Below are 257,727 nucleotides of genomic sequence, written 5' to 3'. Positions count from 1 at the left end.
GCCCTTCCTCCTCCTCCCCCCCAGCCCCCCCCCCGCCACCAAATGTGTATTTGGCACCAGTAAGTGCTGAAGGGGCGGGGTCCCAGAGAGCTGGAGGCTGCTGAAGGGGTGGGGTCCCAGAGAGCTGGAGATGGAGGGTCACCAAAGCGGAACTCCTTACTTACTGCCTGCCCTCACCCACCACCACAGGGAATTCCTCCAAGGTAGATGCCTTTTGCCATTCACCCTAAAATACCCAGCACCCAACTTTCCTCCCCACCCTACAGGCCTGCCATATCCCCATATGCTGAAGGAGAAATAAAAATAACACGCTTGGATAAAACTTTCAGTCACCGCAAGGTCAGTTAAGGAAGCTCTGCTGATCCCCACCTGCAGATGAGGAAACTGAGGACTAGTGAGTTGAATCTAGTGCCTGAGGTTACAGAGTGGGACAGGGAGTCTGCCACCCAGGCCCAGGGGAGAACGGACAGGGGAGTTCTCTGCCAGCTACATCACGGCGCCACGGAGGGTCACAGGGCAGAGCGACGACGAAGGTCCCTGGCAGCTCAGATTCCCGCCCAGCGGGGCTGAGTCCCAGCTCAGATGGAAGAGGAAGAGGATGACAGAGGGGCCACCGACCAAGTGCCCCCCAAACCCCAGACAGCGAGGCCTGGGGCCCCCCTTCTCCTGACTCCACACCTCCAATCCTCAGCTCCTGCAGGCAAACGCTCTGCTCCAGCCACAGGTGAAAGCATCCTGCCCTCAGCCCAGCTTCCAGATGCTCCTTACTCCTTCCCCAAACGATCACTCGGGGGGCTGGGGGCTGGGGGGGATTCGGCGGCTCCTTCCTGGTATTATCTACATTTGAGACTCAACTGAAGTCAAAGGGACAAATTGCCAAAGAGGGGTACAGGAGAACCTAAGAGTTTTGAGCTGAGTTGGAAAAACTTGAGACGGTTACAGATTGGGGCTGTGTGACCCCGGGCAAGTCACTTAGCTTCTCTGAGCCTCCATTAGCTTGTCTGCAAAATGGGAATCACATAACTGACCCAACTTCCTCCTCGGGTGGGGGCCAGTGGGTAGCGCACCTAACAGTAGCCAATCCCTAATGCTCTCTGGGTAGGAGATGTTATTTCCACCTTCCAGGAGTGGGGGAGCTCTTGGGGGAGGGGGGCTGTAGCTAAGCACACCCCTTAAGTCTCACTGGACGCTGGCACATGGGAAGGGGGTGACTCCTCAGCTGTCCTCCTCCCCTGTTCTCCCACCACCCTAGCAGGTCGGCGTTGACTGAGGCCCCCATCCCCACCCCAGGCGAGGGGAGAGGTGTGAAAGCACAGAGCACTTCTCAGAAATCTCAGGCCGTGAAGTCTGGGGGTGTTTCTAAAAACTGTTTCCCCGACAAGCGCCCTGGGAAAGGAGGTGTGAGGGAAAAGCAAACCCTCAATACATCCCCAGATCTAGACTATCGGAGGGCTGTGTGACAAAAGGGGCTGCCTGTCCGGGCAGAAGGCCGAGCACGGGCAGGAGCCCCGGTCCGCGTACACCAGAGGGCTGGGACCTGTCACCCCGGCCTCCGGGGACAGCTGACACAGCGGCCTCTGACCCCACCTCCCGGGAAGTTCAGCTGCTCAGAACCACAAAGCAAAACAAAGGCGTGCGGAGAGGAAGGAGCCGCCGTGCCTTCCAATCACCGCTGCCTCCCGAGCCCGCCCGCGGCTGCTCGCCCCGCTCGCCGCTGGCCTCGGACCAAGGCCTGGGCAGACCGCAGTCCCTGGTCTCCCCGCGGCCGCCCGTGACAGGAGCCGGAGAAGCAGCCGAGGGGCAGCGAGGGATGGGAAAGCCAGATGGCTCCATCCCTCCGCCCTCCTGCTCCATCCCTCCCTCCGGGGGCCCGCGGCCCGGTCGCCCTCCGCAGGGGCCCGGGGAGGCCTCAGGCCCGGCTCGTCCGGGCTCACCACAGGGAAAGGGCTGTCTTTGGCTAAAGCTCACCACCCGAGCGCGGTGCCCGGGCTGGGCCTGGTGCCTCCCATTGCTAGGCCGAGGGGGTGGAGATGGGGGGCCGCCCCAAATCTCGCAGGTGACAGGGGTAAGGCTCACCTCCCTCTCCCCCCACCCCCCGTAGCGGCCCCCTCCGGGAACAACCAGCTAGCGGGGGCGGGGGTCAACTCCTTTCATTGCTGGGGGGTGGGGGACCAAGTCAACTCCTTTCATTGTTTCGGGGCGGTGGGGAGGAGGAGACCCAGTGGCTTCCTTCCGCATCCATCCCTCCCCAGCAGGCCGGAGGCCCCGTTTGTCTCCGGCACCCCCGGAGGGATCTGAGCAGGGAGCGCAGGGGACGGGCGAGAGGGGGAGAGGAAGGCTCGCCAGCTCCGGCCGGGAAACCACCATCCGCTGCCCCATTGCCCTCTTCTTCCCCAAAAGGCAGGGAGCAGGGCGAGGGGAGGGCGGGCCCCCCCGCCCGGGGGAGGGGGTCTCCCCACCCCTCCCCCCGTGGGACGTTAGGTCTCGTTTTTCCGCCGCTCCATTGTATCCCCGGCAGTCGGCGGGAGGGCCAGGGAGGCACCGGGCGCCGGGTTTGGGCAGGGGAGCCCGGGGTGGGTGGGTGGGGGGGTCCCCGCAGAATCGGGGCGGCGCTGATGGAGAGACGCGGGGGTTGAGGGGGGGCTGCCGGGGGTGGTGGGCGCCGAACAGAAAAGGAGGCAGCGGGCGATGCGCCCCGGTTGGGGGGTGAAGTGTGTGAGTGTCGGGGGAGTGGGTTCGGCCCCGGCTCCGGCTCCTCGCCGCCAACCCCCACTCCCCCCTCGCTTTTGCGTCCTGTCACAGCCCCGACTCGCAGATAGAGAGAGTTAAGAGATTTAAAGAGAAATTGCTACATTGTGAGAAACTCACCCTGATGTTTGAGCAGCCGTCGACGCGGGCTCTCCGAGACGGCCCCGCACGGGCTGCAAAGGGAGGACCCAGAAGGGGCCGAACGGCCGGGCCGGTCAGCGCACGGCCTGATCGCATGGCGGCCGCCCGGCAGCCTCCGCCAGGCCCCTGCCGCCGCCCCGCGCCGCGGACCGGGCGCCCCGGACAGGCGCCCGCTCCGGGCGGGACCCCTCGGGTTTGCACAAAAAAAAAAAAAAGAAAAAATATTTTTTAATTACGTGCAAAAGAAAAAAAAAAACCTTGCAGGTTTTGTGCTCCTCCCCCCCTTTCCTCCTCCTCCTCCTCCTCCTCCCTCCGCCCTCGCCGAGGGACGGGCTTGGGGGAGGCCCCGCCCCGCGACTCAGCAAACCAGCTTCGGCTCTGGGCTTCGAGCTGCGGGCCCGCGAACGAATGGGAGGCTACGAACGCCCCGGGAGGGTGACCTCCGCACCGGCACCGCCCCCTCCCCAGCCCTAGTCCCGAGGGTTCGGGGGCGTGCCTTCCCAGGCTACTGTGGAGTCTGCCGACTGCATCGAGCGATGTTCTGGATTAGGGGGAAAGGCTAAAGGGATTCGCCCTCCCGTATCCCGGGCGCCCAGCCCGTCTGGGGAGCGGGCGCGGTGCGCGCTGGGCGCGCCCGGACGCGGGGGATGGTCGCCGGGCGGGAGGACGCGACCAGGGGGAGCGCCGAAGGTTCGAAAAGGTAGCGAGAGTCGCGGCTGGAGGAGAGGGGAGGCCCCGCAGGTGGAATCGCGAAGGAGCCGGGAGTCGGAGCCAAAAGGGTGGAAGGCGCGGGGGCGGGGGATGCTTTGGGGCTACTGGCCGGGACTCCGAACGCGGCTCGCTCACTCACCTCAATCGGTCTTTTGAGCTGCTACGCCCCGGGGAGGGCGCCGGGGACGTGGGTCCGACCTGTCTTAGAGCCTCCTCGAGGCCTCTCGGGCCGCGCAGATGGGACTCCCAGAAGTCCCGGGACGCCTCGGTGGTGTTGGGTCTGTTTCCGCCCCGCGGGGCCGTGTACGCCTTGCGGGCGTGACACTTCGATTAGCGCGTTCGTTCAGGGAACGCTTGCTGAGCGCCTGCTGTGTGCCCTGCGCCTTGCTCGGGGCCCATCGAGCACCCAGACAGCTCGGAGCTACCCTGCCGGGGCGCACAGGCCAAGGGGACTTATATTCTGGTCTTTTCTTACCTTCTGTTTCCCCGGTGCCCTGGAAAAGCCATGTGTATACCGAAGCAGCTCAATAAATGTGTGTTGAATAAATGAGTGATTGAGATCTATGTGTTTTAAGCTTTAGAATTGATCCTGGCATCTTGGTGGCACTACGCATGTTCTTTAAGAGACCACGGAGGTTAAGCGTGCTGACTCAAACCAGTTAGCCTGTGCTTCACATCCTGCCACTTTCTTTGCTGTGTGACCTTGGACAAATTACTTCACCTCTCCGCGCCTCCATTTCCAAGAGGAAATAATTAATAGGCCTCATTTCATAAGGTCATTAGGAGAAAATGTTCTCATGGAGAGCAGCATCGGACAGGAAGTGCCAGATAAGTGCTGTTATTCTTGACTATTATAGAAAAAGGAAACTTGATCAATTCCAGAAGTGAACACGTGTTGCCCCAAACATAAGACAGTGGCCAGTCTATAACTCATATAGTTATAGTAGTCTCCATGGCCCACTGAGGTATGTGACCCTTCCAGGAACAGCAACATACAAGGACATTATTTTTGTGCAGCTTGCCCTTCCATTTGCTAAGATTGAGCCACTGGGCTACACCTTGGGTATTCATTTACCTGGATGCCATTTTTCCAGTCTTCACCAAGAAGAGACCTCCAGGAACTCCCATCTAGAGACCTTTAGTTATTCCCACCTTGCAGTGTAGAAAACTAAATTGGCTCAGAGAGGGGGAGCGTTTTGCCCAAGGTCACACAACTGGGAAGTGGGACCTGATCTGAGCTGGGTGGCACTGATGTCTCTTTGTTATAGCTGCCAACCCTGGGGGACTCGGAACTAGGGAACTGACTGGGGTTCAAAGGTAGCAGACCTGAGGCATTGCGGGGGGGTGACTGTCCAAGTTTATTCATTCATACAGGAAGTATTGTTTATGGGTATCTAGTGTGTGCCAGGAATATAGCAGTGACCAAGAACACCCTGTTTCCTGCCCCATCGCTACCCCCCACCCCCATTCCGCAGCTCACAGTCGATTAGGGGACACAGACAATGAGCAAGTAAGCAAATCAGTTTCCCCTGCCCTCTGTAGCAGGTTCCAGGTTTCTTAGGTGCATTATGGTATCTACCCCCCCCACCCCCCCAACACACACCCCAGAACAGTGCTTGGCACTTAATAAGGGCTCAAGAAAGATCTGCTGAGCAATGAGATAACACCCACCTTTCCACAGGCATACCTGACCTCTTAGGAGATGGTCTTGAGGCCAGGCGGCCTGGAATGGGCATGGGTGTGAAAGAAGCCCCCAATCTAGCCATGGCTGGCAAAGGCCTGGGAGGTCAAATGTCCAAGGCCAGAGGAGGGGTCTATATGGGCCCAAATGGGAAGAGACCTGCTATTCTTTAGGGGGTGACACACCCCTGCCCTTTGAAAATCAGATGTAAGTTGTAAGTTCCAGGTTCAGAATCGGGTTGGCAGTGAGACCCAGATAGGTTCAGCAACTTGCCCCAGGGATACCCAGCCAGGGGAGGGACTAATCCCAGATGTTCTGTTACGAGTCACCACATGAACCTGGGGCAAGTCACTTCTCCAGCTCCTCCATTTTCTCATCTGTAAAATGGGACCGTATAGTCAGACACCAAAATCCATCGCCCCCCAACATTTTATTCTGAACATTTTCAAATACGGAAAAGAGGAAGAAATAGGATAAATACCCACCACCTAGATTCAACCATCAGCATCCTACTCTACTAGCTTAATCACACATCTGTGCATCTAGCCATCCATCAAATCCATCTCAGTTTTTGATGCATTGCAGCCATCTGTTTATCTCCCCCGAACACATCATTAAGCTGGTAATCCTAACTAACTCTTCGCTTTGATAAACACTCTGACAACTGTTAATACCAACCCCTGGGCCAGCTGCTGACTCTCATTTAAACCTCAATTCTAACTTTTTTGTGTGGAGAAACCAGTACGGGGAGGGCAAGAAACCGGATCAATGTCACACAGCCGGGGAGTCAAACCCAGCTCTGTTTGTCCCGAGTCCAGACGTTATGAAGGCTATGGAAAGGATGAAATGGGACGAGGCACATAGAAGCTCTTATGGGACAGGGACAGAGCAGCATCCAGATGTGAGAAATTAGGACGGGAGAAGATGCACCCACCTTTTCTCATCTACCAAATACGCTACACCTCTGTGCTCAGCTGGGCTCTGGACACAGGGTCCTTGCCTGCCAATAGGGAACTTAATCCCATATAGGTCATGATATTTTCTCTCTCCTAACATAGGTCTGGGCAGGAGACAGACACCTCACAAATATTTGCTGAATGAGCTTGGATTTCTGGACCCCTCATCTCAACGTTTAATGGACTGTTTTAATTATAACCGTGCAGCTGAAAAGGAACAGCAGGAAACCCATTTGCTGTGGAAAGTCCAGGACACTGGAGAATTAACCTGCCCTCTCCCAGGGGCTGTGATGCCTTGTTCCACTTTTAGCCCACCGGCTCCAAGTCCCCCTGGTCCTCCCAACCCTCCAGCCCAGAAACCTCCCCTCTCCCACCCCCAGTACCAGCGCATTTTCTAACCCCTCAAATTTCTAGTCCCCTCCAATTTCTAGTCCTTCCCCACCCCACCCTCAGCTCTCCCAACCAGATCCTAATACCCTTTATCTCTGACTCCTACACCTCCTACCCGTCCAACAGCCCAGTTCCTACCCTGAGGGAGCCTGACCAGAGCCTGGCCTGATTCCCGGTTCTCTACAGAGGCGTGGTTTTCCTTTTGCTCCCTCCCTCCCTCCCTCCCTTTCTTTCTTAACAAGTCGTTTGTGCCTCTGAAAGTCAAAAGAACGGCCTTCGCGGCTCCTCCCTCGCACCCGCAACTGCAAAGTCTAAAACTTGGCCAACCCAAGTTCTGTTTCTTGATCTGGCAAGCTGTTTCCACGGGTGATTTTCGTTTTCAGTTGAGCAGCACGCTTAGGATCCGTGCACTTTTCTGGAGGCATGTAACACTTCAATAACAAGAAGGAACAAAGCAAGAAAAAGCCTTGCCCAAAACACCCCTGCTGGTCCCTCCACTTCTCGTTCAATCCGACTTCAGGGGAAAGTTTTCATCAAAGACCTCTCCAGGATCCGAATTCTAGCCGCCAGGAGGGGAAAAATAGGAGGACTAGGAGAGCACTGCCTCCGGAGCGACCTGCGCCCTCTGACCGCGCCCTTTAAAGATGGCTCGTACAGCGGGACAGTGCTACTCCAGCACGCAGCTACACTGGCTCTCCTGGAGCGCCAAGACCGCGAGCGGCGGCAAATCAGACAGCTACAAGCCCACCCGGACCTTGGGTCCTCAGAGCGGCAGGTGCGGGGGGCGGGGCCTAGTCGCCCGTTGGCCCACGCCGGGGGGCGGGGCCACATCTCCGTCCCGCCCCCATCCCCCGCCTAGTTAAATAGGCTTCGCGCCGGCCCGGGGAATTATTCATCGTGGGGCGGGCCTGGGTTTGTTTACACGCTGCCATTGGCTAGATTTGAATCGGCCCGACTGCGGGCCGGCCGCGGGGCGGGGCGCCAGAGGGCCCCGGCCTGCGCCTGACAGCTTCAGCTAGGCAACCCACGTAAGACGCGCCGCCCAAGCACTGGAACCCTGGAGATGGGGATACTCTAAGTGGAGGCTGGCAGTGGGGGCGGGCAGGTTGAGGCTTCCGCAGGTTTCTTGATAAATGCTAACCAAGGGGGTAGGGAACATTGTTTCTGTTTTCATAAAAAAGTGGTAAGGATAAACAAACCCGAAAACAACCTAGCTGTCCATGGATAGGGGACTCATTAAATAAGCTGTGGTCTGGCCCACAGGGGGACATGACCTAACCGTAAAATGAGGAAGTAATACATGAACCGACGCGGAATAAGCTATGAATTCAGTTAAGGGGGAAAGGCAATGAAGGAAGAAGAGTGTATAATAATTTAAGGGGGAGGTGAGAATATCTAAGCTGCTGCTTGCTAAACGCACAGAATATCTTCGAAAGCAGAAACAAACTGGTAACTGCAGCGTCTGTGGGGAGGGAGACCGGGGTGCGTGGAGGGTGGATCTATTTGGACCTTTGTAAAGTTAGAAACTTGTAAACAAATACTAAGTTCTGAGAACTCTCCCTTTTCATCCACGTACCTCGAAGCAACTGCCCCTAGGAAAATTCTTGACTTGGCTATAGAGGCCATGGACCCCCGACCTGCGCCCCCTACAACCCACAATGGTATTTGGGGAATTGAGCTGCTTCACGTACTCAGGACCAACAGAAATCCAGATTCAATGAAGAGTGGCTTTATTTATTAGTAATCACTGCAGGATTTAACATCCCAACGGAGAGGGAGGGGCCGCTTCCTGAGAGATGCTAAGTGGGGGATGAGGAGGAGAAACCAGCCAGGCCCTCTTAGGAGAGAGAAGAGAAAGTCAAAACTAGGAGAGGCCCCTTTAAGAAGGGAAGCCTGCCTCCTCCGGACAGCGACGCTGGCGGAATTGACCTGCAGAAGGGAGAGTTGTCCGGGTTTTGACTTTTATTATTCCTCTGTGTTCCGGGAGATCTGGAGCAGAGAATGAGAACGACTTTCTGCAGCTGAGATTTGACCTGTTATGGATCTTACTTGTTAAGAATTCGTGTGTATAAGTTCGCTACAGGGTTTGTGAAACATTGTTTTTAGATGGCTGGGAAAGTCACCCAGGCCTGGAGTGAAAACTTGACCGGCTACGAGATGTTCTAAGTTAACGCCTACCAGCCAGAGCTGGAGCTGCCAACCCAGGTACATAGATAAACTCGGTGAATGCCCAGAAAGATCCTAGCAGCTTCTACCAGCCTCCCGTTTTACGCCTGTGGAAACTGAGGCACAGAGAGTTATAGAATTGCCCACATCAGGCGTCACAGGGATTCGGACCCAGGCAGCCCTTCTCCAAAGTTCATACTTTTTTTTTTTTTTTTTTTTTTTGCGGTACGCGGGCCTCTCGCTGTTGTGGCCTCTCCCGCCGCGGAGCACAGGCTCTGGACGCGCAGGCTCAGCTGCCATGGCTCACGGGCCTAACCGCTCCGAGGCATGTGGGATCTTCCGAGACCGGGGCACGAACCCGTGTCCCCTGCATCGGCAGGCAGACTCTCAACCACTGCGCCACCAGGGAAGCCCCAAAGTTCATACTTTTAACCACCATATGACACTTGCCCCTAAAAACTTTTTTGTCTTTTGATGCATTGTTTTAAAAGCTATAAGAAGCTTAATGCAGATTTTTTTTGAATCTTTGAATTTTATTTATTTTTTTATACAACAGGTTCTTATTAGTTATCTATTTTATATATAGTAGTGTGTATATGTTAATCCCAGACTACTAATTTATCCCTACCCCCCTCCCCTTTCTCCTTTGGTAACCATAAGTTTGTTTTCTATGTCCGTGAATCTCTTTCTGTTTTGTAAATAAGTTCATTTGTATTTCTTTTTTTCTTTTTAGATTCCACATATAAGCGATATCATATGATATTTGTCTTTGTCTGACTTACTTCACTTCGTATGATAATCTCCTGGTCCATCCATGTTGCTGCAAATGGCATTATTTCATTCTTTTTTATGGCTGAGTAATAGTCTTGTGGGTTTTTTTTTTAATAAAAGAATTTCTGATGGTGTTTCCTAAAATTCTGTATCAGGGCAAGCTTTTAAATTTTATTTTATTTTTTCACCCTCCAGCTTTTTAATTTTTTTAAGTACCTTTCACGAGGAAATGTTCTGCCCTCAGCCCTCCTACTCCTCTCACCATTAAATAATTCCCTGATCGTTACTAGGTAATCATCAGGCACACTTCTAAGCTCATTGAATTGTTACAACAACCAAGAAGTCGAAATAGTTAGCGGTCTCATTTCACAGATGAAAAAACCGAGGCACAGAGAAGTTAAATAACTGGCCCAAGGTCCCCCATCTCTCTCCAGAAAAAGAAGAGGAAGACCAAGAATGGGTAGGTCATGGTGGGAGAGAGAGGAAGGCCTCCAGAGTTGCTGAGAGACAGGAAAAAATGGGAATTAAGATAAGCCAGTGGATAAACAACAAGGTCCTACTGTATAGCCGAAGGAACTATATCCAATATTGTGTAATAAGCCATAATGGAAACAAGTCTGAAAAAGAGTATATATATATATATATATATATATATATATATATATATATATGAATCACTTTATCACTTTGCTGTACAGCAGAAATTAATACAACATTGTAAATCAACTATTCTTCAATAAAATAAATTTTAAAAAAATTTTTTAAAAAGGGAAGCCAGTGGACTGGTGAATATGGGGAAAATGGCTTTAGCAAGGTGGTAGGAGCTGAGGTCAGTTTGCAAAAGGTAGTGAGAAAATGACCAAGAAGCACATAAAAAGATGTTCAAGGTTATTAGTTATTCGTGAAATGCAAGTCAAAACCATGAGAGGCCACTTCGCCCTTGCTAGAATGGCCATAATCCAAAAAAGGGACAATACCAAGTGTTAGGAAGGATGTGGGGAAATCAGAATCCTCACACACTGCTGGTGGGTAAGGGGGCCACCAATATGGACAACAGTTTGCTGTTTCCTCCATAAGTTGCACCTGGAATTACTACATGGCCACACCTATGTGTATACCCAGAATAGTTGAAAACAGGTGTTCAAACAATAACTTGTACATGACTGTTCCCAGCAGCATTATTCACAATAGCCAGAAGGTGGAAACAACCCAGATGTCCACCAGCAGATGAATGAATCAACAAAATGTGGCCTATCCACACAATGGAATATTATTCAGCCACAAAAAGGAACGGATCCATGCTATGACATGAAACCTCGAAAACATGATGCTAAGTGTAAGAAACTAGATCCAAAAGGCCACATATTGGGTGAGTCCATTATATGAACTGTCCAGAAGAGGCAAATCCATAGAGACAGAACGCAGAGGTGGCCAGGGCCTGGGGGGAGGGGGGAGTGGCTAGTAACTGCTACATGGGCATAGGGTTTCCTTTGGGGGTGATGGGAAATTTCGAGAATTAGATAGTGGTGATGGTGGTACAACACTGTGAATGTGCTTAATGCCACTGAATTGTACATTTTAAATGGTGACAACAGTCAATTTCAGGACGCAAAAATTGTTTTTAAATTTTAAATGGTGAGAAAGCAGTGGTGTTAAGCACACGATTTTAAAAATAATACACATGGCAGTGTATACGAGGAGAGGATCCAAATACAGCTAGGGAGGGACTGGTGGAGGAAAATAATGGAGGGAGATCTGGGGACATGGCAGTGGAGAGGGGTCCAGTCAATGCACCTGCTCTGGAGTGGTTCCTGAGAGCCTAGGGCAGAACTTGTGGAGATCTCACAAGTCTCTGGAGGATACAGACCCACCCCCAGGGTAGACAGGGCTGTGATGGGGGAAGGTGGGGGATTGTGGAAGCCCAGAGCAGGCACCTGACCCAGCCTGCAGTTCAGGAAGGCTTCCTGGAGGAGGAGAAGGGTAAAGAGGAGTCTGATAGGAAAGGTCAGACGGGGAGGCATGTGGATTTTCCGGGTGCAAAGTAGAAAGGGGGCCTGGAATTTGTAAGGCACAGATCAACCTGGACACTCCCCTGATTGAAACCCTCCTAAGGCTCCCTAGTGCCCTTGGGGGTAGTCCACAGTCCGGAACAGCTTGGCCTCAGTTTATTCAGCACACCCTGTCTGAGCACCTGCTCCATGCCCCGCCCTGCGCGGGCAGTGCTAGGGAAACAGCGGGGAAGAGCCAGGCCCAGCCCTGCCTTCATGGGACTCACACCCCAGTGCGGGAGACAGACATAAAACAAATCACTTCGCGGTGTAACAGATATTAGCCTGATGGCTGCTATGGGAGGTCAGGTGGAGTTAACTCAGCCCCCCGGGGTTTCCCCACTTCTATTATTCCTAAAGGTCTATTTCACAACTTTTGCCGAGTACTGCCTCTATTGTCTGTACCTTGAGAATGTGTTCTCTCATAAACAACAAGGTCCTCCTGTATAGCACAGGGAACTATATTCAGTATCCTGTGATAAACCATAATGGAAAAGAATATGAAAAAATATATATGTATCACCAAATCACTTTGCTGTACAGTAGAAATCAACACAACATTGTAAATCAACTATACTTCAATAAAATAAAATAAAATTTGTTCCTTGTTCATTCAACCAACTTTTTTTCTTCCTTTGATGGGTTCCCCTGGGGCTACCTTAGGCTGATCCCAGGGAACAATAGTCATGAAGTCACAGGTGTGAAGGGCCAGTTCCTTTTTTCCCCAACGTGCTTTAAAATAAATGCATAACAATTAAAATGTCACCTGGAGGGCTTCCCTGGTGGCACAGTGGTTGAGAGTCCGCCTGCCGATGCAGGGGACATGGGTTCGTGCCCCGGTCTGGGAAGATCCCACATGCCACAGAGCGGCTGGGCCCATGAGCCATGGCCGCTGAGCCTGCACGTCCGGAGCCTGTGCTCCGCAACGGGAGAGGCCACAACAGTGAGAGGCCCGTGTACAGCAAAAAAAAAAAAAAAAAAAGTCACCTGGAAATCATCCCAAATGCTACTTTGGGAACCCGGTGACTTAGACTCTGGGGATTAAGGGGCAACATCGTGAAGGAAGTCAGTTGTAAGCTAAGACTTGCAAGATAAATAGAGTTAGTCAGACAAGGTTGGAGGGGAAGGGCAGGTGCAAAGCCCCAGAGGTGGCAGCGGCAGGGAAAGAAGGCAGGTTGGGCTGCTGGAGTCTTGAGAGCTTGGCTGAGAGAGGCTTAGGGACTGGGTGACCTTACACCGGGGATTTGGGGTTTGATCCCAAAAGCCATACACAGTCATTGAAGGGTTTGTTGTCACTGTCGTTATTACTTTTAACTGCTATGCAATTCACATACCATAAAACTTATTCATGTAAAGTGGACCATTCCATGGTTTATTGTATATTCACAAGGCTGTGCAACCATCACCACTATCTAGTTCCAGAACATTTTCATCACCCCAAGAAGAAATCCTGTACCATTAGCAGTCCTTCCTATGTCCCCCTCCCCACCAACCCTAGGCAACCACGAATCTGCTTTCTATCTCTATGGATTTGTCTATTCCAGACGTTTCATATAACTGGAATCCTACAATATATGGCCTCTGTGTCTGGCTTCTTTCACTTAGCATGATGTTTTCTTTTTGGCCACCCCTCATGGCTTGTGGGATCTTAGTTCCCCAACCAGGGATTGATCCCAGGCCCTTGGCAGTGAAAGCGCAGAGTCCTAACTATTGGACTGCCAGGGAATTCCCAGCACAATGTTTTCAAAGTTCACCCATGCTGTAGCATGAATCAGAACTTCATTCCTTTTTTTTTTTTTTTTTTTTTTTTCCGTACGCGGGCCTCTCACTGTTGTGGCCTCTCCCGTTGCGGAGAACAGGCTCCGGACGCGCAGGCTCAGCGGCCATGGCTCAGGGGCCCAGCCGCTCCGCGGCATATGGGATCCTCCCAGACCGGGGCACGAACCCGCATCCCCTGCATCGGCAGGCGGACTCTCAACCACTGCGCCACCAGGGAGGCCCAGAACTTCATTCCTTTTTATGGCTGAATAATATTCCCCTGTTGGGTCTCCCAAGGCAATAGAGATAAAAGCAAAAATAAACAAATGGAACCTAATCAAACTTATGAGCTTTTGCACAGCAAAGGAAACCATAAGCAAAACAAAAAGACAACCTATGGATTGGGAGAAAATATTTGTAAATGATGCAACTGACAAGGGCTTAATTTCCAAAATATACAAATAGCTCATACAACTTGATAACAAAAAAACAAACAACCCAATCAAAAAATGGACAGAAGGCCTAAATAGACATTTCTCCAAAGAAGACATACATATGGCCAATAGGCACATGAAATGATGCTCAACATTGCTCATTATTAGTGAAATACAAATCAAAACTACAGTGAGGTAGGGGACTTTCCTGGCAGTCCAGTGGTTAAGACTCCACACTTCCAATGCAGGGGGCGTAGGTTCGACCCCTGGTTGGGGAACTAAGATCCCACATGTCACATGGTGCAACCAAAAAAAAAAAAAAAAAAAAAACAACAACAACTACGATGAGGTATCACTTCACACTGGTCAGAATGGCCGACATTAAAAAGTCCACAAATAATAAGTGCTGGAGAGGGTGTGGCGAAAAGGGAATCCTTCTACACTCTTGGTGGAAATGTAAATTGGGACAAGCACTATGGAGAACAGTATGGCAGTTCCATAAGAAACTAAAAATAGAGCTACCATATGATCCAGCAATCCCACTCCTGGGCATATATCCAGAGAAAACTGTTCATTGCAGTGCTGTTTACAATAGCCAGGACATGGAAGCAACCTAAATGTCCATTGACAGAGGAATGAATAAAGAAGAAGTGGTACACATATACAATGGAATATTACTCAGCCATAAAAAAGAATGAAATAATGCCATTTGCAGCAACGTGGATGGACCTAGAGATTGTCATACTGAGTGAAGTAAGTCAGACAGAGAAGGACAAATATCGTATGATATTGCTTATACGTGGAATCTTAAAAAATGGTACAAATGAACTTATTCACAAAACACAAATGGGGTCGCAGATGTAGAAAACAATCTTTTGGTTACAAGGGGGGAGGTATAAAACGGGAGATTGGGATTGATATATACACACTACTATATATAAAATAGATAACTAATAAAGGCCTACTGTATAGCACAGGGAACTCTACTCAATACTCTGTAATGACCTATATGGGAAAAGAATCTTAAAAAGAGTGGCATATGTATATGTATAACTGGTTCACTTTGCTGTACAGCAGAAAGTAACATAACATTGTAAATCAACTATATGGCAATAAAAAATTTTTAAATATAAAATAGATAAACAACAAGGTCCTACTGTATAGCACAGGGAACTATATTCAATATCTTGTAATAACCTATGATGGAAAAGGATATATATATATATATATATATATATATATATATATATATATATATATATATATATATATATATAATACTGAATCACTTTGCTGTGCACCTGGAACTGACACAACATTGTAAACCAACTATACTTCAATAAAACAATATTTCTACTGTTGGGATACACCACATTTGGTTTATCCAGTCATCAGTTGATAGACATTTGGGTTGTTTCTGCTTTTTGGTTGCTGTGAATAATGCTGCTTTGAACCTTCGGGTACAAGTGTCTGTGTGGACATAGATTTTCCTTTCTCATGGGTACCTACTGAGGAGGAGAATGAAGAGTGTGTTTTTGCTGATTTGTTTTTCACCTGAAATAAGATCAAACTACAGAACTCTTTGACAGTTTACTCTTCTCAAACAAGAAGAGTAAAAAGAACCCCATCCTCCTAGGTTCATCAGTCAATAATACTTAACCACATGTGTTTTATCTCACTCTTTTTGGAACATTTGAGAGGCAGCGGCAGACATCCTGTCCCTTGATCCCTATAAATACTTCAGCATGGAGCTACAGAACAAAGACATTCTCTTCAAAAACCCCAGGACAGTTATCAAAATCAGGAACTGTAACACTGATACAGTAATACTGTTGTTTAATCCACAAATTCAAATCTCTCGCTTCCCTTCAGTAACGTCCTTTATAGCCATGTTTTCGCCAGTATAGGATCCAATCTTGGATCATGCATTGGACTGAGTCATGTTGCTGAAAAATCTTAGGAAGGGGGAGACTTGATTAGCTTGACCCCTTCTTTGCCTCCCTTTGGCGGACTGGGGAGCAGAGACTGGGGGGTCAGAGGGGAAGCGGGGAGACAAGGGAGAAGCCGGTGCTCACAGTCAGAAAGAGAAACTTAGGAATCAGATGGATCTCAGTTCAAATCGTGGCCCAGTTATTCAGTAACCGTGACCTTGGGCAACCGTGACCTTGAGGCTCTCTGCGCCTCAGTTGTCTCATCGGGAAAATGGAACTGACCCCTAGGCTCACTGGGAGGACCAGTGACATACTGAGCACAGACCTAGTACATCGGATGGAATGAATCCCCCCACCCCCATCCTATCATCGCCATTTATCCCTGTCAATTTCCAGGACCAGAAGAGTCCCAAGTGCTTCAGATCTTCAGATGAGGTTGCTTTTCGGATCCTTACAGCAAACAACCTTATAAGCAGATACTATTATCATCACTAATCTGTAGAAGTGAGGTGTCTTATAGAAGAGGTATTTTAGTCTGTTCAGGCTGCTGGAACACAATACCATAGACTGGCTGGCTTGTAAACAACAGAAATTTATTTCTTACTGTTCTAGAGGCTGGGAAGTCCAAGATCAAGGTGCTTCCTGGTTCACAGACAGCCATCTTCTTGCACGTCCTCGCGTGGCAGAAAGGGTGAGGGAGCTCTCTGGGGTCTCTTTTCTAAGGGAACTAATCTCATACATGAGAATGCCACCCTCATGACCTAATCACCTCCTAAAGGCCCCATCTACAAATACCATCACATTGGGGATTAGGTTTCAACATATAGAGTTTGAGGGCTGGGGGGGAAATAAACATTCAGTCTCCAGCAGGAGGAAACTGAAGCACAGAGAGGCAAAGTCAGGTCCCTGAGGTCACCCAGCAGATCAACAGCAGAACCAGGATTAAAAAGCAGACACCGGGCTTCCCTGGTGGCGCAGTGGTTGTGAGTCCGCCTGCCGATGCAGGGGACACGGGTTCGTGCCCGGGTCCGGGAAGATCCCACGTGCCGCAGAGCGGCTGGGCCCTTGAGCCATGGCCGCTGAGCCTGCGCATCCGGAGCCTGTGCTTCGCAACGGGAGAGGCCGCAACAGTGATGTTAGTCTAGGGCAAGAGATAATGGTGGGGCCTGGACCGGGATGGAAACGTGGGGATGGAAACAAGAGGACTGACCCACAGGGAGGTAGAAGGGTGACTAACTTGGGGCTGTGGGGAGGGGGGATCTGAGAAAGTGGGAGGAGTCCAGTTTGAACCCCTCCCTCATGAGCATTCAAGAACAAACACCTCCCACAGGAGATGGAAGAAATAAACAAAAGGCAGGGAAGCTGGAATCGGCCTTATCCTGAAGTAGGAGGGGGATTCATCAGCCTCCAATGATGGGTGGAGGTGGGATTGGGGGCTTGGAGAGTAAGGAATGGGATAGAGCTGCCCCAAAAGAGACCTAAGGGACTCACAGAAAGAAGTGAAGGTTAAAGTCAGATAACAGGACTGTGGGGCAGATGAGGCATCTGTGGACAATGGGAATCAGACTTTCATTGGCTCATGGGAGAAGCAGAAATAAGAAGGACCACTCTTCCCTGCCTTGAGGCTGCCCTTCTCCACCCCTCCCTTTATCCGGGCGCTTTGCGGTGTGCTTTCGCAGCTCCTCCCATCAAGACATGGAGTCTCTTGGGACTCCCCTTGTGGTCCAGTGGGCAGGACTTCGCGCCCCCAATGCAGGGAGCCCAGGTTCGATCCCTGATGGGGGAACTAGATCCCAAATGCATGCCGCAACTAAAGATCCCGCATGCTGCAGCGAAGATCCTGCATGCCGCAATTAAGACCCAGCAGGGCCAAAATAAATAAATAAATATTTTTTAAAAATTAAAAAAAAGAGAGATGGAGTCTCTTTTCCCGTTCCCTGAACTGAAATTTACAACTTGCTTTAGCCGGTAGAATACAGCAGGAGTGCACAAATTCCAAGGCTAAGCCTTAAGAGGCTCAGAGTATTTCTCTTCTCTCTCTTCTTCTCCACCTTTGCCATGAGAACATGCCTGGGCTAGCTTGCTGGAGGGATGTGGGGGAGAGGTAAAGAAGAACTGAGTCATCCCAGCTGAAGTAATTCGAAACCAGCCAGCCTCTAGTTAACCTGCCAGAGGATGATGGCAGCTTCACGAGTGAAACCAGCCAAGGTCAGCCAAGCCTGGCCCAGATTAGCAGAACTGTCTAGACGACCCAAATACACGTGAGAGAAAAAGAAAAAGTTGTTGTGTTAAGCTACTAAATTTCAAGATGGTTTCTTACACAGCTGTAGCTAACTGATACAAAGGAGAGGCTAAGCACTAGGATGAACGTGTGGGCATCCCCAACACCCAGTATTTTAGTATTTATTGAATGACAAAAGAAATCCAAAATTATCTCTCACCTTTCCCTCAACAACTTCCTCTTGAAACTCTTATTCTGATATTCAGCTTGTAGCTTGCTGCTAATAATACAAAATATGTCCCTTCCAGGGATGCTGAATTAACATTTCAAGAGAGAATGGCAGGGACAAAGAACAACAGCTTTGAAACTTGGACCATGTTTTGGTGAGAGCTATGATTATCATTGCAATCAAGGAACAATGGTCTTGATTTCAGAGCAGTTGATGATCTTGCTGAATCTCAGGAAATAAGGTGAGAGGTACTAGTGGAAGGGAGAGAAGCACACTTCCTCCTCAGCCACCCACATCACCTGCGCAAAGATGGCTTTGGCCAAATTGCCTTTGTTACACCCTTTCCTCTTTTCTGGACCCCACACAGGGAAACTTCAACGACTTTGGTTAAGGAAGGGACAGTATCTGTGAATCTGGAGTTTTCTGTTAGGAAAATGAATATCCTGGGTGGCCTCAGACATAGGACACACTTGAATTTTTTTCTTCATGGAAGGAGCTGCACTTTGGAATCTTGGAGCCTTGTGCCCTAAAGGACCTGGCATGGCAGAGCAGGGACCCATCTGCCAGGCTGGCCCAGTGCTACTCGTGCTCAGAAAACGCATTCTGTGAAGGCTGGACGTTTCCCATCATTGAAAAAAAACCCAGCAAACGGGACAAGAGTCCCCCTTTAAAGGATTTGAAGTAGAGGGAGCTGAAATGACCTGGAACACATTTCCCAAACTCCCCACCCCCCATCCTCTCCACACCCTGCAGCGTTAACTCATTCAACAAATTTTTACTGCAGTTTCTTCTGTTATTTGCTTTGTTTTGTTTAAGGAGAATATCTTTATTATTATAGTCTCAAAGGATTTCTTTTTTTATTGAAGTATAGTTGATTTACAGTGTTGTGTTAATTTCTGCTGTACAGCAAAGTGATTCAGTCATATATACATTCTTTTGCACATTCTTTTGTGATAAACTCTCATGGTTTATCACAGGGTATTGACTATAGCTCCCTGTGCTCTACAGTAGGGCCTTGTTGTTTATCCATCCCCTATATAATAGTTTGCATCTGCTAATTCCAAACTCCCAATCCTTCCGTCCCCCACTCCCCCTCCCCTTTGGTGACCACAAGTCTGTTCTCTATGTCTGTGCATCTGTTTCTGTTTTGTTGATAGGTTCATTTGGGTCATATTTTAGATTCCACACATAAGTGATATCTTATGGTATTTGCCTTTCTCTGTCTGACTTCATTTGGTATGATCACTTTTAGGTCCATCCATGTTGCTGCAAATGGCATTATTTCATTCTTTTTATGGCTGAGTAGTACTCCATCGTGTATATGTATTGACACCACCTCTTCTTTATCCATTCACCTGTCGATGGACATTTAGGTTGCTTCCATGTCTTGGCTATTATAAATAGTGCTGCTATGAACACTGGGGTGCATGTATCTTCTCGATTATGGTTTTCTCCAAATATATGCCCGGGAAAGAGATTGCAGGAACATACGGCAATTCTACTTTTAGTTTTCTGAGGAACCTCCATACTGTTTTCCAGAGTGGCACTGCAGCTTCTTTCTTTCTTCTTTTTGAATTTATTTATTTTATTTCTATTTTTTTGGTTGCATTGGGTCTTTGCTGCTGTGCGCGGGCTTTCTCTAGTTGCAGCGAGCAGGGGCTACTCCTCGTTGTGGTGAACAGCCCTGTGGTGGCTTCTCTTGTTGCAGAGCACGGGCTCTAAGCACGTGGTCTTCAGTAGTTGTGGCTCGTGGGCTCTAGAGCGCAGGCCCCGCAGTTGTGGCGCACGGGCTTAGTTGCCCTGTGGTATGTGGGATCTTCCCAGACCAGGGCCCGAACCCGTGTCCTCTGCATTGGCAGGCAGATTCTTAACCACTGCGCCACCAGGGAAGCCCTGCAGCTTCATTCTGAAGCCAGAGAGTATGATATCGAAGAGTGTAGGCTCTGGAATGAGGCTTCCAGGTTCATATCCCAGCTCTGCCACCTACTGGCTCTGTGCCTTGAGCAAGTTAGTCTCCTCTCTGTGCCTCAGTTTCCTCATCTGTATAATGGGCATAGCAGCAACCCTCCTTGCTCAAAGAGGGAGTGGATGTGAAGTGCTAGAACACTACCTGGTGCTTTTTTTTTTTTTTTTTTTTTTTTTGCGGTACGCGGCCTCTCACTGTTGTGGCCTCTCCCATTGCAGAGCACAGGTTCTGGACGCGCAGGCTCAGCAGCCATGGCTCACGGGCCCAGCCGCTCCGCGGCATGTGGGATCCTCCCAGACCGGGGCACGAACCCGTGTCCCCTGCAACGGCAGGCGGATTCTCTACCACTGCGCCACCAGGGAAGCCCTACCTGGTGCTTTTATATTATTGTTACTGGAAGGTCCTCTTAGGTACTGGAGACACAGTGACCAAGACCTGCATGGCCCCCATCCTCATGGAATGAGCAAAAGAGATGCGTACTTAGTCATTAGTTACACAGTGAGGGATTGATTTCATTGCAATTAAACCGAGAGTCATCATCTTTGTCCATCTCCATTCTGACTACTTGACTTCAGGCTGCTATCATCTCTGACGTGGTCAACTGCTGGGAAACGTTGTTCCAGGCGAAAGGCAGAATGACATGCCAACATCCCTGGGGAAAGGTTGGTGGGGTGCAGGATGCTCACACGGTCTCAAAGCATCACGTCTCAGATTGCTGTTCGCCAAGGAGAAGAGATTCCTTTACTACGGAGGGAGCTAACAGTCACCACCTAAACACATTTAGACAAGACAGTAGCAGGTAAATCTGTCCACAGTACTGTGACCCTTCTTCCCGCCAAGAGGTGGAGGGTCCCCATCTGCCTTTTAGAAAGGATTGCAGCAGCTGGCATGGGGCCAGATTGTACAGGAAGCGGGGAGGAGGAGGAGAGTTAGAAGGAGGAGAAGTAGAAGCAGCAGCAGAAGAGGAAATGGGGAAGGAAGGAAAGAAGGGAAAGAAGAAAGGAAATAACCTCAGTCCTTGAGAAACAGGATGGACCCCAAGGGTTGCGGGACTGGTAACCAACGGGAAAATGAGGGGGCTTGGGCTCTCGGGCTAGGCAATGAGGGGGTTCCCTACTGTCGGGTTCAGTTTGCACAGAGAAGCACGGGACATGGCCATCAGCTGGATGGCAGGGGTGGGTGGGTGGGAGGCCTGGAAGGAATCAGTCCTATTGTGATGGAGTGAAAGCAAGCTCCCCAGAGACACAGAGAGAGTGCCCTGTGCCCCCTTGAGGTCTGTGATTTCTGTGATTCAGGTAAAACATGCCAGGCTGGCTGGGTGGTTTCCTTTCGCTGTGTTCAGCTGGCTTGGGGGGCAGATGGCGGAGTTTGGCAACGTGCCTACTGCAGATTGTGAGGGGCATGGGCTTTGAGGATGCTTGAAGGAAGTGACTCAAGGGATGAATGTGAGGAAAGGAAAGCAGGGTGGAGAGCAGAAACCGGTGGCCAGGGTGGACCCCTCATTCCTTCTGGAGAGCATCTTTTTCCTTCGCTTCACCAGGGCTTACTTTTTCATGGTTTTCCTTCCACTTCTCTGGTTCTTCTTTTGCAGTGTCCTCACTGATTGACTTCTCCTCAAATGCCTGCACTTTTCCGAGTGCAAATCCGGGCACCCCACCCTCATCCCCCCCCCGACCCCTTGACTCTCCTTTTCTGCCTGGGCTTCCTAAGCATTCTCACGCCTTCCAAAGTTTCGGTGACCAGATAACCTTCCTGATCCCAGTATCAGAAGCACTGTCATGACCTGTTGAAAAAAGCAGGTGGTCTGCATGCAGGTCAGGCAGTGGTGGGAGGCGGAGAGGACCCCAGGGGCAGCTTTATCCACCAACATGCCAGGGAGAGCATGGTGAGGATTTGACTTCTGAGACAGGCAGGTTTTCCTGCAGCCACAGCAGTGATTCCCAAACCAGGATGCACGCTGGGACCACCTGGGGAAGCTTTCAAACCAAACAATGCCCTTGTCATGGGCTTGTCAATTCATTCACAATCTCCAGGCATGAGATGTGCATTTCCCATCACACCATTCCGTTTAGGGCTGGTTGTGTAAAATCTGGTCACTCCAAGGGGAGAAACCATTGGAAGATGCTGTTTGCCAACCCTAACAATTTTTTTTTTTTTGCAATTATGTATGATCAACCTTAGGACAGCTCTAATTGTCACGTGGAATATTATTCATCTTAATATTATTAAGGTGAGATATTTGGACGATGAGTGGGAAATCTGAACATGGATTAACATTAGATAAAAGTCACTGAATGAGGGGTTTCCCTGGTGGCGCAGTAGTTGAGAGTCCACCTGCCGATGCAGGGGACACGGGTTCGTGCCCCGGTCCGGGAAGATCCCACATGCCGCGGAGCAGCTGGGCCCGTGAGCCATGGCTGTTGAGCCTGCGCATCTGGAGCCTGTGCTCCGCAACGGGAGAGGCCACAACAGTGAGAGGCCCGTGTTCCGAAAAAAAAATAAAAATAAAAAATCACTGAATGAATCTTAATGTTGTGTGGATTTCTCCTCTGGCCAAGCCTAACCCAGACCATATATGGAAGGGAATTCTGAGAAATGTGGTTCCAGCTTAGCTAAGTTGTCACAGTATGAAGTCCCTCAGGCCCAGAGGGACATTTTTGTAAATGCCCATCAGATTGTGTCTCTCTTCGCATATAGCTCTTCAGTGGATTCTGTTGATTTCACATGCTATCCAAACTCCTTTCTAGGGCCCACCAGGCTCTGGTTGGCCCTCAGCCACTTCTTTAACCACATCAGTATCCTCAACTTGCTTGCCATAGCCACACGGGTCCTCTTTGAGCTCCTCAGACCTCTACTTGGTATAATGACCTTTGTACTTGAAGTTCCCTTTGCCTGGAATTCTTGCTCTAGACCTCTGCTTGACAGCCTGATTCTTAACCTTCAGGTCTCCATTCAAATGCCACCTCCTCTGAAAAGTCTTCGTGGATCATGCGTCTAAGGCAGTTCTTTTCAAAATTCAAGGTACACATGAATCCCATGGGAATGTTGCTAAAATGCAACAATTCCTGCCTTAGGAGGTCTGGGATAGGGCCTGAGCTTCTGCATTTCTAACGAGCTGTTGATGCTGCTGGTCTGGGTACCGTGCTTTGAACAGCCAGGTTCTAAAGCACCCAGACCCTCTCTATCACACTGTCGTGTTCATTTCTTTCATAGCTCTCACCTCATTTTGGAGTTAACTTGTTATCTCTTTCCTTGTTTATTGCTTGTCTTCTGCACAAGAACATAAATTCCATGAGACCAGGGAGATTTTCTGATTGTTTACTGCGGTATTCTGGCACAGAGCAGGTGTTCAATATTTGTTAAATGTTTGACTGCAGGAGACTCAAAGATAAAAAGAGATGGTGTCCATCTAGAAGATACTGAAGGACAAATGCACTTATAAGATGATGGAGGTGTGGCAGAGTACAGCAAAGACTTGCCTAGTGTTATTTTTAATGATGGCCAATCCTAACCTTGATCATTGTTCTTTATTATTTTATGTGGCTCTTTTTACTTCTCCAACCTTATCTGACAACAATTGTGAAGCTGGAAAGGGTGGGTCTTAGTCCATTCAGGCTGCTATAGCAAATATACTACAAACTGGTGGCTTATAAACAATAAACATGTATTTCTCATAGTTCTAGAGGCTGGAAAGTCCAAGATCATGGTGCCGGCAGATTCAATGTCTGGTGATATTGCTTCCTCATGGACAGCTGGGTTTTTTTTTTTTTTGCTATAACATCGCATGGCGGAAGGGGTGAGGGAGCTCTCTAGGGTCTGTTTTAAAACGGTACTAATCCCATTCATGAGGGCTCCACCCCCATGATCTAATCGCCTCCAAACATGGATGAGCCTAGAGATTATCATACTAAGTGAAGTAAGCCAGACAGAGAAAGACAAATATACGATACTGCTTATATGTGGAGTCAATAAAAAGATACAAATGAACTTACATACAAAACAGAAAGAGACCCACAGACATAGAAAACAAACTTATGGTTACCAAAGGGGAAAGGAGAGGGATAAATCAGGAGTTTGGGATTAACATGTACACACTACTATATATAAAATAGATAATGAACAAGGACCTACTGTATAGCACAGGGAGCTATACTCAATATTTTGTAATAACCTACAAGGGAAAAGAATCTGAAGAAGAACATTTTATATATATATATATATATATATATATATATATATATATATATCTGAATCATTTTGTTGTACACCTGAAACTAACACAACATTGTAAATCAACTATACTTCAATAAAAAAAATTTAATAAAAAATAAATTAAAAGGGCACTAATCCCATTCATGAGGGCTCTACCCCCATGATCTAATCATATCTCAAAGGCCCACCTCCTAATACCATCACATTGGGAGTTAAGTTTCAGCATATGAATTTAGGGGGGGACAAAAACATTAAGACCTAACAAGGTGGGACGATTTCTTGGGTCTTTGTCTATAATCTCCTTTGGTGCTTAGCTTACTGGAGATATAGTAGAGACTTAGGAAATACTTGGTTGAATCATTTATTCAGTAAAATGGCTGAATGTCAAACTTAAAAATAATTTAATAGCATGGCGGTTGTTGTTTACTGTCAAGGCAAGCACCACCCAATTCTCCTTTAGTGCAATATGGCTGGCAGCTCCCCTCCCCTGCTCCCATCTGTTCAATTCATGTGAATACCCAGATACTCCCATACACAAACCTGGGGGAGAGGAAAAAGCACAGGTCCAGGAGTCAACATAGCTGCATCTGGCCCTGTTTCTGCCACTGACTTGCTGTGTAACTTTAGCCAAGTCCCTTGCCCTCTCTGGGCCTCAGTCTCCTGATCTGCGTATATTGAAAGGGTTGGACCAGATGACATCTCTGGTCCTTTCCAGTTCTACAACCTATTTCGCTTTCCTAAATTGAGGTGAGTTTTCTCTGGGGGTTTGGGGGGAATTCTGAGACTCCACCGGAGATAATGGGACATGTCTTCAGGGTGGGAGGCCCTGACCCAAGGAGCTGACCCCCCTCAGAGTCACACTGCCCCCACCCATGGGAACCAGCATTACCAGAAGAGTGCCCTGCCCTGTGGCCACCAAGTGGCACACTCACTAAGCACCAGAAGGAAGAAGGCTGCTCCAGGAGGCATCCAGGATTCAGGCACAAACACACCTCACTCCCCATCTCCTGTAGCAACTTCCACACAGCCATACTGGCCCGGCCTTCAAGGTGAGGCCTCAGTACCTTTGCTCCTGCCTTCTTCCCTGCCAGGACTGCCAGCCTCCCTCCTGGCTCTTTAACCATTCACATATGTTCAGCATATGTTAGGATTCAGTGAGGGCTTTCTTCCAAGTATTCCCATTTTCTCTTTGTGACCTCCAACACAGTGGGTCGCTGTCCTCAATCTGTGGGGCAGAAACTGAGGTTCGACTGAGGCCATATAGCTTGTGGGTTAGGCTGGGTTCAAATCCAGGTCTTTGGATCCTGACTCCTCCATTGATTCGATGAGTGTCTCTGTGCCTCAGTTTACTCATCTGGAAAACGGGGATAAGAATACTATCTGCCTCATAGGGTGCTTATAAGGATTCAAGTGAGTTAATATATGTAAAGGGCTTCAAACAGTGCCTGGCACATGGCAGGGATGCTGCTGCTTCTGATAAATATTTGATTCAGAGCTCATGCTCCTTCCACCATGGCGTGTGGTCTCTGGCAAGAGGTTAGCATCCCCAGCTTCTAAGCCTGAGCTCACGTCCTACCTCGACACTCACCCATCAGAGCATCTCCCATGCACCAGGCCCTGCGTTTGGTACCTCCACACACATGTTGCATGAATTCCTTTCATTGTAGAATTAAAATTGTAAAACATCATCTACGGAAAATGTAATTTTATAATTTAAAATTTAATTTTAATTCACTGTTTACTTTTATTTACTACATTTTAATCAAAATTTAGTAAAAAAGGATAATCTAATCACTAACATTTAAGTTTAATGTGACTACCGAATTTTAGTTTAACTTTCATCAATAATTTAATTTTTTTTTTCTTGTTTGCCTGCGTTGAGTCTTCGTCGCTGCACGTGGACTTTTCTCTCGCTGTAGCGAGCGGGGGCTACTCTTGGTTGCGGCGCGCAGGCTTCTCATTGCGGTGGCTTCTCTTGTTGCAGAGCACAGTCTCTAGGTGCGTGGGCTTCAGTAGTTGTGGCACGTGGGCTCAGTAGTTGTGGCTCGCGGGCTCTAGAGCGCAGGCTCAGTAGTTGTGGCACACGGGCTTAGTTGCTCCGCGGCATGTGGGATCCTCCCAGACCAGGGCTCAAACCCGTGTCCCCTGCATTGAATTTCAGTCTTTAAGATTTCACTAGTTTTTCCACTAATGTCCTTTTTCTGTTCCAGAATCATCCAATCCAAGTTGGTTTTTTTGTTTGTTTTTATTACAAACCTGCTGCTTATGACTATTCTTGTGCACATCTCCTAGTGCATATGAGCAAGTTTCTCTACCGTCAATCCCTGGATTGCTGGGGCATGGGACACATCACATCTTTTATTTTATTCAATATATTCAATTTGTACTCTACTGTGATTGTACCAAGTTTACCCATGACCAGTACTGTGAGTTCCCCTTGCTCTGCGTGATAGAAAAAAATGTAAAAATTTGCCAAACTGGTGGGTGTGACCTAATATCTGTGGTTTTAATTTGCATTAAAATCTTGCTACAATTAGGCCCCTTTCCCTATGTTTCCTCTTGTACGAAGTGCCTCTTCATATCTTTTATTTGTTCATTGGGCTGTCGCATTAACTTGTAGTCTTCTAAAATAATTTCTGAATGCTACTTCTTTGTGTTATGTGTTGCAAGGATCTTGTCTCTGTCCATAAAGTGATCAATGTTTGTCAAAGGACAGGAAAATGTCAGTTTCCTTCAGGAGCTTAAGTCCTGTTCTTTAAACTCTCATCTACCCATTGGCCAGGGTCCTCATTTCTTCCACCAAGAGATCACACTGCTGAAACTCAGTATTTTTTAGTGTTTGCTATATAAATGAAGAATCCCTCCTAAAACGAAGGCAGGTTTTTAATCCCTGTCTTTGCATAACCTACAAGGCCCTACATAATATGCCCCTAGTTTACGCTTTCCTTTACTCACATCGTTCTAACCACACTGGTCACTGCTGTTCAAATGGATCCCACCTCTTCCTGCCTCAGGGCCTTTGCACTTGCTCCTCCCCCAGATATTTTTATAGCTCCCTTCCTCATGGCTTTCCAGTCTCTGCTCAGTGTAACTTTGCCAGAGAGGCTTTTATTGACCTATATAAAATAGAATCCTCGGACAGTCTCTACCTTCTTTCCTTACATTTTTCAAAAAGGATAACCACATTGCATTCTAAAAGTATTTGCCTGTCCCCCACTAAAGGTATGCTTGCTGTTCATTACCAAAGCCGTTAGCCGCATTGGGCTATGGAGCCTTTGAAATGTGGCTGGTCTGAACTGAGATGTCCTGTAAATGTAAAATATACACCAGATTGTAAAGTCTCCCCCAAAGTAAATTATCTCATTAAAAATTTTTGTATTGATTACCTGTTGAAATAACATTTAGGGTTAAATTGTATTATTAAAGTTAATTTCACTTTTTTTTAACCTTTAAAAAATATGCCTACCAGGAAATGTAAAACTTTGTGACTGGCACTTGGGGCTTGTATTCTATCTCTACCAGACAGCGTTGCTCTAGAACATAAACCAGAGCAGGGATGTTTGACTCATATACTGCGGTATTTCAGAACAAAACGGAAACTCCATAAACAATATTTGTTGAATGAAGGAATCCAAAAGTGGAATGCCAGTCCTTTTCCTCTCCTCTCTGCTCTACCTACCCCAGGGATCAATTTTTTCAAACATCAAAACTTTATTGGGATAGAAGTTACATGAAAGTCACCCATTTGAAGTGTAAAATACAAGGATTTTTAGTAAAGTCACCACGTTGTGCGGCCATTGCTACAACCCACTTTCAGAATAGGTCCATCACCCCAATCAGATCCCCTCGAGTTTGTTTACTAGTCGATACCCATTCCCGCCCCCAGGCAACCACAAATCTGCTGTCTCCATAGGTTTTCAGTGCGCAATTTCTAAGGAATGAATTCCCCTTCGAAGTCGTTCCACGGTTCAGACTTCTTGGCCGATCAGCACGCCCCCACCTTCCACCCGGGCCATTGCTCTTCCCGGTTTCCTTCTGTCCGGCGGCACAGCTCAGGACATAGCCGGACCCACAGGTGCTTCAGGGAGGGTTTGCTTAAAGAAAGGCGGAGCAGATCGCGTCCCGCTTTGTGCTTCTGCAGCCCCACATCTTCCCAACCCACTGCCAGGAAGGCCTCGGTGGCCCCTCGGGAGCACGGGGGACTGCCTCGCTCGGCCCCACGACAATGCGAGGGCGGCCCCTACTCTCAACCCCCTCCCCTGCATCGCGGGAGGCTGCAGCTCAGAGCGGCCCGCGGGGAGCCGCAGCTCCCCATGCTGCGTCCGAACGACGCTCTCAAGGAACAATGACCGGAGCTGCCCGACTCTCGGCCTCGGTGTGTGGGTCGTGGGGGGCCGGCCCCTCCCCACGCAGCTCCTTTCCCGCTGCCCCTTCACACTCTCCCGCCTTCAACCGCCCTCCTTCCAAAATGGCGACCAACCGCCTCCTTTCCCGCCCGCCACTGGTCACCTGACCACGCCAAGACCCGCCCCCCGGTGGGCCCCGCCCCTCGGCGCCGGCCTAATAGCCTCAGAGCATGCGCGGACGGCCGGCACGCGCCGGAAGCTCGGGCGCCGCGAGGCGGCTAGCGGCCACGCACGCGCGCCTGCGCTGCTGGTGAGCGGGCAGCCCCAGGAGCGGGCCCGGCTGCGCGTGCGCGCCCGGCCGGCCGGCCGGCCGGCGGGCGGCGAAGGGGAGGCGGCGGCTGCCGGCAGGCCCGCAAGGCACGAGGCCCGGCGCGCGAGACCCCAGGGTCGGGTAAAACCCGGTTGCTGCTGCCCCTGCCCCCCCTCCCCTTCCTCCCTACCCCGTCCTTTCCCACCCCTTCCTCATTCTTCAACCCCTCCCCCCTTTTAAAATCGAATTCGTTTATATTTCTTCTTCAGGGGGGCCCAATCTCCCTTTCGAGGGGCGCAGCAGGCGCGGCGGGTGCCCCTCGCACCGCGTCACGCACCTTCTGCATCCCCGCAGCCCCTTCCCCCTTGGAGAAGACTCTCCTTAGAGGCCCGGGCCGACTTTTCTTTCCTATCCCGCCCCGCCCCCGAGGCCCCAACTGCCCCCTCACAGCTCCCCAGCTCGCGCCGCGGGCCCTACCCGACCTCCGCACTTTCTGCATCTTGGCCTTGCATTCGCCCTCTGCTTTCTAGGCCCCTGGTGCTAAAATCTCCTTTCCTTCTGAAGAGACCCCCTCCCTTTAGGGGACGCAGATTTGTTTCCTTTTAGGATCTTCCAGCAAAACCAAAGAGCCCTCCCAGACTCCTTGATTACGCCCCTCCCGCTCCTTTTTAGGAGCTTCCTCTAGCAAAGAAATTATTTTTTCTTTCCCAGATTTCTCCTGCATTGAGGATCACTTTCCAGCAAAAATTCTTTCTTCCCACCAAGAGTCCCCCTGTTTGGAAGATGTTTCCACTGATAACCAACCAGCTCAGTCCTTCCATTTTCTCTCTCGTCTAATACTTATTTTTCCAACCGCCTTCCCCAACTCTCCATCGAAAACCCCTTTTCCTCACCAGTTCCACCCCTATTAGGCTTCTCCCAGCAAAGCTCTCCAGGTTCCTTCCCAAGAGAGGAAAAATACGGAAAGAAAGAAGATAACTCCTCTAACGACAAAATCCCTTTTCCTACCTAGATCTCCCCGGTTCAGTATTGCTTTCTTCTTTCTTCCCCAAATTGCCAATCTCCCCCAGTTTTACACCTGTGCCCTTGCTTTGGCGACCCAAGTTCTGATTGCCCCTGCCTTTCCACCACCTGCTTTCAGGGCAAAAGAAGTTGGATGAGTGTCCCGAATTGATTATCCAGCATTCCAGGAGGAAATATCTAATGGTCTGTCACCTGAACCCCCTTCACTGTGCGACCTAAACTGGGCCCTCCTGTTCCCTCGAGGTTCTTTCATTCACTCGCACTTCTCCTGGTGAGTTTCCTCCCTTTGCATTTGTCTGAGGACATCCACTTTGTCAGATGGATTCCTTTCTTTCGCAGAAGGGTTTCTCATCAATGCAAGGGTCTCTGTACCAATGGTGAAACCATTAGAAGTTGCTGCTTTGGGAGGTCAGATGAGGGAAAGGGTTATTTCTCGTACATGTTGACTGCTCTGTAGGAATGCAGACATTTATTCGATTGGTGTATGTTTTATCATTTATTGCAAAGAAACCCTTTTTTTCCCTCTAGCTCAGCAACTTAGATACCTGCAGGGGATGGGCAGGTAAAGGCCCAGACTGGCAAACCTAAGATTGTGTTCCCCATCTAAGCGATGCCAGCCAGTGGAAATGGCCAAGTGGAAGTGTCGGGGCAGTGTTGCCAGAACTTTTACTTTCTTTTTTTTTTTTTCCAGAAGAAACCAGAACACTGTCTTTATGTGAAGCTTTTTGATCTTTAAATGTTGACAACCAATTTAATAAGTATTTAAAGACCTTTATTTAAATATTTATTTATTAAAATTATTAAATTTTAAATTATTAAAGTATTTAAATATAAGTATTTAAAGACCTTATTAAAGGCCACACCAAGGTGTGGGAGCTTGCAAAACACGTTACTGGCCACCAGTTTGGAATTTTTGGTTTAGCTTAGACACATATACACACCTAGTTGGGCCCATGCGTCCGTGCTGGACTTTTTCTCTTCAGAGCAGCAGTTCTCAGACTTTTTTATCTGAGGACCCCTTTACACTTAAAAATTATTGAAGACCTCAGGGTATTTTTGTGCATGTGAACTGTATCTGCTGATATTTGCTGTATTAAAAGTTTAAACATAAATTTTTAAAAATTAATTCATTTAAAAATAGCAATAGTAAACCCATTATATATTAACATAATTGACATTTTAATTAAAAAACTATATTTCAGAAGATAAAAAATTTAGCAAGAATAGTGGCATCGTTTTGGGGGGTGCTGCGTTCGGTCTTTGTTGCTGTGCGCAGGCTTTTCTCTAGTTATGGTGAGCGGGGGCTGCTCTTCATTGCAGTGGCTTCTCTTGTTGCAGAGCACGGGCTCTAGGCACATGGACTTCAGTAGTTGTGGTTCACGGGTTTAGTTGCTCTGCAGCATGTGAGATCTTCCCGTACCAGGGCTCGAACCTGTGTCCCCTGCATTGTTAGGCGGATTCTTAACCACTGTGCCACCAGGGAAGTCCCGTTTTACATTTTTAGAGTGATCTGGAGTCTTATATCTGCTTCTGCATTCAGCCTTTTGAGATAAGTCCTGTAGCCCCTGGAAAGTTTCACTGAATGGGAAGGGCAGATAACATCTAAATATTGTTATGAAAATAATTTTGACCTCAGAGACTCCGTGAAAGACTCTCGAGGACCCCGGGGGTCCTCTCATTGTCCTCACTACGAAAATGTCTATTCTAGATTTTAACGATTGTCTGCATTTTCTGGTAGGAAGAGCTTGTGGAGTGAGAAACTTTGATGTCTCTTTTCCTCGTTTAGTTAATTCTATGTAAGAAGTCTCTCTGGCAAGTGCAGTCATAGCCTTCTGATTCCTCTATGTCGTTCTGTTTTCCAGCATAAGCTTTATATCTGCTTTTTAAATGAGCGATCAGAGGAAATGAGTGAAACTTACGGTTAAAATTATATATTGGTTCCATGGCTAGAGAAGGAGTTTTCCTTGGTTGTTCAACTGAAGAATGTAAGTGCAGAGTATAGGGCAGGAATCCCAGCGTCAAGCGTGGAATCACAGCACAGTGAGTGGTTAAGGGTGAGGGCTTTGAAGTCAGACTTCCCAGGGTTGAATGCTAAGCTTGATTTGGGACAAGTTACTTAACTTGTGTGGACTTTATTCACCTCATCCATAAAATAGGGTCAATAATACAGTTTATGCCTCAAAGGGATGTTGTGGGAATTAAATGAAGTGATATATAAGTGATTGCAGTGATGCTTGAAACATGATAACGCTTTGGTAAATGTTTGCTGCTATTCTTAGTCTTATGATGGTGGTTATTATGGGGGCCAGGCCGGAAGGTAAGTGGGGACTGTGGGACCTGGAGGCCATTGCCCCATCCAGAGATGGCCGTTGTCCCTCACTCTATCCTATTATTACCTATCCGGGAATATCAAATCTAATCATTTTCAAGAGAAGCCAGAAAGTCATATCTCTAAGTGTAATCTCCCCATTAAAAAAAATGTTGGTGGCTGATCCAATTTTTATTTATTTTTTATTTTGGGGGTATTCAGGCAATCTTATCCAGTTTTTTTTTCTTTTCTTTTTTTTTTTTTGATCCAATTTTTAAAAACACTGTGTAGGTTAAACAAAAGAAGCCTGTAGTTTACAACAATGTTTGGAGTGGGAAAATAAGGAAAGAATTGGCATCGGCGGGGTAAAAGCTGCAAGTCTCTCCTACCTCCCAGCTCCCAACAACCTGATGTTACTGAGACATGATCACTGTCTCCCTGGTAACACTGATGCACAGAGAGGAAGAGAAGGTGGCTCTTGGTGGGGAGGGGGAGGTGGCAAAGCTGACACACCAACAGGTTAGGGCTGCTCAAAGAGGAAGAGAGGTGGCCCAATGGAATCCTGTCACTCATAAGGAAAGGGATGCTGAGAGCCTTCTTTGATCAGAGTGCTGTGACCAGCAAGATGCTATAAGAAGTATAGACACATAAGGTAGAGTCAAAGTCATCCTAGAGCTTATAGTCCGGGGGAAAATAGAAGAACCTGAAAGATAATTAAAATTTGAAGCCATTCAGGATGAGTGTTACATGGATTTTCAGACAAGTGCTTATCAGAGTTCAGAGGAGGGGGAAATAATCTCAGACTTAGTTATGTTGGGAGTATTCTCTGCAGTAGAGGGGGCGTTTCGGTCTTATTTGGAAGCGTTTCATTTGGTAAAGCCGAGTGAAGAGAAGGTGGTCCAGGGCAACGGCACAAATGAGTGTCATAAATTCAGATGTCTCGAGGGGCTGGGCAGGGCATATAGATGAGCGGTATGGCCAGGTGTGAGAGGTTAGGGAGTGGTGAGGACTGTGGCAAACTGGAGAGTGCATGCTGTGTCTAAAGGCAGCTGTGGCTTCTCAGCTCCAGCCAGTTGTTGCTTTGTGGACTCAGTGTTGACAGAGCATCAGATATTTTTCCCCAGGTTTTTAAATAGAATTTGGATAACCTTATTTTCAATGCAGTGTCCCAGGTGGTAGCCACAAGCCATTTGTAGCTAACTTAATTAAAATTCAATAAAATAAAGAACTTAGTCAGTTCTTGTCAGTTGCACTAGCTGCATTTCTAGCTGCTCATTAACTGCACGTGCTGAGTGGCTGTCATTGGACAATGCAGATTTAGAACATTTCCAGCAGCTCAGAAAGTTCTTTTGGACGGTGACACTCTGTCCAAAGAAACTCTGACAGATTTTTCAACTTGGTAACTAATTGAAAAATATTGAAATTTACTGCAGGCTGAGTAAAACATTTTTATAGAACAGGTAGATATTGAAATTGTTCTCTCCCTTCCCTCCAAACAAGGCCTCAGTAAATATTATTTACCTAATTGTGGATTTATGGCTGCGGTCTAGAATCTATGGTGGGTTACTTTCCCACGAGGTTGTAGCATTTCACAGGAGAATCTCTTTCTCCTCCTACCCCACCAGTCGTGGAATGATAGGCCTTTTTATTATTTTTATTTTTATTTATTTTATTTTATTATTTTGCAGTACGCAGGCCTCTCACCGCTGTGGCCCCTTCCGTTGCGGAGCACAGGCTCGGGACGCACAGGCTCAGCGGCCATGGCTCATGTGCCCAGCCGCTCCGTGGCATGTGGGATCCTCCCGGACTGGGGCACGAACCCGTGTCCCCTGCCTCGGCAGGCAGACTGTCAACCACTGTGCCACCAGGGAAGCCCCGATAGGCCTTTTTCAAAAGAAAAAAAAAATTGCTTTGGATCCTCAGTGTTGACTTAAACTGTTTTTTAAACTATTAAACAAGGCTTAAATGATGCTAAAATGAGGCACAAGTTCCTAAAGCTTACAGCTCTCATGCCACCATAAAGCCAGTCAATTTGCCAATCAAATAGAAACAAAGCAACCAAACTAATGTAACTCAAATTACAAACATTAATTTAATGAGAGGGCTGCTATTTTGCTGGAATTTAACGGCTTCCTTGAAACAAATACTTTGCAGACTGCCACACCGGGCCCTTTTGGGTTTAACAGGCCCTGTGGTATCTCAGATCTCCCATCCCTTTTTCAGTTTGAACTGCAGCAAAACCTCCACTTGTACCATGATGTCCACTGGCTTTAGTTGAGCCCAAAAGCATTATCATGAGCTCAGTCCACCTCTGTCCCCTTCTCATTAGCCTGCGGCAATTAAAGTAGTCCTAGTCAGCGTCAGTGGCATTAGTGCAATCACAAACAAAGCCCGGGCATTGAAACCAAATGGTCGTATTACTGGGTTACAAAGTGGTAATCCAGTAATCCAGATCTACAGATTTTCTTGTTTAGATTGTTCTCAAAACGAAAGCACAAAATTACAAAATTCTTGTAAAGAGTAGTTGGACGCTTGGGAATGTCTCCCGGGGACCAGAAACCCTGCCCTACAGGGAGTAGCGGGGAGCTCTGTGCATAGAAGGTGCTAAAACTTGTTGAATTGAATGTATCTGTTGACAGAACAAGAGCAAGTTCAGTACTGGTTGAGCGGGGGGGCGGGGGGGGTGTTGTTTTACTCTCTGGAAAAGGATGTAAATGTCAAAGCCCAGCCTTTGGACTTCTGGCGTGCCTGCCTGAGGTTGTAACCGGACCAGTTTGTTCTATGGACTGTAGGAGTATGTTGGAAGGAAGGCGATTTCGGCATTGGGGAAATCCCGAGACATAATCCTGTGTTCCACCCCACCCCCACTGGCACCGTTTGTGTTTTCTAGTATAATTGGTGCAGTGCGGTCTACAGATTAATTTATAGGGAGTCAGTATTGTGCAGCGGGTAAGAACACAAGCTCTAAAGTCAAGATATCTGGGTTTGGGCTTCCCTGGTGGCGCAGTGGTTGAGCGTCCGCCTGCCGATGCAGGGGACACGGGTTCGTGCCCGGTCCGGGAAGATCCCACATGCCGTGGAGTGTCTGGGCCCGTGAGCCATGGCCGCTGAGCCTGTGCGTCCAGAGCCTGTGCTCCGCAACGGGAGAGGCCACAACAGTGAGAGGCCCGCGTACCGCAAAAAAAAAAATATATACAAAAAAAATAATAATCTGGGTTTAAGATCTGGTTCAACTACCTGTTAGTTGTGTGGCTGTGGACAAATGATTTACCCTCTCAGAGTCCCTTTTCTTCTCTGCAAAGTGGGAGTAATGATAGAACCGACCTCGGGGTCGTTGCGAGGGGTGAGTGAATTAAGGCCCGAAGAGCACTTGGTGTGCTGCCTGACCAGGAGAAAACGCTTACAGCTTTACTTTAGAAGACGTTGCTTTATGTTCCTTTTAAGTAATGCTTTATGTTTTATATTATTTGCTTGTTTTTATAGTCGGGAGGTGAAGGAGATGGGCTCTTTTCCCCTTGGAGTGCTGGGAACACTTTAGAGCAGCACTGTAGAAGAAACTTTGGAATTGGCAGAGAAATTCACTTTGCCTTAAAATATAAACTTCTGTCATCCACATTCCCTTGTCTGCAATTTAGAATTCCCAGAAGCTCTGAAAATGCTGAGGTGGCTCAGACCTCTTTGTGGCCACACCTGAACTCACATATTGCTCGTTCCTGTCTTTATTTATTCTGTTTACTCTGAGCTGTCAGGGTTTCAATGCAGAAAGAATGACTTGGTCACCAGGTGCTGCCCTGGACCCACTGGCGGTTACTTACAGTGTGGCGTATGCATTGATTTACCTTTCTGAATCCCTCAGATTGTGAATTCTGAAACTCACTTGGGTCCCGGAGTTCTGGTACAGGATTTCAGACCTGCACTGAACTTTAATTTGAGCCCCCTCAGTAGGCTACTTAACACAGACACACAGGTGGACACATAATATGACACTCAGACGTTACACTTGCAGCTAGTCTATTCCATTGCAACATGAAAGGTTTAAAAACAGTCGAAACCTATGGTCTAGGAAACTAGCCCAAACTCCAGTTATTCTAGGATCCACTCGATTTATCAGTGAGTCGTCAAGCGTTTATTAAATGTCTCGCTGTGGACAGAATTACGCGTGATAGCCCAGAATGGAAACAACCCGAATACTCATCAGCAGATGAATGGATGAAGAAAATGTGTTCTATCCACACAGTGGAATAGTGTTCATCCATAAAAGGGAATAAAGTGATGATATGTGCCCCAAGGGGGGGATCAAACTCGAAAATGCTATGCTTAGTGAAAGCAGCCGGACAGAAAAGGCTGCATATTGTTTGATGCCATTTATGTGAAATGGATGGCCCTCTCCATACTTTGCATATGTCATAACTTTTTGTTGAAAAACTGGACATTTTGAATATTATAATATGGTACCTCTGGGAATCAGATCTCCCCCGCACCTCCACCCCAGGCTTTGCTGTTGTCCAGTGTGGGTTCTAATTGTTTGTTCGTTTAGTGACTTCTCTAGGCTATTTTTAGAAAGACTGTATTTTTTGTCATGTGTGGTCAGTGAAGTCTCTCTTCTGAGATTTGACAGAGATTTCCTTAAGTGTCCAAAGAGACATTTGACAGAGATTTCCTTAAATATTCAAAGCAAAACAAACAAACCCCACATCAAACAACTCACAGTCTCTGCAGTTGACATCTGGGTGAGTGTTGGGACAGGCCTTCAACATTCAGCAGGCAGCTTACAGCTTACATCGGGTCTTCATTGCTGTGCGCAGGCTTTCTCTAGTTGCGGCGAGCGGGGGCTACTCTTCATTGCGGTGCACGGGCTTCTCATTGCGGTGGCTTCTCTTGTTGCGGAGTGTGGGCTGCAGGCATGCGGGCTTCAGTAGTTGTGGCACGTGGGCTCAGTAGTTGTGGCGCACGGGCTTAGTTGCTCCGTGACATGTGAGATCTTCCCGGATCAGGGATCGAACCCGTGTCCCCTGCAGCGGCAGGCGGACTCCTAACCACTGCACCACCAGGGAAGTCCAATAGCTCTTTGTTTTTTATTACTGGATAATATCCCATTATATGATGTACCGCAGTTCGTTTATGCATTCTTCTGTTGAGAGACATCTTGGTTGCTTCCAGTTTTTGGCAGTTACGAATAAAGCTGCTATAAACATTTGTATGGACATAAGTTTTCAGCTTATTGGGGTGGATACCTAGAAGTGCGATGGCTGGATGGTATGGTAAGGCCCTGTTTATGTTTAGCTTTGTAAGAAACTGCCAGTGTGGAGCCCTTTCAGAGCCCTTGTTCCCCAAAGCATCTCACTCTCCAGCTTTTCTCCCTGGCTTTCAGTGCTGTCTGTTGTCGGCCTCAGTTAATATCCTTTGCCCCAGGCTGCAGTGACTGGTTGACTGCCTTGAATGTTTTTGACAAATGCCTTCCCCATGGCCACTCTCTGCTCTGAGCAAATTCTGAGTTAGACACAACTCAGAAGGCAACTCCCAAAGGCAACACCTTTTCATTAGACCTTCAGCAGCTATTTGACAGGTCAGGACAGACAGCCTCAGTTCTTTGAGAACAAGGTCCCGTCTGCTGCCTCCCACACCAGGAACCCACAAGAGAAGGGGGGTGCTGTCTTCAGAATCACTGCTGAGCTGGAGAGTGGGGAAGCGGGGGTGGTTCATTCACCTTTCTCTTGATAAGTGTTTGCTTGGTTGCTGTAAACCTTACTATTTTCCACAGTTCAGACAAGGTAGATTGTTTTCACTGTTTCTATGCTGGCATGGGTGGGAAGTTTTTCAATTAGTAATTCAAGCTTTTTACCCTTATAGGTCTTTTCAGATAGTCTGTTTCCTCGAGTCAGTTTTGGTAATTTCTATCTTTCTAGAAATCTGTCCGTTTTTCTCTGAGTTGCCTAATTTGTTGGCATGCAGTTGTTTATAGTATTCCTTTACAATCCTTTTAATTTTGTAAGATCATGAGTGATGTCCCTTCTTTAATTTCTGATTTTAATATTTTGACTCTTTTCTCTCTTTTTCTTTTTAGGATCAGTTCTACTAGTTTACATGTTACATAGTTTATTCCTTTTGTCTGGCGGTTACGGTTAGATTCTTTGAGTGTGAATACTTAAAGTATGAAGTTAATCTTCATCTTTCTTTTTGTTTTTACTAAATGATTCAAAACCTGTGGTAGTGTTTGAGCCAAAGTCTACAAGGTACAGTCTTATGCCTTGTCTGGAAAAGTCTGTGTAGACTCTTGAATACTGGTTTTCCTGTGCATTGAGTTCTGCGCTGACTCCTGCCTTTCCTCACTCTGCAGGTGGTGGTAGTCCTTGTCTTCTAGCCTCGTTTCTGTTGAGAAGTTGTAAATGCTCTGCCTGGTCTTCCTGGTAGTCTTTAGGGTTTTCTCTTGGTCTTTAGGGTTCTGCAGTTCTGCTTGTGTGTCGAGGAGTGAATTCATTTTTTTTTTGTCCTGCTCTGGCCTTGCAGTGCTTGTTCATGATTAACCATATACCTTCAAGAATCATATCTTTAAGTCTGGAGCCCTGTGTTTCCGCAGTTCTGGAAATCCCTCCGCCATCCTGAGGTACCATGTCTTCTCCATCCTCTCCTCTTCCCTTTCAGGACCCCGTTTAGGCATATGTTGGGCTTTTGCATTTGCTTCTTCATTTGTATTTTCCATTTGTTTCTCTCTCTGCACTGAATTCTGGGGGAGAATTATCTTCAGATTGCTCTGCCCGTTCATTATTTGTCTCTTCAGCACTGTTTATCTGCTGTTTAACCCTCCCAGTGAGTTTTAAATTTAAAAGTCTTTCATTTCTAGAAGTTTCATTTGTTTCTTTTAAAAAAGTCTTTGCCCCTTGTGTCTTCTTCTTTTCTCTGCTAGGTTTTGTTGTCTCTCGTCCTGTTTTGAACTAGTTCTTGTGATGCTTTTCAAGGCTTGTGTGCGGTGTTTTTCTTTCATTTATTTAGTTTTCCTGTGGATGGCTTGGCTCTTCCAGGGTCCCAGGTCTCCCTTGCCTGTGAACTCAAGTCCCTGTTTCCTTTTCCATGTGTTTGTTACAACCTCAGGTCCCAGCCTCCAGGGTAGTGCCCTTTAAGAGAAATATAATATGAGCCATGTATATAATTTAAAATTTGCAAATAGCCACATTAAAAAATAAAGAGGTAGATGAAATTAATTTTAATAACATATTACGTTTAAGCCAGTAGATCCGAAATATTCTCATTTCAACATGTAATCAATATGAGAATGAATTATTTGGGGTACTAAGTCTTCCAAATCCAGTGTATTTGACACTCACAGCAGGTCTCAATTCGGGGCCACATTTCAAGTGTGTCATCACCACATGTGACTGGTGGCCACCATATTGGATGACAGTTCCAGGCCCTGTATTGGAGTCTGACTTTCCCCTTGGGCCAACTTGTGCTCGCACCTGTGGCTTTGAGTTTCCTCATTGTTGCTGGCACTTGGGGTCTTACCTGTCTCTTGAGCTTGACTCTGTATTAAAAATGGTCTTTTCTCATATCTCTATGTGTTTATAGTTGGAGAAAGAGGTCAGTTTAGTCCACCATGTTGCCAAAATCCTTTCATTTATTCCTTACAACAATCTTTTTTTTCTTCTTCTTCTTTTTTTTTTAATTTTTATAGGAGTATAGTTGATTTACAATGTTGTGTTAGTTTCAGATGTACAGCAAAGTGAATCAGTTATACATATACATATATCAACTCTTTTTTGAGATTCGTTTCCCATATAGGCCATTACAGAGTATTGAGTAGAGTTACCTGTACTATACAGTAGGTTCTTATTAGTTATCTGTTTTATATATAGTAGTGTGTATGTCAATCCCAATCTCACAATTTATCCCTTCCCCCCACCATCCCCTGGTAAACATAAATTTGTTTTCTACATCCATGACTCTACTTCCGTTTTATAAATAAGTTCATTTGTATCCCCCTTTTTTTAGATTCCACATATAAGTGATATCATATGATATTTGTCTTTCTGTGTCTGACTTACTTCACTCAGTATGACAATCTCTAGGTCCATCCATGTTGCTGCAGATGGCATTAGTTTGTTCTCTTTTATTGCTGAGTAATATTGCATTGTATATATGTACCACATCTTCTTTATCCATTCGTCTGTTGATGGACATTTCGGTTGCTATTTCCTTACAACACTCTTATGATGGAGGTACTCTTACGCTCAGTTTACAGATGAGGAAACGAGGGCTCATGGACCTTAAGTGACTTGCCCAAGGTCATGTGGCTGTTAAGTGGCCTAGAACAAACCCCCATACAGGTCTGTTTGAATTCCAAGTCCACGCTCTATCCACCATGTGTGTTGCCATCTCATAATTGTGATTCCTCCTCGTTCATTCTCAGGAAATAAACACCACCAAGAGCTCTCTCCTCCCTGACTCCTTACACAGCCTTGCTTGTCTAGAGAGTAGCTGTTGGCTGAGACCTGGTAGTGGAGAGCCATGGACCAGTGCAGCCTGGGGGACAAGGGCACCCTTCCATCTGAGATGCACCTCCCTTCGTTTCCCGAGAGCCAGGCACTCAAATGCAGTGACACCCTCAACCGGGATCTGGGGCCTGGCTCACGAGACCTGCTGTACGACGGCCTGAGCCACTTGGACCTGGAGCCCAGCCTCCTGATGCCTGACGCGCCCAGCGAGATGCTGGAGGACAACTTGGATGCCCTGTCCGTGTATTCAGGGAAGGACAGTGACTCCATGAAGCCGCTGGTGGAGTATGCAGATCCGGAATCTCAGACTGCCTTACAATAATACCCACTCTGCTTTCCCCCCAGAGTGCCAGCGGTAAGAAGCAAAAGAAGAAATGAAAGTAAAAGCGCTTTGCAGGCTGGGAAGCACTGGACAGATGGTAGTGATTTTTACCAATACTGTTAGAATACCTTCCCACAGTCCATTGATGCAGTTCTAAGTCTTTCTCTTCCGCAGCGGAGGAGCAAAGGGAGAACTAGTGGAACAGTCAGAGACGTTGGTTACATCACCTTTTGGTTTACCTTTGTTTTTAACCCACTTCATGGGTTCTTGGGTAAGTTGCTTAGAGCTCCTTCGTATTTATAATCACACCACACGCATGGAAGGCCACATCCGGAACAGCCCTGCAGAACAAATGTCAATGTTAATTGGGATCAGCAGCTCAAGAACTGTCCTGCATACTCGCTAGAATGAAAGACTGCCGAGGCCCGCACTCCACACAATGTAGACAGGCCGTTAGCCTTGTCCCCGTGTTGGAACCATGGCTAAATGTGAAATCCTAGAAACCAAGGCCATCCTTGGTATTGCAGGTGCTGGGCCAGGCCTGGTTACAGTAATTCAGGTTCTCAACCTGAACCACAGAAATTACCTAAAAATGCTGCTAGGGTGAGTACGTGTGCGTTTTGCTGGGCAGAGAAACTGTGATATTTCACCAGATTTTCATATGGGTCTGTGCCCCCCAGTGAATGTTACAAAGCATTAATCTAGTTCAATTTTTCCTAATTTGTTTTAAACTTGAGGATTGTTTTTTTGGTTACCTTATTTAAAAAAATCCACTGAACGTTAAATTTTAACTCTTTACACTTCTCTAACTTAAATTCAGATTCATACAAATGGACATGCTTATATATTTTAATTAGAAAGTGATATATATTTGTATAGAAAAGTTAGAAAATAAAGAAAAGTAATAACAATTAAAATCCCCACCATGGCTCCCACACGTGGATTTTTAAAAAACGTAGGTGAGGCCACTAGGGTACACATGGTTTTGCAGAGATGTATTAAGTGTCTAATTCATTTGAAGTTTCTAAAACTTAGTGAGTCTGCTTTCTTATATGAAGGTAGACTATTCGGTTGTCATTGTAATGGTTATTCCATTGTATTGTCGGACCATATTCTTGCCTGATAGACTGTTAGAGTGGATCTGTGAATAACTTGTCCATTGACTTTTCTCTTGGATGAGTTCTTCGCACATATTCCTCCCTGTAGGCTTGCTGGTCGGAGAACACACACAGTTTTAGAGCTTGTGCACATGCTTTCTGGGAAGAGCAAGTGGCTTCCCGGGCCAGTGACTCAATGTGCCTGTTTTTCAGTGTCCCTGCCAATTTTTTTGAAACCACATTTTGTTCTCTAGTTTAACAGTTGCTTTAATAAGCATTTAATTAATTTATTTATTTTTAGAGAAAACCTTCTGTTTGTTTATTTAGGCTGCGTTGGGTCTTCGTTGCTGCACGCGGGCTTTCTCTATTTGTGGCGAGCGGGGGCTACTCTTCTTTGCGGTGTACGGGCTCTTCACCGCGGTGGCTTCTCGTTGCAGAGCACGGGCTCTAGGTGCACGGGCTTCAGTAATTGTGGCACGTGGGCTCAGTAGTTGTGGCTTGCGGGCTGTAGAGTGCAGGCTCAGTAGTTGTGGCGCACGGGCTTAGTTGCTCCGCAGCATGTGGGATCTTCCCAGACCAGGGCTCGAACCCGTGTCCCCTGCATTGGCAGGCGGATTCTTAACCACTGTGCCACCAGGGAGGTCCTAATGAGCATTTGATTTGATTTGATTTGATTTTTATTTATTTATTTTAAATACTCATCTTTTTAAAAAATAATACTTATTATTTATTTATTTGGTTGCACCAGGTGTTAGTTGTGGCAGGCGGGCTCCCTAGTTGTGGTATGCGAACTCTTAGTTGCCACATGCATATGGGATCTAGTTCCCTGGCCAGGGATCGAACCCGGGCCCCCTGCATTGGGAGCGCGGAGTCTTATCCACTGTGCCACCAGGGAAGTCCTCTAATGAACATTTTAAAAGTAAGTTATCAAGGCAAGGACTTTCCTACATGGGAGTCCTATTTTCCCTCATTTAAACTGTTAGAATCATTCGACCACTCAACACAGCAGCTTTTCGTATGAAGAAGATGTAGACCAGACAGGTTAAGTGACAAATGGCCAGAGACAGAGTTGGGATGAGAGTCAAGGTTCCTTTCTGCTGTGTCTCTCAAGCTACATCTCAGCCACAGAGAATTAGCATTTGGGGTCCTTTAGTGCAGTATGCACGCCCTGACCTGTTGGATTCTTGGGTCCAGCCTCTGCTGCATCCTAGATGAAGGGCAGTTTTTAAACTTGCTATCACGTGAGGCAGTCTAATCCATCTTAAGGGGTAGAAAACTCTTCCATGATTCATCCATCCAATAGTTACTGTGTGCCTACGAGTACAGGAATGGGAATCCCAGGAGCTAGGAACACAGCAGCAAGCCTGCAGAGTTCTTAGGTCTTGTATCCACTGTCCTTACGTCTCTAGTGATTTAAAATCAGCTTCCCTATACTTTTTTTTACACATCTTTTTAATATAAATTTATTTATTTATTTTTGGCTGCATTGGGTCTTCGTTGCTGCATGTGGGCTTTCCCTAGTTGCAGCAAGCGGGGGCTACTTTTCGTTGCGGTTCACGGGCTTGTCATTGAGGTGGCTTCTCTTGTTGCGGAGCACGGACTCTGGGCGCGTGGGCTTCAGTAGTTGTGGCTCGTGGGCTCTAGAGCGCAGGCTCAGTAGTTGTGGCGCACGGGCTTTGCTGCTCCGCAGCATGTGGGATCTTCCTGGACCAGGGCCCGACCCCATGTCCCTTGCATTGGCAGGCGGATTCTTAATCACTGCGCCACCAGGGAAGTCCCTCTCTTTACCTTTTATTCATCAAATCTAGCTCTGCCCCTTGTAGCAAGACAGAAGCAGTGTGCTCCCTCCTCCACATCCTGGCCCTTCAGCTACTTGAAGACATCTCCCTCTCCCACATGGACATTCCCAGCCTCTTCACCTGTTCCTCTGATGAGGTGATTCGTGGAAATACCTTTTATCATTTACCCAAGAAGTACATAAACATGGAAAATTCAGATATACAGGAAAAGGAAAATTAAGTTGATCCATGATGCTACCAATGAATCCCATTCTGTTTGTTTGTATTCAAATTTATTTGTCCCTTCTAAAGACTAGATCATTCCGTTTTTCAGCAATCCTCTTGTTAGTGGCACAGCACTTAGTGGTATGGCATGAACATCCTTTCACGTCATCAGATATTTTCCTACAGTTGTATCTTAAATGCCTGAGCCATAGACCATTGAGACCAGAATACAGTCACCCACCTGCCCTCGTGTCAGTTATTAGGTGGTTTCTCACATTTCACCAGGAAAAACAATGCTGCAGTTAACTCGCTTGCAGTTCACTGCAAGATCTCCGTTAATTTGTACAGATCTGCCTTAATTTCCTTAATTAAAAACCCAGAGTGGAATTGGCTGGGAGAAAGGACTTAAACTTTTCTAAGATTTTGCATTGTGCATTTCTGGATTGCACTTGCAAGTGTGCTGTTGATGTTACTGTCATGAAGTCCTGCCTGTCCAGTCACTCTGTCCTGGAAGCACTCAGACTGTTGCTGTCCCCTCCCTTACGCCCCAAGTGTGGCTTGAAGCTTGGGTGCTGCCCTGGAGGAGTGGCCTGACCAGGGTCCCTTCTCCCCCTCACCTGGTGCTAAGCCTGGTCTTCTCTGCGAGTGAAGCTGCTGAAGTTGGGGTTCTTGGCCAACTCCCTGAGTTGGACTCGGCTGCTGAAGTTGGTGCGAGGGTGGTAGAGTGCTTCCGCCTGGGCTCCGATGTCCCCGGATGTCATAACCTGTGCTTTCTCCCTCTGTCTAGACCTGGGGCTAGGCGTGGCCAAGGTGCCCAAAGAGGCTAACGAAGGAGTCAGGGCCACGTCTGGGAGCACAAGGAAAGGAAAGCGGCAGCACAGGTCCCCTCAGAACCCACTCCTGGACTGCAGCCTCTGCGGGAAGGTGTTCAGCAGCGCCAGTCCTCTCAGCAAGCACTACCTGACCCACAGCCAGGAGAGGAGACACGTGTGCAAAATGTTCAGCAAGGCCTTTAAGCGTCAGGACCACCTGTATGTAGGAGTCTGGTCGGGACGTCTATTCAGGGGGTTGCTGGGGGCTGGGCGTGTTCCTGGTTCTTTTGCATCCCCTCCCATCCACCTGCACCGCCCCCCACCGTCAGGTGTCCCAGGTGTGTGCAACCTGTTCTCCTCCCACGGCCAGTGTTTGTGGGGGGCAGGGCCTACACTGCCCTGGACAGCCCGCCCTCCCCAGCCTCCAGATTCACTCCAGTGAGGAGAATGCTGCTGCGATTTGCAGACAGGACCCTTGTGCTTTAAAAACACACTCCAGAGGCTATTTTGTCATGGAGGGAGTTTGGCTAACTCTGTAGAGAACTTTTCAGAGTCCCTGGTAGGTGTCTGAGCAGAACAGATATGCACTCCATGAGGAATATATGTTGGGATAACACCAGGGCATAAGGGGTTCTGAGATGCCTGTTTCTAGAACATGGCAATGGAGTGTTCACTCTTTTTTTTTCCGTTTTTAATTCCCCCTTTTATTAACTCAGTTTTTGTTTAAACTTGACTTTACAAAGCAGGATCAGTGCAAGAGGAGCAGAATTCCATTTGTTCTTCATGTCTTAGAAATGATAAGCTTTTCTTGCTGCCGAGGGAGGAGAGACAGACTTTCAAACTGAGAGACTGGTACGTGGGAGAGGTCGATCCCTTGCATGTTTACAGCTCGCCCAGCCTTTACTGACGCTTCGATGGATCCCGCTTTCATTGTATCCTCTCCCCTCTCGCCATTAAGGATGGGAAATGATTTACTCCTGTCACAAGCTGGTAACAGGGCTAGAAAGTGGGTCTCCAGATGCCCTCTCTGCTGCTTCCTTCAGATGGAGGCCAAGGGTCCACGTTTGGGAAAGGGTTTCATTATTTACTGGGTCCCATTGATTAGAACCATCCGGAGTAGGATTGTTGGGAACCCAGAGGGTGATTTACCCATTTGTTTATATTTATAATATATTAATGCAGATATAAGTATGATGTAAATATAATACATACTTGCATTCGTTTATGTTTGCAGAAATTATAGGCAAATTTGGCTTTTTCTTTTTCTTTTTTTTTTTTTTTGCTGTGGGGCTCCCAGGTCACTGTCTAGAGGACTCCTGTGGGAAGGCAAAGACTCTTTGTTCAAGGAAGGATCATCCCCAAGTTAGCATTTCCTCAAGTGCGTTCTCAGAACTCTGGTTCTCTGGTTCTCAGGGATGCTAAACGGGTCTATTTAAAAAAATGGTTTTGTGGGCAAATAAGTTTGAGAGACATGGAAAGTTCAACAGATCTCTCCTTATCTGCTCTGTGGCTTTTCAGTTTGCTCCTAGGAACCTCCAAGAAGTAAAGAGTGTTTTTCCCAAACTTATTTGCCAGCTGAGCCCAAGTCCTCAGGGAGCAACTCTGGAGACTGGTGTTCCTTAGGAACCCACTTTGGGGAACTCTGACTTGGCTCCCACTGATTTTTTTAATCTCAGATTAGGGGTTTGCTTAGGGGTGAGGGCAAGAGCTCCCCCTTCCAGAGGGCTTTGGCCGTAGCAGGGGTCTTTCCTCATAGGGTCTGAGCACAGTTTCTGAGTTGCGATGCTACTGCCCCCTGGGGACACACCTGGGTTCCTGCAGTTAGTGACCCTCGCCAAGACACCCACTAACTTTCTCCTCATGTGATTCCAGGACTGGGCACACGCTCACTCACCAGAAGACCAAGCCCTTTGTGTGCATTGAGCAGGGCTGCAGCAAGAGCTACTGCGACTACCGCTCCCTGCACTGGCACTACGAGGTCCAGCACGGCCTGTGCATCCTCAAGGAGCCCCCCCCCCCCGGAGGAGGAGACCTGCGGGAACTCACCCCATACGCACGAGGTGGCAAGCCAGCCCGCACCCGCGAGCCTGTGGTCCCTGGTGTCCCCGGAAACCCCATTCCCCAGCTCCCTCTTGCCCAACCGAGACCTCCTGTCCTGTATCATGAGCAGCATCGTCTGCCAGAAGATCCCTTCTCCCGGGCCAGCCCCGGGAGGGCCTTCAGACAGCGGCGAAGGGAGGAACACGGCCTGTTCCTCCCTGCCCTCGTCAGGGTCCTCCTTCTGGGGCCCAGCCAGCACCCCGGCGGCCCCAGGAGCCCTGGGCACTGAGGTTCCCTAGGAGCCCCGTCCCCCACGGAAGGAGCCGGGCACGGACGTGTTCACAGCCATCCACTCGTGGGCAGCGGAGAACAGCGGCCCAACCCAGCTGAGCCGGAGCTGCCCCTGCTCCAGCCCCCATCATCCCTGGAGAGCTGGCCCGAGGGCGCTCCCCTGCCCGCCTGCCTGCCTCTGTTCCATAGCCAGACTGTCCCCGCCAGTTCCCAGCCATCAAGCCACAGTTTCCAGTGGCTCTGAAACCTGTCGGGCTGCCCTAAGAGCAAAGGAAACAGTATGTTTGTCGTCCACAAGCCCTCGGCAGTGTCGTCCTGGGAGGCCTCCGAGCCTGGCCCCGGGCTCAGCAGCGACTCCCCTGCGGGGGAGCCTTCACCCAGCCGGGGCACCTGTCTGGAGGCCATGCCGCCCTTCCCTCTCACGCTCCTGAAGGCACCAGGGGAGGCCGCCCTTCCCTCTCACGCTCCTGAAGGCACCAGGGGAGGCCTGGGCTTCCAAGAGGCGCAAGTTCGACTGCGACTCCTCGCGGCAGAACCCTGGTGAGCCTGTCCCCCAGGGCAGCCCAAAGTCCAGCGGCCTCCCGTCCGATGCCACTCCGCTCTTCCGGCAGCTGTTCCTGAGGTCTCAGGAGTCTCTGGTGAGCCACGAGCAGATGCAGGTGTTCCAGATGATCACCAAATCCCAGCGGATCTCCTCCCACACCCAGGTGCCGCCGCCTCCTCCCAGCTTCCCACACCCGACGGCAAGCAAATTGCCCTGAAGTCACTGCAGGGGCCGTGGCCACATTAGCCCCCGCCTATGGCGCCCACTGTTGACTTTCTCCATGCTGGCCCCGTGAACCCTGAGCCAGAGGGATCCCTAACCCGCAGTAGAAAATCCAAACCTGCTTTCCCCACAGAAGCCTCCCCCAGCAGCGTGAGCCAGGACACAAAGGGAAGACCAAAAGTGGCTGCTGCTCCACCTGCCCTCACAGTGTCGTCCCTGGACCCTCCTGGGAAGCCAGACATCTCTCTGGCCAAGCAGTTGAGATCCTCGAAAGGGACCTTGGGCCCGTGGGACATCTTCTCCCCCGGGGCCCTGCGTCAGACCCAGTTAGGAGGAGAGGAGCCATCCAGAGCCCACCTCGCAGGGAAGCAGGCCCAGGCTGAGAATTGCATGGCTTCCAGGGCCACAAAAGGTGAAGAGGGCCCGGCCTGCTCCAAGGGCCGAGGATACAGGCTCATCTCTGGCAACTCCAGGGCCCAGCACTTTTCAGGCTTCCGGAAGGAGAAGGTGAAAATGGATATGTGCTGTGCGGCTTCTCCAAGCCAGGTAGCCATGGCCTCATTCTCATCGTCGGCCGGGCCTCCAGCGGATCCTCCCTGGGACTCCAAGTCCAAGCTGACGATATTCAACAGGATCCAGGTACCAGGGCCCTCTCACGGGAGCTGACCATGCGGGAGGCAGAGTCTCGTCCTTACCTGTGTCCGTGTTTCTGACTTGTCCAGGCACTGTATTTAACCTCAGCAAATCCTCAGATGCAGTTTGTTTACAGAGGGGGGAATGAAGGTCCAGAGAAGTGATGGTTCCTCCCATCACCCTCCACCCTGCAACACACACACACAAAACAGAACAAGGCTTTAGAGTTGTCAGAGACACTTTGCATCATGTTTCTTCACTAACCTTTTTCTATTTGCTTTCTTTCTGCCTTTCGCTTCCTTTTGGATTTGCCTCCTTCACTTCTTCAGAGAATGTAAAGGCAGAGCTCCTTTGCCCTTGATATTTGTACGTGAAATGCTGTGTCTATTCTGGTTGTGAATCACAGGTCCATAAGTCCGACTTGGCCCTTGCTGCAGGCCTGGCGCCGGTCCGCCCTTGTGGAGCAGCTTGGGTCCTCCCACATCGTGCCCATGAGGTCCTGGTCGCAGAGAGCTCGGCCACGTCTCTTCGTGATGTTCCGAGGTCCAGCATCCTTCCTGTCGCACCACAGCTACCTCCTCCTCTTTTTTTTTTCACAGCTTTAATATTCACGTGCCATCTAATTCGCCATCTTGAAGTGCACCATCCAGTTTGTTTACGAGGTTGTGCACCCATTGCCACTCTTTGCCAAAACACTTTCATCACCGCAGAAAGAAACCCGACACCCTTGGTTGTCACCCACAATCTCTCCATCCCTCCCAGCCCCTGGTAACCATGCATCTACCTTCTGTCTCCATGGATTTGCCTATTCTGGACACTTCATGTGATTGGAATCATAATGCTGCGTGGCCTTTTGTGTCTTTTGCTTCTTTCACTTCACGTGATGTTCTCAGAGTTCCTCTGTGCTGTAGCATGGGTCAGAACTTCAGTCCTTTTTATCGCTGGTAAGTTGTTCATTGTATGGATACACCGTATTTTATTTATCCATTCATCAGCTGATAGATATGTGGGTTGTTTTCACTTCTTGGCCATTGTGATAACGCTGCTATGAACATTTGTGTACAGATTATTGTTTACACATATGTTTTCATTTCTCTTTGGAAATACCTAGGAGCGGAATTGCTGGGCTCTAGGGTAATTCTATTGGAGGAAGTGCCAGACTTTTCCAAAAAGCTGTGCTGTTTTATATCCCTACCCAGAGTGTATGAGGCCTGCAGTTTCTCTGCATCCTCACCAACACTTGTTATTGTCCAGTTGGTTCTTTTGATTACAGCCACCTTAGTGGGTGGGAAATGATAATCTTATTATGGTTTAATTTGCATTTCCCCGATGGCAAATAATCCTGAGCATCTTTTAATGTGTTTATTGGCCATTTGTATATCCTCTTTGGATAAGTGTCTCTTCAGAGTCTTTGCCCATTTTTAAATTGGGTTGTGATTTTATTTTTGAGCTGTGAGAGTTCATTATGTATCACAGATACAGAAATATACAGTCCCTTATCAGATACATGATTTGCAACTTCTTTCTCTTATTCTGTTCTTTCACTTCTTGATGATGTCCTTTGAAGCACAGAAGTTGTAAGTTTTGATGAACTCCAATACGTTTGTCTTTTGTTTGGTTTTGGAGTCATCCGAGAAACCACTGCTTACTCCAGGGTCACCAAGAATTATACCTGTGTTTTCTTCCAAGTCTTATAGTTTTCACTCTTGCATCTCATTTCTTTTATGTTGGCTCAGATGTATTTTCGTCTTCAGGGCGGAAATATCTACCGGCTCCCGCACCGGATGAAGGAGGAGAACGTGGAGGGTGGCTGGTAAGTTCCGAAGCCCCTCGGGAATCCTCTGGTGGCTTTGTTGTGCTAGCCCTGGGTGAGCGAGCTCTGGATGCTTCACTGCTGAAGGGGCGAGCACCAGGTCACAGAGAATCGGGGGCATCATCTCCATTTCTTTAGGGTTCGTCCAAATCTGTCAGAGGATCAGTGTTTGGGGACAGAGTCCCATTCTCCCTTTCTTCCCCACAGTAACCAGCACAATGGTGTTCCCACAGACTGGGCAGAGCCAAGGAGCATTTACGTCTGCAAGAATTGTAGCCAGATATTTTATACCGAGAAAGGGCTGAGCAGCCACATGTGTTTTCACAGCGACCAGTGGCCGTCACCTCGAGGGAAGCAGGAGCCGCAGGTGAAGGGGCTCGAAGCTGCCATTCATCTCAGGATGGAGCCGTCCTCCTGCGGGGAGCCTGGCTGGGGGCCGGGAGTCAGGGCTGTGCTGCTCTGGAGAGGCCCCTTTCTCCCTACGTACTGTGTCTCTTAAAGGGCTGGCTCTTCTCTGTGTGTAGGTGTGTGGCATGGAGTTTTGCAAGCCACGAAGACAGGTGCTGAGGCCGGAGGGGGACAGGCAGAGTTCCCCGAGAGCCAGGAAGTCCTTGGACAACATGACCGCCGCCCCTTTGGTGGTCCCTGTGTCAGTGCCTGTGGCTCCAGCGAACCATCCCCCGGGGAGCAAGGTGGGTGCACTTCCTTCCAGCTGCTTTCCAGCTGCCAGTGGGAGCTGTGAGAAAAGCCCCCAAATCCTGACTCCATAAGAGCTTGATTTGCGTGTTCATTCATCCATTCAACCTCCAGTGAACTTCTTTTGTGCCTGGCCCTGTGCTGGGCAGGGCTGGGGACACTGCAGCGACCACAACAGGCCTGCCCCCGTCTCCTGGGGCTCCCAGCCCAGCGGGGTAGATAGACCCATCCCCGGACACTGACGACCCAGAACGGGCCGGGCTGGGAGAGGGAGCTGTAGGAGCCCCGAGGGCACCAGAGACCCTGCCTGAGGAAGGGGGTGTTGCAGCTGAGAGCTGGAGGGTGAGGAGGGGTAAGATGGGCAGAGAGGAGGGGAGATTGCGTGGAGGTAAGAGCGAGTGTAGCAAGCTCAAGCCGTCGTCTCTTCAGCCTGTGCTGGAAGACCCCACCTGGAGAAGTCCATGCTGGACTCGGGTACGGGGTGCATGGAGCCCACTGTTTGTCTCCCAGGAGCTGCTGTCATTTTGAGGGCAACAGGTTTTCCTTTTGTCATGCTGTTGCATCCGTCTGGCCCCCACACTTTAAGTGCCAGTCACTTTAACAACGGACATGAGTTTCCAAAATGGTCTGAGTGAGGGCCTCTCCTTGCGGGGTGTGGGTGCCTGAGAAGGCCCCAGCCTCAAACATCGCCCGGCTTAGGGTCTGGAGTCTGGCTCAGGCGTGGTGGCCCTGCCCGGCTTCCTGTGCTGAGGACTCTTTGCACGGCCATGCTGGGTGTGCGTCTGGCTGGTCAGTACCCTTTCCCACTCTCAGGCCATCTTGAGGACTGAGCTGTGGGGCCGGTGGCCTCAGGTGACCCCTGTGGTTCTGAAGTCTCTTCTTCTCCAGGGACAGGAGAAGGACGGGGAAGAGAGAGACAGGAGAGCAGCCAACACAGGAAGCGGAAGAAGCTCCCACGGCCCAAGGCACTGCTCATCCCTCCTCCGCCCTCCATGTCTGGGGAGCCGGGCCCGGGAGGATGCCGCCAGAGCTGCCTGTGCTCACCCGTGTTCCTGGTGGACCGTCTCCTGAAGGGAGTGTCCCAGTGCCCTGCCTACACGCCGCCCCCGATGCTCAGCCCCATCCGGGAGGGCTCTGGGCTGTATTTCAACACTCTGTGTTCCACATCTGCCCGGGCCCGTCCCGACAGGCTCATCAGCGCCATGCTTGGTGAGTGAGCTTGATCACCCCATGATAGGCCTGTGGGGGGCCAGACCCCCGCCCCCTGTAGAATTCGGTCCAGCCATTCCCTCTGGCCTACGCTTGGGTCTGGTCTGGGTGTCCTGTTGCTGTTCAGAACTATCCCAGGACCATCTGGGACCAGCAGCCTTCTAGGTGCTTATAATTTTGTAGCCAGAAAGAAAATAGACGCAATTTAGCCTAACCACCATTCTGCCTGCCCTTTCGAGTAATTGTTTAAACAGCTTTATTGAGGTATAATTCACATGCCATATGAATCACCCATTTAAAGTGTACAGTGATTTTTTAGTGTATTCTTAGGATTGTACACCCATCCCACAATCTAGTTCTAGAGCATTTTCATCACCCCAGAAGATTATATCCACGAGCGGTGACACACAGGCCCTGTAGCCCCCAGCTCCTCTGCCCTGGGCAACCACCAGTCTACCAACCTACTTTTTCTATGGGTCTCCCTATTCTGGACATTTCATATACTTGGGATCATACAATATGTGCCATTCTGTGTCTAGTTTGTTCACTTAGAATAATGTTGTCAAGGTTCATCCATGTTGTACCATGCATCAGTGCTTCATTTCTTTTTATGGATGAATGATATTCCATTCTCTGGAGAGACAACATTTTATTTATCCATTCATCAGTTGAGGGGCATTTGGGTTGTTTTCGTCCTTTGGCTATTGCAAATAGTGCTGTTAAGAACATTTATGTATAAGTTGTTTTTGGACATAAGTCCTCATTTCTCTTGGGTATACAGCTCAGAGTGGAATTGCTGGGTCAAAGGGTAACTATGTCTAACCGTTTAAGGAACTGCCGGACTGTTTTCCAAAATGGCCGGGTCATTTTAAATTTCCACCAGCATTGTATGAAAGTTCCAGTTTCTCCACATCCTTGCTAAACACTTCTTATCTGTCTTTTTCATTATAACCATCCTAGTGGGTGTAAAGTGGTAGCTCGTTGTGGGGTGTTTGTTTATTTGTTTGTTTGTTTGTTTTGCGGTACGTGGGCCTCTCAGTGTTTGTGGCCTCGCCCGTTGTGGAGCACAGGCTCCGGATGCGCAGGCTCAGCGACCATGGCTCTCGGGCCCAGCCGCACCGCAGCAAGCGGGATCCTCCCGGACCGGGGCACGAACCTGCGTCCCCTGCATCGGCAGGCGGACTCTCAACCACTGCGCCACCAGGGAAGCCCCCTCATTGTGGTTTTGATTTACATTTCCCTGATGGCTAACGATGTTGAGCATCTTTCCATGTGCTTATTATCCATTTGTATATCTTCTCGGGAGAAATGTCTGCTCAGATCCTTTGCCCATTTTTTAAATTGAATTCTTATCTTTTTATCATTGAGTTGTCTCAGTTCCTTATATAGTCTGGATGCAAGCCCCTTATCAGATATATGATTTGCAAATTCTCTCCAATTTTGTGGGTTGTCCTTTCATTTTATTTATGATATGGTTTGCAGTACACAAGTTTTTAATTTTGATGAAGTCCAACTTATTCTTAGGCCTGCGATCAATCTTTAGTGAACTTTTATATACTGTATGAGGTAGGAGTCCAAATTTATTCTTTTGCATGTATGTATCAGTTCTTCCAGCACTTGAAAATACTGTTCTTTTCTCATTGAATAGTCTTGGTACTTTGTTTTGTTTTGTTTTCTTTTGCGGTACACGGGCCTCTCACTGTTGTGGCACTCCCGTTGCGGGGCACAGGCTCCGGACGCGCAGGCTCAGTGGCCATGGCTCACGGACCCAGCTGCTCCGCGGCACGTGGGATCTTCCCAGACCGGGGCACAAACCCATGTCCCCTGCATCGCCAGGCAGACTCTCAACCACTGCGCCACCAGGGAAGCCCTGTCTTGGTACCTTTGTGGAAAATCAGTTGACCATAAATGATTTGAGATTTTTCTTCTTTTTTAATACAGGCATTTTACAGCTATAGATTTCCTTCTGAACATTGCTTTAGCTACATTTTGTAAGTTTTAGTATGTTGTGTTTTTATATTCATTCAGCTAAAGTATTTTCTAATTTATCATTCCACTTCTTGTTTAACACACTGACTATTAAAGAGTGTGTTGCTTAATTTTCACATATTTGTGAATTTTCCAAATTGCTGCCTTTTATTGATTTGTAATCTAATTCTCTTGTGGTCAGAGAACATACTTTGTTTCTTTTTCAATTGAATTTATTTAATTTTTTTTTATTTGTTTGGCTGTGCTGTGTGGTTTGCAGGATCTTAGTTGCCCCACCAGGGATCGAACCCATGCCCCCTGCAGCGGAAGCGTGGAGTCCTAATGACTGGACCGCCAGGGAATTCCCTTAAATTTATTTTAAAATTTAAAATTTATTGAGGCATGTTATATGGGCTAGAATCCGGTCTGTCTTGAAGAATGTTCCATGTGAATTTGAGAAGAATGTATTCTACTGATGTTTGGTGGAATGCTGTATTTTGTCTGTTTTGTCTAGTTAGTTTCAATTTCCTTGTTGATCTTCTGCCTAGCTGCCCTATCCACTGTTGAAAGTATTGAAATCTCCAACTATTATTTTGTAATGGTTTATTTCATCCTTCAGTTCTGTCGTTTGTTGCTTGGTGTATTTTTGGGTTCTGTTTTTAGGTGTGTATATGTTTGTAATTGTCACATCTTCCTCACGGCTTGACCTTTTACCATTATGATGTGATTGTGACTTCATTTGTCATTACTACAATAATTTTATCATTATCTCTGGTAATATTTTTTTGTTTTAAAGTCTAATGTGCCTGACATCAGTATAGTCATTCCATTCTCTTTTTTGGTTGTTGTTTTCTTGGTATATATTTTTCTCTTCTTTTACTTTCAGCCTATTTGTGTCTTTGAAAATAAAGCATGTTACCTCTAGACACCATTAGTTGGATCATGTGTTTTTTTATCCAGTCTTAGAAACTCTGCCTTTTGGCTTGGTTTGTTTAATCCATTCTTGTTTACTGTTATATTGATATGGTTGCATTTACATCTGCCATTTTGCTTTCTATTTTCTATATGTTACATGTCTTTTTCTCCCTCTGTTCCTCCTTTCCTGCTTTCTTTTGTATTGTGTAACATTTTAATTCTGTTAATTTTTCACTTTTTCTTAGTCATTTCTTAGTGGTTGCTCTAGGACTTAAAATATATGTCTTATCAGAATCTGTTAGGATGTGTAATAACTCACTAACAATGAAATATAGAAACACTGCTCCTATCTAGCTCTCTTCCTTCTAACTCTTTTGCTATTATATGTGAGAGACCCAGTAATACCTTACTGGTCATGTTTCTTGCTTTATATACTTTTATTTCGTGTAAAAACACTGAGAGAATAAAGGAAAACAAGCATGATTTATAGAGGTTGTTATATTAACCTTCTTATTGACCATTTCTGATCTCTTCATTTATTCTTGTGGATTTGAGTTACTGTCTGAGGTGATATTCCTTTACTCCAATGCAGCTGTGCTCCTTGTGCAGTTACTGTCACATATATTATATTTCTATATGTTAGAGGCCCACAATACATATTGTTTTATGCAGTTATTTTTTAAGGCACTTAAGAAAAGAAAAGAAATATGTAATCATACTGATTTTTATAGTTACCCATATTTACTAGCGCTTCGCTTTTTTTTTTTTTTTTTGGTTTGGATTCAAGTTACCATCTGATGTCATTTGCTTTCAATCTGAAGGACTTTCTTTACTATTTATTTTTATTAGGCATGTATAATTCACATACCATACAATTCATCCCTTTAAAGTATAGAATTCAATGGTTTTTAGTATATTCACAGAGCTGTGCAACCATCACTACCATCAGTTTTCAGAAATTTTCATCATCCCCAAAAGAAGCCCTGTACTTATTAGCAGTCCCTCCTTTCCATCCTCCCCATCCCCAGCCATGGGTAACGACTAATCTACTTTGTCTCTATCGATGTGGCTATCCTGCATATTTCATATGAGTGGAATCATACAGTATGTGGTCCTTTATGAATGCCTTCTTTTAGTTAGCATGATGTTTTTACGTTTCATCCACGTTGCACTATGTATCAGTACTTTGTTCCATTTTGCGGGCTGAATAATATTTCACCTTTAATATTTCTTGTAAGAGAGGTCTGCCAGCAACAGGTATTCTCAGTTTTTATTTATCTGGGAATGTCTTTATTTTACCTTCATTTTTGCAAGATAATTTGCTGAATATAAGATACTTGGTTGACACTCTTTTACTTTCAGGAATTTGAATATATTATGCCATTGCCTTGTAACCTACATCGTTTCTGTTAAGAAGTTAGCTGTTAATTTTACTGTAGTGCCCTTGTATGTAACAAATTGTTTTTCCCTTTTTGCTTTCAAGATCTTATCTTTATTTTTGCTTTCCAGATTTTGCCTATGTTATGTCTGGATGTAGATCTCTTTGTGTTCATCTTTCTTGGAGTTTATAGAGTTTGCTGGATATACATATTGTTTTTCATCAACTTTGGGAAATTTTCAGCCATTAATACTTTAAATATTCTGTCCCTTTCTCCCCTCTTTCTGGTACTCCCACTACATATATATTGTTGCATGTAATGACATCTCACATTTCTCTGAGGCTCTCTTCACTTTCCTACATTGTTTTTCTCTCTGTTCTTCAGATTTCATAGTCTCCATTGTTCTATCTTCAGGTTTGCTGATCGTTTCTTCTGCCAGCTCAGATGTACTGTTGAGCCTTATTTTGGTTATTGTACTTTTTAAACCCCTGAATTATTTCCATTTGGTTCTTCTTTTTTTTTCTTTTTTGACTACATCACACAGCATGCAGGATCTTAGTTCCTCGACTAGGGATCAAACCCATGCCCCCTGCAGTGGAGGCGCGGAGTCTTAACCACTGGACCCCCAGGGAAGTCCACATTTGTTTCTTTTTAAAAAAATAATTTCCATCTCTTGATGGCATTTTCTCTTTGATGAGAAATTTTTATTTTATCTTACTTTAATTCTTTAAGCATGGGAGCCAGGGGAAGAAGAAGCCCCCATCTCCTTGGCTGCACCTACCTGGGTAGAGCTTCCATTACAAAGAGCTGGGGGCTAGGTGGGTAAGGGAGTGGGCCATGGCTCCAGTGCCACAGACTCTCACTGTTCTTCCCAAGATTTAGTGGATTTTCTTGAATGAGTATTTCTTAAAATGCTGTATGCCTTTAGGACAACTTGCAGAGACTTTGGCTTACTGTTCTTTTATTTTTTTTTAATGATTTTTATCAGTAAATGTGTTGTTTTGCCGAGTTCCTTACTCTACTTTTTCAGAAGTCTTATCCCCCTTCCATGCAATCTCTTTTTTATGCAGATATTTTAACAGCTTTATTGAGATATAACTAGCATACAAGAAACTGCACATCTATAAAGTATAGTATTTTTTTTCTTTATAACAGATTTAATCAGCTATACATATACATATGTTCCCATATCCCCTCCCTTTTGCGTCTCCCTCCCACCCTCCCTATCCCACCCCTCCAGGCGGTCACAAAGCACCAAGCTGATCTCCCTGTGCTATGCGGCTGCTTCCCACTAGCTATCTACCTTACGTTTGGTAGTGTATATATGTCCATGCCGCTCTTTCACTTTGTCACAGCTTACCCTTCCCCCTCCCCATATCCTCAAGTCCATTCTCTAGTAGGTCTGTGTCTTTATTCCTGTCTTACCCCTATGTTCTTCATGACATTTTTTTTTCTTAAATTCCATATATATGTGTTAGCATACAGTATTTGTCTTTCTCTTTCTGACTTACTTCACTCTGTATGACAGACTCTAGGTCTATCCACCTCATTACAAATAGCTCAATTTCATTTCTTTTTATGGCTGAGTAATATTCCATTGTATATATGTGCCACATCTTCTTTATCCATTCATCCGATGATGGACACTTAGGTTGTTTCCATCTCCGGGCGATTGTAAATAAGGCTGCTATGAACATTTTGGTACATGTCTCTTTTTGAATTATGGTTTTCTCAGGGTATATGCCCAGTAGTGGGATTGCTGGGTCATATGGTAGTTCTATTTGTAGATTTTTAAGGAACCTCCATACCGTTCTCCATAGCGGCTGTACCAATTCACATTCCCACCAGCAGTGCAAGAGTGTTCCCTTTTTTCCACACCCTCTCCAGCATTTATTGTTTCTAGATGTTTTGATGATGGCCATTCTGACTGGTGTGAGATGATATCTCATTGTAGTTTTGATTTGCATTTCTCTAATGAGTAAAGATGTTGAGCATCCTTTCATGTGTTTGTTGGCAGTCTGTATATCTTCTGTGGAGAAATGTCTATTTAGGTCTTCTGCCCATTTTTGGATTGGGTTGTTTGTTTTTTTGTTATTGAGCTGCATGAGCTGCTTATAAATTTTGGAGATTAATCCTTTGTCAGTTGCTTCATTTGCAAATATTTTCTCCCATTCTGAGGGTTGTCTGTTGGTCTTGTTTATGGTTTCCTTTGCTGTGCCAAAGCTTTGAAGTTTCATTAGGTCCCATGTGTTTATTTTTGTCTTTATTTCCATTTCTCTAGGAGGTGGGTCAAAAAGGATCTTGCTGTGATTTATGTCATAGAGTGTTCTGCCTATGTTTTCCTCTAAGAGTTTGATAGTGTCTGGCCTTACATTTAGGTCTTTAATCCATTCTGAGCTTATTTTTGTGTATGGTGTTAGGGAGTGATCTAATCTCATACTTTTACATGTCCCTGTCCAGTTTTCCCAGCACCACTTATTGAAGAGACTGTCCTTTCTCCACTGTACATTCCTGGCTCCCTTATCAAAGATAAGGTGACCATATGTCCGTGGGTTTATCTCTGGGCTTTCTATCCTGTCCCATTGATCTATCCTTCTGTTTTTGTGCCAGTACCATACTGTCTTGATTACTGTAGCTTTGTAGTATAGTCTGAAGTCAGGGAGCCTGAGTCCTCCAGCTCCATTTTTCGTTCTCAAGATTGCTTTGGCTATTCGGGGTCTTTTGTGTTTCCATACAAATTGTGAAATTTTTTGTTCTAGTTCTGTGAAAAATGCCAGTGGTAGTTTGATAGGGATTGCATTGAATCTGTAGATTGCTTTGGGTAGTAGAGTCATTTTCACAATGTCGATTCTTCCAATCCAAGAACATGGTACATCTCTCCATCTATTTGTATCATCTTTAATTTCTTTCATCAGTGTCTTATAATTTTCTGCATACAGGTCTTTTGTCTCCTTAGGTAGGTTTATTCCTAGATATTTTATTCTTTTTGTTGCGATGGTAAATGGGAGTGTTTCCTTGATTTCACTTTCAGATTTTTCATCATTAGTATATAGGAATGCCAGAGATTTCTGTGCATTAATTTTGTATCCTGCAACTTTACCAACTTCATTGATGAGCTCTAGTAGTTTTCTGGTAGCATCTTTAGGATTCTCTATGTATAGTATCATGTCATCTGCAAACAGTGACAGCTTTACTTCTTCTTTTCCGATTTGGATTCCTTTTATTTCCTTTTCTTCTCTGATTGCTGTGGCTAAACCTTCCAAAACTATGTTGACTAAGAGTGGTGAGAGTGGGCAAGCTTGTCTTGTTCCTGATCTTAGTGGAAATGGTTTCAGTTTTTCACCATTGAGGACGATGCTGGCTGTGGGTTTGTCATATATGGCCTTTATTATGTTGAGGAAAGTTCCCTCTATGCCTACTTTCTGCAGGGTTTTTATCCTAAATGGGTGTTGAATTTTGTCGAAAGCTTTCTCTGCATCTATTGAGATGATCGTATGGTTTTTCTCCTTCAATTTGTTAATATGGTGTATCACGTTGATTGATTTGCGTATATTGAAGAATCCTTGCATTCCTGGAATAAACCCCACTTGATCATGGTGTATGATCCTTTTAATGTGCTGTTGGATTCTGTTTGCTAGTATTTTGTTGAGGATTTTTGCATCTATGTTCATCAGTGATATTGGCCTGTAGTTTTCTTTCTTTGTGACATCCTTGTCTGGTTTTGGTATCAAGGTGATGGTGGCCTCGTAGAATGAGTTTGAGAGTGTTCCTCCCTCTGCTCTATTTTGGAAGAGTTTGAGAAGGATAGGTGTTAGCTCTTCTCTAAATGCTTGATAGAATTCGCCTGTGAAGCCATCTGGTCCTGGGCTTTTTTGTTTGTTGGAAGATTTTTTATCACAGTTTCAATTTCAGTGCTTGTGATTGGTCTGTTCATATTTTCTATTTCTTCCTGATTCAGTCTTGGCAGGTTGTGCATTTCTAAGAGTTTGTCCATTTCTTCCAGGTTGTCCATTTTATTGGCATAGAGTTGCTTATAGTCATCTCTCATGATCTTTTGTATTTCTGCAGTGTCAGTTGTTACTTCTCCTTTTTCATTTCTAATTCTATTGATTTGAGTCTTCTCCCTTTTTTTCTTGATGAGTCTGGCTAATGGTTTATCAATTTGGTTTACCTTCTCAAAGAACCAGCTTTTAGTTTTATTGATCTTTGCTATCGTTTCCTTCATTTCTTTTTCAGTTATTTCTGATCTGATTTCTATGATTTCTCTCCTTCTGCTAACTTTGGGATGTTTTTGTTCTTCTTTCTCTAATTGCTTTAGGTGCAAGGTTAGGTTGTTTATTCGAGATGTTTCCTGTTTCTTAAGGTGGGATTGTATTGCTATAAACTTCCCTCTTAGAACTGCTTTTGCTGCATCCCATAGGTTTTGGGTCGTCGTGTCTCCATTGTCATTTGTTTCTAGGTATTTTTAAATTTCCTCTTTGATTTCTTCAGTGATCACTTCGTTATTAAGTAGTGTATTGTTTAGCCTCCATGTGTTTGTATTTTTTACAGCTCTTTTCCTGTGATTGACATCTAGTCTCATAGCATTGTGGTCGGAAAAGATACTTGATACAATTTCAATTTTCTTAAATGTACCAAGGCTTGATTTGTGACCCAAGATATGATCTATCCTGGAGAATGTTCCATGAGCACTTGAGGAAAATGTGTATTCTGTTGTTTTTGGATGGAATGTGCTATAAATATCAATTAAGTCCATCTTGTTTAATGTATCATTTAAAGCTTGTGTTTCCTTATTTATTTTCATTTTGGATGATCTGTCCATTGGTGAAAGTGGGGTGTTAAAGTCCCCTACTATGAGTGTGTTACTGTCGATGTCTCCTTTTATGGCTGTTAGTATTTGCCTTATGTATTGAGGTGCTCCTATGTTGGGTGCATAAATATTTACAATTGTTATATCTTCTTCTTGGATCGATCCCTTGATCATTATGTAGTGTCCTTCTTTGTCTCTTGTAGTAGTCTTTATTTTAAAGTCTATTTTGTCTGATATGAGAATTGCTACTCCAGCTTTCCTTTGGTTTCCATTTGCATGGAATATCTTTTTCCATCCCCTTACTTTCAGTCTGTATGTGTCTCTAGGTCTGAAGTGGGTCTCTTGTAGACAGCATATATATGGGTCTTGTTTTTGTATCCATTCAGCCAATCTGTGTCTTTTGGTGGGAGCATTTAGTCCATTTACATTTAAGGTAATTATCGATATGTATGTTCCTATTCCCATTTTCTTAATTGTTTTGGGTTCGTTATTGTAGGTCTTTTCCTTCTGTTGTGTTTCTTGCCTAGAGAAGTTCCTTTAGCATTTGTTGTAAAGCTGGTTTGGTGGTGCTGAACTCTCTCAGCTTTTGCTTGTCTGTAACCGTTTTAATTTCTCCATCCAATCTGAATGAGATCCTTGCTGGGTAGGGTAATCTTGGTTGCAGGTTTTTCTCCTTCATCACTTTAATTATGTCCTGCCACTCCGTTCTGGCTTGTAGAGTTTCTGCTGAGAGATCAGCTGTTATCCTGATGGGGATTCCCTTGTGTGTTATTTGTTGTTTTTGCCTTGCTGCTTTTCATATGATTTCTTTGTGTTTAATTTTTGACAGTTTGATTAATATGTGTCTTGGCGTATTTCTCCTTGGATTTATTCTGTATGGGACTCTCTGTGCCTCCTGGACTTGATTAACTATTTCCTTTCCCGTATTAGGGAAGTTTTCAACTAGAATCTCTTCAAATATTTTCTCAGTCCCTTTCTTTTTCTCTTCTTCTTCTGGAACCCCTATAATTCGAATGTTGGTGCGTTTAATGTTGTCCCAGAGGTCTCTGAGACTGTCCTCTGTTCTTTTCATTCTTTTTTCTGTATTTTGCTCTGCAGCAGTTATTTCTACTATTTTATCTTCCACCTCACTTATCCGTTCTTCTGCCTCAGTTATTCTGCTATTGATCCCATCTAGAGTATTTTTCATTTCACTTATTGTGTTTTTAATCGATGCTTGATTCATCTTTAGTTCTTCTAGGTCCTTGTTAACTGTTTCTTGCATTTTGTCTATTCTATTTCCAAGATTTTGGATCTTGGAAATAGAATCTTGGATCATCTTTACCATCATTATTGTGAATTCTTTTTCAGGTAGACTGCCTATTACCTCTTCATTTGTTAGGTCTGGTGGGTTTTTATGTTGCTCCTTCTCCTGCTGTGTGTTTTTCTGTCTTCTCATTTTGCTTATGTTACTGTGTTTGGGGTCTCCTTTTTGCAGGCTGCAGGTTTGTAGTTCCCGTTGTTTTTGGTGTCTGTCCCCAGTGGCTAAGGTTGGTTTAATGGGTTGTGTAGGCTTCCTGGTGGAGGGGACTAGTGCCTGTGTTCTGGTGGATGAGGCTGGATCTTGTCTTTCTGGTGGGCAGGTCCAGGTCTGGTGGTGTGTTTTGGGGTGTCTGCGGACTTTTTATGATTTTAGGCCACCTCTCTGCTAATGGGTGGCGTTGTGTTCCTGTCTTGCTAGTTGTTTGGCATAGGGTGTCCAGCACTGTAGCTTGCTGGTCGTTGAGTGAAGCTGGGTGCTGGTGTTGAGATGGAGAGAGATCTCTGGAAGATTTTCGCCGTTTGATATTATGTGGAGCTGGGAGGTCTCTTGTGGACCAGTGTCCTGAAGTTGGCTCTCCCACCTCAGAGGCACAGCAGTGACTCCTGGCTCCTCAATCTGGGATGATTTGTTGTCTATTCATGTATTCCACAGATGCAGGGTACATCAAGTTGATTGTGGAGCTTTAATCTGCTGCTTCTGAGGCTGCTGGGAGAGGTTTCCCTTTCTCTTCTTTGTTCTCACAGCTCCTGGGTCTCAGCTTTGGATTTGGCCCCGCCTCTGCGTGTAGGTCGCCGGAGGGCGTCTGTTCTTCGCTCAGACAGGACAGGGTTAAAGGAGCAGCCTCCTCGGGGACTGTGGCTCACTCAGGCCGGGCGGGAGGGAGGGGCACGGAGTGCGGGGCGAGCCTGCAGCGGCAGAGGCCGGCGTGACGTTGCACCAGCCCGAGGCGCGCCGTGCGTTCTCCCAGGGAAGCCGCCCCTGGATCCCGGGACCCCGGTAGTGGCGGGCTGCACAGGCTCCCGGAAGGGCGGTGTGGACAGTGACCTGCGCTCGCACACAGGCCTCTTGGCGGCGGCAGCAGCGGCCCCAGCGTCCCACGCCCGTCACTGGGCTCCGCGCTTTCAGCCGTCTGTGGAGCTCCTTTAAGCAGCGCTCTTAATCCCCTCTCCTCGCGCACCAGGAAACCAAGAGGGAAGAAAAAGTCTCTTGCCTCTTCGGCAGCTCCAGAGTTTTCCCGGACTCCCTCTCGGCTAGCTGTGGCACATTAGCCCCCTTCAGGCTGAGTTCTCGCCGCCAGCCCCAGTCCTCTCCCTGCGCTCTGCCCGAAGCCCGAGCCTCAGCTTCCAGCGCCGCCCGCCCCAGCGGGCGAGCAGACAAGCCTCTCGGGCTGGAGAGTGCCGCTCGGCACCGATCCTCTGTGCGGGAATCTCTCCGCTTTGCCCTACCCAGGTATGTGGGGAGTTTCTTGCCTTTTGGGAGGTCTGGGATCTTCTGCCAGCGTTCAGTAGGTGTTCTGTAGGAGTTGTTCCACGTGTAGCTGTATTTCTGGTGTATCCGTCAGAAGTTGTAAGTTTTGATGAAGTCCAACATGTCTGTCTTTTGTTTGGTTTTGGAGTCATCCAAGAAACCACTGCTTACTCCCGGGTCACCAAGAATTATACCTGTGTTTTCTTCCAAGTCTTATAGTTTTCACTCTTGCATCTCATTTCTGATATGTTGGCTCAGATGTATTTTCGTCTTCAGGGTGGAAATATCTACCGGGTCCCCCACCCGATGAAGGAGGAGAACATGGCGTGTGGCTGGTAAGTTCCGAAGCCCCTCGGGAATCCTCTGGTGGCTTTGATGTGCTGGGCCTGGGTGAGCGAGCTCTGGATGCTTCACTCCTGAAGGGGTGAGCACCAGGCCACGGGGAATCGGGGGCATCATCTCCATTTCTTTAGGGTTCGTCCAAAGCTGTCAGAGGATCAGTGTTTGGGGACAGAGTCCCATTCTCCCTTTCTTCCCCACAGTAACCAGCACAATGGTGGTCCCACAGACTGGGCAGAGCCAAGGAGCACTTACGTCTGCAAGAATTGCAGCCAGATGTTATATACAGAGAGAGGGCTGAGCAGCCACGTGTGTTTTCACAGCGACCAGTGGCCGTCACCTCGAGGGAAGCAGGAGCCGCAGGTGAAGGGGCTCGAAGCTGCCATTCATCTCAGGATGGAGCCGTCCTCCTGCGGGGAGCCTGGCTGGGGGCCGGGAGTCAGGGCTGTGCTGCTCTGGAGAGGCCCCTTTCTCCCTACGTACTGTGTCTCTTAAAGGGCTGGCTCTTCTCTGTGTGTAGGTGTGTGGCATGGAGTTTTGCAAGCCACAAAGACAGGTGCTGAGGCCGGAGGGGGACAGGCAGAGTTCCCCGAGAGCCAGGAAGTCCTTGGACAACATGACCGCCGCCCCTTTGGTGGTCCCTGTGTCAGTGCCTGTGGCTCCAGCGAACCATCCCCCGGGGAGCAAGGTGGGTGCACTTCCTTCCAGCTGCTTTCCAGCTGCCAGTGGGAGCTGTGAGAAAAGCCCCCAAATCCTGACTCCATAAGAGCTTGATTTGCGTGTTCATTCATCCATTCAACCTCCAGTGAACTTCTTTTGTGTCTGGGCAGGGCTGGGGACACTGCAGCGACCACAACAGGCCTGCCCCCGTCTCCTGGGGCTCCCAGCCCAGCGGAGTAGATAGACCCATCCCCGGACACTGACGACCCAGAACGGGCTGGGCTGGGAGAGGGAGCTGTAGGAGCCCCGAGGGCACCAGAGACCCTGCCTGAGGAAGGGGGTGTTGCAGCTGAGAGCTGGAGGGTGAGGAGGGGTAAGATGGGCAGAGAGGAGGGGAGATTGCGTGGAGGTAAGAGCGAGTGTAGCAAGGTCAAGCCGTCGTCTCTTCAGCCTGTGCTGGAAGACCCCACCTGGAGACGTTCATGCTGGACTCGGGTACGGGGTGCATGGAGCCCACTGTTTGTCTCCCAGGAGCTGCTGTCATTTTGAGGGCAACAGGTTTTCCTTTTGTCATGCTGTTGCATCCGTCTGGCCCCCACTCTTTAAGTGCCAGTCACTTTAACAACGGACATGAGTTTCCAAAATGGTCTGAGTGAGGGCCTCTCCTTGCGGGGTGTGGGTGCCTGAGAAGGCCCCAGCCTCAAACATCGCCCGGCTTAGGGTCTGGAGTCTGGCTCAGGCGTGGTGGCCCTGCCCGGCTTCCTGTGCTGAGGACTCTTTGCACGGCCATGCTGGGTGTGCGTCTGGCTGGTCAGTACCCTTTCCCACTCTCAGGCCATCTTGAGGACTGAGCTGTGGGGCTGGTGGCCTCAGGTGACCCCTATGGTTCTGAAGTCTCTTCTTCTCCAGGGACAGGAGAAGGACGGGGAAGAGAGAGACAGCAAGGAGAGCAGCCAACACAGGAAGCGGAAGAAGCTCCCACGGCCCAAGGCACTGCTCATCCCTCCTCCGCCCTCCATGTCTGGGGAGCCGGGCCCGGGAGGATGCCGCCAGAGCTGCCTGTGCTCGCCCGTGTTCCTGGTGGACCGTCTCCTGAAGGGACTGTCCCAGTGCCCTGCCTACACGCCGCCCCCGATGCTCAGCCCCATCCGGGAGGGCTCTGGGCTGTATTTCAACACTCTGTGTTCCACATCTGCCCGGGCCCGTCCCGACAGGCTCATCAGCGCCATGCTTGGTGAGTGAGCTTGATCACCCCATGATAGGCCTGTGGGGGGCCAGACCCCCGCCCCCTGTAGAATTCGGTCCAGCCATTCCCTCTGGCCTACGCTTGGGTCTGGTCTGGGGGTCCTGTTGCTGTTCAGAACTATCCCAGGACCATCTGGGACCAGCAGCCTTCTAGGTGCTTATAACTTTGTAGCCAGAAAGAAAATAGACGCAATTTAGCCTAACCACCATTCTGCCTGCCCTTTCGAGTAATTGTTTAAACAGCTTTATTGAGGTATAATTCACATGCCATATGAATCACCCATTTAAAGTGTACAGTGATTTTTTAGTGTATTCTTAGGATTGTACACCCATCCCACAATCTAATTCTAGAGCATTTTCATCACCCCAGAAGATTATATCCACGAGCGGTGACACACAGGCCCTGTAGCCCCCAGCTCCTCTGCCCTGGGCAACCACCAGTCTACCAACCTACTTTTTCTATGGGTCTCCCTATTCTGGACATTTCATATACTTGGGATCATACAATATGTGACATTCTGTGTCTAGTTTGTTCACTTAGAATAATGTTGTCAAGGTTCATCCATGTTGTACTATGCCTCAGTGCTTCATTTCTTTTTATGGGTGAATGATATTCCATTCTGTGGAGAGACAACATTTTATTTATCCATTCATCAGTTGAGGGGCATTTGGGTTGTTTTCGTCCTTTGGCTATTGCAAATAGTGCTGTTAAGAACATTTATGTATAAGTTGTTTTTGGACATAAGTCCTCATTTCTCTTGGGTATACAGCTCAGAGTGGAATTGCTGGGTCAAAGGGTAACTATGTCTAACCGTTTAAGGAACTGCCGGACTGTTTTCCAAAATGGCCGGGTCATTTTAAATTTCCACCAGCATTGTATGAAAGTTCCAGTTTCTCCACATCCTTGCTAAACACTTCTTATCTGTCTTTTTCATTATAACCATCCTAGTGGGTGTAAAGTGGTAGCTCGTTGTGGGGTGTTTGTTTATTTGTTTGTTTGTTTGTTTTGCGGTACGTGGGCCTCTCAGTGTTTGTGGCCTCGCCCGTTGTGGAGCACAGGCTCCGGATGCGCAGGCTCAGCGACCATGGCTCTCGGGCCCAGCCGCACCGCAGCAAGCGGGATCCTCCCGGACCGGGGCACGAACCTGCGTCCCCTGCATCGGCAGGCGGACTCTCAACCACTGCGCCACCAGGGAAGCCCCCTCATTGTGGTTTTGATTTACATTTCCCTGATGACTAACGATGTTGAGCATCTTTCCACGTGCTTATTATCCATTTGTATATCTTCTCGGGAGAAATGTCTGTTCAGATCCTTTGCCCATTTTTTAAATTGAATTCTTATCTTTTTATCATTGAGTTGTCTCAGTTCCTTATATAGTCTGGATGCAAGCCCCTTATCAGATATATGATTTGCAAATTCTCTCCAATTTTGTGGGTTGTCCTTTCATTTTATTTATGATATGGTTTGCGGTACACAAGTTTTTAATTTTGATGAAGTCCAACTTATTCTTAGGCCTGCGATCAATCTTTAGTGAACTTTTATATACTGTATGAGGTAGGAGTCCAAATTTATTCTTTTGCATGTATGTATCAGTTCTTCCAGCACTTGAAAATACCGTTCTTTTCTCATTGAATAGTCTTGGTACTTTGTTTTGTTTTGTTTTCTTTTGCGGTACACGGGCCTCTCACTGTTGTGGCCTCTCCCTTTGTGGGGCACAGGCTCCGGACGCGCAGGCTCAGTGGCCATGGCTCACGGACCCAGCTGCTCCGCGGCACGTGGGATCTTCCCAGACCGGGGCACAAACCCATGTCCCCTGCATCGCCAGGCAGACTCTCAACCACTGCGCCACCAGGGAAGCCCTGCCTTGGTACCTTTGTGGAAAATCAGTTGACCATAAATGATTTGAGATTTTTCTTCTTTTTTAATACAGGCATTTTACAGCTCTAGATTTCCTTCTGAACATTGCTTTAGCTACATTTTGTAAGTTTTAGTATGTTGTGTTTTTATATTCATTCAGCTAAAGTGTTTTGTAATTTATCATTCCACTTCTTGTTTAATACACTGAGTATTAAAGAGTGTGTTGCTTAATTTTCACATATTTGTGAATTTTCCAAATTGCTGCCTTTTATTGATTTGTAATCTAATTCTCTTGTGGTCAGAGAACATACTTTGTTTCTTTTTCAATTGAATTTATTTAATTTTTTTTTATTTGTTTGGCTGTGCTGTGTGGTTTGCAGGATCTTAGTTGCCCCACCAGGGATCGAACCCATGCCCCCTGCAGCGGAAGCGTGGAGTCCTAATGACTGGACCGCCAGGGAATTCCCTTAAATTTATTTTAAAATTTAAAATTTATTGAGGCATGTTATATGGGCTAGAATCCGGTCTGTCTTGAAGAATGTTCCATGTGAATTTGAGAAGAATGTATTCTACTGATGTTTGGTGGAATGCTGTATTTTGTCTGTTTTGTCTAGTTAGTTTCAATTTCCTTGTTGATCTTCTGCCTAGCTGCCCTATCCACTGTTGAAAGTATTGAAATCTCCAACTATTATTTTGTAATGGTTTATTTCATCCTTCAGTTCTGTCGTTTGTTGCTTGGTGTATTTTTGGGTTCTGTTTTTAGGTGTGTATATGTTTGTAATTGTCACATCTTCCTCACGGCTTGACCTTTTACCATTATGATGTGATTGTGACTTCATTTGTCATTACTACAATAATTTTATCATTATCTCTGGTAATATTTTTTTGTTTTAAAGTCTAATGTGCCTGACATCAGTATAGTCATTCCATTCTCTTTTTTGGTTGTTGTTTTCTTGGTATATATTTTTCTCTTCTTTTACTTTCAGCCTATTTGTGTCTTTGAAAATAAAGCATGTTACCTCTAGACACCATTAGTTGGATCATGTGTTTTTTTATCCAGTCTTAGAAACTCTGCCTTTTGGCTTGGTTTGTTTAATCCATTCTTGTTTACTGTTATATTGATATGGTTGCATTTACATCTGCCATTTTGCTTTCTATTTTCTATATGTTACATGTCTTTTTCTCCCTCTGTTCCTCCTTTCCTGCTTTCTTTTGTATTGTGTAACATTTTAATTCTGTTAATTTTTCACTTTTTCTTAGTCATTTCTTAGTGGTTGCTCTAGGACTTAAAATATATGTCTTATCAGAATCTGTTAGGATGTGTAATAACTCACTAACAATGAAATATAGAAACACTGCTCCTATCTAGCTCTCTTCCTTCTAACTCTTTTGCTATTATATGTGAGAGACCCAGTAATACCTTACTGGTCATGTTTCTTGCTTTATATACTTTTATTTCGTGTAAAAACACTGAGAGAATAAAGGAAAAGAAGCATGATTTATAGAGGTTGTTATATTAACCTTCTTATTGACCATTTCTGATCTCTTCATTTATTCTTGTGGATTTGAGTTACTGTCTGAGGTGATATTCCTTTACTCCAATGCAGCTGTGCTCCTTGTGCAGTTACTGTCACATATATTATATTTCTATATGTTAGAGGCCCACAATACATATTGTTTTATGCAGTTATTTTTTAAGGCACTTAAGAAAAGAAAAGAAATATGTAATCATACTGATTTTTATAGTTACCCATATTTACTAGCGCTTCGCTTTTTTTTTTTTTTTTTTTGGTTTGGATTCAAGTTACCATCTGATGTCATTTGCTTTCAATCTGAAGGACTTTCTTTACTATTTATTTTTATTAGGCATGTATAATTCACATACCATACAATTCATCCCTTTAAAGTATAGAATTCAATGGTTTTTAGTATATTCACAGAGCTGTGCAACCATCACTACCATCAGTTTTCAGAAATTTTCATCATCCCCAAAAGAAGCCCTGTACTTATTAGCAGTCCCTCCTTTCCATCCTCCCCATCCCCAGCCATGGGTAACGACTAATCTACTTTGTCTCTATCGATGTGGCTATCCTGCATATTTCATATGAGTGGAATCATACAGTATGTGGTCCTTTATGAATGCCTTCTTTTAGTTAGCATGATGTTTTTACGTTTCATCCACGTTGCACTATGTATCAGTACTTTGTTCCATTTTGCGGGCTGAATAATATTTCACCTTTAATATTTCTTGTAAGAGAGGTCTGCCAGCAACAGGTATTCTCAGTTTTTATTTATCTGGGAATGTCTTTATTTTACCTTCATTTTTGCAAGATAATTTGCTGAATATAAGATACTTGGTTGACACTCTTTTACTTTCAGGAATTTGAATATATTATGCCATTGCCTTGTAACCTACATCGTTTCTGTTAAGAAGTTAGCTGTTAATTTTACTGTAGTGCCCTTGTATGTAACAAATTGTTTTTCCCTTTTTGCTTTCAAGATCTTATCTTTATTTTTGCTTTCCAGATTTTGCCTATGTTATGTCTGGATGTAGATCTCTTTGTGTTCATCTTTCTTGGAGTTTATAGAGTTTGCTGGATATACATATTGTTTTTCATCAACTTTGGGAAATTTTCAGCCATTAATACTTTAAATATTCTGTCCCTTTCTCCCCTCTTTCTGGTACTCCCACTACATATATATTGTTGCATGTAATGACATCTCACATTTCTCTGAGGCTCTCTTCACTTTCCTACATTGTTTTTCTCTCTGTTCTTCAGATTTCATAGTCTCCATTGTTCTATCTTCAGGTTTGCTGATCGTTTCTTCTGCCAGCTCAGATGTACTGTTGAGCCTTATTTTGGTTATTGTACTTTTTAAACCCCTGAATTATTTCCATTTGGTTCTTCTTTTTTTTTCTTTTTTGACTACATCACACAGCATGCAGGATCTTAGTTCCTCGACTAGGGATCAAACCCATGCCCCCTGCAGTGGAGGCACGGAGTCTTAACCACTGGACCCCCAGGGAAGTCCACATTTGTTTCTTTTTAAAAAAATAATTTCCATCTCTTGATGGCATTTTCTCTTTGATGAGAAATTTTTATTTTATCTTACTTTAATTCTTTAAGCATGGGAGCCAGGGGAAGAAGAAGCCCCCATCTCCTTGGCTGCACCTACCTGGGTAGAGCTTCCATTACAAAGAGCTGGGGGCTAGGTGGGTAAGGGAGTGGGCCATGGCTCCAGTGCCACAGACTCTCACTGTTCTTCCCAAGATTTAGTGGATGTTCTTGAATGAGTATTTCTTAAAATGCTGTATGCCTTTAGGACAACTTGCAGAGACTTTGGCTTACTGTCCTTTTTTTTTTTTTTAATGATTTTTATCAGTAAATGTGTTGTTTTGCCGAGTTCCTTACTGTACTTTTTCAGAAGTCTTATCCCCCTTCCATGCAATCTCTTTTTTATGCAGATATTTTAACAGCTTTATTGAGATATAACTAGCGTACAAGAAACTGCACATCTATAAAGTATAGTATTTTTTTTCTTTACAACAAATTTAATCAGCTATACATATACATATGTTCCCATATCCCCTCCCTTTTGCGTCTCCCTCCCACCCTCCCTATCCCACCCATCCAGGCGGTCACAAAGCACCGAGCTGATCTCCCTGTGCTATGCGGCTGCTTCCCACTAGCTATCTACCTTACGTTTGGTAGTGTATATATGTCCATGCCGCTCTTTCACTTTGTCACAGCTTACCCTTCCCCCTCCCCATATCCTCAAGTCCATTCTCTAGTAGGTCTGTGTCTTTATTCCTGTCTTACCCCTATGTTCTTCATGACATTTTTTTTTCTTAAACTCCATATATATGTGTCAGCATACAGTATTTGTCTTTCTCTTTCTGACTTACTTCACTCTGTATGACAGACTCTAGGTCCATCCACCTCATTACAAATAGCTCAATTTCATTTCTTTTTATGGCTGAGTAATATTCCATTGTATATATGTGCCACATCTTCTTTACCCATTCATCCGATGATGGACACTTAGGTTGTTTCCATCTCCGGGCTATTGTAAATAGGGCTGCTATGAACATTTTGGTACATGTCTCTTTTTGAATTATGGTTTTCTCAGGGTATATGCCCAGTAGTGGGATTGCTGGGTCGTATGGTAGTTCTATTTGTAGTTTTTTAAGGAACCTCCATACCGTTCTCCATAGCGGCTGTACCAATTCACATTCCCACCAGCAGTGCAAGAGTGTTCCCTTTTTTCCACACCCTCTCCAGCATTTATTGTTTCTAGATGTTTTGATGATGGCCATTCTGACTGGTGTGAGATGATATCTCATTGTAGTTTTGATTTGCATTTCTCTAATGAGTAAAGATGTTGAGCATCCTTTCATGTGTTTGTTGGCAGTCTGTATATCTTCTGTGGAGAAATGTCTATTTAGGTCTTCTGCCCATTTTTGGATTGGGTTGTTTGTTTTTTTGTTATTGAGCTGCATGAGCTGCTTATAAATTGTGGAGATTAATCCTTTGTCAGTTGCTTCATTTGCAAATATTTTCTCCCATTCTGAGGGTTGTCTTTTGGTCTTGTTTATGGTTTCCTTTGCTGTGCCAAAGCTTTGAAGTGTCATTAGGTCCCATGTGTTTATTTTTGTCTTTATTTCCATTTCTCTAGGAGGTGGGTCAAAAAGGATCTTGCTGTGATTTATGTCATAGAGTGTTCTGCCTATGTTTTCCTCTAAGAGTTTGATAGTGTCTGGCCTTACATTTAGGTCTTTAATCCATTCTGAGCTTATTTTTGTGTATGGTGTTAGGGAGTGATCTAATCTCATACTTTTACATGTCCCTGTCCAGTTTTCCCAGCACCACTTATTGAAGAGACTGTCCTTTCTCCACTGTACATTCCTGGCTCCCTTATCAAAGATAAGGTGACCATATGTCCGTGGGTTTATCTCTGGGCTTTCTATCCTGTCCCATTGATCTATCCTTCTGTTTTTGTGCCAGTACCATACTGTCTTGATTACTGTAGCTTTGTAGTATAGTCTGAAGTCAGGGAGCCTGAGTCCTCCAGCTCCATTTTTCGTTCTCAAGATTGCTTTGGCTATTCGGGGTCTTTTGTGTTTCCATACAAATTGTGAAATTTTTTGTTCTAGTTCTGTGAAAAATGCCAGTGGTAGTTTGATAGGGATTGCATTGAATCTGTAGATTGCTTTGGGTAGTAGAGTCATTTTCACAATGTCGATTCTTCCAATCCAAGAACATGGTACATCTCTCCATCTATTTGTATCATCTTTAATTTCTTTCATCAGTGTCTTATAATTTTCTGCATACAGGTCTTTTGTCTCCTTAGGTAGGTTTATTCCTAGATATTTTATTCTTTTTGTTGCGATGGTAAATGGGAGTGTTTCCTTGATTTCACTTTCAGATTTTTCATCATTAGTATATAGGAATGCCAGAGATTTCTGTGCATTAATTTTGTATCCTGCAACTTTACCAACTTCATTGATGAGCTCTAGTAGTTTTCTGGTAGCATCTTTAGGATTCTCTATGTATAGTATCATGTCATCTGCAAACAGTGACAGCTTTACTTCTTCTTTTCCGATTTGGATTCCTTTTATTTCCTTTTCTTCTCTGATTGCTGTGGCTAAACCTTCCAAAACTATGTTGACTAAGAGTGGTGAGAGTGGGCAAGCTTGTCTTGTTCCTGATCTTAGTGGAAATGGTTTCAGTTTTTCACCATTGAGGACGATGCTGGCTGTGGGTTTGTCATATATGGCCTTTATTATGTTGAGGAAAGTTCCCTCTATGCCTACTTTCTGCAGGGTTTTTATCCTAAATGGGTGTTGAATTTTGTCGAAAGCTTTCTCTGCACCTATTGAGATGATCGTATGGTTTTTCTCCTTCAATTTGTTAATATGGTGTATCACGTTGATTGATTTGCGTATATTGAAGAATCCTTGCATTCCTGGAATAAACCCCACTTGATCATGGTGTATGATCCTTTTAATGTGCTGTTGGATTCTGTTTGCTAGTATTTTGTTGAGGATTTTTGCATCTATGTTCATCAGTGATATTGGCCTGTAGTTTTCTTTCTTTGTGACATCCTTGTCTGGTTTTGGTATCAAGGTGATGGTGGCCTCGTAGAATGAGTTTGGGAGTGTTCCTCCCTCTGCTCTATTTTGGAAGAGTTTGAGAAGGATAGGTGTTAGCTCTTCTCTAAATGCTTGATAGAATTCGCCTGTGAAGCCATCTGGTCCTGGGCTTTTTTGTTTGTTGGAAGATTTTTTATCACAGTTTCAATTTCAGTGCTTGTGATTGGTCTGTTCATATTTTCTATTTCTTCCTGATTCAGTCTTGGCAGGTTGTGCATTTCTAAGAGTTTGTCCATTTCTTCCAGGTTGTCCATTTTATTGGCATAGAGTTGCTTATAGTCATCTCTCATGATCTTTTTTGTATTTCTGCAGTGTCAGTTGTTACTTCTCCTTTTTCATTTCTAATTCTATTGATTTGAGTCTTCTCCCTTTTTTTCTTGATGAGTCTGGCTAATGGTTTATCAATTTTGTTTACCTTCTCAAAGAACCAGCTTTTAGTTTTATTGATCTTTGCTATCGTTTCCTTCATTTCTTTTTCAGTTATTTCTGATCTGATTTCTATGATTTCTCTCCTTCTGCTAACTTTGGGATGTTTTTGTTCTTCTTTCTCTAATTGCTTTAGGTGCAAGGTTAGGTTGTTTATTCGAGATGTTTCCTGTTTCTTAAGGTGGGATTGTATTGCTATAAACTTCCCTCTTAGAACTGCTTTTGCTGCATCCCATAGGTTTTGGGTCGTCGTGTCTCCATTGTCATTTGTTTCTAGGTATTTTTAAATTTCCTCTTTGATTTCTTCAGTGATCACTTCGTTATTAAGTAGTGTATTGTTTAGCCTCCATGTGTTTGTATTTTTTACAGCTCTTTTCCTGTGATTGACATCTAGTCTCATAGCATTGTGGTCGGAAAAGATACTTGATACAATTTCAATTTTCTTAAATGTACCAAGGCTTGATTTGTGACCCAAGATATGATCTATCCTGGAGAATGTTCCATGAGCACTTGAGGAAAATGTGTATTCTGTTGTTTTTGGATGGAATGTGCTATAAATATCAATTAAGTCCATCTTGTTTAATGTATCATTTAAAGCTTGTGTTTCCTTATTTATTTTCATTTTGGATGATCTGTCCATTGGTGAAAGTGGGGTGTTAAAGTCCCCTACTATGAGTGTGTTACTGTCGATGTCTCCTTTTATGGCTGTTAGTATTTGCCTTATGTATTGAGGTGCTCCTATGTTGGGTGCATAAATATTTACAATTGTTATATCTTCTTCTTGGATCGATCCCTTGATCATTATGTAGTGTCCTTCTTTGTCTCTTGTAGTAGTCTTTATTTTAAAGTCTATTTTGTCTGATATGAGAATTGCTACTCCAGCTTTCCTTTGGTTTCCATTTGCATGGAATATCTTTTTCCATCCCCTTACTTTCAGTCTGTATGTGTCTCTAGGTCTGAAGTGGGTCTCTCGTAGACAGCATATATATGGGTCTTGTTTTTGTATCCATTCAGCCAATCTGTGTCTTTTGGTGGGAGCATTTAGTCCATTTACATTTAAGGTAATTATCGATATGTATGTTCCTATTCCCATTTTCTTAATTGTTTTGGGTTCGTTATTGTAGGTCTTTTCCTTCTGTTGTGTTTCTTGCCTAGAGAAGTTCCTTTAGCATTTGTTGTAAAGCTGGTTTGGTGGTGCTGAACTCTCTCAGCTTTTGCTTGTCTGTAACCGTTTTAATTTCTCCATCCAATCTGAATGAGATCCTTGCTGGGTAGGGTAATCTTGGTTGCAGGTTTTTCTCCTTCATCACTTTAATTATGTCCTGCCACTCCCTTCTGGCTTGTAGAGTTTCTGCTGAGAGATCAGCTGTTATCCTGATGGGGATTCCCTTGTGTGTTATTTGTTGTTTTTGCCTTGCTGCTTTTCATATGATTTCTTTGTGTTTAATTTTTGACAGTTTGATTAATATGTGTCTTGGCGTATTTCTCCTTGGATTTATTCTGTATGGGACTCTCTGTGCCTCCTGGACTTGATTAACTATTTCCTTTCCCGTATTAGGGAAGTTTTCAACTAGAATCTCTTCAAATATTTTCTCAGTCCCTTTCTTTTTCTCTTCTTCTTCTGGAACCCCTATAATTCGAATGTTGGTGCGTTTAATGTTGTCCCAGAGGTCTCTGAGACTGTCCTCTGTTCTTTTCATTCTTTTTTCTGTATTTTGCTCTGCAGCAGTTATTTCCACTATTTTATCTTCCACCTCACTTATCCGTTCTTCTGCCTCAGTTATTCTGCTATTGATCCCATCTAGAGTATTTTTCATTTCACTTATTGTGTTTTTAATCGATGCTTGATTCATCTTTAGTTCTTCTAGGTCCTTGTTAACTGTTTCTTGCATTTTGTCTATTCTATTTCCAAGATTTTGGATCTTGGAAATAGAATCTTGGATCATCTTTACCATCATTATTGTGAATTCTTTTTCAGGTAGACTGCCTATTACCTCTTCATTTGTTAGGTCTGGTGGGTTTTTATGTTGCTCCTTCTCCTGCTGTGTGTTTTTCTGTCTTCTCATTTTGCTTATGTTACTGTGTTTGGGGTCTCCTTTTTGCAGGCTGCAGGTTTGTAGTTCCCGTTGTTTTTGGTGTCTGTCCCCAGTGGCTAAGGTTGGTTTAATGGGTTGTGTAGGCTTCCTGGTGGAGGGGACTAGTGCCTGTGTTCTGGTGGATGAGGCTGGATCTTGTCTTTCTGGTGGGCAGGTCCAGGTCTGGTGGTGTGTTTTGGGGTGTCTGCGGACTTTTTATGATTTTAGGCCACCTCTCTGCTAATGGGTGGCGTTGTGTCCCTGTCTTGCTAGTTGTTTGGCATAGGGTGTCCAGCACTGTAGCTTGCTGGTCGTTGAGTGAAGCTGGGTGCTGGTGTTGAGATGGAGAGAGATCTCTGGAAGATTTTCGCCGTTTGATATTATGTGGAGCTGGGAGGTCTCTTGTGGACCAGTGTCCTGAAGTTGGCTCTCCCACCTCAGAGGCACAGCAGTGACTCCTGGCTCCTCAATCTGGGATGATTTGTTGTCTATTCATGTATTCCACAGATGCAGGGTACATCAAGTTGATTGTGGAGCTTTAATCTGCTGCTTCTGAGGCTGCTGGGAGAGGTTTCCCTTTCTCTTCTTTGTTCTCACAGCTCCTGGGTCTCAGCTTTGGATTTGGCCCCGCCTCTGCGTGTAGGTCGCCGGAGGGCGTCTGTTCTTCGCTCAGACAGGACAGGGTTAAAGGAGCAGCCTCCTCGGGGACTGTGGCTCACTCAGGCCGGGCGGGAGGGAGGGGCACGGAGTGCGGGGCGAGCCTGCAGCGGCAGAGGCCGGCGTGACGTTGCACCAGCCCGAGGCGCGCCGTGCGTTCTCCCAGGGAAGCCGCCCCTGGATCCCGGGACCCCGGTAGTGGCGGGCTGCACAGGCTCCCGGAAGGGCGGTGTGGACAGTGACCTGCGCTCGCACACAGGCCTCTTGGCGGCGGCAGCAGCGGCCCCAGCGTCCCACGCCCGTCACTGGGCTCCGCGCTTTCAGCCGTCTGTGGAGCTCCTTTAAGCAGCGCTCTTAATCCCCTCCCCTCGCGCACCAGGAAACCAAGAGGGAAGAAAAAGTCTCTTGCCTCTTCGGCAGCTCCAGAGTTTTCCCGGACTCCCTCTCGGCTAGCTGTGGCACATTAGCCCCCTTCAGGCTGAGTTCTCGCCGCCAGCCCCAGTCCTCTCCCTGCGCTCTGCCCGAAGCCCGAGCCTCAGCTTCCAGCGCCGCCCGCCCCAGCGGGCGAGCAGACAAGCCTCTCGGGCTGGAGAGTGCCGCTCGGCACCGATCCTCTGTGCGGGAATCTCTCCGCTTTGCCCTACCCAGGTATGTGGGGAGTTTCTTGCCTTTTGGGAGGTCTGGGATCTTCTGCCAGCGTTCAGTAGGTGTTCTGTAGGAGTTGTTCCACGTGTAGCTGTATTTCTGGTGTATCCGTCAGAAGTTGTAAGTTTTGATGAAGTCCAACATGTCTGTCTTTTGTTTGGTTTTGGAGTCATCCAAGAAACCACTGCTTACTCCCGGGTCACCAAGAATTATACCTGTGTTTTCTTCCAAGTCTTATAGTTTTCACTCTTGCATCTCATTTCTGATATGTTGGCTCAGATGTATTTTCGTCTTCAGGGTGGAAATATCTACCGGGTCCCCCACCCGATGAAGGAGGAGAACATGGCGTGTGGCTGGTAAGTTCCGAAGCCCCTCGGGAATCCTCTGGTGGCTTTGATGTGCTGGGCCTGGGTGAGCGAGCTCTGGATGCTTCACTCCTGAAGGGGTGAGCACCAGGCCACGGGGAATCGGGGGCATCATCTCCATTTCTTTAGGGCTCGTCCAAAGCTGTCAGAGGATCAGTGTTTGGGGACAGAGTCCCATTCTCCCTTTCTTCCCCACAGTAACCAGCACAATGGTGGTCCCACAGACTGGGCAGAGCCAAGGAGCACTTACGTCTGCAAGAATTGCAGCCAGATGTTATATACAGAGAGAGGGCTGAGCAGCCACGTGTGTTTTCACAGCGACCAGTGGCCGTCACCTCGAGGGAAGCAGGAGCCGCAGGTGAAGGGGCTCGAAGCTGCCATTCATCTCAGGATGGAGCCGTCCTCCTGCGGGGAGCCTGGCTGGGGGCCGGGAGTCAGGGCTGTGCTGCTCTGGAGAGGCCCCTTTCTCCCTACGTACTGTGTCTCTTAAAGGGCTGGCTCTTCTCTGTGTGTAGGTGTGTGGCATGGAGTTTTGCAAGCCACAAAGACAGGTGCTGAGGCCGGAGGGGGACAGGCAGAGTTCCCCGAGAGCCAGGAAGTCCTTGGACAACATGACCGCCGCCCCTTTGGTGGTCCCTGTGTCAGTGCCTGTGGCTCCAGCGAACCATCCCCCGGGGAGCAAGGTGGGTGCACTTCCTTCCAGCTGCTTTCCAGCTGCCAGTGGGAGCTGTGAGAAAAGCCCCCAAATCCTGACTCCATAAGAGCTTGATTTGCGTGTTCATTCATCCATTCAACCTCCAGTGAACTTCTTTTGTGTCTGGGCAGGGCTGGGGACACTGCAGCGACCACAACAGGCCTGCCCCCGTCTCCTGGGGCTCCCAGCCCAGCGGAGTAGATAGACCCATCCCCGGACACTGACGACCCAGAACGGGCTGGGCTGGGAGAGGGAGCTGTAGGAGCCCCGAGGGCACCAGAGACCCTGCCTGAGGAAGGGGGTGTTGCAGCTGAGAGCTGGAGGGTGAGGAGGGGTAAGATGGGCAGAGAGGAGGGGAGATTGCGTGGAGGTAAGAGCGAGTGTAGCAAGGTCAAGCCGTCGTCTCTTCAGCCTGTGCTGGAAGACCCCACCTGGAGACGTTCATGCTGGACTCGGGTACGGGGTGCATGGAGCCCACTGTTTGTCTCCCAGGAGCTGCTGTCATTTTGAGGGCAACAGGTTTTCCTTTTGTCATGCTGTTGCATCCGTCTGGCCCCCACTCTTTAAGTGCCAGTCACTTTAACAACGGACATGAGTTTCCAAAATGGTCTGAGTGAGGGCCTCTCCTTGCGGGGTGTGGGTGCCTGAGAAGGCCCCAGCCTCAAACATCGCCCGGCTTAGGGTCTGGAGTCTGGCTCAGGCGTGGTGGCCCTGCCCGGCTTCCTGTGCTGAGGACTCTTTGCACGGCCATGCTGGGTGTGCGTCTGGCTGGTCAGTACCCTTTCCCACTCTCAGGCCATCTTGAGGACTGAGCTGTGGGGCCGGTGGCCTCAGGTGACCCCTATGGTTCTGAAGTCTCTTCTTCTCCAGGGACAGGAGAAGGACGGGGAAGAGAGAGACAGCAAGGAGAGCAGCCAACACAGGAAGCGGAAGAAGCTCCCACGGCCCAAGGCACTGCTCATCCCTCCTCCGCCCTCCATGTCTGGGGAGCCGGGCCCGGGAGGATGCCGCCAGAGCTGCCTGTGCTCGCCCGTGTTCCTGGTGGACCGTCTCCTGAAGGGACTGTCCCAGTGCCCTGCCTACACGCCGCCCCCGATGCTCAGCCCCATCCGGGAGGGCTCTGGGCTGTATTTCAACACTCTGTGTTCCACATCTGCCCGGGCCCGTCCCGACAGGCTCATCAGCGCCATGCTTGGTGAGTGAGCTTGATCACCCCATGATAGGCCTGTGGGGGGCCAGACCCCCGCCCCCTGTAGAATTCGGTCCAGCCATTCCCTCTGGCCTACGCTTGGGTCTGGTCTGGGGGTCCTGTTGCTGTTCAGAACTATCCCAGGACCATCTGGGACCAGCAGCCTTCTAGGTGCTTATAACTTTGTAGCCAGAAAGAAAATAGACGCAATTTAGCCTAACCACCATTCTGCCTGCCCTTTCGAGTAATTGTTTAAACAGCTTTATTGAGGTATAATTCACATGCCATATGAATCACCCATTTAAAGTGTACAGTGATATTTTAGTGTATTCTTAGGATTGTACACCCATCCCACAATCTAATTCTAGAGCATTTTCATCACCCCAGAAGATTATATCCACGAGCGGTGACACACAGGCCCTGTAGCCCCCAGCTCCTCTGCCCTGGGCAACCACCAGTCTACCAACCTACTTTTTCTATGGGTCTCCCTATTCTGGACATTTCATATACTTGGGATCATACAATATGTGACATTCTGTGTCTAGTTTGTTCACTTAGAATAATGTTGTCAAGGTTCATCCATGTTGTACTATGCCTCAGTGCTTCATTTCTTTTTATGGGTGAATGATATTCCATTCTGTGGAGAGACAACATTTTATTTATCCATTCATCAGTTGAGGGGCATTTGGGTTGTTTTCGTCCTTTGGCTATTGCAAATAGTGCTGTTAAGAACATTTATGTATAAGTTGTTTTTGGACATAAGTCCTCATTTCTCTTGGGTATACAGCTCAGAGTGGAATTGCTGGGTCAAAGGGTAACTATGTCTAACCGTTTAAGGAACTGCCGGACTGTTTTCCAAAATGGCCGGGTCATTTTAAATTTCCACCAGCATTGTATGAAAGTTCCAGTTTCTCCACATCCTTGCTAAACACTTCTTATCTGTCTTTTTCATTATAACCATCCTAGTGGGTGTAAAGTGGTAGCTCGTTGTGGGGTGTTTGTTTATTTGTTTGTTTGTTTGTTTTGCGGTACGTGGGCCTCTCAGTGTTTGTGGCCTCGCCCGTTGTGGAGCACAGGCTCCGGATGCGCAGGCTCAGCGACCATGGCTCTCGGGCCCAGCCGCACCGCAGCAAGCGGGATCCTCCCGGACCGGGGCACGAACCTGCGTCCCCTGCATCGGCAGGCGGACTCTCAACCACTGCGCCACCAGGGAAGCCCCCTCATTGTGGTTTTGATTTACATTTCCCTGATGACTAACGATGTTGAGCATCTTTCCACGTGCTTATTATCCATTTGTATATCTTCTCGGGAGAAATGTCTGTTCAGATCCTTTGCCCATTTTTTAAATTGAATTCTTATCTTTTTATCATTGAGTTGTCTCAGTTCCTTATATAGTCTGGATGCAAGCCCCTTATCAGATATATGATTTGCAAATTCTCTCCAATTTTGTGGGTTGTCCTTTCATTTTATTTATGATATGGTTTGCGGTACACAAGTTTTTAATTTTGATGAAGTCCAACTTATTCTTAGGCCTGCGATCAATCTTTAGTGAACTTTTATATACTGTATGAGGTAGGAGTCCAAATTTATTCTTTTGCATGTATGTATCAGTTCTTCCAGCACTTGAAAATACCGTTCTTTTCTCATTGAATAGTCTTGGTACTTTGTTTTGTTTTGTTTTCTTTTGCGGTACACGGGCCTCTCACTGTTGTGGCCTCTCCCTTTGTGGGGCACAGGCTCCGGACGCGCAGGCTCAGTGGCCATGGCTCACGGACCCAGCTGCTCCGCGGCACGTGGGATCTTCCCAGACCGGGGCACAAACCCATGTCCCCTGCATCGCCAGGCAGACTCTCAACCACTGCGCCACCAGGGAAGCCCTGCCTTGGTACCTTTGTGGAAAATCAGTTGACCATAAATGATTTGAGATTTTTCTTCTTTTTTAATACAGGCATTTTACAGCTCTAGATTTCCTTCTGAACATTGCTTTAGCTACATTTTGTAAGTTTTAGTATGTTGTGTTTTTATATTCATTCAGCTAAAGTGTTTTGTAATTTATCATTCCACTTCTTGTTTAATACACTGAGTATTAAAGAGTGTGTTGCTTAATTTTCACATATTTGTGAATTTTCCAAATTGCTGCCTTTTATTGATTTGTAATCTAATTCTCTTGTGGTCAGAGAACATACTTTGTTTCTTTTTCAATTGAATTTATTAAATTTTTTTTAATTTGTTTGGCTGTGCTGTGTGGTTTGCAGGATCTTAGTTGCCCCACCAGGGATCGAACCCATGCCCCCTGCAGCGGAAGCGTGGAGTCCTAATGACTGGACCGCCAGGGAATTCCCTTAAATTTATTTTAAAATTTAAAACTTATTGAGGCATGTTATATGGGCTAGAATCCGGTCTGTCTTGAAGAATGTTCCATGTGAATTTGAGAAGAATGTATTCTACTGATGTTTGGTGGAATGCTGTATTTTGTCTGTTTTGTCTAGTTAGTTTCAATTTCCTTGTTGATCTTCTGCCTAGCTGCCCTATCCACTGTTGAAAGTATTGAAATCTCCAACTATTATTTTGTAATGGTTTATTTCATCCTTCAGTTCTGTCGTTTGTTGCTTGGTGTATTTTTGGGTTCTGTTTTTAGGTGTGTATATGTTTGTAATTGTCACATCTTCCTCACGGCTTGACCTTTTACCATTATGATGTGATTGTGACTTCATTTGTCATTACTACAATAATTTTATCATTATCTCTGGTAATATTTTTTTGTTTTAAAGTCTAATGTGCCTGACATCAGTATAGTCATTCCATTCTCTTTTTTGGTTGTTGTTTTCTTGGTATATATTTTTCTCTTCTTTTACTTTCAGCCTATTTGTGTCTTTGAAAATAAAGCATGTTACCTCTAGACACCATTAGTTGGATCATGTGTTTTTTTATCCAGTCTTAGAAACTCTGCCTTTTGGCTTGGTTTGTTTAATCCATTCTTGTTTACTGTTATATTGATATGGTTGCATTTACATCTGCCATTTTGCTTTCTATTTTCTATATGTTACATGTCTTTTTCTCCCTCTGTTCCTCCTTTCCTGCTTTCTTTTGTATTGTGTAACATTTTAATTCTGTTAATTTTTCACTTTTTCTTAGTCATTTCTTAGTGGTTGCTCTAGGACTTAAAATATATGTCTTATCAGAATCTGTTAGGATGTGTAATAACTCACTAACAATGAAATATAGAAACACTGCTCCTATCTAGCTCTCTTCCTTCTAACTCTTTTGCTATTATATGTGAGAGACCCAGTAATACCTTACTGGTCATGTTTCTTGCTTTATATACTTTTATTTCGTGTAAAAACACTGAGAGAATAAAGGAAAACAAGCATGATTTATAGAGGTTGTTATATTAACCTTCTTATTGACCATTTCTGATCTCTTCATTTATTCTTGTGGATTTGAGTTACTGTCTGAGGTGATATTCCTTTACTCCAATGCAGCTGTGCTCCTTGTGCAGTTACTGTCACATATATTATATTTCTATATGTTAGAGGCCCACAATACATATTGTTTTATGCAATTATTTTTTAAGGCACTTAAGAAAAGAAAAGAAATATGTAATCATACTGATTTTTATAGTTACCCATATTTACTAGCGCTTCGCTTTTTTTTTTTTTTTTTTTGGTTTGGATTCAAGTTACCATCTGATGTCATTTGCTTTCAATCTGAAGGACTTTCTTTACTATTTATTTTTATTAGGCATGTATAATTCACATACCATACAATTCATCCCTTTAAAGTATAGAATTCAATGGTTTTTAGTATATTCACAGAGCTGTGCAACCATCACTACCATCAGTTTTCAGAAATTTTCATCATCCCCAAAAGAAGCCCTGTACTTATTAGCAGTCCCTCCTTTCCATCCTCCCCATCCCCAGCCATGGGTAACGACTAATCTACTTTGTCTCTATCGATGTGGCTATCCTGCATATTTCATATGAGTGGAATCATACAGTATGTGGTCCTTTATGAATGCCTTCTTTTAGTTAGCATGATGTTTTTACGTTTCATCCACGTTGCACTATGTATCAGTACTTTGTTCCATTTTGCGGGCTGAATAATATTTCACCTTTAATATTTCTTGTAAGAGAGGTCTGCCAGCAACAGGTATTCTCAGTTTTTATTTATCTGGGAATGTCTTTATTTTACCTTCATTTTTGCAAGATAATTTGCTGAATATAAGATACTTGGTTGACACTCTTTTACTTTCAGTAATTTGAATATATTATGCCATTGCCTTGTAACCTACATCGTTTCTGTTAAGAAGTTAGCTGTTAATTTTACTGTAGTGCCCTTGTATGTAACAAATTGTTTTTCCCTTTTTGCTTTCAAGATCTTATCTTTATTTTTGCTTTCCAGATTTTGCCTATGTTATGTCTGGATGTAGATCTCTTTGTGTTCATCTTTCTTGGAGTTTATAGAGTTTGCTGGATATACATATTGTTTTTCATCAACTTTGGGAAATTTTCAGCCATTAATACTTTAAATATTCTGTCCCTTTCTCCCCTCTTTCTGGTACTCCCACTACATATATATTGTTGCATGTAATGACATCTCACATTTCTCTGAGGCTCTCTTCACTTTCCTACATTGTTTTTCTCTCTGTTCTTCAGATTTCATAGTCTCCATTGTTCTATCTTCAGGTTTGCTGATCGTTTCTTCTGCCAGCTCAGATGTACTGTTGAGCCTTATTTTGGTTATTGTACTTTTTAAACCCCTGAATTATTTCCATTTGGTTCTTCTTTTTTTTTCTTTTTTGACTACATCACACAGCATGCAGGATCTTAGTTCCTCGACTAGGGATCAAACCCATGCCCCCTGCAGTGGAGGCGCGGAGTCTTAACCACTGGACCCCCAGGGAAGTCCACATTTGTTTCTTTTTAAAAAAATAATTTCCATCTCTTGATGGCATTTTCTCTTTGATGAGAAATTTTTATTTTATCTTACTTTAATTCTTTAAGCATGGGAGCCAGGGGAAGAAGAAGCCCCCATCTCCTTGGCTGCACCTACCTGGGTAGAGCTTCCATTACAAAGAGCTGGGGGCTAGGTGGGTAAGGGAGTGGGCCATGGCTCCAGTGCCACAGACTCTCACTGTTCTTCCCAAGATTTAGTGGATTTTCTTGAATGAGTATTTCTTAAAATGCTGTATGCCTTTAGGACAACTTGCAGAGACTTTGGCTTACTGTCCTTTTTTTTTTTTTTAATGATTTTTATCAGTAAATGTGTTGTTTTGCCGAGTTCCTTACTGTACTTTTTCAGAAGTCTTATCCCCCTTCCATGCAATCTCTTTTTTATGCAGATATTTTAACAGCTTTATTGAGATATAACTAGCGTACAAGAAACTGCACATCTATAAAGTATAGTATTTTTTTTCTTTACAACAAATTTAATCAGCTATACATATACATATGTTCCCATATCCCCTCCCTTTTGCGTCTCCCTCCCACCCTCCCTATCCCACCCCTCCAGGCGGTCACAAAGCACCGAGCTGATCTCCCTGTGCTATGCGGCTGCTTCCCACTAGCTATCTACCTTACGTTTGGTAGTGTATATATGTCCATGCCGCTCTTTCACTTTGTCACAGCTTACCCTTCCCCCTCCCCATATCCTCAAGTCCATTCTCTAGTAGGTCTGTGTCTTTATTCCTGTCTTACCCCTATGTTCTTCATGACATTTTTTTTTCTTAAACTCCATATATATGTGTCAGCATACAGTATTTGTCTTTCTCTTTCTGACTTACTTCACTCTGTATGACAGACTCTAGGTCCATCCACCTCATTACAAATAGCTCAATTTCATTTCTTTTTATGGCTGAGTAATATTCCATTGTATATATGTGCCACATCTTCTTTACCCATTCATCCGATGATGGACACTTAGGTTGTTTCCATCTCCGGGCTATTGTAAATAGGGCTGCTATGAACATTTTGGTACATGTCTCTTTTTGAATTATGGTTTTCTCAGGGTATATGCCCAGTAGTGGGATTGCTGGGTCGTATGGTAGTTCTATTTGTAGTTTTTTAAGGAACCTCCATACCGTTCTCCATAGTGGCTGTACCAATTCACATTCCCACCAGCAGTGCAAGAGTGTTCCCTTTTTTCCACACCCTCTCCAGCATTTATTGTTTCTAGATGTTTTGATGATGGCCATTCTGACTGGTGTGAGATGATATCTCATTGTAGTTTTGATTTGCATTTCTCTAATGAGTAAAGATGTTGAGCATCCTTTCATGTGTTTGTTGGCAGTCTGTATATCTTCTGTGGAGAAATGTCTATTTAGGTCTTCTGCCCATTTTTGGATTGGGTTGTTTGTTTTTTTGTTATTGAGCTGCATGAGCTGCTTATAAATTGTGGAGATTAATCCTTTGTCAGTTGCTTCATTTGCAAATATTTTCTCCCATTCTGAGGGTTGTCTTTTGGTCTTGTTTATGGTTTCCTTTGCTGTGCCAAAGCTTTGAAGTGTCATTAGGTCCCATGTGTTTATTTTTGTCTTTATTTCCATTTCTCTAGGAGGTGGGTCAAAAAGGATCTTGCTGTGATTTATGTCATAGAGTGTTCTGCCTATGTTTTCCTCTAAGAGTTTGATAGTGTCTGGCCTTACATTTAGGTCTTTAATCCATTCTGAGCTTATTTTTGTGTATGGTGTTAGGGAGTGATCTAATCTCATACTTTTACATGTCCCTGTCCAGTTTTCCCAGCACCACTTATTGAAGAGACTGTCCTTTCTCCACTGTACATTCCTGGCTCCCTTATCAAAGATAAGGTGACCATATGTCCGTGGGTTTATCTCTGGGCTTTCTATCCTGTCCCATTGATCTATCCTTCTGTTTTTGTGCCAGTACCATACTGTCTTGATTACTGTAGCTTTGTAGTATAGTCTGAAGTCAGGGAGCCTGAGTCCTCCAGCTCCATTTTTCGTTCTCAAGATTGCTTTGGCTATTCGGGGTCTTTTGTGTTTCCATACAAATTGTGAAATTTTTTGTTCTAGTTCTGTGAAAAATGCCAGTGGTAGTTTGATAGGGATTGCATTGAATCTGTAGATTGCTTTGGGTAGTAGAGTCATTTTCACAATGTCGATTCTTCCAATCCAAGAACATGGTACATCTCTCCATCTATTTGTATCATCTTTAATTTCTTTCATCAGTGTCTTATAATTTTCTGCATACAGGTCTTTTGTCTCCTTAGGTAGGTTTATTCCTAGATATTTTATTCTTTTTGTTGCGATGGTAAATGGGAGTGTTTCCTTGATTTCACTTTCAGATTTTTCATCATTAGTATATAGGAATGCCAGAGATTTCTGTGCATTAATTTTGTATCCTGCAACTTTACCAACTTCATTGATGAGCTCTAGTAGTTTTCTGGTAGCATCTTTAGGATTCTCTATGTATAGTATCATGTCATCTGCAAACAGTGACAGCTTTACTTCTTCTTTTCCGATTTGGATTCCTTTTATTTCCTTTTCTTCTCTGATTGCTGTGGCTAAACCTTCCAAAACTATGTTGACTAAGAGTGGTGAGAGTGGGCAAGCTTGTCTTGTTCCTGATCTTAGTGGAAATGGTTTCAGTTTTTCACCATTGAGGACGATGCTGGCTGTGGGTTTGTCATATATGGCCTTTATTATGTTGAGGAAAGTTCCCTCTATGCCTACTTTCTGCAGGGTTTTTATCCTAAATGGGTGTTGAATTTTGTCGAAAGCTTTCTCTGCACCTATTGAGATGACCGTATGGTTTTTCTCCTTCAATTTGTTAATATGGTGTATCACGTTGATTGATTTGCGTATATTGAAGAATCCTTGCATTCCTGGAATAAACCCCACTTGATCATGGTGTATGATCCTTTTAATGTGCTGTTGGATTCTGTTTGCTAGTATTTTGTTGAGGATTTTTGCATCTATGTTCATCAGTGATATTGGCCTGTAGTTTTCTTTCTTTGTGACATCCTTGTCTGGTTTTGGTATCAAGGTGATGGTGGCCTCGTAGAATGAGTTTGGGAGTGTTCCTCCCTCTGCTCTATTTTGGAAGAGTTTGAGAAGGATAGGTGTTAGCTCTTCTCTAAATGCTTGATAGAATTCGCCTGTGAAGCCATCTGGTCCTGGGCTTTTTTGTTTGTTGGAAGATTTTTTATCACAGTTTCAATTTCAGTGCTTGTGATTGGTCTGTTCATATTTTCTATTTCTTCCTGATTCAGTCTTGGCAGGTTGTGCATTTCTAAGAGTTTGTCCATTTCTTCCAGGTTGTCCATTTTATTGGCATAGAGTTGCTTATAGTCATCTCTCATGATCTTTTTTGTATTTCTGCAGTGTCAGTTGTTACTTCTCCTTTTTCATTTCTAATTCTATTGATTTGAGTCTTCTCCCTTTTTTTCTTGATGAGTCTGGCTAATGGTTTATCAATTTTGTTTACCTTCTCAAAGAACCAGCTTTTAGTTTTATTGATCTTTGCTATCGTTTCCTTCATTTCTTTTTCAGTTATTTCTGATCTGATTTCTATGATTTCTCTCCTTCTGCTAACTTTGGGATGTTTTTGTTCTTCTTTCTCTAATTGCTTTAGGTGCAAGGTTAGGTTGTTTATTCGAGATGTTTCCTGTTTCTTAAGGTGGGATTGTATTGCTATAAACTTCCCTCTTAGAACTGCTTTTGCTGCATCCCATAGGTTTTGGGTCGTCGTGTCTCCATTGTCATTTGTTTCTAGGTATTTTTAAATTTCCTCTTTGATTTCTTCAGTGATCACTTCGTTATTAAGTAGTGTATTGTTTAGCCTCCATGTGTTTGTATTTTTTACAGCTCTTTTCCTGTGATTGACGTCTAGTCTCATAGCATTGTGGTCGGAAAAGATACTTGATACAATTTCAATTTTCTTAAATGTACCAAGGCTTGATTTGTGACCCAAGATATGATCTATCCTGGAGAATGTTCCATGAGCACTTGAGGAAAATGTGTATTCTGTTGTTTTTGGATGGAATGTGCTATAAATATCAATTAAGTCCATCTTGTTTAATGTATCATTTAAAGCTTGTGTTTCCTTATTTATTTTCATTTTGGATGATCTGTCCATTGGTGAAAGTGGGGTGTTAAAGTCCCCTACTATGAGTGTGTTACTGTCGATGTCTCCTTTTATGGCTGTTAGTATTTGCCTTATGTATTGAGGTGCTCCTATGTTGGGTGCATAAATATTTACAATTGTTATATCTTCTTCTTGGATCGATCCCTTGATCATTATGTAGTGTCCTTCTTTGTCTCTTGTAGTAGTCTTTATTTTAAAGTCTATTTTGTCTGATATGAGAATTGCTACTCCAGCTTTCCTTTGGTTTCCATTTGCATGGAATATCTTTTTCCATCCCCTTACTTTCAGTCTGTATGTGTCTCTAGGTCTGAAGTGGGTCTCTTGTAGACAGCATATATATGGGTCTTGTTTTTGTATCCATTCAGCCAATCTGTGTCTTTTGGTGGGAGCATTTAGTCCATTTACATTTAAGGTAATTATCGATATGTATGTTCCTATTCCCATTTTCTTAATTGTTTTGGGTTCGTTATTGTAGGTCTTTTCCTTCTGTTGTGTTTCTTGCCTAGAGAAGTTCCTTTAGCATTTGTTGTAAAGCTGGTTTGGTGGTGCTGAACTCTCTCAGCTTTTGCTTGTCTGTAACCGTTTTAATTTCTCCATCCAATCTGAATGAGATCCTTGCTGGGTAGGGTAATCTTGGTTGCAGGTTTTTCTCCTTCATCACTTTAATTATGTCCTGCCACTCCGTTCTGGCTTGTAGAGTTTCTGCTGAGAGATCAGCTGTTATCCTGATGGGGATTCCCTTGTGTGTTATTTGTTGTTTTTGCCTTGCTGCTTTTCATATGATTTCTTTGTGTTTAATTTTTGACAGTTTGATTAATATGTGTCTTGGCGTATTTCTCCTTGGATTTATTCTGTATGGGACTCTCTGTGCCTCCTGGACTTGATTAACTATTTCCTTTCCCGTATTAGGGAAGTTTTCAACTAGAATCTCTTCAAATATTTTCTCAGTCCCTTTCTTTTTCTCTTCTTCTTCTGGAACCCCTATAATTCGAATGTTGGTGCGTTTAATGTTGTCCCAGAGGTCTCTGAGACTGTCCTCTGTTCTTTTCATTCTTTTTTCTGTATTTTGCTCTGCAGCAGTTATTTCTACTATTTTATCTTCCACCTCACTTATCCGTTCTTCTGCCTCAGTTATTCTGCTATTGATCCCATCTAGAGTATTTTTCATTTCACTTATTGTGTTTTTAATCGATGCTTGATTCATCTTTAGTTCTTCTAGGTCCTTGTTAACTGTTTCTTGCATTTTGTCTATTCTATTTCCAAGATTTTGGATCTTGGAAATAGAATCTTGGATCATCTTTACCATCATTATTGTGAATTCTTTTTCAGGTAGACTGCCTATTACCTCTTCATTTGTTAGGTCTGGTGGGTTTTTATGTTGCTCCTTCTCCTGCTGTGTGTTTTTCTGTCTTCTCATTTTGCTTATGTTACTGTGTTTGGGGTCTCCTTTTTGCAGGCTGCAGGTTTGTAGTTCCCGTTGTTTTTGGTGTCTGTCCCCAGTGGCTAAGGTTGGTTTAATGGGTTGTGTAGGCTTCCTGGTGGAGGGGACTAGTGCCTGTGTTCTGGTGGATGAGGCTGGATCTTGTCTTTCTGGTGGGCAGGTCCAGGTCTGGTGGTGTGTTTTGGGGTGTCTGCGGACTTTTTATGATTTTAGGCCACCTCTCTGCTAATGGGTGGCGTTGTGTTCCTGTGTTGCTAGTTGTTTGGCATAGGGTGTCCAGCACTGTAGCTTGCTGGTCGTTGAGTGAAGCTGGGTGCTGGTGTTGAGATGGAGAGAGATCTCTGGAAGATTTTCGCCGTTTGATATTATGTGGAGCTGGGAGGTCTCTTGTGGACCAGTGTCCTGAAGTTGGCTCTCCCACCTCAGAGGCACAGCAGTGACTCCTGGCTCCTCAATCTGGGATGATTTGTTGTCTATTCATGTATTCCACAGATGCAGGGTACATCAAGTTGATTGTGGAGCTTTAATCTGCTGCTTCTGAGGCTGCTGGGAGAGGTTTCCCTTTCTCTTCATTGTTCTCACAGCTCCTGGGTCTCAGCTTTGGATTTGGCCCCGCCTCTGCGTGTAGGTCGCCGGAGGGCGTCTGTTCTTCGCTCAGACAGGACAGGGTTAAAGGAGCAGCCTCTTCGGGGACTGTGGCTCACTCAGGCCGGGCGGGAGGGAGGGGCACGGAGTGCGGGGCGAGCCTGCAGCGGCAGAGGCCGGCGTGATGTTGCACCAGCCCAAGGCGCGCCGTGCGGTCTCCCAGGGAAGCCGCCCCTGGATCCCGGGACCCCGGTAGTGGCGGGCTGCACAGGCTCCCGGAAGGGCGGTGTGGACAGTGACCTGCGCTCGTACACAGGCCTCTTGGCGGCGGCAGCAGCGGCCCCAGCGTCCCACGCCCGTCACTGGGCTCCGCGCTTTCAGCCGTCTGTGGAGCTCCTTTAAGCAGCGCTCTTAATCCCCTCTCCTCGCGCACCAGGAAACCAAGAGGGAAGAAAAAGTCTCTTGCCTCTTCGGCAGCTCCAGAGTTTTCCCGGACTCCCTCTCGGCTAGCTGTGGCACATTAGCCCCCTTCAGGCTGAGTTCTCGCCGCCAGCCCCAGTCCTCTCCCTGCGCTCTGCCCGAAGCCCGAGCCTCAGCTTCCAGCGCCGCCCGCCCCAGCGGGCGAGCAGACAAGCCTCTCGGGCTGGAGAGTGCCGCTCGGCACCGATCCTCTGTGCGGGAATCTCTCCGCTTTGCCCTACCCAGGTATGTGGGGAGTTTCTTGCCTTTTGGGAGGTCTGGGATCTTCTGCCAGCGTTCAGTAGGTGTTCTGTAGGAGGTGTTCCACGTGTAGCTGTATTTCTGGTGTATCCGTCAGAAGTTGTAAGTTTTGATGAAGTCCAACATGTCTGTCTTTTGTTTGGTTTTGGAGTCATCCAAGAAACCACTGCTTACTCCCGGGTCACCAAGAATTATACCTGTGTTTTCTTCCAAGTCTTATAGTTTTCACTCTTGCATCTCATTTCTGATATGTTGGCTCAGATGTATTTTCGTCTTCAGGGTGGAAATATCTACCGGGTCCCCCACCCGATGAAGGAGGAGAACATGGCGTGTGGCTGGTAAGTTCCGAAGCCCCTCGGGAATCCTCTGGTGGCTTTGATGTGCTGGGCCTGGGTGAGCGAGCTCTGGATGCTTCACTCCTGAAGGGGTGAGCACCAGGCCACGGGGAATCGGGGGCATCATCTCCATTTCTTTAGGGTTCGTCCAAAGCTGTCAGAGGATCAGTGTTTGGGGACAGAGTCCCATTCTCCCTTTCTTCCCCACAGTAACCAGCACAATGGTGGTCCCACAGACTGGGCAGAGCCAAGGAGCACTTACGTCTGCAAGAATTGCAGCCAGATGTTTTATACAGAGAGAGGGCTGAGCAGCCACATGTGTTTTCACAGCGACCAGTGGCCGTCACCTCGAGGGAAGCAGGAGCCGCAGGTGAAGGGGCTCGAAGCTGCCATTCATCTCAGGATGGAGCCGTCCTCCTGCGGGGAGCCTGGCTGGGGGCCGGGAGTCAGGGCTGTGCTGCTCTGGAGAGGCCCCTTTCTCCCTACGTACTGTGTCTCTTAAAGGGCTGGCTCTTCTCTGTGTGTAGGTGTGTGGCATGGAGTTTTGCAAGCCACGAAGACAGGTGCTGAGGCCGGAGGGGGACAGGCAGAGTTCCCCGAGAGCCAGGAAGTCCTTGGACAACATGACCGCCGCCCCTTTGGTGGTCCCTGTGTCGGTGCCTGTGGCTCCAGCGAACCATCCCCCGGGGAGCAAGGTGGGTGCACTTCCTTCCAGCTGCTTTCCAGCTGCCAGTGGGAGCTGTGAGAAAAGCCCCCAAATCCTGACTCCATAAGAGCTTGATTTGCGTGTTCATTCATCCATTCAACCTCCAGTGAACTTCTTTTGTGCCTGGCCCTGTGCTGGGCAGGGCTGGGGACACTGCAGCGACCACAACAGGCCTGCCCCCGTCTCCTGGGGCTCCCAGCCCAGCGGGGTAGATAGACCCATCCCCGGACACTGACGACCCAGAACGGGCCGGGCTGGGAGAGGGAGCTGTAGGAGCCCCGAGGGCACCAGAGACCCTGCCTGAGGAAGGGGGTGTTGCAGCTGAGAGCTGGAGGGTGAGGAGGGGTAAGATGGGCAGAGAGGAGGGGAGATTGCGTGGAGGTAAGAGCGAGTGTAGCAAGCTCAAGCCGTCGTCTCTTCAGCCTGTGCTGGAAGACCCCACCTGGAGAAGTCCATGCTGGACTCGGGTACGGGGTGCATGGAGCCCACTGTTTGTCTCCCAGGAGCTGCTGTCATTTTGAGGGCAACAGGTTTTCCTTTTGTCATGCTGTTGCATCCGTCTGGCCCCCACACTTTAAGTGCCAGTCACTTTAACAACGGACATGAGTTTCCAAAATGGTCTGAGTGAGGGCCTCTCCTTGCGGGGTGTGGGTGCCTGAGAAGGCCCCAGCCTCAAACATCGCCCGGCTTAGGGTCTGGAGTCTGGCTCAGGCGTGGTGGCCCTGCCCGGCTTCCTGTGCTGAGGACTCTTTGCACGGCCATGCTGGGTGTGCGTCTGGCTGGTCAGTACCCTTTCCCACTCTCAGGCCATCTTGAGGACTGAGCTGTGGGGCCGGTGGCCTCAGGTGACCCCTGTGGTTCTGAAGTCTCTTCTTCTCCAGGGACAGGAGAAGGACGGGGAAGAGAGAGACAGGAGAGCAGCCAACACAGGAAGCGGAAGAAGCTCCCACGGCCCAAGGCACTGCTCATCCCTCCTCCGCCCTCCATGTCTGGGGAGCCGGGCCCGGGAGGATGCCGCCAGAGCTGCCTGTGCTCGCCCGTGTTCCTGGTGGACCGTCTCCTGAAGGGAGTGTCCCAGTGCCCTGCCTACACGCCGCCCCCGATGCTCAGCCCCATCCGGGAGGGCTCTGGGCTGTATTTCAACACTCTGTGTTCCACATCTGCCCGGGCCCGTCCCGACAGGCTCATCAGCGCCATGCTTGGTGAGTGAGCTTGATCACCCCATGATAGGCCTGTGGGGGGCCAGACCCCCGCCCCCTGTAGAATTCGGTCCAGCCATTCCCTCTGGCCTACGCTTGGGTCTGGTCTGGGTGTCCTGTTGCTGTTCAGAACTATCCCAGGACCATCTGGGACCAGCAGCCTTCTAGGTGCTTATAATTTTGTAGCCAGAAAGAAAATAGACGCAATTTAGCCTAACCACCATTCTGCCTGCCCTTTCGAGTAATTGTTTAAACAGCTTTATTGAGGTATAATTCACATGCCATATGAATCACCCATTTAAAGTGTACAGTGATTTTTTAGTGTATTCTTAGGATTGTACACCCATCCCACAATCTAGTTCTAGAGCATTTTCATCACCCCAGAAGATTATATCCACGAGCGGTGACACACAGGCCCTGTAGCCCCCAGCTCCTCTGCCCTGGGCAACCACCAGTCTACCAACCTACTTTTTCTATGGGTCTCCCTATTCTGGACATTTCATATACTTGGGATCATACAATATGTGCCATTCTGTGTCTAGTTTGTTCACTTAGAATAATGTTGTCAAGGTTCATCCATGTTGTACCATGCATCAGTGCTTCATTTCTTTTTATGGATGAATGATATTCCATTCTCTGGAGAGACAACATTTTATTTATCCATTCATCAGTTGAGGGGCATTTGGGTTGTTTTCGTCCTTTGGCTATTGCAAATAGTGCTGTTAAGAACATTTATGTATAAGTTGTTTTTGGACATAAGTCCTCATTTCTCTTGGGTATACAGCTCAGAGTGGAATTGCTGGGTCAAAGGGTAACTATGTCTAACCGTTTAAGGAACTGCCGGACTGTTTTCCAAAATGGCCGGGTCATTTTAAATTTCCACCAGCATTGTATGAAAGTTCCAGTTTCTCCACATCCTTGCTAAACACTTCTTATCTGTCTTTTTCATTATAACCATCCTAGTGGGTGTAAAGTGGTAGCTCGTTGTGGGGTGTTTGTTTATTTGTTTGTTTGTTTGTTTTGCGGTACGTGGGCCTCTCAGTGTTTGTGGCCTCGCCCGTTGTGGAGCACAGGCTCCGGATGCGCAGGCTCAGCGACCATGGCTCTCGGGCCCAGCCGCACCGCAGCAAGCGGGATCCTCCCGGACCGGGGCACGAACCTGCGTCCCCTGCATCGGCAGGCGGACTCTCAACCACTGCGCCACCAGGGAAGCCCCCTCATTGTGGTTTTGATTTACATTTCCCTGATGGCTAACGATGTTGAGCATCTTTCCATGTGCTTATTATCCATTTGTATATCTTCTCGGGAGAAATGTCTGCTCAGATCCTTTGCCCATTTTTTAAATTGAATTCTTATCTTTTTATCATTGAGTTGTCTCAGTTCCTTATATAGTCTGGATGCAAGCCCCTTATCAGATATATGATTTGCAAATTCTCTCCAATTTTGTGGGTTGTCCTTTCATTTTATTTATGATATGGTTTGCAGTACACAAGTTTTTAATTTTGATGAAGTCCAACTTATTCTTAGGCCTGCGATCAATCTTTAGTGAACTTTTATATACTGTATGAGGTAGGAGTCCAAATTTATTCTTTTGCATGTATGTATCAGTTCTTCCAGCACTTGAAAATACTGTTCTTTTCTCATTGAATAGTCTTGGTACTTTGTTTTGTTTTGTTTTCTTTTGCGGTACACGGGCCTCTCACTGTTGTGGCACTCCCGTTGCGGGGCACAGGCTCCGGACGCGCAGGCTCAGTGGCCATGGCTCACGGACCCAGCTGCTCCGCGGCACGTGGGATCTTCCCAGACCGGGGCACAAACCCATGTCCCCTGCATCGCCAGGCAGACTCTCAACCACTGCGCCACCAGGGAAGCCCTGTCTTGGTACCTTTGTGGAAAATCAGTTGACCATAAATGATTTGAGATTTTTCTTCTTTTTTAATACAGGCATTTTACAGCTATAGATTTCCTTCTGAACATTGCTTTAGCTACATTTTGTAAGTTTTAGTATGTTGTGTTTTTATATTCATTCAGCTAAAGTATTTTCTAATTTATCATTCCACTTCTTGTTTAACACACTGACTATTAAAGAGTGTGTTGCTTAATTTTCACATATTTGTGAATTTTCCAAATTGCTGCCTTTTATTGATTTGTAATCTAATTCTCTTGTGGTCAGAGAACATACTTTGTTTCTTTTTCAATTGAATTTATTTAATTTTTTTTTATTTGTTTGGCTGTGCTGTGTGGTTTGCAGGATCTTAGTTGCCCCACCAGGGATCGAACCCATGCCCCCTGCAGCGGAAGCGTGGAGTCCTAATGACTGGACCGCCAGGGAATTCCCTTAAATTTATTTTAAAATTTAAAATTTATTGAGGCATGTTATATGGGCTAGAATCCGGTCTGTCTTGAAGAATGTTCCATGTGAATTTGAGAAGAATGTATTCTACTGATGTTTGGTGGAATGCTGTATTTTGTCTGTTTTGTCTAGTTAGTTTCAATTTCCTTGTTGATCTTCTGCCTAGCTGCCCTATCCACTGTTGAAAGTATTGAAATCTCCAACTATTATTTTGTAATGGTTTATTTCATCCTTCAGTTCTGTCGTTTGTTGCTTGGTGTATTTTTGGGTTCTGTTTTTAGGTGTGTATATGTTTGTAATTGTCACATCTTCCTCACGGCTTGACCTTTTACCATTATGATGTGATTGTGACTTCATTTGTCATTACTACAATAATTTTATCATTATCTCTGGTAATATTTTTTTGTTTTAAAGTCTAATGTGCCTGACATCAGTATAGTCATTCCATTCTCTTTTTTGGTTGTTGTTTTCTTGGTATATATTTTTCTCTTCTTTTACTTTCAGCCTATTTGTGTCTTTGAAAATAAAGCATGTTACCTCTAGACACCATTAGTTGGATCATGTGTTTTTTTATCCAGTCTTAGAAACTCTGCCTTTTGGCTTGGTTTGTTTAATCCATTCTTGTTTACTGTTATATTGATATGGTTGCATTTACATCTGCCATTTTGCTTTCTATTTTCTATATGTTACATGTCTTTTTCTCCCTCTGTTCCTCCTTTCCTGCTTTCTTTTGTATTGTGTAACATTTTAATTCTGTTAATTTTTCACTTTTTCTTAGTCATTTCTTAGTGGTTGCTCTAGGACTTAAAATATATGTCTTATCAGAATCTGTTAGGATGTGTAATAACTCACTAACAATGAAATATAGAAACACTGCTCCTATCTAGCTCTCTTCCTTCTAACTCTTTTGCTATTATATGTGAGAGACCCAGTAATACCTTACTGGTCATGTTTCTTGCTTTATATACTTTTATTTCGTGTAAAAACACTGAGAGAATAAAGGAAAACAAGCATGATTTATAGAGGTTGTTATATTAACCTTCTTATTGACCATTTCTGATCTCTTCATTTATTCTTGTGGATTTGAGTTACTGTCTGAGGCGAGATTCCTTTACTCCAATGCAGCTGTGCTCCTTGTGCAGTTACTGTCACATATATTATATTTCTATATGTTAGAGGCCCACAATACATATTGTTTTATGCAGTTATTTTTTAAGGCACTTAAGAAAAGAAAAGAAATATGTAATCATACTGATTTTTATAGTTACCCATATTTACTAGCGCTTCGCTTTTTTTTTTTTTTTTTGGTTTGGATTCAAGTTACCATCTGATGTCATTTGCTTTCAATCTGAAGGACTTTCTTTACTATTTATTTTTATTAGGCATGTATAATTCACATACCATACAATTCATCCCTTTAAAGTATAGAATTCAATGGTTTTTAGTATATTCACAGAGCTGTGCAACCATCACTACCATCAGTTTTCAGAAATTTTCATCATCCCCAAAAGAAGCCCTGTACTTATTAGCAGTCCCTCCTTTCCATCCTCCCCATCCCCAGCCATGGGTAACGACTAATCTACTTTGTCTCTATCGATGTGGCTATCCTGCATATTTCATATGAGTGGAATCATACAGTATGTGGTCCTTTATGAATGCCTTCTTTTAGTTAGCATGATGTTTTTACGTTTCATCCACGTTGCACTATGTATCAGTACTTTGTTCCATTTTGCGGGCTGAATAATATTTCACCTTTAATATTTCTTGTAAGAGAGGTCTGCCAGCAACAGGTATTCTCAGTTTTTATTTATCTGGGAATGTCTTTATTTTACCTTCATTTTTGCAAGATAATTTGCTGAATATAAGATACTTGGTTGACACTCTTTTACTTTCAGGAATTTGAATATACTATGCCATTGCCTTGTAACCTACATCGTTTCTGTTAAGAAGTTAGGTGTTAATTTTACTGTAGTGTCCTTGTATGTAACAAATTGTTTTTCCCTTTTTGCTTTCAAGATCTTATCTTTATTTTTGCTTTCCAGATTTTGCCTATGTTATGTCTGGATGTAGATCTCTTTGTGTTCATCTTTCTTGGAGTTTATAGAGTTTGCTGGATATACATATTGTTTTTCATCAACTTTGGGAAATTTTCAGCCATTAATACTTTAAATATTCTGTCCCTTTCTCCCCTCTTTCTGGTACTCCCACTACATATATATTGTTGCATGTAATGACATCTCACATTTCTCTGAGGCTCTCTTCACTTTCCTACATTGTTTTTCTCTCTGTTCTTCAGATTTCATAGTCTCCATTGTTCTATCTTCAGGTTTGCTGATCGTTTCTTCTGCCAGCTCAGATGTACTGTTGAGCCTTATTTTGGTTATTGTACTTTTTTAACCCCTGAATTATTTCCATTTGGTTCTTCTTTTTTTTTCTTTTTTGACTACATCACACAGCATGCAGGATCTTAGTTCCTCGACTAGGGATCAAACCCATGCCCCCTGCAGTGGAGGCGCGGAGTCTTAACCACTGGACCCCCAGGGAAGTCCACATTTGTTTCTTTTTAAAAAAATAATTTCCATCTCTTGATGGCATTTTCTCTTTGATGAGAAAATTTTATTTTATCTTACTTTAATTCTTTAAGCATGGGAGCCAGGGGAAGAAGAAGCCCCCATCTCCTTGGCTGCACCTACCTGGGTAGAGATTCCATTACAAAGAGCTGGGGGCTAGGTGGGTAAGGGAGTGGGCCATGGCTCCAGTGCCACAGACTCTCACTGTTCTTCCCAAGATTTAGTGGATTTTCTTGAATGAGTATTTCTTAAAATGCTGTATGCCTTTAGGACAACTTGCAGAGACTTTGGCTTACTGTCCTTTTTTTTTTTTAATGATTTTTATCAGTAAATGTGTTGTTTTGCCGAGTTCCTTACTGTACTTTTTCAGAAGTCTTATCCCCCTTCCATGCAATCTCTTTTTTATGCAGATATTTTAACAGCTTTATTGAGATATAACTAGCGTACAAGAAACTGCACATCTATAAAGTATAGTATTTTTTTTCTTTACAACAAATTTAATCAGCTATACATATACATATGTTCCCATATCCCCTCCCTTTTGCGTCTCCCTCCCACCCTCCCTATCCCACCCCTCCAGGCGGTCACAAAGCACCGAGCTGATCTCCCTGTGCTATGCGGCTGCTTCCCACTAGCTATCTACCTTACGTTTGGTAGTGTATATATGTCCATGCCGCTCTTTCACTTTGTCACAGCTTACCCTTCCCCCTCCCCATATCCTCAAGTCCATTCTCTGGTAGGTCTGTGTCTTTATTCCTGTCTTACCCCTATGTTCTTCATGACATTTTTTTTTCTTAAACTCCATATATATGTGTCAGCATACAGTATTTGTCTTTCTCTTTCTGACTTACTTCACTCTGTATGACAGACTCTAGGTCCATCCACCTCATTACAAATAGCTCAATTTCATTTCTTTTTATGGCTGAGTAATATTCCATTGTATATATGTGCCACATCTTCTTTACCCATTCATCCGATGATGGACACTTAGGTTGTTTCCATCTCCGGGCTATTGTAAATAGGGCTGCTATGAACATTTTGGTACATGTCTCTTTTTGAATTATGGTTTTCTCAGGGTATATGCCCAGTAGTGGGATTGCTGGGTCGTATGGTAGTTCTATTTGTAGTTTTTTAAGGAACCTCCATACCGTTCTCCATAGTGGCTGTACCAATTCACATTCCCACCAGCAGTGCAAGAGTGTTCCCTTTTTTCCACACCCTCTCCAGCATTTATTGTTTCTAGATGTTTTGATGATGGCCATTCTGACTGGTGTGAGATGATATCTCATTGTAGTTTTGATTTGCATTTCTCTAATGAGTAAAGATGTTGAGCATCCTTTCATGTGTTTGTTGGCAGTCTGTATATCTTCTGTGGAGAAATGTCTATTTAGGTCTTCTGCCCATTTTTGGATTGGGTTGTTTGTTTTTTTGTTATTGAGCTGCATGAGCTGCTTATAAATTGTGGAGATTAATCCTTTGTCAGTTGCTTCATTTGCAAATATTTTCTCCCATTCTGAGGGTTGTCTTTTGGTCTTGTTTATGGTTTCCTTTGCTGTGCCAAAGCTTTGAAGTGTCATTAGGTCCCATGTGTTTATTTTTGTCTTTATTTCCATTTCTCTAGGAGGTGGGTCAAAAAGGATCTTGCTGTGATTTATGTCATAGAGTGTTCTGCCTATGTTTTCCTCTAAGAGTTTGATAGTGTCTGGCCTTACATTTAGGTCTTTAATCCATTTTGAGCTTATTTTTGTGTATGGTGTTAGGGAGTGATCTAATCTCATACTTTTACATGTCCCTGTCCAGTTTTCCCAGCACCACTTATTGAAGAGACTGTCCTTTCTCCACTGTACATTCCTGGCTCCTTTATCAAAGATAAGGTGACCATATGTCCGTGGGTTTATCTCTGGGCTTTCTATCCTGTCCCATTGATCTATCCTTCTGTTTTTGTGCCAGTACCATACTGTCTTGATTACTGTAGCTTTGTAGTATAGTCTGAAGTCAGGGAGCCTGAGTCCTCCAGCTCCATTTTTCGTTCTCAAGATTGCTTTGGCTATTCGGGGTCTTTTGTGTTTCCATACAAATTGTGAAATTTTTTGTTCTAGTTCTGTGAAAAATGCCAGTGGTAGTTTGATAGGGATTGCATTGAATCTGTAGATTGCTTTGGGTAGTAGAGTCATTTTCACAATGTCGATTCTCCCAATCCAAGAACATGGTACATCTCTCCATCTATTTGTATCATCTTTAATTTCTTTCATCAGTGTCTTATAATTTTCTGCATACAGGTCTTTTGTCTCCTTAGGTAGGTTTATTCCTAGATATTTTATTCTTTTTGTTGCGATGGTAAATGGGAGTGTTTCCTTGATTTCACTTTCAGATTTTTCATCATTAGTATATAGGAATGCCAGAGATTTCTGTGCATTAATTTTGTATCCTGCAACTTTACCAACTTCATTGATGAGCTCTAGTAGTTTTCTGGTAGCATCTTTAGGATTCTCTATGTATAGTATCATGTCATCTGCAAACAGTGACAGCTTTACTTCTTCTTTTCCGATTTGGATTCCTTTTATTTCCTTTTCTTCTCTGATTGCTGTGGCTAAACCTTCCAAAACTATGTTGACTAAGAGTGGTGAGAGTGGGCAAGCTTGTCTTGTTCCTGATCTTAGTGGAAATGGTTTCAGTTTTTCACCATTGAGGACGATGCTGGCTGTGGGTTTGTCATATATGGCCTTTATTATGTTGAGGAAAGTTCCCTCTATGCCTACTTTCTGCAGGGTTTTTATCCTAAATGGGTGTTGAATTTTGTCGAAAGCTTTCTCTGCACCTATTGAGATGATCGTATGGTTTTTCTCCTTCAATTTGTTAATATGGTGTATCACGTTGATTGATTTGCGTATATTGAAGAATCCTTGCATTCCTGGAATAAACCCCACTTGATCATGGTGTATGATCCTTTTAATGTGCTGTTGGATTCTGTTTGCTAGTATTTTGTTGAGGATTTTTGCATCTATGTTCATCAGTGATATTGGCCTGTAGTTTTCTTTCTTTGTGACATCCTTGTCTGGTTTTGGTATCAAGGTGATGGTGGCCTCGTAGAATGAGTTTGGGAGTGTTCCTCCCTCTGCTCTATTTTGGAAGAGTTTGAGAAGGATAGGTGTTAGCTCTTCTCTAAATGCTTGATAGAATTCGCCTGTGAAGCCATCTGGTCCTGGGCTTTTTTGTTTGTTGGAAGATTTTTTATCACAGTTTCAATTTCAGTGCTTGTGATTGGTCTGTTCATATTTTCTATTTCTTCCTGATTCAGTCTTGGCAGGTTGTGCATTTCTAAGAGTTTGTCCATTTCTTCCAGGTTGTCCATTTTATTGGCATAGAGTTGCTTATAGTCATCTCTCATGATCTTTTTTGTATTTCTGCAGTGTCAGTTGTTACTTCTCCTTTTTCATTTCTAATTCTATTGATTTGAGTCTTCTCCCTTTTTTTCTTGATGAGTCTGGCTAATGGTTTATCAATTTTGTTTACCTTCTCAAAGAACCAGCTTTTAGTTTTATTGATCTTTGCTATCGTTTCCTTCATTTCTTTTTCAGTTATTTCTGATCTGATTTCTATGATTTCTCTCCTTCTGCTAACTTTGGGATGTTTTTGTTCTTCTTTCTCTAATTGCTTTAGGTGCAAGGTTAGGTTGTTTATTCGAGATGTTTCCTGTTTCTTAAGGTGGGATTGTATTGCTATAAACTTCCCTCTTAGAACTGCTTTTGCTGCATCCCATAGGTTTTGGGTCGTCGTGTCTCCATTGTCATTTGTTTCTAGGTATTTTTTAATTTCCTCTTTGATTTCTTCAGTGATCACTTCGTTATTAAGTAGTGTATTGTTTAGCCTCCATGTGTTTGTATTTTTTACAGCTCTTTTCCTGTGATTGACATCTAGTCTCATAGCATTGTGGTCGGAAAAGATACTTGATACAATTTCAATTTTCTTAAATGTACCAAGGCTTGATTTGTGACCCAAGATATGATCTATCCTGGAGAATGTTCCATGAGCACTTGAGGAAAATGTGTATTCTGTTGTTTTTGGATGGAATGTGCTATAAATATCAATTAAGTCCATCTTGTTTAATGTATCATTTAAAGCTTGTGTTTCCTTATTTATTTTCATTTTGGATGATCTGTCCATTGGTGAAAGTGGGGTGTTAAAGTCCCCTACTATGAGTGTGTTACTGTCGATGTCTCCTTTTATGGCTGTTAGTATTTGCCTTATGTATTGAGGTGCTCCTATGTTGGGTGCATAAATATTTACAATTGTTATATCTTCTTCTTGGATCGATCCCTTGATCATTATGTAGTGTCCTTCTTTGTCTCTTGTAGTAGTCTTTATTTTAAAGTCTATTTTGTCTGATATGAGACTTGCTACTCCAGCTTTCCTTTGGTTTCCATTTGCATGGAATATCTTTTTCCATCCCCTTACTTTCAGTCTGTATGTGTCTCTAGGTCTGAAGTGGGTCTCTCGTAGACAGCATATATATGGGTCTTGTTTTTGTATGAATTCAGCCAATCTGTGTCTTTTGGTGGGAGCATTTAGTCCATTTACATTTAAGGTAATTATCGATATGTATGTTCCTATTCCCATTTTCTTAATTGTTTTGGGTTCGTTATTGTAGGTCTTTTCCTTCTGTTGTGTTTCTTGCCTAGAGAAGTTCCTTTAGCATTTGTTGTAAAGCTGGTTTGGTGGTGCTGAACTCTCTCAGCTTTTGCTTGTCTGTAACCGTTTTAATTTCTCCATCCAATCTGAATGAGATCCTTGCTGGGTAGGGTAATCTTGGTTGCAGGTTTTTCTCCTTCATCACTTTAATTATGTCCTGCCACTCCCTTCTGGCTTGTAGAGTTTCTGCTGAGAGATCAGCTGTTATCCTGATGGGGATTCCCTTGTGTGTTATTTGTTGTTTTTGCCTTGCTGCTTTTCATATGATTTCTTTGTGTTTAATTTTTGACAGTTTGATTAATATGTGTCTTGGCGTATTTCTCCTTGGATTTATTCTGTATGGGACTCTCTGTGCCTCCTGGACTTGATTAACTATTTCCTTTCCCGTATTAGGGAAGTTTTCAACTAGAATCTCTTCAAATATTTTCTCAGTCCCTTTCTTTTTCTCTTCTTCTTCTGGAACCCCTATAATTCGAATGTTGGTGCGTTTAATGTTGTCCCAGAGGTCTCTGAGACTGTCCTCTGTTCTTTTCATTCTTTTTTCTGTATTTTGCTCTGCAGCAGTTATTTCCACTATTTTATCTTCCACCTCACTTATCCGTTCTTCTGCCTCAGTTATTCTGCTATTGATCCCATCTAGAGTATTTTTCATTTCACTTATTGTGTTTTTAATCGATGCTTGATTCATCTTTAGTTCTTCCAGGTCCTTGTTAACTGTTTCTTGCATTTTGTCTATTCTATTTCCAAGATTTTGGATCTTGGAAATAGAATCTTGGATCATCTTTACCATCATTATTGTGAATTCTTTTTCAGGTAGACTGCCTATTACCTCTTCATTTGTTAGGTCTGGTGGGTTTTTATGTTGCTCCTTCTCCTGCTGTGTGTTTTTCTGTCTTCTCATTTTGCTTATGTTACTGTGTTTGGGGTCTCCTTTTTGCAGGCTGCAGGTTCGTAGTTCCCGTTGTTTTTGGTGTCTGTCCCCAGTGGCTAAGGTTGGTTTAGTGGGTTGTGTAGGCTTCCTGGTGGAGGGGACTAGTGCCTGTGTTCTGGTGGATGAGGCTGGATCTTGTCTTTCTGGTGGGCAGGTCCAGGTCTGGTGGTGTGTTTTGGGGTGTCTGCGGGCTTTTTATGATTTTAGGCCACCTCTCTGCTAATGGGTGGCGTTGTGTTCCTGTGTTGCTAGTTGTTTGGCATAGGGTGTCCAGCACTGTAGCTTGCTGGTCGTTGAGTGAAGCTGGGTGCTGGTGTTGAGATGGAGAGAGATCTTTGGAAGATTTTCGCCGTTTGATATTATGTGGAGCTGGGAGGTCTCTTGTGGACCAGTGTCCTGAAGTTGGCTCTCCCACCTCAGAGGCACAGCAGTGACTCCTGGCTCCTCAATCTGGGATGATGTGTTGTCTATTCATGTATTCCACAGATGCAGGGTACATCAAGTTGATTGTGGAGCTTTAATCCGCTGCTTCTGAGGCTGCTGGGAGAGGTTTCCCTTTCTCTTCTTTGTTCTCACAGCTCCTGGGTCTCAGCTTTGGATTTGGCCCCGCCTCTGCGTGTAGGTCGCCGGAGGGCGTCTGTTCTTTGCTCAGACAGGACAGGGTTAAAGGAGCAGCCTCTTCGGGGACTGTGGCTCACTCAGGCCGGGCGGGAGGGAGGGGCACGGAGTGCGGGGCGAGCCTGCAGCGGCAGAGGCCGGCGTGACGTTGCACCAGCCCGAGGCGCGCCGTGCGTTCTCCCAGGGAAGCCGCCCCTGGATCCCGGGACCCCGGTAGTGGCGGGCTGCACAGGCTCCCGGAAGGGCGGTGTGGACAGTGACCTGCGCTCGCACACAGGCCTCTTGGCGGCGGCAGCAGCGGCCCCAGCGTCCCACGCCCGTCACTGGGCTCCGCGCTTTCAGCCGTCTGTGGAGCTCCTTTAAGCAGCGCTCTTAATCCCCTCTCCTCGCGCACCAGGAAACCAAGAGGGAAGAAAAAGTCTCTTGCCTCTTCGGCAGCTCCAGAGTTTTCCCGGACTCCCTCTCGGCTAGCTGTGGCACATTAGCCCCCTTCAGGCTGAGTTCTCGCCGCCAGCCCCAGTCCTCTCCCTGCGCTCTGCCCGAAGCCCGAGCCTCAGCTTCCAGCGCCGCCCGCCCCAGCGGGCGAGCAGACAAGCCTCTCGGGCTGGAGAGTGCCGCTCGGCACCGATCCTCTGTGCGGGAATCTCTCCGCTTTGCCCTACCCAGGTATGTGGGGAGTTTCTTGCCTTTTGGGAGGTCTGGGATCTTCTGCCAGCGTTCAGTAGGTGTTCTGTAGGAGTTGTTCCACGTGTAGCTGTATTTCTGGTGTATCCGTCAGAAGTTGTAAGTTTTGATGAAGTCCAACATGTCTGTCTTTTGTTTGGTTTTGGAGTCATCCAAGAAACCACTGCTTACTCCCGGGTCACCAAGAATTATACCTGTGTTTTCTTCCAAGTCTTATAGTTTTCACTCTTGCATCTCATTTCTGATATGTTGGCTCAGATGTATTTTCGTCTTCAGGGTGGAAATATCTACCGGGTCCCCCACCCGATGAAGGAGGAGAACATGGCGTGTGGCTGGTAAGTTCCGAAGCCCCTCGGGAATCCTCTGGTGGCTTTGATGTGCTGGGCCTGGGTGAGCGAGCTCTGGATGCTTCACTCCTGAAGGGGTGAGCACCAGGCCACGGGGAATCGGGGGCATCATCTCCATTTCTTTAGGGTTCGTCCAAAGCTGTCAGAGGATCAGTGTTTGGGGACAGAGTCCCATTCTCCCTTTCTTCCCCACAGTAACCAGCACAATGGTGGTCCCACAGACTGGGCAGAGCCAAGGAGCACTTACGTCTGCAAGAATTGCAGCCAGATGTTTTATACAGAGAGAGGGCTGAGCAGCCACATGTGTTTTCACAGCGACCAGTGGCCGTCACCTCGAGGGAAGCAGGAGCCGCAGGTGAAGGGGCTCGAAGCTGCCATTCATCTCAGGATGGAGCCGTCCTCCTGCGGGGAGCCTGGCTGGGGGCCGGGAGTCAGGGCTGTGCTGCTCTGGAGAGGCCCCTTTCTCCCTACGTACTGTGTCTCTTAAAGGGCTGGCTCTTCTCTGTGTGTAGGTGTGTGGCATGGAGTTTTGCAAGCCACGAAGACAGGTGCTGAGGCCGGAGGGGGACAGGCAGAGTTCCCCGAGAGCCAGGAAGTCCTTGGACAACATGACCGCCGCCCCTTTGGTGGTCCCTGTGTCGGTGCCTGTGGCTCCAGCGAACCATCCCCCGGGGAGCAAGGTGGGTGCACTTCCTTCCAGCTGCTTTCCAGCTGCCAGTGGGAGCTGTGAGAAAAGCCCCCAAATCCTGACTCCATAAGAGCTTGATTTGCGTGTTCATTCATCCATTCAACCTCCAGTGAACTTCTTTTGTGCCTGGCCCTGTGCTGGGCAGGGCTGGGGACACTGCAGCGACCACAACAGGCCTGCCCCCGTCTCCTGGGGCTCCCAGCCCAGCGGGGTAGATAGACCCATCCCCGGACACTGACGACCCAGAACGGGCCGGGCTGGGAGAGGGAGCTGTAGGAGCCCCGAGGGCACCAGAGACCCTGCCTGAGGAAGGGGGTGTTGCAGCTGAGAGCTGGAGGGTGAGGAGGGGTAAGATGGGCAGAGAGGAGGGGAGATTGCGTGGAGGTAAGAGCGAGTGTAGCAAGCTCAAGCCGTCGTCTCTTCAGCCTGTGCTGGAAGACCCCACCTGGAGAAGTCCATGCTGGACTCGGGTACGGGGTGCATGGAGCCCACTGTTTGTCTCCCAGGAGCTGCTGTCATTTTGAGGGCAACAGGTTTTCCTTTTGTCATGCTGTTGCATCCGTCTGGCCCCCACACTTTAAGTGCCAGTCACTTTAACAACGGACATGAGTTTCCAAAATGGTCTGAGTGAGGGCCTCTCCTTGCGGGGTGTGGGTGCCTGAGAAGGCCCCAGCCTCAAACATCGCCCGGCTTAGGGTCTGGAGTCTGGCTCAGGCGTGGTGGCCCTGCCCGGCTTCCTGTGCTGAGGACTCTTTGCACGGCCATGCTGGGTGTGCGTCTGGCTGGTCAGTACCCTTTCCCACTCTCAGGCCATCTTGAGGACTGAGCTGTGGGGCCGGTGGCCTCAGGTGACCCCTGTGGTTCTGAAGTCTCTTCTTCTCCAGGGACAGGAGAAGGACGGGGAAGAGAGAGACAGGAGAGCAGCCAACACAGGAAGCGGAAGAAGCTCCCACGGCCCAAGGCACTGCTCATCCCTCCTCCGCCCTCCATGTCTGGGGAGCCGGGCCCGGGAGGATGCCGCCAGAGCTGCCTGTGCTCGCCCGTGTTCCTGGTGGACCGTCTCCTGAAGGGAGTGTCCCAGTGCCCTGCCTACACGCCGCCCCCGATGCTCAGCCCCATCCGGGAGGGCTCTGGGCTGTATTTCAACACTCTGTGTTCCACATCTGCCCGGGCCCGTCCCGACAGGCTCATCAGCGCCATGCTTGGTGAGTGAGCTTGATCACCCCATGATAGGCCTGTGGGGGGCCAGACCCCCGCCCCCTGTAGAATTCGGTCCAGCCATTCCCTCTGGCCTACGCTTGGGTCTGGTCTGGGTGTCCTGTTGCTGTTCAGAACTATCCCAGGACCATCTGGGACCAGCAGCCTTCTAGGTGCTTATAATTTTGTAGCCAGAAAGAAAATAGACGCAATTTAGCCTAACCACCATTCTGCCTGCCCTTTCGAGTAATTGTTTAAACAGCTTTATTGAGGTATAATTCACATGCCATATGAATCACCCATTTAAAGTGTACAGTGATTTTTTAGTGTATTCTTAGGATTGTACACCCATCCCACAATCTAGTTCTAGAGCATTTTCATCACCCCAGAAGATTATATCCACGAGCGGTGACACACAGGCCCTGTAGCCCCCAGCTCCTCTGCCCTGGGCAACCACCAGTCTACCAACCTACTTTTTCTATGGGTCTCCCTATTCTGGACATTTCATATACTTGGGATCATACAATATGTGCCATTCTGTGTCTAGTTTGTTCACTTAGAATAATGTTGTCAAGGTTCATCCATGTTGTACCATGCATCAGTGCTTCATTTCTTTTTATGGATGAATGATATTCCATTCTCTGGAGAGACAACATTTTATTTATCCATTCATCAGTTGAGGGGCATTTGGGTTGTTTTCGTCCTTTGGCTATTGCAAATAGTGCTGTTAAGAACATTTATGTATAAGTTGTTTTTGGACATAAGTCCTCATTTCTCTTGGGTATACAGCTCAGAGTGGAATTGCTGGGTCAAAGGGTAACTATGTCTAACCGTTTAAGGAACTGCCGGACTGTTTTCCAAAATGGCCGGGTCATTTTAAATTTCCACCAGCATTGTATGAAAGTTCCAGTTTCTCCACATCCTTGCTAAACACTTCTTATCTGTCTTTTTCATTATAACCATCCTAGTGGGTGTAAAGTGGTAGCTCGTTGTGGGGTGTTTGTTTATTTGTTTGTTTGTTTGTTTTGCGGTACGTGGGCCTCTCAGTGTTTGTGGCCTCGCCCGTTGTGGAGCACAGGCTCCGGATGCGCAGGCTCAGCGACCATGGCTCTCGGGCCCAGCCGCACCGCAGCAAGCGGGATCCTCCCGGACCGGGGCACGAACCTGCGTCCCCTGCATCGGCAGGCGGACTCTCAACCACTGCGCCACCAGGGAAGCCCCCTCATTGTGGTTTTGATTTACATTTCCCTGATGGCTAACGATGTTGAGCATCTTTCCATGTGCTTATTATCCATTTGTATATCTTCTCGGGAGAAATGTCTGCTCAGATCCTTTGCCCATTTTTTAAATTGAATTCTTATCTTTTTATCATTGAGTTGTCTCAGTTCCTTATATAGTCTGGATGCAAGCCCCTTATCAGATATATGATTTGCAAATTCTCTCCAATTTTGTGGGTTGTCCTTTCATTTTATTTATGATATGGTTTGCAGTACACAAGTTTTTAATTTTGATGAAGTCCAACTTATTCTTAGGCCTGCGATCAATCTTTAGTGAACTTTTATATACTGTATGAGGTAGGAGTCCAAATTTATTCTTTTGCATGTATGTATCAGTTCTTCCAGCACTTGAAAATACTGTTCTTTTCTCATTGAATAGTCTTGGTACTTTGTTTTGTTTTGTTTTCTTTTGCGGTACACGGGCCTCTCACTGTTGTGGCACTCCCGTTGCGGGGCACAGGCTCCGGACGCGCAGGCTCAGTGGCCATGGCTCACGGACCCAGCTGCTCCGCGGCACGTGGGATCTTCCCAGACCGGGGCACAAACCCATGTCCCCTGCATCGCCAGGCAGACTCTCAACCACTGCGCCACCAGGGAAGCCCTGTCTTGGTACCTTTGTGGAAAATCAGTTGACCATAAATGATTTGAGATTTTTCTTCTTTTTTAATACAGGCATTTTACAGCTATAGATTTCCTTCTGAACATTGCTTTAGCTACATTTTGTAAGTTTTAGTATGTTGTGTTTTTATATTCATTCAGCTAAAGTATTTTCTAATTTATCATTCCACTTCTTGTTTAACACACTGACTATTAAAGAGTGTGTTGCTTAATTTTCACATATTTGTGAATTTTCCAAATTGCTGCCTTTTATTGATTTGTAATCTAATTCTCTTGTGGTCAGAGAACATACTTTGTTTCTTTTTCAATTTAATTTATTTAATTTTTTTTTATTTGTTTGGCTGTGCTGTGTGGTTTGCAGGATCTTAGTTGCCCCACCAGGGATCGAACCCATGCCCCCTGCAGCGGAAGCGTGGAGTCCTAATGACTGGACCGCCAGGGAATTCCCTTAAATTTATTTTAAAATTTAAAATTTATTGAGGCATGTTATATGGGCTAGAATCCGGTCTGTCTTGAAGAATGTTCCATGTGAATTTGAGAAGAATGTATTCTACTGATGTTTGGTGGAATGCTGTATTTTGTCTGTTTTGTCTAGTTAGTTTCAATTTCCTTGTTGATCTTCTGCCTAGCTGCCCTATCCACTGTTGAAAGTATTGAAATCTCCAACTATTATTTTGTAATGGTTTATTTCATCCTTCAGTTCTGTCGTTTGTTGCTTGGTGTATTTTTGGGTTCTGTTTTTAGGTGTGTATATGTTTGTAATTGTCACATCTTCCTCACGGCTTGACCTTTTACCATTATGATGTGATTGTGACTTCATTTGTCATTACTACAATAATTTTATCATTATCTCTGGTAATATTTTTTTGTTTTAAAGTCTAATGTGCCTGACATCAGTATAGTCATTCCATTCTCTTTTTTGGTTGTTGTTTTCTTGGTATATATTTTTCTCTTCTTTTACTTTCAGCCTATTTGTGTCTTTGAAAATAAAGCATGTTACCTCTAGACACCATTAGTTGGATCATGTGTTTTTTTATCCAGTCTTAGAAACTCTGCCTTTTGGCTTGGTTTGTTTAATCCATTCTTGTTTACTGTTATATTGATATGGTTGCATTTACATCTGCCATTTTGCTTTCTATTTTCTATATGTTACATGTCTTTTTCTCCCTCTGTTCCTCCTTTCCTGCTTTCTTTTGTATTGTGTAACATTTTAATTCTGTTAATTTTTCACTTTTTCTTAGTCATTTCTTAGTGGTTGCTCTAGGACTTAAAATATATGTCTTATCAGAATCTGTTAGGATGTGTAATAACTCACTAACAATGAAATATAGAAACACTGCTCCTATCTAGCTCTCTTCCTTCTAACTCTTTTGCTATTATATGTGAGAGACCCAGTAATACCTTACTGGTCATGTTTCTTGCTTTATATACTTTTATTTCGTGTAAAAACACTGAGAGAATAAAGGAAAACAAGCATGATTTATAGAGGTTGTTATATTAACCTTCTTATTGACCATTTCTGATCTCTTCATTTATTCTTGTGGATTTGAGTTACTGTCTGAGGCGAGATTCCTTTACTCCAATGCAGCTGTGCTCCTTGTGCAGTTACTGTCACATATATTATATTTCTATATGTTAGAGGCCCACAATACATATTGTTTTATGCAGTTATTTTTTAAGGCACTTAAGAAAAGAAAAGAAATATGTAATCATACTGATTTTTATAGTTACCCATATTTACTAGCGCTTCGCTTTTTTTTTTTTTTTTTTTGGTTTGGATTCAAGTTACCATCTGATGTCATTTGCTTTCAATCTGAAGGACTTTCTTTACTATTTATTTTTATTAGGCATGTATAATTCACATACCATACAATTCATCCCTTTAAAGTATAGAATTCAATGGTTTTTAGTATATTCACAGAGCTGTGCAACCATCACTACCATCAGTTTTCAGAAATTTTCATCATCCCCAAAAGAAGCCCTGTACTTATTAGCAGTCCCTCCTTTCCATCCTCCCCATCCCCAGCCATGGGTAACGACTAATCTACTTTGTCTCTATCGATGTGGCTATCCTGCATATTTCATATGAGTGGAATCATACAGTATGTGGTCCTTTATGAATGCCTTCTTTTAGTTAGCATGATGTTTTTACGTTTCATCCACGTTGCACTATGTATCAGTACTTTGTTCCATTTTGCGGGCTGAATAATATTTCACCTTTAATATTTCTTGTAAGAGAGGTCTGCCAGCAACAGGTATTCTCAGTTTTTATTTATCTGGGAATGTCTTTATTTTACCTTCATTTTTGCAAGATAATTTGCTGAATATAAGATACTTGGTTGACACTCTTTTACTTTCAGGAATTTGAATATATTATGCCATTGCCTTGTAACCTACATCGTTTCTGTTAAGAAGTTAGCTGTTAATTTTACTGTAGTGCCCTTGTATGTAACAAATTGTTTTTCCCTTTTTGCTTTCAAGATCTTATCTTTATTTTTGCTTTCCAGATTTTGCCTATGTTATGTCTGGATGTAGATCTCTTTGTGTTCATCTTTCTTGGAGTTTATAGAGTTTGCTGGATATACATATTGTTTTTCATCAACTTTGGGAAATTTTCAGCCATTAATACTTTAAATATTCTGTCCCTTTCTCCCCTCTTTCTGGTACTCCCACTACATATATATTGTTGCATGTAATGACATCTCACATTTCTCTGAGGCTCTCTTCACTTTCCTACATTGTTTTTCTCTCTGTTCTTCAGATTTCATAGTCTCCATTGTTCTATCTTCAGGTTTGCTGATCGTTTCTTCTGCCAGCTCAGATGTACTGTTGAGCCTTATTTTGGTTATTGTACTTTTTTAACCCCTGAATTATTTCCATTTGGTTCTTCTTTTTTTTTCTTTTTTGACTACATCACACAGCATGCAGGATCTTAGTTCCTCGACTAGGGATCAAACCCATGCCCCCTGCAGTGGAGGCGCGGAGTCTTAACCACTGGACCCCCAGGGAAGTCCACATTTGTTTCTTTTTAAAAAAATAATTTCCATCTCTTGATGGCATTTTCTCTTTGATGAGAAAATTTTATTTTATCTTACTTTAATTCTTTAAGCATGGGAGCCAGGGGAAGAAGAAGCCCCCATCTCCTTGGCTGCACCTACCTGGGTAGAGCTTCCATTACAAAGAGCTGGGGGCTAGGTGGGTAAGGGAGTGGGCCATGGCTCCAGTGCCACAGACTCTCACTGTTCTTCCCAAGATTTAGTGGATTTTCTTGAATGAGTATTTCTTAAAATGCTGTATGCCTTTAGGACAACTTGCAGAGACTTTGGCTTACTGTCCTTTTTTTTTTTTTAATGATTTTTATCAGTAAATGTGTTGTTTTGCCGAGTTCCTTACTGTACTTTTTCAGAAGTCTTATCCCCCTTCCATGTAATCTCTTTTTTATGCAGATATTTTAACAGCTTTATTGAGATATAACTAGCGTACAAGAAACTGCACATCTATAAAGTATAGTATTTTTTTTCTTTACAACAAATTTAATCAGCTATACATATACATATGTTCCCATATCCCCTCCCTTTTGCGTCTCCCTCCCACCCTCCCTATCCCACCCCTCCAGGCGGTCACAAAGCACCGAGCTGATCTCCCTGTGCTATGCGGCTGCTTCCCACTAGCTATCTACCTTACGTTTGGTAGTGTATATATGTCCATGCCGCTCTTTCACTTTGTCACAGCTTACCCTTCCCCCTCCCCATATCCTCAAGTCCATTCTCTGGTAGGTCTGTGTCTTTATTCCTGTCTTACCCCTATGTTCTTCATGACATTTTTTTTTCTTAAACTCCATATATATGTGTCAGCATACAGTATTTGTCTTTCTCTTTCTGACTTACTTCACTCTGTATGACAGACTCTAGGTCCATCCACCTCATTACAAATAGCTCAATTTCATTTCTTTTTATGGCTGAGTAATATTCCATTGTATATATGTGCCACATCTTCTTTACCCATTCATCCGATGATGGACACTTAGGTTGTTTCCATCTCCGGGCTATTGTAAATAGGGCTGCTATGAACATTTTGGTACATGTCTCTTTTTGAATTATGGTTTTCTCAGGGTATATGCCCAGTAGTGGGATTGCTGGGTCGTATGGTAGTTCTATTTGTAGTTTTTTAAGGAACCTCCATACCGTTCTCCATAGTGGCTGTACCAATTCACATTCCCACCAGCAGTGCAAGAGTGTTCCCTTTTTTCCACACCCTCTCCAGCATTTATTGTTTCTAGATGTTTTGATGATGGCCATTCTGACTGGTGTGAGATGATATCTCATTGTAGTTTTGATTTGCATTTCTCTAATGAGTAAAGATGTTGAGCATCCTTTCATGTGTTTGTTGGCAGTCTGTATATCTTCTGTGGAGAAATGTCTATTTAGGTCTTCTGCCCATTTTTGGATTGGGTTGTTTGTTTTTTTGTTATTGAGCTGCATGAGCTGCTTATAAATTGTGGAGATTAATCCTTTGTCAGTTGCTTCATTTGCAAATATTTTCTCCCATTCTGAGGGTTGTCTTTTGGTCTTGTTTATGGTTTCCTTTGCTGTGCCAAAGCTTTGAAGTGTCATTAGGTCCCATGTGTTTATTTTTGTCTTTATTTCCATTTCTCTAGGAGGTGGGTCAAAAAGGATCTTGCTGTGATTTATGTCATAGAGTGTTCTGCCTATGTTTTCCTCTAAGAGTTTGATAGTGTCTGGCCTTACATTTAGGTCTTTAATCCATTCTGAGCTTATTTTTGTGTATGGTGTTAGGGAGTGATCTAATCTCATACTTTTACATGTCCCTGTCCAGTTTTCCCAGCACCACTTATTGAAGAGACTGTCCTTTCTCCACTGTACATTCCTGGCTCCTTTATCAAAGATAAGGTGACCATATGTCCGTGGGTTTATCTCTGGGCTTTCTATCCTGTCCCATTGATCTATCCTTCTGTTTTTGTGCCAGTACCATACTGTCTTGATTACTGTAGCTTTGTAGTATAGTCTGAAGTCAGGGAGCCTGAGTCCTCCAGCTCCATTTTTCGTTCTCAAGATTGCTTTGGCTATTCGGGGTCTTTTGTGTTTCCATACAAATTGTGAAATTTTTTGTTCTAGTTCTGTGAAAAATGCCAGTGGTAGTTTGATAGGGATTGCATTGAATCTGTAGATTGCTTTGGGTAGTAGAGTCATTTTCACAATGTCGATTCTCCCAATCCAAGAACATGGTACATCTCTCCATCTATTTGTATCATCTTTAATTTCTTTCATCAGTGTCTTATAATTTTCTGCATACAGGTCTTTTGTCTCCTTAGGTAGGTTTATTCCTAGATATTTTATTCTTTTTGTTGCGATGGTAAATGGGAGTGTTTCCTTGATTTCACTTTCAGATTTTTCATCATTAGTATATAGGAATGCCAGAGATTTCTGTGCATTAATTTTGTATCCTGCAACTTTACCAACTTCATTGATGAGCTCTAGTAGTTTTCTGGTAGCATCTTTAGGATTCTCTATGTATAGTATCATGTCATCTGCAAACAGTGACAGCTTTACTTCTTCTTTTCCGATTTGGATTCCTTTTATTTCCTTTTCTTCTCTGATTGCTGTGGCTAAACCTTCCAAAACTATGTTGACTAAGAGTGGTGAGAGTGGGCAAGCTTGTCTTGTTCCTGATCTTAGTGGAAATGGTTTCAGTTTTTCACCATTGAGGACGATGCTGGCTGTGGGTTTGTCATATATGGCCTTTATTATGTTGAGGAAAGTTCCCTCTATGCCTACTTTCTGCAGGGTTTTTATCCTAAATGGGTGTTGAATTTTGTCGAAAGCTTTCTCTGCACCTATTGAGATGATCGTATGGTTTTTCTCCTTCAATTTGTTAATATGGTGTATCACGTTGATTGATTTGCGTATATTGAAGAATCCTTGCATTCCTGGAATAAACCCCACTTGATCATGGTGTATGATCCTTTTAATGTGCTGTTGGATTCTGTTTGCTAGTATTTTGTTGAGGATTTTTGCATCTATGTTCATCAGTGATATTGGCCTGTAGTTTTCTTTCTTTGTGACATCCTTGTCTGGTTTTGGTATCAAGGTGATGGTGGCCTCGTAGAATGAGTTTGGGAGTGTTCCTCCCTCTGCTCTATTTTGGAAGAGTTTGAGAAGGATAGGTGTTAGCTCTTCTCTAAATGCTTGATAGAATTCGCCTGTGAAGCCATCTGGTCCTGGGCTTTTTTGTTTGTTGGAAGATTTTTTATCACAGTTTCAATTTCAGTGCTTGTGATTGGTCTGTTCATATTTTCTATTTCTTCCTGATTCAGTCTTGGCAGGTTGTGCATTTCTAAGAGTTTGTCCATTTCTTCCAGGTTGTCCATTTTATTGGCATAGAGTTGCTTATAGTCATCTCTCATGATCTTTTTTGTATTTCTGCAGTGTCAGTTGTTACTTCTCCTTTTTCATTTCTAATTCTATTGATTTGAGTCTTCTCCCTTTTTTTCTTGATGAGTCTGGCTAATGGTTTATCAATTTTGTTTACCTTCTCAAAGAACCAGCTTTTAGTTTTATTGATCTTTGCTATCGTTTCCTTCATTTCTTTTTCAGTTATTTCTGATCTGATTTCTATGATTTCTCTCCTTCTGCTAACTTTGGGATGTTTTTGTTCTTCTTTCTCTAATTGCTTTAGGTGCAAGGTTAGGTTGTTTATTCGAGATGTTTCCTGTTTCTTAAGGTGGGATTGTATTGCTATAAACTTCCCTCTTAGAACTGCTTTTGCTGCATCCCATAGGTTTTGGGTCGTCGTGTCTCCATTGTCATTTGTTTCTAGGTATTTTTTAATTTCCTCTTTGATTTCTTCAGTGATCACTTCGTTATTAAGTAGTGTATTGTTTAGCCTCCATGTGTTTGTATTTTTTACAGCTCTTTTCCTGTGATTGACATCTAGTCTCATAGCATTGTGGTCGGAAAAGATACTTGATACAATTTCAATTTTCTTAAATGTACCAAGGCTTGATTTGTGACCCAAGATATGATCTATCCTGGAGAATGTTCCATGAGCACTTGAGGAAAATGTGTATTCTGTTGTTTTTGGATGGAATGTGCTATAAATATCAATTAAGTCCATCTTGTTTAATGTATCATTTAAAGCTTGTGTTTCCTTATTTATTTTCATTTTGGATGATCTGTCCATTGGTGAAAGTGGGGTGTTAAAGTCCCCTACTATGAGTGTGTTACTGTCGATGTCTCCTTTTATGGCTGTTAGTATTTGCCTTATGTATTGAGGTGCTCCTATGTTGGGTGCATAAATATTTACAATTGTTATATCTTCTTCTTGGATCGATCCCTTGATCATTATGTAGTGTCCTTCTTTGTCTCTTGTAGTAGTCTTTATTTTAAAGTCTATTTTGTCTGATATGAGACTTGCTACTCCAGCTTTCCTTTGGTTTCCATTTGCATGGAATATCTTTTTCCATCCCCTTACTTTCAGTCTGTATGTGTCTCTAGGTCTGAAGTGGGTCTCTCGTAGACAGCATATATATGGGTCTTGTTTTTGTATGAATTCAGCCAATCTGTGTCTTTTGGTGGGAGCATTTAGTCCATTTACATTTAAGGTAATTATCGATATGTATGTTCCTATTCCCATTTTCTTAATTGTTTTGGGTTCGTTATTGTAGGTCTTTTCCTTCTGTTGTGTTTCTTGCCTAGAGAAGTTCCTTTAGCATTTGTTGTAAAGCTGGTTTGGTGGTGCTGAACTCTCTCAGCTTTTGCTTGTCTGTAACCGTTTAAATTTCTCCATCCAATCTGAATGAGATCCTTGCTGGGTAGGGTAATCTTGGTTGCAGGTTTTTCTCCTTCATCACTTTAATTATGTCCTGCCACTCCCTTCTGGCTTGTAGAGTTTCTGCTGAGAGATCAGCTGTTATCCTGATGGGGATTCCCTTGTGTGTTATTTGTTGTTTTTGCCTTGCTGCTTTTCATATGATTTCTTTGTGTTTAATTTTTGACAGTTTGATTAATATGTGTCTTGGCGTATTTCTCCTTGGATTTATTCTGTATGGGACTCTCTGTGCCTCCTGGACTTGATTAACTATTTCCTTTCCCGTATTAGGGAAGTTTTCAACTAGAATCTCTTCAAATATTTTCTCAGTCCCTTTCTTTTTCTCTTCTTCTTCTGGAACCCCTATAATTCGAATGTTGGTGCGTTTAATGTTGTCCCAGAGGTCTCTGAGACTGTCCTCTGTTCTTTTCATTCTTTCTTCTGTATTTTGCTCTGCAGCAGTTATTTCCACTATTTTATCTTCCACCTCACTTATCCGTTCTTCTGCCTCAGTTATTCTGCTATTGATCCCATCTAGAGTATTTTTCATTTCACTTATTGTGTTTTTAATCGATGCTTGATTCATCTTTAGTTCTTCCAGGTCCTTGTTAACTGTTTCTTGCATTTTGTCTATTCTATTTCCAAGATTTTGGATCTTGGAAATAGAATCTTGGATCATCTTTACCATCATTATTGTGAATTCTTTTTCAGGTAGACTGCCTATTACCTCTTCATTTGTTAGGTCTGGTGGGTTTTTATGTTGCTCCTTCTCCTGCTGTGTGTTTTTCTGTCTTCTCATTTTGCTTATGTTACTGTGTTTGGGGTCTCCTTTTTGCAGGCTGCAGGTTCGTAGTTCCCGTTGTTTTTGGTGTCTGTCCCCAGTGGCTAAGGTTGGTTTAGTGGGTTGTGTAGGCTTCCTGGTGGAGGGGACTAGTGCCTGTGTTCTGGTGGATGAGGCTGGATCTTGTCTTTCTGGTGGGCAGGTCCAGGTCTGGTGGTGTGTTTTGGGGTGTCTGCGGGCTTTTTATGATTTTAGGCCACCTCTCTGCTAATGGGTGGCGTTGTGTTCCTGTGTTGCTAGTTGTTTGGCATAGGGTGTCCAGCACTGTAGCTTGCTGGTCGTTGAGTGAAGCTGGGTGCTGGTGTTGAGATGGAGAGAGATCTTTGGAAGATTTTCGCCGTTTGATATTATGTGGAGCTGGGAGGTCTCTTGTGGACCAGTGTCCTGAAGTTGGCTCTCCCACCTCAGAGGCACAGCAGTGACTCCTGGCTCCTCAATCTGGGATGATGTGTTGTCTATTCATGTATTCCACAGATGCAGGGTACATCAAGTTGATTGTGGAGCTTTAATCCGCTGCTTCTGAGGCTGCTGGGAGAGGTTTCCCTTTCTCTTCTTTGTTCTCACAGCTCCTGGGTCTCAGCTTTGGATTTGGCCCCGCCTCTGCGTGTAGGTCGCCGGAGGGCGTCTGTTCTTTGCTCAGACAGGACAGGGTTAAAGGAGCAGCCTCTTCGGGGACTGTGGCTCACTCAGGCCGGGCGGGAGGGAGGGGCACGGAGTGCGGGGCGAGCCTGCAGCGGCAGAGGCCGGCGTGACGTTGCACCAGCCCGAGGCGCGCCGTGCGTTCTCCCAGGGAAGCCGCCCCTGGATCCCGGGACCCCGGTAGTGGCGGGCTGCACAGGCTCCCGGAAGGGCGGTGTGGACAGTGACCTGCGCTCGCACACAGGCCTCTTGGCGGCGGCAGCAGCGGCCCCAGCGTCCCACGCCCGTCACTGGGCTCCGCGCTTTCAGCCGTCTGTGGAGCTCCTTTAAGCAGCGCTCTTAATCCCCTCTCCTCGCGCACCAGGAAACCAAGAGGGAAGAAAAAGTCTCTTGCCTCTTCGGCAGCTCCAGAGTTTTCCTGGACTCCCTCTCGGCTAGCTGTGGCACATTAGCCCCCTTCAGGCTGAGTTCTCGCCGCCAGCCCCAGTCCTCTCCCTGCGCTCTGCCCGAAGCCCGAGCCTCAGCTTCCAGCGCCGCCCGCCCCAGCGGGCGAGCAGACAAGCCTCTCGGGCTGGAGAGTGCCGCTCGGCACCGATCCTCTGTGCGGGAATCTCTCCGCTTTGCCCTACCCAGGTATGTGGGGAGTTTCTTGCCTTTTGGGAGGTCTGGGATCTTCTGCCAGCGTTCAGTAGGTGTTCTGTAGGAGTTGTTCCACGTGTAGCTGTATTTCTGGTGTATCCGTCAGAAGTTGTAAGTTTTGATGAAGTCCAACATGTCTGTCTTTTGTTTGGTTTTGGAGTCATCCAAGAAACCACTGCTTACTCCCGGGTCACCAAGAATTATACCTGTGTTTTCTTCCAAGTCTTATAGTTTTCACTCTTGCATCTCATTTCTGATATGTTGGCTCAGATGTATTTTCGTCTTCAGGGTGGAAATATCTACCGGGTCCCCCACCCGATGAAGGAGGAGAACATGGCGTGTGGCTGGTAAGTTCCGAAGCCCCTCGGGAATCCTCTGGTGGCTTTGATGTGCTGGGCCTGGGTGAGCGAGCTCTGGATGCTTCACTCCTGAAGGGGTGAGCACCAGGCCACGGGGAATCGGGGGCATCATCTCCATTTCTTTAGGGTTCGTCCAAAGCTGTCAGAGGATCAGTGTTTGGGGACAGAGTCCCATTCTCCCTTTCTTCCCCACAGTAACCAGCACAATGGTGGTCCCACAGACTGGGCAGAGCCAAGGAGCACTTACGTCTGCAAGAATTGCAGCCAGATGTTTTATACAGAGAGAGGGCTGAGCAGCCACATGTGTTTTCACAGCGACCAGTGGCCGTCACCTCGAGGGAAGCAGGAGCCGCAGGTGAAGGGGCTCGAAGCTGCCATTCATCTCAGGATGGAGCCGTCCTCCTGCGGGGAGCCTGGCTGGGGGCCGGGAGTCAGGGCTGTGCTGCTCTGGAGAGGCCCCTTTCTCCCTACGTACTGTGTCTCTTAAAGGGCTGGCTCTTCTCTGTGTGTAGGTGTGTGGCATGGAGTTTTGCAAGCCACGAAGACAGGTGCTGAGGCCGGAGGGGGACAGGCAGAGTTCCCCGAGAGCCAGGAAGTCCTTGGACAACATGACCGCCGCCCCTTTGGTGGTCCCTGTGTCGGTGCCTGTGGCTCCAGCGAACCATCCCCCGGGGAGCAAGGTGGGTGCACTTCCTTCCAGCTGCTTTCCAGCTGCCAGTGGGAGCTGTGAGAAAAGCCCCCAAATCCTGACTCCATAAGAGCTTGATTTGCGTGTTCATTCATCCATTCAACCTCCAGTGAACTTCTTTTGTGCCTGGCCCTGTGCTGGGCAGGGCTGGGGACACTGCAGCGACCACAACAGGCCTGCCCCCGTCTCCTGGGGCTCCCAGCCCAGCGGGGTAGATAGACCCATCCCCGGACACTGACGACCCAGAACGGGCCGGGCTGGGAGAGGGAGCTGTAGGAGCCCCGAGGGCACCAGAGACCCTGCCTGAGGAAGGGGGTGTTGCAGCTGAGAGCTGGAGGGTGAGGAGGGGTAAGATGGGCAGAGAGGAGGGGAGATTGCGTGGAGGTAAGAGCGAGTGTAGCAAGCTCAAGCCGTCGTCTCTTCAGCCTGTGCTGGAAGACCCCACCTGGAGAAGTCCATGCTGGACTCGGGTACGGGGTGCATGGAGCCCACTGTTTGTCTCCCAGGAGCTGCTGTCATTTTGAGGGCAACAGGTTTTCCTTTTGTCATGCTGTTGCATCCGTCTGGCCCCCACACTTTAAGTGCCAGTCACTTTAACAACGGACATGAGTTTCCAAAATGGTCTGAGTGAGGGCCTCTCCTTGCGGGGTGTGGGTGCCTGAGAAGGCCCCAGCCTCAAACATCGCCCGGCTTAGGGTCTGGAGTCTGGCTCAGGCGTGGTGGCCCTGCCCGGCTTCCTGTGCTGAGGACTCTTTGCACGGCCATGCTGGGTGTGCGTCTGGCTGGTCAGTACCCTTTCCCACTCTCAGGCCATCTTGAGGACTGAGCTGTGGGGCCGGTGGCCTCAGGTGACCCCTGTGGTTCTGAAGTCTCTTCTTCTCCAGGGACAGGAGAAGGACGGGGAAGAGAGAGACAGGAGAGCAGCCAACACAGGAAGCGGAAGAAGCTCCCACGGCCCAAGGCACTGCTCATCCCTCCTCCGCCCTCCATGTCTGGGGAGCCGGGCCCGGGAGGATGCCGCCAGAGCTGCCTGTGCTCGCCCGTGTTCCTGGTGGACCGTCTCCTGAAGGGAGTGTCCCAGTGCCCTGCCTACACGCCGCCCCCGATGCTCAGCCCCATCCGGGAGGGCTCTGGGCTGTATTTCAACACTCTGTGTTCCACATCTGCCCGGGCCCGTCCCGACAGGCTCATCAGCGCCATGCTTGGTGAGTGAGCTTGATCACCCCATGATAGGCCTGTGGGGGGCCAGACCCCCGCCCCCTGTAGAATTCGGTCCAGCCATTCCCTCTGGCCTACGCTTGGGTCTGGTCTGGGTGTCCTGTTGCTGTTCAGAACTATCCCAGGACCATCTGGGACCAGCAGCCTTCTAGGTGCTTATAATTTTGTAGCCAGAAAGAAAATAGACGCAATTTAGCCTAACCACCATTCTGCCTGCCCTTTCGAGTAATTGTTTAAACAGCTTTATTGAGGTATAATTCACATGCCATATGAATCACCCATTTAAAGTGTACAGTGATTTTTTAGTGTATTCTTAGGATTGTACACCCATCCCACAATCTAGTTCTAGAGCATTTTCATCACCCCAGAAGATTATATCCACGAGCGGTGACACACAGGCCCTGTAGCCCCCAGCTCCTCTGCCCTGGGCAACCACCAGTCTACCAACCTACTTTTTCTATGGGTCTCCCTATTCTGGACATTTCATATACTTGGGATCATACAATATGTGCCATTCTGTGTCTAGTTTGTTCACTTAGAATAATGTTGTCAAGGTTCATCCATGTTGTACCATGCATCAGTGCTTCATTTCTTTTTATGGATGAATGATATTCCATTCTCTGGAGAGACAACATTTTATTTATCCATTCATCAGTTGAGGGGCATTTGGGTTGTTTTCGTCCTTTGGCTATTGCAAATAGTGCTGTTAAGAACATTTATGTATAAGTTGTTTTTGGACATAAGTCCTCATTTCTCTTGGGTATACAGCTCAGAGTGGAATTGCTGGGTCAAAGGGTAACTATGTCTAACCGTTTAAGGAACTGCCGGACTGTTTTCCAAAATGGCCGGGTCATTTTAAATTTCCACCAGCATTGTATGAAAGTTCCAGTTTCTCCACATCCTTGCTAAACACTTCTTATCTGTCTTTTTCATTATAACCATCCTAGTGGGTGTAAAGTGGTAGCTCGTTGTGGGGTGTTTGTTTATTTGTTTGTTTGTTTGTTTTGCGGTACGTGGGCCTCTCAGTGTTTGTGGCCTCGCCCGTTGTGGAGCACAGGCTCCGGATGCGCAGGCTCAGCGACCATGGCTCTCGGGCCCAGCCGCACCGCAGCAAGCGGGATCCTCCCGGACCGGGGCACGAACCTGCGTCCCCTGCATCGGCAGGCGGACTCTCAACCACTGCGCCACCAGGGAAGCCCCCTCATTGTGGTTTTGATTTACATTTCCCTGATGGCTAACGATGTTGAGCATCTTTCCACGTGCTTATTATCCATTTGTATATCTTCTCGGGAGAAATGTCTGCTCAGATCCTTTGCCCATTTTTTAAATTGAATTCTTATCTTTTTATCATTGAGTTGTCTCAGTTCCTTATATAGTCTGGATGCAAGCCCCTTATCAGATATATGATTTGCAAATTCTCTCCAATTTTGTGGGTTGTCCTTTCATTTTATTTATGATATGGTTTGCAGTACACAAGTTTTTAATTTTGATGAAGTCCAACTTATTCTTAGGCCTGCGATCAATCTTTAGTGAACTTTTATATACTGTATGAGGTAGGAGTCCAAATTTATTCTTTTGCATGTATGTATCAGTTCTTCCAGCACTTGAAAATACTGTTCTTTTCTCATTGAATAGTCTTGGTACTTTGTTTTGTTTTGTTTTCTTTTGCGGTACACGGGCCTCTCACTGTTGTGGCACTCCCGTTGCGGGGCACAGGCTCCGGACGCGCAGGCTCAGTGGCCATGGCTCACGGACCCAGCTGCTCCGCGGCACGTGGGATCTTCCCAGACCGGGGCACAAACCCATGTCCCCTGCATCGCCAGGCAGACTCTCAACCACTGCGCCACCAGGGAAGCCCTGTCTTGGTACCTTTGTGGAAAATCAGTTGACCATAAATGATTTGAGATTTTTCTTCTTTTTTAATACAGGCATTTTACAGCTATAGATTTCCTTCTGAACATTGCTTTAGCTACATTTTGTAAGTTTTAGTATGTTGTGTTTTTATATTCATTCAGCTAAAGTATTTTCTAATTTATCATTCCACTTCTTGTTTAACACACTGACTATTAAAGAGTGTGTTGCTTAATTTTCACATATTTGTGAATTTTCCAAATTGCTGCCTTTTATTGATTTGTAATCTAATTCTCTTGTGGTCAGAGAACATACTTTGTTTCTTTTTCAATTTAATTTATTTAATTTTTTTTTATTTGTTTGGCTGTGCTGTGTGGTTTGCAGGATCTTAGTTGCCCCACCAGGGATCGAACCCATGCCCCCTGCAGCGGAAGCGTGGAGTCCTAATGACTGGACCGCCAGGGAATTCCCTTAAATTTATTTTAAAATTTAAAATTTATTGAGGCATGTTATATGGGCTAGAATCCGGTCTGTCTTGAAGAATGTTCCATGTGAATTTGAGAAGAATGTATTCTACTGATGTTTGGTGGAATGCTGTATTTTGTCTGTTTTGTCTAGTTAGTTTCAATTTCCTTGTTGATCTTCTGCCTAGCTGCCCTATCCACTGTTGAAAGTATTGAAATCTCCAACTATTATTTTGTAATGGTTTATTTCATCCTTCAGTTCTGTCGTTTGTTGCTTGGTGTATTTTTGGGTTCTGTTTTTAGGTGTGTATATGTTTGTAATTGTCACATCTTCCTCACGGCTTGACCTTTTACCATTATGATGTGATTGTGACTTCATTTGTCATTACTACAATAATTTTATCATTATCTCTGGTAATATTTTTTTGTTTTAAAGTCTAATGTGCCTGACATCAGTATAGTCATTCCATTCTCTTTTTTGGTTGTTGTTTTCTTGGTATATATTTTTCTCTTCTTTTACTTTCAGCCTATTTGTGTCTTTGAAAATAAAGCATGTTACCTCTAGACACCATTAGTTGGATCATGTGTTTTTTTATCCAGTCTTAGAAACTCTGCCTTTTGGCTTGGTTTGTTTAATCCATTCTTGTTTACTGTTATATTGATATGGTTGCATTTACATCTGCCATTTTGCTTTCTATTTTCTATATGTTACATGTCTTTTTCTCCCTCTGTTCCTCCTTTCCTGCTTTCTTTTGTATTGTGTAACATTTTAATTCTGTTAATTTTTCACTTTTTCTTAGTCATTTCTTAGTGGTTGCTCTAGGACTTAAAATATATGTCTTATCAGAATCTGTTAGGATGTGTAATAACTCACTAACAATGAAATATAGAAACACTGCTCCTATCTAGCTCTCTTCCTTCTAACTCTTTTGCTATTATATGTGAGAGACCCAGTAATACCTTACTGGTCATGTTTCTTGCTTTATATACTTTTATTTCGTGTAAAAACACTGAGAGAATAAAGGAAAACAAGCATGATTTATAGAGGTTGTTATATTAACCTTCTTATTGACCATTTCTGATCTCTTCATTTATTCTTGTGGATTTGAGTTACTGTCTGAGGTGATATTCCTTTACTCCAATGCAGCTGTGCTCCTTGTGCAGTTACTGTCACATATATTATATTTCTATATGTTAGAGGCCCACAATACATATTGTTTTATGCAGTTATTTTTTAAGGCACTTAAGAAAAGAAAAGAAATATGTAATCATACTGATTTTTATAGTTACCCATATTTACTAGCGCTTCGCTTTTTTTTTTTTTTTTTTTGGTTTGGATTCAAGTTACCATCTGATGTCATTTGCTTTCAATCTGAAGGACTTTCTTTACTATTTATTTTTATTAGGCATGTATAATTCACATACCATACAATTCATCCCTTTAAAGTATAGAATTCAATGGTTTTTAGTATATTCACAGAGCTGTGCAACCATCACTACCATCAGTTTTCAGAAATTTTCATCATCCCCAAAAGAAGCCCTGTACTTATTAGCAGTCCCTCCTTTCCATCCTCCCCATCCCCAGCCATGGGTAACGACTAATCTACTTTGTCTCTATCGATGTGGCTATCCTGCATATTTCATATGAGTGGAATCATACAGTATGTGGTCCTTTATGAATGCCTTCTTTTAGTTAGCATGATGTTTTTACGTTTCATCCACGTTGCACTATGTATCAGTACTTTGTTCCATTTTGCGGGCTGAATAATATTTCACCTTTAATATTTCTTGTAAGAGAGGTCTGCCAGCAACAGGTATTCTCAGTTTTTATTTATCTGGGAATGTCTTTATTTTACCTTCATTTTTGCAAGATAATTTGCTGAATATAAGATACTTGGTTGACACTCTTTTACTTTCAGGAATTTGAATATATTATGCCATTGCCTTGTAACCTACATCGTTTCTGTTAAGAAGTTAGCTGTTAATTTTACTGTAGTGCCCTTGTATGTAACAAATTGTTTTTCCCTTTTTGCTTTCAAGATCTTATCTTTATTTTTGCTTTCCAGATTTTGCCTATGTTATGTCTGGATGTAGATCTCTTTGTGTTCATCTTTCTTGGAGTTTATAGAGTTTGCTGGATATACATATTGTTTTTCATCAACTTTGGGAAATTTTCAGCCATTAATACTTTAAATATTCTGTCCCTTTCTCCCCTCTTTCTGGTACTCCCACTACATATATATTGTTGCATGTAATGACATCTCACATTTCTCTGAGGCTCTCTTCACTTTCCTACATTGTTTTTCTCTCTGTTCTTCAGATTTCATAGTCTCCATTGTTCTATCTTCAGGTTTGCTGATCGTTTCTTCTGCCAGCTCAGATGTACTGTTGAGCCTTATTTTGTTTATTGTACTTTTTTAACCCCTGAATTATTTCCATTTGGTTCTTCTTTTTTTTTCTTTTTTGACTACATCACACAGCATGCAGGATCTTAGTTCCTCGACTAGGGATCAAACCCATGCCCCCTGCAGTGGAGGCGCGGAGTCTTAACCACTGGACCCCCAGGGAAGTCCACATTTGTTTCTTTTTAAAAAAATAATTTCCATCTCTTGATGGCATTTTCTCTTTGATGAGAAAATTTTATTTTATCTTACTTTAATTCTTTAAGCATGGGAGCCAGGGGAAGAAGAAGCCCCCATCTCCTTGGCTGCACCTACCTGGGTAGAGCTTCCATTACAAAGAGCTGGGGGCTAGGTGGGTAAGGGAGTGGGCCATGGCTCCAGTGCCACAGACTCTCACTGTTCTTCCCAAGATTTAGTGGATTTTCTTGAATGAGTATTTCTTAAAATGCTGTATGCCTTTAGGACAACTTGCAGAGACTTTGGCTTACTGTCCTTTTTTTTTTTTTTTAATGATTTTTATCAGTAAATGTGTTGTTTTGCCGAGTTCCTTACTCTACTTTTTCAGAAGTCTTATCCCCCTTCCATGCAATCTCTTTTTTATGCAGATATTTTAACAGCTTTATTGAGATATAACTAGCATACAAGAAACTGCACATCTATAAAGTATAGTATTTTTTTTCTTTATAACAGATTTAATCAGCTATACATATACATATGTTCCCATATCCCCTCCCTTTTGCGTCTCCCTCCCACCCTCCCTATCCCACCCCTCCAGGCGGTCACAAAGCACCGAGCTGATCTCCCTGTGCTATGCGGCTGCTTCCCACTAGCTATCTACCTTACGTTTGGTAGTGTATATATGTCCATGCCGCTCTTTCACTTTGTCACAGCTTACCCTTCCCCCTCCCCATATCCTCAAGTCCATTCTCTGGTAGGTCTGTGTCTTTATTCCTGTCTTACCCCTATGTTCTTCATGACATTTTTTTTCTTAAATTCCATATATATGTGTCAGCATACAGTATTTGTCTTTCTCTTTCTGACTTACTTCACTCTGTATGACAGACTCTAGGTCCATCCACCTCATTACAAATAGCTCAATTTCATTTCTTTTTATGGCTGAGTAATATTCCATTGTATATATGTGCCACATCTTCTTTACCCATTCATCCGATGATGGACACTTAGGTTGTTTCCATCTCCGGGCTATTGTAAATAGGGCTGCTATGAACATTTTGGTACATGTCTCTTTTTGAATTATGGTTTTCTCAGGGTATATGCCCAGTAGTGGGATTGCTGGGTCATATGGTAGTTCTATTTGTAGTTTTTTAAGGAACCTCCATACCGTTCTCCATAGTGGCTGTACCAATTCACATTCCCACCAGCAGTGCAAGAGTGTTCCCTTTTTTCCACACCCTCTCCAGCATTTATTGTTTCTAGATGTTTTGATGATGGCCATTCTGACTGGTGTGAGATGATATCTCATTGTAGTTTTGATTTGCATTTCTCTAATGAGTAAAGATGTTGAGCATCCTTTCATGTGTTTGTTGGCAGTCTGTATATCTTCTGTGGAGAAATGTCTATTTAGGTCTTCTGCCCATTTTTGGATTGGGTTGTTTGTTTTTTTGTTATTGAGCTGCATGAGCTGCTTATAAATTGTGGAGATTAATCCTTTGTCAGTTGCTTCATTTGCAAATATTTTCTCCCATTCTGAGGGTTGTCTTTTGGTCTTGTTTATGGTTTCCTTTGCTGTGCCAAAGCTTTGAAGTTTCATTAGGTCCCATGTGTTTATTTTTGTCTTTATTTCCATTTCTCTAGGAGGTGGGTCAAAAAGGATCTTGCTGTGATTTATGTCATAGAGTGTTCTGCCTATGTTTTCCTCTAAGAGTTTGATAGTGTCTGGCCTTACATTTAGGTCTTTAATCCATTCTGAGCTTATTTTTGTGTATGGTGTTAGGGAGTGATCTAATCTCATACTTTTACATGTCCCTGTCCAGTTTTCCCAGCACCACTTATTGAAGAGACTGTCCTTTCTCCACTGTACATTCCTGGCTCCTTTATCAAAGATAAGGTGACCATATGTCCGTGGGTTTATCTCTGGGCTTTCTATCCTGTCCCATTGATCTATCCTTCTGTTTTTGTGCCAGTACCATACTGTCTTGATTACTGTAGCTTTGTAGTATAGTCTGAAGTCAGGGAGCCTGAGTCCTCCAGCTCCATTTTTCGTTCTCAAGATTGCTTTGGCTATTCGGGGTCTTTTGTGTTTCCATACAAATTGTGAAATTTTTTGTTCTAGTTCTGTGAAAAATGCCAGTGGTAGTTTGATAGGGATTGCATTGAATCTGTAGATTGCTTTGGGTAGTAGAGTCATTTTCACAATGTCGATTCTCCCAATCCAAGAACATGGTACATCTCTCCATCTATTTGTATCATCTTTAATTTCTTTCATCAGTGTCTTATAATTTTCTGCATACAGGTCTTTTGTCTCCTTAGGTAGGTTTATTCCTAGATATTTTATTCTTTTTGTTGCGATGGTAAATGGGAGTGTTTCCTTGATTTCACTTTCAGATTTTTCATCATTAGTATATAGGAATGCCAGAGATTTCTGTGCATTAATTTTGTATCCTGCAACTTTACCAACTTCATTGATGAGCTCTAGTAGTTTTCTGGTAGCATCTTTAGGATTCTCTATGTATAGTATCATGTCATCTGCAAACAGTGACAGCTTTACTTCTTCTTTTCCGATTTGGATTCCTTTTATTTCCTTTTCTTCTCTGATTGCTGTGGCTAAACCTTCCAAAACTATGTTGACTAAGAGTGGTGAGAGTGGGCAAGCTTGTCTTGTTCCTGATCTTAGTGGAAATGGTTTCAGTTTTTCACCATTGAGGACGATGCTGGCTGTGGGTTTGTCATATATGGCCTTTATTATGTTGAGGAAAGTTCCCTCTATGCCTACTTTCTGCAGGGTTTTTATCCTAAATGGGTGTTGAATTTTGTCGAAAGCTTTCTCTGCATCTATTGAGATGATCGTATGGTTTTTCTCCTTCAATTTGTTAATATGGTGTATCACGTTGATTGATTTGCGTATATTGAAGAATCCTTGCATTCCTGGAATAAACCCCACTTGATCATGGTGTATGATCCTTTTAATGTGCTGTTGGATTCTGTTTGCTAGTATTTTGTTGAGGATTTTTGCATCTATGTTCATCAGTGATATTGGCCTGTAGTTTTCTTTCTTTGTGACATCCTTGTCTGGTTTTGGTATCAAGGTGATGGTGGCCTCGTAGAATGAGTTTGGGAGTGTTCCTCCCTCTGCTCTATTTTGGAAGAGTTTGAGAAGGATAGGTGTTAGCTCTTCTCTAAATGCTTGATAGAATTCGCCTGTGAAGCCATCTGGTCCTGGGCTTTTTTGTTTGTTGGAAGATTTTTTATCACAGTTTCAATTTCAGTGCTTGTGATTGGTCTGTTCATATTTTCTATTTCTTCCTGATTCAGTCTTGGCAGGTTGTGCATTTCTAAGAGTTTGTCCATTTCTTCCAGGTTGTCCATTTTATTGGCATAGAGTTGCTTATAGTCATCTCTCATCATCTTTTTTGTATTTCTGCAGTGTCAGTTGTTACTTCTCCTTTTTCATTTCTAATTCTATTGATTTGAGTCTTCTCCCTTTTTTTCTTGATGAGTCTGGCTAATGGTTTATCAATTTTGTTTACCTTCTCAAAGAACCAGCTTTTAGTTTTATTGATCTTTGCTATCGTTTCCTTCATTTCTTTTTCAGTTATTTCTGATCTGATTTCTATGATTTCTCTCCTTCTGCTAACTTTGGGATGTTTTTGTTCTTCTTTCTCTAATTGCTTTAGGTGCAAGGTTAGGTTGTTTATTCGAGATGTTTCCTGTTTCTTAAGGTGGGATTGTATTGCTATAAACTTCCCTCTTAGAACTGCTTTTGCTGCATCCCATAGGTTTTGGGTCGTCGTGTCTCCATTGTCATTTGTTTCTAGGTATTTTTTAATTTCCTCTTTGATTTCTTCAGTGATCACTTCGTTATTAAGTAGTGTATTGTTTAGCCTCCATGTGTTTGTATTTTTTACAGCTCTTTTCCTGTGATTGACATCTAGTCTCATAGCATTGTGGTCGGAAAAGATACTTGATACAATTTCAATTTTCTTAAATGTACCAAGGCTTGATTTGTGACCCAAGATATGATCTATCCTGGAGAATGTTCCATGAGCACTTGAGGAAAATGTGTATTCTGTTGTTTTTGGATGGAATGTGCTATAAATATCAATTAAGTCCATCTTGTTTAATGTATCATTTAAAGCTTGTGTTTCCTTATTTATTTTCATTTTGGATGATCTGTCCATTGGTGAAAGTGGGGTGTTAAAGTCCCCTACTATGAGTGTGTTACTGTCGATGTCTCCTTTTATGGCTGTTAGTATTTGCCTTATGTATTGAGGTGCTCCTATGTTGGGTGCATAAATATTTACAATTGTTATATCTTCTTCTTGGATCGATCCCTTGATCATTATGTAGTGTCCTTCTTTGTCTCTTGTAGTAGTCTTTATTTTAAAGTCTATTTTGTCTGATATGAGACTTGCTACTCCAGCTTTCCTTTGGTTTCCATTTGCATGGAATATCTTTTTCCATCCCCTTACTTTCAGTCTGTATGTGTCTCTAGGTCTGAAGTGGGTCTCTCGTAGACAGCATATATATGGGTCTTGTTTTTGTATGAATTCAGCCAATCTGTGTCTTTTGGTGGGAGCATTTAGTCCATTTACATTTAAGGTAATTATCGATATGTATGTTCCTATTCCCATTTTCTTAATTGTTTTGGGTTCGTTATTGTAGGTCTTTTCCTTCTGTTGTGTTTCTTGCCTAGAGAAGTTCCTTTAGCATTTGTTGTAAAGCTGGTTTGGTGGTGCTGAACTCTCTCAGCTTTTGCTTGTCTGTAACCGTTTAAATTTCTCCATCCAATCTGAATGAGATCCTTGCTGGGTAGGGTAATCTTGGTTGCAGGTTTTTCTCCTTCATCACTTTAATTATGTCCTGCCACTCCCTTCTGGCTTGTAGAGTTTCTGCTGAGAGATCAGCTGTTATCCTGATGGGGATTCCCTTGTGTGTTATTTGTTGTTTTTGCCTTGCTGCTTTTCATATGATTTCTTTGTGTTTAATTTTTGACAGTTTGATTAATATGTGTCTTGGCGTATTTCTCCTTGGATTTATTCTGTATGGGACTCTCTGTGCCTCCTGGACTTGATTAACTATTTCCTTTCCCATATTAGGGAAGTTTTCAACTAGAATCTCTTCAAATATTTTCTCAGTCCCTTTCTTTTTCTCTTCTTCTTCTGGAACCCCTATAATTCGAATGTTGGTGCGTTTAATGTTGTCCCAGAGGTCTCTGAGACTGTCCTCTGTTCTTTTCATTCTTTTTTCTTTATTTTGCTCTGCAGCAGTTATTTCCACTATTTTATCTTCCACCTCACTTATCCGTTCTTCTGCCTCAGTTATTCTGCTATTGATCCCATCTAGAGTATTTTTCATTTCACTTATTGTGTTTTTAATCGATGCTTGATTCATCTTTAGTTCTTCTAGGTCCTTGTTAACTGTTTCTTGCATTTTGTCTATTCTATTTCCAAGATTTTGGATCTTGGAAATAGAATCTTGGATCATCTTTACCATCATTATTGTGAATTCTTTTTCAGGTAGACTGCCTATTACCTCTTCATTTGTTAGGTCTGGTGGGTTTTTATGTTGCTCCTTCTCCTGCTGTGTGTTTTTCTGTCTTCTCATTTTGCTTATGTTACTGTGTTTGGGGTCTCCTTTTTGCAGGCTGCAGGTTCGTAGTTCCCGTTGTTTTTGGTGTCTGTCCCCAGTGGCTAAGGTTGGTTTAGTGGGTTGTGTAGGCTTCCTGGTGGAGGGGACTAGTGCCTGTGTTCTGGTGGATGAGGCTGTATCTTGTCTTTCTGGTGGGCAGGTCCAGGTCTGGTGGTGTGTTTTGGGGTGTCTGTGGACGTTTTATGATTTTAGGCCACCTCTCTGCTAATGGGTGGCGTTGTGTTCCTGTGTTGCTAGTTGTTTGGCATAGGGTGTCCAGCACTGTAGCTTGCTGGTCGTTGAGTGAAGCTGGGTGCTGGTGTTGAGATGGAGAGAGACCTCTGGAAGATTTTCGCCGTTTGATATTATGTGGAGCTGGGAGGTCTCTTGTGGACCAGTGTCCTGAAGTTGGCTCTCCCACCTCAGAGGCACAGCAGTGACTCCTGGCTCCTCAATCTGGGATGATTTGTTGTCTATTCATGTATTCCACAGATGCAGGGTACATCAAGTTGATTGTGGAGCTTTAATCTGCTGCTTCTGAGGCTGCTGGGAGAGGTTTCCCTTTCTCTTCTTTGTTCTCACAGCTCCTGGGTCTCAGCTTTGGATTTGGCCCCGCCTCTGCGTGTAGGTCGCCGGAGGGCGTCTGTTCTTCGCTCAGACAGGACAGGGTTAAAGGAGCAGCCTCTTCGGGGACTGTGGCTCACTCAGGCCGGGCGGGAGGGAGGGGCACGGAGTGCGGGGCGAGCCTGCAGCGGCAGAGGCCGGCGTGACGTTGCACCAGCCCGAGGCGCGCCGTGCGTTCTCCCAGGGAAGCCGCCCCTGGATCCCGGGACCCCGGTAGTGGCGGGCTGCACAGGCTCCCGGCAGGGCGGTGTGGACAGTGACCTGCGCTCGCACACAGGCCTCTTGGCGGCGGCAGCAGCGGCCCCAGCGTCCCACGCCCGTCACTGGGCTCCGCGCTTTCAGCCGTCTGTGGAGCTCCTTTAAGCAGCGCTCTTAATCCCCTCTCCTCGCGCACCAGGAAACCAAGAGGGAAGAAAAAGTCTCTTGCCTCTTCGGCAGCTCCAGAGTTTTCCCGGACTCCCTCTCGGCTAGCTGTGGCACATTAGCCCCCTTCAGGCTGAGTTCTCGCCGCCAGCCCCAGTCCTCTCCCTGCGCTCTGCCCGAAGCCCGAGCCTCAGCTTCCAGCGCCGCCCGCCCCAGCGGGCGAGCAGACAAGCCTCTCGGGCTGGTGAGTGCCGCTCGGCACCGATCCTCTGTGCGGGAATCTCTCCGCTTTGCCCTACCCAGGTATGTGGGGAGTTTCTTGCCTTTTGGGAGGTCTGGGATCTTCTGCCAGCGTTCAGTAGGTGTTCTGTAGGAGTTGTTCCACGTGTAGCTGTATTTCTGGTGTATCCGTCAGAAGTTGTAAGTTTTGATGAAGTCCAACATGTCTGTCTTTTGTTTGGTTTTGGAGTCATCCAAGAAACCACTGCTTACTCCCGGGTCACCAAGAATTATACCTGTGTTTTCTTCCAAGTCTTATAGTTTTCACTCTTGCATCTCATTTCTGATATGTTGGCTCAGATGTATTTTCGTCTTCAGGGTGGAAATATCTACCGGGTCCCCCACCCGATGAAGGAGGAGAACATGGCGTGTGGCTGGTAAGTTCCGAAGCCCCTCGGGAATCCTCTGGTGGCTTTGATGTGCTGGGCCTGGGTGAGCGAGCTCTGGATGCTTCACTCCTGAAGGGGTGAGCACCAGGCCACGGGGAATCGGGGGCATCATCCCCATTTCTTTAGGGTTCGTCCAAAGCTGTCAGAGGATCAGTGTTTGGGGACAGAGTCCCATTCTCCCTTTCTTCCCCACAGTAACCAGCACAATGGTGGTCCCACAGACTGGGCAGAGCCAAGGAGCACTTACGTCTGCAAGAATTGCAGCCAGATGTTTTATACAGAGAGAGGGCTGAGCAGCCACATGTGTTTTCACAGCGACCAGTGGCCGTCACCTCGAGGGAAGCAGGAGCCGCAGGTGAAGGGGCTCGAAGCTGCCATTCATCTCAGGATGGAGCCGTCCTCCTGCGGGGAGCCTGGCTGGGGGCCGGGAGTCAGGGCTGTGCTGCTCTGGAGAGGCCCCTTTCTCCCTACGTACTGTGTCTCTTAAAGGGCTGGCTCTTCTCTGTGTGTAGGTGTGTGGCATGGAGTTTTGCAAGCCACGAAGACAGGTGCTGAGGCCGGAGGGGGACAGGCAGAGTTCCCCGAGAGCCAGGAAGTCCTTGGACAACATGACCGCCGCCCCTTTGGTGGTCCCTGTGTCGGTGCCTGTGGCTCCAGCGAACCATCCCCCGGGGAGCAAGGTGGGTGCACTTCCTTCCAGCTGCTTTCCAGCTGCCAGTGGGAGCTGTGAGAAAAGCCCCCAAATCCTGACTCCATAAGAGCTTGATTTGCGTGTTCATTCATCCATTCAACCTCCAGTGAACTTCTTTTGTGCCTGGCCCTGTGCTGGGCAGGGCTGGGGACACTGCAGCGACCACAACAGGCCTGCCTCCGTCTCCTGGGGCTCCCAGCCCAGCGGGGTAGATAGACCCATCCCCGGACACTGACGACCCAGAACGGGCCGGGCTGGGAGAGGGAGCTGTAGGAGCCCCGAGGGCACCAGAGACCCTGCCTGAGGAAGGGGGTGTTGCAGCTGAGAGCTGGAGGGTGAGGAGGGGTAAGATGGGCAGAGAGGAGGGGAGATTGCGTGGAGGTAAGAGAGAGTGTAGCAAGCTCAAGCCGTCGTCTCTTCAGCCTGTGCTGGAAGACCCCACCTGGAGAAGTCCATGCTGGACTCGGGTACGGGGTGCATGGAGCCCACTGTTTGTCTCCCAGGAGCTGCTGTCATTTTGAGGGCAACAGGTTTTCCTTTTGTCATGCTGTTGCATCCGTCTGGCCCCCACACTTTAAGTGCCAGTCACTTTAACAACGGACATGAGTTTCCAAAATGGTCTGAGTGAGGGCCTCTCCTTGCGGGGTGTGGGTGCCTGAGAAGGCCCCAGCCTCAAACATCGCCCGGCTTAGGGTCTGGAGTCTGGCTCAGGCGTGGTGGCCCTGCCCGGCTTCCTGTGCTGAGGACTCTTTGCACGGCCATGCTGGGTGTGCGTCTGGCTGGTCAGTACCCTTTCCCACTCTCAGGCCATCTTGAGGACTGAGCTGTGGGGCCGGTGGCCTCAGGTGACCCCTGTGGTTCTGAAGTCTCTTCTTCTCCAGGGACAGGAGAAGGACGGGGAAGAGAGAGACAGGAGAGCAGCCAACACAGGAAGCGGAAGAAGCTCCCACGGCCCAAGGCACTGCTCATCCCTCCTCCGCCCTCCATGTCTGGGGAGCCGGGCCCGGGAGGATGCCGCCAGAGCTGCCTGTGCTCACCCGTGTTCCTGGTGGACCGTCTCCTGAAGGGAGTGTCCCAGTGCCCTGCCTACACGCCGCCCCCGATGCTCAGCCCCATCCGGGAGGGCTCTGGGCTGTATTTCAACACTCTGTGTTCCACATCTGCCCGGGCCCGTCCCGACAGGCTCATCAGCGCCATGCTTGGTGAGTGAGCTTGATCACCCCATGATAGGCCTGTGGGGGGCCAGACCCCCGCCCCCTGTAGAATTCGGTCCAGCCATTCCCTCTGGCCTACGCTTGGGTCTGGTCTGGGGGTCCTGTTGCTGTTCAGAACTATCCCAGGACCATCTGGGACCAGCAGCCTTCTAGGTGCTTATAATTTTGTAGCCAGAAAGAAAATAGACGCAATTTAGCCTAACCACCATTCTGCCTGCCCTTTCGAGTAATTGTTTAAACAGCTTTATTGAGGTATAATTCACATGCCATATGAATCACCCATTTAAAGTGTACAGTGATTTTTTAGTGTATTCTTAGGATTGTACACCCATCCCACAATCTAGTTCTAGAGCATTTTCATCACCCCAGAAGATTATATCCACGAGCGGTGACACACAGGCCCTGTAGCCCCCAGCTCCTCTGCCCTGGGCAACCACCAGTCTACCAACCTACTTTTTCTATGGGTCTCCCTATTCTGGACATTTCATATACTTGGGATCATACAATATGTGACATTCTGTGTCTAGTTTGTTCACTTAGAATAATGTTGTCAAGGTTCATCCATGTTGTACCATGCATCAGTGCTTCATTTCTTTTTATGGGTGAATGATATTCCATTCTCTGGAGAGACAACATTTTATTTATCCATTCATCAGTTGAGGGGCATTTGGGTTGTTTTCGTCCTTTGGCTCTTGCAAATAGTGCTGTTAAGAACATTTATGTATAAGTTGTTTTTGGACATAAGTCCTCATTTCTCTTGGGTATACAGCTCAGAGTGGAATTGCTGGGTCAAAGGGTAACTATGTCTAACCGTTTAAGGAACTGCCGGACTGTTTTCCAAAATGGCCGGGTCATTTTAAATTTCCACCAGCATTGTATGAAAGTTCCAGTTTCTCCACATCCTTGCTAAACACTTCTTATCTGTCTTTTTCATTATAACCATCCTAGTGGGTGTAAAGTGGTAGCTCGTTGTGGGGTGTTTGTTTATTTGTTTGTTTGTTTGTTTTGCGGTACGTGGGCCTCTCAGTGTTTGTGGCCTCGCCCGTTGTGGAGCACAGGCTCCGGATGCGCAGGCTCAGCGACCATGGCTCTCGGGCCCAGCCGCACCGCAGCAAGCGGGATCCTCCCGGACCGGGGCACGAACCTGCGTCCCCTGCATCGGCAGGCGGACTCTCAACCACTGCGCCACCAGGGAAGCCCCCTCATTGTGGTTTTGATTTACATTTCCCTGATGGCTAACGATGTTGAGCATCTTTCCACGTGCTTATTATCCATTTGTATATCTTCTCGGGAGAAATGTCTGCTCAGATCCTTTGCCCATTTTTTAAATTGAATTCTTATCTTTTTATCATTGAGTTGTCTCAGTTCCTTATATAGTCTGGATGCAAGCCCCTTATCAGATATATGATTTGCAAATTCTCTCCAATTTTGTGGGTTGTCCTTTCATTTTATTTATGATATGGTTTGCAGTACACAAGTTTTTAATTTTGATGAAGTCCAACTTATTCTTAGGCCTGCGATCAATCTTTAGTGAACTTTTATATACTGTATGAGGTAGGAGTCCAAATTTATTCTTTTGCATGTATGTATCAGTTCTTCCAGCACTTGAAAATACTGTTCTTTTCTCATTGAATAGTCTTGGTACTTTGTTTTGTTTTGTTTTCTTTTGCGGTACACGGGCCTCTCACTGTTGTGGCACTCCCGTTGCGGGGCACAGGCTCCGGACGCGCAGGCTCAGTGGCCATGGCTCACGGACCCAGCTGCTCCGCGGCACGTGGGATCTTCCCAGACCGGGGCACAAACCCATGTCCCCTGCATCGCCAGGCAGACTCTCAACCACTGCGCCACCAGGGAAGCCCTGTCTTGGTACCTTTGTGGAAAATCAGTTGACCATAAATGATTTGAGATTTTTCTTCTTTTTTAATACAGGCATTTTACAGCTATAGATTTCCTTCTGAACATTGCTTTAGCTACATTTTGTAAGTTTTAGTATGTTGTGTTTTTATATTCATTCAGCTAAAGTATTTTCTAATTTATCATTCCACTTCTTGTTTAACACACTGACTATTAAAGAGTGTGTTGCTTAATTTTCACATATTTGTGAATTTTCCAAATTGCTGCCTTTTATTGATTTGTAATCTAATTCTCTTGTGGTCAGAGAACATACTTTGTTTCTTTTTCAATTGAATTTATTAAATTTTTTTTTATTTGTTTGGCTGTGCTGTGTGGTTTGCAGGATCTTAGTTGCCCCACCAGGGATCGAACCCATGCCCCCTGCAGCGGAAGCGTGGAGTCCTAATGACTGGACCGCCAGGGAATTCCCTTAAATTTATTTTAAAATTTAAAATTTATTGAGGCATGTTATATGGGCTAGAATCCGGTCTGTCTTGAAGAATGTTCCATGTGAATTTGAGAAGAATGTATTCTACTGATGTTTGGTGGAATGCTGTATTTTGTCTGTTTTGTCTAGTTAGTTTCAATTTCCTTGTTGATCTTCTGCCTAGCTGCCCTATCCACTGTTGAAAGTATTGAAATCTCCAACTATTATTTTGTAATGGTTTATTTCATCCTTCAGTTCTGTCGTTTGTTGCTTGGTGTATTTTTGGGTTCTGTTTTTAGGTGTGTATATGTTTGTAATTGTCACATCTTCCTCACGGCTTGACCTTTTACCATTATGATGTGATTGTGACTTCATTTGTCATTACTACAATAATTTTATCATTATCTCTGGTAATATTTTTTTGTTTTAAAGTCTAATGTGCCTGACATCAGTATAGTCATTCCATTCTCTTTTTTGGTTGTTGTTTTCTTGGTATATATTTTTCTCTTCTTTTACTTTCAGCCTATTTGTGTCTTTGAAAATAAAGCATGTTACCTCTAGACACCATTAGTTGGATCATGTGTTTTTTTATCCAGTCTTAGAAACTCTGCCTTTTGGCTTGGTTTGTTTAATCCATTCTTGTTTACTGTTATATTGATATGGTTGCATTTACATCTGCCATTTTGCTTTCTATTTTCTATATGTTACATGTCTTTTTCTCCCTCTGTTCCTCCTTTCCTGCTTTCTTTTGTATTGTGTAACATTTTAATTCTGTTAATTTTTCACTTTTTCTTAGTCATTTCTTAGTGGTTGCTCTAGGACTTAAAATATATGTCTTATCAGAATCTGTTAGGATGTGTAATAACTCACTAACAATGAAATATAGAAACACTGCTCCTATCTAGCTCTCTTCCTTCTAACTCTTTTGCTATTATATGTGAGAGACCCAGTAATACCTTACTGGTCATGTTTCTTGCTTTATATACTTTTATTTCGTGTAAAAACACTGAGAGAATAAAGGAAAACAAGCATGATTTATAGAGGTTGTTATATTAACCTTCTTATTGACCATTTCTGATCTCTTCATTTATTCTTGTGGATTTGAGTTACTGTCTGAGGTGATATTCCTTTACTCCAATGCAGCTGTGCTCCTTGTGCAGTTACTGTCACATATATTATATTTCTATATGTTAGAGGCCCACAATACATATTGTTTTATGCAGTTATTTTTTAAGGCACTTAAGAAAAGAAAAGAAATATGTAATCATACTGATTTTTATAGTTACCCATATTTACTAGCGCTTCGCTTTTTTTTTTTTTTTTTTTGGTTTGGATTCAAGTTACCATCTGATGTCATTTGCTTTCAATCTGAAGGACTTTCTTTACTATTTATTTTTATTAGGCATGTATAATTCACATACCATACAATTCATCCCTTTAAAGTATAGAATTCAATGGTTTTTAGTATATTCACAGAGCTGTGCAACCATCACTACCATCAGTTTTCAGAAATTTTCATCATCCCCAAAAGAAGCCCTGTACTTATTAGCAGTCCCTCCTTTCTATCCTCCCCATCCCCAGCCATGGGTAACGACTAATCTACTTTGTCTCTATCGATGTGGCTATCCTGCATATTTCATATGAGTGGAATCATACAGTATGTGGTCCTTTATGAATGCCTTCTTTTAGTTAGCATGATGTTTTTACGTTTCATCCACGTTGCACTATGTATCAGTACTTTGTTCCATTTTGCGGGCTGAATAATATTTCACCTTTAATATTTCTTGTAAGAGAGGTCTGCCAGCAACAGGTATTCTCAGTTTTTATTTATCTGGGAATGTCTTTATTTTACCTTCATTTTTGCAAGATAATTTGCTGAATATAAGATACTTGGTTGACACTCTTTTACTTTCAGGAATTTGAATATATTATGCCATTGCCTTGTAACCTACATCGTTTCTGTTAAGAAGTTAGCTGTTAATTTTACTGTAGTGCCCTTGTATGTAACAAATTGTTTTTCCCTTTTTGCTTTCAAGATCTTATCTTTATTTTTGCTTTCCAGATTTTGCCTATGTTATGTCTGGATGTAGATCTCTTTGTGTTCATCTTTCTTGGAGTTTATAGAGTTTGCTGGATATACATATTGTTTTTCATCAACTTTGGGAAATTTTCAGCCATTAATACTTTAAATATTCTGTCCCTTTCTCCCCTCTTTCTGGTACTCCCACTACATATATATTGTTGCATGTAATGACATCTCACATTTCTCTGAGGCTCTCTTCACTTTCCTACATTGTTTTTCTCTCTGTTCTTCAGATTTCATAGTCTCCATTGTTCTATCTTCAGGTTTGCTGATCGTTTCTTCTGCCAGCTCAGATGTACTGTTGAGCCTTATTTTGGTTATTGTACTTTTTTAACCCCTGAATTATTTCCATTTGGTTCTTCTTTTTTTTTCTTTTTTGACTACATCACACAGCATGCAGGATCTTAGTTCCTCGACTAGGGATCAAACCCATGCCCCCTGCAGTGGAGGCGCGGAGTCTTAACCACTGGACCCCCAGGGAAGTCCACATTTGTTTCTTTTTAAAAAAATAATTTCCATCTCTTGATGGCATTTTCTCTTTGATGAGAAAATTTTATTTTATCTTACTTTAATTCTTTAAGCATGGGAGCCAGGGGAAGAAGAAGCCCCCATCTCCTTGGCTGCACCTACCTGGGTAGAGCTTCCATTACAAAGAGCTGGGGGCTAGGTGGGTAAGGGAGTGGGCCATGGCTCCAGTGCCACAGACTCTCACTGTTCTTCCCAAGATTTAGTGGATTTTCTTGAATGAGTATTTCTTAAAATGCTGTATGCCTTTAGGACAACTTGCAGAGACTTTGGCTTACTGTCCTTTTTTTTTTTTTTTAATGATTTTTATCAGTAAATGTGTTGTTTTGCCGAGTTCCTTACTCTACTTTTTCAGAAGTCTTATCCCCCTTCCATGCAATCTCTTTTTTATGCAGATATTTTAACAGCTTTATTGAGATATAACTAGCATACAAGAAACTGCACATCTATAAAGTATAGTATTTTTTTTCTTTATAACAGATTTAATCAGCTATACATATACATATGTTCCCATATCCCCTCCCTTTTGCGTCTCCCTCCCACCCTCCCTATCCCACCCCTCCAGGCGGTCACAAAGCACCGAGCTGATCTCCCTGTGCTATGCGGCTGCTTCCCACTAGCTATCTACCTTACGTTTGGTAGTGTATATATGTCCATGCCGCTCTTTCACTTTGTCACAGCTTACCCTTCCCCCTCCCCATATCCTCAAGTCCATTCTCTGGTAGGTCTGTGTCTTTATTCCTGTCTTACCCCTATGTTCTTCATGACATTTTTTTTCTTAAATTCCATATATATGTGTCAGCATACAGTATTTGTCTTTCTCTTTCTGACTTACTTCACTCTGTATGACAGACTCTAGGTCCATCCACCTCATTACAAATAGCTCAATTTCATTTCTTTTTATGGCTGAGTAATATTCCATTGTATATATGTGCCACATCTTCTTTACCCATTCATCCGATGATGGACACTTAGGTTGTTTCCATCTCCGGGCTATTGTAAATAGGGCTGCTATGAACATTTTGGTACATGTCTCTTTTTGAATTATGGTTTTCTCAGGGTATATGCCCAGTAGTGGGATTGCTGGGTCATATGGTAGTTCTATTTGTAGTTTTTTAAGGAACCTCCATACCGTTCTCCATAGTGGCTGTACCAATTCACATTCCCACCAGCAGTGCAAGAGTGTTCCCTTTTTTCCACACCCTCTCCAGCATTTATTGTTTCTAGATGTTTTGATGATGGCCATTCTGACTGGTGTGAGATGATATCTCATTGTAGTTTTGATTTGCATTTCTCTAATGAGTAAAGATGTTGAGCATCCTTTCATGTGTTTGTTGGCAGTCTGTATATCTTCTGTGGAGAAATGTCTATTTAGGTCTTCTGCCCATTTTTGGATTGGGTTGTTTGTTTTTTTGTTATTGAGCTGCATGAGCTGCTTATAAATTGTGGAGATTAATCCTTTGTCAGTTGCTTCATTTGCAAATATTTTCTCCCATTCTGAGGGTTGTCTTTTGGTCTTGTTTATGGTTTCCTTTGCTGTGCCAAAGCTTTGAAGTTTCATTAGGTCCCATGTGTTTATTTTTGTCTTTATTTCCATTTCTCTAGGAGGTGGGTCAAAAAGGATCTTGCTGTGATTTATGTCATAGAGTGTTCTGCCTATGTTTTCCTCTAAGAGTTTGATAGTGTCTGGCCTTACATTTAGGTCTTTAATCCATTCTGAGCTTATTTTTGTGTATGGTGTTAGGGAGTGATCTAATCTCATACTTTTACATGTCCCTGTCCAGTTTTCCCAGCACCACTTATTGAAGAGACTGTCCTTTCTCCACTGTACATTCCTGGCTCCTTTATCAAAGATAAGGTGACCATATGTCCGTGGGTTTATCTCTGGGCTTTCTATCCTGTCCCATTGATCTATCCTTCTGTTTTTGTGCCAGTACCATACTGTCTTGATTACTGTAGCTTTGTAGTATAGTCTGAAGTCAGGGAGCCTGAGTCCTCCAGCTCCATTTTTCGTTCTCAAGATTGCTTTGGCTATTCGGGGTCTTTTGTGTTTCCATACAAATTGTGAAATTTTTTGTTCTAGTTCTGTGAAAAATGCCAGTGGTAGTTTGATAGGGATTGCATTGAATCTGTAGATTGCTTTGGGTAGTAGAGTCATTTTCACAATGTCGATTCTCCCAATCCAAGAACATGGTACATCTCTCCATCTATTTGTATCATCTTTAATTTCTTTCATCAGTGTCTTATAATTTTCTGCATACAGGTCTTTTGTCTCCTTAGGTAGGTTTATTCCTAGATATTTTATTCTTTTTGTTGCGATGGTAAATGGGAGTGTTTCCTTGATTTCACTTTCAGATTTTTCATCATTAGTATATAGGAATGCCAGAGATTTCTGTGCATTAATTTTGTATCCTGCAACTTTACCAACTTCATTGATGAGCTCTAGTAGTTTTCTGGTAGCATCTTTAGGATTCTCTATGTATAGTATCATGTCATCTGCAAACAGTGACAGCTTTACTTCTTCTTTTCCGATTTGGATTCCTTTTATTTCCTTTTCTTCTCTGATTGCTGTGGCTAAACCTTCCAAAACTATGTTGACTAAGAGTGGTGAGAGTGGGCAAGCTTGTCTTGTTCCTGATCTTAGTGGAAATGGTTTCAGTTTTTCACCATTGAGGACGATGCTGGCTGTGGGTTTGTCATATATGGCCTTTATTATGTTGAGGAAAGTTCCCTCTATGCCTACTTTCTGCAGGGTTTTTATCCTAAATGGGTGTTGAATTTTGTCGAAAGCTTTCTCTGCACCTATTGAGATGATCGTATGGTTTTTCTCCTTCAATTTGTTAATATGGTGTATCACGTTGATTGATTTGCGTATATTGAAGAATCCTTGCATTCCTGGAATAAACCCCACTTGATCATGGTGTATGATCCTTTTAATGTGCTGTTGGATTCTGTTTGCTAGTATTTTGTTGAGGATTTTTGCATCTATGTTCATCAGTGATATTGGCCTGTAGTTTTCTTTCTTTGTGACATCCTTGTCTGGTTTTGGTATCAAGGTGATGGTGGCCTCGTAGAATGAGTTTGGGAGTGTTCCTCCCTCTGCTCTATTTTGGAAGAGTTTGAGAAGGATAGGTGTTAGCTCTTCTCTAAATGCTTGATAGAATTCGCCTGTGAAGCCATCTGGTCCTGGGCTTTTTTGTTTGTTGGAAGATTTTTTATCACAGTTTCAATTTCAGTGCTTGTGATTGGTCTGTTCATATTTTCTATTTCTTCCTGATTCAGTCTTGGCAGGTTGTGCATTTCTAAGAGTTTGTCCATTTCTTCCAGGTTGTCCATTTTATTGGCATAGAGTTGCTTATAGTCATCTCTCATCATCTTTTTTGTATTTCTGCAGTGTCAGTTGTTACTTCTCCTTTTTCATTTCTAATTCTATTGATTTGAGTCTTCTCCCTTTTTTTCTTGATGAGTCTGGCTAATGGTTTATCAATTTTGTTTACCTTCTCAAAGAACCAGCTTTTAGTTTTATTGATCTTTGCTATCGTTTCCTTCATTTCTTTTTCAGTTATTTCTGATCTGATTTCTATGATTTCTCTCCTTCTGCTAACTTTGGGATGTTTTTGTTCTTCTTTCTCTAATTGCTTTAGGTGCAAGGTTAGGTTGTTTATTCGAGATGTTTCCTGTTTCTTAAGGTGGGATTGTATTGCTATAAACTTCCCTCTTAGAACTGCTTTTGCTGCATCCCATAGGTTTTGGGTCGTCGTGTCTCCATTGTCATTTGTTTCTAGGTATTTTTTAATTTCCTCTTTGATTTCTTCAGTGATCACTTCGTTATTAAGTAGTGTATTGTTTAGCCTCCATGTGTTTGTATTTTTTACAGCTCTTTTCCTGTGATTGACATCTAGTCTCATAGCATTGTGGTCGGAAAAGATACTTGATACAATTTCAATTTTCTTAAATGTACCAAGGCTTGATTTGTGACCCAAGATATGATCTATCCTGGAGAATGTTCCATGAGCACTTGAGGAAAATGTGTATTCTGTTGTTTTTGGATGGAATGTGCTATAAATATCAATTAAGTCCATCTTGTTTAATGTATCATTTAAAGCTTGTGTTTCCTTATTTATTTTCATTTTGGATGATCTGTCCATTGGTGAAAGTGGGGTGTTAAAGTCCCCTACTATGAGTGTGTTACTGTCGATGTCTCCTTTTATGGCTGTTAGTATTTGCCTTATGTATTGAGGTGCTCCTATGTTGGGTGCATAAATATTTACAATTGTTATATCTTCTTCTTGGATCGATCCCTTGATCATTATGTAGTGTCCTTCTTTGTCTCTTGTAGTAGTCTTTATTTTAAAGTCTATTTTGTCTGATATGAGACTTGCTACTCCAGCTTTCCTTTGGTTTCCATTTGCATGGAATATCTTTTTCCATCCCCTTACTTTCAGTCTGTATGTGTCTCTAGGTCTGAAGTGGGTCTCTCGTAGACAGCATATATATGGGTCTTGTTTTTGTATGAATTCAGCCAATCTGTGTCTTTTGGTGGGAGCATTTAGTCCATTTACATTTAAGGTAATTATCGATATGTATGTTCCGATTCCCATTTTCTTAATTGTTTTGGGTTCGTTATTGTAGGTCTTTTCCTTCTGTTGTGTTTCTTGCCTAGAGAAGTTCCTTTAGCATTTGTTGTAAAGCTGGTTTGGTGGTGCTGAACTCTCTCAGCTTTTGCTTGTCTGTAACCGTTTAAATTTCTCCATCCAATCTGAATGAGATCCTTGCTGGGTAGGGTAATCTTGGTTGCAGGTTTTTCTCCTTCATCACTTTAATTATGTCCTGCCACTCCCTTCTGGCTTGTAGAGTTTCTGCTGAGAGATCAGCTGTTATCCTGATGGGGATTCCCTTGTGTGTTATTTGTTGTTTTTGCCTTGCTGCTTTTCATATGATTTCTTTGTGTTTAATTTTTGACAGTTTGATTAATATGTGTCTTGGCGTATTTCTCCTTGGATTTATTCTGTATGGGACTCTCTGTGCCTCCTGGACTTGATTAACTATTTCCTTTCCCATATTAGGGAAGTTTTCAACTAGAATCTCTTCAAATATTTTCTCAGTCCCTTTCTTTTTCTCTTCTTCTTCTGGAACCCCTATAATTCGAATGTTGGTGCGTTTAATGTTGTCCCAGAGGTCTCTGAGACTGTCCTCTGTTCTTTTCATTCTTTTTTCTTTATTTTGCTCTGCAGCAGTTATTTCCACTATTTTATCTTCCACCTCACTTATCCGTTCTTCTGCCTCAGTTATTCTGCTATTGATCCCATCTAGAGTATTTTTCATTTCACTTATTGTGTTTTTAATCGATGCTTGATTCATCTTTAGTTCTTCTAGGTCCTTGTTAACTGTTTCTTGCATTTTGTCTATTCTATTTCCAAGATTTTGGATCTTGGAAATAGAATCTTGGATCATCTTTACCATCATTATTGTGAATTCTTTTTCAGGTAGACTGCCTATTACCTCTTCATTTGTTAGGTCTGGTGGGTTTTTATGTTGCTCCTTCTCCTGCTGTGTGTTTTTCTGTCTTCTCATTTTGCTTATGTTACTGTGTTTGGGGTCTCCTTTTTGCAGGCTGCAGGTTCGTAGTTCCCGTTGTTTTTGGTGTCTGTCCCCAGTGGCTAAGGTTGGTTTAGTGGGTTGTGTAGGCTTCCTGGTGGAGGGGACTAGTGCCTGTGTTCTGGTGGATGAGGCTGGATCTTGTCTTTCTGGTGGGCAGGTCCAGGTCTGGTGGTGTGTTTTGGGGTGTCTGTGGACGTTTTATGATTTTAGGCCACCTCTCTGCTAATGGGTGGCGTTGTGTTCCTGTGTTGCTAGTTGTTTGGCATAGGGTGTCCAGCACTGTAGCTTGCTGGTCGTTGAGTGAAGCTGGGTGCTGGTGTTGAGATGGAGAGAGACCTCTGGAAGATTTTCGCCGTTTGATATTATGTGGAGCTGGGAGGTCTCTTGTGGACCAGTGTCCTGAAGTTGGCTCTCCCACCTCAGAGGCACAGCAGTGACTCCTGGCTCCTCAATCTGGGATGATTTGTTGTCTATTCATGTATTCCACAGATGCAGGGTACATCAAGTTGATTGTGGAGCTTTAATCTGCTGCTTCTGAGGCTGCTGGGAGAGGTTTCCCTTTCTCTTCTTTGTTCTCACAGCTCCTGGGTCTCAGCTTTGGATTTGGCCCCGCCTCTGCGTGTAGGTCGCCGGAGGGCGTCTGTTCTTCGCTCAGACAGGACAGGGTTAAAGGAGCAGCCTCTTCGGGGACTGTGGCTCACTCAGGCCGGGCGGGAGGGAGGGGCACGGAGTGCGGGGCGAGCCTGCAGCGGCAGAGGCCGGCGTGACGTTGCACCAGCCCGAGGCGCGCCGTGCGTTCTCCCAGGGAAGCCGCCCCTGGATCCCGGGACCCCGGTAGTGGCGGGCTGCACAGGCTCCCGGCAGGGCGGTGTGGACAGTGACCTGCGCTCGCACACAGGCCTCTTGGCGGCGGCAGCAGCGGCCCCAGCGTCCCACGCCCGTCACTGGGCTCCGCGCTTTCAGCCGTCTGTGGAGCTCCTTTAAGCAGCGCTCTTAATCCCCTCTCCTCGCGCACCAGGAAACCAAGAGGGAAGAAAAAGTCTCTTGCCTCTTCGGCAGCTCCAGAGTTTTCCCGGACTCCCTCTCGGCTAGCTGTGGCACATTAGCCCCCTTCAGGCTGAGTTCTCGCCGCCAGCCCCAGTCCTCTCCCTGCGCTCTGCCCGAAGCCCGAGCCTCAGCTTCCAGCGCCGCCCGCCCCAGCGGGCGAGCAGACAAGCCTCTCGGGCTGGTGAGTGCCGCTCGGCACCGATCCTCTGTGCGGGAATCTCTCCGCTTTGCCCTACCCAGGTATGTGGGGAGTTTCTTGCCTTTTGGGAGGTCTGGGATCTTCTGCCAGCGTTCAGTAGGTGTTCTGTAGGAGTTGTTCCACGTGTAGCTGTATTTCTGGTGTATCCGTCAGAAGTTGTAAGTTTTGATGAAGTCCAACATGTCTGTCTTTTGTTTGGTTTTGGAGTCATCCAAGAAACCACTGCTTACTCCCGGGTCACCAAGAATTATACCTGTGTTTTCTTCCAAGTCTTATAGTTTTCACTCTTGCATCTCATTTCTGATATGTTGGCTCAGATGTATTTTCGTCTTCAGGGTGGAAATATCTACCGGGTCCCCCACCCGATGAAGGAGGAGAACATGGCGTGTGGCTGGTAAGTTCCGAAGCCCCTCGGGAATCCTCTGGTGGCTTTGATGTGCTGGGCCTGGGTGAGCGAGCTCTGGATGCTTCACTCCTGAAGGGGTGAGCACCAGACCACGGGGAATCGGGGGCATCATCCCCATTTCTTTAGGGTTCGTCCAAAGCTGTCAGAGGATCAGTGTTTGGGGACAGAGTCCCATTCTCCCTTTCTTCCCCACAGTAACCAGCACAATGGTGGTCCCACAGACTGGGCAGAGCCAAGGAGCACTTACGTCTGCAAGAATTGCAGCCAGATGTTTTATACAGAGAGAGGGCTGAGCAGCCACATGTGTTTTCACAGCGACCAGTGGCCGTCACCTCGAGGGAAGCAGGAGCCGCAGGTGAAGGGGCTCGAAGCTGCCATTCATCTCAGGATGGAGCCGTCCTCCTGCGGGGAGCCTGGCTGGGGGCCGGGAGTCAGGGCTGTGCTGCTCTGGAGAGGCCCCTTTCTCCCTACGTACTGTGTCTCTTAAAGGGCTGGCTCTTCTCTGTGTGTAGGTGTGTGGCATGGAGTTTTGCAAGCCACGAAGACAGGTGCTGAGGCCGGAGGGGGACAGGCAGAGTTCCCCGAGAGCCAGGAAGTCCTTGGACAACATGACCGCCGCCCCTTTGGTGGTCCCTGTGTCGGTGCCTGTGGCTCCAGCGAACCATCCCCCGGGGAGCAAGGTGGGTGCACTTCCTTCCAGCTGCTTTCCAGCTGCCAGTGGGAGCTGTGAGAAAAGCCCCCAAATCCTGACTCCATAAGAGCTTGATTTGCGTGTTCATTCATCCATTCAACCTCCAGTGAACTTCTTTTGTGCCTGGCCCTGTGCTGGGCAGGGCTGGGGACACTGCAGCGACCACAACAGGCCTGCCTCCGTCTCCTGGGGCTCCCAGCCCAGCGGGGTAGATAGACCCATCCCCGGACACTGACGACCCAGAACGGGCCGGGCTGGGAGAGGGAGCTGTAGGAGCCCCGAGGGCACCAGAGACCCTGCCTGAGGAAGGGGGTGTTGCAGCTGAGAGCTGGAGGGTGAGGAGGGGTAAGATGGGCAGAGAGGAGGGGAGATTGCGTGGAGGTAAGAGAGAGTGTAGCAAGCTCAAGCCGTCGTCTCTTCAGCCTGTGCTGGAAGACCCCACCTGGAGAAGTCCATGCTGGACTCGGGTACGGGGTGCATGGAGCCCACTGTTTGTCTCCCAGGAGCTGCTGTCATTTTGAGGGCAACAGGTTTTCCTTTTGTCATGCTGTTGCATCCGTCTGGCCCCCACACTTTAAGTGCCAGTCACTTTAACAACGGACATGAGTTTCCAAAATGGTCTGAGTGAGGGCCTCTCCTTGCGGGGTGTGGGTGCCTGAGAAGGCCCCAGCCTCAAACATCGCCCGGCTTAGGGTCTGGAGTCTGGCTCAGGCGTGGTGGCCCTGCCCGGCTTCCTGTGCTGAGGACTCTTTGCACGGCCATGCTGGGTGTGCGTCTGGCTGGTCAGTACCCTTTCCCACTCTCAGGCCATCTTGAGGACTGAGCTGTGGGGCCGGTGGCCTCAGGTGACCCCTGTGGTTCTGAAGTCTCTTCTTCTCCAGGGACAGGAGAAGGACGGGGAAGAGAGAGACAGGAGAGCAGCCAACACAGGAAGCGGAAGAAGCTCCCACGGCCCAAGGCACTGCTCATCCCTCCTCCGCCCTCCATGTCTGGGGAGCCGGGCCCGGGAGGATGCCGCCAGAGCTGCCTGTGCTCACCCGTGTTCCTGGTGGACCGTCTCCTGAAGGGAGTGTCCCAGTGCCCTGCCTACACGCCGCCCCCGATGCTCAGCCCCATCCGGGAGGGCTCTGGGCTGTATTTCAACACTCTGTGTTCCACATCTGCCCGGGCCCGTCCCGACAGGCTCATCAGCGCCATGCTTGGTGAGTGAGCTTGATCACCCCATGATAGGCCTGTGGGGGGCCAGACCCCCGCCCCCTGTAGAATTCGGTCCAGCCATTCCCTCTGGCCTACGCTTGGGTCTGGTCTGGGTGTCCTGTTGCTGTTCAGAACTATCCCAGGACCATCTGGGACCAGCAGCCTTCTAGGTGCTTATAATTTTGTAGCCAGAAAGAAAATAGACGCAATTTAGCCTAACCACCATTCTGCCTGCCCTTTCGAGTAATTGTTTAAACAGCTTTATTGAGGTATAATTCACATGCCATATGAATCACCCATTTAAAGTGTACAGTGATTTTTTAGTGTATTCTTAGGATTGTACACCCATCCCACAATCTAGTTCTAGAGCATTTTCATCACCCCAGAAGATTATATCCACGAGCGGTGACACACAGGCCCTGTAGCCCCCAGCTCCTCTGCCCTGGGCAACCACCAGTCTACCAACCTACTTTTTCTATGGGTCTCCCTATTCTGGACATTTCATATACTTGGGATCATACAATATGTGACATTCTGTGTCTAGTTTGTTCACTTAGAATAATGTTGTCAAGGTTCATCCATGTTGTACCATGCATCAGTGCTTCATTTCTTTTTATGGGTGAATGATATTCCATTCTCTGGAGAGACAACATTTTATTTATCCATTCATCAGTTGAGGGGCATTTGGGTTGTTTTCGTCCTTTGGCTCTTGCAAATAGTGCTGTTAAGAACATTTATGTATAAGTTGTTTTTGGACATAAGTCCTCATTTCTCTTGGGTATACAGCTCAGAGTGGAATTGCTGGGTCAAAGGGTAACTATGTCTAACCGTTTAAGGAACTGCCGGACTGTTTTCCAAAATGGCCGGGTCATTTTAAATTTCCACCAGCATTGTATGAAAGTTCCAGTTTCTCCACATCCTTGCTAAACACTTCTTATCTGTCTTTTTCATTATAACCATCCTAGTGGGTGTAAAGTGGTAGCTCGTTGTGGGGTGTTTGTTTATTTGTTTGTTTGTTTGTTTTGCGGTACGTGGGCCTCTCAGTGTTTGTGGCCTCGCCCGTTGTGGAGCACAGGCTCCGGATGCGCAGGCTCAGCGACCATGGCTCTCGGGCCCAGCCGCACCGCAGCAAGCGGGATCCTCCCGGACCGGGGCACGAACCTGCGTCCCCTGCATCGGCAGGCGGACTCTCAACCACTGCGCCACCAGGGAAGCCCCCTCATTGTGGTTTTGATTTACATTTCCCTGATGGCTAACGATGTTGAGCATCTTTCCACGTGCTTATTATCCATTTGTATATCTTCTCGGGAGAAATGTCTGCTCAGATCCTTTGCCCATTTTTTAAATTGAATTCTTATCTTTTTATCATTGAGTTGTCTCAGTTCCTTATATAGTCTGGATGCAAGCCCCTTATCAGATATATGATTTGCAAATTCTCTCCAATTTTGTGGGTTGTCCTTTCATTTTATTTATGATATGGTTTGCAGTACACAAGTTTTTAATTTTGATGAAGTCCAACTTATTCTTAGGCCTGCGATCAATCTTTAGTGAACTTTTATATACTGTATGAGGTAGGAGTCCAAATTTATTCTTTTGCATGTATGTATCAGTTCTTCCAGCACTTGAAAATACTGTTCTTTTCTCATTGAATAGTCTTGGTACTTTGTTTTGTTTTGTTTTCTTTTGCGGTACACGGGCCTCTCACTGTTGTGGCACTCCCGTTGCGGGGCACAGGCTCCGGACGCGCAGGCTCAGTGGCCATGGCTCACGGACCCAGCTGCTCCGCGGCACGTGGGATCTTCCCAGACCGGGGCACAAACCCATGTCCCCTGCATCGCCAGGCAGACTCTCAACCACTGCGCCACCAGGGAAGCCCTGCCTTGGTACCTTTGTGGAAAATCAGTTGACCATAAATGATTTGAGATTTTTCTTCTTTTTTAATACAGGCATTTTACAGCTCTAGATTTCCTTCTGAACATTGCTTTAGCTACATTTTGTAAGTTTTAGTATGTTGTGTTTTTATATTCATTCAGCTAAAGTGTTTTGTAATTTATCATTCCACTTCTTGTTTAATACACTGAGTATTAAAGAGTGTGTTGCTTAATTTTCACATATTTGTGAATTTTCCAAATTGCTGCCTTTTATTGATTTGTAATCTAATTCTCTTGTGGTCAGAGAACATACTTTGTTTCTTTTTCAATTGAATTTATTTAATTTTTTTTTATTTGTTTGGCTGTGCTGTGTGGTTTGCAGGATCTTAGTTGCCCCACCAGGGATCGAACCCATGCCCCCTGCAGTGGAAGCGTGGAGTCCTAATGACTGGACCGCCAGGGAATTCCCTTAAATTTATTTTAAAATTTAAAACTTATTGAGGCATGTTATATGGGCTAGAATCCGGTCTGTCTTGAAGAATGTTCCATGTGAATTTGAGAAGAATGTATTCTACTGATGTTTGGTGGAATGCTGTATTTTGTCTGTTTTGTCTAGTTAGTTTCAATTTCCTTGTTGATCCTCTGCCTAGCTGCCCTATCCACTGTTGAAAGTATTGAAATCTCCAACTATTATTTTGTAATGGTTTATTTCATCCTTCAGTTCTGTCGTTTGTTGCTTGGTGTATTTTGGGGTTCTGTTTTTAGGTGTGTATATGTTTGTAATTGTCACATCTTCCTCACGGCTTGACCTTTTACCATTATGATGTGATTGTGACTTCATTTGTCATTACTACAATAATTTTATCATTATCTCTGGTAATATTTTTTTGTTTTAAAGTCTAATGTGCCTGACATCAGTATAGTCATTCCATTCTCTTTTTTGGTTGTTGTTTTCTTGGTATATATTTTTCTCTTCTTTTACTTTCAGCCTATTTGTGTCTTTGAAAATAAAGCATGTTACCTCTAGACACCATTAGTTGGATCATGTGTTTTTTTATCCAGTCTTAGAAACTCTGCCTTTTGGCTTGGTTTGTTTAATCCATTCTTGTTTACTGTTATATTGATATGGTTGCATTTACATCTGCCATTTTGCTTTCTATTTTCTATATGTTACATGTCTTTTTCTCCCTCTGTTCCTCCTTTCCTGCTTTCTTTTGTATTGTGTAACATTTTAATTCTGTTAATTTTTCACTTTTTCTTAGTCATTTCTTAGTGGTTGCTCTAGGACTTAAAATATATGTCTTATCAGAATCTGTTAGGATGTGTAATAACTCACTAACAATGAAATATAGAAACACTGCTCCTATCTAGCTCTCTTCCTTCTAACTCTTTTGCTATTATATGTGAGAGACCCAGTAATACCTTACTGGTCATGTTTCTTGCTTTATATACTTTTATTTCGTGTAAAAACACTGAGAGAATAAAGGAAAACAAGCATGATTTATAGAGGTTGTTATATTAACCTTCTTATTGACCATTTCTGATCTCTTCATTTATTCTTGTGGATTTGAGTTACTGTCTGAGGTGATATTCCTTTACTCCAATGCAGCTGTGCTCCTTGTGCAGTTACTGTCACATATATTATATTTCTATATGTTAGAGGCCCACAATACATATTGTTTTATGCAGTTATTTTTTAAGGCACTTAAGAAAAGAAAAGAAATATGTAATCATACTGATTTTTATAGTTACCCATATTTACTAGCGCTTCGCTTTTTTTTTTGGTTTGGATTCAAGTTACCATCTGATGTCATTTGCTTTCAATCTGAAGGACTTTCTTTACTATTTATTTTTATTAGGCATGTATAATTCACATACCATACAATTCATCCCTTTAAAGTATAGAATTCAATGGTTTTTAGTATATTCACAGAGCTGTGCAACCATCACTACCATCAGCTTTCAGAAATTTTCATCATCCCCAAAAGAAGCCCTGTACTTATTAGCAGTCCCTCCTTTCCATCCTCCCCATCCCCAGCCATGGGTAACGACTAATCTACTTTGTCTCTATCGATGTGGCTATCCTGCATATTTCATATGAGTGGAATCATACAGTATGTGGTCCTTTATGAATGCCTTCTTTTAGTTAGCATGATGTTTTTACGTTTCATCCACGTTGCACTATGTATCAGTACTTTGTTCCATTTTGCGGGCTGAATAATATTTCACCTTTAATATTTCTTGTAAGAGAGGTCTGCCAGCAACAGGTATTCTCAGTTTTTATTTATCTGGGAATGTCTTTATTTTACCTTCATTTTTGCAAGATAATTTGCTGAATATAAGATACTTGGTTGACACTCTTTTACTTTCAGGAATTTGAATATATTATGCCATTGCCTTGTAACCTACATCGTTTCTGTTAAGAAGTTAGCTGTTAATTTTACTGTAGTGCCCTTGTATGTAACAAATTGTTTTTCCCTTTTTGCTTTCAAGATCTTATCTTTATTTTTGCTTTCCAGATTTTGCCTATGTTATGTCTGGATGTAGATCTCTTTGTGTTCATCTTTCTTGGAGTTTATAGAGTTTGCTGGATATACATATTGTTTTTCATCAACTTTGGGAAATTTTCAGCCATTAATACTTTAAATATTCTGTCCCTTTCTCCCCTCTTTCTGGTACTCCCACTACATATATATTGTTGCATGTAATGACATCTCACATTTCTCTGAGGCTCTCTTCACTTTCCTACATTGTTTTTCTCTCTGTTCTTCAGATTTCATAGTCTCCATTGTTCTATCTTCAGGTTTGCTGATCGTTTCTTCTGCCAGCTCAGATGTACTGTTGAGCCTTATTTTGGTTATTGTACTTTTTTAACCCCTGAATTATTTCCATTTGGTTCTTCTTTTTTTTTCTTTTTTGACTACATCACACAGCATGCAGGATCTTAGTTCCTCGACTAGGGATCAAACCCATGCCCCCTGCAGTGGAGGCACGGAGTCTTAACCACTGGACCCCCAGGGAAGTCCACATTTGTTTCTTTTTAAAAAAATAATTTCCATCTCTTGATGGCATTTTCTCTTTGATGAGAAATTTTTATTTTATCTTACTTTAATTCTTTAAGCATGGGAGCCAGGGGAAGAAGAAGCCCCCATCTCCTTGGCTGCACCTACCTGGGTAGAGCTTCCGTTACAAAGAGCTGGGGGATAGGTGGGTCAGGGAGTGGGCCATGGCTCCAGTGCCACAGACTCTCACTGTTCTTCCCAAGATTTAGTGGATTTTCTTGAATGAGTATTTCTTAAAATGCTGTATGCCTTTTGGACAACTTGCAGAGACTTTGGCTTACTGTTCTTTTTTTTTTTTTTTAATGATTTTTATCAGTAAATGTGTTGTTTTGCCGAGTTCCTTACTGTACTTTTTCAGAAGTCTTATCCCCCTTCCATGCAATCTCTTTTTTATGCAGATATTTTAACAGCTTTATTGAGATATAGCTAGCATACAAGAAACTGCACATCTATATAGTATTTTTTTTCTTTATAACAAATTTAATCAGCTATACATATACATATGTTCCCATATCCCCTCCCTTTTGCGTCTCCCTCCCACCCTCCCTATCCCACCCCTCCAGGCGGTCACAAAGCACCGAGCTGATCTCCCTGTGCTATGCGGCTGCTTCCCACTAGCTATCTACCTTACGTTTGGTAGTGTATATATGTCCATGCCGCTCTTTCACTTTGTCACAGCTTACCCTTCCCCCTCCCCATATCCTCAAGTCCATTCTCTGGTAGGTCTGTGTCTTTATTCCTGTCTTACCCCTATGTTCTTCATGACATTTTTTTTTCTTAAACTCCATATATATGTGTCAGCATACAGTATTTCTCTTTCTCTTTCTGACTTACTTCACTCTGTATGACAGACTCTAGGTCCATCCACCTCATTACAAATAGCTCAATTTCATTTCTTTTTATGGCTGAGTAATATTCCATTGTATATATGTGCCACATCTTCTTTACCCATTCATCCGATGATGGACACTTAGGTTGTTTCCATCTCCGGGCTATTGTAAATAGGGCTGCTATGAACATTTTGGTACATGTCTCTTTTTGAATTATGGTTTTCTCAGGGTATATGCCCAGTAGTGGGATTGCTGGGTCGTATGGTAGTTCTATTTGTAGTTTTTTAAGGAACCTCCATACCGTTCTCCATAGTGGCTGTACCAATTCACATTCCCACCAGCAGTGCAAGAGTGTTCCCTTTTTTCCACACCCTCTCCAGCATTTATTGTTTCTAGATGTTTTGATGATGGCCATTCTGACTGGTGTGAGATGATATCTCATTGTAGTTTTGATTTGCATTTCTCTAATGAGTAAAGATGTTGAGCATCCTTTCATGTGTTTGTTGGCAGTCTGTATATCTTCTGTGGAGAAATGTCTATTTAGGTCTTCTGCCCATTTTTGGATTGGGTTGTTTGTTTTTTTGTTATTGAGCTGCATGAGCTGCTTATAAATTGTGGAGATTAATCCTTTGTCAGTTGCTTCATTTGCAAATATTTTCTCCCATTCTGAGGGTTGTCTTTTGGTCTTGTTTATGGTTTCCTTTGCTGTGCCAAAGCTTTGAAGTTTCATTAGGTCCCATGTGTTTATTTTTGTCTTTATTTCCATTTCTCTAGGAGGTGGGTCAAAAAGGATCTTGCTGTGATTTATGTCATAGAGTGTTCTGCCTATGTTTTCCTCTAAGAGTTTGATAGTGTCTGGCCTTACATTTAGGTCTTTAATCCATTCTGAGCTTATTTTTGTGTATGGTGTTAGGGAGTGATCTAATCTCATACTTTTACATGTCCCTGTCCAGTTTTCCCAGCACCACTTATTGAAGAGACTGTCCTTTCTCCACTGTACATTCCTGGCTCCCTTATCAAAGATAAGGTGACCATATGTCCGTGGGTTTATCTCTGGGCTTTCTATCCTGTCCCATTGATCTATCCTTCTGTTTTTGTGCCAGTACCATACTGTCTTGATTACTGTAGCTTTGTAGTATAGTCTGAAGTCAGGGAGCCTGAGTCCTCCAGCTCCATTTTTCGTTCTCAAGATTGCTTTGGCTATTCGGGGTCTTTTGTGTTTCCATACAAATTGTGAAATTTTTTGTTCTAGTTCTGTGAAAAATGCCAGTGGTAGTTTGATAGGGATTGCATTGAATCTGTAGATTGCTTTGGGTAGTAGAGTCATTTTCACAATGTCGATTCTCCCAATCCAAGAACATGGTACATCTCTCCATCTATTTGTATCATCTTTAATTTCTTTCATCAGTGTCTTATAATTTTCTGCATACAGGTCTTTTGTCTCCTTAGGTAGGTTTATTCCTAGATATTTTATTCTTTTTGTTGCGATGGTAAATGGGAGTGTTTCCTTGATTTCACTTTCAGATTTTTCATCATTAGTATATAGGAATGCCAGAGATTTCTGTGCATTAATTTTGTATCCTGCAACTTTACCAACTTCATTGATGAGCTCTAGTAGTTTTCTGGTAGCATCTTTAGGATTCTCTATGTATAGTATCATGTCATCTGCAAACAGTGACAGCTTTACTTCTTCTTTTCCGATTTGGATTCCTTTTATTTCCTTTTCTTCTCTGATTGCTGTGGCTAAACCTTCCAAAACTATGTTGACTAAGAGTGGTGAGAGTGGGCAAGCTTGTCTTGTTCCTGATCTTAGTGGAAATGGTTTCAGTTTTTCACCATTGAGGACGATGCTGGCTGTGGGTTTGTCATATATGGCCTTTATTATGTTGAGGAAAGTTCCCTCTATGCCTACTTTCTGCAGGGTTTTTATCCTAAATGGGTGTTGAATTTTGTCGAAAGCTTTCTCTGCACCTATTGAGATGATCGTATGGTTTTTCTCCTTCAATTTGTTAATATGGTGTATCACGTTGATTGATTTGCGTATATTGAAGAATCCTTGCATTCCTGGAATAAACCCCACTTGATCATGGTGTATGATCCTTTTAATGTGCTGTTGGATTCTGTTTGCTAGTATTTTGTTGAGGATTTTTGCATCTATGTTCATCAGTGATATTGGCCTGTAGTTTTCTTTCTTTGTGACATCCTTGTCTGGTTTTGGTATCAAGGTGATGGTGGCCTCGTAGAATGAGTTTGGGAGTGTTCCTCCCTCTGCTCTATTTTGGAAGAGTTTGAGAAGGATAGGTGTTAGCTCTTCTCTAAATGCTTGATAGAATTCGCCTGTGAAGCCATCTGGTCCTGGGCTTTTTTGTTTGTTGGAAGATTTTTTATCACAGTTTCAATTTCAGTGCTTGTGATTGGTCTGTTCATATTTTCTATTTCTTCCTGATTCAGTCTTGGCAGGTTGTGCATTTCTAAGAGTTTGTCCATTTCTTCCAGGTTGTCCATTTTATTGGCATAGAGTTGCTTATAGTCATCTCTCATCATCTTTTGTATTTCTGCAGTGTCAGTTGTTACTTCTCCTTTTTCATTTCTAATTCTATTGATTTGAGTCTTCTCCCTTTTTTTCTTGATGAGTCTGGCTAATGGTTTATCAATTTTGTTTACCTTCTCAAAGAACCAGCTTTTAGTTTTATTGATCTTTGCTATCGTTTCCTTCATTTCTTTTTCAGTTATTTCTGATCTGATTTCTATGATTTCTCTCCTTCTGCTAACTTTGGGATGTTTTTGTTCTTCTTTCTCTAATTGCTTTAGGTGCAAGGTTAGGTTGTTTATTCGAGATGTTTCCTGTTTCTTAAGGTGGGATTGTATTGCTATAAACTTCCCTCTTAGAACTGCTTTTGCTGCATCCCATAGGTTTTGGGTCGTCGTGTCTCCATTGTCATTTGTTTCTAGGTATTTTTAAATTTCCTCTTTGATTTCTTCAGTGATCACTTCGTTATTAAGTAGTGTATTGTTTAGCCTCCATGTGTTTGTATTTTTTACAGCTCTTTTCCTGTGATTGACATCTAGTCTCATAGCATTGTGGTCGGAAAAGATACTTGATACAATTTCAATTTTCTTAAATGTACCAAGGCTTGATTTGTGACCCAAGATATGATCTATCCTGGAGAATGTTCCATGAGCACTTGAGGAAAATGTGTATTCTGTTGTTTTTGGATGGAATGTGCTATAAATATCAATTAAGTCCATCTTGTTTAATGTATCATTTAAAGCTTGTGTTTCCTTATTTATTTTCATTTTGGATGATCTGTCCATTGGTGAAAGTGGGGTGTTAAAGTCCCCTACTATGAGTGTGTTACTGTCGATGTCTCCTTTTATGGCTGTTAGTATTTGCCTTATGTATTGAGGTGCTCCTATGTTGGGTGCATAAATATTTACAATTGTTATATCTTCTTCTTGGATCGATCCCTTGATCATTATGTAGTGTCCTTCTTTGTCTCTTGTAGTAGTCTTTATTTTAAAGTCTATTTTGTCTGATATGAGACTTGCTACTCCAGCTTTCCTTTGGTTTCCATTTGCATGGAATATCTTTTTCCATCCCCTTACTTTCAGTCTGTATGTGTCTCTAGGTCTGAAGTGGGTCTCTTGTAGACAGCATATATATGGGTCTTGTTTTTGTATGAATTCAGCCAATCTGTGTCTTTTGGTGGGAGCATTTAGTCCATTTACATTTAAGGTAATTATCGATATGTATGTTCCTATTCCCATTTTCTTAATTGTTTTGGGTTCGTTATTGTAGGTCTTTTCCTTCTGTTGTGTTTCTTGCCTAGAGAAGTTCCTTTAGCATTTGTTGTAAAGCTGGTTTGGTGGTGCTGAACTCTCTCAGCTTTTGCTTGTCTGTAACCGTTTTAATTTCTCCATCCAATCTGAATGAGATCCTTGCTGGGTAGGGTAATCTTGGTTGCAGGTTTTTCTCCTTCATCACTTTAATTATGTCCTGCCACTCCCTTCTGGCTTGTAGAGTTTCTGCTGAGAGATCAGCTGTTATCCTGATGGGGATTCCCTTGTGTGTTATTTGTTGTTTTTGCCTTGCTGCTTTTCATATGATTTCTTTGTGTTTAATTTTTGACAGTTTGATTAATATGTGTCTTGGCGTATTTCTCCTTGGATTTATTCTGTATGGGACTCTCTGTGCCTCCTGGACTTGATGAACTATTTCCTTTCCCATATTAGGGAAGTTTTCAACTAGAATCTCTTCAAATATTTTCTCAGTCCCTTTCTTTTTCTCTTCTTCTTCTGGAACCCCTATAATTCGAATGTTGGTGCGTCTAATGTTGTCCCAGAGGTCTCTGAGACTGTCCTCTGTTCTTTTCATTCTTTTTTCTTTATTTTGCTCTGCAGCAGTTATTTCCACTATTTTATCTTCCACCTCACTTATCCGTTCTTCTGCCTCAGTTATTCTGCTATTGATCCCATCTAGAGTATTTTTCATTTCACTTATTGTGTTTTTAATCGATGCTTGATTCATCTTTAGTTCTTCTAGGTCCTTGTTAACTGTTTCTTGCATTTTGTCTATTCTATTTCCAAGATTTTGGATCTTGGAAATAGAATCTTGGATCATCTTTACCATCATTATTGTGAATTCTTTTTCAGGTAGACTGCCTATTACCTCTTCATTTGTTAGGTCTGGTGGGTTTTTATGTTGCTCCTTCTCCTGCTGTGTGTTTTTCTGTCTTCTCATTTTGCTTATGTTACCGTGTTTGGGGTCTCCTTTTTGCAGGCTGCAGGTTCGTAGTTCCCGTTGTTTTTGGTGTCTGTCCCCAGTGGCTAAGGTTGGTTTAGTGGGTTGTGTAGGCTTCCTGGTGGAGGGGACTAGTGCCTGTGTTCTGGTGGATGAGGCTGGATCTTGTCTTTCTGGTGGGCAGGTCCAGGTCTGGTGGTGTGTTTTGGGGTGTCTGTGGACGTTTTATGATTTTAGGCCACCTCTCTGCTAATGGGTGGCATTGTGTTCCTGTGTTGCTAGTTGTTTGGCATAGGGTGTCCAGCACTGTAGCTTGCTGGTCGTTGAGTGAAGCTGGGTGCTGGTGTTGAGATGGAGAGAGACCTCTGGAAGATTTTCGCCGTTTGATATTATGTGGAGCTGGGAGGTCTCTTGTGGACCAGTGTCCTGAAGTTGGCTCTCCCACCTCAGAGGCACAGCAGTGACTCCTGGCTCCTCAATCTGGGATGATTTGTTGTCTATTCATGTATTCCACAGATGCAGGGTACATCAAGTTGATTGTGGAGCTTTAATCTGCTGCTTCTGAGGCTGCTGGGAGAGGTTTCCCTTTCTCTTCTTTGTTCTCACAGCTCCTGGGTCTCAGCTTTGGATTTGGCCCCGCCTCTGCGTGTAGGTCGCCGGAGGGCGTCTGTTCTTCGCTCAGACAGGACAGGGTTAAAGGAGCAGCCTCTTCGGGGACTGTGGCTCACTCAGGCCGGGCGGGAGGGAGGGGCACGGAGTGCGGGGCGAGCCTGCAGCGGCAGAGGCCGGCGTGACGTTGCACCAGCCCGAGGCGCGCCGTGCGTTCTCCCAGGGAAGCCGCCCCTGGATCCCGGGACCCCGGTAGTGGCGGGCTGCACAGGCTCCCGGCAGGGCGGTGTGGACAGTGACCTGCGCTCGCACACAGGCCTCTTGGCGGCGGCAGCAGCGGCCCCAGCGTCCCACGCCCGTCACTGGGCTCCGCGCTTTCAGCCGTCTGTGGAGCTCCTTTAAGCAGCGCTCTTAATCCCCTCTCCTCGCGCACCAGGAAACCAAGAGGGAAGAAAAAGTCTCTTGCCTCTTCGGCAGCTCCAGAGTTTTCCCGGACTCCCTCTCGGCTAGCTGTGGCACATTAGCCCCCTTCAGGCTGAGTTCTTGCCGCCAGCCCCAGTCCTCTCCCTGCGCTCTGCCCGAAGCCCGAGCCTCAGCTTCCAGCGCCGCCCGCCCCAGCGGGCGAGCAGACAAGCCTCTCGGGCTGGTGAGTGCCGCTCGGCACCGATCCTCTGTGCGGGAATCTCTCCGCTTTGCCCTACCCAGGTATGTGGGGAGTTTCTTGCCTTTTGGGAGGTCTGGGATCTTCTGCCAGCGTTCAGTAGGTGTTCTGTAGGAGTTGTTCCACGTGTAGCTGTATTTCTGGTGTATCCGTCAGAAGTTGTAAGTTTTGATGAAGTCCAACATGTCTGTCTTTTGTTTGGTTTTGGAGTCATCCAAGAAACCACTGCTTACTCCCGGGTCACCAAGAATTATACCTGTGTTTTCTTCCAAGTCTTATAGTTTTCACTCTTGCATCTCATTTCTGATATGTTGGCTCAGATGTATTTTCGTCTTCAGGGTGGAAATATCTACCGGGTCCCCCACCCGATGAAGGAGGAGAACATGGCGTGTGGCTGGTAAGTTCCGAAGCCCCTCGGGAATCCTCTGGTGGCTTTGATGTGCTGGGCCTGGGTGAGCGAGCTCTGGATGCTTCACTCCTGAAGGGGTGAGCACCAGGCCACGGGGAATCGGGGGCATCATCCCCATTTCTTTAGGGTTCGTCCAAAGCTGTCAGAGGATCAGTGTTTGGGGACAGAGTCCCATTCTCCCTTTCTTCCCCACAGTAACCAGCACAATGGTGGTCCCACAGACTGGGCAGAGCCAAGGAACACTTACGTCTGCAAGAATTGCAGCCAGATGTTTTATACAGAGAGAGGGCTGAGCAGCCACATGTGTTTTCACAGCGACCAGTGGCCGTCACCTCGAGGGAAGCAGGAGCCGCAGGTGAAGGGGCTCGAAGCTGCCATTCATCTCAGGATGGAGCCGTCCTCCTGCGGGGAGCCTGGCTGGGGGCCGGGAGTCAGGGCTGTGCTGCTCTGGAGAGGCCCCTTTCTCCCTACGTACTGTGTCTCTTAAAGGGCTGGCTCTTCTCTGTGTGTAGGTGTGTGGCATGGAGTTTTGCAAGCCACGAAGACAGGTGCTGAGGCCGGAGGGGGACAGGCAGAGTTCCCCGAGAGCCAGGAAGTCCTTGGACAACATGACCGCCGCCCCTTTGGTGGTCCCTGTGTCGGTGCCTGTGGCTCCAGCGAACCATCCCCCGGGGAGCAAGGTGGGTGCACTTCCTTCCAGCTGCTTTCCAGCTGCCAGTGGGAGCTGTGAGAAAAGCCCCCAAATCCTGACTCCATAAGAGCTTGATTTGCGTGTTCATTCGTCCATTCAACCTCCAGTGAACTTCTTTTGTGTCTGGGCAGGGCTGGGGACACTGCAGCGACCACAACAGGCCTGCCCCCGTCTCCTGGGGCTCCCAGCCCAGCGGAGTAGATAGACCCATCCCCGGACACTGACGACCCAGAACGGGCTGGGCTGGGAGAGGGAGCTGTAGGAGCCCCGAGGGCACCAGAGACCCTGCCTGAGGAAGGGGGTGTTGCAGCTGAGAGCTGGAGGGTGAGGAGGGGTAAGATGGGCAGAGAGGAGGGGAGATTGCGTGGAGGTAAGAGCGAGTGTAGCAAGGTCAAGCCGTCGTCTCTTCAGCCTGTGCTGGAAGACCCCACCTGGAGACGTTCATGCTGGACTCGGGTACGGGGTGCATGGAGCCCACTGTTTGTCTCCCAGGAGCTGCTGTCATTTTGAGGGCAACAGGTTTTCCTTTTGTCATGCTGTTGCATCCGTCTGGCCCCCACTCTTTAAGTGCCAGTCACTTTAACAACGGACATGAGTTTCCAAAATGGTCTGAGTGAGGGCCTCTCCTTGGGGAGTGTGGGTGCCTGAGAAGGCCCCAGCCTCAAACATCGCCCGGCTTAGGGTCTGGAGTCTGGCTCAGGCGTGGTGGCCCTGCCCGGCTTCCTGTGCTGAGGACTCTTTGCACGGCCATGCTGGGTGTGCGTCTGGCTGGTCAGTACCCTTTCCCAGTCTCAGGCCATCTTGAGGACTGAGCTGTGGGGCCGGTGGCCTCAGGTGACCCCTATGGTTCTGAAGTCTCTTCTTCTCCAGGGACAGGAGAAGGACGGGGAAGAGAGAGACAGCAAGGAGAGCAGCCAACACAGGAAGCGGAAGAAGCTCCCACGGCCCAAGGCACTGCTCATCCCTCCTCCGCCCTCCATGTCTGGGGAGCCGGGCCCGGGAGGATGCCGCCAGAGCTGCCTGTGCTCGCCCGTGTTCCTGGTGGACCGTCTCCTGAAGGGACTGTCCCAGTGCCCTGCCTACACGCCGCCCCCGATGCTCAGCCCCATCCAGGAGGGCTCTGGGCTGTATTTCAACACTCTGTGTTCCACATCTGCCCGGGCCCGTCCCGACAGGCTCATCAGCGCCATGCTTGGTGAGTGAGCTTGATCACCCCATGATAGGCCTGTGGGGGGCCAGACCCCCGCCCCCTGTAGAATTCGGTCCAGCCATTCCCTCTGGCCTACGCTTGGGTCTGGTCTGGGGGTCCTGTTGCTGTTCAGAACTATCCCAGGACCATCTGGGACCAGCAGCCTTCTAGGTGCTTATAACTTTGTAGCCAGAAAGAAAATAGACGCAATTTAGCCTAACCACCATTCTGCCTGCCCTTTCGAGTAATTGTTTAAACAGCTTTATTGAGGTATAATTCACATGCCATATGAATCACCCATTTAAAGTGTACAGTGATTTTTTAGTGTATTCTTAGGATTGTACACCCATCCCACAATCTAATTCTAGAGCATTTTCATCACCCCAGAAGATTATATCCACGAGCGGTGACACACAGGCCCTGTAGCCCCCAGCTCCTCTGCCCTGGGCAACCACCAGTCTACCAACCTACTTTTTCTATGGGTCTCCCTATTCTGGACATTTCATATACTTGGGATCATACAATATGTGACATTCTGTGTCTAGTTTGTTCACTTAGAATAATGTTGTCAAGGTTCATCCATGTTGTACTATGCATCAGTGCTTCATTTCTTTTTATGGGTGAATGATATTCCATTCTCTGGAGAGACAACATTTTATTTATCCATTCATCAGTTGAGGGGCATTTGGGTTGTTTTCGTCCTTTGGCTCTTGCAAATAGTGCTGTTAAGAACATTTATGTATAAGTTGTTTTTGGACATAAGTCCTCATTTCTCTTGGGTATACAGCTCAGAGTGGAATTGCTGGGTCAAAGGGTAACTATGTCTAACCGTTTAAGGAACTGCCGGACTGTTTTCCAAAATGGCCGGGTCATTTTAAATTTCCACCAGCATTGTATGAAAGTTCCAGTTTCTCCACATCCTTGCTAAACACTTCTTATCTGTCTTTTTCATTATAACCATCCTAGTGAGTGTAAAGTGGTAGCTCGTTGTGGGGTGTTTGTTTATTTGTTTGTTTGTTTGTTTTGCGGTACGTGGGCCTCTCAGTGTTTGTGGCCTCGCCCGTTGTGGAGCACAGGCTCCGGATGCGCAGGCTCAGCGACCATGGCTCTCGGGCCCAGCCGCACCGCAGCAAGCGGGATCCTCCCGGACCGGGGCACGAACCTGCGTCCCCTGCATCGGCAGGCGGACTCTCAACCACTGCGCCACCAGGGAAGCCCCCTCATTGTGGTTTTGATTTACATTTCCCTGATGACTAACGATGTTGAGCATCTTTCCACGTGCTTATTATCCATTTGTATATCTTCTCGGGAGAAATGTCTGTTCAGATCCTTTGCCCATTTTTTAAATTGAATTCTTATCTTTTTATCATTGAGTTGTCTCAGTTCCTTATATAGTCTGGATGCAAGCCCCTTATCAGATATATGATTTGCAAATTCTCTCCAATTTTGTGGGTTGTCCTTTCATTTTATTTATGATATGGTTTGCGGTACACAAGTTTTTAATTTTGATGAAGTCCAACTTATTCTTAGGCCTGCGATCAATCTTTAGTTAACTTTTATATACTGTATGAGGTAGGAGTCCAAATTTATTCTTTTGCATGTATGTATCAGTTCTTCCAGCACTTGAAAATACCGTTCTTTTCTCATTGAATAGTCTTGGTACTTTGTTTTGTTTTGTTTTCTTTTGCGGTACACGGGCCTCTCACTGTTGTGGCCTCTCCCTTTGTGGGGCACAGGCTCCGGACGCGCAGGCTCAGTGGCCATGGCTCACGGACCCAGCTGCTCCGCGGCACGTGGGATCTTCCCAGACCGGGGCACAAACCCATGTCCCCTGCATCGCCAGGCAGACTCTCAACCACTGCGCCACCAGGGAAGCCCTGCCTTGGTACCTTTGTGGAAAATCAGTTGACCATAAATGATTTGAGATTTTTCTTCTTTTTTAATACAGGCATTTTACAGCTCTAGATTTCCTTCTGAACATTGCTTTAGCTACATTTTGTAAGTTTTAGTATGTTGTGTTTTTATATTCATTCAGCTAAAGTGTTTTCTAATTTATCATTCCACTTCTTGTTTAATACACTGAGTATTAAAGAGTGTGTTGCTTAATTTTCACATATTTGTGAATTTTCCAAATTGCTGCCTTTTATTGATTTGTAATCTAATTCTCTTGTGGTCAGAGAACATACTTTGTTTCTTTTTCAATTGAATTTATTAAATTTTTTTTAATTTGTTTGGCTGTGCTGTGTGGTTTGCAGGATCTTAGTTGCCCCACCAGGGATCGAACCCATGCCCCCTGCAGCGGAAGCGTGGAGTCCTAATGACTGGACCGCCAGGGAATTCCCTTAAATTTATTTTAAAATTTAAAACTTATTGAGGCATGTTATATGGGCTAGAATCCGGTCTGTCTTGAAGAATGTTCCATGTGAATTTGAGAAGAATGTATTCTACTGATGTTTGGTGGAATGCTGTATTTTGTCTGTTTTGTCTAGTTAGTTTCAATTTCCTTGTTGATCTTCTGCCTAGCTGCCCTATCCACTGTTGAAAGTATTGAAATCTCCAACTATTATTTTTTAATGGTTTATTTCATCCTTCAGTTCTGTCGTTTGTTGCTTGGTGTATTTTGGGGTTCTGTTTTTAGGTGTGTATATGTTTGTAATTGTCACATCTTCCTCACGGCTTGACCTTTTACCATTATGATGTGATTGTGACTTCATTTGTCATTACTACAATAATTTTATCATTATCTCTGGTAATATTTTTTTGTTTTAAAGTCTAATGTGCCTGACATCAGTATAGTCATTCCATTCTCTTTTTTGGTTGTTGTTTTCTTGGTATATATTTTTCTCTTCTTTTACTTTCAGCCTATTTGTGTCTTTGAAAATAAAGCATGTTACCTCTAGACACCATTAGTTGGATCATGTGTTTTTTTATCCAGTCTTAGAAACTCTGCCTTTTGGCTTGGTTTGTTTAATCCATTCTTGTTTACTGTTATATTGATATGGTTGCATTTACATCTGCCATTTTGCTTTCTATTTTCTATATGTTACATGTCTTTTTCTCCCTCTGTTCCTCCTTTCCTGCTTTCTTTTGTATTGTGTAACATTTTAATTCTGTTAATTTTTCACTTTTTCTTAGTCATTTCTTAGTGGTTGCTCTAGGACTTAAAATATATGTCTTATCAGAATCTGTTAGGATGTGTAATAACTCACTAACAATGAAATATAGAAACACTGCTCCTATCTAGCTCTCTTCCTTCTAACTCTTTTGCTATTATATGTGAGAGACCCAGTAATACCTTACTGGTCATGTTTCTTGCTTTATATACTTTTATTTCGTGTAAAAACACTGAGAGAATAAAGGAAAACAAGCATGATTTATAGAGGTTGTTATATTAACCTTCTTATTGACCATTTCTGATCTCTTCATTTATTCTTGTGGATTTGAGTTACTGTCTGAGGTGATATTCCTTTACTCCAATGCAGCTGTGCTCCTTGTGCAGTTACTGTCACATATATTATATTTCTATATGTTAGAGGCCCACAATACATATTGTTTTATGCAGTTATTTTTTAAGGCACTTAAGAAAAGAAAAGAAATATGTAATCATACTGATTTTTATAGTTACCCATATTTACTAGCGCTTCGCTTTTTTTTTTTTTTTTTTGGTTTGGATTCAAGTTACCATCTGATGTCATTTGCTTTCAATCTGAAGGACTTTCTTTACTATTTATTTTTATTAGGCATGTATAATTCACATACCATACAATTCATCCCTTTAAAGTATAGAATTCAATGGTTTTTAGTATATTCACAGAGCTGTGCAACCATCACTACCATCAGTTTTCAGAAATTTTCATCATCCCCAAAAGAAGCCCTGTACTTATTAGCAGTCCCTCCTTTCCATCCTCCCCATCCCCAGCCATGGGTAACGACTAATCTACTTTGTCTCTATCGATGTGTCTATCCTGCATATTTCATATGAGTGGAATCATACAGTATGTGGTCCTTTATGAATGCCTTCTTTTAGTTAGCATGATGTTTTTAGGTTTCATCCAAGTTGCAGTATGTATCAGTACTTTGTTCCTTTTTGCGGGCTGAATAATATTTCACCTTTAATATTTCTTGTAAGACAGGTCTGCCAGCAACAGGTAGCCTCAGTTTTTATTTATCTGGGAGTGTCTTTATTTTACCTTCATTTTTGCAAGATAATTTGCTGAATATAAGATACTTGGTTAACACTTTTTTACTTTCAGTAATTTGAATATATTATCCCATTGCCTTGTAACCTACATCGTTTCTCTTAAAAAGTTAGCTGTTAATTTTACTGTAGTGCCCTTGTATGTAACAAATTGTTTTTCCCTTTTTGCTTTCAAGATCTTATCTTTATTTTTGCTTTCCACATTTTGCCTATGTTATGTCTGGATGTAGAGCTCTTTGTGTTGAATCTTTCTTGGAGTTTGTAGAGTTTGCTGGATATACATATTGTTTTTCATCAACGTTGGGAAATTTTCAGCCATTAATACTTTAAATATTCTGTCCCTTTCTCCCCTCTTTCTGGTACTCCCACTACATATATATTGTTGCATTTAATGACATCTCACATTTCTCTGAGGCTCTCTTCACTTTCCTATATTTTTTTCTCTCTGTTCTTCAGATTTCATAGTCTCCATTGTTCTATCTTCAGGTTTGCTGATCATTTCATCTGCCAGCTCAGATCTACTGTTGAGCCTTATTTTGGTTATTGTACTTTTTTAACCCCTGAACTATTTCCATTTGGTTCTTCTGTTTTTTGGCTGCATCGCACAGCATGCAGGATCTTACTTCCTCTACTAGGGATCACACCCATGCCCCCTGCAGTGGAAGCGTGGAGTCTTAACCACTGGACCGCCAGGGAAGCCCACATTTGTATCTTTTTTTTTTTTTTTTTTTTTTTTTTGCGGTATGCGGGCCTCTCACTGTTGTGGCCTCTCCCGTTGCGGAGCACAGGCTCCGGATGCGCAGGCCCAGTGGCCATGGCTCACGGGCCCAGCCGCTCCGCGGCATATGGGATCCTCCCAGACCGGGGCACGAACCCGTATCCCCTGCATCGGCAGGCGGACTCTCAACCACTGCGCCACCAGGGAGGCCCCACATTTGTATCTTTTTAAAAAATAATTTCCATCTCTTGATGGCATTTTCTCTTTGATGAGAAATTTTTATTTTATCTTACTTTAATTCTTTAAGCATGGGAGCCAGGGGAAGAAGAAGCCCCCATCTCCTTGGCTGCACCTACCTGGGTAGAGCTTCCTTTACAAAGAGCTGGGGGCTAGGTGGGTAAGGGAGTGGGCCATGGCTCCAGTGCCACAGACTCTCACTGTTCTTCCCGAGATTTAGTAGATTTTCTTGAATGAGTATTTCTTAAAATGCTGTATGCCTTTAGGACAACTTGCAGACTTTAGCTTACTGTTCTTTTTTTTTTAATGATTTTTGTCAGTAAATCTGTTGTTTTGCCGAGTTCCTTACTCTACTTTTTCAGAAGTCTTATCCCACTTCCATGCAATCTTTTTATTTTATTGTGATGTGAACAGTTAATCTGTGATCTGCCCTTTTAACAAATATTTAAGTGTGCAATACAGTATTGTTGACTATAGGTACAATGTTATACAGCAGATTTCTAGAGCTTGATTAATTGAAACTTTATGCCCATTGATTAGTAACCTCCCATTTCCCACTGCCCCAACCCCTGGTGACCCCTATTCCACTCTTTGATTCTATCAATATGAATTCAACTACTTTAGATACGTTATATAAGTGGAGTCATGCAGTATTTCTCTTTCTGTGACTGGCTTATGTCACTTAGTATAATGTCCTCAATGGTCATCCATGTTGTTGCATATTGCAGAATTTCTTTTTAAGGCTAAATGGTATTTCATTGTATGTTTATGTCACATTACCTTTATGTGCTCATCTGTCAGTGGACATTTAGGTTGTTTCCACATCTTGGCTATTATGAATGGTGCTGGAGTGAACATGGGAGTTCAGATATCTTTTTGAGGTCTTGACTGCAGTTCTTTTGGATGAATACCCAGAAGTGGGTTTGCTGCATGATATGGTAGTCCTACTTTTAATTTTTGAGGAAACTCCATACCATGCAATCTTTTTTTTCCAATTTTCAATTTTATATTGGATTAGAGTTGATTTACAATGTGTTAGTTTCAGGTATACAGCAAAGTGATTTTGTTATACATAATCACATATCTATTGTTTTTTAGATTCTTTTTCCATATAGGTTATTACAGAGTATTGAGTATAGTTCCCTGTGCTATACAGTAGGTCCTTTTTGATTATCTATTTTATATACAGTAGTGTGTGTATACCATGCAATCTTGAAGAGCCTGCTTTTAGCTGCTCTGGAAAGGCAGGCAAAAAGGGCCTCATGGGTCAGTTGTAGCCAGTCTCCTTGAGCCTCTTCTTTGGGCGTTTTCCAGATCACATGGACGGCTCTTTTGGCATCAGTGTGGTGAAGGACAACAGCAAGATCAGCACTGAACCGTGAGTTGGAACAGACTTAGAACCTGAGGGTCCTTGCAATGTGGGGATGCTTTTACCCTCCTTGCATTCCAGTGTCGGTTTTTCCCAAGGGAGCCTTCATCACGGGAAAGTCAGGTCTAGACCCAGAACCTCTCTAGGAGAGAAGTGGTGGATTTCTCCAGGTGTTTCCCCAATATTCCTTCTGTCCAGACATACCATAGTTGGATGTCTGCAGACAGAATGCCCAGCACCCTGGGGTTCTAGATAGAATTGGTGATGGTGCAGTGAGATACTGTTTTGTAGCTTGGATGTTACCTTGGATACAGCAGAATGCCAGGTATCAGCACATACCTCCCCTGTCCTAGACCCCAAACGCCTGAAGCCAGAAATCTGGCGATAAAGCAAATTGGAGGAAGGAAGGAAGTATCCCTCAAGAGGTCTCTGGAATACCAGAGCGTGTCTACTGGGCTGATGAGCACTCCCCGTGTCTGAGAGATGGCCAAAAGGTGGGTTCCACAGCCCTGGTGAGCAGGGCTCACCGCACATCTCTCTTGTATTTCCCATCTTGGTCACACACATATGCCTTTTATGTCCGTGTGTGTGGCCTCATTTCAGACACATCAACATAGGGAGCCAGTTTCAGGCTGAGATCCCAGAGCTCCAGGACAGATCACTGGCTGGAAGTGACGAGCATGTAGCTACTCTGGTCTGGAAGCCATGGGGAGATGTGATGACCAACCCGAAGACGCAGGATAGAGGTGACTGAGACTTTGGGGCCAGGTTCCTGAGAGCCCTCCTCCATGTCCAAGGGGTTTCTCCTCCCAGTTCTCACCTTGACCAAGAAGCAGTGATCCCCAGGCGGGGGTGGGGTGGGCAGAGCTGGCCTTCAGCGCAGGACTGCTTTGCTGTGCTGCAGTCCCTTGCCCCACCTCTCCTCTCACCCAGTAGCTGGCCAGGCCATCCAGAGCAGGTGCCAGGAGCAGGGTTTCTGCCCATCCTCCTTGTCCCTCCCTTCCCTCAGCCTGCTTGTAACAGAGAGGTGAGGGAGATGGTGACAGGAGCCCCCCACCCCATCTGTGCTGTTGGGGAGGTTTCCTCTCTGGCACTTGCTGACCCTCTGTGTCTCCTCTCCTTCTCGCTGCCGGGCTGCCTGCTGGAAACAGTGACCGAACTCTGCAACCTGGCCTGCTCCAACGTGATGCCGGGCGGGGGCACCAACCTGGAGCTCGCTCTGCACTGCCTGCATGAAGCCCAGGGCAACATCCAGGTGCGGTGCAGGCGAGGGGGGTGCTCAGAGGAGCTGCAGGAAGCTCCCTGCTCTCTTAGGGCCAGGGGCTCTAGGCGCAAGACACGTGCCTTCTACCTGGGGCTTTGCAGCTCACGAGAACCAAAGGCTGGCCACCCACCCTTCTCCCTGGTCGCTTTGGGACTGGTGGTGTCCTTTTGAACGTAGGGGAAATGCACACATACGGGCTCAATCAGTTATTTCTCTGGGGTGACAGCAGAGCACCAGGGTTCCTCCAGCGTTACCTCATCTCAGCGCAGCACTGGGGAGGCGGTGCCTAGCAGAACCAACTCAGGGCCTGCATTAATCTGGTTTATTTACTGAACATTGACTTTTGGATTTAAAATGGTGTATGCAAACCTCTGATGCAACAGAAATGCCTCTGCCTCCTCCAAGGACCCTCCTCACAACCCTGAAGTTTAGACAATGAAGAAGTCCAACTGTGTGTAGTGGGAGAGGAAGTCACGTCACCCGAGTTGGAGACCCAAGAGTCAGGGCTACATGGTGCTTTTTCTCAAGCTGAGAGGCAGTGGCTGGCACGTGGTGGGTGCTCAGCAGAGTAATCAGCACACGTTTACTGGGTCCTCCTGATACCTGGTGATGTCATGGTATCAGGCTGGGGCCAGCTCAGGGGCCCATTCTTGGTTTAATGCTCTGCTGCCACCATCTTGAAATTCTTAATAGTTTCTGAGCACAGGGCCCCGTGTTTCCATTTTGCGCGGGGTCCTGCAAACTGCATAGCGAGTCCTGACGGGAGTTACGCTGTTGAGCAAGACAAATGCCCTCTCTTTGCAGGGCTTACATTTTAGGAGAGTGAGCACATGAAATACATTTTTTAAAAGTGATAGATAATGATCAGTGCTATGAGGACCATAACATGGGGTAGGGCGGGGGCAGTGCCGCTCCAAATGCTGCTCCCTGAAGAAATAAGGAGCTTGTGCCAGAATAAGTCCACACACTGTTTCGTCATCAAGTAAATCTTGCTATGAAAAAGGTAACGTCAGCTGCACTCAACAGTCCGCTTAGTGCTGTAGGCAATGTGTCCCAAGTGGTTCACAGCTGGTGGCCAGTCCACAGACCGACCACACTTTGAGTCGCCCTGGGGTAGGGGTGGCTTTAGGGAGGGCTGCACATATTTTCTGAATGGATGAAAGAATGAAGGCGGGCCTCTACCTCACCTTCCCTCCCTCAGAGAGTTGCCCACCACTCCTCTCGTTCCAGGTTGCCCTGGAGACCCTGTTACTGAGAGGACCCCAGAAGCCACGGACTCACCCTCTCGCCAACTATCACTACACAGGTAACGAGCGTGGCTGTCCGCGTGGTTTTGGCCTGGCTGAGGCCCCTGCGAGCCAGTCACTTTCCATGGCAAGCTCTGCACGTGCCTCCCGGAGTTCTCTTGGGGCCTACACCTGCCCTCCCAGAAGGGCCCGTCCTCTCTGGGGGACTCAGTGGGTGCTGTTCTCTAGTTGGATCCAACCTTCCCCTTTCCACTGGTTCCCTCGTGGGCTCTTCCTGGCCAGAAGGGGGGTGCCAGGTTGGGGTGGGCTCAGGTTTCCCAGTTGAGCACTCCAGCCTTGGAGTCAGGCAACCAGGGGCCCACGGCTGCCCTTGGCAAGTCTCTTAACCAGAGGAAGCCTCAAGTTGCTGCACCTGTCAAGTGGGGATGGTAATAGCCCCTACCTGCTAAGGTTTTTGTGAGGATTGTGTGAGATAAAGCAAGTAAGGGGCTTAGCAGAAATCTTGGCATATAAGTGGCGCTCAGTGGCCTGAAAAAGGAGGGGAGTCTGCACTTCAGCCGTGGCTGTGGTCCCAGAAGGAGAAACAGCCTTCCTCCTCTTGGCTGTTTCTCCAATAGGTTCGGACATCTGGACCTCCATGGAGAAGAGGCTCTTTAAGAAGGCGTTCTGTGCCTACAAGAAGGACTTCTACTTGATACACAAGATGGTAAGGCGAACATGGCAGGCTGGTGTAGACAAGGCTCCTTCACACGGCCGAGGTGCTAGAACTGCAGGGCCTGTCGGGGCGATACTCTGCTCATGCTGTGAACAGTTGACAACTACAATGCCATTGCTTGGAACAACCTGAAACGGTACAGAAATGAATCCCATGTTCCAAATAAAGCCCTCCAGACCCCTCCCCACAATCCTACTTCTGATTGATAACCTGACAGGTATTTACTGCCCATACGGATTTTACACACCTATATGCACTTTCTCAAAAAAGGATGACATCATATACTTAATATCCTGCTGATTAATTTGCTTTTTTTTAACTTGATGTACGCAAAATTGCACATAATCGAAGTGTAAGATTTAATGTTTTTGACATAGTTATACACTTGTAAGACCACCACCATGATCAAGATAATGAGAGTATCCTTCACCCCCAAAAGTTCCCTCCTGCCCCTTTGCAACCCTTCCTTCCTGCCACCCGGGTCCCTAGTCAACTCTTGTCTACTTTCTGTCACTCTAAATGAGTTTGCATTTTCTAGAGGTTTATATAAATGGAATAATCATACAGCATGTGATCTGCTTTGTCTGGCTTCTTACACTCAACCTAATGATTTTGAGATTCATCCATGTTGTCATGTGTACCCATAGTTCATCCCTTTACTGTTGAGGAGTATACCACTGTGTGGACGGACCACCGTTCATTTAATCATCCACCTGTTGGTGGTTTCCCGTTACTGATGACTACAGATAAAGCTGCTCTGCACATTTACATACAAGTCTTTGTACGGACATGTACTGGGTTTTTTTTTTTGTTGTTTTTTTTTTTTGCGGACACGGGGTTGGGATTATAAATACCTAGGAGGGGAATGAGGGTAACTTATAGTAGATGTATGTTTAACTTTTTAAGAAACTGCCAAACTGTTTTCCAAAGTGGCTCTACCACTTCCCATTCCCACCAGCAGGTTATGAAAGGTCCAGTTGCTCCACACCCTCGTCGACACGTGGTATGCTAAGTCTCTTTAATTTTAGCCATTCTAATGAGTGTACAGTAGCATCTGACTCCATTTTCCTAATGACTAATGATGCTGAGCATCTTTGTGTTTTTTTGCTCTATGTGCACCTTCTCTGGTGAGCTGTCTGTTCATATCTTTTGCCTCTGTTTTTATTGGAGTGTCTGTGTTTTTATTGAGCTGTAGGAGTTCTTATTTTGTTCTGAACACCAGTCCTTTATCCAGATATATGCTTTGGAAATATTTTCTCCCAATATGCCATTTGTCAGTCTTCTAACAGTGTCTTTTGAAGAAAAGTTTTAAATTTTGCTTAAGCATAACTTACTAGTTTCTCTTTTATAGACTGTGCTTTTCGTGTTGTATCTAAGAAATCTTTGCCTAACCCAAAGTCACAAAGATTTCCCCCTATGTTTTCTTCTGGAGGTTTTACAGTTTTAGGTTTTATTTCTAGATTTATGATCCATTGTAAGTTTATTTTTGTATGGGGTGCGAGGTGAGTTCATTTTTGCATATGGATATTTATTCCAATACCTTTTGTTGGAAAGACCATACTTTCTCCACTCAGTTGCTTTTGTACCTTTGTTAAGTATCAGTTGGCCATATATATATGCATCTACTTCTGGACCCTGTATTCTGTTCCATTGATCTGTTTGTCTTTTATTAAGCTATTCCCATACTGTCTTTATTACTGTAGCTTTATTCTAAGTCTTGAAATTAGAAAATGTTAGTCCTTCAACTTTGTTATTCTTTTTCAAAGTTATTTTTTGTATTCTACATCCTTTTTAATTCCCTATGAATTTTAGAAATAACTTGTCAATTTCAAAATAAAAATTCCTGCTAGAAACTTGATTGGTACTGTTTTTGACTCTCTACGTCAACTGGGGAGAGTTGTTACCTTAACAATATTGAGTCTTCTGACTCGTGAACAGGGTATATCTATTTCAATCTTTAATTTTTCAGCAATGTTTTGAAGTTTTTAGTGTACAGTTGTTGCATACTTTTTGTCAGATTTATTCCTAAGAGCTTGTTTTTTTTGTTTTGTTTTTTTTTTTTTGCGGTATGCGGGCCTCTCACCATTGTGGCCTCTCCCGCCGCGGAGCACAGGCTCCGGACGCGCAGGCCCAGCGGCCATGGCTCACGGGCCCCACCACTCCATGGCACGTGGGATCCCTCCAGGACCATTGCACGAACTCGTGTCCCTTGCATCGGCAGGCGGACTCTCAACCACTGCGCCACCAGGGAAGCCCAGTACTTGTGTTTTTTATGATGTTATAGAGTTCTTTTTTATTTCAGTTTCCAATGGTTTGTTGCTACTATGTATAGAAATAAAATTGATTTTTATATTGATCTTGTGTTCTGAAATGTTGCCAAACTAACTTACTAGTTTTGGTAACTTTTTTGTGGATTCCACTGAATTTTCTACATAGACAGTCATATCATCTGTAAATAAAGACACTTTTCTTTCTTCCTTTCCAACCTGGATGCCTTTACTTTTTTTCTTGCCTTTTTGCACTCTAGAACCACCAGTACAGTATTGAGTAGAAGTGGTGAGAGTGGAAATCCTTGTGTTGTTCATGATATTTGAGGGGAAACCACTCCACCGTTAGCTGTAGGGATTTTGTAGGTATCATTTATCAGGTTGAAGAGAAGTTCCTTCTATTCCTATTGTGCTGAGAGTTTCCATCAGGAATGGACATTGGATTGTATCAAATGCTTTTTCTGCACCTATCAAGATGCTCATATGATTTTTCCTTTTTAAGTTTAATATGACGAATTACATTGATTTTCGATTGTTAAACCAACCTCACGTTTCTGGGATGAGCTCCACTTAGTCATGGTATATTGTCCTTTATATATATATATATATATATATATATATACATATATATATTGTTGGATTCTGTTCGTTAAAGTTTTGTTTAAAAATTTTCATCTATGTTCATGAGGGACATTGGTCTGTAGCCTTCTTTCCTTGTAATATCTTTGTCTGGCTTTGGTATCAGAGAAATGTTGAACTTACGGACTGAGTTGGGAAGTATTCCTTCCTCTTCAGTTTTTTGGAGGGCTCTGCCTAGCTGTCGCATAAGGCTATGAGGTATCCAACACGTAAGGACACTCTGGTTTAATTAGTCCCAGTCGGTAGTCATGTGGCTCCACATGATGTCACAGTGAGCGTCCTCGTGTGTACCTTTGTGTGCGTTTTCCTGGAGAGAAGCCTTCTTGGGCCAGCCTTGTTGCTCAGAGCGTGCAGAGCTTAGATGGTGTTGACTCTGGTGGCTTCTCTCTGAACTCCTTCATCCCCAGGAGGACTTTGTGATTCTCTGTCTCCCGTAGCAGTGGAGCACAGCAAGCCGTAGGGGAGACACGTTTCAGGAGGGCTTTCAAAAAGTGGCAGCTGGCCCCATGGGGAGGGGATTTAGGGCGTCAAGGCCATTCTCACTGCTACTCCTGAGGCACTGTCCTTAGTCGGCTTCTGTCTTCCTCCACTAGGTCCAGACAAAAACAGTAGCCCAGTGTGTCGAGTTCTACTACACGCAGAAGAAAATGATCAAGTTTGACTGCGGCCGAGCCCCAGTGCCGGAAAAGAGGGTCAAGAGAGAGCTGGGTGAAGCAGACAGGACAGAAGCGAAGGTAGAGGGTCTCGGGATAGGGCTTCAGGAGTTCAGCACGGATCTGGATGCCCGGTGCCCATCCAAGCTGGGTGGCGGTGGGGGGTGCACCCCGCGACGTCTGGACGCTCTGGACACCTGCTTCTCTCTTAGAAGGGCGGCGGGGCGGTCAGCACCCTTTCATCACCTCTGCCCCCTGTGCAGGTCACTCATAGCCCTCGGAGGAAACCCAGCCACCGCCCAACCCCCGAATTACAGAGGACCACTGAGAGTTACAGGAGGGAGTCCATCCCCAACTCCAGCCCAAACACCGGCTCGAAGCGGACCCCTGAGCTGCCGGGGAGCAGCAAGGGCCAGGGCTTCTTTCCCTGCCAGAAGTGTGAGAGGTACCGCCCTTTCCCTAGATGCTCCCACACCGCCTGCCCTCAGCCCTCTGGGGTGCCCCCCTCAGGGCTACCCGCCTCCCCCTGCTCTGACCCCTGTGTCCTCTGGTGCCTCCTCAGGGTGTTTGGCAAGATCAAGGGTCGGAATGCCCACATGAAGTGGCACCGGCTTCAGGACCACGTGGATCCCACCGCCAGGGCAAGGGGGCCCGTGGAGCCCTTCCAACTGTAGGAGGAGGAGGGCGAGCTAGGGGCTGGCATCGGCCCTCTGCGTGGGCAGCTAGTTGGGATGGGCACCTCCAGCCCTGTTGCGTCTCCTTTGTTGTTTCTGTACGTTTTCCCTTGTATATAGTATTAAATTTGTTTCTTAAGAAGCTGTCTTCTGGCTTCCCTGCCTGTTGATCCAGCGAAGGCTTTTGAGCCCCTGCTGCTCCCAGAAGCCACAGTGACTGAGTCCCTGCCCTGGAGGACCCTCATACATTAATGCAGCCAGCATTTATCAAGCACCTGCTGTAGCTGTGCCAGACAATGCCCAGTCCACGTGATGGGGACATAGTGATGGAGGGACAGGCCCCTCCCCTCACAGAGCTTACATTTTAGGAGCGGGAAGGTAGGAGTGATAAAGCAGCAAAAAGGTGAGTTTAGATATCTATAGTGCATATGCTTTGGGCCGTAATAACAGAGGAGTCAGCGTAGGTTTAAGCTCTCAGGACACGTGGTGGTGCCAGTGGCTCCACGGTGAAGTCCAGGCCTGCCAGCAGTGGCCAGCGTCTGCAAGTCGGCTGCAGCAGCAGCAGCAAGAATCCCCTCTTGTACGCGGAGCACCCAAACCTTCGGAGGGTGCAGGGCAGAGAGCAGCTCCCTCCCTTCCTTGTTCCCCTTTTTAAAAGTGAGGAAAGCTTGTAGCAGCGCCCAACGGAACGCCCCTCACGTCTCCTCGGCCAGAACTGTAGCCCGTGCTCTTTCTGAACTGATCCGTGGCAGTGGAAAGGCAAGTGGCCACCGTTATCCCAGACCCTCAAGATTTGTCTCCAGGACAAAAGCATAAGTTGTGTTCCCCCCAGTTCCAGGAGTGGGGAGAACCAGTGTGTTCCCTCAAATTTGTTGTCACCCGATCCAAACTGGAATCCCATTTGCCAGGAAAAGAAGAGGAAGCAGAAACGGCCACTGGGGAGTCAGACCTTGTGTCCACCACAAAGTGACGAGGAAAGTACAGCAGCGGGCCAAGTCCGAGGGAGTGACGGAGTGGCAGACGCTGGCAGGTGGATGGCGCGGGGGTGGGAAGCCACACTGAGGAGGCTGCTGAGGCTGAGACCCACTTCCAGGCCACGGTGCGGCAAAGCACAGACTCTGCCACGGGAACCAGGGGAGGCTGTGCAAAGCTCTAGCTGCTGTGAGGGTGCCGTGGGCGGCAAGACGGGAATCCTGGAGAGTAGCTGGAAGGCTCTCAGCGGAGATGGTGGCCTGGGCTGGAGTAGCAGTGAAGAGGCCAGAAGCGCAAGGATTAGGGATCACGTTAGAAGTAGATTCAGACATGCTGACGGGTCACACATCACAGGGAGAGCTGGTAAGGAAAAGGACAGATCGAGGTTGGCAGGGCAGGTTGGGGTTTGAGCAACTGAGTAGATGCTGTTAACTGAGATGAGGAAGAGGGACACCTCAGAGGATTGATGGCTTAAAGGCGTGACTGTGTCTGTAACTGTGTGCTGCCTTCGGAGGGACTGGCTAGGGGAGCAGGGCAAACGCTGGTGTCAGGAGGCTTCACAGAAGGGCCAGGTTTCAGCTCAGTCCATCTGAAAAGACGGGGAGGGAGGAGGAGCAGAGGAGGAAGTTGAGTTGGAAGCGGTGCGGGCACTGTGGTTGGGGAAAGGACTCTGGCATCAGATGAACCAGAATCTACAGCCTGGCTCTTCTTCCTTCTTTGCCACCTTGGGCAAGTCATTTGCCCTGTTTGAGTCTCAGTTTTCTCATTCTGTAACTGGGATGGAAAATGCCTACCCACATATATCTGGTTGGTTTGTTTTTAATGCCCTTTAACTTTTTCTTGTTGTTGTTGTTTTGCTGTGTTGGGTCTTCGTTTCTGTGCGATTGCTTTCTTTAGTTGCGGCGAGCGGGGGCCACTCTTCATCGCGGTGCGCGGACCTCTCACCGTCACGGCCTCTCGTTGCCGAGCACAAGCTCCAGACGCCCAGGCTCAGTAGTTGTGGCTCACGGGCCTAGTTGCTCTGCGACATGTGGGATCTTCCCAGACCAGGGCCCTGCATCGGCAGGCAGACTCCCAACCACTGCACCACCAAGGAAGTCCCGAACCTGATGTTTCTTAAATGCTTTCCGGGATGGCAATCCAGGACACGAGTGTGTAATCTATACATGCATTTTAGAGCAAATATTCCACAAGTAATAATTATGCCAAGGGCATGGAAAACCCACTGATACTTGACCAGGCGATGGATCAAAACCTGTAGTTCGGGGGCTTCCCTGGTGGCACAGTGGTTAAGAATTGCCTGCCAATGCAGGGGACACGGGTTCGAGCCCTGGTCCGGGAAGATCCCACATGCCGCGGAGCAACTAAGCCCATGCGCCACTAGTGAGCCTGCGCTCTAGCGCCCGCAAGCCACAACTACTGAAGCCCGCACGCCTAGAGCCCATGCTCTGCAACAAGAGAAGCCACTGCAACCAGAAGCCCGCGCACTGCAACGAAGAGTAGCCCCCACTCGCCGCAACTAGAGAAAGCCCACGCACAGCAATGAAGACCCAGCGCAGCCAAAAATAAATAAATAAAATAAATAAAATTAAAAAAAAAATAACACCACCTGTTATTAATCCTAGTGGAGGGCTCAGAGCAGTACGTGGCTCTTGGCTGGCACGCGAGAAACATCATCTATCGTTGTTACCGTCATTATTACTGTCCATGTTGTCGTTAATAACAGCTCAGTGAGGTGGGCACTGCTCCCTCCTTGCCTCCCAGACCGGGGAAAGGGGTCACCCTGCTGCTGAGTGGAGGGCAGTGCCTGGCAGGATGGGGCTCCGGCTCAGCCCCCAACCAAGGACCAGGCAGTTCTGAGTTCCTAACCGCTAAATGGCCATAACCAAACCCGCCTCCTAGGACAGTCGTGACGTTCACTGACGTCACGTACAGGAGGTGCCGAGAACCTGACCAGGGACGTTATGGGCATTAAGAAGACGGCACGGGTAAGAATAATACACATTGTTACTCTTCCGTAAATGTAATAACATGAACATAATGTGTATTTGTTGGGTTCTGGATTTAGTCATTTATATTATGCCAGATAAATTATTTGGAATGTTACTGTGGTTGTTGTGAGGACTAAATGAAAATTACTGTAAAGGGCCTGGCATATGATAGGTATTTGGTAACTGATAGTTATGTTAATGAAGACGGAGGAGGGGGGAGTGGGAGGGAGAGAGAAGAGGGGGGAGGAGGAAAAAGGAGGGGGAGGGATGGGGAGCAAAGCGGGGAGGGGAGAGGCCACAGAAGAGGAAGAAGAGGGAGGGACGACTGGCACTGAGTAATGGGCCCGGCACACAGTAGGTGCTCAATAAAAGTCCACTGTGTTCCCCGCTCTGGGCTTTGCTCATCACCCCTGCCTTCATCTTCCAGGTGGAGACTGAGGTCCACAACAGTCGATCCCCTTCCCCCAGGTCACACACCCCACCCATGGCTGGGCCGGGACAGGACCCCCCAGCGCCCCCGCCCTGCCCACTGTGAACTCCAGAGCCAGCCTCTGCCTCTGTTCCAGCTCTGTAGCAGCTGCCCTCCAAGGCCAGGGACTCAGGACCACACCTCCTTCTCTGAGGGGCCGGAGGGCACAGCTGGGGGTCCAGCAGCTCCGGCCTCACCTCCACCCCACACTGCTCCTCAGTGACTGCCCCCTGCCCCCCTCCCGGCAAAGTGCCTCAGGGGACGAGTGCGACCCCTTCTCCCCTCCCCCACTGGCTGCCACCACAGGCGACTTGGGTGATGCCCATCCACCCCCGCGCCAACCACCACTGCTCCAGACATCCTACCAAGCTTCCACGCACCCATCTTTACAAACTTCCACCCAACCGCCCATCTTTCTTGTCTTCCAAACACACAAACTGACCCGTCCTTCCATCCGCTCCTCCTTTTTACTGTTTTGGGCCGCACTGAGAGGCTTGCGGGATCTCAGTTCTCCGATCAGGGACTGAACCCGGGCCCGGGCAGGGAAAGCACTGAGTCCTAACCACTGGACCGCCAGGGAAGTCCCCATCCGCCTATCCTTCCATCAGCCCACGCATCCTTCCCTCCCAACCACGCAGACAGAACACGATGAGAAATCACACACAATCCCAGTCCAGGGCCATGGAGTTGTTACCCTCTCTTTTTCTTCTTGGTAGGGGGAGGGGGATGGTCCCGAACTCACTGAGGACATGGTGACTGTCGTGCCCCCCCCCCCAGCTGGGTCACCATCCCTAACCCTCAATAGCATTCTCTGAACTTCCTGATCACCACTACAGCCCCTATTACCCTCGACGGCTCTGTGACGTAAAGAATCTCAGGGAGGGAACCCATATGGTTATTTCAGGGGCTCCTCTGGACAGTACCCTGGAGAGTCTGATGAAAACAAAGGACCCTCTTGCCAGAAACATGCATGTGGGCCAGAAATGTTACACGTTCTTTCCCAGGGGAAGTGTGTCATGGGACACACACACACACACACGTATGCACACACGTACACACTTCACGGGCCCTGGGTTAACAAGCCCAGTCTAGAACAGAAACACATGGCTCCGGAGCCTCACACACCCATCACGCTCGCCTCTAGAGCTGGCCCCGGGGACTGTCCCCAGAGAGGCCCTTCCAAGGCTCTTGCTGCATCCGTGCGGCAAGATAACACACTCTCTCTGGCTTCATATCTCCGCCCACACCCACTGTCTTCCCATGTCACCAGCTCTGTGGCCTACGAGCCCCTGCCCTTCCCAACCAGCCTAAGGTGGGCAAGGCCTGGCCAGGGAATGACAAGGCAGGATCTGCAGAGAATCTGGAGAAGACGGAAAGGGGGGAGGGAGATCCTGCCTGCAGATGGCATGGAGGTTGGGGGGGAATGGCCCGAAGGACCCAGGGGGCCCAGGCTGGAGAGGGCGGGGCTGAAGGATGTGGCTGAGCCAGGCTCTTCCAAGAAGGAACGTCCCTTCCGGGGAGGTGGACGGGAGACCACGGCCCCTCCGGGAATGAGCGGGATGCTTGGCTGGTTACCTGCGCTACAAACGAATCATGAAGGGAAGGAGGGGGCGTCCACTCCAGCTCTACGCAGGGCCCCCAGCTGGGGATGTGGGGAGGGTCCTTTTGGGGGCCAGCTGTGGAGAGAGAATGAGAGAGAGGCTGTGAGTGAGACAGTCAGTGAAAGGGAGAAAGATGTAGCCAGAGAGACGAGAGGTCAAATACCAGTTTAAAACCACAGGAAAGGGGCTTCCCTGGTGGTGCAGTGGTTGAGAGTCCGCCTGCCGATGCAGGGCACGTGGGTTCGTGCCCCGGTCTGGGAAGATCCCACATGCCGTGGAACGGCTGGGCCCATGAACCATGGCCGCTGAGCCTGCGCGTCCGGAGCCTGTGCTCTGCAAGAGGAGAGGCCACAACAGTGGGAGGCCCGCATACCGCAAAAAAAAAACAAAACAAAACAAAAACCCACAGGAAACAACACTGTACATTATCACATATATATATGCAGACACACTGCACTATATCTACATACAGTGTGTGTACATATATATATATATATTCACACACACACACATCATGCAATAGTATATAACATTATATGATATAATCCATCAGCACTTCAATCTAGCAAACTACAGTCAGGTCTCATCATCTGAGGTGCTTATGTCCTATAAGGTCACCGTGAATTTGCGATTATGGCCGCTGAGCCGCAGCCCCTGGGGAAAGACAGGGTTAGCTTCCTGCCAGCCTCTGGTCCCATTCTCATCAACCCATCAATATATCCCCTTGGCTTATGTGTGTTTCTGTTTAAAGGCACCTTGTTTGGGACTTCCCTGGTGGCGCAGTGGTTGAGAGTCCGCCTGCCAATGCAGGGGACACGGGTTTGAGCCCTGGTCCGGGAAGATCCCGCATGCCGTGGAGCAACAGAGCCCGTGCGCTACAACTACTGAGCCTGCGCGCCTAGAGCCCGTGCTCCGCAACAGGAGAAGCCACCGCAATGAGAAGCCCGCGCACCACGAGAGTAGCCCCTGCTCGTCGCAACTAGAGAAATCCCACGCACAGCAACGAAGACCCAACTCAGCCATAAATAATAAATAAATAAATAAATTTATTTTAAAAATAATTTAAAAAAACAATAAAGACACCCTGTTTAACATAAACGGTTGATTCGCTCACACCGAGCTCAAGGCCCACAGCGCTGTAACTCATGCCTGAGGGCAGGTCACCTCACACGCGCGATCTCTCCAGAGCACATCGCAGCCTTCCTGTGCTTATGGACAGTGGGCGGCCCTTCAGCCCTACACGGGAGGGGCCGGGTTTAACAGCAAAACCACCCACAAAAAGCACAAAAGTGCAAAACAACAGGGCGCTAAAGAGGATGCTTCTTTATAGCTCTCGAGCTGAACAGAGAGGCAGAGGGTCGCCGCGTTCAACCTCAGCTGGTAGCACGTGCATCGGGAGACTCAAGATAGACTCACGGCTCTGCACACGTCTGCAAGTGACCAGGAAAGCGCCGTGAGTACTGATTTGGGGGTTAACAATGTTAGCAAACAGGCGGATTCACAAATATGGAATCCACGAATAACAAGGATTGACCTGATGACAGTAATGATGGTGGCTGTGATGACGATGATGATGGCTGCTGGTCTGAAGTACTCTGCACGTATCAGCCTGTTCACCGTCTTTGAATCCCTATGAAGCAGGTGCTTTTCGCAGCCCCATTCCACAGATGAGGAAGGCGAGGCTCAGAACGGTGAGCCATACGCCCTATATCCCTCCAGTGGTCAGTGGTCAGGCTGGGGTCTGAGCCAAGGTCGGCTGACTCCAGAGTCCCCGCCCTTAACCACTATCCCACAGACGGTCCTCTCGTCATATTGTTTCTCTTTTAAATGTGAAGCCAACACGCCACAGGGTCAAGATAAGACGAAGCTGGGTGACAGCCTTTGTTAGCATTTTGTGAATGCCTGGGATAGCTCAGATCCAAAAAAGCGATAAAGCGAGCAGATGGAAGAGAGAGCAGGAACGAGAGCTGCTTCTCCTTTTTATGGAGAGCCCCAGGCCCTGGAAAGAGCTAGAAAGCATCTGTCACAAGACCCTGGAACACGGGATCCTGGCCCATCTAGATTCCAGGTGCACTGCCCTGGACCAGGGTGATCACAAGCGCCCAAGGTGGCTTTGGGAGCGCCGCCAGCTCCATGTGGGTTCCCCCCTCCTCCATGCCCCAAGCTTTGGGTGTGGCCCAAGTTCTGTAAACGTCAGTCGGACCAGAAGTAGAGCCAGGAGGTGGGTGTCTCCTGAACAGGGCTCTCCAAAGGGGATCTGCGGGTGAATGTCCAGTGGGAGGCTCCAGCCTGTGAGAATCTGTTATCCATGTGTTTTCATTCAGATGCTAACAGCAGAGCAATGGACGAGGGGGACTTTCCGGGGAGAGGGCAAGGTTCTGCATGGTGATGGGGTGTCTGTTACATGGGGGTTTAAAAATTCACAGCTCAGGTTTCTGTATGTCAACACATATCAATTCAACCATGTTAATTTTACCTTTAAAAAACTGTACAAAACAGGGCTTCCCTGGTGGCGCAGTGGTTGAGAGTCCGCCTGTCGATGCACGGGACGCGGGTTCGTGCCCCGGGCCGGGAAGATCCCACATACCGCGGAGCGCCTAGGCCTGTGAGCCATGGCCGCTGAGCCTGTGCTCCGCAACGGGAGAGGCCACAACAGTGAGAGGCCCGCGTACCGCAAAAAAAAAAAAAAAAAAAAAAACCAAAACTGTACAAAATAAATAATCAGCATAGAGTTGTAGTGGGGGAGGAGAGCTAACAGACATGGCAAATGTTGGTAACTGTTAGAGCTGGATGATGGCTACCTGGGGGCTCAGTACACCGTTCTAGTTAATGTACATCTTCTCGAAAGTTTCCATAATAAAAAGAAAACCATTTGTCAATGATCAGCAGGTCCGGGGTTCCTCTGAGATGGGTCCCCTGTTCAGGTGCCAGGGTTGGCATCTATGTCGCCTATCAGGTTGATGCCAAGAGGCCCAGCATGGGGTTACAGTTTGGGGTTGGAGTCAGCAGTTCAAATCTCCACTTCCCCACACATGGGCTGAAGTCGGGCAAGTGACTTCACCGCTCTAGGCTTCAGTGCCCTCATCTGTAAAATGGGCACAATCATAGTCCTTATTTTCACGTATGGCAGTGGAGAGGCTCTTAGGCCTTTAATCCTCTGGTGTAGTAAAGTATTTTGTAAGCGATAGATACTGTTACACAATCATTTTAGCTGCCATTGTGAATCTTACCTAGTGGGGCAACTCCCACAGCTTTCTGGCCACAGCACAGTCAGGTTGGACAAAAGTCCCCAGGCCCCAGCTTTTCCACCTGGTGCCTTTTGTCACATTTGGCCCTTGAGCACATTTTGAAGGGTTTACACCCAAGGCAATAGAAATGAAAGCAAAAATAAACAAATGGGACCTAATCAAACTTATATGCTTTTGCACAGTAAAGGAAACCAGAAACAAAAGGAAAAGACAACCTATAGCCTGGGAGAAGATACTTGCAAATGATGTGACTGACAAGGGCTTAATTTCCAAAATATACAGACAGCTCATACAACTCAATAACAACAAAACAAACAACCCAATCAAAAAGTGGGCAGAACACCTGAATAGTCATTTCTCCAAAGAAGACATACAAATGGTCAACAGGCACATGAAAAGATGCTCAACATTGCTAATTATCAGAGAAATGCAAATCAAAACTACAATGAGGTATCACCTCACACCAGTCAGAATGCCATCATCAAAAAGTCTACAAATAATAAATGCTGGAGACAGTGTGGAGAAAGGGGAACCTTCCTGCACTGTTGGTGGGAATGGAAATTGGTGCAGCCAATATGGAGAACAGCATGGAGGCTCCTTAAAAAACTAAAAATGGAGTTACCATATGGAAGGGTTTACATATCATTTGATTATGCACGTGGTCCGACTTCAACTGCCAGGTACCAGGTCTCCTTGGGTCCTTCCAAACCCCTGTTGTTACCCCATTTGTCAGGTGAGATAAACGAGGCTAAATAGAGTGGTGAATGGGAAACCATGGGCCACACACAACCAGTGATACGTGCCCCCTACCCACTCATGCACAGGGCTACCCAGGAGCCTGCAGCTCTCAACCCGGCAGACAGAGGGAGCCTTGAAAGACACAAATGAACCCACTGAGAGTGGAAAGACAGAATTTGAATGCTGTCTGGATATCTGATGATACTAAGAAATTGTGATGAAGATTCTAGGTATAACAATGGCATAGTGTTTTTGTTTTTCTGCTTTTTTTCCTTTAGAGTTCTTACCTTTTAGTAATACATCCTAAAATACATAGGGGTGAAGTGATCAAATGTCTGTGATTTACTGCAAAATAATCCAGTTCTGGGAGGTCAGGGGCATACTGACCTGCGCTGTCCAATACGGAAGCCACTAGCCATGTGTGACTACGCGCATTTAAGTTCAAGCTAATGAAATGAAATTAGGGCAAATGACTTGAGTAGTTATTTGTCCAAAGAAGATATACAAATGGCCATAAGCACAGGAAAAGATGATCCACACCACCAATCATTAGGGAAATGCAATCAAAACCACAGATGCCGCCCCACCCCCATTAGAAGGGCTACTATCAAAAAACCAAAAATTAACAAGTCTTGCCGAGGACCTGGAGAAACTGGAACCCTGGTGCTCTGTTAGTTAGTGGAAATGTAAAATGTTGCAGCTGCTGTGAAAAACACTTGGGCGGTTCCTCAAAAAATTAAAAATAGAATTAGCATATGACCCAGCAAGTCCACTTCTGGATATATACACAAAAGAATTGAAAGCAGGGTCTTGAAGACAGATTTATACACCCACGATCACAGCAACACTATTCACAAGAGCCAAAAGGTAGAAACAACCCAAGTGTCCATCAACAGATGAATGGATAAGCCAAATGTGCTGTCTATTTACAATGGAATAGCATTCAGGGAGGAAATTCTGATACACGCAACGGCATGGATGACCTTAAGCTAGGTGAAGTGAGCCAGTGACAAAAAGACAAAGATACCATCTGATGCCACTTATGACGGAGAGACAGGAAGTAGAATGGCAGCTGCCAGGGACTGGGGGCAGGGGAGGAGAAACCGGGAGTTATTGTTTAGTGGGTGCAGAGTTTCAGTTCTGCAAGATGCTACAAGTTCTGGAGAAGGATGGGGGTGAAGGTTGCACAACTATGCAAACGCACTTACTGTCGCTGAATCGTACACTTCGAAATGGCTGAGATGGTAGGTTGTGTTATGTATATTTTACTGCAATAAACACATGGGAAAAAAAGGGGGACAAGGAGGAATGTGAAAGTTTTAAATAAAAAAGATTTACCTTAAGAGTGTAAAGGAAATTAAACATTTAGTTTGCGGTCACGGTGGCGACATTTCGTGGGCTTGACAGCCACACGTGGCTGCTGGCTACCACACAGGACACCGCAGATCTAGAATATTCCCACGGTGGCAGAAAGCTCTCTTGGACAGCGCTGGTCTGTCAGAGTGGCGGAAAACTGAAAATTGGCAAAGAGTTGGTTGATGGGGTCCATGTTTTACTATTCTACTTTGTGCACATTTGCAGTTTTCCAAAATGAAAATTTTTTATTTTGAAAATACTTGAACATCAAAAAATCATACGTCTCTCTGATTTTTTGTCGTCTGTCTCCCCCACCAAAATGTCAACCCCCCGCCCCGAGGACAGGGATTTTGTCTGTTTTGTTCCCTGTGGGACACCCAGAGCCTGCACAGAGCATGGCACATGGTAGGGGGTCACTAAATATTTGTGGGGTGAACAAATGAATTTGCACAGGTGGTTAAACAAACCCAATCATTCGTTCAAAGAGCAGCCTGGTGAGAAAGGCATTTACTAATTGCCCGCTCTGTGTCCAGCATGGGGGAGAGCTGAGGATACCGCAACGAACAAAAGCAGACCCAGTCCTTGACTTTGGGCAAGATCAGGACTAGTGGTTCTCAACCAGGGGTGACATTAGACGCCCCTCTCCTTCCTCGACACACACATACTCAAAAAGCTTTTGAAAAAGTGACCGGGGAGGTGGGGGACACACAATTAGCATGCAAAGCTGCAACCCCAAATTACGCACAGGGGAGCGGACACCTTGTGCTCCTTCAGAGCAGAAGCTTTAAAAGCCATCGCACGGTTCTGCCCAAGTCCTGGCATGACAATGGGTACGTGGACGGAGCCACAGCCAATGCACGAAGCTCGGACACACGAGCGAGAGAGGAGCCTTTGCTGCTGTCAGCTGCTGAGATCTAGGGCTCACTCATTACTGCAAAGCACTCAGCCGAAGCTGGCTGATACATCTAGGAAGAGCCTACCCTGCCCCAGTGCTTCCTTGGTATCAGGCCCTGTGCTAACCCCACACCTATTGATTCCTCCCAGGCCCCGGGGAGGCAGGAGGAACATTTCCCACAGCGCAGGAAACTGAGGCTCCCAGGGGTCAGGACACTTGCCCCAAACCACACTGTGAGGCCAGAATTTGAACTCAGACCCTGTGATTCTGAAGAACCTCCTTCTCCACCACTGGGCTATCAAAAGCACGAAAAGATGGGCTTGCGAAACCACAACCAGCTCAAGAGAACAGCCAGGATGCAACAATGACCAAGTGTCCTTCCAGAAAATCCTGTGAATTCCTCCGGCACTTGGAATGCCATCGGAGTTTTGCGTTGTCATCAGGAGTTGTGCAGAAGCCAGGCTGCTGAGCAGGATACAGAATTAAAAGTCCCCGCAAAGCCCCAGAAACAGGCTAATTTTAATTTAGATTTAATTTAATGCTAGTAACCCTCAGGTTATTTGCAAGTCATAAAAATCAAAGTCGACGGGACACTACCATTTGCTCATGGGAAGTGATAGGTGAAGAGGATGTGGCAAAGTCTAGCTGTTGCTTTTCCAAACACCATTTCCCCACCCCTCCTCGCCTTGCTCACAGAAGCCTGATGCTGCTCGGGGTAACCCCTGCCAATTCCAAGATGTAAACAAACGCTGTTCTGAGTCAGTCAGTCTTTTTCCAACTATGGGTCATGCCTTTGAGGGTTGTGAAATCCAATTAGCAGGTTGTGACAAGGAATTTTGTTTTAAGTTAAAGAGTATGGGGTCAAATGGAATGGGATAGAATAGGAAATATTCAAAGGCATCACACAGGGTAAGCAAAAGGATCAGTTTGTGATACTCGTTTCAATTTTGTGTGTCTCTGTGTGTACATATTTCCGACTGTGGGTTGTGGCCAAAATAGCTTTAAAATAATTGGACGAGGCCAGTGGCACTGCTCTCCCCTTTATCAGCCATTCACTTTCCCAGGCTTCCTAGCAGCTAGGCTAGCCATAGTTTTGCAAATAAGTAAAAGCCAAAGTGTACAGAGTTGGGTTCTGCTCAATGAATCTTTTGGGGAAGACAGAATTTGGGAAAGGTTTTCTTCCAGAATATAAAGACAGAGCTTCTCTAGGGAGAAAGTCTTTTGCTTCCTGCTTCCAGCTTTGAATACAGTTGAGAAGACTGGAGCTGTGGCAGCTATTTTGCAATCATGAGGCAATAAATCTGAGGCTGGTAAGCCCACCTACGGAGGATAACTGATGAGAGGAGAGAAAAAGACTAGGTTCTTAACACTCCTCATGGGTTGCCTGCCTCCAGACTTCTTAATCCTTACAGTTTAAGCCACTGTTAGGTTTTCCGTTATTTGCAGTCAAACACAACCTGACACAAACGAGTTGGCATTTCTACACATCTTTGCAGCCCATCACAAGGACTCTCAAAGCCTTCCGTGGGTCAAGGACTGTACTCTGTGAATCCGCTGATTGAGAAGAGAGGCCCAGCAAAATGGGAGAGGGCTGATGGCAAGGGGATCTGGAAAAAAGACCACTGGGGCCAAAAACTCTTCTTCTCCCTAGTCCCACTGTTTACAGCTCCTCCTATTTATTATCCAACCCTTGAACTTGGGCTGGCCTTCTGACTGGCCTTGGCCAACAGAATGTGGTGGAAGTGATGGTGTGCGTTTCTGAGCCTACTCTTTGCCCAGCTGCCATGTGACAAAGTCCAGGCTAGCCTTTCGGAGGACAAGAGACACATGCCCATCACCTCTATCATCCCAGCTCACAGCCAGCCAAGCCCTAGAAGCAGAGCTGCCTAGCTGACCTACAGCTGACCACACCCAGGTAAGACAGAAGTAACCAGAGGTACCCAAGGCCAAATTCTAACCAGTGGAACCACCGTTTTGTTTTAATCCACTGTGGCGCATCGTGTTTTCCAAACATGGCTGAAATAATGTCTACAACCTCCCATGATCTACCAAGGTGGGATCTTGCCAGTCCCCTTGAATTGAGGAAACTTTGTGACTACTTCAACCAGGACAAGGCAACAGAAGTGCCACTATGTGACTTCTGAAGCTAGGTCATAAAAGTCAACTCAGTTTCTGCCATGTCCACCAGGACATTGACCCTGGAAGCCCTAAGCCACCTTAATAGAATTCTTACCGCTCTGAGGCCACCATGCTATGGGGAAGCCTAAGCTAGACACATGGAGAGACCATGAGTAGATGCTCTGGTTGATGGTCTTATCTTCAAGTCATCCCAGCCCAGGTGCCATGCATGGCATATGAACAAGCCCTCAGCCCCCAGCCTGCGAGTCTTCCCAGCCAAGACTGCAGACATCATGGAGCAGAGACCCACTATGTCAAATTCCATGTCAAATTCTTGGCCCATAAAACCTGTGAGCATAATACAGTTGTTCCATTAAGCTGCTACATTTTGGGGTAATCTGTTAAACAGCAACAGTAACCAGAACAGCCTCTCAACTTGGGGGTTATTTGTTATGTGGCAGCAGCTAGCTGATACAGCCCTCTCTAGAGACTAAGTACCAACTTTGACCTCACACCTCTGACTCACCCAACTCTTTCTTTTTTTTTTTTTTTTAATTAATTCATTTATTTTTGGCTGCATTGGGTCTTCATTGCTGCGTGCAGGCATTCTCTAGTTGCGGCGACGGGGGCTCTTCTTTGTTGTGGTGCACGTGCTTCTCACTGTGGTGGCTTCTCTTGTTGCGGGGCATGGGCTCTAGGTGCATGGGCTTCAGTAGTTGTGGCATGCAGGCTCAGTAGTTGTGGCTCACGGGCTCTAGAGCGCAGGCTCATTAGTTGTGGCACATGGGTTTAGCTGCTCCGCAGCATGTGGGATCTTCCCGGACCGGGGATTGAACCCATGTTCCCTGCATTGGCAGGTGGATTCTTAACCACTGTGCCACCAGGGAAGTCCCTCACCCAAGTCTTACCCATTCCACCTCCCAAATCTCTCCACTTTATCTCTTCCTCTCCATGACCACTATTCCTGCCCAGATCCAGGCCTCACCATCTCTCTTTTCATCTATCCATCCACCCAGACTTTTGGGGAGAGAGAAAGAAAGAGCTCTTTGGAGAGCAATTAAAATCGACACCACCTTTATGTTCAGCGACCTTTAGAGTTCTAAAATCACTGAATTAGTTTAACAACATAAAAGCGTGCCCTATAAAACTTGGATTGCTCATAAAGCAACTGGTGTCTAGCTCCTAAAAGCCTTGTTTACACAGGTAGTCACACACTAGAAATGTTTGGTATGTTCTCTCTTTCCCTTTTTGCCATTCACCGCTGTTCTAAATGAAGCTATAAAGCCACAGACTTGCCAAGAAAATCAGGCATCTGAAAAGGTTTTTGAATTTTTTCTTAATACTAGTGTATAAAAAACAGGGGGGAAACTCTGAGGAGTGAAACAGGTAACGGGGTGGGGTGAAGGGAACAAAAGCAGCGATTACACTGACCAGACACAGGGCTGCCCAGGGCATCAAGCAGAAGAGAACACTTCAAGTTCAGGAAAAAATGGAGTTAAGAGAAGCGAAGGGGAAAGAAAAGCCCCTACAACATTCCACACATGCTTTAGACCACTTGTTCCTAAACGTGGGCAGGCACCAGAATCACCTGGAAGGCTTTTAAAAGAAAGAATGAAAGAATGGACTTCAGAATCAGCAGGTTGGGGGCAGGGGCGGGGGGTGCTGAAAATTTGCATTTCTAACAAGTTCCCAGGTGATGCTGATGCTGCTGGTCCAAGGACCACTGCTCTAGAAGCTTGTCTCTTTAGTTTTCCTTCTGGGGCTCTTGCTCTTGCATAGAACACAAGCCACCAGTTCCTAGCCAGTGCCCAGGCCCCTGACAATGTGGCCTCGCAGGGTCCCCTCCGAGGCTCAGGAGGGTCCAACAGCCAGTCTCAGTCTGATATCCTTTTAAACAGAACTTGGATTTGGTTCCATTCAGCAATGTACCCTCCTAAGAGGACGACTCACAGTGAGTATAGGCCTTTTGCCCCTTTGCCAGAGACTTCCTTTCTCAGCCTCCTTTGCAGCCAAGTGTGGACATGGGAAGATTTTTACATTTGGATAAAAAAGACAGAACCTTACATTGGGAAGATTATTTGCCCCTACTCTTTCCTGCTTGAGAGAATGATGTGAAGCATGGTGACAATGGCCAGTGCTACAGCAGCCATTTTGCACTCCTGAGGGGGAAGGCCCAGTGAATCAGAGACAGACCCAGCATCCTGGCAATATTGAGCTGCCAACTATGCCTGGAATGGCCTTCAACTAGATGTGTTGTTCCAGAAGAGAACTAAAAGCCTGAATTAACTAAGGTTAAACATACACCTACTCTATGACCCAGAAATTCCACTTCAAGGAATTGACTTAATGGATGTGAAAAGTATGTCTACAAAAACATTTGTACAGAAGTTTTCATAGCAGCATTATTCACAAAAGCCCCAAATTGGAAACAGCACAGTGTCCATCGACTGGTAGATGGAGAAACAAACTATGTTATATCCACGCACTTGAATACAGCTTGATAATGAAAGGGAATAAACTACTGATACACGCAAGGTCATGGATGAATCTCAAATCCACCATGCTGAGGAAAGGAAGCCAGACACAAAAGACCATTCACTGTGCGATCCCCTTGAAGTAAAGTTCTAGTGAAAAAAATCGGAGGTGTGATTGCCTTAAGCGAGCAGCAGGAGGGGGAGAGGGCTAAGTACTGACTAGGAAGGTCCACGAGGAAATCTTCTGGGATGATGGAAATGGTCTGTAGCTAGATCTGGGTGATGGTTACATAGGTAATATTGGCCAAAATTCATCAAGCAGTGCACTTAAGGTTTGTGCCTTTTATTATACTTACTTTGTATCCCAGTAAAGCACAGCTTAAAAAAACAAAAAACAAAAAAACCCTACACAATCCATTCTTGTTATTCGTGGTAGTTATGTTCGACAAAGTTGCCACAAACACTGAATTAGAGAATAAGGAACCATTGCTCCTGGGGGAAATACAGGTTCTTATGAGCCTCTGGTCCCAACATTTTCATCAACTGATCAATACATAACCTTGTTTTTACATGTGTTTCTGTTTAAAGACGCCTGATTTAATATATACGGCTGATTCATTCGCAGTAAACCCATAACCAACGGCGCTGTAACTCACACCTGAACGAAGCTCATCTGAGACACATCACAGCCTTCTGGAACTTAGGAACACTAGCCAACACTTCAGCACAATGTTTGCGGGGCATTTTAAACAGCTAAACCAGCAACCAGAAGCCCCCAAATGTGAAAAACGTGGCACTAAACAGACCAAGAAAAAGCCACTTGGCTACAGTAAGAGCTGAAACAAGAAGACAGAGGGTCGCCCTGGTTGATCTCAGCTGGGAACAGGCACACAGCACAACTCAAATTTTTCACTTGCTCTGCACATGTCTGTAAATGACTGGGAAAGCACCCGGTGTGCTGATCTGGGGGTTACAAAGAAATTTTACCAGGTAGATGAATTCACAAATATGGCATGTGGGAATGAGAATCAACAGTACAGGGAAATATTGGTCAAGATTATAGCACACTTATTTACCCTTTACCTGGAGATTTCACTCATGGTCTGATCCTACAGGTACAACCTGATATATCCAAAATTATACATTTAGGAGGTTTTTAGGGCAAGGTGTGTGTCTACCAGCGAGATATTGGAAGTAATCCACTGGCCATCACTGGAAAACAGGTTAAATAAACTGGGTCCATCTAAATGGGAATACTATGCAGCTGTAAAAAAGAATGAAGAATACAAATGGCCAGCTATATGGGAAAAGAATCTGAAAAACAATACATATATGTACATATATAACTGAATCACTTTGCTGTATACCTGAAATTAACACAACATTGTAAATCAACTATACTCCAACGTAAAATTTAAAACAAAATTTTTTTTAAAGAATACAAACGGCCAACAAGCCCATGAAGAGATGCTCAACATCAATAGCCACCAGGGAAATGCAAATCAAAACCACAAGTGGATGGGCTTCCCTGGTGGCGCAGTGGTTGAGAGTCCGCCTGCTGATGCAGGGGATACGGGTTCGTGCCCCGGTCTGGGAAGACCCCACATGTCACGGAGCGGCTGGGCCTGTGAACCATGGCCGCTGCGCCTGCACGTCCGCAACGGGAGAGGTCACAACAGTGAGAGGCCCGTGTACCGCAAAAAAAAAAAAAAAAAAAAAAAAAAAAAAACCCACAAGTGGAGACTGCTTCACCCACTAGGATGGCTACAATCAAAAAGACAGACAATAATCAGTGCTGGTGAGGATGTGTAGAAATCAGAACACTCATACACTGCTGGTGGGAATGGAAAATGGCGGGGCCTCAGTGGAAAGTAGTCTGGGAAACTCCCCAAACAGTTAAACACTGTTACCATGTGACCCAGCAATATCACTCCTACATATAGACCCAAGAGAAATGAATACATGCATTCACACAAAAACCTGTATACAAATGTCCATAGCAGCATTATTCATAATAGCCAAAAGGTTGAAATAACCCAAATGTCCACCAACGGATGCATGGATCCACAAAACGTGGTCTCTCAATTTGGTGGGATATTACTCAGACATCAAAAGGAATGAGGTACTGATATACCACAGTACAACATGGATGATCCTTGAAAGCATCATGCTGAGTGAAAGAAGCCAGACACAAAGGACCATATATTGTATGATCCCATTTTATGAACTGTCCAGAATAGACAAATCCACAGAGACAGAAAGATTAGTGGTTGCCAGAGGCTGTGGAGAGGGAGGAATTTGAAGTGGCTGTTCTTGGGCACAAAATTTTGGGGGGGGGGGTGATAAAATTGTTCTGAAACTAGATAGTGGTGATGGTTGCACATTATAGAATCTTGAATATATAACCTGTGAATCTACTAGAAAGTGCTGAATTGTACACTTTAGATGGGTGAATTTCATGGTATGTGAATTATATGTTAATAAAGATGCTATTTTTTAAAAAGGAACAAGGATGTTCTCCATATACTGACAGAGAAAGTTCTCCACGACTATTGTTCTGTGCGAAAGTAAAATGCAGAACAGTGTATAAAACGTTACCATCTGCTTAAAGACAGTAGGGAGGAGATACAAGAATATATATTCTAGTAAATCAACTATACATCTACTTAAAAAAAAAAGACTATATATCCTAAATGCCTTTCTAGGTCTAAAGAACTTCCAGAAGGATCTCTACAGCACTAAACCCACTTATGAACTAGGAGGGGGACCCAGCAGATGGGACAAAGATGGGACGGAGACACTCCGCTGCAAATGTTTCAAAAATAGCTTTTGGTTTTTTATAATTTGTTTTTTGTTTTGGGGGGTTTTTTTTTGGCCATGCCCCGAGGCTTGTGGGATCTTTGTTCCCTGACCAGGGATTGAACACGGGCCACAGCAGTGAAGGCTCCAAGTCCTAACCACTGGACCACCAGGGAATTCCCCAAAAAGTACATTTTAAAAAATGTGTTAAAAAAAATAAGAGGACAGTTTCCACCATCACTCATCAGCGTAAACTGTTACTTGCAGCCGAATGCACACAAACTAAAAAGCTATTCAGTGGTAAAAGGAAGAACTGGGATTTGAACCCAGACTTCGGGACACCAAATCCTTGGACAGCCTTCCAGGACTCCCCACTGCCTCAACTCCAGTGTCCATGAAAATGCTGGGAAACTGGGCATCTGCTGGCACGACCTCCCTTCCCTCTACCCTTCCCCGGCAGAAATTCTTTTCTTCCTGAACTTGTCAGGAGCCTTCCCTAATCATGGCCCGATTTCTCTCACATGATGCTTGAGGCAGAACCACTGGGGAGTCCTGAGAAGTGGGAGCCTGAGGTCTACCCCACGAGGGCCAGGGAGCTGGGTGGGCAGGTCCTGAGCCAGCCATGGGTTTGTGGTCCTGGTTTCAAGATGTCACACTTCATCCTGTTTCTTAACAAATGCCCCCCCACCCTCCTCCAGGGCTTACTTACAAGCAGCAACGTCCGTCTAACCCTGTCTGTGCTCACCATCTGGAGGGCTGCAGGGGAGTGGCTAACCGGCCTCCAGCTTCCTCTCGGGTCCCTTCTAAACTCAGCTCCCCACTCGGGCCAAAGAGGTCCATTTGATTTGAGGTCACGTGGTTTCCCCTTCCCAGGACTCTCCACTGCCCCACTCAACAAAACAGTGCTGGGGAGACAGCGGCAAGGACAACAGACATCCCTACTCTTCCTGGTGACGTTCTAGGGCAGGAGTCAGATGACAAACAGAGAACAGAGACATGGTGCCGAGAGGAGGAAAGCAAGAAGGCGGGAGAAAGGTGCTGTGGGGAGGGGGCGGGGAGGGCTCCGGGTGCATTTTTAGTGAAAGTGGTTGGGGCGGCCTCATAGAGAAAGGGGAGTCTGAGTTGATGTGCAGGAGGTAAGGGAAGGAGTGATTCAGACACCCAGGGAAGGGTGGTCCAGGAAGAAGGAACAGCAGATGCAAAGGTCCTGTGGCAGAAACATGCTGGGGTTGCTTGAGCAACAGCAAGGAGGTGAAGCGGGGTTGAGGAGACGATCAGGGTCAGCCACAGAGGGCCTGGTGGGCCGTGGTGAGGACTCGGGCTTTTATTCTGGGTGAGTCCAGGGACGTGACCTGACTTGGGTTTTCACAGGATCCCTCCGGCTGCTGAGTGGAGAAAGAATTGCACGAGGCAAGGATGGGAGCAGGGAGCCCAGAGAGGTGGCAATGGTGGCAGGGGAAGAGGCGAAAAGTGGTTGGAGTCTGGATTTGATGGCAAAGCAATAGGGCCTGCAGACGGATTGACCAGGAGGTAGGAGGTGTAGGGGAAAGAGCAGAGTCAAGGGCCCGCTGGAATTTGAGCCGGACAGCAGGGCAGAGCAGCTAAAAGTGGGCAGCCAGGCAGGATGTGAAGTGCACACGCACCCTTACACCAGCTCTCCTGGTTGATCAAGCAGCTGCTCCAGCTAAGGCCATTTCTCGCTAAGGTATTCTGATGGTCCCAAAGCTACTAATTATGTTATTAGAAGAGGGGTTGGCCTCCCACCCAGGACAAAGCAGGGAGGGCTGCTGCTCAGAGCCTCAGAGACAGAGAAAACTAGCTGAGATATGCAAGGCCTTCAAATCTTCCTCACCCAGCAGCTCTTTGTGTGTCTTGTTTCAGAATCTGGCCTTTCCCCAAAGTCTAAACTGAGATCGGCAGTTTACATCTGACTTTGAATCCTTAAACCATCTGGGGCTATATGGTGTAAGGTAGGGATCCCATTTCATCTCTTTCCAAATGAATGACTGGTTTTTGGTCCCCAGCTTGGTTTATTAAGTCTCTCCCTTCCCCATCAATGTGACCACTGGCCACTTTGGCCTCAGACCACATGTCCGTATCTTGCCTGGCTCTCATCCTGGGCTCTCTGTTCTTTTCCATTGGTAAAATGTCAATTTCTATTTATTCCCTAATCTTGGAGATAAAACATATTCAGCTGGACGGGTAATCAATATATGCATTGATGCTGGGCAGAAGGTGATGGATAGTCCAGGCAGCAAGGTGCCTCAGAAGGGTACAAGGTCCCCAAAGCAGAGACCGTGATGTCCCTTTGCTTGACAATACATTCTCGAGTAACTTGACTTATATATCACGTTATCAACTTTTAATGAAACTATCCTCACAAGAAGAGACAGAAGGCATAAGTACTCACAAAGAAACCAAAAGGTTACAAATCATAATCTACAGACACAAAAGGTCACATATCGTATGATGCCATTTCTAAGAAATGTCCAGAAAAGGTAAATCCATAGAGACAGAAAGCAAATTAGTGGTTGCCAGGGGCTGGGGGGAGGAGAAACAAAGAGAAACTGCTTAATGGGTATAGGGTTTCCTTTTGGGCAAACGAAATTATCCTAGATAGGTGGGTTGGCAGGAAACTAGATAGAGGTGATGGTTGCATAACATTATTAGCGTACTAAAAGCCACTGAACTGTGCACTTTAAAATGGTTAACTTTTTAAAATTGAAGTATAGTTGATTTACAATGTTGTGTTAGCTTCAGGTGTACAGCAAAGTGATTCAGATATATATACGTATATATATATATATATATATATATATATATATATATATATATATATATATAATTTTTCAGTTGCTTTTCCCCTTATAGGTTATTATAAAATATTGAGTATAGTTCCCTGTGCTACAAAGTAGGTCCTTGTTGTTTATCTCTTTTATATATAGTAGTGTGTATCTGTTAATCCCAAACTCCTAATTTATCCCTTCCCCCTCAAAATGGTTAATTTTTATGCTATGTGAATGTTATCTCAAAAAAAGAAAACACAGTTAATGTAAGCAGAAAATAAAGACGATGGTCCCATTCCTATTGTAAGCTGTTCCTATTGTAAGCTCTTTTTAAGCCACATTAAAAAGTAAAGTCAGGGACTTCCCTGGTGGCGCAGTGGTTAAGAATCTGCCTGCCAATGCAGGGGACTCGGGTTTGAGCCCTGGTCTGGGAAGATCCCACATGCCACGGAGCAACTAAGCCTGTGTGCCACAACTACTGAGCCTGCGCTCTAGAGCCTGCGAGCCGCAACCACTGAGCCCATGTGCCACAACCACTGAAGCCCGTGTGCCTAGAGCCTGTGCTCCGCAGCAAGAGAAGCCACTGCAATGAGAAGCCCGCGCACTACAAGGAAGAGTAGCCCCCGCTCGCCGCAACTAGAGAAAGCCTGCGCAGCAAAGAAGACCCAACGCAGCCAAAAATAAAGAAAAAAGAAAAAAAAAAAAAAAGGAAAATCAGTGATGTTTTCAACAGAACTGGCAAAAAGCTGACTGAAACTTTAATTATCAAGAACATCATTCAAAATAGAGCCTTTAGGTTTTATCATTAGTAATGACTATTGATAAATATAATGCTATGTAAAATGTTTGATTTTTAAAAATCTTCCTCACCTGTTTTTAATCTACTTTTTATGTATTTTTTTATAATGTACCAAAGTGGAGTCATGTACGTATACAGTTTATAAAAAACAGGTGACGGTTAAGGCCTGGACTTTGGAGCCAGACCTTCTGGGTTCAAATGCCACTTAATTGATGTGTGACCTCAGGCGAGTCACTTCAGTCTCCCTTTCCCTATAGTTTCTTTCTCTATAAAATGGGATTAAAAGTAGTGCCCACCTCAGAGGGTTGTGAGGATTAAAACGAATGGATGCATGTAAATAGATATGCATTAGGCACATGCTTACCATTTTTACTGCCATGAGTGTAGAGTCACAAGTATTGTGGCCTCCGCCAGGCGATCAAGGTCAACATCAGCCATAAGTCAAGGGCATAGTATGTACCTTTGATGTGATAAGATGGGAAGGGCACTTTATCTCTGTGGTCTTCCTCCCAAACCCCCTAACCCCTTATCGAATCACGAGAAAGACATCAGACTAATCCCGAGAGAGGCACATTCTCCAAAATCCCTGGCCAGTTGTGCCCCAAAATGTCGAGGTCATCGGCAGTAAGGAAAGTCTGAGAAACTGTCACAGCCAAGAGAGGTCTAAGGAGACATGAGGACGCAGTGTAATGTGGTGTGCTGGGTGGAGTCCTGGAACAGAAAAAGGACATTAGGGGGAAACTAAGGAAATCTGAATCAATTCTGGAGTTGGGTTCATAGTGATGTTGGTTTTTCGCTGTGACAAACATCAACCAGGTTCTGTCCCCTCTGTCCCCGATTCTGCCCTGGTTCTCCTACAATCTCATCCCCACATGGTGACCAAAGGGATCATGTTAGAATGCAAGTCCGCTCACACGTCCCTCCTCTGCTCGGAGCTCTCCCATGGCTCCTGCCTCACTCTGAATCAAAGTCCAAGTTCTTACTGTGACCATCTGCCCCCATCCCACCTCTGCCCTCACCTCTCACCCTCTCTCCCTCCTTCACTCCCCTCCACCCACACCAGCCTGCTCCACATTCCTCCAATGCACCAGGCACACACCTGCCTCAGGACCTTGGCACCAGATCGGTGAGGCTCAACCTGATTCTGTTGGCAGTCGTGATCCCCACCCCCTCACCCAGCACTTCCACCTCCCTCTCCTGCTTTGCTTTACTTCAAAGCTCCGATTACTAGCTCACGTGTGACTCTGATTTGTCTTATCTATTGCCTGGCTCTGCAAGGAGGAGCGGGTGAGCCCAGGTTTCGGTCTGTTTTGTTCCCTCTGTGTAAACATGGACTGAATGACAGAGGGGGACCGTTCTCCGTGGTCACAGCTGATTCTGAACAGAGTAGGTGTGTGACCAGGTTTGGGGGTGGGCGTGGTGGGCAGGGGGGGCACATCACAGGCTGACCAGGGAACCATCGGGCAGGGCTCACAGTGGGGGACCGGCCACTGGGATGAGAGCAAGGCCCAGGGGCCCAGAGGGAACCTGTCAGGGGCAGATGGGAGAGGAGGTGAAAGGTCACAGGTGGGGGAGGGGTGGAATTGGGCCCCACCACAGAAAGCTGCTCAGAGAAGGGAGAACTGAGCAGAGGTGCTGATGGGGCCGATGCCATAGAGAACGTCTCAGAGACAGACACGGAGAGAGAGAGGAGGTGGGCGCATCTTCCCAGGACAGTGGGGGGATGCTCCACAGGACTTACCCACCCGCCCCACCCTGCACACCAACCCAGGAGGCAAATTAAGCCAATCAGTCTACACCAGTGGCTCCTGCCCCAAATGCCAGGAGCCACCCCAATATGGAAGACAATAAAAACTCCAGGCAAGTGTGCAGAATGTGTACAGACACCACCCGGATGAACCCTGTCAAGCTGGTTAGGAACCCTCCACAGGGACAGGATGCCCAGACAACACCCGCATCCCCACCGACATCGTGGACGGCTCGTTCACAGGTGCTGTGGAAGAGAACATCTCTCAAGTCCACAGAGCAAGAGCTAAAGAACCAACAACAGCAGCAGGGACTGCCATGATGGCTTTCAGCCCTCACTCAGAAAGGAGGGTTCTAGAACATGCGATGGGGGGGCACACCTCCGTCAAGAAGGGAGGGGAGTCTACAGACAATTTCTACCTGGCATCACACAGAGCCTGCGGCTACTCTAAGTCCACCCTTATGAATAATGGGGCAGATGTAGAACATTCTAGAATGTTCACAGCACCCTTGAACTGGAAACAACCCAGATGTCCATCAACGGAAGAATGCACGAATACGCTGCGGTCCATCACATAATGGAATACTACACAGCAACGAAAAAGGAACAAACTACTGGTATGTACAACATGGAATCATCACACCAACATCGTGTTGAGTGAAAGAAAACACCACTGTACGGTTTCATGTGTAAAGTACACACCCACTTTTAACTATGGAGTTAGAATCAGGATGGTGGTTCCCTGGGGGTCGGAGGGGCGGGGGGCAGATGGAGGGGCCAGAAAGGTTTGGGGCATCTTTTGGCAGGAGGTCATGTTCTGGGCGTTTTTTGTGTGTTTTGTTTTTAAATCTGGGAGCCAGTTACATGGGTGTGGCCAATGTGCAAAAAATTCATCCAACTGGACATTTATGATGTGTGCTCTTTTCTCCATGTTGTAATTCAACAACAAGTTCCCCCAAAGGGGGAGAAGACAGAAGAATACAAAAGAATAACTGTCTTCCTCATCTACTACTGGTAGAATGTAACATGGTGTGATCGCGTGGGAAACAGTCTGGCAGCTCCTCGAAGGGTTAAACAGAGTTACCCTATGACCCAGCAATTCCACTCCTGGGTACATTACCCAGGAAACATGAAAATATGTATGCACTGAAAAACATGTACACAAATGTTCACAGCAGCATTATTCATAATGGCCAAAAGGTAAAAGCAATCCAAATGCCCATTAACTGATGGATGGAGAAACAAAATGTGGTCCATCCACACAACAGAATATTACTCAGCCACGAAAAGGAATGAAGCACTGACACATGCTACAGCATGGATGAACAGAGAAACCATCATGCCAAGTGAAAGAAGCCAGGCACAAAAGACCACATATTATATGATTCTCTTTATATGAAATGCCCAGAATAGACAAATCCATAGAGACAGAAAGTACATCAGTGGTTGCCAGGCCTGGGATGGATGGGAGTGGCGGGGGTGGGTGATGGCTCAGGGGCACAGTGTTTATTTTGGGGGTGATGAAAATGTTTTAAATTGAAATGGTGATGGTTACACATCTCTGCGAATGTACCATAAACCAGAGTCGTACATTTTAAATGGCTGAATTGTATGATACGTGAACTGAAGCTCAATAAAGCTGTTTAAAAACAAAGTAACTGTGAGAGCGTTAGTTGATCATTGCTAGGCGGAAGACACGTTTTCTACTCTTCTGTATGAACCCTCTATTTCAAAATTTAAAAAAAAAGAAAACTAGCAAACATGTACTGACCACACCCAGGCACCTGATTATTCCCATTTTACAGAATGAAAATTGAGGCAACACCCCCCGAGCATGCCCCAGGTCACAGAGTAGGTCTGCCTGGAAGCCGGGCTTTTGGTTGTTAAGTGGCTGGGTCCTCCCGATACCCTGCTGGTTCTAGGGGGCAGAAGCATGAGAGACTGCTTTTGGGGTGTGGCTGGGACAGACCTTCCAGCCCTCTCCCCTGCGCATTTGCTTCAGCAAATGCCTCCTACTGCTTTGCTGAAATCATTCCTTCCTTCAATTCAAAAATCAATAAATATTTCCCGAACCCACATTATGCCTGAATTTCTTCAGCGGCCTCCTCAACAGTCTCCCCACCCCCACTCCCAGTCTAGAGATCTGGTTTGATCCTGAGTCACCTCCTGTCCCTCCTCTGCCCCGAATCCGAGCAGAGTTCTTGTTTCACTCGGAGTCAAAGCAAACTCCTCACTGAGGCCCACCAGGCCACATAGGAACTGGCCCTGCTTCCACTGCCCCCATTCCCTGCCCTCCCTCCTTTTTCCACTCAGCTCCAGCGACATGGGCCTCCTCAACTTTCTTCTCCCTTGCCTGTCTGTCCAGGGCCACCTGGCAGGGGACTGTTCCCAGTTTCTTTTGGGGGGGAATGAAAATGTTCAAGAATTGATTGTGGTGATGGTCGTACAACTCTGTGAATGTACGAAGAGCCACTGGTGAAATGGAGGGTATACGAATTACATCCCATAAAGCCATTTAAAGAGAAGCACCAGAGGAGGCATAAGGTGGGAACGGGGATGCCTGGGTGCTTGCAGAAGAGACAGGGTGGTCTTGAGAGGTATCTGAATTGGGATGTAGGCTGGTGGGGGGAGTCACCACAGCGGCACATCAGCTGGGGGGCCTCAGTTAGCTGCCCGCCACTTGGAAAGCCAGCAGGATCTCTGAAAAGACCCCAGTGTGGTGACTTTGTCAACTTTACAGAACACACCTACTGCAAATAACAAGAATGGACTCACATGTTGTGAGAAAATGTTCACAACACATATATCAGACCAGGACATATATTCAGAAATACTACAACACAATAAGAAGACCAACAACCCAATTTAAAAATGAGCGAAAGGAGACCTACAAATGGCGCATAAGCCAATGAGATATTCGACATCTTTAGTCAGGAGGGAAATTTCAATTAAGACCATAGTGACACCACTACATACCCATCTGAAAATTTATAAGACTGATAACAGCAAGTGGTGGTGAGGATGTGGAGCAACTGGAACTCTTATGCACGGCTGGGGGTGATGTTAAATGTTCCGGGCACTTTGGAAAATGGCTTGACAGTTTCTAATAAAGTTAAACGTATCCTCATCCAACCCAGCCATTCCACGCCTAGGTCTTTACCCGAGAGAAAGGATGGCATATGTCACACAATGATTAGTACCCGAATGTTCACAGCAGCTTCATGTGTGATGGCCAAACACTGGCAACAGCCCAAAGGTGCACCCACAGCCGAAAGGATAAACACATCGCAATGTATTATATCTGCACAATGGAATTGCTGCACAGCAACAAACAAAAAGGAACGAACCACTAAGATGTGCAACATAGATGAACCTCAAAATCACTGTGCTGGGTGGCAGGAGCCAGACACCACAGAATACAGGCTGTGTGATTCTACTTACATCAAACGCTAGAAAATGTTCTGTGCCTTGACTGGGAAGGAGGTTACACAATAGTACTGATTTGTCAAAATGCAACCAATAAGTACCCTTAAAATGGATGCATCACTTGGGGGGAGGGATAAATTAGGAATTTGGGATTAACAGATACACACTACTATATACAAAATAGATACACAAGAAGGACCTACCGTATAGCACAGGGAACTACACTCAATATCTTGTAAGAATCTATAATGGAAAAGAATCTGAAAAAGAATATATATATATGGGGCTTCCCTGGTGGCGCAGTGGTGAAGAATCCACCTGCCAATGCAGGGGACACAGGTCGAGCCCTGGTCTGGGAAGATCCCACATGCCACGAAGCAACTAAGCCTGTGTGGCACAACTTCTGAACCTGTGGTCTAGAGCCCACGAGGCACAACTACTGAAGCCAGTGAGCCACAACTACTGAAGCCCGCGCGCCTAGAGCCTGTGCCCCGCAACAAGAGAAGTCACCACAATGAGAAGCCCGCGCGCAGCAACGAAGACCCAATGCGGCCAAAAATAAATAAACAAATGAATGAATGAATGAATAAATAAATAAAAGAATATACATATGTACAACTGAATCACTTTGCTGTACACCTGAAACATGGTAAATCAACTACACTTCAATTTGAAAAATTAAATTAAAAACATTTTTAAGTGGATGTATCACATTAAATATAAATTATATCTTAATGAAGTTCATTACAAAACAAAAACAAAAACAGGCTCCAACTCCAGACTGCCTGGTTCAAACTGTGGCTCCACAAGTTACCAGCTGTGAATTGGGGCAAGTATCTTCACTTCCCTGCCTCAGGACCTTTGCACTTGCTGTTCTCTGTCAGGAACACCCTTCCTGCAGATAGCTACGGGGCTTCCAGCTCACCTTCTTCAGGTCTTTGCTCAAATGTCACATTTTCAGCGAGGGCAGGTTAAAATGACCACTCGCACCACCAGCCCTCTCCACCCACTTTCCCTTTTGCTCCACTGCATTCAGTACCTTCTGATGAGTCCTATCATGGGTCTCCCCCACCAGCCAGCCAGTCCCCAGACAGCGGGGATTTTTGTCTTGTTCATGCTATATCCCCCCTCCTAGAATAGTGCCTGGCACACAATAGGCACTTAGTAAATAACTGCTGAATAAGTGAGCTAAGGGATACATGCTACTCCCATTTGGGGATGTGAATTGCAAAATGCCCAATAAGTATCTAGTCAAGGAAAGAAGGAGAAAGCACAAGGGAAGATGGAAAGAAATGGGCTTCACCACTAACCTCAAGGATCTGAATGAAGCTCAGAGAGGCAAAGGCACTGGCCCCAAGTCACACAGCAAGGAAGGGGTGGAGCTTGGGTCCCCACTGGGCAGGCTGACACCACCAACTACCTACACTGCACACTGCACGCTGCCCCAGAGAAGGGCATGAGCCCAGACTACCATGAAGCCCAGATTTCCTCCCCCGAATGACAGGCAGCAAGAAGGACTGGCGGTCTCTGTACACAAAGACTACTCAGTCAAGACAGAGAAAGCAGGGGCAGAGAAAACAGGCAGGGAAGAGGGAAGGAGAGTGTTTCGGGGAAAATTAAAGACAAGCCAGTGAAAACCAGTGGTCCCATCCGCCAAGTGGAAACAGAGATGAGAATTTAGATGCACACCCCCACCCCATTTAAAGATGTTCAACATCATTAGCCATTAGAGAAATGCAAGTCAAAACCATAATGGGGGGTTTCCCTGGTGGCGCACTGGTTAAGAATCCACCTGCCAATGCAGGGGACACGGGCTCGAGCCCTGGTCCAGGAAGATCCCACATACCGCGGAGCTACTGAGCCTGTGCGCCACGACTACTGAGTTTGCACTCTAGAGCCCACGTGCCACAACTACTGAAGCCCACGTACCTAGAGCCCGTGCTCCGCAATAAGAGAAGCCACCGCAGTGAGAAGACTGCGCACCGCGACGTAGAGTAGCCCCCGCTCACCGCAACTAGAGAAAGCCCATGCGCAGCGACAAAGACCCAATGCAGCCAAAAATACATTTAAAAAATTTTAAAAACAAAACATAATGGGATACCACCTCACACCCAGTAGGATGGTTATGTTAGAAAAGAGATATTGGAATCCTCATGCATTACTGGTGGGAAAGTAAACTGGTGCAGCCGCTGGGGGAAAAGGTCTGGCAGTACCTCAATACCTGAACACAGAATTATCATTTAACCCAGGAATTCCACTCCTAGGTATAGACCCAAGAGAATTAACATACATCCACACAAAGACTTGTGCACAAATGCCCATACCAGCGTATTCACAAGAGACAAAAAAGTGGCAACAACCCAAATGTCTATCAATGGATAAATAAAACCTGGTATAGTCATATAATAGAACATTAATCAGCCAGGAAAAAGAATGAAGCACCGATCCATGCTACGACATGGACGAACCTTGAAAACATTATACTCAGTGAAAGATGCCAAGTACAAAAGGCCACACACATACTGGATGATTCCATTCATGTGAAATGTCCAGACAGGCAAATCTATGGAAACAGAAAGTAGATTAATGGTGATCACGGGCTTGTAGTGGGGAAGGAGGGCTGGGGGAAATGAGGAGATTTCTCATGGAAATGGGATTTCTTTTGAGGGTGATGAAAATATTCTAGAATCAGATAACGGTGATGGTTGTACAACCTTGTAAATATACTAAAAACCACTGAACTGTATACTTTCAAACAGTGAATTTTATGGCATGTGAATTACATCTCCATAAAAAAAAGTAATTAAAAAAAGCACATCCCTTGATGATACCAAATGACCGTAATTTTTACTAGGTTTGACAATGTCATTGTGGCTATGTAAGAAAATGCTTAGTTTTGCTTTTTAAATACACACTTGAGTTTGTAGAATTAAAATGACAGGAGATCTGGGATTTGCTTTAAAATATTGATACTTCAACGGCAACAAAAAAGATATCGATACAAGCAAGTGTGGCCAGATCTCCATCTATGGAACCTGGGGATAAGTAAGGAGGGTTCATTATGCAGTTCTCTCTAATTTTGTATACAGTTGGAATTTTTCATTAATAAATTTTATTTTCTTCTGCACACCCTTTGCCCCAGCAATTCCACCTCTGGGCTTTTAACTTACACGGTACTCACGTTGCTTGCATTCATGCAAATCAACAGTGGTACACACGGTACCTCACTGTAGTCTTGTTTGTGATAGCCTAGAACTAACCTAAGTGTCCAGCAGATGGGGACTGCTTCAGCAAGCTAGGGCCCTCCAATGGAATAAATACCATGCAGCTGAGAAAGACACAGAACTTGACAAGTTAGAACCTCCAGGATATATCATTAAAAGCTAAAGGCAAAGGGCAGAACGGTGTTAGAATAACTTGTCATTAGTGCCTTAAAAAATGGGGGGAGGTGGGGCATGAAGAGAGACGGAGGGAGGGAAGGAGGGGGAAGGAGAGAGAGAGAGAGAGAGAGAGAGGGAGAGATGCTTACACATGCACAGAATGTCTGTTTGAAAAGAGGCCCCCAAACAATAACCATTTACCTCTGGGAAGAGGATATGGGTACAGATAGCTGGGAGGTGGGAGAGGGAGGGAGACTCTTGACTAGAAATCTCTGATATTATTCGAGTTTTCTACTTGGGTGCGTTGTTCCTATTTAAAAAAAAGAAAAAAAAATTTTTTTAAGCCCCAAAGAAAAGCTGTTTCCTACATGTGGCCCTGTCCCCACACATCTCCCCTGGGGCTGGATTAGAAGGATCAGGTTGTCCCCTCTGTTCCCTCCCAGGGGTGGGAGGCCAGGCAGGGCTGAGGCGTTCCTGCTGGGAGAGCAGAACCGCCCTGTGGGACTGCCCAGGGCTCCCTGGAAAAGATTTCCAGACTCCTAAGCCCTGGGCTGAGGCTGGGGGAGGAGGAGATACAACACAAGAAGAACAGGAAGACTAGGAAGAGAAAGGAAAAGAGGAAGGGGAGGCGGGGAGGGAGAGAGGGAAAGGGAAGCCTGTGTACCTGTAAGCACACAAAGGAAGAACAGGCCTGGGCAGGGGGTGGCTGGAAATGCCATCTTCCACCTCAACTGAAGAAACAGCCACCAAGTAGCTTTATTCATAGTTGACAAAAAGTGGAAACAACCCAAATGTCCACCAATTGACAAGCGGATAAACCAGATGCGGTACATTTGTACAACAGAATATTATTCAGCCATAAAAAGGAATGAAGCACTGATCCATGCTACAACATGGATGAACCTTGGAAACAATACATGAAATGAAAGCAGCCAGACGCAAAAGACCACATCTTGCACGATTCCATTTGTACGAATGTTCAGAAAAGGCAAATGCCCAAAGACAAAGTAAATTAATGGTTGCCAGGGATTAGAGGAAAATATACAGGGTTTCCTTTTGAGTGAAATTGTTCTAGAACTAGATTGTGAGGATGGTTGCACAACTCTGTAAATGTACTAAAACCCACTGAGTTGTACGCTTAAAGGGGAGAAATTAATGGCATGCAAATATCTCAATGTTTAAAAAGAAAGAAAAAAAGGAATGAAGCTCTGACACATGCTACAACATGGATGAACCTTGAAAACACACTGCATGAAAGCCAGACCCAAAAGGCCGCATAGTGTAGGGTTCTATTTATAGAAAATGTCCACAACAGGCAAATTCATGAGACAGAAAGCAGGTTAGGGGTTGCCAGGGGCTGGATGGAAGGGGGAATGGGGAGCAACTGTTAAGGAGACGGGGTTTCCATTTGGGGGGATGAAAATGTCCTGGAACTAGACTGTGGGGATGGCTGCACAACTCTGCGAATGTACCAGAAAACCACTGAACTGTATGCTTTAAATGGGGGAATTTTATGGTATGTGAATTATATCTCAATAAAGCTGCTCAAGATTTTAAGCAAGCAAAAACGGAAGGAAGGGAGGAAGGGAGGGAGGGAGGGAGAGAGGGAGGGAGGGAGGGAGGAAGGAACTGGTCACATGGCCCATCCCCACCCCCACCCCCACCCCCACCTGGACCATGACTCCCAACCTGCACTTACCAGGCTGCACATCCTCCCAGAACATGTTCCCTCAGCACGGCCCCCGCCCCTCAAACGCATGGGGCAGCGCCGGGACCCCCGCCTCCAGCCCTGGATGAATTTCCTGGGTGCCCTCCATGACCCAGGTGGGACACCCCCAGCACGGCCCTGGGTCACCTCCCTCGGTACCCACTACTGGCCCTGGGATGGGGGCGCCACGTGTGAGAGAGGTGAGTATGAAGCTTTAGCCTCTCATTCCATCCACCACACCCCGCCCCCCAACCCCACCAAAGCCAAAAATGGGCAAGAAAACACAGAAACCACAGAGGCATGTGAAATGTGCTGGGTTTGTAGAATTTTCTAAGTGTGACAAGTGCTGATTTCGGAGGCAGAAATACCTTTATACTTCAAAACACAGAACCAAGCAAACATAGAAACCTTTAGACTTCAACAAAAAGTGAAAACACACACACACATAGCAAGTCAGGCCAGAGGGACCTGAGGGAACCCCCCCTCTGCCCCGCCACGCTCTGCGGTGCCTTGGGAGATTAAGTTGGTTAGGAGGTGAGATTTAGCACTGTTATTTCAGCAGGGGGGACAGAAAAACCCACACAGTTCCTAAGCGATTCTTTTTTTTTTTTTCTAAGCGATTCTTTTATGAAATAATAATCTATAGACATATGTTCTCACGTCAAGCAACCAAGCTATTGATTCCACAGAATTCCTGGGAACAGCTTTCCCAGCTCGGTTCTCTCCCTCCCACCCGACCCCCACCCAGACCCTCTCTTACAACACCTGGTGGACAATTCACCTTCCCAAAATGCTGATGAGCGGAAGCTGCTTTCCCACTGGGCAGGGAGAAAAAACCACAAAACCAAAACATGTGCATTCATTCACTCAACAAATATTCAGTGAACACCCACTATGCCCCAGGCCCTGGGAGACCCCTCATAGAGCTAAATTCTCCTGGAAGAAGCAAACCATAAATTGGTAAACAAAGTCATCTACGACGTGATATTGGCTAGTGGCAAGTGGCCAGAAGGAGCTCAAAAAGCAGGCATGATGGGGAAGGGGAGGCTTTAGTTTTAAAACAGGGTGGTCAATACATGTGACACTGAAGCAGAGACTGAAATGAAGGGAGCCGTGCAAATAGATGCGGGAAAAGCATCCCAGGCTGAGGGAACAGTGAGTGCAAAGGCCCCAAGGCAGGAATGTGCCTGACAGGCACCAAGAACAACTAGATCACTGTGAGGTGGGGGGAGGGCGCTGGGAAGGACATCAGAGAAGTAGCTGGGGCGGGGGGGTCGGGGGGGCAGTAAGCACGGGAAGCCAGTAGATTTTGTCCTAAGTGTTCTAACCTTCCAGAGTTGCCCCAATGCCTCCAACACGCTTCTGGAACTGGGCTTGGGACACATGGGGAACTGAGGTGGTACGCTCTCAGGAGCGTAGAAGTTGCCCATAGGGTTCCTCACATTTCTACTTTCATTTTCAGCGCTTTTCAAATTGTGAGTTGGAAAATTTGAGCAGTGATGAAATCAGTATAGTGAGTCTCAACCATCACTGAAACAAATGAAGGAAAAAGAACAGAGTAAAATTGAAAAAACAGATTGAATGACTCAAAGGTGGTTTAGCTAAGTATTCCACAAAACTTTGTTTCAGGTGTGTGTGTGTGTGTGTGTGTGTATCTCTCCTGGATCATGGTGTGAAATATATATGTCTTATCAGAGACTGCAGGTCCAAAGGTCAGGAAAACAGCTAATCCAGATGCCTCCTCCCATAGATCTGAGACCTTCCCACTCGTTCCACTGGCCACCCAGGGCATCTACAAATACACACCCACTATGGTGAAGACTGCTCTATGTTTCTCCCAACCATTTTCTTTCCCTGGACTACATTTCCCAGCATCCCTTGTAGCTGGGTGTGGTCACATGACTGAATTCTGGCCAACAGAATGTACTTGGAAGTGACATTCACATTCCTACTTTCCAGGCCTGGCACAAAAGACATCCCTCCACACTTCTTCATCTAAAGTGGACTCCACAGACTTAGGGAGGGCAAAGACACTCTAGGGAAGAAGTCTGGTTCTCTCAATGAGTTCACATGAGGCTGCCCCACCAGAAACACCCTCACTGGTCTATAACACGTGTGAGAAAAATGCTTGGAAGCCATTTAGTACACTGAAGCCACTCAGAAGAAAGGGCTTATTTGTTACAGCAGCTAGCATGACCTGTGCTAACTTACACACCCCCCAAACGAAGGTTGGTTAACTCAGCAGCCTGCTGAACGCAGAATCTTTTGCTGAAGTTCCAGAGAGGAGAGGAGAGGAAACTGAGTCTCTGGACGCCTCACAGTACAACAGGTGTGCCCAACTCAGAAAAGCCTAGTGAAGCATCAGGGTCACGTCCAAGGCCAGAGATTTAGCATCCACAAAATGTGTTCTAAGCCACGCCAAGTTCATATTTTGAAAAGAAACATAAGCTCCATGGGAATTCCCTGGCGGTCCAGTGGTTAGGACTCAGCGCTTTCACTGCCTGGGGGGGCCCAGGTTCAATCCCTGGTCGGGGAACTAAAATCCCGCAAGCTGCGTGGCGTGGTCCAGAAAAAAAAAGAAAAGAAAAGAAACATAAGCTCAATGATGAAGGATCCAAGTTGCATCTCGAGCCCAAGACCACACCAATAACAAAGCCCCCATTTAGAAATCGCCATTACCATACACGGGGTACCGGGCTTCCATGACAACCACGCACGGTGGGTACCTCTATCCCTACCTTACCGATGAGGAAAGCTGAAGCCTACAGCTAACCTGACGACAGGAACTGCGGTTCACCACAGGCCACCACAGTGCTTAATTCTACATGACCCTGGAGGTGGGGGCCTGGAATAGATCAATGAGGGTGAGGACGCTGCCTGCCTCATCTACCACAGTGCCCGGCACATGGCAGGAATGCAGGAAATATGTATGTTCATGTCGCATTCATGAACGAACAGCTGCTCTTCTCCCCTTTTACAGATGAGGCAATGAGGCCCAGAGAGGACAAGTCACTGACTCAAGGTTACCCAGCAAATGAGGGAACCACATTTCGGGCAAAGCTCAGACCTCCACCACCCCCAAAGCACGCACTGTGTCTCTTCTGCCGGCCTGTTCCCTAGTGTCCCTCACACTCACCCAGGGCCTGATCACACCAGCTTTTAAGCCTCGGGGCCCTTTTGCTGCTCTTCCCAACTTCCTCTCCTCTCCCCGATTAACACACTTTCTTTTGGCTCATTCACATCCTCCCGGGTTCCTCATTCACGAAATATCCAGCCATTCAGCAATTAAGGCTTGGGATATGTGCTGCGTGCCAGGCTCTGTTCTAGACGCTGGAGGGATGGCTGTGAACAAAACAAAGATCCCTGTTCACGTGGAGCTTACATTTTTGAGGAGAGTAAGGAGGGAAACAAAGAAAGAACAATATAACAGATTATACTAAGTATTTACAAATATTTAATTTACATGTATTTAGCTTTTATTTATTGAATAAATATTTAATAGATATTAGAATATATGTCATGTATAGAATTATCTATCATATTTAAAATACAAATGTTATAAAAGATTAGGACATGTAAAATCAATATAAATGTAAAACAAATATTATGTCAGAAGTTGCTAAGTGCTGTGGAGGAAAAGCAACGAAAAGGAAGGACAAGGTATTTGTAATTTTAACTAGAGTAATAAAGGCAGGCTTGATTGAGGAGGGGAGGGAGGGAATCATGGAGCAGAGGAATAGCAAGTGCAAAGGCCCTGAGGTGGATACGTGTCTGAGCCAAGGAAGGAGGCCAGTGAGGCTGAAGCGGAGTGAGTAAGGGGGAGAGTAGTTAGTGGGAGATGAGGTTAGATAGATAGATAGAAAGCCAGGGGTCAGATCATGAACTAAAAATAATATCAGTTAAAAGGCAGAAACGACCCACGTGCCCATCACCTGAGGGGTGTAGAAACAAAATGCGGTACAGCCACACACTGGATGTATTATTCAGTCTTGGAAAGGAATGAAATTCTGATACATGCTACATTAGCAATGAACCTTGGCAACATTATGCTAAGTGAAATAACTCAGACTCAAAAGGACAAATATGGTATGATTCCATTTACATGAGACCATACGGGACCTCCCTGGCGGTCCAGTGGATAAGACTCTGTGCTTCCACTGCAGGGGGCACGGGTTCCATCCCTGGCCGGGAAGCTAAGATCCCACATGCCGCAGGGTGCAGCCAAAAGATTAAAAAAATTTAAAAAATTTTTAAATGAGGTGCATAAAATAGGCAAATTCATGGAAACAGAAAGTAGATGAGAGGTTACGAGGGGCTGGTGGGAGGGGAGAACAGGGAGTTATTGTTCCATGGGTACTGAGTTTCTGTTTGGAATGACGAAAAAGTTCTGGAAGTGGATACAGATGATGGCTGCACAACACCATAAACGTACTTAGTGCCACTGAACTGGACACTTAAAAATGGTGAAAATGGTCAATGTTATTATGGTATGCACATTTTCCCACAATTAAAAAGCAATAACAGGACTTCCCTAGTGGCGCAGTGGTTAAGAATCCGCCTGCCAATGCAGGGGACACGGGTTTGAGCCCTGGTCCAGCAAGATCCCACATGCCGCGGAGCAACTAAGCCCGTGTGCCACAACTACTGAGCCTGTGCTCTAGAGCCCATAAGCCACAACTACTGAGCCCGTGTGCCGCAACTACTGAAGCCCGTGCGCCTAGAGCCCGTGCTCCACAACAGAAGCCACCGCAATGAGAAGCCTGTGCACCGCAACAAAGAGTGGCCCCCGCTCGCTGCAACTAGAGAAAGCCCACACGCAGCAACAAAGACCCAACACAGCCAAAAATAAATGAATAAAATAAAAAAATAATAAAAAAAATCCTAGCAGTTAAATATCTATTTAAAAAAAAAAGCAACAGCTAACATGTTGCATTAGACGTATCAGGCACTGTCCTCAAAGCTTTACGTATGTTCATTCATTCACCCCTCCGACAGCCCAATAGGGGAGGTGCCTTCTAAACCAGTGCTGCCCCCCAGAAAGGCAATGCAAGCCACATATGTCATTCTAAATTTTCTAGTGGAAAGAAGAGGTGAATTTAACGTATGTTAATTTCAAGAATACATTTTATGTAATATGATATATACAAACACGATCATTTCAACGTGTCATCAACATAAAAATAGTATTAATGGGGAACTGACTTTTTCCCCCTTCCTTCGAAGTCTTTGAAATCCAGTGTGTTTGTTTTTTTTTTTTTAACACTTACACTCACCCAGTGGTTAGTGCATTGGTGAGCGGAGTTCTTGGGCGAGCACGGGAGGGCTCTGAGCAGAGAAGGGCCCTGAGCTGACTCAGGTTACAACAGGGTCTGGTTGGCTGAGTGAGGGAAATAGCCGGTGGGGGGCAGGGGATGGAGGGAGCCCCAGGAGGAGGAGACTGAGATGGTCCAGGCAGGAGGTGATGGTGGCTGGACCGGGGTGGGCGCAGCCGGGGTGGGGAGACAGGCCAGACGGTGGAGATCTTCCACAAGCAGAGCTCACAGGCTACACTGCTGGACTGACGGGGTGCAGAAGACAGAAGGATAAGGGGCATCCACACAGCAATGTGACTAAAAAGGGCTTAAGATGGTAAGTTTTATGTCATGCGTTGTTTATCACAATAAGAAAAATTAAAATCGGGAGTTCCCTGGCGGTCCAGTGCTTAGGACTTGGCGTTTTCACTGCTGCAGCCTGGGTCTGATCCCAGGTTGGGGAACTAAGATCCCGCAAGCTGAGCAGCACCCATAAATAAATAAGTCAATAAAATTTAAAAAGAGAGAGGAAAAAAAAGAGTCAAGGATGATGCCAAAGTACCTGACCCAGGCCACTGGGAGGATGAACCGAGATGGTGACAAACTGGAGGGGGCAGGCTTTACTTTTGTTTGTTTGCTTGGGGGGTGGGGGTGAGGGGTCCGATGTGTTAAGTTTGAGGTGCCTCTGAGACAACCCAGTGGAGGGCTCGGCAGAGCGGGACGGGCTGGAGACAAAAGTGAATAAAATCTGCCCTTAATTCCACTCCTGCCCATTTCTAGGGCCTGGCTTCTCTCTTGGTTCCCTTGACACAGTGTCCAGCTGTGCAGGAGCATCCTGTCACAGGGCAGGCCCCAGTCTCGCCCATCATCACGTTCCCCCTTCCTCCCTCATCACCAGTCACAGCGCAACACAGCCTCCAGGCTCCCAGCTTTCAGGGAACAGGCTTCCAGAAACCTCCCTGCCCACTCCTACCACCCACCCGGCTTCCTCGCCTTTGGAGCCCATGAAGGCCCGATGCGGCTGCTTGTTCCGCATCGTCTAGCAAGGAGCGCGGAATCTGAATAGTAAACACCATCCAACGTCGCCAAACAGTACAGGCAACACGCACCCTGGGGGGTGGGCAAGCGCGAGACAGAATATATATTCTAAGGGGTCCAAGAGCCTTTATTCGAAACCTTTGAGGGGAGATGCTTTCCGAAAAGCAGATTCTTTTCCAGACTTTGCCAGGTGCTGGGATGCGCAGCTGTCTATGGCGGAACACCCACAACCAGCTCTGAGACGCCACCCAGTAATCAAACACTAATATTTCTGCAGCCAAATGTATGAATATTCACATGGAGAGCAAAGACAGACTACGAATAGCTTGGCTTCGGGTCAGGTCCTGCTGCCTGTTGAGTCACAGCGGGCGAGCTGCCCTCATCATCACTGATGGAGGTGGTGTCACTGTGATAGCACGCCTTGCTCCCTGGTTGATCTAAGAAGGGAAGAGTCTTTGTGCTAAGCCCAAGGCTCCCCCAAGGCCTGGAAGCAGGGAGCCCCTGAGCTCAGGTCAGACACACCTGGCTTCAAATACCTGCTCTGCGATTTCCTGACCCTGAGCAACCGACCTCATTTCTCCAGGGGTCTCAGTCCTGGGGGGGCAGGTCTGGAAGGATCTGGCTGTCGCCTGTAAGCCTTAAATCAACAACAATGACAACAGCAGCAGCAGCAATAATAATAATAGTGGCTAACCTTCATGGAACCCTACTCTGGTCCAGGAGGCCCCTGCGCTCCATGTGGTGACCGTCTCATTGCCTGACCCTCATCACTCTCCTGAGAAGCAGCTTCTACTGTTATGTATCCTCTTTTAACAGAGGCCTGGCGCAGCTGGCCTGAAGAAGGAGACAGCTGGGGCTCCAAGTCCAAGTCTATCTGCCACAGGGCCTAAACATGTCCAAAGCATGGATCATGCCTGTCCCTAGGTCAGGCCGCCCCGTCCGATACTGATCCCCTCCCAGGGGGGATAAGTTAGCCAAACAACAACCGTGTGCTGTCTGCTTCCTGCTGAACCCTCCCAGACAAGCCCCAAGGGGGAGGTGCTATTATTTTACTCCTTAGCTGTACCTCGATATGTCCCACATGGATGGGGGGCCCACACACGCAGTCTCTCCAGGCCAATACACTCCACTTCTTGGTCCAGCCAGAGCTCACACCAGGGCTGTGCCAGGCCTCCTTCTGCCACCTAGAATAGCCCCTGGCCTCTCCTTTTTTGGTTCCTCTGAAAGCTTCACCTTCCTTTGAGCTCAGAGGCCACTCCAGAGACTGCCCTGTGTTTCCAGGACCAAGAGTTATTTAAGTAGCAGGACTTGGGCTGATTCTCGCCAGCATCTCTAGGGCCTGGCACCAAGCAGTCACTCGGTAAATTCTGGCTGCTCTTTGCAAGGGATGAGAACAGTGAGGCCTTTCTGGAATGCCATTTGCCAGGGCCTCCTCAAACCTCAGCACACGCTTCCCTTGGCCTTAGCAAGTCCTCTTCCAGGAATCTGGCCAGTAGAAACGCTCCTGCACAAGCAACTGCAGATGTGGATACAAAAATGCCAGGTCGGGTCACTCCCCTGCTCAAAAGCCTGCCATGGCTCCCATCTCACTCAGGAGCACAGCCCAGGTCCTGGTCAAAGACGCAGAATGGAAACTCCAGAGTAGTAAAGAGGTAGCATGAATCAGCTCCTAATGGAGATAAGATGGAAGGCCAAATTACTCAATTAATCTAAAGGAGGCAGGAAACGAGAGAATAAGGAACAAAGAACACCAGAGATAAACCAAAAATGAACAGTAAGATAGAAGATTTCAATGCAGCCACATCAGTAATGAGGGCAAATACGAACGGTCTAACCCTGCACCGTCCACTCAGAGAGGCCTCATGTGACTGCCCAGCCCTGGGAACGGAGCTAGTCCAATAAGATGTTCTGAGTGGAAAATACACACTGGATTTCAAAAACTCAGTGCGGGATGGAAGGCGGAAAACAGTGTACAACACGTGTTGGCGAGGATGTGGAGAAATCGGAACCCTTGTGCATTACTCGTGGGAATGTGAAATGGTGCAGCCACCGTGGACAACAGTGATTCCTCAAAAAGTTAAAAAGAGGGCTTCCCTGGTGGCGCAGTGGTTGAGAGCCGCCTGCCAATGCAGGAGATACGGGTTTGTGTCCCGGTCCGGGAAGATCCCACATGCCGCGGGGCGGCTGGGCCCGTGAGCCATGGCCGCTGGGCCTGCGCGTCCGGAGCCTGTGCTCCGCAACCGGAGAGGCCACAACAGTGAGAGGCCCGTGTACCGCAAAACAAACAAACAAACAAAAGTTAAAAAGAGAATTACCAGATGACCAAGCGACTCCATTCCTAGGTGTATATCCAAAAGCACTGAAGGCAGACTCAGATTCTTGTATGCCAATGTTTATAGCAGCACTATTCACAATATCCAAAAGGTGGAAATAACCCAAGTGTCTGTCTATTATTGGATGGATAAACACAGTGTGGGCTATTCAGACAATGGAATAGTATTCGGCCTTAAAAAGGAAGGAAATTCTGATAGATGCTACGAATGTGATGACTATCCTTGAAGACATTACGGTAAGTGAAATAAGCCAGACACAGAAGGATAAATACTGTATGATTCCACTTATATGAGGAAGAAGTGGTCAAATTCATAGAGAAAGAAAGTAGAATGGAGGTTACCAGTAGGTGGTGGGAGAGGGGGATGGGGAATTATTGTTTAAGGGGCACAGAGTTTCTGTATGGAAGGATGAACAAGTTCTGGAAATGGAGAGTGGTGACGGTTACACAACATTGCAAATATACATAATGCCACTGAATTGTGCACTTAAGAATGGTGAAAATGGGAAATTTTAGGTCACGTGCATTTTACCACAATAAAAAAGACTGTAAAATATCTCATTAGTGACTTCTAGACTGATTACGTGTTGAAGTAATAGTATTCTGTATATAACAGGTTGCATAAAATATATTCACATTAATTTTCCCTATTTCTTTCTCCTGTGGCTACTAGAAAATTTTAAGTAACGTATAAGTGGCTAGGGTTTTCTTACTGGACAGCACTGGTCTCGACATTCCAATCATCAAAAGGACATAGACTATTTGCTGTCTGCAAGAGACACACTTTAAATGTAAGCACACTTTAAATATAAAGACATATATAGGCTCACAGTCAAAGTTCGAACCAAAAAAAAAAAAAATCCATAGAGTAGAGGTTAAATAAATTATGGAATACTCCTCCTCCTTTAGTTTGCTAAAAGAACGGATTCTGGGGGGAGGGGTGGGGGACGGACGAATTGGGAGTTTGGGATTAGCAGATGCAAACTATTATATACAGAATGGATAAACAACAAGGTCCTGGGACTTCCCTGGCGGTCCAGTGGTTAAGACTCTGTGCTTCCAATGCAGGGGATGTGGGTTTGATCCCGGGTTGGGGAACTAAGATCCCACGTGCGGCACAGTGCAGCCACACACACAAAAAAAACTTAAAAAACAAATGAACAAACAAACAAAAACAACAACAACAAAAAAAACAAGCTCTTGGGGACTTCCCTAGTGGTCCAGTGGTTAAGAATCTGCTGTCCAGTGCAGAGGACGTGGGTTCGATCCCTGGTCAGGGAGCTAGGATCCCACATGCCTTGGGGCAACTAAGCCCGCACACCACACCTAAGCCCGCGTGCGCGGCAACTACTGAGCCCACGTGCTCTGGAGCCCACGTGCCACAACTGGAGAGAGAGGCCCATGCACCACAGTGAAGAGCTCATGTGCCACAACTAAGACCCGACAAAGCCAAAAAGTAATTAATTAATTAATTAATTAAATATTAAAAAAAAAACAAGGTCCTACTGTATAGCACAAGGAACTGTATTCAATATTCTGTAATAAACCACAATGGAAAAGACTATGAAAAAGAATGTAAATATATATGTATAACTGAATCACTTTGCTGTACAGCAGAAATTAACACAACATTGTAAATCAACTATACTTCAATTAAAAAAAAAAGAGTGGAGCTCTAGATTGCTGCCATGGAAATAATTCTAAGACACTTGTTCAAGTTAAAAAGCAAGCTGTAGAATAATTCATATGGTACGTGTGAGCAAGAGGAAAAAAATGTATGCACAGAATAGAGGGGTAGAAAGAATGCACCCAAACTCCTCACATAGGGCTCCTCTGGAGAGGGCAGGACAAGGGGACAGTGAAAAGACTTTCATAGTGTTATATATGACTTTTTTCCGTGTCGAATTAATTCATACAGATCTGCCCTCAAACTGGCAAACCCCAAAGAGTTAAGGAATCTGATCTTAGCCTCCGCATCCAGTGCAGGGCCCTTGAAGCAACTCGGAAATCGTCCGGAAGCCACTCTACCCCTTGCTACTCAAAGGAGCGGCCTCAGTGTCCCCTGGGAGCCTGCTAGAAATGCAGAGTCTCACGCCTGCCACAGACCCGCTGAATCAGACCCCGCATTTGAACAGGCTCCCCAAGGGATTCGTGTGCACGTTCAAGTTTGAGAAACTGTTGATCTGCAACACAGCCCAATCTGTCTGCACAGACTTAGTAGGTACAGACTAAAGGCTGGTCAGTGATAATAATAGCAGCCAGCACTTACAACGGGCTTATTAAGTGCCAGGTGGTGGTACCTTATCTCAATGAAACGCCACAGACATCCCACCATGTCCCAGATCATCTCGATCTACAACCCCATATCTGCAATTCCAACCTCCAAAAATCTCTAAAAACCATCCCTTTGTTTTCCCCTTTACTCACTGTGGGGCAAAAGCTAACCTGCAATGACTATCCTTATGTATCCTTCTTAGTGTAGAACAGCCACAGATATATTAGCAGCAGGAATAGTATTTGCTGCAGAAATCTTTAGCCTATTTGGGGAAGGGGAGCTGCCCTGCCTGGCTGAGGGCTGTTCCACCTCACTGCAGCCTGCGCTGTGGTCTGAAATATTCTGAATGTTGACACACCTCGGAAGCTGCTTACTGCCATAAATTTGCAGCACATCTGTTGACATGTGACGTCATCTATGAAACCTCCGAGAGGAAGGCATCAGGCCCCCCCCCTCGCTGATGGGGAAACTGAGGCTGCGAGAGGTGGTGGGCCCCTGCTCCAAGTCCCGCAGCTGCCTCCAGGCCAGATCTGCCTCCGGGGTCCTGACCCCTTCCTTGCAGGTCTCCCTGTCAGTCACCCACCGGGGTTCCCTCACAAACTCACAAACACATCCGAGGAAGCTGGGGGCGCCACAGTTATGTTAATGAAGACACCACCGAGGGTAAAAAGGGAAAGAGGAGGGTGGGACGGCACCCTGCTGAGCCGGGGCCTCCACTGGCTAAGCTGAGACCCAAGCTGGATCCCAGGGCAAAAAGCGGAGTGGAGGGGGGCGGGGCAAAGGCAACTTCCTGACTGTGGGCTTTCAGTCCTGGTCCCTGTAACAAGCAAACAGTGAGGCTTTATGGCTAAAAGCCTGGGCTTTGGGGCCAGACTGCGACCCCCAGGGTGGGGTGGGGGATCCCCAGTATACCCTTTAGCAGATGTGTGACTCTGGGCAAGTCACTTAACCGCCCAGTGCCTCAGTTTCCTCATCTGTAAAATGGGGATGCTCACCGCACCTACCTCCTAAGGTCCTAACGTGAGTAACTGAGTCAGGACTTGTGAGAGCCCTAGACTGGTGCCCATGGCCGTGTGGGCTGTTATTTTTATTGTTGCTACAGTCATGAGCTGTGGAAAGCTCCTAACTGGATCCACAACACCCCTGAAATCCTCCGCCAAAGGTTGCGATGTAGAGTCAAGCATGCGTTTCTCTGGGGGAAAGGTCGGAGGCCTCCGAGCAGGTTCCCCAAAGGACCTGAGCCATCCTTCCCCCACACTAAGGACCACCTCGTGCTCTTAAGACCTTGTCCTGGAAAAGATAAAAGGCGGCTGCCTCTCCCAGCTGGGGCAGGACGGCCAAAGCTCTCGCCCTCCCAACAGCTGGCAATACCACCGGCCTCCCCCTCTCCCGCCCCCCACCTCCTGCCACCCCCTCCTGTCTCCAAGCACCTTTGCACTGGCCTCCTGAACTCCTTCCCAACTGCACAAACATCTTTCTTCTGCCTTCACACCCCTCTCTTCCTCACCTCCTGACCTGTAAGGAAGCTTCACTCTTGAGCCCAACCCACCACCCCACCTCCTCCCTCTTCTTCTAGAATCTTCCTTTGCTCCTTTCCTTTTCTCTAAGCCTGCTCAGATCCTAAAACTCTCTAAGCCTGGTCCCTCACTCATGCAGTGAATACTGAGTCTGGATGCATTCCCAGTCAGGTCCGGGGGATGAATCCTCACACAGAAGCAAACCGCATGACATGGAGAAAGTTGGACAGGGGCGTCAAGGAAGGCTTCCCAGAGGAGGCGGTATTTAAGCAGAGGCCTGCAGGACAGGACGAGGAGCCCAGAGACAGGAAGGAATGGGAGAAGATCATGGCAAGTAGAGGCAAGGGCAAAGGTGGGGAGGCAGGAACAAGCTGGGTGTGGGAAGAAAGCAAGGTGAAAGGGCAGGAGATGAGGTCAGGGAGATAAGCCCAGGCCAGACTAATGGGGCTCTGTGGGGGGAGGTGAGATTAGACTTTCACCTGAGGGCACTAGGGAGCCATGAAGGGTAGCAGGATTTTTTCTTCCAATCTCTGGCTGCCAAGAGCTCCATCTGCCTGCCTTCTGTCCGTCCATCTGTCCATCCATCCATCCATCCACGAAGCCATCCTTCTCTCATGACTCCTCACCATATTCCAGTCTGGCTTCCGCCCCTACATACCCATCAAACCCAGGAAACCTTTGCTTCCACAACAGCCTCATCCAACCCAGGAAGCCTGTCCTCAGGTCCATGGAAGTTAAACCTTTCTAAAAACTCTCCCCCTTTGTTCCTGAGAAGCTGATCCTGCCTTATCCTGCTCCTCCTCCCTTTCTCTGTTTTGGCCAGAGAAGCTCCCACCCCTCCCTACACGTGGGTGGCCCGCCTAAGCTGACTCTCCACCCTCTCCTGTCCTCTCCCTGGGGAATCATCCCCATCCCTGGGACTTCAGTGATCACTCCATGTCACCGTCTCTCACTCATGATGCCTCCAGTTCATTCATTCATTCCGTCTGCACCTCACCACCAGCCGAGAGGGTGCTGGAGCTTTACTCTCTGGGGTTTGTGTTCCCCAAACTATAGACACCACTACAGCATCTCAAGAAAGGGCACCTGCATCCACTCAGTTGCTCAGGCCAGTGACTTTGGATCATCCTGGACTCCCTCCTTCCCTTACCTCCCATCAACAAAACCAAAGCACCCCAGATCTCAGCCCCAGTGTCCTGGGTCCTCTTTCCCCGTGAAGCTTCAACTGGCCTTTGTGCAAAGCATCCCAGGTTTCTCTCTGCTAGAAATGGCATGGAGCCCAAAGCCTGCCCCCAGAAGCCCTCTCCTCCAGGAAGCCTGCCCTGATGCACCAACATACCCCACAAGCAATGCCTCCTCCTGGCCTTCACCAGCCCAGCTGACACTCCTGAGACACTGATCTCACCTTGCAGGGAGGATGGGTGTGTTTTGGGTTTACCCCCCTCCCCTGTCCCGAGTGCAGAGCTCTGAGGCCCGGCACAAGGGAGGCCTGCTATGTGGGTCTGAATTAACCAGTACAATGCGCCTGGATTCACATCGCTGCTCTGCCAGCAGCTAGCTTTGTAACCTTGGACAAGGCACTTCACCTCCCACTGTAACTGGGAAAGGAAGGCAACCCAGGGGTCTGGCCCTTGGGAAAATTCTAAGCAAACCATGAAAACTGCACCGCACGGAGTCCCACAGCCAGGAGAAGCAACAGACAAGATGCACAAGTAGCAACACAGGAGGCCTGAGAGTGGGTGTTGGGCGACAAAGACTCAGAAAGAGAAATACAGCAGGATCCTCTGTAGAAAGCAAAAATCCACCACACAAAGCAAACAATTTGCCAGGGCACAGAACAATTTGCCAGGGCACTGGGCCAGGGAAGGAAATGAGAATACAAGGGAATCTTATACAGATAGATATATATAGATATATATATATACACATATGCACTTGCATATATGTGTATATAATATACACATTTACTACATGCCTATTATACTGCTAAGTTTAAATTTACCACTAAATTATTACATAAAGTATAATAATATGTAACATATATTAATGTATGTGTGTGGGTATATATAGTTTACTGTTCATTTGCTTAAAGCAGACTTCTGTTAGGAACTCCCTTAAATAAATCTCCCTATTCTGCTACAGAGTCTGGCCGGGGGCTCTTCAGGCCCAGAAGTTGGCTCAGTGTCCCCTGTGACCAATGCACACACGACTCCCTGCCCCTTAAAGGTCGCAAAGAAAAAATAGGACTGTGGAAGGGGGACGGGCTCGGGGACGGGCAAGGGCTGGGCAGATGTCAGGGAATTCTGCTGGTCCAGCTAAGGAGACAGAAATCTGACAAAGGAAAACAGCTCCTCACAGAACAGCTTTGAGACTTTAGGTGGCAAAGCACAGGCAGCCCGGAAGGGCCGCAGAAACCAGAGGCAAAGACGGAGCAGAAGTTTCCCGGACATTTTTATCAACTTCGAGACCTGAGTCTTTGCCCATTTTAGCATCTCTGTAAAAGGAGGCGTAACTTACAGCAAATGGCTTGTGTGAACACAGCATGTGTGGCTTCCAGTCCTGGCTGAACTGAGGAGGGCAGCACCTGAGCGCCCCCCTCCAGCCTCAGTCTCCCTGCTGAGCAGTGGGCAGTCCTGACCTGTCCCATGGGCCCTGATTCACTCCGTCTCTGAAGACACTGAGGGAGCGAGTACTGGGCAGTGGGGAGGTGGCTAGGGCAGGATGGGCAATGTCCATGGACCAAGTGTCAAGTGCAGTTGGGAGACCCATGGCTGCCTGTCCTGGGTGAGGGGCCTGCCGGTGGAGCTTTGCCACTGCAGGCAGAGCCCTGCAGCTTTGAGGGCTGGGCTTCCTGAGCCAAGGAGCCACTCAGGGGTCGGGCTTCATAAAAGTGGTGGGGGGATGGGCCCGGGGGGGGGCGGGCAATGAAGGCAGCTGAGCCTGGCTGGGGGCCTCTCGGGCCCTACCCACCAGGACTCCCAGGAGATGCGTGGCACCCCGAGATTGGCATTTTTGGTGCTTTGGAAGCAGGTGGGTCACACTTTTTAAGAAACAGAATAGCGACCGCAAGCACAGGCTCTCTGCTCCCTTTCTCCATGCCTGTGACATGTCCATCCTTCAGTCAGTCAGTGAGTCAGGCAACAAACATTACACGATTCCTACTGCACACCAGGAGCTGAGAACACGGGGCACATCATTTCCCTCCTTCTGTAGTTTATAGAATCTAGTGAGAAAGCCAGGCCTGAAGAAAAACTCACGGGACACCTACATCCCAATGGGGCTACGAGGGGTGGAGCAGTGAAATGGGAGAGCGTCCCTAGGCCGGAGGCTGAGGCTGGGAAGGGCACCCAGGGGAGGGACAAATGGGATGATGAGACTTCAAGGGGGGCGGGGGGGCAGATTTCTCTCTCCCGAGAGAAAGGAGGTAAAGCCTTCCCAAGGACTCCTGCTCAGTGATAAAAAGGCTAAATCTCAAAACAGTGATGCTGAGCTGAGGTGCTCAACCCAAAGGACCACACACGTCTGCGAGATTCAAGAAGAGGCAAGGCAGATCCACAACAGGATAAACGAGCAGCGGGCCAGTGACCCGCTGCTCTGGGAGGGGGTGTTGACGGTGAAGGGGCACAAAGGAACTTTTTGGCTGCGATGCGAACGCTCTGGATCTCGATGGGGTGTGGATTACACACGCTGCTATGGTTTGGCAACACTCATGGAGAAGCACCCTTAATCTGTGTATTTCATTGTATGCCAATTACACTCAATGAGAGGTTGGGGGAGAAATACATACACACATACACACATACACACAAAACTTTCTGTGAAAGGGGATGCATGGGGGCTTCCCTGGTGGCGCAGTGGTTGAGAGTCTGCCTGCCGATGCAGGGGATGCGGGTTCGTGCCTTGGTCCGGGAGGATCCCATGTGCCACGGAGCGCCTGGGCCTGTGAGCCATGGCCGCTGAGCCGGCGCGTCCGGAGCCTGTGCTCCGCAACGGGAGAGGCCGCAGCAGTGAGAGGCCCATGTACCGCCAAAAAAAACCAAAAAACAAAAAACAAAAAACAAAAAACCGGGGATGCATGTCCACAAAAGCGGGAGGGCACTGGGCATGTTCTGGGGAGAGAAGTGAGGCCACCGTGGCCAGGGCCTGCTAGGCCGAGGGGAGCCTGGCCTGAGAGGGTAAAGAGCTGAGAACTCTTCCGGGGGCCCCCGTCACCTAGCCTGGAGGGCTTGGTGTTCGAAGATGGGTGAGGTGCCTTGAAGGACAGGAGGGAGGTTACAATCTAGCCACCCGCCACAATCATCCCGTGAGCATCTGCGAGCAACAGCCTGCCCAGTACCACATATTGGACGAGAGGCAGGGCGGCATCCATCCTCTGGAAAGGGGGCTCCAGGCACCTTCGATCTGCAGGTGTCCTGGAGGAATGGACCGCCCTTCACCTCCAAGCTGCGGAGGCCACCGGGGCTCCCTCCAGGGCCCCAGGGGTCATTAACGAGGGTCCCACAGCCATAGAGATGGTCCTCCCTCACTCTGCACCCAAGACTGCCAGGATGGGACATAGGGGACACAGGAGGCTGGGGGGGGTGGTTACCTAGAAGCCAACAGCCCCCTCCAGCCCCTCGAAGGACAAGAAACACTTTGAAGGAGAATTATAGAGGATGGAGTGAGCAAAAGCGGGGGATTAAGGCAGCCAGGCCTGGTCAGGGGCTCCAGGGATATAACCCTTCCTCTGACCCTCTTACCCCTGGAAGGAGCGTTTGGTTACAGCCTCCACGGAAGTGATAACTAACTACAGTGACAATGGTGACTGCTACCTTCTGCAGAGCGCTTACTCTGAGCCAGGCACTTGCAAAACACTTTTCCACTCAGGACCTGATTTAACTGATGCAAAAGCTCTTGAAAGAAGCATCGATTTATTATTCCTGTACTTCTGGTTCTCTAATCTGGAATTAGAGAAAGGAAGTAACTTGCCCCCAAGTCACAAGGTTAGAAGGGGCAGAAAGAGGACTCGAACCCGGGCGGCTGACCCAGTAACCCCTCACTGCCGGGGTCATCTGTCCATCCCCCTGCCACTGGCCCACCTTCTCTGACTGTGATTTCTGCACAGAATATCAGAACCCACATCCAGGCATAAATCCCCAAGCCCGTGTGATCAGAAACAGCCACCAAGGTGCAAAGCCTGGGCTGGCCAAGACAGGATGGGAACACAGATCAAGGACAACCTGACCAAAGTTTACGGCCTGCAGCCTCGATTTCCCCAATCTATGAAATGGGCCTAATGTCTCTTCCAGCACAGAACAGGATAGAACCCGGAGGTGATGAAACAGATTCTGGATACCAAAAATAATAACACCATTAGTAACGATAATGATACAATTGAACTGATATGCTATCTGGAATTTGCTTAAATGTACTCCAGCAGAAAAGGGAAAAGAAAGTGCAGGGTGGCGCGGGGGTGGGGGAGGGGGGCGGGAGGAGGGATCAGCGGAAAATTGGTGAAGCTGGCGATGGGTACACAGGGGGTGATTATTTTATTCTCTCAACTCTTGGTAGGTACTTTAAAATTTCCATGATAAAAAATTTAACTAATAACAAGCAAAGTGAATTTTCACCGCACTCCTGCAAGCCGGGGCCTGTCTTAAAAGCTTTCTACATCTTCACTCATTTAAGCTTCACAAAGACCCCATGAGTTCTGTTACAGATGAGGAAACTGAGGCCCAAAGGGTATTTGATTGCCTTGGAACCTTCCCTCTGATTAAAATGCCAACATTGACTGCCCAGGGTTTTAGGGGAAGGAGGCAAGGACGCAGGTATCTAATTCCACAGGAGATTTCTCTCCATCATCATCATCATCATCATCACCACCATCATGACCATCATCACCACCAACACCATCACCACCACCACCACCACCACCACCACCATCACAGCCACGGACATTTTCTGAGCACTTGTGACATGTCAGGCACTGTGTTAAGCACTGAACATCCGTGAGCACACAGGTAGGTCTCCCATCACAGCCGTTCTTCCAGATGAGGAAAGCGAGACCCAGAGCAGGACAGCCCTGTCTGTCCCCAGGGCCATGCCGCCGCAGCAGCCTGCCCTGTGCCCTCCGCTGCTGTGCGGTTTAGAATGCCAACAGTGTTCCCTATGTGCCTTTCAGGAAGACAATGGAGAGCTTTCAGAGTGGCGAAGTCAGCGTGGGGCCCACAGGAGAACAGTAACCATAGTGAAAATAACAGCAACATCAGATGCTCCTTCCCGAACAGCTACTGCACGCCCGGCTGGGGAGGGCGGTGCCTCCTTCGGCCCTCACAGCCCACCTGCCAGGGAGCCATCATGGGCCCATTTTACAGACAAGGAAATCGAGACCCAGAAAAGGATCGCTTGCCCAAGGTCACGCTGCAGGTAAGTGCAAAAGCCAGCATTCCCTCCCCTGCCTGCCAGTAAGGGGGCTCACAGCCCAGAATTAAGGGGCTCCTCACCCCAGGAGACAGAACTGCCATAGAATGACAGATGACACCTCCACCGAATGACTCAGCTAGGCTACCCATGCACCTTGATGGGTATTATTTAATCCTCACGACAACCTTTCCAAAAGTAGGTACTGAGGTGAACCCATTTAACAGAGGGGACAACTCAGGCCCAGAGCCAGCAAGCCCCCTGCCTGCATCCATTCAGCCAGCAAGCGGCAGAGCCGGGATTCGAATCAACAGAGCCCCCACCCTTGACCTCTACACCAAGTGGCAAGCACAGGGTGCAGGCCACAGGCAGGAAGGAAGGGGCAAGGAGGTCACAAGAGGCAAAGACAATGGATGGATGGGTGGGATGACTTGAACAGGAGGGGAAACGATTTCCTTCAAGATACAGCTCCACAGGTACCTCCCAAGAGTGACCGAATGACAAACCGCAGGCTCTTGACCCAGCAATCCCGCCTCCAGGAGTTCACCCCGCTGGCATACCCACTTCCCAGTAAGACAAATGGATGCATGCCCTCTGGCTCTGCACGCTGAAACTTTAGGAAACACCTCCATATCCGTGTTGAGTCAAGGAGGATTTGCCCACACTGAGGAATACAATGCACCTGAGAAAAAGCCAAAGAAACGCCTCCATGTATTGTGCACATCTCCCAGGGAGATGAAGTGAAAAAAGCAACGTGCACAACGACGGGAAGAGGGGGCTACCATCTGTGCAAAATAAATATTTTTTAAGACATACACAGGTATATAAATGTGTGCGCACAGAACATCAGGATTGAGGCGGTGCTCTGGGGAGGCGAGTTGGGGGACCAGGGATGCCCCGGAGGGTAAAGGGGGAGACTTACTATGTTTGAGGTTTTGAATTTGTCCCATGTGGATATATCACTTAGAAAAAAAGAGAAAGAGAGAAAGAAGCTGCTTCCCCCTTGGAGCCTTTGCAAACCACCCAGACAGAAGGCATCAAAGTCCCCCAGCAGCCTTGAAGACAACACTTCTCTCGAGCCTTCTCCCGGATCGGGTCCCAGTATCATAACTGGGCCCCAGGTCCGTGGCACACAGTAGGCCCTCAGGAAGTTTAATCGGGAACAATTACAGACAGACAGGCCCTCTCTCCAGCTTCTCCTGCCAACAGATCCCCCGCCACCATGAATACCTGCAAACTCAGGACACAAAACTGTCGCCAAACGAGAAATGTCTTAGAAAACCTTCTCTTTTCCCGTTGGGGGATCTTGCATGCCACTGAGACACAAAGGCTTCAGTCAATCGGGATAAAACTCTATTGGTGGTACCCCAGGCAGGGGAGAAGTCTAGGGAAGGAAGGAGGAGGGAATCCTTGGGGACCAGTCAACCAAACATTTCCCATGTGTCTCTAGTGTGACACAGCCTACGCTGGGGAGCCAACTGAGACGGGCCCTCCGCCCTCAGAGAGTGGGGACAAACTTGGATATGACCTGGTGAAAAAGGGGGGCAAGTCATTCTGATTGGTGGGAGAGCATTTTACATCATGGACGTAAAACAGGCAACTTGCTGTTTCCACTAAGAGTCAGGGAGCCTGGTGGGGGAAAGACCCCGAAGAGACAGAGGTGAGAGAACCATGCTCCCCCCCCACCTCTCCCCTGCAGGGCGGGAGAGGGAGAAAGGCAGCCCCTCACTGCTTTCCAGGCCCAGGCCAGCTAGAAAGGAATGCCATGTTCTCCTGTTTCCAATTAACTTCCCCCCACCAGCAGCCCTCCGCATTCTTGAGACCAGGAATCAAGACAGCCACGGGGGAGAGCTGGGAGAGCAGGCAGGAACTCTGAGGGTGGCTGGGCCTGGGGCTCAAAGGTGACCCCCCCAGGACCCCGGGGTACCCACACCACACCCCAGGACCCTCCTGCCAGGCCCCCTAGCCTTGGTGCTGACCCCTGGACCCTTTCACAGCCTCTCAGAGGGGAGAGGGGGAAGACCCCACATCCCCAGGGAAGGTTGGGGAAGGCCCCTGAGGCCTCTGGGAAGGAAGCGGGCAAAAAAGGGGGGCAGAGCATAGGCCTGTCACTCTTGGGCCTCACATTTCCCCCCTTTTCCACTGCCACCCTGCCCCCCCAAAATCAGTTCCAACTTTCAGGAAGCACTCACCCTAGAGAGACCTACAGCCCCTCCCCTCCTGCCCCCACCCCACAGGAATTATGATTACTTATGATGCCTGTCACCTCAGGAAGGTATTTGCAGGGTGTCCCTCAAAGTGTTAGCTTCTCTCCAATCACACCCCGGTCCCTGAAGTCTGGGCTGGAGTCCCCTCTCAGCCATGGAACAGGTTTCCGCTGGACTCAGTTTCCTCATCTGTAAAATGACAAGATCGCCCGTATTGCCCCCCTCACTGGGTAAGCTGGGCCCTCCCCAGCCCTTCCTCCTCCTCCCCCCGCCCCCCCCCGCCACCAAATGTGTATTTGGCACCAGTAAGTGCTGAAGGGGCGGGGTCCCAGAGAGCTGGAGGCTGCTGAAGGGGTGGGGTCCCAGAGAGCTGGAGATGGAGGGTCACCAAAGCAGAACTCCTTACTTACTGCCTGCCCTCACCCACCACCACAGGGAATTCCTCCAAGGCAGATGCCTTTTGCCATTCACCCTAAAATACCCAGCACCCAACTTTCCTCCCCACCCTACAGGCCTGCCATATCCCCGTATGCTGAAGGAGAAATAAAAATAACACGCTTGGATAAAACTTTCAGTCACCGCAAGGTCAGTTAAGGAAGCTCTGCTGATCCCCACCTGCAGATGAGGAAACTGAGGACTAGTGAGTTGAATCTAGTGCCTGAGGTTACAGAGTGGGACAGGGAGTCTGCCACCCAGGCCCAGGGGAGAACGGACAGGGGAGTTCTCTGCCAGCTACATCACGGCGCCACGGAGGGTCACAGGGCAGAGCGACGACGAAGGTCCCTGGCAGCTCAGATTCCCTCCCAGCGGGGCTGAGTCCCAGCTCAGATGGAAGAGGAAGAGGATGACAGAGGGGCCACCGACCAAGTGCCCCCCAAACCCCAGACAGCGAGGCCTGGGGCCCCCCTTCTCCTGACTCCACACCTCCAATCCTCAGCTCCTGCAGGCAAACGCTCTGCTCCAGCCACAGGTGAAAGCATCCTGCCCTCAGCCCAGCTTCCAGATGCTCCTTACTCCTTCCCCAAACGATCACTCGGGGGGCTGGGGGCTGGGGGGGATTCGGCGGCTCCTTCCTGGTATTATCTACATTTGAGACTCAACTGAAGTCAAAGGGACAAATTGCCAAAGAGGGGTACAGGAGAACCTAAGAGTTTTGAGCTGAGTTGGAAAAACTTGAGACGGTTACAGATTGGGGCTGTGTGACCCCGGGCAAGTCACTTAGCTTCTCTGAGCCTCCATTAGCTTGTCTGCAAAATGGGAATCACATAACTGACCCAACTTCCTCCTCGGGTGGGGGCCAGTGGGTAGCGCACCTAACAGTAGCCAATCCCTAATGCTCTCTGGGTAGGAGATGTTATTTCCACCTTCCAGGAGTGGGGGAGCTCTTGGGGGAGGGGGGCTGTAGCTAAGCACACCCCTTAAGTCTCACTGGACGCTGGCACATGGGAAGGGGGTGACTCCTCAGCTGTCCTCCTCCCCTGTTCTCCCACCACCCTAGCAGGTCGGCGTTGACTGAGGCCCCCATCCCCACCCCAGGCGAGGGGAGAGGTGTGAAAGCACAGAGCACTTCTCAGAAATCTCAGGCCGTGAAGTCTGGGGGTGTTTCTAAAAACTGTTTCCCCGACAAGCGCCCTGGGAAAGGAGGTGTGAGGGAAAAGCAAACCCTCAATACATCCCCAGATCGAGACTATCGGAGGGCTGTGTGACAAAAGGGGCTGCCTGTCCGGGCAGAAGGCCGAGCACGGGCAGGAGCCCCGGTCCGGGTACACCAGAGGGCTGGGACCTGTCACCCCGGCCTCCGGGGACAGCTGACACAGCGGCCTCTGACCCCACCTCCCGGGAAGTTCAGCTGCTCAGAACCACAAAGCAAAACAAAGGCGTGCGGAGAGGAAGGAGCCGCCGTGCCTTCCAATCACCGCTGCCTCCCGAGCCCGCCCGCGGCTGCTCGCCCCGCTCGCCGCTGGCCTCGGACCAAGGCCTGGGCAGACCGCGGTCCCTGCTCTCCCCGCGGCCGCCCGTGACAGGAGCCGGAGAAGCAGCCGAGGGGCAGCGAGGGTTGGGAAAGCCAGATGGCTCCATCCCTCCGCCCTCCTGCTCCATCCCTCCCTCCGGGGGCCCGCGGCCCGGCCGCCCTCCGCAGGGGTCCGGGGAGGCCTCAGGCCCGGCTCGTCCGGGCTCACCACAGGGAAAGGGCTGTCTTTGGCTAAAGGTCAACAGCCGAGCGCGGTGCCCGGGCTGGGCCTGGTGCCTCCCATTGCTAGGCCGAGGGGGTGGAGATGGGGGGCCGCCCCAAATCTCGCAGGTGACAGGGGTAAGGCTCACCTCCCTCTCCCCCCACCCCCCGTAGCGGCCCCCTCCGGGAACAACCAGCTAGCGGGGGCGGGGGTCAACTCCTTTCATTGCTGGGGGGTGGGGGACCAAGTCAACTCCTTTCATTGTTTCGGGGCAGTGGGGAGGAGGAGACCCAGTGGCTTCCTTCCGCATCCATCCCTCCCCAGCAGGCCGGAGGCCCCGTTTTTCTCCGGCACCCCCGGAGGGATCTGAGAAGGGAGCGCAGGGGACGGGCGAGAGGGGGAGAGGAAGGCTCGCCAGCTCCGGCCGGGAAACCACCATCCGCTGCCCCATTGCCCTCTTCTTCCCCAAAAGGCAGGGAGCAGGGCGAGGGGAGGGGAGGGGAGGGGGGCCCCCCCGCCCGGGGGAGGGGGTCTCCCCACCCCTCCCTCCGTGGGACGTTAGGTCTCGTTTTTTCGCCGCTCCATTGTATCTCCGGCAGCCGGCGGGAGGGCCGGGGAGGCACCTGGCGCCGGGTTTGGGCAGGGGAGCCCGGAGTGGGTGGGTGGGGGGGGTCCCCGCAGAATCGGGGCGGCGGTGATGGAGAGACGCGGGGGGTGAGGGGGGGCTGCCGTGGGTGGTGAGCGCCGAACAGAAAAAGAGGCAGCGGGCGATGCGCCCCGGTTGGGGGGCTAAGTGTGTGAGTGTCGGGGGAGTGGGTTCGGCCCCGGCTGCGGCTCCTCGCCGCCAACCCCCACTCCCCCCTCGCTTTTGCGCCCTGTCACAGCCCCGACTCGCAGATAGAGAGAGTTAAGAGATTTAAAGAGAAATTGCTACATTGTGAGAAACTCACCCTGATGTTTGAGCAGCCGTCGACGCGTGCTCTCCGAGACGGCCCCGCACGGGCTGCAAAGGGAGGACCCAGAAGGGGCCGAACGGCCGGGCCGGTCAGCGCACTGCCTGATCGCATGGCGGCCGCCCGGCAGCCTCCGCCAGGCCCCTGCCGCCGCCCCGCGCCGCGGACCGGGCGCCCCGGACAGGCGCCCGCTCCGGGCGGGACCCCTCGGGTTTGCAAAAAAAAAAAAAAAAAAAAAGAAAAATATTTTTTAATTACGTGCAAAAGAAAAAAAAAACCTTACAGGTTTTGTGCTCCTCCCCCCCTTTCCTCCTCCTCCTCCTCCTCCTACTCCCTCCGCCCTCGCCGAGGGACGGGCTTGGGGGAGGCCCCGCCCCGCGACTCAGCAAACCAGCTTCGGCTCTGGGCTTCGAGCTGCGGGCCCGCGAACGAATGGGAGTCTACGAACGCCCCGGGAGGGTGACCTCCGCTCCGGCACCGCCCCCTCCCCAGCCCTAGTCCCGGGGGTTCGGGGGCGTGCCTTCCCAGGCTACTGTGGAGTCTGCCGACTGCATCGAGCGATGCTCCGGATTAGGGGGAAAGGCTAAAGGGATTCGCCCTCCCGTATCCCGGGCGCCCAGCCCGTCTGGGGAGCGGGCGGGAGGACGCGACCAGGGGGAGCGCCGAAGGTTCGAAAAGGTAGCGAGAGTCGCGGCTGGAGGAGAGGGGAGGCCCCGCAGGTGGAATCGCGAAGGAGCCGGGAGTCGGAGCCAAAAGGGTGGAAGGCGCGGGGGCGGGGGGTGCTTTGGGGCTACTGGCCGGGACTCCGAACGCGGCTCGCTCACTCACCTCAATCGGTCTTTTGAGCTGCTACGCCCCGGGGAGGGCGCCGGGGACGTGGGTCCGACCTGTCTTAGAGCCTCCTCGAGGCCTCTCGGGCCGCGCAGATGGGACTCCCAGAAGCCCCGGGACGCCTCGGTGGTGTTGGGTCTGTTTCCGCCCCGCGGGGCCGTGTACGCCTTGCGGGCGTGACACTTCGATTAGCGCGTTCGTTCAGGGAACGCTTGCTGAGCGCCTGCTGTGTGCCCTGCGCCTTGCTCGGGGCCCATCGAGCACCCAGACAGCTCGGAGCTACCCTGCCGGGGCGCACAGGCCAAGGGGACTTATATTCTGGTCTCTTCTTACCTTCTGTTTCCCCGGTGCCCTGGAAAAGCCATGTGTATACCGAAGCAGCTCAATAAATGTGTGTTGAATAAATGAGTGATTGAGATCTGTTTTAAGCTTTAGAATTGATCCTGGCATCTTGGTGGCACTACGCATGTTCTTTAAGAGACCACGGAGGTTAAGCGTGCTGACTCAAACCAGTGAGCCTGTGCTTCACATCCTGCCACTTTCTTTGCTGTGTGACCTTGGACAAATTACTTCACCTCTCCGTGCCTCCATTTCCAAGAGGAAATAATTAATAGGCCTCATTTCATAAGGTCATTAGGAGAAAATGTTCTCATGGAGAGCAGCATCGGACAGGAAGTGCCAGATAAGTGCTGTTATTCTTGACTATTATAGAAAAAGGAAACTTGATCAATTCCAGAAGTGAACACGTGTTGCCCCAAACATAAGACAGTGGTCAGTCTATAACTCATATAGTTATAGTAGTCATCCATGGCCCACTGAGGTATGTGACCCTTCCAGGAACAGCAACATACAAGGACATTATTTTTGTGCAGCTTGCCCTTCCATTTGCTAAGATTGAGCCACTGGGCTACACCTTGGGTATTCATTTACCTGGATGCCATTTTTCCAGTCTTCACCAAGAAGAGACCTCCAGGAACTCCCATCTAGAGACCTTTAGCTATTCCCACCTTGCAGTGTAGAAAACTAAATTGGCTCAGAGAGGGGGAGCGTTTTGCCCAAGGTCACACAACTGGGAAGTGGGACCTGATCTGAGCTGGGTGGCACTGATGTCTCTTTGTTATAACTGCCAACCCTGGGGGACTCGGAACTAGGGAACTGACTGGGGTTCAAAGGTAGCAGACCTGAGGCATTGCGGGGGGGTGACTGTCCAAGTTTATTCATTCATACAGGAAGTATTGTTTATGGGTATCCAGTGTGTGCCAGGAATATAGCAGTGACCAAGAACACCCTGTTTCCTGCCCCATCGCTACCCCCCACCCCCATTCCGCAGCTCACAGTCGATTAGGGGACACAGACAATGAGCAAGTAAGCAAATCAGTTTCCCCTGCCCTCTGTAGCAGGTTCCAGGCTTCTTAGGTGCATTATGGTATCTACCCCCCCCACCCCCCCAACACACAGCCCACAACAGTGCTTGGCACTTAATAAGGGCTCAAGAAAGATCTGCTGAGCAATGAGATAACACCCACCTTTCCACAGGCATACCTGACCTCTTAGGAGATGGTCTTGAGGCCAGGCGGCCTGGAATGGGCATGGGTGTGAAAGAAGCCCCCAATCTAGCCATGGCTGGCAAAGGCCTGGGAGGTCAAATGTCCAAGGCCAGAGGAGGGGTCTATATGGGCCCAAATGGGAAGAGACCTGCTATTCTTTAGGGGGTGACACACCCCTGCCCTTTGAAAATCAGATGTAAGTTGTAAGTTCCAGGTTCAGAATCGGGTTGGCAGTGAGACCCAGATAGGTTCAGCAACTTGCCCCAGGGATACCCAGCCAGGGGAGGGACTAATCCCAGATGTTCTGTTACCAGTCACCACATGAACCTGGGGCAAGTCACTTCTCCAGCTCCTCCATTTTCTCATCTGTAAAATGGGACCGTATAGTCAGACACCAAAATCCATCGCCCCCCAACATTTTATTCTGAACATTTTCAAATACGGAAAAGAGGAAGAAAGAGGATAAATACCCACCACCTAGATTCAACCATCAGCATCCTACTCTACTAGCTTAATCACACATCTGTGCATCTAGCCATCCATCAAATCCATCTCAGTTTTTGATGCATTGCAGCCATCTGTTTATCTCCCCCGAACACATCATTAAGCTGGTAATCCTAACTAACTCTTCGCTTTGATAAACACTCTGACAACTGTTAATACCAACCCCTGGGCCAGCCGCTGACTCTCATTTAAACCTCAATTCTAACTTTTTTGTGTGGAGAAACCGGTACGGGGAGGGTAAGAAACCGGATCAATGTCACACAGACGGGGAGTCAAACCCAGCTCTGTTTGTCCCGAGTCCAGACGTTATGAAGGCCATGGAAAGGATGAAATGGGACGAGGCACATAGAAGCTCTTATGGGACAGGGACAGAGCAGCATCCAGATGCAAGAAATTAGGACGGGAGAAGATGCACCCACCTTTTCTCATCTACCAAATACGCTACACCTCTGTGCTCAGCTGGGCTCTGGACACAGGGTCCTTGCCTGCCAATATGGAACTTAATCCCATATAGGTCATGATATTTTCTCTCTCCTAACATAGGTCTGGGCAGGAGACAGACACCTCACAAATATTTGCTGAATGAGCTTGGATTTCTGGACCCCTCATCTCAACGTTTAATGGACTGTTTTAATTATAACCGTGCAGCTGAAAAGGAACAGCAGGAAACCCATTTGCTGTGGAAAGTCCAGGACACTGGAGAATTAACCTGCCCTCTCCCAGGGGCTGTGATACCTTGTTCCACTTTTAGCCCACCGGCTCCAAGTCCCCCTGGTCCTCCCAACCCTCCAGCCCAGAAACCTCCCCTCTCCCACCCCCAGTACCAGCGCATTTTCTAACCCCTCAAATTTCTAGTCCCCTCCAATTTCTAGTCCTTCCCCACCCCACCCTCAGCTCTCCCAACCAGATCCTAATACCCTTTATCTCTGACTCCTACACCTCCTACCCGTCCAACAGCCCAGTTCCTACCCTGAGGGAGCCTGGCCTGATTCCCGGTTCTCTACAGAGGCGTGGTTTTCCTTTTGCTCCCTCCCTCCCTCCCTCCCTCCCTTTCTTTCTTAACAAGTCTTTTGTGCCTCTGAAAGTCAAAAGAACGGCCTTCGCGGCTCCTCCCTCGCACCCGCAACTGCAAAGTCTAAAACTTGGCCAACCCAAGTTCTGTTTCTTGATCTGGCAAGCTGTTTCCACGGGTGTTTTTCGTTTTCAGTTGAGCAGCACGCTTAGGATCCGTGCACTTTTCTGGAGGCATGTAACACTTCAATAACAAGAAGGAACAAAGCAAGAAAAAGCCTTGCCCAAAACACCCCTGCTGGTCCCTCCACTTCTCGTTCAATCCGACTTCAGGGGAAAGTTTTCATCAAAGACCTCTCCAGGATCCGAATTCTAGCCGCCAGGAGGGGAAAAATAGGAGGACTAGGAGAGCACTGCCTCCGGAGCGACCTGCGCCCTCTGACCGCGCCCTTTAACTATGGCTCGTACAGCGGGACAGTGCTACTCCAGCACGCAGCTACGCTGGCTCGCCTGGAGCGCCAAGACCGCGAGCGGCGGCAAATCAGACAGCTACAAGCCCACCCGGACCTTGGGTCCTCAGAGCGGCAGGGGCGGGGGGCGGGGCCTAGTCGCCCGTTGGCCCACGCCGGGGGGCGGGGCCACATCTCCGTCCCGCCCCCATCCCCCGCCTAGTTAAATAGGCTTCGCGCCGGCCCGGGGAATTATTCATTGTGGGGCGGGCCTGGGTTTGTTTACACGCTGCCATTGGCTGGATTTGAATCGGCCCGACTGCGGGCCGGCCGCGGGGCGGGGCGCCAGAGGGCCCCGGCCTGCGCCTGACAGCTTCAGCTAGGCAACCCACATAAGACGCGCCGCCCAAGCACTGGAACCCTGGAGATGGGGATACTCTAAGTGGAGGCTGGCAGTGGGGGCGGGCAGGTTGAGGCTTCCGCAGGTTTCTTGATAAATGCTAACCAAGGGGGTAGGGAACATTGTTTCTGTTTTCATAAAAAAGTGGTAAGGATAAACAAACCCGAAAACAACCTAGCTGTCCATGGATAGGGGACTCACTAAATGAGCTGTGGTCTGGCCCACAGGGGGACATGACCTAACCGTAAAATGAGGAAGTAATACATGAACCGACGCGGAATAAGCTATGAATTCAGTTAAGGGGGAAAGGCAATGAAGGAAGAAGAGTGTATAATAATTTAAGGGGGAGGTGAGAAAATCTAAGCTGCTGCTTGCTAAATGCACAGAATATCTTCGAAAGCAGAAACAAACTGGTAACTGCAGCGTCTGTGGGGAGGGAGACCGGGGTGCGTGGAGGGTGGATCTATTTGGACCTTTGTAAAGTTAGAAACTTGTAAACAAATAGTAAGTTCTGAGGACTCTCCCTTTTCATCCACGTACCTCGAAGCAACGGCCCCTAGGAAAATTCTTGAGTTGGCTATAGAGGCCATGGACCCCCGACCTGCGCCCCCTACAACCCACAATGGTATTTGGGGAATTGAGCTGCTTCACGTACTCAGGACCAACAGAAATCCAGATTCAATGAAGAGTGGCTTTATTTATTAGTAATCACTGCAGGATTTAACATCCCAACGGAGAGGGAGGGGCCGCTTCCTGAGAGATGCTAAGTGGGGGATGAGGAGGAGAAACCAGCCAGGCCCTCTTAGGAGAGAGAAGAGAAAGTCAAAACTAGGAGAGGCCCCTTTAAGAAGGGAAGCCTGCCTCCTCCGGACAGCGACGCTGGCGGAATTGACCTGCAGAAGGGAGAGTTGTCCGGGTTTTGACTTTTATTATTCCTCTCTGTTCCGGGAGATCTGGAGCAGAGAATGAGAACGACTTTCTGCAGCTGAGATTTGACCTGTTATGGATCTTACTTGTTAAGAATTCGTGTGTATAAGTTCGCTACAGGGTTTGTGAAACATTGTTTTTAGATGGCTGGGAAAGTCACCCAGGCCTGGAGTGAAAACTTGACCGGCTACGAGATGTTCTAAGTTAACGCCTACCAGCCAGAGCTGGAGCTGCCAACCCAGGTACATAGATAAACTCGGTGAATGCCCAGAAAGATCCTAGCAGCTTCTACCAGCCTCCCGTTTTACGCCTGTGGAAACTGAGGCACAGAGAGTTATAGAATTGCCCACATCAGGCGTCACAGGGATTCGGACCCAGGCAGCCCTTCTCCAAAGTTCATACTTGTTTTTTTTTTTTTTTTTTTTTTTTGCGGTACGCGGGCCTCTCGCTGTTGTGGCCTCTCCCGCCGCGGAGCACAGGCTCTGGACGCGCAGGCTCAGCTGCCATGGCTCACGGGCCTAACCGCTCCGAGGCATGTGGGATCTTCCGAGACCGGGGCACGAACCCGTGTCCCCTGCATCGGCAGGCAGACTCTCAACCACTGCGCCACCAGGGAAGCCCCAAAGTTCATACTTTTAACCACCATATGACACTTGCCCCTAAAAACTTTTTTGTCTTTTGATGCATTGTTTTAAAAGCTATAAGAAGCTTAATGCAGATTTTTTTTTGAATCTTTGAATTTTATTTATTTTTTTATACAGCAGGTTCTTATTAGTTATCTATTTTATATATAGTAGTGTGTATATGTTAATCCCAGACTACTAATTTATCCCTACCCCCCTCCCCTTTCTCCTTTGGTAACCATAAGTTTGTTTTCTATGTCCGTGAATCTCTTTCTGTTTTGTAAATAAGTTCATTTGTATTTCTTTTTTTCTTTTTACATTCCACATATAAGCGATATCATATGATATTTGTCTTTGTCTGACTTACTTCATTTCGTATGATAATCTCCTGGTCCATCCATGTTGCTGCAAATGGCATTATTTCATTCTTTTTTATGGCTGAGTAATATTCTTGTGGGTTTTTTTTTTTTTTCACTGTTTAAATGCCTTTATTTCTTTCAAATCAAGCTGAAAAGGCAGAATAACAACTCGATATTTCGGCTATTGGAGGAACAAAGTCTGGGAATTCTCAAGAAACGAAACACAAATGACCAGTAAATATATAAAACTTTCATTAGAAATAAAATAAATGCAAATTAATACAATGAGACACTATTTTTCCTACTATTAAAGTATCAACATATTCATTTAAGATAATAAATACCCAGTGTTAGGAACTGCTGGGGAGGAGGGTAAAGCCGCACAGCTGTTCCGGGGTGTGTGCGTCAGTCAGCAGAGCCGTGAAGACGCACACACCCTGCAAGCCCGCTACTGCTGACGCAGCCGGGGAAACAGTACAAAAGCCTGGACAGATTCAGCTACAAGGTTGCACCTTATATCACATGGTTTAGGAGAGGCTGGAGACAATCTAACAGTGGACTGTAAAATAAATTACAGTACAGAAATACAACGGCGGAGATGGACGTCACCTACGTGGGAAGTCAGTATTTTGTTAAATGGAAAAAGCAAGTTATGAGAGTACCACATGATCTCATATTTGTTTTAAAAGCCCTACGTTTATTTATACAGTACATATAGAAAAACACTGAGAGCATAACACCACATTACCGTCGGCAATCTCTGCATGGTGAAAATATGAATGATTAAAAACATTTTTCTACCTACTTTTTTTTTTTAACATCTTTGTTGGAGTAGAATTGCTTTATAATGGTGTGTTAGTTTCTGCCCTACAACAAAGTGAATCAGCTATACATATACACATATCCCCATATACCTACTTTTGTATTTATCTGCAATGAATGTGTACTATTTCTGTGATTAAAAAAGGAAAGAAAAGTAAAAGTCTAATTAAAAAAACGCTTTGCCCAGGTTTTGGCTCATGATACGAGGGGCCACATGTCCCCAGAGGCATCTATGTGGTTTTGTTCCTTCTGACCTGAGTGGATATTCTCACAGTTTTTCTGCAAATGCCATAATCATGGACATCTGACCATCTGTCTAGAAAACAGTTCTCTCATTTTCTACCAGAGCTTGTGAGGCTACGGCCGGGAACGGAAGCCACCTTTCTAGGGGAGGAGGTTGGTGGCAAAACTGTGCCCAAGGCCCGCACTTTAGTTGGGGGGCCCTTAGACCAAGTTCTGGGGAGAAGGAGGGAGGAAGCAACTGGAAAACAGGTTCGACAGAATGTCTGTAAGGTCTCCACTTAGCCCTCATTTGCATTCTAGGTCTCCTGAGCCTTAAAGGCACCGAAGATGGGAGGATACCCGGAACCTGGTTTCACAGATTCCTTCTGAGATGGTGAGTCGTTTCAGAAGAGAAATGACAGAACTGAGAATCGTACTGAACATCGAACTGTCAGAGAAACCCCACAGCTACAAAGAGAGGCATCTGGACGGAAAGTCTGTATTCTGGGTTAGTCTAGAGATTCCAACTGAATCAGAAATCTGTGAGGACCACGCCCAGCGCATACAGTAATGATGACACCATCCACTTAAGAAGTCTCTCCTAGGAGCAAAGAGAGAGTTAGATGAGAGTTATATGCGTCCACGTCAGACAAACCAATGAAGTCATGTGTGATGTGGCAAAGGCCCGCCCCCTACGTCCCACACTCTCCGCTGACTCCAGGAGATCTTGGGAACACAGCCAGGGCTGAGTTTCGCTTGGGGTAGCTGACAGATGGGGTTGGAAATCTGACTTCCGGCTTACAGGCTATATATAGCAGTGCGGAGCGAATACAAAGAAAAACTACATCGAGATTTGAAGGGACAATAAAGTCACTGTCAGCCTGGGGGGGGGGCCCTAAACGTGGTCTTAGAGGCATGTCCAAAGGAATGTGTTTCTGATTAGTGGTTTAAATACTGCAGTTTGGAAATGCTTTACTTTTAGAAAGAATAAATTACTGTAGATAAAGTTAGCCACACAACAGACGTCCGTGCGCTTTCCTGAATGAGAAAAAGGCGGGTTTCAACCGTCAGCACCATCATGAGCACCATCTGTCACGCGTCATCATGGCTAAAAGGTCGCATAACTGGTCTGTGAGGGTGAGAGCCCAGGGTACAGGAGAGCAGGAGGCCGGGAGGGGAGATCTGTGGAAGCACCCCGTGTCCTAAACCCGGGGGGAAAGGGAGCCGAGCAAAGGCGGGAACGCCTGTGAACTAAGCAGGAGGCCGGCGCTGAGGCCGTGAGGAAGCACGGGGACGCGTGCTGGACGGGGCGGGCCGACACCCGTGACTGACGTTAGCGCAGAGAAGGCGACTCGGCCGTCCTTGTGGGGAGTAGCTTTTATAGCTTTTATAGTAGCTTTTATATATATATATATATATGAATCACTTTATCACTTTGCTGTACAGCAGAAATTAATACAACATTGTAAATCAACTATTCTTCAATAAAATAACTTTTTAAAAAATTTTTTAAAAAGGGAAGCCAGTGGACTGGTGAATATGGGGAAAATGGCTTTAGCAAGGTGGTAGGAGCTGAGGTCAGTTTGCAAAAGGTAGTGAGAAAATGACCAAGAAGCACATAAAAAGATGTTCAAGGTTATTAGTTATTCGTGAAATGCAAGTCAAAACCATGAGAGGCCACTTCGCCCTTGCCAGAATGGCCATAATCCAAAAAAGGGACAATAACAAGTGTTAGGAAGGATGTGGGGAAATCAGAATCCTCACACACTGCTGGTGGGTAAAGGGGCCACCAATATGGACAACAGTTTGCTGTTTCCTCCATAAGTTGCATCTGGAATTACTACATGGCCACACCTATGTGTATACCCAGAATAGTTGAAAACAGGTGTTCAAACAATAACTTGTACATGAATGTTCCCAGCAGCATTATTCACAATAGCCAGAAGGTGGAAACAACCCAGATGTCCACCAGCAGATGAATGAATCAACAAAATGTGGTCTATCCACACAATGGAATATTATTCAGCCACAAAACGGAACGGATCCGTGCTATGACATGGAACCTCGAAAACATGATGCTAAGTGTAAGAAACTAGATCCAAAAGGCCACATATTGGGTGAGTCCATTATATGAACTGTCCAGAAGAGGCAAATCCATAGAGACAGAACGCAGAGGTGGCCAGGGCCTGGGGGGAGGGGGGAGTGGCTAGTAACTGCTACATGGGCATAGGGTTTCCTTTGGGGGTGATGGGAAATTTCGAGAATTAGATAGTGGTGATGGTGGTACAACACTGTGAATGTGCTTAATGCCACTGAATTGTACATTTTAAATGGTGACAACAGTCAATTTCAGGACACAAAAATTGTTTTTAAATTTTAAATGGTGAGAAAGCAGTGGTGTTAAGCACACGATTTTAAAAATAATACACAGGGCAGTGTATACGAGGAGAGGATCCAAATACAGCTAGGGAGGGACTGGTGGAGGAAAATAATGGAGGGAGATCTGGGGACATGGCAGTGGAGAGGGGTCCAGTCAATGCACCTGCTCTGGAGTGGTTCCTGAGAGCCTAGGGCAGAACTGGTGGAGATCTCACAAGTCTCTGGAGGATACAGACCCACCCCCAGGGTAGACAGGGCTGTGATGGGGGAAGGTGGGGGATTGTGGAAGCCCAGAGCAGGCACCTGACCCAGCCTGCAGTTCAGGAAGGCTTCCTGGAGGAGGAGAAGGGTAAAGAGGAGTCTGATAGGAAAGGTCAGACGGGGAGGCATGTGGATTTTCCGGGTGCAAAGTAGAAAGGGGGCCTGGAATTTGTAAGGCACAGATCAACCTGGACACTCCCCTGATTGAAACCCTCCTAAGGCTCCCTAGTGCCCTTGGGGGTAGTCCACAGTCCGGAACAGCTTGGCCTCAGTTTATTCAGCACACCCTGTCTGAGCACCTGCTCCATGCCCCGCCCTGCGTGGGCAGTGCTAGGGAAACAGCGGGGAAGAGCCAGGCCCAGCCCTGCCTTCATGGGACTCACACCCCAGTGCGGGAGACAGACATAAAACAAATCATTTCGCAGTGTGACAGATATTAGCCTGACGGCTGCTATGGGAGGTCAGGTGGAGTTAACTCAGCCCCCCGGGGTTTCCCCACTTCTATTATTCCTAAAGGTCTATTTCACAACTTTTGCCGAGTACTGCCTCTATTGTCTGTACCTTGAGAATGTGTTCTCTCATAAACAACAAGGTCCTCCTGTATAGCACAGGGAACTATATTCAGTATCCTGTGATAAACCATAATGGAAAAGAATATGAAAAAATATATATGTATCACCAAATCACTTTGCTGTACAGTAGAAATCAACACAACATTGTAAATCAACTATACTTCAATAAAATAAAATAAAATTTGTTCCTTGTTCATTCAACCAACTTTTTTTCTTCCTTTGATGGGTTCCCCTGGGGCTACCTTAGGCTGATCCCAGGGAACAATAGTCATGAAGTCACAGGTGTGAAGGGCCAGTTCCTTTTTTCCCCAACGTGCTTTAAAATACATGCATAACAATTAAAATGTCACCTGGAGGGCTTCCCTGGTGGCACAGTGGTTGAGAGTCCGCCTGCCGATGCAGGGGACATGGGTTCGTGCCCCGGTCTGGGAAGATCCCACATGCCACGGAGCGGCTGGGCCCATGAGCCATGGCCGCTGAGCCTGCACGTCCGGAGCCTGTGCTCCGCAATGGGAGAGGCCACAACAGTGAGAGGCCCGTGTACAGCAAAAGAAAAAAAAAAAAATAAGTCACCTGGAAATCATCCCAAATGCTACTTTGGGAACCCGGTGACTTAGACTCTGGGGATTAAGGGGCAACATCGTGAAGGAAGTCAGTTGTAAGCTAAGACTTGCAAGATAAGTAGAGTTAGTCAGACAAGGTTGGAGGGGAAGGGCAGGTGCAAAGCCCCAGAGGTGGCAGCGGCAGGGAAAGAAGGCAGGTTGGGCTGCTGGAGTCTTGAGAGCTTGGCTGAGAGAGGCTTAGGGACTGGGTGACCTTACACCGGGGATTTGGGGTTTGATCCCAAAAGCCATACACAGTCATTGAAGGGTTTGTTGTCACTGTCGTTATTACTTTTAACTGCTATGCAATTCACATACCATAAAACTTATTCATAGGGCCTCCCTGGTGGCGCAGTGGTTGAGAGTCCGCCTGCCGATGCAGGGGATACGGGTTCGTGCCCCGGTCTGGGAGGATCCCATGTGCCGCGGAGCGGATGGGCCCGTGAGCCATGGCCGCTGGGCCTGCGCGTCCGGAGCCTGTGCTCCGCAACGGGGGAGGCCACAACAGTGAGAGGCCCGCATATCGCAAAAAAAAAAAAAAAAAAAAAAAACTTATTCATGTAAAGTGGACCATTCCATGGTTTATTGTATATTCACAAGGCTGTGCAACCATCACCACTATCTAGTTCCAGAACATTTTCATCACCCCAAGAAGAAATCCTGTACCATTAGCAGTCCTTCCTATGTCCCCCTCCCCACCAACCCTAGGCAACCACGAATCTGCTTTCTATCTCTATGGATTTGTCTATTCCAGACGTTTCATATAAATGGAATCCTACAATATATGGCCTCTGTGTCTGGCTTCTTTCACTTAGCATGATGTTTTCTTTTTGGCCACCCCTCATGGCTTGTGGGATCTTAGTTCCCCAACCAGGGATTGATCCCAGGCCCTTGGCAGTGAAAGCGCAGAGTCCTAACTATTGGACTGCCAGCGAATTCCCAGCACAATGTTTTCAAAGTTCACCCATGCTGTAGCATGAATCAGAACTTCATTCCTTTTTATGGCGGAATAATATTCCCCTGTTGGGTCTCCCAAGGCAATAGAGATAAAAGCAAAAATAAACAAATGGAACCTAATCAAACTTATGAGCTTTTGCACAGCAAAGGAAACCATAAGCAAAACAAAAAGACAACCTATGGATTGGGAGAAAATATTTGTAAATGGTGCAATTGACAAGGGCTTAATTTGCAAAATATACAAATAGCTCATACAACTTGATAACAGAAAAACAAACAACCCAATCAAAAAATGGACAGAAGGCCTAAATAGACATTTCTCCAAAGAAGACATACATATGGCCAATAGGCACATGAAATGATGCTCAACATTGCTCATTATTAGTGAAATACAAATCAAAACTACAGTGAGGTAGGGGACTTTCCTGGCAGACCAGTGGTTAAGACTCCACACTTCCAATGCAGGGGGCGTAGGTTCGACCCCTGGTTGGGGAACTAAGATCCCACATGCCACATGGTGCAACCAAAAAAAAAAAAAAAAAAAAAAAAACAACAACTACGATGAGGTATCACTTCACACTGGTCAGAATGGCCGACATTAAAAAGTCCACAAATAATAAGTGCTGGAGAGGGTGTGGCGAAAAGGGAATCCTTCTACACTCTTGGTGGAAATGTAAATTGGTACAAGCACTATGGAGAACAGTATGGCAGTTCCATAAGAAACTAAAAATAGAGCTACCATATGATCCAGCAATCCCACTCCTGGGCATATATCCAGAGAAAACTGTTCATTGCAGTGCTGTTTACAATAGCCAGGACATGGAAGCAACCTAAATGTCCATTGACAGAGGAATGAATAAAGAAGATGTGGTACACATATACAATGGAATATTACTCAGCCATAAAAAAGAATGAAATAATGCCATTTGCAGCAACGTGGCTGGACCTAGAGATTGTCATACTGAGTGAAGTAAGTCAGACAGAGAAGGACAAATATCGTATGATACTGCTTATACGTGGAATCTAAAAAAATGGTACAAATGAACTTATTCACAAAACACAAATGGGGTCGGAGATGTAGAAAACAATCTTATGGTTACAAGGGGGGAGGTATAAAACGGGAGATTGGGATTGATATATACACACTACTATATATAAAATAGATAACTAATAAAGGCCTACTGTATAGCACAGGGGACTCTACTCAATACTCTGTAATGACCTATATGGGAAAAGAATCTTAAAAAGAGTGGCATATGTATATGTATAACTGGTTCACTTTGCTGTACAGCAGAAAGTAACATAACATTGTAAATCAACTATACGGCAATAAAAAATTTTTAAACATAAAATAGATAAACAACAAGGTCCTATTGTATAGCACAGGGAACTATATTCAATATCTTGTAATAACCTATGATGGAAAAGGATATATATATATATATATATATATATATATATATATATATATACATAAAACTGAATCACTTTGCTGTGCACCTGGAACTGACACAACATTGTAAATCAACTATACTTCAATAAAACAATATTTCTACTGTTGGGATACACCACATTTGGTTTATCCAGTCATCAGTTGATAGACATTTGGGTTGTTTCTGCTTTTTGGTTGCTGTGAATAATGCTGCTTTGAACCTTCGGGTACAAGTGTCTGTGTGGACATAGATTTTCCTTTCTCATGGGTACCTACTGAGGAGCAGAATGAAGAGTGTGTTTTTGCTGATTTGTTTTTCACCTGAAACAAGATCAAACTACAGAGCTCTTTGACAGTTTACTCTTCTCAAACAAGAAGAGTAAAAAGAACCCCATCCTCCTAGGTTCATCAGTCAATAATACTTAACCACATGTGTTTTATCTCACTCTTTTCGGAACATTTGAGAGGCAGCGGCAGACATCCTGTCCCTTGATCCCTATAAATACTTCAGCATGGAGCTACAGAACAAAGACATTCTCTTCAAAAACCCCAGGACAGTTATCAAAATCAGGAACTGTAACACTGATACAGTAATACTGTTGTTTAATCCACAAATTCAAATCTCTCGCTTCCCTTCAGTAACGTCCTTTATAGCCATGTTTTCGCCAGTATAGGATCCAATCTTGGATCATGCATTGGACTGAGTCATGTTGCTGAAAAATCTTAGGAAGGGGGAGACTTGATAAGCTTGACCCCTTCTTTGCCTCCCTTTGGCGGACTGGGGAGCAGAGACTGGGGGGTCAGAGGGGAAGCGGGGAGACAAGGGAGAAGCCGGTGCTCACAGTCAGAAAGAGAAACTTAGGAATCAGATGGATCTCAGTTCAAATCGTGGCCCAGTTATTCAGTAACCGTGACCTTGGGCAACCGTGACCTTGAGGCTCTCTGCGCCTCAGTTGTCTCATTGGGAAAATGGAACTGACCCCTAGGCTCACTGGGAGGACCAGTGACATACTGAGCACAGACCTAGTACATCGGATGGAATGAATCCCCCCACCCCCATCCTATCATCGCCATTTATCCCTGTCAATTTCCAGGACCAGAAGAGTCCCAAGTGCTTCAGATCTTCAGATGAGGTTGCTGTTCGGATCCTTACAGCAAACAACCTTATAAGCAGATACTATTATCATCACTAATCTGTAGAAGTGAGGTGTCTTATAGAAGAGGTATTTTAGTCTGTTCAGGCTGCTGGAACACAATACCATAGACTGGGTGGCTTGTAAACAACAGAAATTTATTTCTTACTGTTCTAGAGGCTGGGAAGTCCAAGATCAAGGTGCTTCCTGGTTCACAGACAGCCATCTTCTTGCACGTCCTCGCGTGGCAGAAAGGGTGAGGGAGCTCTCTGGGGTCTCTTTTCTAAGGGAACTAATCTCATACATGAGAATGCCACCCTCATGACCTAATCACCTCCTAAAGGCCCCATCTACAAATACCATCACATTGGGGATTAGGGTTCAACAGATAGAGTTTGAGGGCTGGGGGGGAAATAAACATTCAGTCTCCAGCAGGAGGAAACTGAAGCACAGAGAGGCAAAGTCAGGTCCCTGAGGTCACCCAGCAGATCAACAGCAGAACCAGGATTAAAAACCAGACACCGGGCTTCCCTGGTGGCGCAGTGGTTGCGAGTCCGCCTGCCGATGCAGGGGACACGGGTCCGTGCCCGGGTCCGGGAAGATCCCACGTGCCGCAGAGCGGCTGGGCCCTTGAACCGTGGCTGCTGAGCCTGCGCATGCGGAGCCTGTGCTCCGCAACGGGAGAGGCCGCAACAGTGATGTTAGTCTAGGGCAAGAGATAATGGTGGGGCCTGGACCGGGATGGAAACGTGGGGATGGAAACAAGAGGACTGACCCACAGGGAGGTAGAAGGGTGACTAACTTGGGGCTGTGGGGGGGGGGAATGTGAGAAAGTGGGAGGAGTCCAGTTTGAACCCCTCCCTCATGAGCATTCAAGAACAAACACCACCCACAGGAGATGGAAGAAATAAACAAAAGGCAGGGAAGCTGGAATCGGCCTTATCCTGAAGTAGGAGGGGGATTCATCAGCCTCCAATGATGGGTGGAGGTGGGATTGGGGGCTTGGAGAGTAAGGAATGGGATAGAGCTGCCCCAAAAGAGACCTAAGGGACTCACAGAAAGAAGTGAAGGTTAAAGTCAGATAATAGGACTGTGGGGCAGATGAGGCAACTGTGGACAATGGGAATCAGACTTTCATTGGCTCATGGGAGAAGCAGAAATAAGAAGGACCACTCTTCCCTGCCTTGAGGCTGCCCTTCTCCACCCCTCCCTTTATCCGGGCGCTTTGCGGTGTGCTTTCGCAGCTCCTCCCATCAAGACATGGAGTCTCTTGGGACTCCCCTTGTGGTCCAGTGGGCAGGACTTCGCGCCCCCAATGCAGGGAGCCCAGGTTCGATCCCTGATGGGGGAACTAGATCCCAAATGCATACCGCAACTAAAGATCCCGCATGCTGCAGCGAAGATCCTGCATGCCGCAATTAAGACCCAGCAGGGCCAAAATAAATAAATAAATATTTTTTAAAAATTAAAAAAAAGAGAGACGGAGTCTCTTTTCCCATCCCCTGAACTGAAATTTACAACTTGCTTTAGCCGGTAGAATACAGCAGGAGTGCACAAATTCCAAGGCTAAGCCTTAAGAGGCTCAGAGTATTTCTCTTCTCTCTCTTCTTCTCCACCTTTGCCATGAGAACATGCCTGGGCTAGCTTGCTGGAGGGATGTGGGGGAGAGGTAAAGAAGAACTGAGTCATCCCAGCTGAAGTAATTCGAAACCAGCCAGCCTCTAGTTAACCTGCCAGAGGATGATGGCAGGTTCACGAGTGAAACCAGCCAAGGTCAGCCAAGCCTGGCCCAGATTAGCAGAACTGTCTAGACGACCCAAATACACGTGAGAGAAAAAGAAAAAGTTGTTGTGTTAAGCTACTAAATTTCAAGATGGTTTCTTACACAGCTGTAGCTAACTGATACAAAGGAGAGGCTAAGCACTAGGATGAACGTGTGGGCATCCCCAACACCCAGTATTTTAGTATTTATTGAATGGCAAAAGAAATCCAAAATTATCTCTCACCTTTCCCTCAACAACTTCCTCTTGAAACTCTTATTCTGATATTCAGCTTGTAGCTTGCTGCTAATAATACAAAATATGTCCCTTCCAGGGATGCTGAATTAACATTTCAAGAGAGAATGGCAGGGACAAAGAACAACAGCTTTGAAACTTGGACCATGGTTTGGTGAGAGCTATGATTATCATTGCAATCAAGGAACAATGGTCTTGATTTCAGAGCAGTTGATGATCTTGCTGAATCTCAGGAAATAAGGTGAGAGGTACTAGTGGAAGGGAGAGAAGCACACTTCCTCCTCAGCCACCCACATCACCTGCGCAAAGATGGCTTTGGCCAAATTGCCTTTGTTACACCCTTTCCTCTTTTCTGGACCCCACACAGGGAAACTTCAACGACTTTGGTTAAGGAAGGGACAGTATCTGTGAATCTGGAGTTTTCTGTTAGGAAAATGAATATCCTGGGTGGCCTCAGACATAGGACACACTTGAATTTTTTTCTTCATGGAAGGAGCTGCACTTTGGAATCTTGGAGCCTTGTGCCCTAAAGGACCTGGCATGGCAGAGCAGGGACCCATCTGCCAGGCTGGCCCAGTGCTACTCGTGCTCAGAAAACGCATTCTGTGAAGGCTGGACGTTTCCCATCATTGAAAAAAAACCCAGCAAACAAGACAAGAGTCCCCCTTTAAAGGATTTGAAGTAGAGGGAGCTGAAATGACCTGGAACACATTTCCCAAACTCCCCACCCCCCATCCTCTCCACACCCTGCAGCGTTAACTCATTCAATAAATTTTTACTGCAGTTTCTTCTGTTATTTGCTTTGTTTTGTTTAAGGAGAATATCTTTATTATTATAGTCTCAAAGGATTTCTTTTTTTATTGAAGTATAGTTGATTTACAGTGTTGTGTTAATTTCTGCTGTACAGCAAAGTGATTCAGTCATATATACATTCTTTTGCACATTCTTTTGTGATAAACTCTCATGGTTTATCACAGGGTATTGACTATAGCTCCCTGTGCTCTACAGTAGGGCCTTGTTGTTTATCCATCCCCTATATAATAGTTTGCATCTGCTAATTCCAAACTCCCAATCCTTCCATCCCCCACTCCCCCTCCCCTTTGGTGACCACAGGTCTGTTCTCTATGTCTGTGCATCTGTTTCTGTTTTGTTGATAGGTTCATTTGGGTCATATTTTAGATTCCACACATAAGTGATATCTTATGGTATTTGCCTTTCTCTGTCTGACTTCATTTGGTATGATCACTTTTAGGTCCATCCATGTTGCTGCAAATGGCATTGTTTCATTCTTTTTATGGCTGAGTAGTATTCCATCGTGTATATGTATTGACACCACCTCTTCTTTATCCATTCATCTGTCGATGGACATTTAGGTTGCTTCCATGTCTTGGCTATTATAAATAGTGCTGCTATGAACACTGGGGTGCATGTATCTTCTCGATTATGGTTTTCTCCAAATATATGCCCAGGAAAGAGATTGCAGGAACATACGGCAATTCTACTTTTAGTTTTCTGAGGAACCTCCATACTGTTTTCCAGAGTGGCACTGCAGCTTCTTTCTTTCTTCTTTTTGAATTTATTTATTTTATTTCTATTTTTTTGGTTGCATTGGGTCTTTGCTGCTGTGCGCGGGCTTTCTCTAGTTGCAGCGAGCAGGGGCTACTCCTCGTTGTGGTGAACAGCCCTGTGGTGGCTTCTCTTGTTGCAGAGCACGGGCTCTAAGCACGTGGTCTTCAGTAGTTGTGGCTCGTGGGCTCTAGAGCGCAGGCCCCGCAGTTGTGGCGCACGGGCTTAGTTGCCCTGTGGTATGTGGGATCTTCCCAGACCAGGGCTCGAACCCGTGTCCTCTGCATTGGCAGGCAGATTCTTAACCACTGCGCCCCCAGGGAAGCCCTGCAGCTTCATTCTGAAGCCAGAGAGTATGATATCGAAGAGTGCAGGCTCTGGAATGAGGCTTCCAGGTTCATACCCCAGCTCTGCCACCTACTGGCTCTGTGCCTTGAGCAAGTTAGTCTCCTCTCTGTGCCTCATTTTCCTCATCTGTACAATGGGCATAGCAGCAACCCTCCTTGCTCAAAGAGGGAGTGGATGTGAAGTGCTAGAACACTACCTGGTGCTTTTATATTATTGTTACTGGAAGGTCCTCTTAGGTACTGGAGACGCAGTGACCAAGACCTGCATGGCCCCCATCCTCATGGAATGAGCAAAAGAGATGCGTACTTAGTCATTAGTTACACAGTGAGGGATTGATTTCATTGCAATTAAACCGAGAGTCATCATCTTTGTCCATCTCCATTCTGACTACTTGACTTCAGGCTGCTATCATCTCTGACGTGGTCAACTGCTGGGAAACGTTGTTCCAGGCGAAAGGCAGAATGACATGCCAACATCCCTGGGGAAAGGTTGGTGGGGTGCAGGATGCTCACACGGTCTCAAAGCATCACGTCTCAGATTGCTGTTCGCCAAGGAGAAGAGATTCCTTTACTACGGAGGGAGCTAACAGTCACCACCTAAACACATTTAGACAAGACAGTAGCGGCTAAATCTGTCCGCAGTACTGTGACCCTTCTTCCCGCCAAGAGGTGGAGGGTCCCCATCTGCCTTTTAGAAAGGATTGCAGCAGCTGGCATGGGGCCAGATTGTACAGGAAGCGGGGAGGAGGAGGAGAGTTAGAAGGAGGAGAAGTAGAAGCAGCAGCAGAAGAGGAAATGGGGAAGGAAGGAAAGAAGGGAAAGAAGAAAGGAAATAACCTCAGTCCTTGAGAAACAGGATGGAACCCAAGGGTTGCGGGACTGGTAACCAACGGGAAAATGAGGGGGCTTGGGCTCTCGGGCTAGGCAATGAGGGGGTTCCCTACTGTCGGGTTCAGTTTGCACAGAGAAGCACGGGACATGGCCATCAGCTGGATGGCAGGGGTGGGTGGGTGGGAGGCCTGGAAGGAAAGAGTCTTATTGTGATGGAGCGAAAGCAAGCTCCCCAGAGACACAGAGAGAGTGCCCTGTGCCCCCTTGAGGTCTGTGATTTCTGTGATTCAGGTAAAACATGCCAGGCTGGCTGGGTGGTTTCCTTTCGCTGTGTTCAGCTGGCTTGGGGGGCAGATGGCGGAGTTTGGCAACGTGCCTACTGCAGATTGTGAGGGGCATGGGCTTTGAGGATGCTTGAAGGAAGTGACTCAAGGGATGAATGTGAGGAAAGGAAAGCAGGGTGGAGAGCAGAAACCGGTGGCCAGGGTGGACCCCTCATTCCTTCTGGAGAGCATCTTTTTCCTTCGCTTCACCAGGGCTTACTTTTTCATGGTTTTCCTTCCACTTCTCTGGTTCTTCTTTTGCAGTGTCCTCACTGATTGACTTCTCCTCAAATGCCTGCACTTTTCCGAGTGCAAATCCGGGCACCCCACCCTCATCCCCACCCCCCCGACCCCTTGACTCTCCTTTTCTGCCTGGGCTTCCTAAGCATTCTCACGCCTTCCAAAGTTTCGGTGACCAGATGACCTTCCTGATCCCAGTATCAGAAGCACTGTCATGACCTGTTGAAAAAAGCAGGTGGTCTGCATGCAGGTCAGGCAGTGGTGGGAGGCGGAGAGGACCCCAGGGGCAGCTTTATCCACCAACATGCCAGGGAGAGCATGGTGAGGATTTGACTTCTGAGACAGGCAGGTTTTCCTGCAGCCACAGCAGTGATTCCCAAACCAGGATGCACGCTGGGACCACCTGGGGAAGCTTTCAAACCAAACAATGCCCTTGTCATGGGCTTGTCAATTCATTCACAATCTCCAGGCATGCATGAGATGTGCATTTCCCATCACACCATTCTGTGTAGGGCTGGTTGTGTAAAATCGGGTCACTCCAAGGGGAGAAACCATTGGAAGATGCTGTTTGCCACCCCTAACAAATTTTTTTTTTTGCCATTATGTATGATCAACCTTAGGACAGCTCTAATTGTCACGTGGAATATTATTCATCTTAATATTATTAAGGTGAGATATTTGGACGATGATTGGGAAATCTGAACATGGATTAACATTAGATAAAAGTCACTGAATGAGAGGCTTCCCTGGTGGCGCAGTGGTTGAGAGTCCACCTGCCGATGCATGGGACACGGGTTCGTGCCCCGGTCCGGGAAGATCCCACATGCCGCGGAGCAGCTGGGCCCGTGAGCCATGGCTGTTGTGCCTGCGCGTCCGGAGCCTGTGCTCCGCAACGGGAGAGGCCACAACAGTGAGAGGCCCGCGTACCGAAAAAAAAATAAAAATAAAAAATCACTGAATGAATCTTAATGTTGTGTGGATTTCTCCTCTGGCCAAGCCTAACCCAGACCACATATGGAAGGGAATCCTGAGAACTGTGGTTCCAGCTTAGATAACTTGTCACAGTATGAGGTCCCTCAGGCCCAGAGGGACATTTTTGTAAATGCCCATCAGATTGTGTCTCTCTTCGCATATAGCTCTTCAGTGGATTCTGTTGATTTCACATGCTATCCAAACTCCTTCCCAGGGCCCACCAGGCTCTGGTTGGCCCTCAGCCACTTCTTTAACCACATCAGTATCCTCAACTTGCTTGCCATAGCCACACGGGTCCTCTTTGAGCTCCTCAGACCTCTACTTGGTATAATGACCTTTGTACTTGAAGTTCCCTTTGCCTGGAATTCTTGCTCCAGACCTCTGCTTGACAGCCTGACTCTTAACCTTCAGGTCTCCATTCAAATGCCACCTCCCCTGAAAAGTCTTCGTGGATCATGCGTCTAAGGCAGTTCTTTTCAAAATTCAAGGTACACATGAATCCCATGGGAATGTTGCTAAAATGCAACAATTCCTGCCTTAGGAGGTCTGGGATAGGGCCTGAGCTTCT

General features: G+C 46.3%; 1 pseudogene across 1 annotated transcript; it reads left to right on the top strand.

Annotated features, from left to right (window-relative positions):
• The first annotated feature begins 29,481 nt into the window (after positions 1 to 29,481).
• LOC309794491 (zinc finger protein 541-like) lies at positions 29,482 to 180,129 on the top strand (annotated as a pseudogene). Its single transcript has 15 exons — positions 29,482 to 30,313; positions 40,755 to 41,159; positions 45,049 to 45,292; positions 46,946 to 48,809; positions 64,640 to 64,698; positions 64,906 to 65,065; positions 66,272 to 66,596; positions 171,628 to 171,691; positions 172,286 to 172,428; positions 172,834 to 172,937; positions 174,177 to 174,252; positions 174,811 to 174,899; positions 178,408 to 178,548; positions 178,731 to 178,912; positions 179,030 to 180,129. The product of its transcript is annotated as a zinc finger protein 541-like (transcript).
• The last annotated feature ends 77,598 nt before the right edge of the window (positions 180,130 to 257,727 follow it).

The sequence above is a fragment of the Mesoplodon mirus genome (assembly GCF_964341445.2).
Source record: "Mesoplodon mirus genome assembly, chromosome: 19".
Taxonomy (NCBI): Eukaryota; Metazoa; Chordata; class Mammalia; order Artiodactyla; family Ziphiidae; genus Mesoplodon; species Mesoplodon mirus.
This window is presented reverse-complemented; position numbering and strand designations above follow the sequence as displayed.